Genomic DNA, 218038 nt, shown 5'->3' with positions numbered 1-218038 from the left:
TGAGATGGGCTTAAAGATCCGTAATATCTTTTTTCTTTTTAAAATATTTTTTTTTAGTTGTCAATGGATCTTTTATTTTATTTACTTAAATGTGATGCTGAGTATCAAACCTAGGGCCTCACACATGCCAGGCAAGGGCTCTACCATTGAGCCACAACTCCAGCCTCTATAACTTCTTTTTTAAAATATATACATTTAGATGTTGATGGACCTTTATTTATTCATTTATCTACATGTGGTGCTGAGAATCAAACCTAGCTCCTCACACATGCTAGGCAAGTGTTCTACAATCCTAGCTCCCATAATTTCTTTTAAGAAATAAATCAAGCATTCAGAACAACTGGTCCTGAATTGAGTTCCCCCTTCTCTCCCAGAACCCCCTGGACCCTTGACAGTTTCTCCTTCCCAAGGTTCAGTTTGTCTATTCTGAAGGTTAAAGAAAGGTTATGGTGATTGGCTATCCCTACTGGTCCTAAGGTGTTTACATAAGGCTAAGGTGAAGACCTAGTATCTCAGAAATGGTGATACCAGCAATCGTCCCCACCCCAGCCCCTGCTTCCTTTTTAAGCAAAAAATAAAAAAAAAAATTTTTATTAAAACAGTCAACTTGAAACAGTATACTATATTTAAGGGACATGATTTCTTTATGTGTATATAGAAAACCTGTTTTATTTTTGTTTTTGGTACCAGGGACACTTTACCACTGAGCCACATCCCCAGCCCTACTTATTTTTCATTTTGAGACAGGATCTCTTTAAGTTGCTTAGGGGCTAAGTTGCTGAGCCTGGCCTCAAACTTGTGATTCTCCTGCCTCAGCCTCCTGAGTCGCTGGGATCACAGGAGTACACCACCATGCCTGGCTTACATATAGAAAACTTTTAAAGAAAGCAAATGATTATGTATAACTTGAAACTTTTCCCTTTAATTCTTTTTTTTTTTTTTTTTTTTTTTTTTTTTTTTTTTTTGCGGTACTGGGGATCGAACTCAGGGCCTTGTGCTTGCGAGCCAAGCACTCTACCAGCTGAGCTATCTCCCCAGCCCTCCCTTTAATCTTTTATCAATTGTCCCTGTCCATCATCTTTTTCAGAATTAGATGAGACTGTTCCTTTATGATTTACTCAGACCCTTAAAATGTAGGGTCAAAAGCCCTCTTGCTGAGTTGAGGGTATAGTTCAACAGTACAGAACTGTTTAGCATAACTTGGGCTCTGGGTTCAATCCCCAGAATGGGGGGGCAAATAGATTTCTCCAAATTAATTGCTGGAGAGATTGCTAGTATATAATTCTAAACAACAGTTTACAGATTAAATCTGAGTCCTTTATCAATCTTTCTAATGTTTAAACTCTGTTATGGCACAAATCACTTCTTGGTATAGGAAAATAATTCAAATTTTTTAATCAGAGAGCTACTCTTAAGTCTTTAGGACAGGGCAGGCACAGATTTCAGTGTGACTAGGAGCACTGTAGGAGGGATTTGAAAAAGTGGGACTTGAATCTTGTATGGGCAGGTGTCACTTAGATGGGGTAGGAAGTAGGACAAGAAAATAAAAGCTGTTATAGAAGAAAAAGTAGGTCCAAATCTTCACCTTGTTGACTTAGGATCAGACTTCCTTAACAGGACTCCCATAAGCACAAGAAATAAAAGCAAGAATCAACAACTGGGATAGATTCAAACTAAATAGCTTTCTCTCAGCAAAGGAAACTATCAGCAATGCGAAGAGAGAGCCTACAGAGTGGGAGAATATCTTTGTCATTCAAACTTTAGATAGAGCACTAATTTCCAGAAGATATAAAGAACTCAAAAAACTCTACACCAAGAATACAAATAACCCAATTAACAAATGGGCTAGGGATATGAACAGACACTTCACAGAAGAAGATCAACAAGCAATCAACAAACATATGAAAAAATGTTCAACATCTTTAGTAATAAGAGAAATGCAAATCAAAACTACTCTATGATTCCATCTCACCCCAATTAGAATGGTGATTATCAAGAATATAAGCAACAATAGGTGTTGGAGAGGATGTGGGGGAAAAGGTACACTCATACATTGCTGGTGGGGCTGCAAATTAGTGCAGCCACTCTGGAAAGCAGTGTGGAGATTCCTTAGAAAACTTGGAGTAGAACCACCATTTGACCCAGCTATCCCACTCCTTGGCCTATACCCAAAGGACTTAAAATCAGCATACTACAGAGATACAGCCACATCAATGTTCATAGCTGCTCAATTCACAATAGCCAGACTGTGGAACCAACCTAGATGTCCTTCAATTGATGAATGGATAAAGAAGCTGTGGTATATATATACAATGGAATATCACTCAGCTATAAAGAATGCTAAAATTATGGCATTTGCAGGCAAATGGATGAAATTGGAGAATATCGTGCTAAGTGAGATAAGCCAATCTCAAAAATCCAAAAGGCGAATGATCTCACTGATAAGCGGATGATGACACATAATGGGGGGTGGGAGGGGGGCAAGAATGGAGGAAGGAGGGACTGTATAGAGGGAAAAGAGGGGTGGGAGGGGTGGGGGAAGGGAAAAAATAACAGAATGAATGAATCAAACATCATTACCCTATGTAAATGTATGACTACGCAAATGGTATGCTGTTACTCCATGTACAAACAGAAACAACATGTATCTCATTTGTTTACAATAAAAAATTAAAATAAAAAAAAGAAAAGAAAGCTGAAGCTAGAAATGAACATAAGCTTAGATGACTGTCATAATAGTTGAGATTGATTTGGAAAAGGCCTAGAAGAAAGCATAGGGTGAAGCATATGTCAATCAAGTAAAAAGAACAAATTAAGTGCTTCCCAAGTAGGGACTGATCCCCACCCAACCAAGTTGACACTGCATAACCCAGCACAACAGGGAACAGCACATACAAAGGCTCAAGAAGGAAATGAATTCAGAGTGCCGTAGAGACAGAAAGAAGGTAAAGCTGAAGCTCTGTGAGTGAGGGAGAGAATGAAGGAGCATAGTCAAAGAAGCAGGCAGAGCTCAGTTGATATGATGGGACACCTGGTAGCCATGATATGTTTCAACTTAATTCTAAATTGCAGAATTTTATTTATTTATTTTTATGTGGTGCTGAGGATTGAACCCAGTGCCTCCCATGTGCTGGGGGAGCGCTCTACCACAGAGACACAATCCCAGACCCTGAATTATTCTTTAAAAGGACCATTCTGTCTGTCATGGATGATGAGGAAGCAAGAGAAAACTTGAGAAAAAGAGAGCAGGGAAAATAGGAAAAAGATAATCATGGTCTGGACGAGGATTATGAAAATGTAAATACAAACCAGGCGGGGTGGCACATGCCTATAATTCCAGCTACTTCAGAGTCTGAGGCAGGAAAAACTCAAGTTGGAGGCAAGCTTAAGCAGCTTTACATGACTCTATCTCAAAATAAATTTTTTTTAAAAAAAGTGCTGGGGATGTAGCTCAGAAGTATGGCACTTTTCTAACGTGTGAGAACCTGGGTTCAACACCTGTATTGCAAAAAATAAGAAGAAAAAGAAAGAAAGTATAGATACCAGGAACTGGTCAGGAAGGTCTCTGTTTTCATTTCTCCAACATACTTTTTCAGACCTGGAAACATTTCTCTGTATATGAGATGTGGGACACCTTGTGTTGAAAGTAGGTGTGGTAAAGTTAAGTGGTCAGAGAGGGTCTGCTACTTTCTATGCACTGAGATCTCTGCTGGGCTTTCTCCTCACAGTAGTCCTGAATGAGGAAACTGATGCACAGGGAAGCTGGAATGTACTTGAACCAAGATAACACAATGGTGGGCCTCTGATCCTAAACCAGATATCTTAAAATCTTTGCTTTCTCCCTAGCATTCTGTTGCCTCTTAATGTCCTTATGAGAATGTTCACCTTAGTTGGGTGATACCTGCTCCAAATCACACCGGTTTGGCTCCTCAAAAGTATCTCAAATATACAGGCTGATTTTATCTTAGACTCTGTATTGCATAATATCTCCAGCCCAGGTTTCCTAGCTGTTAGCCAACTTTTTGTCACTGTGACAGAATATCTGAGACAATCAACTTATAAAAAAAGGAAAGGTTTATTTTGGCTCACGATTTCAGAATTTTCAGTCCATGGCTGTTGCTTTGAACCTTCGGTGTCAGTTCATCGTGGCAGGGGCATATAGCAGAAGAGGCCTGTTCTCCTCATGGCAGCTAGGAAGCAAAAGAGAGGGAGAGAGAAAGAGAAAGAGAACAGGGATGGGATCCTAACTTCCTAGTAGTCCTCACCTAACTAGTGAGCAACCTTTAACACATGGGCCTTTGGGAACACTTATCTAAACTATTGCACTAGCTTCTTAAATAACTTACCTGATGTTTAGGTTTCCTCCATAACTACTTGAGGTCTTACAATATTTGAAGATATATAATTTCAGGACATAGAAAAGGTTAAGGCATTTTTGGTTTCCTGGCTTTAAATCTCATTGGAATAGTGTTACCTCTGAGGATTAGTAAATAAATTGAACCCATATAATTACAAGTCACGATGTCATAAAGCCATGTTATCATATTTTCCATGGAATTTTTTTTTTCCTGGCCCCAAAGAGTCCCTTTTAAAGAGTTTTCATGTCTTTTTTTTTTTTTTTTTTTTGCTATTGGGAATTGAACCCAGGGGTGCTCTTGTTATGGGGCGCAACTTAAGAACAGACCGATCACCACTGAGAAGTCCAAATTTGAGAGTCTTTATTAAGCCGGCCAGCTGACGGTCTCACACAATGCCCCAAAAAATGGCTATTGGGAGAACAGCCCCGACCACAGGATTGTAGGGGTACTTATACCAAAAATTACATTAATCATAAGTGTCTGTTGCTGATTCAAAATTACACATTAACATCATTAGATCATTGACAGAGGGGGAAGTGGGTCAAAATGACCCTTACCTAGGTGCAAACTAAAGAATGGTTGCTAACATCCATACAATCACTATTCACATGGTACATTGTTTAGGAGCAATAGGAATCAAAAGAGAGTAATTCTTTACTACATAGGAGTTGCTGTTATATATTATTAAACATGTAACACCAAGTAACTGATGATGGGCACAGAGGCGGGTGTTCCCATGGGAGAAGCTTACTTCCTACCTAACATGGAGTCTCAGAGCAAAATGGAGTCTGTTTAAGCATTTCCCTTAGAGTCTGGCCTATAACATTCTCATGGAGTCAGATCTGACAGCCCATCACACTCTCTACCACTGAGCTACATTCCCAGTCCTTCTTTATTTTTTGTTTTGAGATAGGGTCTCACTAAATTGCCCAGGCTGTCCTTGAACTTGCAATCTTCCTACCTCAGCCTCCTGAATCATTGGGGTTACTTAAGTGTCTCGTCCAGCGAGTACAATGAAGACTCGGCTCTCAAATGAAGTTTTAAGGTCTTTATTTTTATGGGAGAGCTTCTGAGCCGAGTGCCTGGTTCTTCCTCCTCCTCCACCGCCGCCGTCGTCTTCTTCTCTTGTCGCGCTGCTCTCTCTCTCCTTCTTCTCTTGTCGCGCAGCTCTCTCTCTCCTTCTTTTCTCTCGTGCAGCTACCGCTTCTCTCTTCTTCCTCTCTTGTCGTGCCGCCGCCGCCTCTCCTCTTCTCTCGTCCTGCAGCTGCTGCCTGCCCTCCTTGCCTTGCTCCTCCGCCGTGCAAAGTATGCAGCTTTATGAGATATAACAGCCAATCACCTTAACGGGTCATGTGTTTGGCTCCTGGAGACTTAATGGTGGGTAATGAGGACATGTACTGATCACGAGCTAAGCACGGACGCGAAGGAGATCAGTCAGCCAATAGAAAGCACTTCCTTAAAGTTGTTTTTCTTTGCAGTTGGGCCTCTCGGCGCCATCTTAGGGCGAGGCCAGCCACCACTGCGGGCCCTACAGGACAGCTGTCACCAACACTTAAGTGTGCCACCATACTTGGGTTCATGTCTATTTTAATTACTGTTACATGTCATGAGATGAAAAATAAAAAGTAAATGAATAAGGACACATCAGATTACTGTGAAGCATGCAATTGTTAAAGGGCACGTTTGTGACATTAAAAAAAAACAAGATTTATTTTCCAATCAGTGGTCTATTTATTGATCCTATTGTCTTTTAAGAAAGAAAATGTTTCAAAGTACAAAGTATTTTATGTCAATACTGCTTTCAATTTAAACATCATTTACTTAGACTATATACGTGTATAAATGATGAATTATTAGAATATGGGAATATATACATTTATCATGGATATTTATTGAAAATAGGTAGTCTTTGATTATTAGTTATACACTGTCCACATTACCTGTGAGATGCTAGGTAACTGGGTCACAGACTCAAAATATGGAACATTTTTATATTTTTTCAGAGAAATTACATGGAAGGACCTACAGAGTTTCATGATTAGATAAAGATGTTTAGGTGGGATCATGACTAGGCAGCACTCAAAATCATCTGCAGTATGAAGAATGACAAAATCTTGGAAAGTGAGTATAGGCTTAAATTCTGACCAGTCATCCTCTCCTATTCAATTCACTGAACATGCTCTCAGAGATTTCCCAGCCTCAAAGAAGCTAACTAAACACCAAACATGCCTCCACTAACAAAATTCACTCTTCCCACTGGCTCTTAGTGTCTTTTCATTCCTTTTCTTCATGAAAGATGGTGTGGTAGTTGATAATCACAAAACTTGTGAATTCTAACACAAAGTCACCTGGCAATGAAATTCATTTTGCCTTAAATTAGTTTTCAGAAGTATCTTGGTGGCTATCTTTTTAGACCATAGAAAATTGGAACTTGTAAGGAATGGTATTGAAGGAATTTTTGTATTGGTGGCAAAAGGGTGGTCACTGACTGATATCTCTCTCTCTCTCTCTCTCTCTCTCTCTTTCTCCTCTTGTTTTTCAGTGTTGGGGATCAAATTCCATTCCTTGTGCCTACTAGGCAAGCACCTGACCACTTAGTTACATCCCCAACCACACTGGATGAATTCTAAAGCTGTTTTTCATTATAAGATTATATGATTCTAGATGTCACATATGTATGAACTGCTCTGGAAAAATAGTACAGAATATTCACAAATGTTTGAACCATGTACTTCTTATTTGTTAGAGAGGCCAAGTTAACATCCTGTTATAATAAACAAGAATGTTACTTCATCTTGTTTCCTGCAGTGATTAATGGCCAGAAGATAATGAGTAAAAGAGGTTACCAAGGGTTGGACACTGGAGTAGCCAGGAAAAACCCTACCTTCTTTGAGAGGATGGTCTGACTGCCTTCCTACCCATAACAGCTACAATTAGTAAATTATTCAAAACCCAGCTCCACAGTCTTTTCGGCATGGCAGCAGACTCAAGGATGTAAGTTGTGACTGCCCTGAAGGAGCTGACAATCTGGTTGAAGAGAGAAAATAGACATACAAAAATCAATTAGATAACAATTAAGTGATCCTCCATATGGTACTAAACACACATGAAATAGGAGTTTATGATGATTTGAGCATTCAGAAAGATTTTTGAAAATTCACTTATTTTTTCAGTGCTAGGGATCAAACCCAGGGTCTTACATATGCTAGGCAAGTGCTCTACCACTGAGCTATACTCCGAACCCTCCAGAAAGGTTTTATTTAACAGGCAGGACTTGAACTGAGCCTTGAAGACTGGGATCTAGTAGAGATAAGCAGGAAGAAGAAGGCATTCCTGTGGAGTATAGAGGGAAAGGAGTACACTGAGGTGAATGAGTTTCATGAATGAGAGCATGATTTGTGTAGTGGAGAGAAGGCAGGCAATAAATTGTGGCAAAATAGTGAAGAATTGACTTGAATAAAGCGAAGGGTAATGATAAGAAATAGCGTGGTCTGATTGGGCAGGCAAGATTGAATCAGAAAAAGCCCCCAAAGCCAGATAGAAGGTTCTGAAAGGTAAGCTCTAGTGATCTCTAGTGATGGATCCTCAGAAAGAAACAGCATGGATCCCTTAGACACGTGTGTAAGGCCTGCAGGTTGATTCAAAGCAGATGCTGATAGCCATGGCAGCTTGATGAGGTCCAGCTCAATTCCAAACTGCCTGACTCATGGGCATGTGAACAGGCCTGGGGTTTGCTGACATGTACCTCAGAATACTCTCTGGAGGCTGCAGTTTGTGGCCCTGGAAGCCCAGGCAGCTGTTGTGTGTGGGATGTGTTTGTGTGGGATGCTTGTCCAGATGCGGGTGTTACCGAGATCATGGTCATAAACATGATGAAATTCAGTTGATTGTGGGTAGAACAAAGACAACTGTTGCCTCTAACAAGTCTTAATATTTTGGTTTTACAATCAACTTTCTAGCTTTAGTTACATTTTCAAAACAATACTTTAGATTTTCTAGTCAAGCTAATATGCCAATGTATTAGAGGTCATCCCCTCTTGGCATTATTTCAGTATACTTAGAAAAACCATTTTAATACAAAGTACTTAATGGTAGAGCCGTCTCTTATGTAGTCTTCTTTTGACGAGGACGTTGGGGTTTTTTAGCTTTTAGAAATGTGTTGATTTTTTGTTTTCCCCCTTTCTTTTGCTTTTTCTTTTGGCTGACCTGCAGGGAGAGGGGGAAAAGGATAATATTTTTTAATTTCACAAGTTACCCTTTCTTATATTCAAAAATCCTGACTGTGATTTTTCTTTATCCTCAAAACTGTCTTAAAGTTGCCTTTCTTTCAAAGGGGTCTCTTTTGATTCTCTGATTTGCTCATTTCTGGTCTATTCTCTGACTTATTGATGTCCTTACCCCAACCTTGTTTACCAGTCACCTGCCCTGACTGAAACCCTCTGAGGTTAGTACTATCATCATCCACTTTTTATATATGAGGGGGTTGAGGTTAAGAGAAGATGACTTGTCCAAATCTGGACAGCTAGTATGTAGCCAGCCAGTAATCTGTCAGACCACAGAACTAATGCTTCCCAACACATATTCTGTGGTCCTCATTAAACCCAACTCTTTAGCATGTCATGTAGAATTCTTCCCACTTTGTCCTAAACTACTTTTCCACCTCAACACCGTTCTCTTTCCACATAAACGCCAGTCCTATTCCCTGAGGCTCCCTGAACACAGCAAGCTCTATCTTGATTTTACTCTTGTTCATATTGTCCTTAGCCTCCTGGGGAACTACCTACCCTTTAAAGTTCAAATCAAATGTCACCTGATATGTGAAGTCTTCCTTGATACTTTCTCCCTGATCCTTTCCCTGGTAAAGTCAATTACTACTTTCTCTACAACCTTCAAGATTCTTATATATACCTATATTTTATATGTCTTGCATTGCATCACAATTAATTCCTGCTATACAAGGAAGGGACTATATCTTATTACCTTGGCATCCTTAGTGTCTACCCTTAATTCAATACAATTAAAAAAGATGAAAGGTTGAAAACTGTATCCTTCATGGAACTACACAGAATTCTTTGTTTTCTACAGACAATTTCTAAAAGATAGAAAATTTTGTTCTTCCTTTCACCAACCTTTTTCTCCCATGCTTTCACCAATTTTTCCACATCTGCTGAATCTGGATTTAGACATGCTTTATCCCCATTCTTCATTGTAGCACTGCCAAAGAAACAGCAATGAGATTTCTTTTTTTCCCTGTAAATAATTTGATTATTTTTGCAAAAAATGAAAATAGGAATGAATTTTGCTGAATTTTCTAGTGAAATTACTTAATAAAAATTTTTTCAGGCAAGATTAACTGGTTGCATTTTTTATATTATAGCAGCCCCTTCGGGAATAACTTCAAGATATTTTCATTAATCTCCATATGATCTGAAAATAAAAGTAGCAATTTCATATATAATCCTTAATTTACATATCAAAGAACTTAAAATATACATATAATTTAGTCTAGCAATTCTAATTTCTATAAAGGTATTAATAGAAAGCATTAGAGACAAATAGTGCCACAGTCAGAGTTTGACAATAGCCAAAATTTGGAAATAGGGGTTGGTGTTGTGACTCAGTGGTAGAGTACTTGCCTGGCATGTGTGAAGCACTGGGTTCAATTCTTAGCACCACATATAAATAAATAAAAAATAAGGGTCTATTGACAACTAAAAAATATTTTTAAAAAATATTTGGAAATAATCAATATTTATAACAATAGGCATTGGTTATATAAATTATGGCACATCTATATAATATAATTTGGCCATTAAAAATGACATTATTATGGCTGGGGGGGTGATAGAAGCATGCACCCTGGGTTTAATCTTCAGCACCAAAAAAAAAAGGGGGGGGGGAGAATTATTAAGAAAAAATGAAAATGAAATTATTGAGAAGATTTACAGACATGAACATGAAAAAATATTCATAATTATAGTGTTAATGAAAATCAGATTGAAAAACTGTTCAGTAAAGGAATTACACATGTATCTATCATTACATGATCCTTAGTGTCTATCATCAATTCAAAAGGATGAAAAACATTTTCACAACACTTATTAAATATCTGTTATGGGTTAGACACATACATATATAATTCATGGGTGCTATGTGGACCAGTTTCTTAAGAAACTTAAGTGGACCTAAATGGAATGGAGTCAGTATAGGTTTGGACAAAAAGTTGTTCAAAAGAATTTTTAGATATTCTGCCAATGCCTGAAGCTTCAGATAGCAGTGAACCTTATATGTGCTGTTTTTCCCTATATATTCTTACCTATGATAAAGTTTAATTTATAAATTAGGCACAGTAAGACATTAACAACAATAAATAATACTGTGATGAAACAATGTTAATAGTATACCATAATAACAATTATTTAAAACTTATGAACTGTTTATTTCTGGAATTTTTCACTTAATATTTTCAGACCATGGTTGACTGTGGGTAACTGAAACCTAGGAAAGTGAATCAGCAGATAAGGAGCGACTATATGCAATATATGATTTTACTGATTTTATTTGTGTGTATGAATGTATGCATATGCATAAAATGTTAGTGTGTGTATGTGTGTGTGTGTGTGTGTGTGTGTGTGTAAATACATATACCCAAAGCAAATGAGGAAGTTTTGGAAGACCACATACCAATAGGTTAGTAGTATTTACCACTGGATTGTAGGATTATAGGTGATTGTCATTGTCTTCTTTCCAGCTATCTACATTAAACATTTTCTAGGAGCCCATTATCAGCACTGCTTGAATCTGTGTTTTCCAGATTGCAATCCTAATCAGTCTCGAATAAATGTAATTTCATTTTTGTTCTTAAAAACAAACTTCTCTACAATGAACATGTAATACTTCAGTAGTATATCATCCTTGGTTCTCACTACCTACCAGAAATTTATTATTATTATTTTTTTAGAAGAAGAAAAGAAAGCAGCAGACAGATGTATGGAAAGGGTAACTATCTGAACTTTAAACGTCTGCGTGGTCAAATGCTGCAAGGTTAATAGTCCCTCTAAATTTAATGCCCCTGCCAATGAGGCACCTGTGTTGAATATGTTTTTACTTACATGATTTCAGTTTTCTCACAGGAAGGGCTTGGGGCAAATTGTTTAAGGTCTTTTAAGGATTTAGGGTGGATTTTCCCTTGGCTAGTACTGATGCAGGAACAACGGTCATTCCTCATTATTGGGGCTCCTATCAGAAAGAGAAAGAGCAGAATACATGTATTAGGTCAATGCTTCAATTGAGGCAATCCATCAAAATGATCAAAATGATACATGGATTTGATCATAATTATTGCTATCATTTACTGTTTGTAGATCATAACCACAAACTTTTAAAGCAGGCATTTCTCCACTTTGTAGATAAGGAGATTAAGGTTCAGTTAGATTAAGTAAAGAACAGTCCTAACATTTTTTAGGGGGCAGGAGTAGGGTCTCAGCTCAGGTGTCTCTGTGTCCAAAGATGTTGCTCTTAAGTACATCACCTTATACCTTAGGAGGAGTAGACATTTTCACAACATTTAATAAAAGTGCCATAGGTTAGATACACTGATGTATAATTCATTAGCATTATGTGGACCAGCTTCTTAAGAACTCCCAAATACATTTATTCCCTGATCTTAGTGGAAAGGAGTTGGTATATAGGTTTGAACAGAAGTTGTATTTAACAATAACCAATTATCACTTCCATCCTCATCCTTTCTATTCCCCACTGCCTTGATTTTCAATAGTGCTTTAAACTTTGAAAAGTCTTGACATTCATTAAGCATATATTTATGTAGTGCTAACTGTGCCACACATTAACTTCAAAATTTTCATATTACAAATGTGGAAACTGAGTTCCAGAAAGATTATTCACCCAAGATAATAAAAATAGTAAATGGGGCAACCTGATTTCTTGATCTCAATTGATTAAGCACAGACATATTTATCAAGAAACAATATCAACAACAACGAAAAAAGAAACAATATAAGGGTGATGAAAATAATATAGGAAACAGTCTTTCATCTCATTATCAGCTGCCAGTGCTGCTGGTTTCACATCCCTTATTATAAACCACCCATTTATGTGAAATGGAAATAAAACATGCAGAAATTCCCTTGGTTCTGAGATAAGGTTTCTCAATATTAAGTGTTCAAACATTTATTGAACACTGACTAGGAATTTACACACCTGGATTGAGAAGACTTGTTTGACTTGGCAGGTCCAAGTTATGATCTTCAGATAATCAACCACATCACCAAGATGTTTTTTATGAGTGATCAACATTACTTTCTGAGGCATGCAGAATATTCAGCTTTTGAACCCAGAGGCCTTAAGAGTGAGTCATATCTCTGACTCTACGAATGTAATATAACTCAGAATCCCTTACCTTGAACTCCAAACAGAACCAGGAAGATGATGCCCAAGAGGAAAGGAATACTACTTTTCTTCATAGTTAGGGAATGGAGTTCTACCAAGTCACTCCTGTATTGAATTTTAAGCCTGAGGAATTCTTTAGAGAACATGATCAGCAGAACCATATTTATTTAGGAGATCCATTTTCCTCCTAAACTCTGATTGGATGTTGTTCTTAGAGCAAGCTAAACCAGCCACAAATTGATTGTACTGGGGGAAATCCTATTCTCAGATCCAAGGGAATTTCTGCTTGTTTTCTTTCCATTTCACATAAACGGGTAGTTTATAGAAAGGGAGGTGAAACCAATAGCACTTGCTGCCTTTAGCAAATGCACAAGTGCTCACCTGGGTGAAGAATAGGTTATGTGATGAAAATACTGCCATACAGTAAGAGTTGGAGATATGGTTTCCAGATGGGAAATATTACAGTTCAATTAAGTGATTCCTCTCATTATTTATGGCATAGTCTTCTGTACAATGCATGGCTACATTATCTTTTCTCTATTATCCACCCAATAACTTTAAGCACCTTCATTTCTTCAGGAGCCAGGTTATTTTCCACTAGTGGTAGGTTCAGTTTGTGTCATTGCTGCTACAGTCTATTATTTTTTTTTAATTGGTAGACCAGTTAACATTAGGGTTCAGATGCATGTAAGAGACCCAAATTAACAGTGACCAAGATAGAGGCATATTTCTTCCTGACAGAGGTAGGTGGATCAGCACATGTATGGAGGCTCTTCTCCATGAGGTTGTCTAAGCCCCCTATCTTGTTGCTTTGCCACCATTTCTAGGTCACTGCCCTCATCTACAAGGCAAAGATGGCCCACTGCCATGTCTGATTTCCAAGTACAGAATGGCAGAAAGGCAGAAAAAGGGCATCTTCCTCCTTTTGAAACCCATCCTAAAAGTTATACCTATGTTTCCATCACAGCCCCTGCAACAGAACTGATTCACATGGTCACACCTAGCTGCAGGGGAAGTTAAGCATTGTCATCCTCATTCTGGTTGACCAGCTACAGATCAGAGGTTCTGTTACTGCAAAATGTTTCTCAGGTAGGGTGGCTTATTTGGGGCACAAGTCCAGGCCCCTGATTTAGCCTGAGACGACCTCTGACTGATTGTCCTCACTGTCTCCTGGTCTTCACCTAGTGCTGTAGCAGCCACTTCTCCAAACCCCAAAGGTAGAATGGACTTGTATTTGAAAGCAGAGGCTGTCATTCCCATTCCCAAAGAGGCATAAAAACAAAACCAAAGAAGATGAACTATAAAATTGAGACAGATGAGTTTGCTTATGCCCAAATACTGAATTTGTTCTCTCTTCAGAAAAAAAGAGCACTAGTCCCAGAAGAAAGTTCTGGAAGTCTGTTACATAAGTACCCAGCAAATACTGTTTATTAATAAGTAAAGAGGCTCCGCACTGGCTCAGCAGATCTGGCAATCTGCCAGGGCTTCGAAGCGCTGCTGCGCCCGGTGACCTCCTCGAGGCCCGCTGCGTGCGCACTGCGCATGCCCCACCAGCTGCGATTCCAGAACCTTCTTCCGCGCGGAGGTTACAGCTGGAACTCCCAACGCTCACTCTCGCCTCTTTTCTCGCCGCTGGTGTAGCTGCTGAGTGTCCGCTGCCGCTCTGATCCTCGCAAGGGGGAGAGAAGCCCTTGGGGCGGAGAGGTAGTGTGTGTGCCCTCGGGATCTCACCTCTGTGCCCTGGCCACCGTCCTGCACCTCCCCGTGGGCGGCCGCGCTTCCTGGGGAGGGGGAAGGAGGCAGGGGGCTCACAGAGGCCCTTTGCCAGTTTCCGCTGAAGGCTTGAGTGAGGCCTGCGGGAATGAAGGCCCCAGAAAGGCTGGGTCGTGGGGCAGAGGCCTCCAGGCGAGGCCGCCTGCCCCCAGGACAGGAGCCGGGCCTGCTGGACCTTAGAAAGCGGGTGTTGGGGGCCGCAAGGAGTCACTTCCCTTACCCAGGAGGGGCGGATGCCCTCGGGTGGGAGGAGAGGGCTTCCCAGGTGAGTGGCAGAACTGCTCTTGCATGGTGAGGCACCTGTCCTAGCCTGGGGGGTAATTAAGATGGGGCTGTTGACCCCCACTTAGACCTGTTAAGAACCGTGCTTCCCAGGCCTCGGTTTTGGAAGTCGTCCTGCAAGCTCGAGAGGAAGTGCACTTCTAAAACTGGTCGGAGGGAAAGGGAAAGCCCCACTGATGGCACACTTATGGCTAGACAGGGCTTTTAGGAGAAAAAGAAACCTGGTAAGAGGATATTGCAGGAGTTTCCCACAGTCCTGGAAAAGGAGCCAAGGACTGTCAGGACTGTGAGATCAACAGATAGTTCTTAATTCCCCTTTGGACCAGAGTTTTATTCTCTTTTGCCTTGAGAAATTCCAGTTCTGTGTCCCCTAGGGACCTGACTGCTGATGTAACCCCAAGAGTCTTGATTTTCACATGTGTTGTCTGACCTCCCACTTCCATCTTTTTGGTTATGGAATAAGTGTAATTTACTTATTTTTATATACAGTGTGACTCACTCTGTCACAATGAAGATGAGAGGCTTCCTTTTCACTACGGGAGAGGAAGTTTCTCTCATATTGAAACCCCCAGGCCTGTTTTAATTTCTCACAGTGTGGACTTCCCCTCCTTTCAGCAGCTATTGCTAAAAGTAAAGGATGCTGATTCGAAAAAGGTTTACTTTAGAGTCTCAGAAGCCCCATGTAGCATTCTACTTTTTCTTTTTCCTCTTTTACTCAGTCCCATGCAGGAAGTTAATCTTTCGTTCTATAAAATTATTATGTGGTAAACTGTGTGCAAGTCATAGCTTTGTTGGGTTTCTTATCAAGGCCGCATCTCAGGTCACTAAGAGAAAGGAATAAGTTCTTCCTTAGCTAATCTTACTATCTGACCTCTTGGTTTATATTTCTCATGTAAAACTTGAGAACTGGGTTAGGTTTGTGAATAAGTGATCTTGAAAGGGAAAGTCAGGAACTCATTTCAAGGACAGCTGTGGCTAAACGTTGGCAGTAACACAACATTTTTGATCTGTGACTTTGGCAAGTTAGTTGTGATCATAATTGGGAAGAAATTTCTGCCTAACCTGAAGAAAAATCATCCTGAAAAGGAAGAAAATAGTATTGTATTTAAAACATCCATTTTTATTTTGAATGATTTACTTTAAAATTGTTTATACCTAACTCTATAAGAAAACATCCACATTCTTGAAGCTCTTATTTACTATTTATCATTTATTTTGTTTCATTTATTGAACTTTTATAATTCCAGACTCTGAAGACACAAGTATAGACAGCAGTTTCTGCCTTTGAAGAATGTATAGTCAAGTGGCAGAAAGCAGCGTGTAAAGTAATAATTACTGCAGGAGAAATGCTACATTGAAGGATTGTTCAAAATGATTGAAAATTCAGGGAAGTTCAAACTCTGGCTGAAAGGGTTCAAACGCAGCTGTTTGAATTGGGTCTGAGAAAGGAAGGTTTGGAGTTTGTTATTATAAGAAGGTGGGGAAAGGTATTCTGAGCAGGAGACATGAGAAGGTCTGACAAATATCAGAAGCTGCAAGTACTTTGGCAAGGGTGGAGGCTGATAATTAGTGATTTAAAGTTTAGTGATTCTATTATATTTTGAATGCAGATTAATTGTGCCCAATTAGTGTATAGAATAGGAAATGTAGTCCTGCATTTAATCACGTGATAATGAGGAAGTGAAGAGAAATGGGGCTGGAAACAAAGCAGGAACTGGAGGACAAAGAGCCTTGTAAATCTCTAGGTGAGGAGACATTGAAGGATTTTTAATGAAGGGAATGATATGAAGAGATTTACACACATCTAACCTTTGTCATTGAACAATAACCTTTTAACTGATCTTATTTTAATGGTTCTTTATATTTATAGTTTGTTTATTTGTAATGCTGGTCACTTGAGATTTCTCCCCCAATATTTCAGTAATACAACAGTGCTCTTGTTATTTCTTAAAAGATTTTTTTTTTTCTTGGTGCAAGGCAAGGTGGCACATGTTTGTATTTCCAGCTACTTGAGAGACTGAGGCAGGAGAATTATTTGGTCCTAGGAGTTTGGGGCTAGCCTGGGCAACATAGCAAGACCCTGTCTTTTAAAAGAAAACAAAACAAATTAGAAAAGGGATTTTACTTTCTTGCAATATTATCCTTCTTTGGAACTATAGGGAGAAAGGTTAAAAACCTTTTTATATTTTTGATAACTTTTTGGCAGATTACTTTCCAGAAAGAGTAGACTAATTTTATAACCACCCTTCTAAAATGTAGTACCTGTTTCCCAATTCTCTTATCATTTGTATGTTTTTTTTATTTAGTATTTGAAAATTGATACCAGGGATTAGTGTTTATCTCCACTTTTTAAATCATGACTTTTTATTATGTGATGACTTAATATCTGCATTTCCTACCTTTTCAAGATCAATTATCAAGTAGAGTCAGAGTATAGTAGTCCCCCATTATGCATAGGAGGTGCATTCTAAGACCACCAATGGATGCCTGAAACCATGGATAGTACCAAACTCTCTTTCATAGGCCATGTTTTTGCCTGTATATACATATCTGTAATAAAGTTTAATTTATAAATTAGGCACAGACATTAACACCCATAATGCAATGATATAATTATAGCAATGTAGTAAAAGGTACTTGAATATGGTCTTGCTCTCAAATTATCTTCTTATACTGAACTTATCCTTCTTGTTGACTCTGGGTAACTGAATCCTTGGATATTCAGTGAAAATGGATAAGGGGAACTACTGTATTGACATTATAAATGCATGACAATTCACATACAGAAAGCTTTAATCCATTTTTATTTAAAACATCTGCTTTTCCTGTTTTGTTGCTTCCATTTCTTTCATAATTTATTATTGAATATAATATATGCTATGGGCTGAATTGTATCCCCCCAAAATGTTGATGTTGAAGACCTAACTGCCAGTCCTCAGAATGTCACTGTATTTATATGTAGGGTATTTAAAGAGGTACTTAAAATGAGGTCCATAAAGTCCCTGCATTAGTCTAGACTTTGGACTTATTAAATCACAAATCGTGTGTCTTAAATATGCTTAAAGAGCTAAAGGACCAGTGAAACTCCACATCATGTACAGTCACAAGAATGGGATCCTAATTAGAATAAGTTATACTCCGTGTGTGTAATATGTCAAAATACGTTCTACTGTTATATATATCTAAAAAGAACAAATGAAAAGAAGAACTAAAGGAAACCATTTGCAAAGAACAAATGGAAACAACAAAATGAGATCATCAGTAGAGATATAAATTATTAAAAGGAAATCAAATTAAAATTCTAGAGTTGAAAATTACAAAAACTGAAGTGAAAAATTACTAGAGGGATTCAACAGCAGTTTTAATATGGGAGGAGAATGAATAAGCAAATTTGAAGATAGGACAATTAAAATGATTGAGTCAGAGGAGCAACTTGCTTAAAGTGATACAAGCAAAAAAAACACCTGTGATCTACCAAGTGTACCAACATGTACATAATATGAATTTCAGAAAGAGAAATTAAAAGAGTGGAAAGAATATTCTCAGAAACAGTGACCCAAAACTTTCTAAATCTGATGCAAGACAATCTATGTATCCAAAAAGCTCAGTGACCACCAAGCTAGATAAACCCAAAGAGATCCACACTGAAATACATCATGGTCAAATTGTCAAAACAGGAAGAGGAACTCTTTTTTCTTGCCACATTTTTAAATTGGTGCACTGCATTATAATTGTACATAATGATGGAATTTGTTGTTACATATTTGTACATACACACATTATAACAATGTAATTGGACCAGTATCATTCCCCAGTGTGTCCTCCTTCCTTCCCTCAAAGAGGGAGTCTTGAAAGTAGCAAAAGAGAAATGGTTCATCACATAAAAGGGATCCTAAATAAGATAAATGGCTGATTTCTCACCAGAGACCATGCAGGCAAGAAGGCAGTGGAACAACATACACTTACTGCATCTCTTAATGATACATTCTGAGAGATGTTATTACCCAGTTTCATTGTGTGAACATCAAAGAATGTACTTAGACAAATGTACTGTACACCTAAGCTATACGGTCTCTGTGTATGCATAGTATAGCCTATTGCTTGTAGGGCCATGATGAACAAAACATGAGATTAAATCAGATAACAAGAAAATGAAGCAATCAAAAGATGTGATAAATACAAGATGTTTGAGGTTTATCATGGCATATGATTTTATGGTAAACTTTTTTTTCTTAATAACTAAAAGGAGTACACTCTAATGACAGAAATATAGTAAACACATAAACCAGTAAGATAGTTGTTTATTATCACTCTCAAGTAGAATATCCTGACATAATTATATGTGGTATACTTCTTGGTGATAAGCAGTACAATAGGATTATTTATCACAAATATATGAGTAACATATTACACTACAATGATAGGAATTTTTCAGCTCCATTGTTCTCTTATGGGACCAACATCATATATATGGTCTTGTTGTTAATGATAATGTGGCACATGACTATCTAATGTGCTGAGAGAAATTTTTTGACCAAGAATTCTATATTTGCAAACTGTCATTCAAGAATGAAGGCAAAATTAAGATATTCACAGATAAACAGAAGCTGGGGGAATTTATCATCAGTAGAAACGTTTTAACAAGAAATGTTAAAAGCAGTTTTTCAAACTAAAATGAAAGGATACTGAATAGTAACTAAGAACCATATGAAGAAATCTTTAACACTGATAAAGGTATAATAACATAGATAAATATAAAAGCCAGTTTAAATGTATATTTGTTTTGTGGTTCCTTTTTTTTACTATGTGAATTAAAAGACTGATGCATAAAGCAATAATTATAAATCTATGTGAATGATCCCACAAACCTGAAGTCTGTGATAATAACAATTGTCAAGGAGGGGGACTGGAAACATACAGGAGCAGAGTGTTTGTATACTATTGAAAACAAGATAGTGATGTTTAGATTAGGATGTTACGAGTTTATGATAATAAATAATAAATAATTGTAATCCCCAAAGTAGCCACCCAGAAAATTACTAAAATTAAACAGAAAAGGAAAGTACTACTCTACAAAAATTCAACTAAAAAAAAAAAACAAACCAAATGGAAATCCTTGAAATGAAGGAAACAATAAACCAAATAAAAAACTCAATGGAAAGCATCACCAAAAGCCTAGACCACTTGGAAGACAGAACCTCAGACGATGAAGACAAAATATTTAATCTTGAAAATAAAGTTGCCCAAACAGAGAAGATGGTAGAAAATCATGAATAGAATCTCCAAGAACTATGGGACATCATGAAAAGACCAAATTTAAGAATTATTGGGATTGAGGAAGGCACAGAGATACAAACCAAAGGAATGAAAACCTATTCAATGAAATAATATCAGAAAATTTCCCAAGCCTGAAGAATGAAATGAAAATCAAATACAAGAGGCTTACAGAACACCAAATGCACAAAATCACAACAGGTCCACACCAAGGCACATTATAATGAAAATGCCTAACATTCAAAATAAAGATAGGATTTTGAAGGTCACAAGAGAAAAGCATCAGATTACATATAGGGGAAGACCAATACGGATAGCAGCCGACTTCTCAACCCAGACTCTAAAAGCTAGAAGGGCCTGGAACAATGTATTTCAAGCTCTGAAAGAACATGGTTGCCAACGAAGACTCCTGTACCCAGCAAAACTAACCTTTAGATTTGAAGATGAAATAAAATCCTTCCATGATAAACAAAAGCTAAAAGAATTTACAAATAAAAAGACAGCTCTATAGAACATTCTCAGCAAAATATTCCATGAGGAGGAAATGAAAAACAACAATGGAGGTCAGCAAAGAGAGGAACTACCTTAGAGAAAAACCACTCAAAGGAAAAACCAAGCCAACTTAAAAACCAAAAATAAGCCAAATGACTGGGAATACAAATCATATCTCAGTAATAACCCTGAACGTTAATGGCCTAAACTCATCAATCAAAAGACATAGACTGGCAGAATGGATTAAAAAGAAAGACCCTACAATATGCTGCCTGCAAGAGACTCATCTCATAGAAAAAGACATCCACAGACTAAAGGTGAAAGGATGGGAAAAAACGTACCACGCACATGGACCCAGTAAAAAAGCAGGGATTTCCATCCTTATATCAGATAAAGTGGACTTCAAGCCAAAGTTAGTCAGAAGGGATAAAGAAGGACATTTCATACTGCTTAAGGGAACCACAAATCAGGAGACATAACGATAGTAAATATTTATGCCCCAAACAATGGTGCATCCCTGTACATCAAACAAATCCTTCTCAATTTCAGGAATCACAAAGACCACAACACAATAATTCTGGGTGACTTTAATGTACCGCTGTCACCACTTGATAGATCTTCCAAACAAAAACCAACCAAAGAAACCGTAGAACTCAATAACACAATTAATAACCTAGACTTAATAGACATATATAGAATATTCCATCCATCAACGAGCAGATTCACTTTCTTCTCAGCAGCACATGGAACTTTCTCGAAAATAGACCATATGTTACACCACAAAGCAGCTCCTAGGAAATGCAAAAAAATAAAGATACTGCCTTGTGTTCTATCAGATCATAATGGACTGAGAATAGAAATCAATGACAAAATAAAAAACAGAAATTACTCCAACACATGGAGACTAAATAATATGCTATTGATCATGGATAACAGAAAACATCAGGGAGGAGATAAAAAAATTATTAGAGGTCAATGAGAACGACGATACAACATATCAAAATCTCTGGGACACTATGAAAGCGATACTAAGAGGAAAATTCATTGCATGGAGCACATTCCAGGAAAGAATGAAAAGTCAACAACTAAATGACCTAACATTACAGCTCAAAGCCCTAGAAAAAGAACAATAATAGCAAAAGTAGTAGAAGACAGGAAATAGTTAAAATCAGAGCTGAAATCAATGAAATTGAAACAAAAGAAATAATTCAAAAAATTGACAAAACAAGTGAGGGAATGAGTTGTGGATATGTTTGCTGTACTAGTGATGCTTTAGGAGACCAATATGGCTAAAGTAAAAAGGTGGAAGAACAGAATGATGGGACTGGTAGAGAGGAGTTATGTAAAGCTTTACAGACTGGGTTTCATTACAAGTGTGATGGGATGCTATTGGAAAAATGAAGGCAAGGGAGAGCTGTAATCCAATTTATGTTTAAAAGTATCACCCTGGCTCTGGAGGGTTGGTGGCAGGAAAAAGGGTAAGCAAAGAAACTCATAATGACATACACACCATTATTTGGTGACCTGAAATGTATGTAGTACAGGGCAATGAATTTTAATACAAATCATTAAGTTTTATCCTAGCATGGATGCAGCTCTCAGTTCAGATCTTTCTCGGAGATGAGTAGTTTCATGGAAGTGACTGAAGTCCAACTTAGTGAGGCTCTCAGCAACTTAGCAAGACCCTGTTGCTAAATAAAATACTAAAAAGCATTGGGGGACTGGGGTTGTAGCTCCATGGTAGACCACTTGCCTAGCATGTGTGAGGCACTGGGTTCAATTCTCAGCACTGCATATAAATAAAGTTCCATTGACAATTTTAAAAAACTGAAAATGGGATGTGATTCAGTAGTTATGTGTCCTTGGATTTTATCCACAGTACCCACCCCTCCAAAAATAGAGAGGCTGAATATTTTTTCATGTTAGGGGCTTGTTCCTTTCTTTGTGTGTGTGAAATTCTGATTCACTTCTACTTGTCTTTTCCTTTTTTTATTCATAGGAATCTTTACACATTCTAGACTCTAATAATTTCTTAACTAAATCTTTTAGAGGCATCTTCTTAGTAACTACTGGGATGTGGGAAGTGAGGGAGTAGTAGTACTATAGAATTGTTTCTCTGTTTCTGGTTTGGGAACTGGGTGCATGTTGATGGTGCCGTTTTAAACAGGACATTAGAATAGAGAAGAATCAGACCTATGAGGGAAGAGAATGAATTTGAGATATTTTGAATCTGAAGTCCTTATGAAATGTTCAGAGGGAGGTGGCTCATAGAAACTTGCTTATAGTTGTCTGAAACAGACCAAGTTCTCTTACACTACATCAGTTATGTAGGAATCTTAAATAATGGGCCCTTCAGGAGACTGAAGTTGGAAGGAGTGTGGTAATTGTCCAACTTGTTCTATATCCATCCCAGCCTCTCTGGGCCATGGATTTTCCAGTCTAAGTTCCTTATGAAATAAATGTTCTAGTCAGAGACCCACAAGACACTTCATCTTAGTGATAATTACTTTATTACCTTCTTGGTCTTGCAACAGTTACATAACCTTTTTAAATATTTCCATGACAGCACATCATTTTCGTTTTGAAAACCATTCAACACATTTGTCTTACATAACATGCAAAGCATACATCTAGATTTAAAAATTACTCCACTAACTCATTTGTCTGTAGTACTTGAATTATACAAATTATTTTGTATACATTGAAAACAATATAAAAATATATGTCTAAAAACTTTTTTACAGTCTTTCATTAAATAACAATATTTACACATATTTTCCAGACATATCTAGCTTCCTGTAGGTATTTGGAATTATGTGTATGTAACTGAGAAAAATGTATCCCTTAAGAGGATTGCAGTAGAAATCCATGAAGTAAAGATTATTCATTAATAAGCAGATATACCTTTGACTGTATACCTTTAGTTATTTGAGAATCAAAGAATTTGATAAATCCAGAAGTTAAAAGGATCCCTTAATAACCCTTAGCAGATAGGATAGGTGAGGAAAGTGTCAGTAGCAGGCTAGGACTTGGCACATTTGCTGAGAAGGTAGCACCTCAACATAACTTATGGTATAGTGCCAGGACAGAGTTATTACTAGTTATTAGCACTATTACTAGCTACTAGTAATAGAGCTAGTAAGTCTTATTACTAAAGAAATTACTACATTAGGATAATGAACCATCCACTGTCCCACAGGAGGAATAGCAGCTAATTTGGTGACTGTTGTTGGTCACTTTTCAGGAGAACTGCAAACCAGGGACAGAGACATACTCTCTGCAGGGAAGTAATATACATAGCTTCTTTCTGGTCCATCCTTAACATCACTGCAGTGATTTTGCTTTTCTCTGGTTTTAAGGAGATCTTTTAGACCTGTAAGAAGAGAAAAAGAATTTAAAAGTTGTATAGACTCTGAAATTCGTCTGGCTTCTGCTTAAAATATACTAAGTTTATGGATAACCCAAGGATCCTCAGGTAAAAGGTGAGTTTTCTGCTGCTACATAGTCATACGTCTGAGTAAATGCAGGTAGAAAAAGGCATGGTAGTAACATACTTTTAATCCAAGGGTCTCATAGCAAAGCCCAATGCAAATATGGCTAACTTGCCAGGATTTCCATTCCCTAAAGAGCAGTTGTTCTGCAAGCAACAGCAAACTTACCTTTCTCTCCTAATTGCTTTCAGTAAATTCTTGATGGCTTTAGATTCTGGATTCAGACATCTTTTCTCCCCGTTCTTTTTCATTGTGGCACTGTAGAGTAGGAGTAAAAATGTTTTAAACAATGTTGGGGCTACAAAGTAGATGGAATACACATTTCCAAAGTCAGTCATTTAAGTTTCGCTCTAGGTATTTTCCTCACTTATACATCAGTGTCCATCACAAACCCTTTACTGATCTTTTGTGATTATTATCACATGTTTAATATATTTTTACAATCAGGGAGGTGACCCTCAGACTTCTACTCACATGATCTCAACATGTGGACAAAATTCAGTTGCAGGAATAAGTTCAAGTTTTTCTAAGGATTTTGGATTAACAGGTTGGTTACTAATCTTGATGCACGTGCAGCGTGTTGTTGTTCTCATGAGAGGTATTCCTGCAAGAAAAGCAACAAGATAGAAGGGAAAGTTAGCATACTGTTTCATTTTAGATACATGGCTTTTTAGTATTTAGTGGAACACACGTCCCTATATTGTCATGTAGTCACTTAATCTGAGGGGAAATGTCTTCCTTTGTAACACAGGTCTGAACGATATAATAGCTAATTATTTGGAAGAGAATTGCAACTTGTGATTATAAAATCACCCTTGGGCACAGTTCATGTGATGAAGCAAGCTTAGCTAGGTAAGGAGGTATCTGTGTCTTATCCTCTTCTCATTTCCCCACGTTTTTTCCTCTCTATCCTCCCTTTTTTTTTTTTTTTTTTTTTAATTTGGCACCAGGGATTGAACCCAGGGGTGCTTAACCACTGAGCCACATCCCCAGCCCTTTTTAAATATTTTATTAGAGACAGGGTCTTGCTGAGTTGCTCAGGCCTTGCTAAGTTGCTGAGGCTAGCTTTGAACTTGCTATCCTCCTGCCTCAGCCTCCAGAGTCGCTGGGATTATAGGCAGGCACCACCATGCCTGGCTCTTCCCTTTTCTCTATCTTTTCCTTCACTTTTCTCTTTCTTCTATGCTACTTTTTTTCTCTTACTTCATTCATATAAACCGTGATCAAAGGTACTCTCTGCTTATTTCCCTCTCATTTTTAAACACATAGTAAATTTGAAAATATACTACTTCTATGTTGTATATAGAATTTATATCCAGTCCTGTTCTATAATTTTATAAATTAAATATCCCTTAATATTCCTTACCTTGAATTCCACTCAAAGTCAGGAAGATGAGGCAGAAAATAAAAACAGCACTTTGGTTCATGGTGCAGGGAGCAGAGCTTCCTCTATTATAGGCTCAGAATGTTTAAGCAGTTGAGGAGTATCTCATAAAATGTGGAGCTGGTGTGCAGTATTTATATGCAAAGGCATTTTCCTTCCCTAAGTCTGATTGGATAACATTATAATTGATTCAGCAAAATCTGCTGGTTAGTCTTTGGGGAAGTCCCCTGTTGGAAAATCAAAGGTATTGTTTGTATTTATTGTGGTCTTCTGAGTTATGGAATTTCCCCTTGCCCTTTCTTTTCAGTAAGAGTGAGTTAGGTTTCACTTTCCACAACATAAACTGTTTCTTGAAAACCAGAACTTTATTGCACACATAAATACTTTTGAAAAATGAAAGTTTAATTCTCACTTTTGCCTCCTGTAAAATATCATGTTAATCTTTAAGTCAGAGTCCTAAGTACAGTTTTTAAGTAGGCCTTAATGTGTCTTGAATCAATTTTCTGATTTTTTAAAATTTTTATTTTATTTTTAATTTTTTTTTTTTCTATCTGTCACATTGACAGAGGCATCCAAGTCAGGAAATCCTCTAGGCAGTAGTAAAAGAAACTATTAATGCTGAGGGCAGGAAACTACAGTTCACTTTAGGAACTGAGCAGGGCAGAGATTCCACGAGGAGGGAGGGCAAGAGGACTGTCTGCATTCTCCAACACTGCATTCATCTTAATTGGAAAGAATAAGGCATGAATGGGAATATTTTACATTATTTACTTACAGAAAATAATGGTTTCAGAAGTATTATGCTTTGCCATTTTCTCCCACAATAACCCTGTGAAGAAGGTAGTAAAGTTATTTTCATTTCAAAGATGGAAGAAAAATCTTGAGAGAGATTTGATTTGCATTAGGTTGCACAAAGGTTGCCATCCATTTGTGGTAACTGATACATATTCCCAATATTTATTTCACATTTTTTTATTACTTTCACAGAAGTATATTTTCATAAGTCTCTTAATTCTCAGTAGAGCAGTTTTTCATCTTTTGTAGGTAAGTTAATTTTTGGTTATAGCAAGTTGTATCTGATAGGTGATTTAGCTGGAAATACTTATTACCCTGATTGATTAACAAAAATTATATACATGTATTGAATTATTATAATGTACCCAATAAAGATGTACAAAATTTTAAAAAGGGATTAAACACCTAGAAAAGGTTTAAGGTTGATATATCCTACATCATATTTCATGCTAAAATGAAAAATGCTCTTGTATACATGTTGTACACATATGTATGCAAACACACACATGTGTTATCCAGTAAACAATCAAACAGGAAGTTATTCACTTATAGATTTACCAAAAGTGGTTTGACCAGACTGGGTTGAGTTGGATTCTGCTTTGGTTATATCAGGTGTTGCATACATATCCTGAAATGTTTAGCCTGGGAGTAAAAATATTTGTTTCTTCCTATGTCCTGAAATTTATATTCCAGTTTTGTTAAAATATATAAATTTGTGTTTAAGAGATGAATTTTATTGCAAATTTAAAAATACCTCAAAAAGATCTTAGGTATCATTCAGCATCTTATTATTTCTCAGCATGGCAACTTCTAGGTTTTATCAACTTGGTGAATTACTTTTCCTTTAATAGATGCCTTCCAAAATTTTTCAGACTTAGACAGGTGGCCAGGAGGGGAAAACATATACAATTATGGGAATGGAGAACAAAGCCAATCAAGCAGTTAGGAAGGTTAGTACAGTTTAATTGGTATGGCATTGCCTTGTCAGGACTCTGTAGATCTAGTCTTCAGTTTTACAGGTTCAGAAATGCCTGTATTTCCTAATCCAGAGTTAAGTATGTTCTCAGAGAGGTACTTAATGTGAGCTAAATTTATAAGAGACTAAGTGAACATTAAAGGCACTTCATTCATTTGTAGTGAGTATGTTCCTAGTAACTAGGATGGTTGATTCTGGTATCTAGATTATCCCTTTTCCAGGATCAAAGTACATGGGAATTGAATTAGCATTCAATACCTTACCTGGTGAGAATCAAAACAAGGGATCCTTCCCTTCTTGTTTTGAATGGGGTTCTGCCTGGGAGAGAAATCTTATAAATATGATCAATGTGGAAAATCATTCAGAAAAAAACCATCAAACTTACATAGACATTAGCAAACCTACTATTACTTATTCTACCCACAGCCAGTCTTTGCATGGATCATTTAAATAAAAATCTTAATGATAAATCTTTTAAAATTTTTATTTCTCTCATTCTTGAAAAGGCTTTTGGCATATTCACTTTCCTAATATTCACTGATCCAAGTCTAGTTTTGAAAGAAAATGAGAGTAAGGAAATATCCCATTTTAGTTTCAGTTTCAACTGTGGTTGATTCATCTGGAAGCCTTTGATTATGGCATCAGGCCCAAAACAAAGCAAAACACAAAATAGTCTGCCCGGACAGATATTTTGTAAGGACAGATAGGGGTGGTGGGGGGAGCTTTCTGAGAAACTATTGTGCTTAGAAGAAATTTCCTAAAAAGTGAGCAAAAAGAAGAACTTCAGTAGTCTGGAAATCCCCTCAGCTGGGATAGGGTACTCTGGTAAATATGGAAGAGGAGGACAAAGGAGAACTTCATAGTTTTGACTTTGAGCTCTCAAAACTTTCCCTTAGTTGCTCAGTGTTTAGTAATGCTGGATATTTTAAATTACATGTGTTTCAACATCTACAGCTTGAGCAGAGGACACAGTGAGTGCTGCCAAAGTGAGTGGGTAGATCCTTAAAATCATCATGCTTGGGAGGGCTGGGAATAGCTTCTGTTCAGATACATTTTAGACAATGCAGTGTTTTACCTTTCTCACACTTGATGGGATGAAGGAGATGGTCTAGGAATCTAGGCATACAGTATGTAGTTCTTTCACTTGTTCTCTGATCTTGAACAAATTAGGCCTGTCTGTGCTTCAGTTTTTGTTTTTAGTTTTAATCTTCAAGTGCACATTATAATACTAATCCATCTACCTTTCAGGTTATTTCAGAGATGATAGTAGATTAAGAAGGTTTCATTTTTTTAAAAGTTTAATGAATTTTTCACTGGCCAGAATTTCAGAAATATAGTCATCTCTCTGGCTACAGAGAGATTTCAGAAATAAGCCATCTCTCTGGCAATGAAGAGTACTCTTTTTGGATGATACAATTTTTCTTGCTCATTCAGCCTGACCAGCATCAATAGGAATGTGCATCAGATTTGAAAGGATTTGAAAGGAAATGGAGGATACTTGTACCTGTGATTTTGAAAAGGTTTTAAGAGTTTACTTAGAAGCCTATGCAGGATTAAAGGAACCAACAAGGGGATGTTGAAGATGTTCAATAGAAAGCTGTTTTTGTGTCTCAGAGACAAGGTAGAGAATTGGTGTTAGTGGAACATAATGATAAGCCCATTGCATATTAACATAAATAGCATACTTTTATGAAAAATAGCTATACTTTTAAACAAAAAATGTTTGAAAAGTTATATTGTTTTAGTTTTGCAAATACAATGTATTTCTCACTTCTTTTTTCACCATTACTTCTTTAGTTTAGACCTCTTTTTTTTTTTTTTTTTTTTGTAAAATATTCCTAACACAAAATTTCCTTTTTAGCCCTTTGAAAGTATACTACTGGGCTAGGGATATGGCTTAGTGGTTGAGCACCCCTGGATTCAATTTCCAGTACAAAAAAAATAAATAAATAAAAGTATACTTCTAGTGGTGTTAAGTACATTTATAGTGTTGTGTAACTATCACCATAATCTAGTGCCAGGACTTTTTCTTAATCACCTGAAACAGAAATCCCATGTCTGTTAAGCAGTCATTCCCCATTAAACCCTCCCCAGAGCCCTGCCAAACAAAAATCTATTGCCTATTTTTTTAAAGATTTACCTGTAATAGATATTTCATATAAAATAGTATCACACAATATATAGTCTTGCCAGAGACTTAGCTCAGTGGTAGAATGCTTGCTGACTTGCTTGAGGCCCTGAGTTTGATCCCCAGCACTGCAAAAACAAACTATGGCCTTTCATGTCTGGCTTCTTTCACTTAGCATAATGCTTTTAAGGTTCATCCATATTGTAGGATTTATCAGAACTTCATTCCTTTTAATGACTGAAGAATATTCCATTGTGTATATATACCACATTTTGGTTTTCCATTCATCTGTTGATGGCTGTTTGGGTTGTTTCTACCTTTTGGCTATTGCTTCGTACTGCTATGAACATTAGTGTATACTTTTTTTTTTTTTTTAACCTTTTGATGTATATAAAGGAGTGGAATTGCTGGGTCATGTAGCAGTTCTGTTTAATTCACTGCAGAAGGCCCTTATTACTTTCCACATAAGTGTTTTTTCCAAAGTATGGAACAATACCACCAGGTGGCTCATTGATAATGACATTCGATAGCAATGAATTACTTTAACTTTAGTCCTTCTGATTAAATCAATGTGATATTAGCATGACTTTCAAACACTTTATCAACTATGTTCATCTCCTTTTAAAAAATACAGAACAGGCTTAAGATCAGAAACTTTGACATGCAAAGCTGTCTAGTTGGAATTTAGTATTTTTCTCTTTATTTTACTTTATTATTTTATTTCTATAGCATGTAACATCCATTTCACATGGACAGTAGTGAAAACCTGCTTTTCATGTCATGTAAGTGAAATAAAGTGGTACACAATTTGCAAAAATATTATGAGATTGAACAGAGGTATAGTAAAGAATCATAAAAGTGGTATGAGAATGACTTGAAATTTGGAAATAAGACCTGAGCAATTGCAACATATTCCCAACTCATTTTCCCTTCTTAGTCTTCTTAACTTCCAGTCAACCATTTTTGCCATTCTAAGAATAATTTAGAATAACTGTGTGATAGGGTCATTCTCTCATGATGAATATTTAATGAATCCCATTTTGGTACAGAATAAAAGGGAGAGTTTATTTACCTAGAACATGACACTCCTTATCCTCACTCTAACAAATTAATCTAGTTATTTTTTCCAGAAAATCACCTTGCACTTTCTTAACACTGTGTATTTCTTCTTCATTCCATTTCTGGCTTTGTAAGATCCTTTTTCCTTTAGTTTCTATTACCATTCATTTCTATTACAATATCTGATATGTGCTAGAGTATTGTACTGTGGCTTAGGACTACAGTGGCTTTCATATTTGAACTTGCATTTGTGGGAGAGCATATACTAAACAGGTGAGAGGAACCTTGACAGGACTGTTATTTATTCGTTTATTATTTTTCTATGAAGAAGTATAGGTATGTGCTATCTTCTCAATAATAATTCACTGACCTATGATATATAATCTATTTATAAAAATTAGCACATTTGGCCTAGCAAGAGAAATACACCTGCAATTCCAGCTACGTGGGAGGTTGAAGCAGAAGGAATATAAGTTTGAGGTCAGCTTGGACAACTCAGGGAGACCCTGTATCAAAAAATAAATAAAAAGAACTTGGGGTATAACTCAGTGGTAGAGCACTTGCCTAACATGTGCAAATATGGATTTAAACCCAGTACCTTAGAAACAAAAAGAAAAAATAGTGGTATCATGCAGGCTTGACTTAGTAAAAATTATACTTTTTAAAGATACTTTGTATTAAAAACCACTGTAAAATAGTCAAAGATTAGATTCAGATCTTAAAACTTTCCAAGGAATTTATATAGAAAGATTCATTTCCCATGTACAAATTATTTAATATAAACGTGTTACATATACTATATAGAGAAATATACTAATTACAATTCTATAATAAATATTTCATTTTCAGATGTGGGAGATTACTATATAAGAAGACCTTTCTCAGTCAAGGATTTTGGCTAGATTAAGGAGAAAAGGAATTTAATTGATAGTTGAAGAAACCCAGAAAGACTGAGAATCAGGCTTGGAAAATGAACCAACGACCTAAGGGAGCTGGGTGGCAGGAAGGACTAGTCAAAGTCATGCTAACAGAACAGGGAGACACTACCATATGACTTCCGCTACTGCTGCTGCTTCTAATGATTTTCTTATTGGTAATATTTCTGTGGTGCTAGTTGAAGTTTAAAGTATACAAACTTGGTTGAGTCTTTGTTCTGACTGATGGGGAGATCTCCCTTTGCTTTCTTCCTTTTTAGCCTCTCACCAAGACTCGCCTAATAGGAATCTGCCCCAAGTAAGAAGGGGGTTTTCATCTAGGCTAACCTCCACCTCAAGTCAAACCAAATAGCCACCCTTCACAGCTACCCATTACTCTGTATTTCTAAACAATTCTTCATGAAGACAAGTAGTGCTGTGCTACTAAAATATAAGGTAAAACTGCTAAAGATATCTCAAATGTTCTGGAAAGCATTTGATTCTTTTTTCAGTTTTAAAAAGAGTTGTGGTAGCTTATTAGAGAAAGATGATTTTGATTCTTTTCAAAGAAAATAGTTTTAGGTATCCCTAGATTTTATAGTATAAGCATGACTATAAAGAAATGAATATATATTTTTCTAACAAATAAACTAACAGAAAGTAAAGATGATTGCCAGATAAGTATTTATTTATTTATTTTTCAGCACTTTACTTTGATGGGCTAAAACATTTTATATTTAAAATGTGTCCAAGATTTTGTTGTCATTTATAACAAATTTAAAACCAAAATGTACACTAAACACACATATCCTCTTTGCTCTAAAACATTTCTGAAAAAAAAGTTGAAAAAAAAAAAATCAAAGACCAGTGCTACTACTAGTTATATTTGTATGCTAACAATTTCCTGTAGCTTATAATTTTTTCATGGTACATTTCCTGAATTACATACATATATACATACATACATATGAAGTTTTTTCCTAGCTGGGCGTGGTGACACACACCTGTAATCCCAGCAGCTCCAGAGACTGAGACAGGAGGATCACGGAGTTCAAAGCCAGCCTCAGCAAAAGCGAGGTGCTAAGCAATTCAGTGAGACCCTGTCCCTAAATAAAATACAAAATATGGCTGGGGATGTGGGTTGTTGGTCGAGTGCCCCTGAGTTCAATCCCTAGTACTTCCCCACCAAAAAAGAAGTTTTTTCCTAGATACTTATGTGTTACATGATATTTGGAGAAAGAAATGTATAAATTATATGAAAAAATATTGGAGAAATGTTTTACTACACACATGGATGCTTTTGATTCCTAAGGGCTTGTCTCTAGTAATTAATGTCTCAATTGTAACCATAGTTAGCAATATGAACTATAACTCAAGTGCACACAGATGCCTTTATTTCTATTTAGAAATAGAAAAGTTTTTACAGTCACAGGAAAATCAAATCTCCTCAGAGGTTCTCTAACGTAGAAATGCATGAATGTATATTGCAATAGGCAAGAGGAAGTCAGATTTCTATTGCAGAATTCTTATCATTTCAGTAGTCAAAATTAAACTTGTTCTAGTTTATCAAATCCGCTTTTCCAAAACTTCATTTGTTTCGATATTTTAAATTCTTTCTTTCAGCTTGCTGTAATAAGAAAATGAGAGTTTTATTTACTGGGCTATTCTCGTTTCCTCAGGAATTAAGGGTTAGCATGTAAAAACATAACAGGAAGGGGATGCTATCATAACCAAGGCCCCCCTTTAATAGAATATTTCACATGAAATTATAGCAGAATCTTTCTGCAGTTGTCTATTTTCTTTTCTCAGAAACTCCTGAATAAAACAGATTCTAACATGGGAAGTAACAAATAACCTACCTTGATTATAAAGCTTGCTTGCTTTGATCTGGGGTTCAGACATCGTTGTCCTTTATGTGCTTTCAAGGCAATACTGTTAAGGGAAGATAAAAACGAGTCTTAAACTTCATATGGGAAAACAAAACAAAAAAGCCTCCACCATCGCCATCTTCAGAAAGTGCATTACTTACATCACTTCAATTTTGTCACAGCTGTTACTTGGGTAGATGATAGAGGCTTTCTCAATATCTGTCAATTTCACTGCTTTTGCTCCAGGGCCTATGCAAAGACAACGTCCCCCTTTAAACATAGGAAAACCTAGGACAGATCAGAATATTGGTTAGTCATATATCTGGTTACAACAGATAGCTATGATTTATTATCCTAGTGGTGAATGTGAGAAGAATTTTCATGAAGGATAAAATAGTAATTTGTAATAATTTGTCAAATAGCATTTAATACCTCTTATTGGTAAAGGAGTTAAGAAAGATGTTGATGATTTTCTTTTTAAATTTGTAAACCATTTAAAATAATGGGATACATGAAAGACTTTTATTAAAGGTGAAGCTTATTTGTTTATTGCTTTTATACTTAAGAATTTTTCCAGGAAGTTAACATAATTCCATATAAAGTCTTCTTTACAAACATTTAAAGCTATTTGTAAAACATCTTGTCAGATATTGTATTAAAAAAAAATCTCAAGAAGTTTATCATCTCTATATTTGAGAGTCATCTCTAGTGCCTTAAACATTTCCAACATTTTCTGCCAAAGTTGTAAGTAACTTCTAATGTGTGAGATTCAATAAAAATTTACCATTTACTTTAGGAAAGAAGTGAAAGAAAAGACATTTGAAAGATTACGAAAGGAATTTATAGACTGAGAAGCAAAAAGTACCATATACCTTCAACAATCGTAGCACAGACTATCACAGCCACGACTATAGCCATGCCCCTCGCATTCATTCTGTTTCTTTATTGCTGCTGCTGCTCCTGCTTCACCTTTGGTACTCTTCTTGGAGGGAGAAGAAAGGCTAAAGTAGTTCTTAGTTGGTATATAAAGAACATTTTATACACCAGCCATCCTATCAGAGCAGCTGGAATTTCCCTCGAGTCATCTTCCTTTGCTTCCAAGAGTTTCTATTTTATTCTCACCTCAATGTCACTATCCCTTCCTATTTATTGTAGTACTGAAAGTGATATGAATTTGAAAGCACTTGGTAAAGAGTAAAATGCTGTATAAATGGAGTCTATCCAGATGGGAACCAGCATTTCTTAAGGCAGCCTTTCCTAGAAATGCACTTAATTTCTGGACTTCTGTGGGCAGTGGGTTATGATGGACATTCAGTCAGGAAGACAATCTTCCTAGCTTCAGTCCTTTCACACTTCACACAATATGCAAAAGAACATTCTTAAAACTATTTTAAGATAACTTGACTTTTGCTTTTAATTCTTAATTGCTTATCATAGATAAGGCATTTATTATTTGACGCCAGACAACCTTTAACTTTACGTTTTTGTCTATAATGTCAAAATGTCTATAATGTCATGTTTACAGAAGTCTCCCTATTTCTTCTATACTTGATGTTCATTTCCTTTTGCATTTTAAAGTTTGTTTTGTATTTTAGCAGTAAGTACATAAAGTTGTATGAGTCGTGTTAAGGATTGTAAAAATGTTACCTTTTTCATGTGATATTTTTACAACTCTTGGATTCTACTTGGATGTAATCCCTGTTTTCTTTTTATCTTTTCCTCTTAAGCTTTCTAAAATCTATTTAAGTATGTCACTTGTAGACACCTAAAATCATATCCAAAAGATTTTTTAAAAAAAATATTTATTTAGATGTCAGTGTACTTTTATTTTATTCATGTATTTTTATGCGGTGCTCAGGATCAAACCCAGGGCCTCACACATGCCAGGCAAGCGCTCTACCACTGAGCCACAACCCCAGGACCTCCAAAAGATTTTTAATGGGTGAATTTTAATAAAGCATATTTAGTGTATAGTTGGTAATCTATAATTTTTTTTTAATGTTTTCTTGCTATTTTTTCCTCTAAGTTTTCTTTGATTTCCTTCTAATTGAAAAAAATTTTCCCCTTTGTGGTGCTGGGAATTAACTCGGGACCTTGCACATACTAAGCATAATCCAATGCTGAAGTATATCTCCAACCCTGTAACTTCACATTTTAAATATTTCTTACGTGAATTGAAAGGAATTTGTTGTTTTCCATTTTGATATTAATCCTTAAAATTGTTTAAAGAATTTTTAACCTGAAATTTTCTAATTATTTATTTAAACAAAAATTTTTTAGATGTTAATAGACCTTTATTTCATTCATTTATTTATATGCGGTGCTGAGAATCGGGAACCCAGTGCCTCACACATGCTAGGCAAGCGCTCTACCACTGAGCCACAACCCCAGCCCTTTCTAAATATTTATATCAATCATAAGTAATATCTTCTATTTCCCCTTTGTTAGATCTGTAGCTTTGAAACATTTCCTCCTGTTTCCTGGCATTGTTGGTATAATCTTGGATTTTATATATTTTCAGATTATCATTTTATATTACTATATTGAGAATTATCATTTACATTTTATCTTTTTTTTTTTTTACTTTCTGTCTTTTAGTGAGCCTATGTTTCTTTTTTTTTTTGTTTATTGTAAACAAATGGGATACATGTTGTTTCTCTGTTTGTACATGGCGTAAAGGCATTCCATTTGTGTAATCATAAATTTACATAGAGTAATGTTGTTTGATTCATTCTGTTATTTTTTCCCTTCCCCCCACCCCTCCCATCCCTCTTTACCCTCTATACTTGCCTCCCTCCCTAACCCTAACTCTAACCCTAACACTAACCCTTCCCTCCCCCCCATTATGTGTCATCCTCCACTTATTAGCGATATCATTCGTCCTTTGGCTTTTTGAGATTGGCTTATCTCACTTAGCATGATATTCTCCAATTTCATCCATTTGCCTGCAAATGCCATAATTTTAGCATTCTTTATGGATGAGTAATATTCCATTGTATATATATACCACAGTTTCTTTATCCACTCATCAATTGAAGAGCATCTAGGTTGGTTCCACAGTCTGGCTATTGTGAATTGAGCAGCTATGAACATTGATGTGGCTGTATCTCTGTAGTATGCTGATTTTAAGTCCTTTGGGTATAGGCCAAGGAGTGGGATAGCTGGGTCAAATGGAGGGTCCATTCCAAGTTTTCTAAGGAATCTCCACACTGCTTTCCAGAGTGGCTGCACTAATTTGCAGCCCCACCAGCAATGTATGAGTGTACCTTTCTCCCCACATCCTCGCCAACACCTGTTGTTGCTCGTATTCTTGATAATCGCCATTCTAATTGGGGTGAGATGGAATCTTAGGGTGGTTTTGATTTGCATTTCTCTTATTACTAGAGATGTTGAACATTTTTCCATATGTTTGTTGATTGCTTGTAGATCTTCTTCTGTGAAGTGTCTATTCATTTCCTTAGCCCATTTGTCGACTGGATTATTTGACTTCTTGGAGTAGAGTTTTTTGAGTTCTTTATAGATTCTGGAGATTAGTGCTCTATCTGAAGTATGATTGGCAAAGATATTCTCCCACTCTGTAGGCTCTTTCTTCGCATTGCTGATAGTTTCCTTTGCTGAGAGAAAGCTTTTTAGTTTGAATCTATCCCAGTGTTTGATTCTAGCTTTTATTTCTTGTGCTATGGGAGTCCTGTTAAGGAAGTCTGATCCTAGACCAACAAGGTGAAGATTTGGACCTACTTTTTCTTCTATAATCTGCAGGGTCTCTGGTCTGATTCTGAGGTCCTTAATCCATTTTGAGTTTAGTTTCGTGCATGGTGAGAGATGTGGGTTTAGTTTCATTCTGTTGCATATGGATTTCCAATTCTCCCAGCACCATTTGTTGAAGAGGCTATCTTTTCTCCATTGCATATTTTTGGCCCCTTTGTCGAGTATGAGAAAATTGTATTTATTTGGGTTTGTGTCCGTGTCCTCTATTCTGTACCATTGATCTACCTTTCTATTTTGGTACCAATACCATGCCGTTTTTGTTACGATTGCTTTGTAGTAGAGTTGAAGATCTGGTATTGCAATACCCCCTGTTTCACTCTTCCTGCTAAGGATTGCTTTAGCTATTCTGGGTTTCTTATTCTTCCAGATGAATTTCATAATTGCTTGCTCTATTTCTGTAAGGTACACCATTGGGATTTTAATTGGAATTGCATTGAATTTATATAGCACTTTAGGTAGTATGGCCATTTTGACAATATTAATTCTTCCTATCCAAGAACATGGAAGATCTTTCCATCTTCTGAGGTGTTCTTTAATTTCTTTCTTTAGTGTTGTATAGTTCTCATTGTAGAGGTCTTTCACCTCTTTTGTGAGATTGATTCCAAAGTATTTTATTTTTTTCGAGGCTATTGTGAATGGGGTTGTTTTCCTAATTTCTCTTTCTGAAGATTCATCACTTATGTATAAAAATGCGTTGGATTTATGGGCATTGATCTTGTAACCTGCTACTTTACTAAATTCACTTATGAGTTCTAAGAGTTTTCTGCTGGAATTTCCAGGTTCCTCTAAATATATAATCATGTCATCAGCGAACAGGGATAGTTTGAGTTCTTCTTTTCCAATTTGTATCCCTTTAATTTCTTTGGTTTGTCTAATTGCTCTGGCCAGAGTCTCAAGAACGATGTTGAATAGAAGTGGTGAAAGAGGGCATCCCTGCCTTGTTCCAGTTTTTAGGGGGAATGCTTTCAGTTTTTCACCATTTAGAATGATATTAGCTGTGGGCTTAGCATAAATGGCCTTTCCAATGTTAAGGAATGTTCCCACTATCCCTATTTTTTTCTAGTGTTTTGAGCATGAAGGGGTGCTGTATTTTATCAAATGCTTTTTCTGCATCTATTGAAATAATCATGTGATTCTTGACTTTAAGTCTATTAATATGGTGAATTACGTTTATTGATTTCCTGATGTTGAAACCAACCTTGCATCCCTGGGATGAAACCCACTTGATCATGGTGCACTATCTTTTTAATATGTTTTTGTATGCGATTTGCTAAAATTTTGTTGAGAATTTTTGCATCGATGTTCATTAAGGATATTGGTCTGAAATTTTCTTTCCTTGATGAGTCTCTGTCTGGTTTAGGTATCAGTGTGATATTGGCTTCATAGAATGAGTTTGGGAGGGTTCCCTCCTCTTCTATTTTATGGAATACTTTGAGAAGTATTGGAATGAGCTCTTCTTTAAAGGTTTTGTAGAACTCGGCTGAGAACCCATCTGATCCCGGACTTTTCTTTGTTGGTAGGCTTTTGATGACTTCTTCTATTTCAGTACTTGAAATTGGTCTATTTAAATTGTGTATGTCCTCCTCGTTCAGTTTAGGCAATTCATATGTCTCTAGAAACCTGTTGATGTCTTCGAAATTTTCTATTTTGTTGGAGTATAGATTTTCAAAATAGCTTCTAATTATGTTTTGTATTTCACGCGTGTCTGTTGTGATATTTCCTTGTTCATTCCGAATTTTAGTGATTTGGGTTTTCTCTCGTCTTCTCTTTGTTAGTGTGGCTAAAGGTTTATCCATTTTGTTTATGTTTTCGAAGAACCAACTATTTATTTTGTCAATTTTTTGTATTGTTTCTTTGTTTCAATTTCATTGATTTCAGCTCTGAGTTTAACTATTTCCTGTCTTCTACTACTTTTGGTGCTGTTCTGTTCTTCTTTTTCTAGGGCTTTGAGCTGTAGTGTTAGGTCGTTTATTTGTTGAGTTTTACTTCTTTTATTAAATGCGCTCCATGAAATAAATTTCCCTCTAAGTACTGCTTTCATAGTGTCCCAGAGATTTTGATATGATGTTTCTTTGTTCTCATTTACCTCTAAGAATTTTTTAATTTCCTTCCTAATATCTTCTGTTATCCATTCATCATATAATAGCATATTGTTTAATCTCCAGATGTTGGAATAGTTTCTGTGTTTTACTCTTTCATTTCTAACTTCAATCCATTATGATCTGATAGAATACATGGTAGTGTCTCTATCTTCTTGTACTTGCTAACATTAGCTTTGTGGCATAATATATGGTCTATTTTAGAGAAGGATCCATGTGCTGCTGAGAAGAAGGTGTATTCGCTCTTGGTTGGATGGTATATTCTATAAATGTCCGTTAAGTCTAAATTATTGATTGTGTTATTGAGATCTATGGTTTCTTTGTTCAATTTTTGTCTGGAAGATCTGTCCAGTGGTGAGAGAGGCGTGTTAAAATCACCTAGTATTATTGTGTTATGGTCTACTTGGTTTCTGAAATTGAGAAGGATTTGTTTGACATACATGGATGAGCCACTGTTTGGGGCATAGATGTTGTTATATCTTGCTGATTTATGCTTCCCTTAAGCAGTATGAAATGACCTTCTTTATCCCTTCTGTCTAACTTTGGCTTGAAGTCCACATTATCGGAAATGAGGATGGATACTCCAGCTTTTTTGCTGAGTCCATGTGCATGGTATGTTTTTCCCCATCCTTTCACCTTTAGTCTATGGGTATCTTTTCTATGAGGTGAGTCTCTTGCAGGCAACATATTGTTGGATCTTTCTTTTTAATCCAATCTGCCAGTCTATGTCTTTTGATTGATGAATTCAGGCCATTAACATTCAGGGTTATTATAGAGATATGATTTGGTTTCCCGGTCATTTGGTTCATTTTAAAATTTTATTTATTTATTTGTTTGACACAACTTGTTTCCTCCTTTATTTGACAATTCCTTTAGGATAATTCCTCCCTTTGCTGATTTGCTTCTTTGTTTTTCATCTCTTCCTCATGGAATATTTTGCTGAGAATGTTCTGTAATGCTGGCTTTCTTTTTGTAAATTCTTTTAGCTTTTGTTTATCATGGAAGGATTTTATTTCATCGTCAAATTTGAAGGTAAGTTTTGCTGGGTATAAGATTCTTGGTTGGCATCCATTTTCTTTCAGGGCTTGAAAAATGTTGTTCCAGGCCCTTCTAGCTTTTAGGGTCTGGATTGAAAAATCTGCTGATATCCGTATTGGTTTCCCCCTGAATGTAATTTGGTTCTTTTCTCTCACAGCCTTTAAAATTCTGTCTTTATTTTGTATGTTAGGTATTTTCATTATAATGTGCCTTGGTGTGGGTCTGTTGTAATTTTGTGTATTTGGAGTCCTATAAGCCTCTTGAACTTGATTTTCCATTTCATTCTTCAGATTTGGGAAATTTTCTGATATTATTTCATTGAATAAATTCATTCCTTTGGCTTGTTTCTCTAGGCCTTCCTCAATCCCAATAATTCTTAAATTTGGCCTTTTCATGATATCCCATAGTTCCCTTGTAGATTCTGTTCATGATTTCTTACCATCTTCTCTGTTTGTTCAACTTTGTTTTCAAGGTTAAATATTTTGTCTTCAATGTCTGAGGTTCTGTCTTCCAGGTGTTCTATCCTATTGGATATGCTTTCTATGGAGTTCTTAATTTGGTTTATTGTTTCCTTCATGTCAAGGGTTTCTGTTTGTTTTTTTTTTCAATATCTCCAACTCTTTATTGAAATGATCTTTTGCTTCCTGTATTTGCTCTTTTAATTGTCGATTGGTGCGATCATTCAATGCTTGCATTTGCTCTTTCATCTCATCGTTTGCTTCTCTGATCATTTTAATTATGTACATTCTGAACTCCTTTTCTGTCATTTCTTCTGCCATGCTGTCATTGGGTTTTATTGATGTAACATCTAGATTTGTTTGCAGCATTTTCTTTCCTTGTTTTCTCATATTGTTCAGGTTTCAGTGGACCGCTGAGATATTGCAGATTTCCTCTATTGACTTACAATGTCCCTGAAGATTTCTATATATATCCCTCCTTAGCCTTCAGTAGGCTGAAGTCTTGGAGGAAGTTGATAATGCGGTGCTCCACAAGGAAGCTGCCTCTCTAGGAGTGGTGGCCTTCAGGTGGGGTATATTCCCTGCTAGTGGGCAGAGGTGCCTCCACTTGTTGACCAATGGTCATCCAAAGGGGACCTAGGCTGCGGGCTGAGGCAAGGCCCGTTTGGGCCTGAGTCTCTGGTTTTACCGTCCTTGTGGGGAAACCTCACCCGGCAGAGAAGACTCACCCGGTGGGGAGGTCTCGCTGGTCAGTTCCCTCCTAGAGGTTCCCCTCAATTTACAGCTACTGCCTGGGCTGGGCCGCCTTCCTCTGCAAAGTTCCCAGGGGCCCGGCCCTACCTCCTGGGCCTGGGAGCTTCACCCTTCGCAGATGAATCTCCTTAGGCTGCCCCTCCTCAGAGAATCTGCCCACAGGCCTGGAACCTTCGCTCTGCCCTAAGTGTGTCTCTGTGAGGCTCTTCCACCAAGAAGCCTCCTAGATCCTGGGACCCTGCTCTGCACCTAATCGCCTGGCTATGCGGCCCCTCCTCTGAGCAGCCACCTGGGGCCCCGTACAATCGCTCTGAGTCCCAGAGACCCGCCACACGCCTCTTCCTCCAGACAGCCGCCCAGTATTCCGGTGCGGTCACTAGGAGTCCAAGAAACTCACTGCGTGCCTCCACCTCCCACCAACCACCCGTTCCCCTGGGCAATCAATCACTCCGAGTCGAAGTGACCCTCCCCGTTTCTCCTCCTTCTCCTGATAACCCCCCGGGTGTTCAGGAGCGGTCGCTCTGAGTGGCTCTGAATCCACGTGACCCACTGCATGCGTCCTCTGGGCAACCGCCCGGAGCTCTGGTGCGGCCACTCGAGACCAAGCGACCCACGACACTTCCCCTCCAGGCAGCCCCCCTGTGTTCAGGAGCTGTCAGTTTTAGTCCAAACAACTCACCACTCGCCTTCTCCTCTGAGCAGCCACCTGGAGCGCTAATGCAGTCACTGCAAGTCCAAACGACTGGCCGCACTCCTCCTCCTCCTCCTCCTACTCCTCCGGGCAGGCCCCGGTGTTCAGAAGTGGTCTGAGTCCAAACAGCTCGCCACGCAGCCCCTCCTCTGGCAACCGCCTGTAGCTCTGGTGTAGTCACCCCGAATCCAATCGGCCACGCTCCTCCTCCTCCTCCTCAGGGCAGGCCCCGGTGTTCTGAGTCCACACAGCTCTCCTCGCCACTTCTCCCCTGGGCAGCCGCCGGAGCCCCAGTGGTTGCTCCGAGTCCCAGCGCTGTGCTGAGCGGCCTCCTTTACGGTGCTCCCAGTTGTCTGAGTTCACTGCTCCAGTGGGGGGAGGGGCATCTCGCCGGCAGCTCTACTTCACAAAGTTCCCTGCGTTCCGGGACTACTGTCCCATTCGGGACACCTCCCCAACGGGAGAGAGTCACCCGCTGCTTTGAGTTGGTCCCAAGTGTCTCAATATCTCCTCTTTTGAATCCTGAGTCCTGGAGCAACATGAAATGCAGCCACCCTCTAGGCCGCCATCTTGAAAACCCTGCATTTTATCTTGAAATCATATCTTTATTTGGACACAATTCTGCCTTTAAATTCTTTTAACAACCGTTCCAGTCTTTAAAACCTCTGAAAGTCTTTAATAAACATCTAAATATCTGTAACATTCTTTCTCATTTGTTCATTCATTTAACATATATAATATAAGACTAATTTTCCCATAGATGTATGGGTAAGGTAAAAGATGTATGCTCTGGGAACTCATAAATGCTTAATCCATTATTTTTTCTTTAATGTTGCTTTCCATTTCCTCAGCATTGGAAATGCAGTAGATCATGGTCATTAACATAACAGGGAAATCTGTGGTGTCAACCTGTGTGTGTACAAATCCTCACTCTCTTATTTTACTAGCTGTGTGTTCCTGAGAAAGTAACTTACCTTTTTGAGCCTCAGTTTTATCATCTATAGATGGGGGATAATAAAAATTCCTTTTCATAGATGTAAATTAGCTAATTATTGGAACAAATAATGCTTATATATCATGTAGAAGTACCTGACACTCAGAAAGTGTTAACTGCTATTATTATTATCTCTAATATTTTACAATGTTCTTTCCTAAATTGACATATCATATCTAACTCCAACATTAGCATAAGCATGCCCACCTAAAAAAGGTTGGATGACATTGTTGTATGATAGAAAAATATTTTAAAATTATAATTGTGAATGTTAGAATAGTCTGCTGTTCTTGAAAATTCTCATTAAGTAATCCTGTGCACAAACACACAGCATTGTTTAAAAAATACAGCCAAACTGTAAAATAGTAACTATTTCTGCTTACCTAAAGTATTATACTGTCATGTAGCTTTAATGTTTGACAACTTCTTAAACAGCAATTTCTCTCTTTCCCTCTCTCTCTCTCCCTCTCTCATACTGATGATTGAACCCAGGACCTCATGTATGCTACACAGATGCTCTACCACTGAACTGCATCTCTAGCCCTTTTTATTTTATTTTGAGACAGGGTCTTGTTAGGTTGCCCGGCTGGCCTCAAACTTGTGATCCTCCTTCCTCAGCCTCCAGAGTAACTAGGATTACAGGCATGTACCACTACACCTGGCTAGTAATTTGCAATTAAAAAATTAAAAATTTCCTAGAAATTGACATTATGTAACATTTTTTAGGTTATACTATTTCAAATAGGCATGATTCAAATTTAGATAAAACATGACTAATCTCTTGCCTTCATGTGTAAATTACTACTTAGATGTGTAGAAAACTTGGGTCACAATTTTCTCTTTCAGAGACTCTGTATATGTTGTTTTATTGTCTTCCTTTACTACAAAAGTAATTCCATGTTGTTATTAAAACATAGGAAAATCTGGACAATTAGGAATAGGACTGGGGTATGGGTCTCTGGTAGAGTGCTTGCCTAGTGTGTGTGAGATTCTGGATTCCATCCCCAGCCTGCCAAAAAGAATAGAATCACCAGAGATAACTATTTTAGTTCCCCCACCTTTGGATACAAAACATTTTTCACCTAACAACTTTGATACCAGACTATGTCAAGCCTTTCTTTCTTTCTGTGTGTCAGGAGACTATGATTATAGATACATTAGGAAGAGGCAGGGCAGAAGACCATGAGAGAAAAAAATATCCTCCCTCCTCCTCTATAAGGAAGATTATGCAGTAATCCATAGGGAGAGTGCTGCTGCTGCTTGCCTGTGACCCTAAAAGAGGGGACTTAATCCTGCCCATGTGGGCATGGCCTTGTTTGCTTTTCCTTGGAGCCAAATCACAATTTGAATGCTGAGGAAAGTTTATTTAGTTCTTCACTTCAAGTTTTCAAGCAGTAGATCCAAAATTATGCAGAGTTGGAAGAGCAGCTTGTTTCATGCTGTGACTTTTCACCTCATTTCCCTGAACCAAACAATAAATAATCCTGACTACACTTTGGCAGATGCTGATATAATGTATTGGGGGAGGGGGGTACGGGTTTGCGCCTTTCTTAACACACACACTTTACTGCTTTTTCCTCCCAGTGTTCCTGCCTTACATTTTTCCTGGAAAGCACCACCACTTTCTGTAGTTGAATTGTTTACCTACTCATTAATTCGAGATGTTTACTTTAGATATATGTCACATGCCTGGCATTCTTAAAGCTGTGAGTTATAGAGCACTGAACAAAACCAACCAAATTCCTTCTTGTGTATTGTAAATTTTGAAACTTTTCTGCCATATTGTATTGGCCTTATTTCTGCTCACTTTGTAGACATGAGGAACCTAAGTGTGTCTTCAGGATTGATTCTGATTTGTTCTGGCTGAAATACTTTTCAATATAACATGAAGATTTTCTTTCAGAACATCCTTTCATCTAGTGAGTCTGAGAGATCTCCTATTCTGTTTATAAAATTTAGTTCTTCTAATATGGAATGCAGTCCTCTCCTTTTCTGAATCCTTTCCTTTAAATTTGGATATCTTGTTGAAGTCTTGCCTTCATGAAAGTTTATTGATATCAGATTGCATAATAATTATTCTTCTAACTTTATAGAACTAATTGCTTTGTCTATTTTTATTCAGTAGAAATATAATACAGAACACATACTACGACGGGTGACCACCATCCCGACAGAGCAGGTTCTTGCTCAGGAGATGTGAACTGCCTGGGAAAATAGGAAGTCTGAAATAATCAGTAAGAAATAAGACAAAAAGCCAAAGATTAGATTTAAAATGTTGAGCACCTGATGGGTCTTCCAGTCCTGATAGGAACTGGAAATGAACTGTAAAAGGCCCAAATTCTTTATTTAAGGAGGAGTACACCAAAGGCAGGGATAAGGTTTCAGTGGGAGGAGTCTTGTTTTGGTGCTTGTTTATCAGTGTGGCAGGGGTCTTGTAGTAAACAGCTTGATTGGCATTTGGCAGGCTACACCCATCTCCAGGAGGCTGTATTTGAACTAGAGCTGTGAGCAGGTCAGGGTGCCAGCATGAAGTGGGTATTCTCACACCAGGGGATTTCCTCCTGGGAGTTCCCAAGACAGCAGCTTCTCTGCCTAAGGACCTGAACCTTACTCAGTTCAAACATGGCTCATAGATGACTCTCAGCAACATACATACTTTTAAATATTCTAGTAGCCACATTTAGAAGGTAAAAAGAAACAGGTAAAAGTAATTTAAATGATATATTTAGTCCAAAATATGAAAATACTTCAATATATAATCAATATAAAAATTAAATGAAATATATTCTCTTTTTTAGTACTAATTCTTTGAATTGAACTAGTCACATTTAAAATGCTCTGTAGTCATTTGTAATTAGTAGCTACCATATTGGACAATGAGGATCTAGTTATTCATTTTGCATTTAGTAAACATTGCCTTGATATTTAATTTAAAAATAAGCTGGGGAAGAAGAGGTTTCATACTGTGAATTTTTTTTCTTAATTCTACATATTCCCCAGTTTTCTTCTTTTCATCTCTTCCCTAAGTCAATATGCCTCATTGTTCATTTTATTTGATTAAATGCAAAAAAGATTAAGCTACATTCTTTGTCTTTTTAGTAGTGTTGGCCTCTGTTTATCAGTGTGGCAGGGGTCTTTATGGAATTGGACTATTTTCTGTTTCATATTCCCAGGTCTACCCACTCAAATAAGTTTTCCTTGAATTTAAAGGAGCATCCCAGGAAATAAATCTAATTTCCATAATTAATCACCAAAGTTTTTTCCAGCTTAAAAATTCCATAATCTGTGATTCATTTAAAGCATTAGTAATGCTCCCAAATTATTCAGTTAATGTAAAATTTTAAAATTTGCTGGGGATGTAACTCAGTGGTGTAGCACTTACCTAGTATGTGTAAGGCCCTAGGTTTGATCCCCAAAACCAGGTTGGGGAGGAGGGAGTTTTAAAGTTGGAAAAAATTAATACAAGTCACTTAAAGGTAATTCCCATGCTCACTTCAGCAGCATATATTCTAAAATTAGAACAATACAGAGATAAGTATGATCCCTGTAGAATGACATACAAATTCATGAAGCATTTCATATTTTTATATATAAAAAATATATAAGAATGTTCAACATTCTTAGCAATAGGGAAGTGCAAATCAAAACTACTCTGAGAATTCTTCTCATTCCACTTAGAATGGCAGTCATGAAAAATACAAATAATAAATTCTGATAAGGATGCAGGGAAAAAGAAATACTTGTACATTGTTGATTAGACTGCTCATTAGTATAAACACTATAGAAATCAGTATGGAGATTTCTTAAAAGACTTGGAATGGAATCACCATATGACCCAGTTGTTCTCCTCCTTGTTCCACTATCCAAAAGAACTAAAATAAGCTTCTATAGCAATACATGCATACCAGTGTTTATAGTGGGGCAGTTTACAATAGCCAAGTTAGGGAATCAGACTAGTGTCTGTCAAAAGATGAATGAAAAAAAGATGTGATATGTGCACAAAATAGAGTTTAATTCAGCCATAAAGAAGAACAAAATTATGTTATTTGCTGATAAATGGATAGAACTGGAGAACGTTGTGCTAAGTGAAATAAGCCAAACTCAGGAAGTCAGGGGTCAAATGTTTGCCTTCATTTGCAAAAGCTAGAGAGAAAAAAAGGATAAAAAAGAGAACTGATGGAAGTAGAAGGGAGATCTGTATAGCAAAGGAAGGAGATGGAGACCAAGGGACTGTGGGGAGTAGGGAGGAAAAGGACAGGGGAGGTACTAGAGAATGAAATTGACCAAATCATGCTATGTGCATGTACAAATATATCACAATGAATTTCACTTTATGTATAATTATAATGTACTAATTAATAGAAAAACAGAAGGGAGACCAAAAGAGTAGAGGAAGGGGGGTCAGGAGGGGTAGGGAAAGGGGAGTTACTAGGGAAGGAAATAAGTCAAATTGTTATATGCATGTATGAGTATGTTACAATGAATCCTACTATTATGTATAATTATAATGCACCAGTGAAAACATTTAAAAAGATAATTCCCAATTCACCATTCATTAGGCCTCTGAATAATATATTGCCTGCAAAAACAATTTAAAAAGTTAATATCAAGGGTATTTAGTTCTGTTGTTAATGAAAAATGGACTAGAAATGGAAACTAATATTTCCTTTTATTATAAATCAGCATGATTTAACGGAATCCTGTTTGAGTTTATAGAAGGCAAATGACTCACACCTGGGGTAGATGTTGCCAAGCACGTTAGGCACCTGAAATAATGTGAATAGACTGAACAGATTGATGCTGAATCCTAAACTCTCAAAAATATAGTACTTGCAGTACTTGATGCTCTTTTATAAAGAGATTAAGGAGGGGTTTCAAGATGGTGGACTAGAGGGTGGCTGCATTTCATGTTGCTCCAGGACTCAGGATTCAAAAGAGGAGATATTGAGACACTTGGGACCAACTCAAAGCAGCCGGGTGACTCTCACCCATTGGGAAGGCGTCCCGGATGGGACGGTGGTCCCGGAACGCAGGAAACTTTGTGAAGTAGAGCTGCTGGCGAGACGCCCCTCCCCCTGCTGGAGCAGTGAACTTGGACAACTGGGAGTGCCGTAAAGGAGGCCGCTCAGCACAGCGCTGGGACTCGGAGCAACCACTGGGGCTCCGGCAGCTGCCCGGGGGAGGAGTGGCAAGGAGAGCTGTGTGGACTCAGACACCGGGGACTGCCCTGAGGAGAAGGAGGAGGAACTTGGCCACTTGGGTTCGGAGTGACTGCACCAGAGCTACAGACGGTTGCCAGAGGAGAAGCTCCGTGGCGAGCTGTTTGGACTCAGAACGACTGCTTCTGAACACCGGGACCTGCCCTGAGGACGAAGACGAGGAGGAGCATGGCCGCTTGGACTAGGAGTGACTACACCAGAGCTACAGGGGGTTGCCAGAGGAGGGGCTGCGTGGCGAGCTGTTTGGACTCAGACCACTTCTGAACACCGGGGCCTGCCCGGAGGAGTAGGAGGAGGTGGAGGAGGAGCACGGCAGGATGTTTGGAATCGCAATGACTGCATTGGCGCTCCAGGCGGCTGCTCAGAGGAGAAGGCGAGTGGTGAGTTGTTTGGACTTAAAGTGACAGCTCCTGAACACAGGGGCGATGCCTGGAGGAGAAGCGTGGTGGGTCGCTTGGTCTCGAGTGGCCGCACCAGAGCTCCGGGCGGTTGCCCAGAGGACACGTGCAGCGGGTCACGTGGATTCAGAGCCACTCAGAGCGACCGCTCCTGAACACCTGGGAGGTTATCTGGAGAAGGAGGAGAAACGGGGAGGGTCACTTTGACTCGGAGTGATTGATTGCCCAGGGGAACGGGTGGTTGGTGGGAGGTGGAGGCACGCAGTGAGTTTCTTGGACTCCTAGTGACCGCACCGGAATACTGGGCGGCTGTCTGGAGGAAGAGGCGTGTGGCGGGTCTCTGGGACTCAGAGCGATTGTACGGGGCCCCAGGTGGCTGCTCAGAGGAGGGGCCGCATAGCCAGGCGATTAGGTGCAGAGCAGGGTCCCAGGATCTAGGAGGCTTCTTGGTGGAAGAGCCTCACAGAGACACACTTAGGGCAGAGCGAAGGTTCCAGGACTGCGGGCAGATTCTCTGAGGAGGGGCAGCCTAAGGAGATTCATCTGCGAAGGGTGAAGCTCCCAGGCCCAGGAGGTAGGGCCGGGCCCCTGGGAACTTTGCAGAGGAAGGCGGCCCAGCCCAGGCAGTAGCTGTAAATTGAGGGGAACCTCTAGGAGGGAACTGACCAGCGAGACCTCCCCACCGGGTGAGTCTTCTCTGCCGGGTGAGGTTTCCCCACAAGGACGGTAAAACCAGAGACTCAGGCCCAAACGGGCCTTGCCTCAGCCCGCAGCCTAGGTCCCCTTTGGATGACCATTGGTCAACAAGTGGAGGCACCTCTGCCCACTAGCAGGGAATATACCCCACCTGAAGGCCACCACTCCTAGAGAGGCAGCTTCCTTGTGGAGCACCGCATTATCAACTTCCTCCAAGACTTCAGCCTACTGAAGGCTAAGGAGGGATATATATAGAAATCTTCAGGGACATTGTAAGTCAATAGAGGAAATCTGCAATATCTCAGCGGTCCACTGAAACCTGAACAATATGAGAAAACAAGGAAAGAAAATGCTGCAAACAAATCTAGATGTTACATCAATAAAACCCAATGACAGCATGGCAGAAGAAATGACAGAAAAGGAGTTCAGAATGTACATAATTAAAATGATCAGAGAAGCAAACGATGAGATGAAAGAGCAAATGCAAGCATTGAATGATCGCACCAATCGACAATTAAAAGAGCAAATACAGGAAGCAAAAGATCATTTCAATAAAGAGTTGGAGATATTGAAAAAAAAACAAACAGAAACCCTTGACATGAAGGAAACAATAAACCAAATTAAGAACTCCATAGAAAGCATATCCAATAGGATAGAACACCTGGAAGACAGAACCTCAGACATTGAAGACAAAATATTTAACCTTGAAAACAAAGTTGAACAAACAGAGAAGATGGTAAGAAATCATGAACAGAATCTACAAGGGAACTATGGGATATCATGAAAAGGCCAATTTAAGAATTATTGGGATTGAGGAAGGCCTAGAGAAACAAGCCAAGGAATGAATTTATTCAATGAAATAATATCAGAAATTTCCCAAATCTGAAGAATGAAATGGAAAATCAAGTTCAAGAGGCTTATAGGACTCCAAATACACAAAATTACAACAGACCCACACCAAGGCACATTATAATGAAAATACCTAACATACAAAATAAAGACAGAATTTTAAAGGCTGTGAGAGAAAAGAACCAAATTACATTCAGGGGGAAACCAATACGGATATCAGCAGATTTTTCAATCCAGACCCTAAAAGCTAGAAGGGCCTGGAACAACATTTTTCAAGCCCTGAAAGAAAATGGATTGCCAACCAAGAATCTTATACCCAGCAAAACTTACCTTCAAATTTGACGATGAAATAAATCCTTCCATGATAAACAAAAGCTAAAAGAATTTACAAAAGAAAGCCAGCATTACAGAACATTCTCAGCAAAATATTCCATGAGGAAGAGATGAAAAACAAAGAAGCAAATCAGCAAAGGGAGGAATTATCCTAAAGGAATTGTCAAATAAAGGAGGAAACAAGTTGTGTCAAACAAATAATAAATAAAATTTTAAAAATGAACCAAATGACCGGGAAACCAAATCATATCTCTATAATAACCCTGAATGTTTAATGGCCTGAATTCATCAATCAAAGACATAGACTGGCAGATTGGATTAAAAAGAAAGATCCAACAATATGTTGCCTGCAAGAGACTCACCTCATAGAAAAAGATACCCATAGACTAAAGGTGAAAGGATGGGGAAAAACATACCATGCACATGGACTCAGCAAAAAAGCTGGAGTATCCATCCTCATTTCCGATAATGTGGACTTCAAGCCAAAGTTAGACAGAAGGGATAAAGAAGGTCATTTCATACTGCTTAAGGGAAGCATAAATCAGCAAGATATAACAACATCTATGCCCCCCAAACAGTGGGCTCATCCATGTATGTCAAACAAATCCTTCTCAATTTCAGAAACCAAGTAGACCATAACACAATAATACTAGGTGATTTTAACATGCCTCTCTCACCACTGGACAGATCTTCCAGACAAAAATTGAACAAAGAAACCATAGATCTCAATAACACAATCAATAATTTAGACTTAACGGACATTTTAGAGAATATACCATCCAACCAAGAGCGAATACACCTTCTTCTCAGCAGCACATGGATCCTTCTCTAAAATAGACCATATATTATGCCACAAAGCTAATGTTAGCAAGTACAAGAAGATAGAGACACTACCATGTATTCTATCAGATTCATAATGGATTGAAGTTAGAAATGAAAGAGTAAAACACAGAAACTATTCCAACATCTGGAGATTAAACAATATGCTATTATATGATGAATGGATAACAGAAGATATTAGGAAGGAAATTAAAAATTCTTAGAGGTAAATGAGAACAAAGAAACATCATATCAAAATCTCTGGGACACTATGAAAGCAGTACTTAGAGGGAAATTTATTTCATGGAGCGCATTTAATAAAAGAAGTAAAACTCAACAAATAAACGACCTAACACTACAGCTCAAAGCCCTAGAAAAAGAAGAACAGAACAGCACCAAAAGTAGTAGAAGACAGGAAAATAGTTAAACTCAGAGCTGAAATCAATGAAATTGAAACAAAGAAACAATACAAAAATTGACAAAATAAATAGTTGGTTCTTCGAAAACATAAACAAAAATGGATAAACCTTTAGCCACACTAACAAGAGAAGACGAGAGAAAACCCAAATCACTAAAATTCGGAATGAACAAGGAAATATCACAACAGACACGCGTGAAATACAAAACATAATTAGAAGCTATTTTGAAAATCTATACTCCAACAAAATAGAAAATTTCGAAGACATCAACAGGTTTCTAGAGGACATATGAATTGCCTAAACTGAACGAGGAGGACATACACAATTTAAATAGACCAATTTCAAGTACTGAAATAGAAGAAGTCATCAAAGCCTACCAACAAAGAAAAGTCCGGGATCAGATGGGTTCTCAGCCGAGTTCTACAAAACCTTTAAAGAAGAGCTCATTCCAATACTTCTCAAAGTATTCCATAAAATAGAAGAGGAGGGAACCCTCCCAAACTCATTCTATGAAGCCAATATCACACTGATACCTAAACCAGACAGAGACTCATCAAGGAAAGAAAATTTCAGACCAATATCCTTAATGAACATCGATGCAAAATTCTCAACAAAATTTTAGCAAATCGCATACAAAAACATATTAAAAAGATAGTGCACCATGATCAAGTGGTTTCATCCCAGGGATTGCAAGGTTGGTTCAACATCAGGAAATCAATAAACGTAATTCACCATATTAATAGACTTAAAGTCCGAATCACATGATTATTTCAATAGATGCAGAAAAAGCATTTGATAAAATACAGCACCCCTTCATGCTCAAAACACTAGAAAAAATAGGGATAGTGGGAACATTCCTTAACATTGGAAAGGCCATTTATGCTAAGCCCACGGCTAATATCATTCTAAATGGTGAAAACTGAAGCATTCCCCCTAAAACTGGAACAAGGCAGGGATGCCCTCTTTCACCACTTCTATTCAACATCGTTCTTGAGACTCTGGCCAGAGCAATAGACAAACCAAAGAAATTAAAGGGATACAAATTGGAAAAGAAGAACTCAAACCTATCCCTGGTTCGCTGAGACATGATTATATATTCTAGAGGAACATGGAAATTCCAGCAGGAAAACCTCCTTAGAACTCATAAGTGAATTTAGTAAAGTAGCAGGTTACAAGATCAATGCCCATAAATCCAACGCATTTTTTATACATAAGTGATGAATCTTCAGAAAGAGAAATTAGGAAAACAACCCCATTCACAATAGCCTCGAAAAATAAAATACTTTGGAATCAATCTCACAAAAGAGGTGAAAGACCTCTACAATGAGACTTATACAACACTAAAGAAAGAAATTAAAGGACACCTTAGAAGATGGAAAGATCTTCCATGTTCTTGGATAGGAAGAATTAATATTGTCAAATGGCCATACTACCTAAAGTGCTATATAAATTCAATGCAATTCCAATTAAAAACCAATGGTGTACCTTACAGAAATAGAGCAAGCAATTATGAAATTCATCTGGAAGAATAAGAAACCCAGAATAGCTAAAGCAATCCTTAGCAGGAAGAGTGAAACAGGGGGTATTGCAATACCAGATCTTCAACTCTACTACAAAGCAATCGTAACAAAAACGGCATGGTATTGGTACCAAAATAGAAAGGTAGATCAATGGTACAGAATAGAGGACACGGACACAAACCCAAATAAATACAATTTTCTCATACTCGACAAAGGGGCCAAAAATATGCAATGGAGAAAAGATAGCCTCTTCAACAAATGGTGCTGGGAGAATTGGAAATCCATATGCAACAGAATGAAACTAAACCCACATCTCTCACCATGCACGAAACTAAACTCAAAATGGATTAAGGACCTCAGAATCAGACCAGAGACCCTGCAGATTATAGAAGAAAAAGTAGGTCCAAATCTTCACCTTGTTGGTCTAGGATCAGACTTCCTTAACAGGACTCCCATAGCACAAGAAATAAAAGCTAGAATCAAACACTGGGATAGATTCAAACTAAAAAGCTTTCTCTCAGCAAAGGAAACTATCAGCAATGCGAAGAAGAAAGAGCCTACAGAGTGGGAGAATATCTTTGCCAATCATACTTCAGATAGAGCACTAATCTCCAGAATCTATAAAGAACTCAAAAAACTCTACTCCAAGAAGTCAAATAATCCAGTCGACAAATGGGCTAAGGAAATGAATAGGACACTTCACAGAAGAAGATCTACAAGCAATCAACAAACATATGGAAAAATGCTCAACGTCTCTAGTAATAAGAGAAATGCAAATCAAAACCACCCTAAGATTCCATCTCACCCAATTAGAATGGCGATTATCAAGAATCGAGCCAACAACAGGTGTTGGCGAGGATGTGGGGAGAAAGGTACACTCATTACATTGCTGGTGGGGCTGCAAATTAGTGCAGCCACTCTGGAAAGCAGTGTGGAGATTCCTTAGAAAGCTTGGAATGGACCCTCCATTTGACCCAGCTATCCCACTCCTTGGCCTATACCCAAAGGACTTAAAATCAGCATACTACAGAGATACAGCCACATCAGTGTTCATAGCTGCTCAATTCACAATAGCCAGACTGTGGAACCAACCTAGATGCCCTTCAATTGATGAGTGGATAAAGAAACTGTGGTATATATATACAATGGAATATTACTCATCCATAAAGAATGCTAAAATTATGGCATTTGCAGGCAAATGGATGAAATTGGAGAATATCATGCTAAGGTGAGATAAGCCAATCTCAAAAGCCAAAGGACGAATGATATCGGCTAATAAGTGGAGGATGACACATAATGGGGGGGAGGAAGGTTAGTGTTAGGGTTAGAGTTAGGGTTAGGGAGGGGGCAAGTAGGGAGGAAGGAAGTACTCTATAGAGGGTAAAGAGGGTGGGAGGGGTGGGGAAAGAAGGGAAAAAAAAACAGAATGAATCAAACAACATTACTCTATGTAAATTTATGATTACACAAATGGAATGCCTTTACGCCATGTACAATCAGAGAAACTATATGTATCCCATTTGTTTACACTAAAAAAAAAGAGATTAAGGGATTTAGAGATTTGCTAGTGAATTTTTTTGAACCCTTCATATAATACTACTTTTGTGATTTTCTTTTAACATTAATAACCTATTTGTCCCAGAAGTCAGACAAGTTCCTCACTCCAGTCAAGCCAGTCATTAGGCACTGGGTAAGGCTATCTTTCCCACAAAGGCTTGAAATTAATTGTTGAAACGAACAACAAAAAATCACTGAGTCATTGAATACCAGTACGTATTTTATTGCTACTATAGAGTTCCAAAATGAAAATGGATTTTGAATAAGACTGTTTCTGAGCCTATACTTAATCTCTTACTGGACTTTGACATATGATGATATTTTCAAAAACTGTATTCTGTTAATGCAATGTGGTATTTGAGAACGAGATGTACCAGAGCTCACATTTTATAAGGAGAACTTCATCCTTGATATGTGTTGCCCCAAACATTGCAATCTCAAGTGCACATACAAAAAAATGGAGTGGTTTTCCATGGCCACCATCACCTAACTGACCTTTCAATGCTTGAGTGAGCTACTGCTTGTCATCTACCTTTCCTTTCCTTCTCAGCATGCCAGAAAGAGATGGAATCAAAACTGTCACACCACCCTCATAGAAGAGACTAGTGAACTTTGTACCACATTTCTGATGTTAGACAGTTATCTGTACTCTGAAAGATGAACACAGAAGTTCCTCTTTAGCTTCCAGTGATTGAAGTTTTGAAGAATAGTTACCAATAGTTGAAGTTACTTTGCTTTTTAACAATACCTATTCTTTCTAATCACATACAAACCTCTGTATCTTGTTCCTAGAGTTGGATGATTTCTCAGTGGCTTAATTAGACTTACTGCAAAGGAGAGATTTTCCAAAACAATAAACTGCAGTTGTTTAATTATAATACATCTCTTCCATTTTTGGACATTAGATGATTAAGAACATTAATCTACTGTTCTTCTGAAAAGGTAATGTTTCTGTACTTCTTTGGAAGAAGAATTATCAAATAATAACCCATATTTGCTTTTTTTTTAACCTGGCAAAGCACAGTATATAAACATTTTTCTAACTGTAATGAAGTTTATTTGCCTTGGAATTTTACTGTATTAGAATATAACTAACAAGTGTCAACAGAAAGGCTACTTGATATGTTATTCTTACAATAATTCAGAAGGACCACAAAGAAGGTGAGTTTGAAAACTAATTTTTTTCTTTTAGAATTTTAGGCAAAATTCAAAACCACCTATGTAGAATCTTAAGAACACAGAAGAAATGATCAGGTTGTTACCTTGTTGTCTAGATTAATCCCCTTTTCCATGTCCTCAAAGAATGTTTGCTATCATTTGCATGTATTTGAGCCAGGAGGAATGTGTAGTACAAAACAGCTTCAGTATCACCATAAACTTCAGAGAAATTGGTTTTCTCACAACAAAGGCAGCTCTGTGCATGGCCTTCAGTTGGCCACCTAGAAAATGACTGCAGTTGACAACTGCTGGGGCAATGTGGATGTTCATGTTAATTTTCAAGTTGGGAAACAATATGCCTATTGTTAAGGGATAGAAACATATGAGAGATTAGCCATGAGCAACTTAGAAACAACCAACTGAAGGAAGCTTGGCTCAGTTAGAAGGGAAAAATTGTGTAGTAGCTTCATTTACTGTTTATTGCTTCTGCTACTCAGAAAAACTGGAGGGGAGGGGAAAACAGATCCAGCTGATATTATTTCAGGTTTAGTTGGAGACAGTAATACACAAAAGGATCTTGCTGGAGAGATGAGCCCCGCATGTGAATGTTAGAAGAGCTATGTCTGCTATGTCTGCAAGGTATGAAACTGAACTGGATTTGTTAGTTTATTTTTATAGAATATAAATGACTATTTATAAAGAGTATTTCAATATACATGATTTTCTAGTTTCAACCTAGGTAAACTTAATGTTTTAAATAGATACAATTAGCAATGTCACAAAGAGGACTGGGAAGGACATTTTTGTTGCGGTTTATTTCTTAATACTTAAATGACTTTCTTTTGGATTCAAGATAAGAACAACACTTAAATATTTAGAAAGCTGTTTTTTTAAGTTTGGTACATTATGTTGAATATTATTTTCTTTTTAAATAAAAAGCCAATGAAACATTCCTATCATTATCTTGTTTTTAAGACTTTGCCAACATCATGGTTCTTCCTTAGAAGCCTCAACCTAGCTTACTTTTTGTTTCTTGCTCTTACTTGTAATGTGTGAGCAGATAAACAGTAAGAAGCATGCTCAGAGAAATTCAGCTCTACTCTTCAACTCTATTTGCTGGCCTTTACCTTGATCTGTATCAGTTGGTGGCTGGGTATATAGTGGTAGCAGGATGGCTGGTGGAGACCATTGTTTAACTTAATATCTGCCATGTTTCATAGTGTGTGTACATATTGTTTCATTAGTGCTTAATGATTCTGAAGGCTGGGCACATTACCCACTTCTTAAGAAAAGAAAGTGTCAAAAGATTCTATAATATAATTTTAAATCATAGAACACATTTAGTAAGAAGCAGAGTTGGGACAGCAGCAATGAAAAAGTTCCCTTCTTTTGTGTTGAAATGGAAAGGAAAAGGCAGCCTCAAGGTCTAATTGTGTAACTCCCAGACCCAGGCCTCTCTGGAAAATTGGAAAGGTGAAGGAGGCTAGAGTAGATTAGGTGTGGAATAATTAGAGAGAAATAGAATCTGAGAGTCCTTGGTGAGAAAGTCAGAGAAGTTCTAGAGCCCTGTTTAATGTACATTTCAAATTATTATTGTATGACTTGTTAAAATTCGCCCTTAGTGAGTAATGTTAATCCTCTATTTCCTCATTGTAACCAGCAGCAGTAACTCTTCGAAAGCCTCAGAACAGCTGATACTTACTCCAGGGTGTGTGTGGGGTGGGTGGGAGGAGGAACAAGAAACCTATGTTGTTTACTAGTTAGCTGAGAAGGACAGAAACTGCTCTGAGGCAGCAGGTCAACTTCTACCTTAGAAATGTATACCAGAGGAAGGCCCTGTGTCCTTTCAAAGGTAACAGGGAAGGATAGAGGAGGAGACAAAGAAACTGCCTTGGGACTTAAATAACAAGCTGTGTCCTCATTCCCATCTCTTCATCCTGCTACCTTTCCCTTCCTTTAACTTATGTTCTAAATCCTTTCTTAGAGACCCAGGAACCATGTTGCCTCATCCCAAGCCCCTTATTTTCCAGAATCCTTGAAACTTGAGTTAGCAATTTAGAAGGATGCCAGAGATCAGCCCAGTTAGTAGATTGAGTTCTATAAGGGTTAAACTAGTACAGGGAGACTTTTACCTATACATTGGTGGGGCCTTCCCAAAATCTAAAGAATATGCAGAAGCTCGAGCTGAGTCTGGGAAGCCAGAGAGGCTATGAATATGTTCTAAAACCAGAGACTCCAAAAAGGTTCCAAAGACTAGGAATCAGGGATTAGGGATGTAAGGGATCCCACGGAAACCACCCTGGACATGGGAAATCACATAAGGGAGTTTATTAAGCAAACAGAGTGTCTCCCTGCAGGGTAAGAGAGAAAATGAGAGGAAAATAAAGGGAACGAGAAAGGGCGCACGCAAGAAGAGTGTGAAAGCCAGTAGGATAGAGAAAGTGAGGAGGAGAGAGAGAAGGATGAGGAAAGATGGCAGGGTAGCTACAGTAAAGCAATTGAATTCCGCCGGCCTAACGGGACCAATATTAGAGGAGGATACTTGCAAGCTGACTGATGAACCAATAGCTAGCTAGGATGTTCACAGATTGACAAGTGGTTGGGAGGCAGGGAAAATGGCTGCACCAGAAAATCCCCTGTTTCTGTTTTTATAAGAAAATCTTTTGTTCTCCAGTTCTTTCCCGCCTTCTCTCTCCTTCCTGCCTAAGTGACTGAGTCTGGTTTTGCAGGTGAGAGTAAAAACTCCATTCTCCCAGGGGCAGTCTTCCACTTGCAGACTTCCAGAGGCAGATGATTTTCATGGACTTCATTTCCTCAATTTGACTGATCCCCCATCTCTACACTAACTGCCTGTCCCCAATTCTGGCTTCATTCACCCCTCTAATTTTAGGAACTTCTTTGCTATAGGGAAAGGGCGTTACTGACTGCTCTGGCTTCTTTGAGCTGGAAGGGGGCAGTGTGGGGTAAGCAGTTTGGAGTTCCCTTTTAGAAATCGGGTCAATATGAGGGGTTCATGGTAGAAGTCCAGTTGGGGAAGAGCAGGTTGTAAAGGCATCTGGGGATGGGTGCTTTTATGAGAGAAGAACAAAAAGACATGAGTACTGAAATGAGATTGATACAATATAAATGTTGCAGAATCTGGAACATGCCAATGCATATTATAAAGATGACAGAAGTCAATAATTCCTCACCAGGGGGTGGAAGAACTGAGAAGTTGTTCCCATACAAGGCCTAGCAAAGGCTGGAGAGGACAAGGCCTTTATTTGGGAACTTTAACATTGTCCAGGTTATCAGGAATGTAAACACAACATTTAGTAGAGATCTCTATACTTCTGTTACTAGCAAACAGATTAAGCCTACCTGTGTCTGTAGACTTTAAACTGACTAAAACTTCTGACTCTGGCAGTTTCTCTTGATAGTTATCAGGCACATTTGTCTAAGAATCTCTTTTGTAGCTTTTAGTCTTTATTCTAGTGGGCTAACACAAGTGTACATCTTAAGTTACATTTAAGTATTATTTCTTTTAAATGCCCAAGAATGGCTGTATTTTGGTTTTAACTCTTTTGCTAGGTGTTTAAGATCAAGCTGGTCAAAGTGACCTGTTCCTGTCTGTTAAAGTCAGCTGAGTTTCCACAGGGGTCACTCATAGAGATCTTAAGAGCAGCTTCTTAGCTCCATTAGTGCCATTGGTTAGGCAGGGTCTCCTCGATGAGATGGCTTCCCTTGAAAGCACCAGGGATGTCTCCCTTTTTTCTTTGACCCTCCACTGCAGCAGGTGCACTGAGTGGCTTTTCCTCCAGTGGCCTCATCAATCTCCTTGATCAGGAGGTTGTGTGACCCAGAGTTGCAAACCTCCTTAGAGAAGTCCTCTTGTTCCCTGGGTTCAGGCTGACTTTGAGGGCAAGACCCAAATATGGACTTTTCTTGACCTCTGTATTTAATCTCAATCTCTAAGTTTGATCTTAACCATGAAGCAAGTCAGTCTCACCAGTCATAAAGTAAGAGTACTGGGCTTTAGCTTCAATGTCTATGAATTTACAGTTATTTACCCCCTTTTATCTGATTGGGGTTTACATTATCTGACCTATAGGTGATGGCTTACTATATTTCAAGTTAATTTACGGTGTTCGAGTTTATAAGAAAAATACAAAATGGAATTACCAACAGTAAAACATTCAGTTTGTGCAATAGCTATCTTGAATTTTGGCTGAGTTATTTATTATATTCCCTGTTTGAGATTACAGTAATCTTTTATAACAAACATCAAACTTTTGAACACACCTTTAAATGAGTTAACACAACAAATTCCATTGATGGTGGTGGTCTGGGGACAATTGTGTATAAAAGCACATTCTTTTAAATATTAGAATCACACTTAGCCCTACAGGATGCTTGCTAGGTAAGAGGCAGATGTGAAAAGGTGATGACTAAAGCAAGAGCAGATGTACAGTACTGGTTCAGGTTCACTTGGGGGCGTGCATTTAAGTTAGTGGCATTGTCACAAGGCTTCGTGTTATTTTCCCTATGGATTCCTCTTGACTGGCCTCATGTATTCAGTTAGATGTGTTTCTGATGTAACTCCACTGGACATTGTACATTCATATTTTGAGTAGCAAAGGATAAAACTATATATGCTACCTGTATGTATGTGCCACATGGGCATTCATTGAACACAACTTTGAGTTAAAGTCTGGCTTACTTTGGAGTCATTTTAATGTGCAGCAGGGTTGTGAGGCAGAGCCTTATCTCAGGTAAGGTGGGGCTTTTCACAAATCTTAGGTAAAATGTTCTAATCCTGAAGCTAATTTTTCCTTTTTTGCCATGACCATCATGACCAAATTTTCAAGTTCAGTGAGGGGCAAAGGAGTATTAGAAAATAAAGGTTTATAAACACAGATTTTGAAGATTAAGCTGAGATCAGATGGAGCTCCATTCTCTGATGGAAATGCAGATCTAAAGAGTTATGTCAGCAATCTTGATATATGTATGTAAGCATTATTCTTTGTTTTCAGGAAAGTTACAGAAACAAGGACATTAACATAACTTTTTTCAGAGCTGCAAAGTGGGCTGGGGACATAGCTCAGTTGGTAGAGTGCTTGCCTCGGAAGCACAAGGCCCTGGGTTCAAACCCCAGCACCGCAAAAAAAAAAAAAAAAAAAAAAAAAAAAAAAAAAAGCCAGAGCTGCAAAGTGCAATGTTAGGAGCTCTGTGTAGTTTTCTTAAGGAAGTCCACTGTTCAATGTTACCGTAAGGTGGGCAGGAACCAGAGAAGGGAGCTGATGAAACACTGGTTATCTAGCAAAAGAATTCCTTCCTGTCCAAGAGCTGTGTGCCTGAGATCAATGTACTGCCACAGCAGTTAGGCATCTCGTGCCCCTGCACAGGAGCACTCCCAGGCACCAGGCATGCCACAGCCATGAGGTTATCAGAGACCCCAATCTCAGTCACTGTTGTCCCATTTTTGCTACTATGCATTACACTCTTTCTTAAATGTCATTTTAAGAAGTTTACATATGTTGACTCCTCAGTCTATGTGAACATTAGTTAACACAATTTAACATTATATCTAAAGCATGAATTAAAGAAAGGCTGAGAGAGCTTTTAAGTTTTCTTTTGTGTGGCAAAGTGGTAAAATGCTTTTATGCTTAACCTTTAAATAAATCAGGCTCTCAATAACTTTTAGAAATACATTTAACAAATTTTATATATACCCTATTGATGACAGGTTCTATATAGAACATTAAATGATGAGTTTAAAATTACCATTACAGACAAGTTTAATTTGGAGAATAGCAGCTTGATAAATTTTCTGCTATAAAGGCTTGTATACCTGGAAAATATGAACACATTTAATATACAAAGAATAATGTTTAAGTATGTTACCCCATGGAATAACTTTGTAAATTAATCAGATATCTCTAACAAACATGTTTGAGTAATCCCATACGTGTCAGCTCTAATTCGCTCATCTTATTGTAAAAAAAAAAACCAAGATATTAGACAAGTGTAAAAAAACAAGATGTCAGACAAGTGTAAAAGGTATTTGCCATCTCTTTCCTGTTGAAGAAAAGTCCTAGAAAAATTGATGTTAGACATTTTATAAACATCAACATTTTATTAGTTTGACCACCTAGAGACTTGCGAGTTAATTTTAAAGACATTTTACTTCTATTGGTTTACCCAATTTAAATTGAACCTTTTAAAATCATGTGAATTAAAAATATTTGGATCCATTTTAAAAATTTCAATTTTTATGCGCGCTTATATTTAACACAAAAGCAAAGGCCTTGTAATATTTATCTCCATTGCAATGTAACAGATGTTCAAAAATAACTCTAGAGTTGGATAAAAAGAACTGATCAAATATCATTAACCTAGGTATGTAGGATCAAAATTGTGAGCTCAAAAATGTAGCATTTAAGAAAAACAAAAGTCCTAGAAGAAAAATAATGGTCATTAATTATAGCATGAGAAAATGAGAAAGAGAGAAGAGGTGAAAGGGAAAGAAAGTATTCTGAGTTACAGCCCAGGAGAAATTTAAAATGGACACTTTTCCCCTTGGGTTTGAGACTGGTCTCCCACTGAGCATTTTGGCTTCCTCCATTTACATTCCAATGTAAGCCTTGACTCAGATCTGAAAGCAGCTAACAGGTCATACTCCTTACTGCGACATGCCACTGATGGTTGGGCTGGTTACTCCCTCCATACCGCATATGTGGGACCTCATGGCAGGGGGACTAGGTGGGCTGGGCCGGGGAATGGAAGCAGATTGAGAAGCAGCGGAAGACGGAGAAGCGGGGTCTGGAGGCGCCCGAGCCTGCAGGAAGAGCCAAGAAGCAAGAAAGAAGAGACTTGAAGATAAGGAATCCCTTTCCATCTGCCCGCTCACTCACAGAAGCTGTGTGCCATTACACAAACGAATTTTGATGGCTTTAAGTTGGGGGTTGGGCAAAGGGTTCCCAGGATTGAATCTGCCATATTGGAGGACCCAGATTCCATGGTGGGGGCTGATACAGCCGAGTTATGCCGCGGCATCCTGAAGCCACAGAGTAGTCGACTGGAGATGAGGGGCAGCACATTGATTGTGTCATCACACAAGCACCAATGTGGGGCCAGGCAAAAGTTGAGAAGAGTTGAGGACCTGATATCAGAGTTTTCGAGTGTGAGTGCGAGTACGAGATGAGACTCAACCCTGAGAGAGAATCTCCACCATAAAAATCAGGAATCCACCAGGCAGATAAGACCAACTATAGGGGCCTGCCGTAACTATAAAAGTTGTGGCTGGGGGTACCCCCACCCTCAGCTGCCTTGAGGGTCCCGGATAAATCGGCCTAGGGGAACCGGCCTATAGGACTCACCAACCCAAAGTCCAGTGATAAATGCAGAGCAGAGTGTTCAGGCAGAATGGAAGGTGGGGCCATGTCTGGGGGCACTGGGACATCGGATGGGGTTCCACTCGCTTAAGAGACAGTGGAAGATTCCATCCCAAGTCACGGCACCACTGTAAGGGAATTTCCACGAAACCGGGCCGGACACGCGCGGAATAAGGGAATTTATTAAGCAAACAGAGTGTCTCCCTGCAGGGTAAGAGAGAAAATGAGAGGAAAAGAAAGGGAACGAGAAAGGGCACGCGCAAGAAAGCGTGAAAGCCAGGAGGATAGAGAAAGTGAGTAGGAAAGAGAAAGATGAGGAAAGATGGCGGGGTATCTACAGTAAAGCAATTGAATTCCGCCAGACTAACGGGACCAATATCGGAGAAGGATACTTTCAAGCCGACTGATGAACCAATAGCTAGCTAGGATGTTCATAGATTGACAAGTGGTTGGGAGGTGGGGAAAATGGCTGCACCGGAAAGGTCAGGGGGAGCAGCTTTGTACATTACAAGGGAAAGAGAAAAGGTAGAAGGTGTAGAGTAAGGGAAGCAGCCAGCTTGAAAGTTGTTAAGTATCAGAATTATTAACAGCAGCAGAGTAATTGTCAGGGGGAGGACAGGCATTAGATGTGTTTCAGGAGACCAGGAAAGGGGCAAAGTTCTTATTGCCCATTAGATTCAGAAGGGAGTAAATAAGAGAGATGTTTTTCTGACATCTCAGATTGAGACCTGGAAGACATTTCTCCCTAGAAAAATAATAACATACTAGATTAGATTTCTAGGCTAGCCTGCTAAAATAGTTACCTCATAATGGACTTGAAATGAAGATTCTGATTATCATGAAAAAAATCATCTTGGTAGACAACAGTAAGGTCTCCAAATGAAATTGAGTTATGTTCCATTGATAAGTGGGAAATCACTCTAATTCTTTAGAATTAAAGAAAAGGTAGCCAAACTTTAGTATTTTATTGTTTATAGAAATTTATTATGAAGATAATTTACTCTTAATTTAGAAAAAGAATGGTAATGCCTTGGAAGAATATTCTTCAGTTATTGTATAGACTGTTCCTCAATTTGGTTTATTTGATGTCTTCTAATTAGGATAAGGTTATTTATTTTTGGCATGAAAAACTACAAAATAATACTTTCAGTATATTATGTCAAGATAATGTTGATATGTTATTACTGGTCATGCTTGCTTTGATCATGTTATTAAGTTTTAATTTGCCAGAAAGAACTAGTACCAATCAGAGGAGACTAAGAAGAAATAGCTAAGTATGATGTGAGTCCTAGATAAAACCATAGAGAAAGGACATTAATGGCAACATATAGACTGAATTTAAATGAGGTCTGAAAGTTTAGTTAGCAATATTGTACTAGTGGTCATCTCCTGTTCTTGATAATTGTACTATGGGGCAAAGAGAAGTGGGAGAAATAAGGATAAACTATTATTTTTCTTAATTTTTTAAATTTATTTTTATTGTAGACAAAAGGGATACATGTTGTTTCTCTGTACATGAAGTAGAGGCATACCATTTGTATAATCTTACATTTACATAGGGTAATGGTGTTTTATTCATTCTGTTATTTTTTCCTTCCCCCCACCCCTCCCACCCCTCTTTTCCCTCTATACAGTCCCGCTTTCCTCAATTCTTGCCCCTCTCCCACCCCCCATTATGTGTCATCATCTGCTTATCAGTGAGATCATTCGTCCTTTGGTTTTTTGAGATTGGCTTATCTCACTTAGCATGATATTCTCCAGTTTCATCCATTTGCCTGCAAATGCCATAATTTTATTATTCTTTATGACTGAGTAATATTCCATTGTTTATATATACACCACAGTTTCTTTATCCATTCATCAACTGAAGGGCATCTAGGTTGGTTCCACAATCTGGCTATTGTGAATTGAGCAGCTATGAACATTGATGTGGCTGTATCTCTGTAGTATGTTGATTTTAAGTCCTTTGGGTATAGGCCGAGGAGTGGGATAGCTGGGTCAAATGGTGGTTCCATTCCAAGTTTTCTAAGGAATCTCCACACTGCTTTCCAGAGTAGCTGCACTAATTTGCAACCTCACTAGCAATGTATGAGTGTACCTTTTCCCCCACATCCTCACCAACACCTCTTGTTGCTTGTATTCTTGATAATCACAATTAAGTTAAAATATGATAATCTATAATACTTACATAAGTGCTTATGATGATCATTTTAAACTAAGAAACTATAAAAGCAAAAATAACATTATTTGGGACCCAAGAATTGCAGTATGAGGAAACACAGATTCAGGTAGTTCTAAATGAGTATTCTGAAGACACTCAGATTGTATGTAACTTTTCTTTTTTTCCTCTGGTGCTGGAGATTGAACCCAGGAATGCTTTACCACTGAACTACATCCCCAGTCCTTTTTATTTTTTATTTTGAGAGACCTCCTTTAAGTTGTTGAAGGTCTCCCTAAGTTGCTGAGGCTGGCCTTGAACTTGCAGTTCTCCTGCCTCAGTTCCCTGAGTAGCTAGGATTACAGACATGTGCCTCTGTGCCCAGCTATATATGACTTTAAAAGGGAAGAGAAAGCAGAGGACAAAGGAAACTCCACAAGTTACATGAAGAGAAAGGTGATCAGTGTGCAGAAGCTGTCCTAACACTAATCTTTACATCAGTGATTGATTGTTAGGGCTGTCTCTAGTTGTTAATTTTGTTGGTTATTTGTGAGAGCTGCTCTGCCGTTATCTCCAATAAAATATGTTAATACTTTGCAGGCTTTGGCATAGTTTAATGGTTAGTACTTCTGTGCCATTTTCTTGTGCTGAGTTCAAGAGTTCACTTTTCAGGCAACTGCCTAATGAGGTCCCAGTCTTCGAATGATCTGGATCCATTTTGAAAAGCTTTCTACAAGTTACTTTTCAGCATAACTTTCTTCTGAATTTTATGCTGCTAGGTACTAGATGTGTTCTGCATCTATTACTCTTTGATTCCTTGCAACAACCCTCTGAGGGAAACTGTTGTTCCCATTTGACATATGTGGATACAGGAAGATAAGAAACATGTCCAGGGTAGTCACATAGCTAGACAACAGAGGCATTTCAGTTTCAGAATCCATTGCAGCATACCAGCTTTCGTATATGCTCAAAAGTAATTCATAAATATATTACTCTCCCCTAAGGCAAATTTGTTACTAGATTTTTTTTTAATTGCTGAAAGAAGAATTTACCTTTGAGTCTTTGGATAACAGCCCCCTTTAGATTTTATCCATAATATTCAAAGCTGTACTGTGGCAATGTTTTGGTTTTTCTTTGAAATCTTCTCATATTGTAGATAGCAGCTGTGTTGGAAACTGGAATCTTATCCTAGTTGGTCAGACAGAAAGACATTATGAGTGAAGTGCTAATTGCTTATGACTACTAGGTACAGTCTGGACAGTAAAGTTAAGTAGAATCAAATTTAATTCCTGTGAGTGAGAGAGATACTGGGGATTAAACCCAGGTGCTCTTCTGCTCATCCTTACTCCTCCCTCTCTCTTTTTTTTTTTTTTTTTAATTTTGAGACAGAGTCTTACTAAGTTGCCACAGCTGGCCTCAAATTTGCAAATCTCCTGCCTCAGCCTCCCTCGTTGCTAAGATTACAGATATGTGCCACCATGCCCAGCCAAATTATTTAATTTTTAATGTAGCCAAGTTCTGCTGGAACTCTTAGAAATGCTTTAATTAGTATGAAAACCTTTTTCATCTTAATATTGAAATTATCTGTTTATTTTTTTTAAACCAACAAGTTCTCAGCCATTATAACAATAGCTTTATAGTCTTTAAAATTGAAGAAAGAATATGGTATGTATCACGGTAGATTTAGAGTCTAAATGAATTACTTCAATCTGGTCTGATTAATCTGTCTAAGGTAGAACTGAGCTTCCTTAATTTGTCAAAGATAGTTGGTTCCACAAGGTATATGTTGTTATGAAGACTCTGAGTTAAATAGAAAGTTGATAAAAATGCAAATATTAACACTTACTGATTCAGTAAGTTTCACAACTCTAAGAATCAATCACTGCTGATTCATCTTTACATTTAAATGTATTCATTTCTATCTTTCTGTTTTCTTGGGCAGAAAAATACCCTAATTATTTAAGAGGTGAGAAAAATAATAGGAATTTCCTACCTATTTATACACACACAGCAAACATGTAGTCTTTGCTGCGGAAGCAACTTATGTCACAGCATTTTTTTCTATTCATTTAATTGAAATTTGTAAATAGCCACAATCGTGACTTATTTTCTGTTGCTTTTAGATTTATGGTCCAGGAGAAAAATCTAACAGCAAATATTTACTTTGGAAGGTTCAGAGGTCAAAGTTCTTTTTGTTTTTTCACCCTCTTTTCTTCCCTTTCCCTCCCACACACACCCACATACATACACACACACACACACACCACTCTCACTAATCTTTATTCATATTTCCAAACCTTTTTTTTTTCTCCATTCTTACTCTTTGATTAATTGCAACAGGCAGTGGAATTTTTAAAACACCTGTAAAATTATTTTTAAAAGGCTGATTCTTGGCTTTAAATTTAAAAGTTTATAAGTTGAACCTTTTTTGTTTTTCTACTTTAAACACTTTAATTAATTGGCTTTTTGCTTATGTATATTTTCGATCAATTTTCCCCTTTCAGGCATCTCAGAAGAAAAAGAAATGTTCATATTAACGCAATCCCAAATTGTATGGATAACTAAAGTTCCAAGTGACAATTTAGAGAAATTAATTACTGAAGTTTAGTAGTGGTGAGGGCAGGGGAATTAAGAGAAAAAACAAGCAAACCTTAAAAATTGGAAAACTAGCCAAGTTTGTACAAGTCTGACAAAGAGGGATACGGGGATACAGAATAAACCATTAGCCAAAAATGTGTTAGATATGTAACACTAGTGCTTCTAAAACCTTCTATCAGAGGGTTGTTGGTGGGGTGATGTGCCAGATGTCTGTTTGCGTCAATGGTTAGGAAATCAGAATCTACTTTCCTATAGATGTTTAAATGGTGGTGGTTGTCATTCAACATAAGGGATTGCTCCAGGTAAGAAACCTTGTCTGATATACCTCCCATTTCCTCTCATTTGTCTTGCATAAAATAAAATCCTAACAAATTTGTTGCATTCTTATATAAAATTTCTCTTCCTTCCTTTAATTCCTCCTTGGCTTCATCACTGTCTGGAACCTAACTTTTCCCCAGGCAAGGGAGAATGACTGAATATGCCAAACCTGGCAGTCAGAGAGCTCTGTCCCAGCTCTGTCTTCCAAATGACTTAAAGTTAAGCAGCCTTTCTTATGAATACAGCATATAGGATGCTATTCTGAGAGACCCTGATTTGTAACAGCATTGGTTAGGGGTAGTGGGAGTAGACAGGGCTTGGGGAATGATGGCAGTTTATTTCCTGGCTGCAGCTCCAAATCAGTCAGCAGCCTAATTTAGTTTGGTGAAGGCTTCTCTCAGAGTGGATTATGATTTAAGAACTTAGAAAAGCTTCAAGAACTTTGACTTAAAGGGCTTAGCAAAAGTTTCAGAAGTGTGACTTATTAAATAGCCAGAGACTTGGTGAAAGACTGAAGGAGTAGAGGTGATTTCATCTCAGTAGAAGCTGATACTACTACTGGTCTTCAGGAAAATGAGTGTTAGAAAAGAATATTGGCCTGTGCAGTAGGAATTGTGGGTTTAATCTAGAGGCTCCTTGCTAATTAGGTATTCTCTGAATCTTGACTCCATAATTTGGGAAGTAAGGGGGCATCAGAGTATATGATTTCCTAAAGTCCCGTTAGACGCTAATAGTCTATATATCACTACCCATAGCATTTGACATTACTGAAACCTTTTCTTCTTGCAGTTATTTTCCTTTGGTTTCTATGATACTATACTCATGGTTTTCCTTCTGTTTCTCTGGTTGTTCCTTCTTTGCAAGACCCATCTCCCCTGCACTTACATTTTATGTAGGTGCGTGTGTGTAGTGTGTGGTGTGTGTGTGTGTGTGTGTGTGTGTGAGAGAGAGAGAGAGAGAGAGAGAGAGAGAGAGAGTGAGAGAGAGAGAGAGAAGGTGAAAGTGGGGAGGGGGATGTTTTGGCTACAGGGAAGATATATCTATACATCTGTATCTTTAAGATTCAGACCTAGACGGTTACTTATCAGTTTCCATCTTCTATCACCAGCTTTGTCCTGGGCAGTAGAGTCAATGATCCTGATTCACTAAGTGTGTATTATATATATATATATAATATATATATATATATATATATATATATATATATAGTTTCACAATTATACTTCTAATCCAGACCTCTTCTTTGAGATCTAAACCTATAATATAGTAGCTTATTCGACATCCCCATTTGGGTATTTAACAGGCACTTGAAACTCAGCATATCTTAAACCCAACTCCTAAAATGTTTCCCTCTATCTCATCTGAGTATATGACACCATCACTACCACCTGCAACCAGTTGTATGAGCCAGGAGGATGGAAGTATGCAGTAGTCCTTTAACTGATTACCCGGCATCCATTCTGGATTCCCATTTATTGAGTTTTCACAGTAAGGCCAGTGATTTACGTGTGTGTGTGTGTGTGTGTGTGTGTGTGTAGATATAAATATTTTGGTTGTGTATGAACCTCTATTTATTTTTATGTGGTGCTGAGATTCAAACCCAGTGCCTCACACATGCTAGGCAGGTGCTCTACCACTGAGCCACAACCCCAGCCCTTATTTATTTTTTTTTTTAAATCAGATTCAATCTTGTGTTTCTTTGGGACCCTTAAAACATTTCAGCAGTCTTTAGGATTAAAACCAAATTCATTACCGTAGCCCTTCCTGCTTCCTAGCCTCCTCTTCTACCGCTCTGTCCCTTGTTATCTGAGCACAAACTATATTAAATTTCAGTTCCTTATATCTGTGATTGTCCCTTCTACACATCCCACAGGCCTTTGCCTTTCTCTTCCCTATGCCCAAGACATTCCTCATCAACTTTTCTATTGTATGTACTACCTGTCCTTCTGCTTTGAGGACAGTGTAACTTACTTTCTTTTAGAGTAGGCTTCTTGACCCCCACCAATTTAGATTAGGTTCCTTTATTAGATGGTCTCATAAAGGTCTATTCTTGCCTTAGCATTTATATCATTTTATTATTACATGCACCTTTATGATTATTTAGTATCAGCTTCCCCTATTAGACTTTAAGTGTTTAAGGCTGGGACAGTTTCTGAGTTTTTCCCACTATTGTAGTATCAGATTCTTGTATAGTGGCTCTCATATAATAGTTGCAGATTATTTGTAGAGAGAATGATTTAAATATCTGTACAATGCAAATGTTAAAAGTTTTCGTCAAGATCAGGGCAGAAGCTAAAAGTGAAGCAGTAGAATTAGTAATCTTCAGCTTCTTTCCATGAGCTCTTTCCATTTTGGATGTTAACTTATTCAAGCCATTTCTAGCTTTGGACATACAAAAATGAAGGCAAAAGCAAAACAAAAGCAAAAAACCTTCCTTATCTTCATATTTTTACCTAGCTACTGTCTGGTTTCCTTTTCCATTATAGCCACTGAAAAAATAAAAGATAGCATAGTGTTTGGAGAACATGTTCAAGCTAAAAGGCTGGGATTAAGTTTTAACTCTTCTGCTTAGTTAGCTATGTGACCTTTCTTCAGTTTCAAACAACAAAGTAAGAGAAATAATATTTCCTGATAAGATTTCTTTGAAGATAGATGGAGAGACCACAAGTAAAAGAATATGAGTGGCGTCCAGAATCTATCAGTTGTTCTTAGCTGACAGCTAACAAGGAAACAACTGAGAAGTCACAAAGGAACTGAATCCTGTGAGCAACTGAATAAGCAAGAGATAGAGTCTTCTTTAGGTCCTCTAGAAAATAATCCCTGTCAACACCTTGATTTTTTGCTTGTGGAGACCTATGTTGGGCCTTTGAGGCAAGGATCTCAGACTCATTATGCTGGAAAAAAACTCTTTTCCCTAAAAACGCTTCATGTTTCTAATATTGATTGACATTAATCTTCCATCAATTCAGATGCCTCATGCAGAGATCTTGAAATCAACTTAAACTCCTTCCTTTCTTTTGCTTTATTCCTGTACATATCCCTACTGTATGTAATTGTTAAAACCAAATCTTTTTCATTCAAGGTCCATCACCACTGATTTAGAGTCCCACCATTTCTCACTTGTATTTGTCAGATAATCTCAACACATTTACCTGCCTGTAGTTAAAAGTCCTTGCTAATTTATTCTTCTGTTCCTGATAGTGACCTTTGAAATGGTATCATGTTTCTCTCCTGCTGGGTTTCTCATTGCTATTTCAGTGTATTTCCAACTTTTAAGTTTTACATTCAAGGCTCTTTATAATGATCTCACCCTTATTTTCTCTCCAGCCTTGAATTTCTCTGCTCCTTAACACATATCATCCTGTCTAGCTATAGTAATTGGCTTACATTTTATTGAATATGTGATTTCCTTTTATGCCCTCTCTGTCTGGTATGTACTTTTACCTCTGATTGGGATGCTGTTCATTCCTAAGTAATTCCTGCTTCTTCAGTCTTCAACCAAATTGTCATTTTAATACCTGTCACCCTTTTCAGACTGTTGCCCTCCTTTGTAGGACCTGTAGCACCCCATGTACATTTCTGACATTGCACTTATCTCACAGCATTATAATTTTTGTTTATATGGTATCCTCTTCCTATTAACTATAAGTTCCTTGGGGATAGGGGACCTTTTTTTCCCCATTCTGTGTTAAGCACATATTGTAGTATCTGACACTTAAGGACTCATTAAATAGTGTTTAAAAAGTGAATGAGAAGAATGTCAAGGCATAAGGATTGTGAGCTACAGTAGAGGGTTTCTACGCAAATTCTACATGAGTTTTTAAGCATCACTTTCCTCTAAATATTTAGACAGTTTTAGATGGCATTTCTGAAGTAGTTCAAGGGTAGCCTTTTGTCAGTTCTACATTAAAAACTAGTAAGACAGCCTTTGAATTTGGTATTGGGGTAAGAGTAGACAGCTCACTGAAGAGTCACTTTAGAAGAGAGAGCCATAAGGGTGATGAGACACGTAAGAATGCTACCAGACCCACTCATTTTGTCCACTGTTCTCATTTACAAAAGGGATTACCCCCCTTTGGTTTTATTTCCCCTTTTTTAAAAGCTAAGATCTTCTGTTACAAGAGTCCCCATATTAAAAAACATTAAATTATCTTCAGTTTTCTTTTAAGTTTGACTGATGTTCTAACAGTAGTTACTGTGTGGGGGTTCCCAGCCTTGGGAAAAGAGTTAATAATGAAACTCTTGATTACAACATTAGCTATGCCCAGGGACAGTTTTATTCTGTTCTTCATGTTATGTAAAATGCTCCCCTGCTTAATAGTGCCCCTTCCTTTTATTTAAGAAGGAAATATACATGGTTAAAAGTAAAAATTTTCTTCCTTTTTTTCCTCTCTTAGGAAGTCATAACTTCCACAGGGTCTTGATCAAATTAGGTCCTGTTTGCTTATTTTGTGTTCTCAATCCACAGATCCTATTTTGGTCATTGTGTCACATCTTATAGCTGATAGTAAATAATGAGTGTTGTCCATTCCATTTAAAATAATATTTCTTCTTAAGCCTTTATCAGTCAGTTTTGTTCAGAGGAAAACAATGCAGATCAAAATACTTGAGGAGACAGAGCCTTGACTGGACGGACTGAGGGATGTGGAGAATAAGTGAAGGAATAATGAACTGGATCTGGCCAGGGCCTGCTAAAATCTCTGTGTGCCTGGCATCATAGAATTGGGTGTCCTTCTCTTGGATGGCTGTCTAGGTCCTTTAACCACCACAAGTTTAATGAGACTTCATCATAACACCTTTTCTTACCACCATCCTACCTTGTGGTATGTTGGCATGACACAGGCATGATTATAGAGCCAAGTGGTTTCCTAGAAAATTTTAACAGAAAGGTAGTGGTTTCATGTGTCAGTTTTACTTCCAACCTTGCAATTTCGGTCATTGTTGTTATCATAGGAAGATTTAAAAGGTGTGTGAGTGTCTACATGATGACCTCATCGTTTACACTTTACTCACTTGGCTCTGGCACACTCTCTTTTGAACTTCCCTGGTTTTCCTCAGACATTGGAGGCATGCTGTTTGTTCTAGTTCAGCATTGTCTAAAAGAAATATTTTAGACAACATTTATAGAAATATTAGATAATATTTATTAATATTAGATAATCTGTTTATAAATTAGTCAATATTTTAAGAAATCTAGATCTCATAAAATTTAAAATTGAAAGTAGATGCACATACCTGAGTTGTTCCAAACTTTAAAATTTTCCAGTAAATCAGTAACACTTTCTTCATCACCAAGTCACATTTAAAGTACTCAGTAGGCACATGGTGGCCAGCCACTAATGGAGAGTCCAGTTCTAGCTATTATCTGTAAGGAGTGCTTTCCTACAGATAATTACAAAACAAAACAAACAATTCCCTCACCTCCTTCAAGATTTGTTCAGACCATACCCTGTCAGTGAGGCCTACCTTGATCATTCTATTTAATATAACAACACACCCCTGATCCTCACACTTTACACTTACAATCCTATTTATTCCACTGTACTTCATTCACTTCTTTTCACCAAATGATTAATTTACCATTTTCATTGCTTATTGCCCCTCCCCACCTTTCCTCCACTACTTGCTAGATGTGAGCTTCTTGAAGGCACGAATCTGTCTTTGTTTTATTCACTGATGTAGCCCAACGCCTACAATAGTAGTTGGCCCATAATAGAAGCTCAGTAAACATTTATGGATGAACTTTATTGAATGAATCATTATAAAGTCTTTTTGAAATTATTAATAAGTACATATTTACATCAGAATATAATTCAGAAAGAAAAGCATCATTAGCCAGCTCTCTCTCAAATGCTTCATGAATGCATTCTCTGTACATCATACCATTTTAAACTGTGAGAACTGAGGAACACACAGGGTTATAATGTAGTTAGAAAGACAAGATTCACAAGAGAAGATAATATATGGAAAATGCTAAATTCTGTTGCAAAAACTAGAAAACTAAAATTACCACTGGTTGTGCTTCATATATTTCCTTGAGAATTTCTCAACAGGTATTTAAGTTGTTATATATTTACATATTACTGACTATTTGACAGGGACTTGGGGACTAGGAAAACATAGTAGTGTAAAACCTTGAAAATTGGTTTACAACAATGACATTAAAAGATAAAATAATTTAAATTATAGAAATTAGTTTTATACGAACATTTTTGTTTTTGTTTTGTTTTTGTTTTTGTTTTACAGTACAGTTCCACTGAGCTTCATCCTCAGTGCCACTTTACAGATAAGATCTCGTTAAGTAACCTGAGTTTGTGTTGAACTTGCCACAATCTCCCGACTAATTGGGATTATAGACATAAGCCACAATGCCCAGTGTCTCATACAATTTGTTTAGAGATTCATTTATTATAAAAAATTGTGAAGAAAATTATCTTGGACCTAGATTATGTACTAAACTGTTAACCATATTTACATTTTAATACTTGCATTAATATATACAGCATCCATATATTAAATATAATAAAATAACATACTCATTATATATTGCATGTCATAGGGATAATATTCTATATTGGTTTGCAAATACTAGGGCTGGGGAGGTAGCTAATGGTAGAGAGCTTGTCTTGCATGCCTGAGGTCCTTTGTTCTATCCCCAGCCTGGCAGACGACAACTCAATACATATGCTCTTTCTGTGTTTTTATTGTTTGGTACAGGGGATTGAACCCAAGGGTATTTTACCACTGAGCTACATCCCCAGCCTTTATTTTTTATTTTCAGACGGAGTCTCACTAAGTTACTGAGGGCCTTGCTAAGTTGCTGAGGCTGAACTCAACCTTGGGATCCTCCTGCCTCCACCTCTTGAGCTACAGAGATTACAGACATGCACCACCACAGCCTGCAATACCAGGCTCTTTGTTCTCTCTGTAAAAGTCTGTTCTGTCTGTACTCCAATCACTTTACTAGTGGAGGGAAAAGGTAAAAAATGCCAAAACAGGGAAGTTTATAGAAAAGAAGAAATCGCATATAGGATAAGAATTGAGAGTAGAAGACTTTAGAATAGAAAGAAGGAAATGAAACAGATTTCTGTGTCCTGTCTTCTCTGGACTGAAATTCTAGAGAAGTTTCATATAGGAGTTGAGAAACACCCTGATAAGTTTCAGGGATCCTTGAGCAACAGAGATGGTTTTTTATTCTTTTGCCTGTCTTGGGCAAACTGGAGAAATTTCAAAGTCTCTTAGAAAAGCATTGTGCCTAAAAAATTGGAAATAGCAAAGTAGTAGTAAGAATTGAGAGAGGACAAAGTTTCCTTTCTAGTTTTCTACAAAATTAAGGTTGCTATTATGGAATCCCTAAGTTTTATTTGAGCCTACCTCGGGAACGTAAGTTGGGGGTACAAGCCAGCTTACATTATATTGTAAAATGCTGGGGAAGAGCAAGGGAGCTCATCTACAGTTAGTGGTAGAGCCACCTAATAAGGTTAGAGGGTAGACATATGGTTCCAGTGCAGAATACCCAGTGCCAGCAGGCCCCAATGGAGGGATATACCAACGGACACCCCTGTATGTAGAAAATACTAAAATACTGAGCCGACAATTCAATGTCATCATTGCAGGAAACTTGTCAAATGGCTAGACCCAATTACAGTTTTTCCCAATATCAGAGTGGCAATGTAGATGAGGAACCATATGCAAAAAGGAAATTGTATTTTTTTGTATTGGAAACCAACACTTCAGAAACCTCCATATCTACTAATGGTAAAAACAAACAGAACAATCTCTCTCCCCCCCCCCCCTTTTTTTTTTTTTTAAGTACTGCAAATTGAACCCACTGAGTTATATCCCCCAAGCCCCCCAACCCCCCGTTGCCTTTTTTGGAGACGGGTCTTGCTAAGTGGCTGAGGCTAGCCTCAAATGTGCAATCTTTCTTCTGACTCCCAGGTCACTGGGATTATAGGTGTGTGCTGCCACTCCCAGTGGTAAAAGCATTACTCTTACCAACTAAAAGTTAGTCACTCTGAATTGAAGCAGTTTACTCTGAGTAAATACTCAATTAAATTCAGAGGTTTTCCCTTCCATTCTGTTCTACCTCAGAGTGTAAACGTTGCCATTGAAGAAGTTACTTTGTTCTGGTGCTGACCTCTAGTGGTCATTGGCTGTCACTGGGTTGTCTGATCCAGCCCAAGCTTCAAAAGGGATAATTTCCGTTCATTATTGTCACATTCTGACTTGGCCTCCAGTCTTTAAGGAGTGGTAACATAAAACTATTTATGTTTTGCCCTCACTTTGTCACAACCTCAGGCTCCTTTAAATCACCCCGCTCTCTCTCAGCCTCTTCCATGAGCCACTGCAACTTTACAGGTGCTTTACTGTAATAGTCTTTTGTATACCTCTGTGGGTACCCAGAGACATGCCAAAGAGTATGTGGGCAAGATGTTTGTTGTTGTTGTTTGTTAAAAATTCACTGTATTTAGCCATGGTATGTATAAGTAAAATGCATCAATTTGAATGTACAGTTCTATGATTTTTGACAAATGTGTGTTATCACGTAATCACTACTGAGTCATGATATGAAATGTTTCATCACCCAAAGAATGCCCTCATGCCCATGTTGTATGCATCAGTAGTTCATTTTAAAAAACAGCTTTACTGAGTTAGTATTCAGTATTAATATACCATACAGTTCATAATTAAAATATACAATTAAATGGCTTTTAGGCTATTTATAGAGTCATATAACTATCATTGCAATCATTTTCGAACTACTGATATATGCAGCAACATGCATAGATTTCAGAGTATTATGCTCAGAAGTAACAAGAGACCTCATACTGACTGTATGTTATTATTTAAATGGCATGGTAAAAAAGTAAAACTATAGTGGTAGGAAGCTTATTCATGCTTGCCAGGATCTTTGGTTGAGGGAGGAGATTGAAAGGGTCATAAGACTGTCATCCCAGCAACCTGGGAGGCTGAGGCAGGAGGATCACAAGTTCAAAGCCAGCCTCAGCAACTAAGTGAGGCCCTAAGCAACTTAGTGAGACCCTGTCTCAAAATGAAAAGGGCTGGGCGTGTGGCTCAGTAGCTCAGTGACCCTAGGTTCAATCCCTGATAAAAACAAACAAAACAACAACAACAAAAAAAAAAAGTCATGAGAGAACTTTTTCCATTGCTTTCATTTGCTCTAAAAAGAAACCTGTATCCATTAGCAGTCTTCTTTATTTTCTTCTGTTTCTAGATCTAAAAAAACTCTTACTCTTTTTATTTCTATAGATTTGTCTGTTCTAGATATTTCATATAAATGTAAATGTTTCAGTACTAAATTTATTTTTACAGCTGAATAATATTCTATTGTGTGGATGATATACCTCAGTTTATCTATTCATTAGTTAATACATTTAAGTGGTACTCTAGAGCACTTTTTGACTATTTTGTAAATAATACTGCTGTGAACATTTATGAACACTTGTATTAAAGTGTTTGTGTGGACATATATTTTCATTTAATCTGGGTATATTCCTGGGACTTGGTATACATGCTGGGTCATATGGTAACTCTGTGCTAAACAATTTGAAGAACTTTCCCCTTTTTATTTCCAAGTGGCATTCCATTTGTTGGTTTAGCAGCTGATTGATATTTGAGTGGTTTCTATCTTTTGACTATTATGAATTTAGCTGCTATATAACATGAGGACATACCCTCTCATCTTTCTTGAGTAAATTCCTGTAAGTCGGCATTACTCAATCTTATGGTAAATGCATGTTTAACTTTATTAAAAGTGACCAAATCGTTTTCAAAAAGTACTATTTTGCATTCCTAGGAGCCACATGAGAGTTTTAGTTGCTCCACACCCTCATCAACCTTCAATGTTGTCAGCCTTTAGTTTGAGCTAATCTAGTGAATGTACAGTCGTTTTAATTTGGTTTTACCCAGTGATATGATGTTGAAAGTCTTTAATACTTGTTTTCATTTATCTGTTTTCCTTGGTGAAGTGTCAGTTCACATCATTCTGCAATAATTGTTCAAATCAGTTCTTTTCTTGCTTGAAGAAGTTACAGCTCAGCAGTCATACTGCTGCTACATTCACTCTTCTGCTTCTCTGATTACTATTTTGTACCTTTCTCCAGTCTCTTCAGATCTCTGCCACTTTAGCTTCATCTTTTGCTACTACTTTTTTGAGGAAACTGAAGCAATTAGAAAAGAATTCTTAGCATTACAACCTCTACTTTCTAGCATCAGCCAATGTACTGTGCCTTCTCTCCTGTTCATTTTGGTGAACTGTTCTTGTTTTACATAAGGCCACCTCTTCTACTTCTGTGCTTGGTCTCATCCTTTTTGCCTACCTAAGGACATTGATCCAGTCATTCTTCCCTTCCTCTCCTATGCTAATGTTAATGAATGTTTCTCCTCTCTACTGCATCATTATGCAAACATAATGTTATTTTCCATCTTTAAAAAATATTTTGGAGTTTCTTATTTTTTCCTAAACTCACCATCAAGGCACTGCTGTGTTCCTTTTATCTTTTTACTTTCTAAGGAAAAACTCCTTATTGGCTATCTCCAGTTCTCTTCTTTCCATTTTCTCTTACACCATTCCAACAAATTCTTCATCTCTACTTCTCCCTCAGAATTATTCTTATTAAGGCTGTAAGTGTCCTCTTCAATGCTGAATCCTGATACTTGATGCATCAAAAGCATTTATCACTCTTGATCTTTCTCTTGAAAATATTTTCTTCACTTACTTATAGGATAATTGCTCTACATGTCTTTCCCACTTTGATCAATGACACCTCCATCCTTCCAGTTATTCAAGCTAAAAATCTAATCTTCACTTCTTTCTTTTGTAACCCACATCCAATTTTACTTTTTTTTCACCTTTAACATATATTCTGAATTGAAGTCCAAACAATCATTTGGCATCTATAGATCATTTCCATTTACTTTTTTGAGTTATAACACTCTAGAGAATATAATAGATTCTTTTGGAACCCACAGATTTTTTTAATATATCAAAAAATATTGTGCTAGCCAGGCATGGCAGCACAGTACTGAAATCCTAGTTACTCAGGAGACTGAGGCAGGAGGATCTTAAGTTCAAGGTCAGTGTAGGCAAGTTCATCTGTCTCAAGATTTAAAAAAAAATTAAAAGATTTGGGAATGTAGCTCAGTGGTATAGCATGCCTGAGTTTAAGGCCTAGTACCACAATAAAAAAAAAGTATTGTGCTTTTTGTTTGTGTACCTGCTTTCTCAGGCTTTTGGCATAGAGTTACAGAGTCACCTTTCCTGTTTCTGAAGTGTTTGGACTTACACTGAGCCACATCCCAAGATCTCCAACCTGCAAATATCCTGTTGTGGAACTCCTTAGCCACTGAAATTGAGTTAGTCAGTTCCCTAAAAGAAATCCTGTATTAGTTTGGTCTTTGTGGAAAACCCTAAAATACATACCTGCACATCTCAATGACAAAACACACACACACACACACACACACACACACACACACACACACACACACTTCATTACCTTTGCTGCTACTATCCTGGTTCAAGTCACCATAATCTCTGCTTGTATTATTATAATAAACTGTAAAGTGTTCTTCCTGCTTTCACCGTACAGACAAAATGATCTCTTAAAAAAATACCAAATCATGTCAAAACAAAACAAAAGACACTTTTTAAAAAAAGACGTAACATGAGTTTCCCATCACCCCCATTACATCTCTGATCTTATTTGTACAATTTTTCCCTTTTTTATTACTCTTCGGTTCCAACCATTTTGGCCTACTTGCTATTCCCTGTTCTAAACTAGACCTTCACTTGCCTTGGATCGGTGGCACCTGCTCTTCTCTGTGCTTGATCATTCTTCCACTATAGTCCTCATAGCCATTCTCCCTGTCTCCTTCAGGTCTGTCCTCAGGTATCACCTTTTCAGTGAGTCCTCCTTAAATATCCAATTTAATTTGTAAATTCTCTGTGTACTCCTAATCTCCTTTGTGCTATCTTTAAAAAACAAATCACCGTAGCATTTACTATATGCTCACATACTTATAAAATTTACTTCTTCATTTTAGTTGTTATTTGCCTCTTCCCCCAAGAATATAAACTTAGTGAGGACAAGGTGTTGACATATTTTGTTCACTTGTGAACCCCCAGAGGTAAACTGTGCCTGAAATGAATCTGAATGCAAGAAATAGTTAATTCAGGTGTAGTAGTACTTGACTGTTATCCCAGCTTCTGCAGAGACTAAGCAGAAGGATCAGAAGTTCAAGGACAGACTGGAAAATTTAGCAAGACCCTACCTCAAAATAAAAAGGACTGTGGATGTAGTTCCGTGGTGGAGTACGCTGGGATTCAATCCCCAGTACTGGAAAAAAAAAATTGAGTTAAAAACTGAGACAATAATGAAAAAAGAATTGACAATGAACAAGGCCAAACTTACTTTGAACATAATCTAGTGTTTGTTATGCTTTTTATGGTAGACTCAATTTTCTGTGTGATACAGAGATAAATCTGGGAGATTTTGAGAGACTAGAAACAAGAACTCCATTATTTCATTCCCTTATAGGCCCATAGGCTGAAGATCTAAAAGAAGGTTAGTGTGAGCCTAAAGCCTAAAAACATGTACAAACCCTCTTTTCCTTTCTAACCTTTTTTTTTTTTTTTTTTTTTTTTTTTTTTTTTTTTTAAGAAAATGATGTTGTTTCTGGGAGTTTGCTTTGTGTAATTATTCTTAGATTGCTTAGTGAGGTAGAGATTAGATGTTTTCGAATAGTTTGAAGAGTAACAAAAAAAATTTTTTAGCATCATAAAATTCATTCCAAGTAAGAATACAAAATATAATTATGACCCTGACCAAATATGAAAGTTCCTCCCAAAACAACTCTATTAATGATTGAGAAAATACTCATTAAAGAAAATACAAAATAGGTGAAAAGTATGTCAATGTTTAGGTTTTTTTTTTTGGTAGCAAAAATATTTCTGAAAATAACAATGAAAATTTGTCTCACTTTATTATTTTTCTTTTATTGTAAACAAATGGGATACATGTTGTTTCTCTGTTTGTACATGGCGTAAAGGCATACCATTTGTGTAATCATAAATTTACATAGAGTAATGTTGTTTGATTCATTCTGTTATTTTTTCCCTTCCCCCCGCCCCTCCCACCCCTCTTTACCTTCTATACAGTACTTCCTTCCTCCATACTTGCCCCCCTCCCTAACCCTAACTCTAACCCTAACACTAACCCTTCCCTCCCCCCCATTATGTGTCATCCTCCACTTATTAGCGATATCATTCGTCCTTTGGCTTTTTGAGATTGGCTTATCTCACTTAGCATGATATTCTCCAATTTCATCCATTTGCCTGCAAATGCCATAATTTTAGCATTCTTTATGGATGAGTAATATTCCATTGTATATATATACCACAGTTTCTTTATCCACTCATCAATTGAAGGGCATCTAGGTTGGTTCCACAGTCTGGCTATTGTGAATTGAGCAGCTATGAACATTGATGTGGCTGTATCTCTGTAGTATGCTGATTTTAAGTCCTTTGGGTATAGGCCAAGGAGTGGGATAGCTGGGTCAAATGGAGGGTCCATTCCAAGTTTTCTAAGGAATCTCCACACTGCTTTCCAGAGTGGCTGCACTAATTTGCAGCCCCACCAGCAATGTATGAGTGTACCTTTCTCCCCACATCCTCGCCAACACCTGTTGTTGCTCGTATTCTTGATAATCGCCATTCTAATTGGGGTGAGATGGAATCTTAGGGTGGTTTTGATTTGCATTTCTCTTATTACTAGAGATGTTGAACATTTTTCCATATGTTTGTTGATTGCTTGTAGATCTTCTTCTGTGAAGTGTCTATTCATTTCCTTAGCCCATTTGTTGACTGGATTATTTGACTTCTTGGAGTAGAGTTTTTTGAGTTCTTTATAGATTCTGGAGATTAGTGCTCTATCTGAAGTATGATTGGCAAAGATATTCTCCCACTCTGTAGGCTCTTTCTTCGCATTGCTGATAGTTTCCTTTGCTGAGAGAAAGCTTTTTAGTTTGAATCTATCCCAGTGGTTGATTCTAGCTTTTATTTCTTGTGCTATGGGAGTCCTGTTAAGGAAGTCTGATCCTAGACCAACAAGGTGAAGATTTGGACCTACTTTTTCTTCTATAATCTGCAGGGTCTCTGGTCTGATTCCGAGGTCCTTAATCCATTTTGAGTTTAGTTTCGTGCATGGTGAGAGATGTGGGTTTAGTTTCATTCTGTTGCGTATGGATTTCCAATTCTCCCAGCACCATTTGTTGAAGAGGCTATCTTTTCTCCATTGCATATTTTTGGCCCCTTTGTCGAGTATGAGAAAATTGTATTTATTTGGGTTTGTGTCCGTGTCCTCTATTCTGTACCATTGATCTACCTTTCTATATTGGTACCAATACCATGCCGTTTTTGTTACGATTGCTTTGTAGTAGAGTTGAAGATCTGGTATTGCAATACCCCCTGTTTCACTCTTCCTGCTAAGGATTGCTTTAGCTATTCTGGGTTTCTTATTCTTCCAGATGAATTTCATAATTGCTTGCTCTATTTCTGTAAGGTACGTCATTGGGATTTTAATTGGAATTGCATTGAATTTATATAGCACTTTAGGTAGTATGGCCATTTTGACAATATTAATTCTTCCTATCCAAGAACATGGAAGATCTTTCCATCTTCTGAGGTGTTCTTTAATTTCTTTCTTTAGTGTTGTATAGTTCTCATTGTAGAGGTCTTTCACCTCTTTTGTGAGATTGATTCCCAAGTATTTTGTTTTTTTCGAGGCTATTGGAATGGGGTTGTTTTCCTAATTTCTCTTTCTGAAGATTCATCACTTATGTATAAAAATGCGTTGGATTTATGGGCATTGATCTTGTAACCTGCTACTTTACTGAATTCACTTATGAGTTCTAAGAGTTTTCTGCTGGAATTTCCAGGTTCCTCTAAATATATAATCATGTCATCAGCGAACAGGGATAGTTTGAGTTCTTCTTTTCCAATTTGTATCCCTTTAATTTCTTTGGTTTGTCTAATTGCTCTGGCCAGAGTCTCAAGAACGATGTTGAATAGAAGTGGTGAAAGAGGGCATCCCTGCCTTGTTCGAGTTTTTAGGGGGAATGCTTTCAGTTTTTCACCATTTAGAATGATATTAGCCATGGGCTTAGCATAAATGGCCTTTACAATGTTAAGGAATGTTCCCCCATCCCTATTTTTTCTAGTGTTTTGAGCATGAAGGGGTGCTGTATTTTATCAAATGCTTTTTCTGCATCTATTGAAATAATCATGTGATTCTTGACTTTAAGTCTATTAATATGGTGAATTACGTTTATTGATTTCCTGATGTTGAACCAACCTTGCATCCCTGGGATGAAACCCACTTGATCATGGTGCACTATCTTTTTAATATGTTTTTGTATGCGATTTGCTAAAATTTTGTTGAGAATTTTTGCATCAATGTTCATTAAGGATATTGGTCTGAAATTTTCTTTCCTTGATGAGTCTCTGTCTGGTTTAGGTATCAGTGTGATATTGGCTTCATAGAATGAGTTTGGGAGGGTTCCCTCCTCTTCTATTTTATGGAATACTTTGAGAAGTATTGGAATGAGCTCTTCTTTAAAGGTTTTGTAGAACTCGGCTGAGAACCCATCTGGTCCCGGACTTTTCTTTGTTGGTAGGCTTTTGATGACTTCTTCTATTTCAGTACTTGAAATTGGTCTATTTAAATTGTGTATGTCCTCCTCGTTCAGTTTAGGCAATTCATATGTCTCTAGAAACCTGTTGATGTCTTCGAAATTTTCTATTTTGTTGGAGTATAGATTTTCAAAATAGCTTCTAATTATGTTTTGTATTTCACTCGTGTCTGTTGTGATATTTCCTTGTTCATTCCGAATTTTAGTGATTTGGGTTTTTTCTCGTCTTCTCTTTGTTAGTGTGGCTAAAGGTTTATCAATTTTGTTTATGTTTTCGAAGAACCAACTATTTATTTTGTCAATTTTTTGTATTGTTTCTTTGTTTCAATTTCATTGATTTCAGCTCTGAGTTTAACTATTTCCTGTCTTCTACTACTTTTGGTGCTGTTCTGTTCTTCTTTTTCTAGGGCTTTGAGCTGTAGTGTTAGGTCGTTTATTTGTTGAGTTTTACTTCTTTTATTAAATGCGCTCCATGAAATAAATTTCCCTCTAAGTACTGCTTTCATAGTGTCCCAGAGATTTTGATATGATGTTTCTTTGTTCTCATTTACCTCTAAGAATTTTTTAATTTCCTTCCTAATATCTTCTGTTATCCATTCATCATATAATAGCATATTGTTTAATCTCCAGATGTTGGAATAGTTTCTGTGTTTTACTCTTTCATTTCTAACTTCAATCCATTATGATCTGATAGAATACATGGTAGTGTCTCTATCTTCTTGTATTTGCTAACTTTGTGGCATAATATATGGTCTATTTTAGAGAAGGATCCATGTGCTGCTGAGAAGAAAGTGTATTCGCTCTTGGTTAGATGGTATATTCTATAAATGTCCGTTAAGTCTAAATTATTGATTGTGTTATTGAGATCTATGGTTTCTTTGTTCAATTTTTGTCTGGAAGATCTGTCCAGTAGTGAGAGAGGCGTGTTAAAATCACCTAGTATTATTGTGTTATGGTCTATTTGGTTTCTGAAATTGAGAAGGATTTGTTTGACATACATGGATGAGCCACTGTTTGGGGCATAGATGTTGTTATATCTTGCTGATTTATGCTTCCCTTAAGCAGTATGAAATGACCTTCTTTATCCCTTCTGACTAACTTTGGCTTGAAGTCCACATTATCGGAAATGAGGATGGATATTCCAGCTTTTTTGCTGAGTCCATGTGCATGGTATGTTTTTCCCCATCCTTTCACCTTTAGTCTATGGGTATCTTTTTCTATGAGGTGAGTCTCTTGCAGGCAACATATTGTTGGATCTTTCTTTTTAATCCAATCTGCCAGTCTATGTCTTTTGATTGATGAATTCAGGCCATTAACATTCAGGGTTATTATAGAGATATGATTTGGTTTCCCGGTCATTTGGTTCATTTTAAAAATTTTATTTATTTATTTGTTTGACACAACTTGTTTCCTCCTTTATTTGACAATTCCTTTAGAATAATTCCTCCCTTTGCTGATTTGCTTCTTTGTTTTTCATCTCTTCCTCATGGAATATTTTGCTGAGAATGTTCTGTAATGTTGGCTTTCTTTTTGTAAATTCTTTTAGCTTTTGTTAATCATGGAAGGATTTTATTTCATCGTCAAATTTGAAGGTAAGTTTTGCTGGGTATAAGATTCTTGGTTGGCATCCATTTTCTTTCAGGTCTTGAAAAATGTTGTTCCAGGCCCTTCTAGCTTTTAGGGTCTGGATTGAAAAATCTGCTGAAATCCGTTTTGGTTTCCCCCTGAATGTAATTTGGTTCTTTTCCCTCGCGGCCTTTAAAATTCTGTCTTTATTTTGTATGTTAGGTATTTTCATTATAATGTGCCTTGGTGTGGGTCTGTTGTAATTTTGTGTATTTGGAGTTCTATAAGCCTCTTGAACTTGATTTTCCATTTCATTCTTCAGATTTGGGAAATTTTCTGATATTATTTCATTGAATAAATTGTTCATTCCTTTGGCTTGTTTCTCTAGGCCTTCCTCAATCCCAATAATTCTTAAATTTGGCCTTTTCATGATATCCCATAGTTCTTGTAGATTCTGTTCATGATTTCTTACCATCTTCTCTGTTTGTTCAACTTTGTTTTCAAGGTTAAATATTTTGTCTTCAATGTCTGAGGTTCTGTCTTCCAGGTGTTCTATCCTACTGGATATGCTTTCTATGGAGTTCTTAATTTGGTTTATTGTTTCCTTCATGTCAAGGATTTCTGTTTGTTTTTTTTTCAATATCTCTTACTCTTTATTGAAATGATCTTTTGCTTCCTGTATTTGCTCTTTTAATTGTCGATTGGTGCGATCATTCAATGCCTGCATTTGCTCTTTCATCTCATCATTCAGTGCGTGCATTTGCTCTTTCATCTCATTGTTTGCTTCTCTGATCATTTTAATTATGTACATTCTGAACTCCTTTTCTGTCATTTCTTCTGCCATGCTGTCATTGGGTTTTATTGATGTAACATCTAGATTTGTTTGCAGCATTTTCTTTCCTTGTTTTCTCATATTGTTCAGGTATCAGTGGACTGCTGAGATATTGCAGATTTCCTCTATTGACTTACAATGTCCCTGAAGATTTCTATATATATCCCCCCTTAGCCTTCAGTAGGCTGAAGTCTTGGAGGAAGTTGATAATGCGGTGCTCCACAAGGAAGCTGCCTCTCTAGGAGTGGTGGCCTTCAGGTGGCGTATAATCCCTGCTAGTGGGCAGAGGTACCTCCACTTGTTGACCAATGGTCATCCAAAGGGGACCTAGGCTGCGGGCTGAGGCAAGGCCTGTTTGGGCCTGAGTCTCTGGTTTTACCGTCCTTGTGGGGAAACCTCACCCGGCAGGGAGGACTCACCCGGTGGGGAGGTGTCGCTGGTCAATTCCCTCCTAGAGGTTTCCCTCAATATACAGCTACCGCCTGGGCTGGGCTGCCTTCCTCTGCAAAGTTCCTAGGGGCCCGGCCCTACCTCCTGGGCCTGGGAGCCTCACCCTTCGCAGATGAATCTCCTTAGGCTGCCCCTCCTCAGAGAATCTGCCCGCAGTCCTGGAACCTTCGCTCCGCCCCTAAGCCTGTCTCTGTGCGGCTCTTCCACCCAGAAGCCTCCTAGATCCTGGGACCCTGCTCTGCTTCTAATCGCCTGGCTATGCGGCCCCTCCTCTGAGAAGCCACCTGGGGCCCCGTACAATCGCTCTGAGACCCAGAGACCTGCCGCATGCGTCTTCCTCCAGACAGCCGCCCAGTATTCTGGAGCGGTCACTAGGAGTCCAAGAAACTCACTGCGTGCCTCCTCCACCCACCAACCACCCGTAGCCCGGGGCAATCAATCACTCCAAGTCGAAGTGACCCTCCCCGTTCCTCCTCCTTCTCCAAATAACCCCCTGGGTGTTCAGGAGCGGTCACTCTGAGTGGCTCTGAATCCACGTGACCCGCTGCTCGCGTCCTCTGGGCAACCGCCCGGAGCTCTGGTGCGGCCACTCAAGACCAAGCGACCCACCACGCTTCTCCTCCAGGCAGCCCCCTGTGTTCAGGAGCTGTCACTTTAAGTCCAAACAACTCACCACTCGCCTTCTCCTCTGAGTAGCCGCCTGGAGCACTAATGCAGTCACTGCGAGTCCAAACGACCCGCCGCGCTCCTCCTCCTCCTCCTCCTCCTACTCCTCCGGGCAGGCCCCGGGGTTCAGAAGTGGTCTGAGTCCAAACAGCTCGCCATGCAGCCCCTCCGCTGGCAACCGCCTGTAGCTCTGGTGTAGTCACTCTGAATCCAAGCGGCTGCGCTCCTCTTCCTCCTCCTCGTCCTCAGGGCAGGCGCCGGTGTTCAGAAGCAGTCGTTCTGAGTCCAAACAGCTCGCCGCGGAGCTTCTCCTCTGGCAACCGCCTGTAGCTCTGGTGCAGTCACTCCGAATCCAAGTGGCCACGCTCCTCCTCCTCCTCCTCAGGGCAGGCCCCGGTGTTCTGAGTCCACACAGCTCTCCTCGCCACTCCTCCCCTGGGCAGCCACCGGAGCCCCAGTGGTTGCTCTGAGTCCCAGCGCTGTGCTGAGCGGCCTCCTTTACGGCGCTCCCAGTTGTCCGAGTTCACTGCTCCAGCGGGGGGAGGGGTGTCTCACAGGGCAGCTCTACTTCACAAAGTTCCCTGCGTTCCGGGACCACCGTCCCATCCGGGACGCCTTCCCAACGGGTGAGAGTCACCCGGCTGCTTTGAGTTGGTCCCAAGTGTCTCAATATCTCCTCTTTTGAATCCTGAGTCCTGGAGCAACATGAAATGCAGCCACCCTCTAGGCCGCCATCTTGAAACTCTTTGTCTTACTTTAAAGCCTACATTACCATTGAAAAAATGTCAGCAGAATAAAAAAGAAAGAGAAAAGGAAAAATAAACAAAATTACCAGCATAAAGAAAAGGAATGTGTATTTGATGGTGGAAAATGATTTCGATGAATCACAATGTCTAAAGTCTGCAATCAAAATAAATCTGCAATAAAATTGCATAGGTCTCCCCCTGCCCCTGCGTTTTGCACAGACAGTTGTTATAGCGTTCAAAAAACCTGCTGGTTCATGTGTCACATCAAGGAAAGGCTACAACAGAATCTGTGTTACTCTTGGGGCATTTAGGTCAGGTTGCAGGTCAAAACACCTCTGTGTTTTAAAAAATAATTTTTTGAAGGACCGTCTCTTTTAATATAGCATAAGAACTTGGGGGCACATTTATTTGCAAATTAAAAGGAACATTGTTATAATTTAATAAACTAAAAAAGTTCCTTTAAAAAAATACAGGACTGGGCGATGTGTGAGGTCTGGTCTCGATTTCCAGTACCATGAAAAAGTAAGTGAATAAAAAAATTTAAATACTAACAAAAGAACTCTTAAAATCCTGGTTAGTTGTGCACAATCAACATCTGATTACAAACATACAAATTAAGGAAAAGTGATTTGACCGTTTATACACAACTTTCAGCACCAAATGGAGTTTGATTTTTATAACTTCTTGCCAGTGTTTTGTTTCTTCCTTCACTTTAGCTTTTACAATCTCAGTTTTATATGTAAGAGAGATGCTACTATAAAGTTTTATTTAATTCTCCTAATGAAGTAGATTTCTGCAGGTTAGATATAATCTTTCATAATACAGCTATAGAGCTCTAACTTCATTTACAGAAAACACTAATTTTTAAGTTACCCATCTGTTAAATAATTTTCTTACTTAGTTTAATTAGCATACATTTTTCTGACTAAATTTGGTTAGAAAATACCATTTTCTTTCTTGTATTTCAAAATTGAAGTATTATAAAAGATCATGTCAGGCAGAAATCATTCCTTTTTCCTAAAAAACAAGCAAAAAATATCTTCAGCCACCCTTTGAAAACTGTCTAGGATACAAAAAGTAATAGTATGTGAAAATTTGTTGTATAGATTTTTAAGAACCCCCAAAACAAAACCATGTCTGGACTAGAAAAAAGCATTTATTAACCAAATAAGCTCAGAAGTTAACTTCAAAAGATGAGAGTCTAATAAGTATTTTTAATTCAGTAAAAAACAAATAAAAAACTCCCACAAAATTCTGTTTCCCCTTTTTGGAAATAAACTCTAGCTTGAGAACCAGTGATTACAACTAAACACTGGAGAAAATAACAAGCAAGCCATCCTGAAGATGGCAGAAGGACAACACAGCACATAAAACACAACAACGTAAATCTATTCTGCAGTGTCATATCCAGATTGTCCCCAGAATCCCAAAACACAGGAAGAAGATGAAGATTTTAGTCTCACAATAATTGTTTGTGTGCATATTACTCTCTGCCACCCAGGAATGAATGCTAAAAGTCCACGAGGCTGGGAATTTAATTTGGGAGTGGAGTGCTCACAATGTCCTGGGTTCCATCACCAGCACTGGGGGGAAAAAAAGTCCATGGGAGTTCTAGCAGGTCTTAATTCCATTCACACTCTATAGGATAAATCCAAGGAATTAAGTAGTTAGTTTTTCAGTCAGACAACAACTCTTCCCAGGCCATCTTATAATGTATAGACATTTCTTTGCCATTACCATTACACAAATTTGTTTAAAAATATGTCTAGTCAGGCACAGTGGCATATGCCTTTAATCCCATGGCTTGGGAGGCTGAAACAGGAGAATATCAGGTTCAAAACCAGCCTCAGCAACTTAGTGAGGCCCTAATCAATTTAGCAAGACCCTGTCTTAAAATAAAAAAGTGCTGGGGATGTGGCTGAGAGGTTAAGCCCTGGGTTCAATCCCTGATAACAAAACAAAACAAAAAAGTGTCTAGTTTATTGATCTGACAATTTATACACTGTTTATTTTCTTAGTATTTGTAAGCTAAGGTGAACTGTTTTGTTTTCTGGACACGGTCTGAAACTATGTAAAATGGTGTAAGCACTAGGATATTGTAACTAAGAGCTCACGTGTGACTTAGGAATGACCAAGTTCATTAATGTCTGACACAGAGGCTTTAGTCAGTTAAATTTGATCACAGATATAATCCCTTTACTATATAAATAAATTGTACAATATAAAATAGAGCCTTGCAAAGTACTTCATCCACCATCCGTGAATTTGCTTTAAGAATATCCTGCATCTAGTTTTCATGTAAGTTGCAACATGGGCTCTTTCTATTCGAAAGCATTCTGTTTGAATGAGACTTGCCTTCCTGCAATTACCAATTCTTTGAATAAAAAACACACTCTTTTACAAAATCCAGTATTTATAACCTATATAAATTCTTAATTTGTGTTTTGTGGGAAGGTTTTTTTCCCCCCTAAACATTAGATATAAAATTTATTGCATGTAGCAACCTAATTAAACAAGCAGTCAGAAATAATGCCCTTTCGTTGAATCTTTCTGAAGTCTCTACTGATCTCCTTTTGGCAGTTGACTCTGTTCTTAAATTACAAAAATGTGTTGGGTTTTTATTTTTAATTGATACCTTTTCCCGAATTAGTAATATCATTTTGATTATAGCAAAAGTTATTATAGCATAAATGTACATCACACTAAAGGACCTAACCAAAATTCTCAGCAAAAGGAAAACCAAACATGAAAGAAAAATAAAGATTTAGCTCATGAGGTATCCTTATAAGTCAAAAGCAACTAAAGGCATATTTTCATTAAATGTTATCCTTATTCTAAATGACCACAACTAATGACCGCTGCATTGTGGTGTTTTTGCTACATCTACCACATGCTCCTGAGTATTAGCTTTGATAAGTCTTATCCTAGGGGCAACTCTCAAGTTTCTGGAAATAAACACATGCTCCAATCAAAACAACAACACAGTAACAAACAAAAGAATCACAGATGTCAGTGGATGGCTTGAGATGAGAAGGGCAGTCATGATGACAAATTATGTGTAAGAAATTAAGATACCAAGCAGATAAAGGTATGAATTACTGTGCAAATCAGTGTGGTTATATAATCTGAAATTTTGCCTTATACTGGATGCTGAGTCCAGTGATAGGACTGTAAATTATAATAATAATTAAAAGATCCATTTTTTTTCTTTAAAAATCAAGAACAAATGTAGAGATTTCCACAACACTGTAAGCCTTGAGGCAATGCCCTTTCTTCTCCCTCCTTGTTATATATTCCAGAACTTGTGGCTGGGTCAGACCTGGGCTCAGTTCTATCAGATGGGGACATAATGTAATAAGGGTAGTCACCTCCCTTCTGCGCCAGTGGTTTGCAATGAGAACTTCTGCCCAGTCTATTGTTGATAGGCATTTGGATGATTTTTAGTTTGGGGATGTTATGGAATGCTGCTATGAATATTCTCTTAATGTATTTTGATGTAAATGTGCATGAATTTCCAAGGATATTTCTTGGTGTTTACTCATAGTGAAATCTGAAGTGTTTTTCAGCATTGCAGCCAATATATTCACTATGAGTACCTTACTCAACTGGGAGCTATACAATTCACGATAGCTAAACTATAGAACCAACCTAGGTGCCCTTCAACAGATGAATGGATAAAGAAATTGTGATATATATACACAATGGAATATTACTCATCCATAAAGAAGAAAAAATTTATGGCATTTGCCAGTAAATGATTGGAACTGGAGAATAACATGCTAAGTGAAATAACCCAATCCCGATAAACAAAGGCTGAATTTTTTCTCTGGTATGTGGATGCTAACTCACAGTGGGGGTGGGGGGTAGGGAAGAATAGAAGTACTTTGGACTAGACAAAGGGGAATGAAGGGAAGGGAGGGGGCATAAGAATAGGAAAGATAGTAGAATGAATTGGACATTACTGTCCTATGTGCATATATGATCACATAACAAATGTAATTCCATATCATGTACAACCAGAAGAATGAGAAGTTATATTCCATATATGTATAATATGTCAAAATACATTCTACTGTCTTGTATAACTAATAAGAACCAATAAAAAAAATGGGAGCCATAGTCACAGGCATTATCAAATCTTTCTTATTCTTACTGGACTTTGTTTATACTTAGGATACTTAACATGTTATATTTAGGTTATTCATGTCTGCTGTCAGATTGTGAATGCTTTCCAGTATTTTGTTTGACATGCTTATGTATCCTGGCACAATACCTGAAATATAGTAAGCCAGCTGAGTGAATGGTGAAAGCTATCACACTGCCAGTGATTAACAAAGCAAGTCCTCAGAGTTATGTGACTCATCTAGCTAGAGTAAAATCCATGCTTTAGTCTGTCATCTTAGTGTCAAAGGGTTAGAAATGGGAAGTTATTTCTTTCTGAAAGAAGCCCAGAACTTTGAACTCAGAACAGAGCTTGCTGTGGTTATAGGGAATTGCTGTGTCTTTACAAGCCTCTTGGAGATTTAAAGTGTTAACAGTGGTGATTCCAAGGCACAGTGTGGGAGCCAGATATAAATAGCTGAACACAAGTGGGGTAATATGCCACTGCCAAGCTACGACTGGGGGTGTTTATAAAAAGAAAAGCATTCCCTTCTGAACTCTCACTGTCAACAACATCCCATTCTGAAGACCCACTCACCACAGCTGAGAGCGGGGAGTCAGTTTGAGATCTAGAATCATTTGAACCTCCTTCAAAGGCACAAAAGTCAGGTAAACATTTTGACTTATTTACACTCAGATTAGAGGTGAAGAATTACAAGGAAGAGTCTGATTCAGAGCTTCCTTGGCATATACTCCTTGGGACAGGTATCTATCAAATGTTATATTCCAAATTTTTTTGAAAGATAAGTTTAACACAAAAGTGACATTTTGTACTATATTTTAATATCTTTAATAAAAAAAAAACTGCTTCTGAAGAATGATGGGAACCTGGGACCAAAATGATCTATAAAAAGGAAGACTATCTCCTTAATCTATGCTATTTATTCCCATTTTCAGAATCTTAGAATGTTATGATTGGTAAGGTAAAATAGAGGTTTCATTTCAGTGTAGTTTCAGTAATGTTGGAGATACGTGGAAGGAACCAAGATTGACCTGCTGTCTCCTCTAATTGAATTACTTAATGACTCTAGATGACTTTAGCTCTTGAGGACCTCTTATCTTCCTGTTTACCCCTTTCAGTATCATTAGTACTGGAATGAATATTGGGCATTCAGCTGTAGAGTTATATAATCTTTTAGAATTGCTGCTTACCCAGTTTTTTCTTACTCTCATTCCCGCCTTCAGAAAGTTGTACGAGACACTTGTTTTTACCCTTAGGCTTTTCTTCATCATATTTGGGAGAAGGAGGTCTCCTCTGATAATCTGCTTTGTACCACTGGCCTCCTTATCTCCTCTCTCCTACCCAAATGGGCATGCCTTAGTTTGTAAAGAAGGTAGAAGAAGAATGGAAGATGTGTATAGATGTGTTCCTGGAGGATTCTTAGAAAATGGGACCTAGGGTATCTATTGGAGACTGTGTGGTATTTCAGTTTGTATTATTTTATGTACATACTAAGAGATTTAGAGGAAAAAGTTTGTCTACCAGCAGCTATGGTGGGAGAGAGGACATATCTGGAAGAATAAGGAAATGGACAGATTTAATCTTGAGCAAATCACTGAAGTTCTTTGCATTTTTGTTTCCTCATCTCTAAAATAAAGGTGTTAGAACAGTAGATAAAACTTAATGGTTCTTGCAGTCATTAGAAATTTATTGATAACCACTTCCTGACCACCAAGATATCCACTCTCACCCAGGATGAAAATATATTGTCATTCTGCTCTACTCCCCTAAACTTCTTTTTTTAGGTCTACTGAATTGGAATTTCTTTTTAATTTAGAAAAGAAAAATGAAGACAGGACATTTTGAAATGGTCACCATGCTTCTGGCAGCCATGATTCTAATGGACATCTTCCAGGTAATGTTGGGAATGGGAAGCATGTGGTCACTGGAATGGAAACACTTGATATAACATTGCCTGAGGCATCTGTGTGGAAATAAGAGAAGATAGGTAAATGAATTTATTACAAGTAGGGTTTTTTTGGTCATTTTACCAATATGATATGTGTTAATGTAGGAAGTTGGGAAAATTAAGCAAAAAGAGGACAATAAAAATCATTCATAATCTCTCCACATAGAAGCAAAGACTCTTTAAAGTCTTGGTTCATATCGTCCTTTGGCATTTCTGTGTGTGTGTGTGCGTGTGTGTGTGTGTGTGTGCGTGTGTGTGTGTGTTTAATTTACAGAACATAGATTGACACTAAACAGTATTTTTTTACCTCACTTTTAAGTTAATATTGTGCTACATACTTCTCTATACCAAAAAACACTCTGAAAATATCGTGGTTTTTTTTTTTTTTTTTCCAAATAAGGTAACTCTATATTGTTTGGTTACATGGATTTTCTAAAAATCAAATTATATAATTAATCTTTTCTCATATTGATTTTTTTCTCTGATAGAAATTATATTTATTTGCAGTTAATTCATTAAGATTGTTTAATATATCTCATTCAATTTACCCTGATGTTAGCTGCCACATCAACACTATTTGTGAACTGATTTTGAATGCCTTTTTTAAACTGTCTTAAATTCTTAAAATCATATCCATTTTCTAAATTTAATATTTTGATAAATTGTCTGGAGAATCATTGTATAGTCTATTGTCTGCACATTCTCTTGTGTGTTTTTAAAATTGAACTAGCTAGGTGTGGTGGCACACGCCTGTTATCCCAGAGACTTGGTGGGCTGAGGCAGGAGGATCACGAATTCAAGGCCAGCCTAGGCAACTTAAGAAGACCTCGTCTCAAAATGAAAAATTAAAAAGGGCTGGGGATATAACTCTGTGGTAGTGGTAGTGTCCCTGGTGGAGTTCAATCCCCAGTAAGCAAAAAAAAAAAAAAAAAAAAAAAAAGATATATATTTATATATATATATAACCCACACATATATTTTTTATATATACCTTAAAATTCACCATTTAAAAGTGTACATTTCACTGGTTTTTTAATATATTCACTATGTTGTACAACCATCACTACCATCTAACTGCATAAATTTCACCCTAAAAAAACTTATTAGTAGTCAGCTCTAATTCCTGCCTTCCCCCATTGCCTGGCAACCAGTAATCTACTTTGCATTTTATGGATTTACCTATTCTAGACATATCATCTGAATGAAATTTTAAAGCAAAGGTATTTTGTGTCTTGTTTCTTTAACTTAGCATAATGTTTTCAAGGCCTATACAGGTAGTAGCCCATATTAGTTCCTCATTTCTTTTTGTTGCTGAATGATATAGCTTTTGTATGACTGTGTCACATGTTGTTTATTCATTCATCAGTTAATGGAAATCTGAGTTGTTCCTGTTTTAGAGCTATTGTATTATGTTCATGTTCCTGTGAACATTTGTATACAGGTTTTTGTGTGGACATAAGTTTTCTTCCTTTCCTTTTAAATAATTTTATAATCACAATCTTTTATGACATATTTGGAGAACAATACAAGCAGTATGTTGTAGCATTGCATAGTAATGTTTACTTACATGTATACAGGAAATACAGATATAAGTGAAAAGGAATTTTCAAGGGCTGTTGTTTATGCTACATGATAACAAAATTGTGAACATATGTTTCAATTCTCATTAGTATATGCCTGGAGTGGAATTGCTGGTTCCACTGGCACCTCTATGTTTAACTTTATGAGATACTACCAAGCTGTTTTCCACAGTGACTGTACCATATTACAGTCCTATCATAGTGTATTATGGTTCTGATTTTTCTGTGTGTGTGTTACTTGTTATTTTCCTTTTGTTTTTGTTTTGTCATGATAGCCATGGGTGTGATGTCTTGTGGTTTTAATTTGTATTTTAAGTATTCTCTTGCAACATAATCGTAATGCATTTGTTTTATTAATGTTCTGTGATTTGTTTAACCAGTTTCTCTTCTTGAACATTTATTTAGATCATTTCCACATATTTTTATTACATTTTTTTGGTAATTGAATTTCATCAGTATGCACTTTTGTTTTAATGGATAAATCAGAAAAATATATATAATCAGCTTGCTCACCTAGTCTTTCATACCTGTCTCTTAGTATCCATTCAATTGACCCTGAATGCTGGTGGTATTTGTGAACTTTGTCGCTGCTCAAGGCACGCATTGTACAGAACACACAATCAGCTGTGGTGTCTAGCCAGAAAGGCTTGATATCTAAAATTAGACATGTGGAGACTGGTTAGAGGCAAAGGGAAAAGACAGGAACATATTGGATCAACTCTGATATGAGGTGAGGAATGTGGGAGGTGGTTTCAGGGTCTCATGTCTTATATTGAAGTCTTGCAGATAAATCAGGCATTACTGCCCAAGCTGTACTCTGGTACATTCTGTGCTGCAGAGGAAAGTGCATTTCTTGACTATGAGACAGCAGTGATTTGATCTTCTGAAGCTCATATTTCCCATGTCAAGAAACTGACCTACAAACCCAGGAGTGTAGGGGTCTCAGTGATTTCTGCAGGAGGATACTCTGTGGCTAATAATCAAGACAGTTTCTTATTCTGGCTTAGTTATCTCATTTGTAAAGTGGTTTTAATAATCATCTGCCCTAACTTTCATAAGAGTTTTCTTGAAAACAAAATTATAGTCTTTTAAAAGTGCTACACAAATGTCAGTTGTAGTTATCATTTGAAACATTTTCAATCTTGAGAGGCAACAGAGCATTTTGATTAAGAGGACAAGACTCTGGAGCCAGGCTGCTTGTATTCAAATCCCATTGTAAGTCTCAATCTCTCTGTATCTTAGTTTCCTCAAAGTCTTTTTTAAAAAGGTTGCTAATGATAGTACCTAATTCTTAGGGTTGCTATGAGGATTAAATGACATAGTTCATGTGAAGCACTTAGTGCCTGGCATGTGGAAAGAACTCTGAAAATGTTTGTTAGGCCTTAGAGATGGTGTAGCCACAGAGGGTGACTAAGAAGGAGTTACCTAGGAAAACTTCACAAATGAAGAACCAGCTTGTTATTGGTAGTGGTTGTAGTCAGTCAGTTTAAAAGTTTGACCTTAGACATGTTATGTTTGAAGGGTCTTTGGACATGCAAGTGGAGATATCAAGTAGTCAGTTGGTGTGTAAATCTGGTACTTACAGGACATGTCAGTATTTAGATGATAATTGAAACTATGGGCAAATATATTATTGCCTGGGGTAGAATTGAGAATTAGAAAATCAGTAGCCTTAAGAAACTCCAACATTTAGTGACCAGGTAGAATAAAAAGAAATGTCCCCTTGAGCTGAATGGTGGAGGAATGTAGATTGGAAAGGTTGAGATGTAGTGGGAAATGAAGTAGTGGTGGTAAGAGTAGATATTTCTGTCAAGAAGTTTGATTGTGAAGAGGAAAAGAGATAGTAGGACCAAGTTTTGGTTTGACTTTTTAAAAAAACGTTTCTCTCTCTCTCTTTCACACACACACACACACACACACGTACTTCATTTTAATTTGTTCACACAAACCTTCTAATTTAACAGCTCTTCATTAATGTTCTCTATAAGGTCTCCAACTGAAGTCCTTAAGCAGACTTAGGCAGCCATGTACCATACAACTATGGAGTAGTAGAAAAAGAAACTGTAGAAACCCATAAATAGTATTCCTGGACAGACTTTCTCATCCTACTTTTGATCCATAAGTCAGTGTATAGGGTTCTTATTTAGTTCACCTATTTAGCCAGGTTTTATACTGGGTAGTTGGGATTTAAAGGTAAATCCAATACAGATTTTGCCCTTGAGAAACTTGCAGTATAATGCATGATTCCTATCCTGAAATAATAATCAATAACTATAATTTATTGAAAGCTTAATGTGTGGGTTAAGGGCTTTGCATATATTTACTATATAATTTAATTATAACAATCCTGCAATTAAATATTTTCTCCATTTTATCCTTTTTAAATGAAAAATTGAACTCAGAAATGTCAAGTAACTTTCCCATTTGTAGTTAGTACTTGGTTAGTAATGGAAATTAAATTTGAATTCAAATCTGACTGGCTTTAAATTAATGTTATACCACCCTACTTCTTCTGGTATGTGAACGTATGTGTCATTTAGATGCTGTATTAGGTCTTTTCCAATGTATGTGACAGAAACACAGTTCAAAATAACTCGAGAAATAGGAAATTTATTAATTTTTATGACTGGTATAAAACATCGTCTTCTGATACAGCTATATTTAGGACATCAAGTATGTTTTTTGAGCCTCATCTTTCTCTTTCCCTCTCAGTTCTTCAAGTCTTTCTTTATTGCTTTACTTTCAGAAATGATTTCCTATGGGACTAAAAAGATAATTATTGGACTTCCCCAGCCAATATTATCTTTAGGGTTTATGATTTTTAGAGGAAGAAAGATCTGTTTTTTCCTTTGGGAATGTTCTGTTTGCTAGGCCTTGATCACCTGCTTATATTTTGCATTGGAAGTGCAAAATCCATCCTGTCTATGCCATCTGGGCAAGGGAGGGGCTATGCCCAAAGAAAAGCAGGTAATATGTGCCATTCCACTTACCTATCATGTACAGTATTTTGCATGTGATATTTTAGATTACCTCAGCAATCTTGAGTGTTTGAGGAAATGTAGCTAAGGATTTCGTTCAAAGCCAGGACCACCACCCAGTTCTTCAGTTTCCTCTGTATAACAGCATTCAGGTAAATGAGTTACAGGCACTGTTCTGTTCTCATCCGCTTATATTTATTCTTCCGTATAGTTCTCATCTATTTATATTTATTCTTTCATATAAATGTCATATTAAAGCCTGGCATAATGGTACACACTCTTGTCATCCCAGCAATTAGGGAACCTAAGGCAGGAAAATTGTAAGTTCAAAGCCAGCCTGGACAATACACCAATACTCCATCTCAAAATAATAAAAAGGAGTGGGGATTCAGTTCTGTAGTAGAGCACCTATAGGTTCAATCCCTCATACCAAAAGAAAAAAAGTTACAGCTGAAAAAAAAATCATCAATAGCAATGGAATATGATTTATACATAAAAATCATATCCACTGTTGGTTATGAGTAAGATTGTTGTCATAGTATGAGAGACTGGATATAATAATGTAAAAGAAAGTGATAAAGACTAAATATCTTTTTCAAGTGTATTAATTTCCTTTTCCTTTGAAGGTGAAGGCTGAAATGTTGGACATGGCAGATAATACATTTGATGATGAATACCTGAAATGTATTGACAGAATGGAAATGAAATATGTTCCCCAACTGCTCACGGAGGAAAAATCAACCCATCAGCTGTTACAAACTGTGTGGGAAAATGCAAAAGCCAAATGGGAAGCCAAGAAGGCTCAGATCTTTCTTCCTTTGAATTTTAAGGATAACCATGGAATAGCTCTGATGGCATATGTTTCTGAATATCAACAGCAAACCCCCTTTTACCATCTCTTCAATGAAGCTGTGACAGTGGCTGGGAAATCTCGAAAAGGTTATATCTATGACTTCCAGTTCAAAGCTTTTCATTTTTACCTGACAAGAGCCCTGCAGTTGCTGAGAAGACCTTGTGAGGACAGTTACAAAAATGTGGTTTATAGAATAAGCCAGGACACTTCGTTTACATTTGGAGAGCTAAACAAAGCCAGGCTTGGCAATTTCACAATGGCATACTCGGCCAAACCTCAAACAGTCAATAGCCAACAAATTGTATTAACCATCCACACATGCTTTGGAATTGCTGTTGAAAAGTTTTTTGGTAAAGAAAATGAAAAAATTACTTTAATACCTTTGAGTGAGGTTTTCCAGGTTTCACGGGATGGGAATAGCAATAATCTCATCCTTCAAAGCACAAACAAGACCTGCAGCCATTATGAGTGTGCATTTCTAGGTGGTAAGTGTCTTTGTTCCCTCTGTGCTTGTCTGGGAGGAATGGAGTGGGATTCTTAGGCCCAGGGAGAGAAGTGTTTGAAAGGAGAAATGACATTGGCAATTTCCAGGCTAGCTTCTTTTGTACTGTTTCTTTAACCATAATTTAATTTTTATCAAAATAATACATTTACAGTATTATTAAAAGTTAAAAAACAGAATAGTATAATAAGAGCAGTTATCAGCAGGGTCATTTGACAGTGGTCAGAAACATTCTTGATTGTCACAACCGAGAAGGAAGTGAGGGACTACTACTGGCATCTGATGGGTAGAGGTCAGAGACACTGAAATAATGCAAAGGACAGCCCCCCACAACAGAGAAGTAACTGACCCAAAATATAACATAGTACTATTGTCAAGAACCCCTACTATACCGTCAAACCTACTTTACAATGAAAAATAGCAATCCCCTGCCCTACCCATCTGCTTACTTCTCAGTAGCATTTGTTTTTAATTATTGTAGCTATTTTTTCATGTTTCTAAGGAAATAGCATGCTTCAACATGTGATTTCTTCATTTAAATTTTTTTTAGACACTGTCTATTGAATTCCAGCTAAAAAGAATAAGCACTTAGCCCTCATGTACTATGTTTTAGTTAAGAATCCTTTATTGCTTTCACTCCAACAGAAAACCTGATTGATAGTGTTCATTTAATAAGTCTAGAGGTAGGCTGTCCAGTGCAGTGGCTCATCTACATCATCAGTTACTCAGACCTTTTCTGTCTTTCTGTTCCCCATCCTTCAAATGTGGGTGTATGGATTCATGTTTGCAGGGTAACTGTTGCAGCTGTATACATAAATCTATGTCCAAGATAGAAAGGGAAGGGGATAACAGCCAAATCTACCTATTTAATAAGAAAAGTAAAAGTTTTCCTAGAATCTCTAGTAAATTTCTGATTATAGATCATTTACTAAAAACTATTTTCACTCATAACCAGAAGAGAAGCTTGGAAATGGGGAAATTAGCTTTCCTGGCTTCTGTAGTGTAGGGAGACAAGAAAGAAGGGAATTAGAAATGACTGTTATGTCTGTCAACCCAAAGTATTTGATAACTACCACCCTCCTCCCACCATGTGTGCATATGACTGTTCTTGTTCTCCCTGAGTAGTGAAGACCAATCATAGCTGAATCAGAGTTATTTTTTCTGTGCTTAAGTACCTCTTTTTCCCAAGGTAATTTCATGATTTTTGTTGTTTAGTTTGTTTGTTTGTTTACTTTGGTGTGTTTGTTTAGTTTTTTTTAAACATCCCATCAGTAATTCAACTCCAAATTCTTTGACAGAAATAGAAATATCTTAATACAGTAAGATAATCTTTCATTTTATACTTCATCCTTCTCCTTCTCCTCTTCCTCTTTGTGCTTGTCCTCCTCCTCCTATTCTTCCTTGTCCTCTCCTCCTCCTCTGCCTCCTCATCCTTCTCTTCCTCCTCCTCCTCCTTGTTCTTCTGCTTCTTATCCTCCCCATTCTTCTCTTCCTTCTCCTGTGCATTCTCCTCCTCTTCCTCTTCCTCTTCCTCCTCCTCCTTCCCCCATTCTTCTGCTTCTCCTTCTCTCCTTCCCCTTCCTCCTCTTTTCCTTCTCCTTGTCTTCCTCTCTCCTCTTCCTCCTGTGACTCCCCACCATCCTGCTGTCATGCGTTCTAAGCTTGCTGAATGTCCCGCAACCTGTCCTCACTCTCATCAGGCTTCGCAGCTCCTTTATGAGAGATCCCCTATTTCTTGGATTTGCAACTCTTTCCCTGAATTGCTCCTTTGTTTGGTGGTGTGTATAAGAAATTATACACTGAAGCAAATTTTCTAAGACTGTGTGTCTGAAAGATCTACTTTTTTGCTTGAATAGTAGTTTTTGTAGATTCATATTTCTGTTTTAGAAATTATTTTCCTTTGGAATCTTGAAGATGTTCCTCCAGTGACATCTAAATCTGTAACTTCTGTTGAGAAGTTGAAAGGTACTCTACTAAAACTTTGGATGAGACCTGTCTTTTGTTTGTTTTGATATTTTGTGGTGCTTGGGATCAAAACAGAGGGTCGTACATGCTAATCAAACACTTTTTTACTGGGCTAAATCCCCTGCCTAAATCCTGTTTTTTAATCTGGAAAGTTTAATGTGTTTTCTTTCTTCTTAAACTTCTGAAACTTTGTGGTACTGTGCCTTGGCATATATGATTAAAGGGTGAATAAAAACCCTTCTATAAAAGTGGCCTCTTGTTGATCTTCCCACACAACAGGTGGAATCACAACCTATGGTAAATAAATCTCTAGCTTGGCAAAGTGCATGTGAGCTGGGAGGATTGTGAATGAACTATAAATATTTGCAGGGAGGCCATTGTTTGGAACTTTCCTGAGTGTGGTGCAGCACACTCACGTATTTTCCTTGTTGAGTGCTAGAAGCAAACAGGACTTGTATCAATCCTGTACAAAATTGGCAGGTTAAAGGATATCCTCTTCTTATGTGGCAGGAAGTTACTAAACTAGGGAGGCTCCTACACCCACCTGTGTGATCTTATTTCCTTGTGACTGACTGTAATCTTGGGGGATTAAAGAATATTCCTGGATTATGAGGATTGCACTGAAGGGCATACCTAATGCTCACCTGCTGCTAAATAGTATGTGTTCCTGGCCTTGCATTTTTTTCTGCAAAACTCAGTAAACTGGTGAGGATTAGCCCTTTTGGGGTCTTGTGAATGTGACTCTGTCTGAAATCAAAAACTGTTACTGCTGGGTCAAGCATTGTGAGTGAGTACACATACATCTTAGAAGTGGGTTAGACCTTTGATCTTGACTCAGTGTGCCCAAGGTACTGTGAATTAAAAAGGCTGGGTAGGGTGAGACATGCCTGGGTTAGGGGCTGATAGAATTGGATGGCAGAAGGTTTGTAACTTTTGAGGAGCCAAGGGTACAAAATTTAAGGAAATCTTCACTCTTAGGGCCATACATATACTTAAACCACTTGCACTTGCATGATTCTGAGAGGGAATGCCTCATTAAATTTTATACTCTAGGCCCCTCATTTGTCTTATTCTACTCCTGCATTTGAGTTGCATTTGAATGATACGATTTTCCTGAGGGGGCAGATGAATTATGCAATGAGTAAATTTGTGTTGAAAGGAAAAGTGTTCATTCTCATCAATAATTGTACATTGGACCTGACCAAAAACCAAGTTAACTAGAGTCAGCTGATACCTAATGGAAGCTAATCAAAGGCATATATCTTCTTCCCAGTTCCTCCTATATCACAGGAATTTAAAATTGACTGTGGTTTGGTTATATATTACTACCCTCCCTTATTCCTGGGCTAAGACCCTCAGAGAATGCCCATAACTGTAGAAAATAACAAACCAAATATTTTCCTATATGCATATACTTGTGATAAAGCTTAATTTATAAATTAGGCACAGCTAGACTACACAACAACTAATAATAAGAATCAAGGCAAATACCAGACTGCAGTTGACTACTGGTATCTGAAAGTGAAATCACTAGAAGTAGAAACTAGTTTACTATGAAACTCAACAAATACTATACCACCAAGTGTGTTAAATTTTACCAGCATATCACAGCCAGAAACAGTTGGAGTACTTTTGGTATTATTGATCCATTTAGCCAGATGTCATTTGTGGATCCCTCGCTACAAACCAGATTTAGTACTAGTGCCTAATTGATGGGCTGTGTTGGGCAATGAAACCCATAAACTCCATGTTTGTGATTGGAATTGTGATATAGTAAAAGAGGTGGAGCTGCTGGTTTGATTCTGAATGAGTCAGGGCTCAGGAGCTACATGGAAAAGTGCATTATGAGTCCTGTGAAGATGCTGGGAGCGGAACAAGGATTAGGCAGAGGATACACAGCAGATTAAATGTGCAGACTAGCCACAAAGGGAGACCTTTGTAGATACTTACATGTATCATGTGTTTAGGGAGCTCTAAGCCACTGCACTTGAGTGTGTTGATTGAACCTGAGTTATGGTATTTAAGCCTAGACTGGAGTTCTTTGCTGCCATCTAGAGATAACTATGAGAATACAGGGTCCAAAAACCCTGTGGCAATTTAAAAACAAAAAACAAACTGCAACAATATGAATAGGAATTTTAAAAGCCCAGATCAGGAGGATACATTCAGAATCTTGTTCCATTGTGACAGGCTTTACCTATGACTCTGGCTATGAAGAGATATTTCTAAAATGATAAAAAAAAATCTACAGCACTAAATTTTGTGTGCTAAACACAGTCCTGTGTTACTATGAGTTTCAAGCTAAAAATATATAGTGGATCTTATAAAAACTAGTTAACTAGAAAATAGTTCAGTTTGTTAGGAGATAGTGAGACCATAGATATTCCATTAGATGGTAGTCATCTAATAAGGGAATGAATTCTGAGAAAAAAAATAACAAAATCCTTTCTTCTTTCTCAAGAGAAAAATCACTGCAGAATAATTATAATTGATAGTATTTTTCTAGAAAACTTGGTAGAATATCAGAGGTATAATCAGGCTACTTTCCTTATTGTTACAAATGACACAACTGAAAAACTACACCTGGATTGAGAGAACTGTGGAGAGATTATAAATATCTACTGGAAAGCAATAGCTTTGGGATTCCCTACAATGCAAACCTAATAGGTTTAATAGGAGAAAGCTTCAGAGAGCAATATTATCCCTGAACTTGCATCAGTTTAAGAGCAGGATTGGCATAGCTGATCTGGCATTTTGGCCAATGTTTCTGTAGTGAGGGGCAACCTTGGTATAATGCTTTATATATTTACAGATTTTGGGGATCAGGGTATATCAATGTTGCCTAGTTGGGAAAGTGGCCTCATTAGAAAGAGGGCATCTCTGGACTTCAGTGGCTGTTTTAGCTTATTTTATTGAGCTTACTGAGGCCTGTCAAGCCAGTTCTCTACTGAGTCATCTAAAGGGGAAGAGAAAATGAACCCATGGGGCTATCCAACTTATTTCTTATAAATTCACCCAAAGTTCTTGAGAGCTTTAATGTGTGTATTTCCATTGGTTCTGATTGATACCTCTTAGCTTTTCCTTGGAGTGGCAAAGTTTCTGTGCTATTGTCTCAGATTGTCTGATATTGGAGCATCAATCCATGTAGCTAAAACAAATAGGAAGTGACATATCCAATACCAGATAGGAAGTGACATACCCAGTTCACCACATCAGTCAATGCTTAGAAGAATTTGGAAGACTGCCCACCAACAACTCTTTCTGATTCTCATCTACCACATTCATTCATCACTGTTGAATCAGTCAGGGATACAGACTCAGCAGGAAATACTTATTTAGAAATGAATTGCTAAAGGAATTGGCTTACACTGTTACGAAGCCAGCAAGGCAATTCTAAAATACACAAAGCAGGCTGGGAGGAAGGACAGGCTGGAACTAACCGAAGCATGAGCTTAGGCTGCTATTCAAAGTTTCTTCCTTTGGAACTCCTCTCTCTTAAGACCTTTCAGGTGTGATTTAACCAGGCCTGCACAGTAATTTTGGGTAATCTACCTTACTTAAAATTCACCAACTGTGGACTTGGATCATATTTACAAGACATTCATTGTGACAACCGGATTAGTGTTTTATTGAGTGACTGAGGACTAACTGATCCTAGACAAGTTGACAGAAAACAGAGCCTCAGTCTATATTATTCACCCTTTATTGAATACCAAGTTACTCCAAAGCTTAGTGGCTTAAAATAACATTTATTATCTTACTGTGGGTCAGAAATTCAGGCATAACTTAGGTGGACACTACAGTCATCTTAAGACTTGACTGGAAAGGATCTGCTTCTTAGCTCATTCACATGGCTGTTTGCAGGGTACAGTCCTTCATGAGTTGTTCAGCCAAGACCTCAGCTCCTCATGAGCAGCTGGCTGGAGGTCTTCCTTGGTTCCTAGCTACATAAATCCTGTCATAGAGTATCTCACAACATGGCAACTTGTTTCATCAGAGTGAGCAAGAGAGCACCAGCAAATCAGACTTCTGCAGCCTAACAATGGAAGTAGCAGATCATCACGTTTGCTGTATTCTCTTTGCTAGGAGAAAGTCACTAGGTTCAGCCCACACTCAAGGGGAGAGGATTACAAAGCAGTGTGAATAGCAAGAGGCAGGATCATTGGCAGCCATGTCAGAAGTTGCTTACTATAATCCCAATCTAATCCATTTGTCTTGTCATCTCCTCTTGGGGACAATCCACCTTGGTTGTCCTTTTCCCATAATGATGAATTCTGTGTTGACCTCTGGGAACAAGAGAAAATTAGCCACAGAACCACTGAAAGCAAAGTCAGCCTCTAATTTCATAAACTAGTGTTTTTATCTGATTATATATGATCTGTTTTTTGCTGAGGTTACATGAAATGTATTCATTTGCTGTAGTAAAAGCCAGTTTTATGTGAACATCCACCAAAATACTGAGGTCAGAGCAAGTATACTTATACAAGTATATTCTTCTTTCACTTCCCTTCATTCTTCAACTCCTGATTCTTGGTGCTCAGGAACTCAACCAAGGTAAATTAGCATGGCTATTTACATCTTACAAATAGCTGACAATAGCCAGACCAAACAGCCCTGGAGAGAGAGCTCATTGGGAAGACTGGTAGAATTTTTCATTAGAAGTCCTAGTCCTTACAAATTATTTCCTCGTTGTGGTAGATTTGCTTATTGATCCATAAGCTGTAATAGAGACAATGGTCACATACACATCATCTGCTTTGTTAGTCCCCAGATGGTTTCTTTAGGTACTATCACTTATGTTTACATATGTAAGTAAAATAAGATTGAAATCACAAGTTATATTTTTTGCATTGGAAACACCATATAGAGGCACTTGAGTATGAATTTATCTTTAGTAATCCAGTTCTGGGTGACTCAGTAGCCTGACCATACAGTTAAGGCATTAGTGTTGTCACATGAGTCAATATAAGTGTGTTTCAGTTGGTCTCAAGGTGTTGTATCCCTTCCAGGATGGCCTTTTGAGGTTCACCTTATCCCAAAGAGCATCTGAGGCAAAGACCAATTTACATCATTACAACAGATGAATACAACATTCCACCCACCAGATTTGCCCAACCTAGGGGCAGGCTGTTTTCTCAGTGTACTGTTGTCTTTTCAGGTGTCAAGCCTGGCACCCCTTGAGCCAGTAGCAAAGCAAGGCACCCCTTGAGCCAGTAGTTTGGGTAAAGTCTTAGATAAGTCCAGTGCAGCTTCTTGAACTTTTTCAGTTCATGGTGCTTAGTCATAAGTTTTTTCAGTGTCCCTAGGCTAAAAGAAATACATAAAAGTTCTATTTTTTAAGTAAATACAAATAATAAGTATATCCTAATATCTGAGTAACTTAAAAAATACTACACATACTTTTTCAATAAAGTACTATTATTTCATTCTTAACCACACTTACTTGCTGATGGGAGGTATGAGCCTATTAGACACTACATACAGCTTCTCAGACCTTGAAATTAGATTAAATACTGTCTTATTTCCTGTTCCACATTGCTCTCCACATATACTTGCTTTTTGTCACAATTGCTTAAGACCCAGCTTTGGGAATATATGATGATATTGAACAGAATGTAACTTGATACGTAACATGTGACATATAACTGAAACTGCCTTCCTGTAGTAGTTCATTCAGTGTCTAGACAATAACAAGTGTGACTGTGTTTATCTTGAAAATTTAAAATACCCTTTGGTAGCCCTATGAGTTTATTTAGCATTCAGAGTACCAACCATTTTAAAACTCTAGTATTTAACAAGTTCAGGGATGTTTGGGTTTCCTTTTGGTAGGCAAGAGGGACTAGATCCAAAACCTGGTCCAGTCACTGTTCATCCCATCTCCATTACTTAAAAAGCTTGACAGGTTTATTGACATTCAGTGAACTTGTATAATTAAAGTAAAATTTATGATATGTGAACTCCCATGAAATTACCACCACAGTCAAGATAAGTAAGCATTATATATCTACTTCCTAAAATTTATTCATGCCCCTTGGAAATCCCTTCCTCCTCCTTTTCCTGTTTCTCAGCCTCATCTTCATGTATCCAAGTGTACTTTTAAAAAAATTTGTTTTTTAGTTGTTGATGAACCTTTATTTATTTATGTATTTATGATGCTGAGAATGGAACCCAGTGCCTCACACATGCGAGGCAAGTACTCTGCCACCGAGCCACAACCCCAACCCCGCTACAGGTGTACTTTATTTCCATAAAGATTAGCTTGTATTTTCTAGACTTTCATTCATATACTATCATATTCTTTTTTGCAGAGCCTCTTTCACCCTGCATAATAATTATTTTGAGATTGATTCATGTTGCTGCACATATCAATAGTTCTTTACATTCTATTATAGAATACTGGATACAACAAATTTATTTGTGTACTCAACTGTTGAAGAAAATGTGGATTGTTTCCACTTTGGGGCTATTAAAAATAAATCATCTGTGAACTTCGTAAGCCTTCATATGGATATATACATACATTACCATTGGATAAATATCTAGGAGAGTGTTGGCTAAGTTACATGGTAGGTGTTTTGTGTAGTTTTGAAAGAAGCTGCCAAACTGTTTTTCCAAAGTAGTTCTACATCCTTACCAGGAATAAGTAAGAGTTCCAGTTCTACTACATCCTTGCCAACACTTGGTATGCTATGTCCTTTTCATAATTATAGTTCCAAAATTATATGTCTTTTTCATTTGCATGTTCCTAATGAGTAGTAATGATGAACATTTTTTCATGTACTTATTTGCCATTTATATATATTTAGTTAAACATCAGTTCTAATATTTTGCCCACTTTTAATGGGGTGGTTTGTTTTCTTACTGCCTCTTGAAACTTTTTTATATATTAAAGATAAAAGATTTGTGTGATTGTGGTTTTCATCAAATTTGGGAAGTTCGGGCCATTGTTTCTTCAAATATTTTTTCACTCTTCTTTCTTTTGTGTGTGTGTGTTGTTGTGTTTGGGGATAGAATCAAGGGCTGAGTACATGCTAAGCACTCTTTCTACCACCAAGCTACACCCCTGGCCTATTCTCCCCTTTCTTTAAGGGATGGATAGGTTTATTTATTTATGTAAGGTTTTATTTATAGTGAGCTTCTTGAAGTTGTCCTATAGTTCAGTGGGTCTCTGGTGGTTTTTTATTTATTTATTTATTTATTTAGTGTTTTCCCCTTTCATTTTAGATATTTTCTACTTTATGTATGTGTACATGTGTTCTGTTGCTTCTGTAATAAATTATCATAAATTTAGTGGTTTAAAACAACAAAGCTTTATTATCTTACATATATTTATTATATGACACATGTTATAGGTATTCACTATGTAAATTATATATTTATGTAATCTTTATATAATATTATATTGTTACTTAATTTATGTTATACTTGTTATATATATTATTGTTATTCTGCATTTCAGCAGTCTGACATGGAACTTACTGAGCTAAAATTAAGGTGTTGTTAAAACTGCATTCCTTTCTGGAAGCTTGGGCAAGAATGTTTCCTTGCCTTACTCAGCTTCTAATGGCTACCTGCCATTCCTAAAATGTGGCCCTTCTTCCTCCAGCTTCAGAAGCAGAAATAGTATGTTAAGTCCTTGTCACATCGCCTCTGATGCCTTCTTCTTCCTCTCCTACTTCTAAGGATTTTTGTGTTTAGACTGAGCTCACCTGGATAATCCAGGGTAATTGTCCTATCCGAAGGTCAGCTAATTAGCAGGGCTGTTTGTATTACAGTCTTTAATTCTCTTTTGTCCAATAAAAGATACAGACTTATCTGAAATTGAATTCCAGAAAGTTAGATATTTTGTCAAAGTTACATAGCTATTTGGTGGCTGTACTATGAATGCAAAAATACAATTGTTTTACATTTTGCATCCTACAAAATTATAGGTCTGTAGGCTAAGAATTGACAAACTAGATTATCAATAGCTACAGATGAATTGAATTTTTACTAGTTTAGATTATATGTAACAAAGCTTTAATCTTTGTGTTTCAGGACTGAAAACTGAAAAGTGTGTCGAGAACTTAGGTAAGATATGCTTTAAAGTGTTCTCTCTCTAATGGAATTTTGTCAGTGTTTTCTCACAAGAATCCACCGCACCATGGTGCTCTCCTACTGTCAGCCATCATTTTCTCAGAGCTAACTTGTGTTATCATTGCTACCTTTTCAGGTAGTGAGCTCATTCTTGATGTGAACTGCCCACCCTCAGCTCCATTCTTGCTTTTGCTCTTCTCTCAAACACTGCCTTGCCCTGGGACTACAGGGAACATGCCACTTGCCCTAGCCTATCCTTGTGGGAGCTTTAGGACTCCCGAATCCCCTGCATCTCTAGCCATTGTCCTTATGCAAAGAGCTGAACTCCCATTTCTATGTTTTTATATCTTAGTAAATAACAGTTGGAAGATGGAATGAATGGAGTGAATGGCTCAAAAGGAAAGGGTGGGCTGACAGAACCACAGCGAGTTGTTTCTGCTTCCCCAGGGAAAAACAGAATGTAACAAATGTTTCTTAGAAGAAAGATGGGAAAGATTTAGGAAGGTAGAGGGAAATTCTAAGAGTATTCTTGAACAGCACTATCAAAAATCTAATAGATTTGAACCAAAGTGGCCAGAAAATGTCTTGCACAAATATATCCTGTCAGTGGGTCCTTTTGAAGATTTCCATATTAAAAGTTTTGAAAACAATGGTCCAATTATAGCTATATTCCTGACTACCTTTTCTATGAACTCTTCTTTGTGTAATTAAAAAGAATCCACATCCATTTGCCTATTGATTGCAATCTTATATTTCTTATAATAACCATATTTTATGTTTCTTAAATGTAAGCCAACTCAAATCTTTATTTTTAGTAGGCATTTTAAAATAGACTGAACATGATATTCACATCTGAGTAGAGTAGCAAGTAATGAAAGCACATTTGTGTTTCAGAATATTTTCAACCGATCTATGTCTACAACCCAAGTGAGTATGCTCTTAATTTTTAAAATAATCTTTATAAGGATGTTTAATGACTCTCTCCTGTTTAGCAAATGCAATTCTTAGCTGTTATTTAAAAGAAGTACTTTGCTGTTAAACTTGATGACTGTGAAGTGGGGAAACAGAACCTATTCTGGGGAAATTTGCCTCCCTCCGGTGAGAGAGAGTTGGTTTTGTAGAGTGAATAATACAGAAACTTTCTGAGGAATAAGGGTGATGGGACCTCTCAAGACCAGGTCTGGGAGGCTTGTGAGCTGTAACTCTATATTTGGTCATTGAGATTAGCCTGTGTGAAACCAAAATTCAAATTAAATAGAAAACTATATTTACAACTCTCAAATATGCTGACATTTGATATGTCCACTGAGAATAAAATCTACCTGGTAGAGAACAAAGAAAATTACATTTATTTGGGGCTAATTAGGATTGCAAGCCAGGAAAACAAATTCAGGCAATCTTGAAAATGTGCTCCAAGGTTTTATAAAATGGCTGCTGCACTTATAGTTTTAAACTGCAAGAAGGGTGAAAAGTAGAAATACTTGTTAGGAACTGTGATTGGTGTTGGTTAAAATTAAGCTGTCTTGCAAGAAAGGGAATGGGTTTGGACTCTCTGGGTAGTTTGGGATAAGGGATCCCTTAACAGAAGGTCAGAGGTTAACAATGTTTCAAAGGTCAGCTCAACTAGGAGTGGGCATGTCTGCACCCCAGCTGGGATCTGATTCATGGCCTCCCAGCTCCATTTTAAGTGCCCCAAACCAATGCTACTCCATTGTAATTTTTTTTTTCCTTGACTAGTATCATTTGACTAAAAATATCTAGCTGATTATAATTTTTTTAGTTTCCATTAATGGAGATATATTCAGATGTTTTCTTTGTATTTAAGTTCCTTATGTATTTGGCCTATTGGTTACAATAAGTTTTTCTTTTTGGGAGAAAAAAAATTCACCCTTTCCTTAAGGGTAAATTTATGCCATTTATTTCATATTCAGGAAGATACTTCCTGTCTTGATGGACTTGTTTAGCAACCCTCTTCTTTTTTGTCTTTTTTGTTTTGGGGGTTGAACCCAGGGGTGCTGTACCACTGAGCTGCATCCCCAGCCCGTTTTATCTTTTATTTTGAAACAGGATTTGTTAAGTTCCCGAGGCTGATCTTGAACTTGCTATTATCCTGCCTCAGCCTCCCAAGTTGCTGCGATTACAGACGTGTGCCACCAAGACTGTCAGCAACCCCTCTTAATTGGCTCATTGCAGTCTCAAATTCTGGTCACTTCACAGGGACCTTAGCTAACCATTCAAGAATAGACATTTTCCTGCTTTCTTGAGATTTCTAGGAGACTAGTTTTATGGTGGTTTTTGTTAATACAAAGGGCCAGATGATAGTTGTAGCCCATTAGCCAAGGTACATTTAGACTCTGGCTGACACTAATATTCAGTAGCAGTAGTCACTGGACATACCAGATGGTTCCTTATGGCCACATTACCATGAAAATAAGTGTGTGCGTGTGTGTTTGTGCGCACGCGTGTGTGTGGATGTGTGTGTGTGTGTGTGTGTGTGTGTGTGTGTGTGTTAAACTCAGGGTCTTACATGCTGGGCAAACACTTTACCACAAAGCTATATCCCCAACCCTTTTTAAAATTTTTATTTTTTGAGACAAGGTCTTGCTGATTTGCCCTCATGGACCTCAAACTTGTGATCCTCCTGCCTCAGCCTTCCTTGAAAATAGTTGAACTGTAGCTTTAGTAAGTTCTGTTTCTTTTGATTCCTTGTTGTTTAGATCAGTTAAAACTGAATTTTTTTTTTTTTTTTTTTTTTTTTTTTGTAACTTAGGTAAAGAAAACCAGAGTCTTGAAGACCCTGGTAAGACATTTTCATAAACTCTGGGGGATTAGATTTTGTAAGCATTCACTTTACAGGTATGAGCAAGCAGGCATGTTTTATAATGAGGAAGAATGGGAAGGAGGCAGTGACTGCCTTACTAGTTTGGCATATCAGGTAGAACTCTTCATAAAAATGACACAGCAGTTCTGTCTCTTGTCTCACAATCTTCAGGAAGTTCCTGAAAATAGAGAACAGTTTGTTACATGAACTCTTGTAACTGGGAGGGTTGGGCAGGCATAACACATAGCATTACTTTTTTTCCAAAATGAAAATGATGATTCTCTGTATTTATTTCTGTCTCTAGCAATCTCAATAATAGATGCTATTAGCTATATCCCTTGATTATTTAGTACATACCTAAGTATTATCCCCAAGTTTTTATTTTATTTTTAAAATATTATTGCTGCTGTTATTATTATTATTATTATTATTCTGAGGATTGGACCTAGGGCCTTTCACATGATAGGCAAGTATTCTATAACTGAACTATACCCCCGGATCTTTTATTTTTATTTTGAGACAGGGTCTTGCTAAATTGCCCAAGCTGGCCTTGAATTTGCAATCCTCTTGCCTCAGCCTTCTCAGTATTTGGGATTACAGACATATGCCACCACTCCCAGATGTTTTATTTATTTACTTTTTTTTAGGGGTTTGGACCCAGGGATACTCTACTACTGAGCTTCATCCCTAGACCTTTTGTTTGATTAATTAATTTTTTAAAATTTTGAAACAGGGTTTTGCTCAATTGGTGAGGCTGTCCTGGACCTTGCAATCCTCCTACTTCAGTTTACCAAATTGCTAGGATTACAGGCATGTCACCATGCCGCCTTATTTTTTAATGATATTATTCAGATTCTCTTAAGAGTCCTGGGGTAGGACTCTCCTTGTATAATTTTCTGGTGAGATGATAAATTAGAACAACTTTCCTTTACCTTTTTGTTTTTCTTTTTGGGGTTCTGGGGATCAAACCCAGGGCCTACTGTATGCTTGGCAAACACTACCACTGAGCTACACCCCTACCCCCTGGAGGGTAATTTAATAGTAGGCATACTAGCCTTAAAAATGTTTTTATCTTTTTATCCAGTTATAACACTTTTAGTATTTGTCCAGGGAAATTAGACATAAACACAAAAAAATTATGTACAAAAATGTTTCATCACAATTGTGGGAGTACCAGAAATTTAGAAACATTCTTAGTGTCTAGCAGTTGAGTGCTGTTAAATAAATTTATATACATTATGAAGCACTAAGCTTAAAATTGTTTTTGAAAGCATTTAAAGATATAAGAAGATACTCCTAATTCAATGTAAATTAGTAGCCTGTGCAAAATTATTGAACTAATGACTATAATGACAGTGGAGCTCAACCAAGCAGAGACTTCAACCCAGTATTATTTCATTTAAAAGTGGTTGTCCTGTGACTGCCTTATGAAGATGAGGTTGGAGATCCAAGGGCTAGATCATGGTAGTTCTTGAAGTCTAGCTTAGGGAGTTTGAACTTAATTCTGTTGAAAAGTGAAGAGACATTGAAAGGTGCTTTTATTGTTGCTGCTTTCTTTCTTCTTCCCTTCACTTTCTTGTCCTTTTCTCTTTCCTCTCCCCTTTTTTTCCTGCTACCAATGGGGAATTAATAGATGAATGGGAACATTAACAATGTAAGGTAATTAATTGACACTAATCAATATTTATTCCTGCCTTTAGGTATGAAAATCCTTGAATCCACTGAAATACCTGGTAAGATAGTTTTCTGTTGGTCTCTGAGCCCAAGTATGAGGTGAGAATGGTTACCTGGACATTAAAGAGAATGTATGAGGCAGTATTCACAGATATTTCCCTCATAACTATGTCGGTCATCTACAAAAATTTAACTAGAGAAAAGTATAAATAAAGTGCCTTTCCTCTCCAGCATTCATGTGATTTTGGAACAATCTCTGAGACAGGTAAGTTAGCTGTGCTGGGGTCATGGCTAAGAGCAAGATTGCTGGAACCTGGATGTACTAGACCAGCACCTTCCAGGTTTTACAGCTAAAGTAACTCAATAGAAACTTCAGCTTCTTTCACAAGCTGTTAGCTTTGGTTAACAAGCCATCATGTGGGATAGATCTCCAGGTTACGAAACCTAGTATTCTCCTGGCATAGACATACACTCAGTGAAGTGCTATGGCAGAAGACTCCTGTAAACTTGGTGTGGATTTCTACAGTATGGTTTTATGGAGCCAGAATTTTTTAGTCAAAAGCCAGAAACTATAGTGCAGTGGGAGCTTTGGGACTTGTACCTCTTGAATACATCAGGCCAGAGTTTGAAAATTGTATTCACTGGAGCAAACTGAAAGTTACTGAAAACACCTGTGATTCTGCATGTGTTTTTTTTTTTTTTAACTTTTTAAAATTTTCTTATTAGTTATACATGACAATAGAATGCATTTTGATACATTGTGCACAAATGGAGCACAACTTCTCATTCCTCTGGCTGTACATGGTGCAGTCACACCAGTAGTGTAATCATACGTGTATATAGGGTATTGAAGTCTATATCATTCCACACCTCTCTCCCCTCCCCTCCTCACTCCCCTCTACCCAATGCAAAGTTCCACAAGTGTTTTTCCAGCATATTTACTATGACAGATTTAACCTACCTTGAATAAATAACCTTTACAAAAATGGATACTTTTAAAGTGAGAGCTGTAACTGAGGAAAAGGCCATTGAGGGGCCTTGAACTTCTATGACCAGAGAAACAGAACAGTGACTCCAGTCATGTTCTTCAGAAGAATCTCAGAACTTTATGTACACAAGGGAGGGGAAGAAAAAAACTCCCCAAATTAATTTTTTCCTGAGATAATAAGAAAAAATGGACATCTGATATTTTACCCAAGAGCTACGACAGTAAATGATACTTCTATGCCTCAGAATTATCATCTTTCAAGTGTGGTCAACGCTTGTCATATTTACCTCATGGGAATATCTGTAGGGACTATAAAACCACAAAATCTTAGATGCCATACCCTATCTAATGTTTAAAATTCTTTCTCCTGAGTTCATTGTAGTGCTTTAAAAAGTGTTTCGTAAGTTTTGTTATTATGACAATGATAATCTGTTAAAGAAATTAGATTTTCATTATCTGCTCAATTAAATCTAACCATGCAGTGCTGAGTGCTGCCTAACATTGCTGTCGATGGAAACTGTGCCTTGCACAGAAACAGTATGATCACAGTTTGTTACAGACATAGGGTCAAAAAAGAGAGTTCAGCAACTTTTTTATACTAACCCAGATTAGCACTGATGGATTTATTTGGCCATAATTTGAAAGTGAACCCCTTAGTAATACTGATGACACACCTCATCTGTCCATATCTCTTCCACTCTCTGGACCTGAGTTTGCATGCTTTCATCAGGGTCTTGATAGTAACACTGTGGTTGTCTGAACGATGGCCACTGAGCAGGGAGCTGTGTAGACAGACATACCCAGCTTCAGGAAGTCGCTCCTCTGCCACTTTCCTTGAGGTAACATTATATAAGTTACTTTGCTTTTGTGTGCCTCTGCTTCTACCTCTGTGAAATGAGGATACCTCAGTCGAGTAAATTAAGGCCTAATGAAGTAAAATATATGATAAAATAAATAGTAATAAAATAGTAAATGGTAGCTATCATTATTAACTGAAAATATATATTTTTTTTCATTTAGGAATAAAAGTGATAGAACCAGATGAAATAACAGGTAATAAATTATTTATTGGGGGTGGAGGCACCATGGGATTCTAAGTCCTTCACCATAATCATTCAGTTATGTCAGGCTTAGGGCGCCTAGGGAAGACATTTGGGCTCTATGGTTTCTGACATCCTTGTCTGCATAGAGGAGGGAAATGTTGAGAACTCATTTCACTGTGAGCAGTGGGCTGCTATTAAGGTTCTCTGGGCCAAGTAGAAAAAAAGGTGCTTGACCTGAAACTGGAACGCTTGCCATCCAGCTGTGCTTTTCTGTTCCAGAGTGAGGCAGGAGGATTTCCAGAGTGAACTGGAATAGTGAGGGAATCTGTGGACATATCATCAAAGAACTGTGAATGAGAACACATTAATATTGAGCTCCTCGCTACCTTCACTGACAGGACACTGTTTTGCTGAGATAACGTTGTATTGTGCCCTCTGCTGGAAAGCTATGGGTAGTGCAGGCGTTTTAAAGGCAAGGTCAGAACAGTTCACAGGTTCTCATTTAATCCTGTGCCACTTATCTCAGAGATGAGGAAATGGAACGTAGGAAGATTAAAGGCTAGAAAGAGATAACCAGGACTCAAACGTTTCAAATTTTGTGTACTTTCTCCCATGTGACACATCTTCCAGACAGATTGATGTACACCTTTATTCTCTATCCTGAACTCCTAGAATTTGGGTTTAAAACTGTGAAAATATGGTACTAATGAAATATTTCAATCCTAGACACAAACTTGGAGATAATGTAACATAGTGATTAAAAGTAAAGGTTTTGAAATCAGATATTTCTACCTCTTAGCCTCCATGATTTTATGTATGTCATACCTCAAAACATTTATGGGTGTTTTAAAGAACATTGTGAAATACGGGTAATAATAGCTACCTAATAGGATTGTAATAAGTAAAGATGATAATATACATATAGCATTTTCACTATGCCAGATAGATAACAAATAATAATTCATTAATTATATACTTGGGAATCTGAGTTGTAGAAAAAGTACTTTTTTGGTAAACAAAATTTTAACCTCTATTTTAATGGAAATGCATATTCATGGAGAAATTTTTCAAAGACCACAAATAAATAAAAACTAGACCCTTCTGCAACCCCCCATATATCTCTAAGCTTATTTTCCTGCCCTTTGGGCCCCCTGTCAGAGATAATCCAAGTTTGCTTAATCTTTATTGGATCTTTTTCTTTTCTTTTTTTCTTCCGGATAAATAGATGTATAATGCCATTAACTGAAATTCTCTTTGTATTTTAGAAGACGAAAGTCAAAGAAATACCAACAGTCCTAGTAAGCAATATCTCATTTCTTTTGTTGATTAGCATGTTTCTGCAATGTAGAAAAAGTGAGAAATTCATTTTTCTTTATAAAAGAAGTTGCAAGAATTTAAGGTATTTTAACAGTGGAGTATGTTATATTCAAATGCTTATATGTATAGGGGCAACTTTGTTTCTTAAAAAATAATTTTCAGCTGTGTCTAGAGACTATGCTGTTTTAGTTCTAAATCTTTTCAACCCTTTTTCGTAACAAATATTTTATAAAGTCCTTGTATTATCCTGAAATAAAATTCATAGATGTGCCTGCACCCATAAAAAATCATAATGTCCTGACTATAATTTATATAACAAAATAACATATTTCAATATGTAAATGCTTAGATTATATTGAAAGGCTTAATGAAAACAGACATTTGAATTTAAGAACAAATTAGAAGCTGTTCTGTGCAAGAAGTGAAATTAAACAGTGTACACTAGATAAAAATGTTTAATGTTTATTAAAACTATCAAAATATTTTGTTTATATGTAAAACAGTTTTTGGTTCTGGATTTGATCACTAGATTTTTAACTTACATGTATGTCTAGCAGTGCATTTGAAAGTTGTGCATGAAGTAGGTTGATTTTTCATTGTGCCAGACTCTCTTGAGCATCTCAGGATATCCCACCTCCACCCCATCGGTGTAATAATAATAAAAAAAATATTCCTTGACAGTTGTTCAGATTGCCTCTCAGGGCTTACTATCCTCTTGAGAACCACTGTTCTGCAGTGACATACTAATGTATGAGTTTATCCTGCCTATTTCCCTGTCTCTATGCATACAATTGCATGTTTATGAGTATGGCAAATAAATTGACATGAGGCTTTTATAAAACGTTTTCTTGGTTTCACTTATGAAATCTGGTTATCCCATTTGGGATAATCTTTCCCTCTACAGTCTGTTTAAAGAAAAACATAGCCTTAAATCCATGCCTGAGTTTAGAGCAGTGTAAAACAGATTATCTTGTAGATGAACTTCACTGCTCCTCTCCAAGAGTTCAGATGCAAGGGAAGCAGTCTTCTCTACAGCTATGTAGAACTATTTTTTGTCAGCTTGCAGAATCAGTGCTTTAAAATGAAGTTATATCTAATTGTACACTGGTACCTGTTTGAATGTGGATGTCAAATGTCTTGTTTGAAATAGAAGAGACAATCTTTATCTTGCACAAATATACAGAAAATAGAAACAGAAATTTCTAAGAGATTCAAAAGAACTTTAAAAATTGTCTTGGCTATATGGTAATTTAAAAAGCCTGTGAAACCTTAGCTAAAACCCAGAACAGCATGTCCTAATGATAAATGCATATGTGCATGTATGTGTGTGTTGTGTGCGTATATATATATATATATACATGAACATGAGAGAGGGGGTGGGGAAGAGAACTATAACCTGAAATTTGTTAAGAACTACATTTGTTTGGAAAATTGTTCCTAAGTAGAAGCATTTCAGTAAGCTTATAACTCAACCGTAGCATTTACATATTCAGGATTATATGGTATAGGTGATGATACTCGATACCAAAAATGATGTGTCAGTGACTGTGTGTTCTCATTCACAGCTCCAGCTCCAGATCCATTTCCTGTTCCAGGTCCCAAAACCAATCCTTCTGCATCCTCTGGCAAAAGGCTTCTTCCACCATTTGGGACATTCATCATTTTAATCAGTGCTTTTGCTGTAAATCTTTTTGTTGCTCCATAGTTTGATATAGTCTGTATCTTTCTTATTCTTTACTTGAAATACACTACAGGGATCCTATAGGAGATCAAAAGGAATGATGTATTTTTCACTTGTTGGCCAAAGCCACTTTATAAAATGAGAACTGTATATTTGTTATTTGTTTTGCAATACAGAAAGTTGGTCCAGATATAATGTCACAGAATTAACTTTTCTTTTATTTCTATATTAATCTTATTTTTTAAAAAGACAAACTGTATACTTTTGATTGGATTCAATAAAAGACTTTAGTATCAGATGTTATTTCTGTAGAACTGCCAGGTATTAAAATGTCCATTACTATGTTAGCGATTAACATGAATTTAACACCAGACTGAGTTTTAAAAGATCTCTTCCTTCATCTCTTTGAAGGAACAGACTTTGCCTTCAAATAGTATCATCGCTTTTCTCTCAATCTCTTCATCCTCCCTCAGTAATATAAATATTACTCTTTATAAACACTGACAGTTTACAAAATGTTTCACTAATTTGAATCTCATGTTAACCCAGGAAGATTGACAGGATATTGAATATATCAAACAAGGAAAAAAAAGTTATAAAGTATAGTACTGTGGCAGTTGAATAGTGACTAATTAAGTGATGGATGTTGGTAGCCAAGACTGGTATAAACCAGTACTTTGTCAATGTTTTTGTTTTTGGTACTGGGGATTAAACCCAGGGGTGCTCAAGCACAGTCACATCCCCAGCCCCCCACCCTTTTTTAAATTTTGAGACAGGGTCTTGCTAAGTTGCTGAGGCTGGCTTTGAACTACAGCCTCAGTCTCCCACGTTGCTGGGATTACACACAGGGGTAAACCCCTGTGCTCCACCTTTGTCGATGTTTCAAAACAGATTTAAGGTCATTTTCAAATCTGAACTAGGTGTTAAGGATTCAATGTTTACTAGGTGTTAAGGATTCAGAATGAAGAATAAAAGGAGTGGGAAATAAAAAATTAAAAGGACTTGAAATGTGACTCAGTGGTTAAGCACCCTTGGGTTCGATCCCCAGTACTGGAAGAGGCAAAACTATAAAGAGGGTAAATATATCAGTGACTGCCAGGGGTGGGGTGGGAGGAGGCTGAACAGGGCAAGCAGTAGAGATTTTTTCTGGACAGTGAAAATGTTCTGTATGACTTGGCAATGATGGATTCATGATATGACACATTTGACAAAATCTACAGAACTTATAACAGAATTAAACCTTAATTACATAAATTTCTAAGAGGCTCGGGATCCCAGGATGGAATGCAAATGCCAAGAGGAACCCAGCTGTACAAACTTAAAAAACTGTGTGTTGGGGGGATATTGAACCCAGAGCCTTATATAAGCTGAGTAGCCTTTTTATTCAAAATTTTAAGGGAAGACTGTTTACAAGAACCACTAACCAGTTGAGAACTAGATACAGAACTTCTGGCAAATTAAGTTATAGAATACACCTTAGTAGTAAGGCTAAAGTGGGTCTTTCTTCCTCGTCCTCACCCCAGATTTAGAACTTAACATCTTAATGTGCTTAGGCTGCTGTGATAATGCAGTACTGTAGATTGGATGGTTTTGGTTTATAACAAATTTATTTCTCAGTTTTGAAGGATAAGGAAGACCAAGAACAAGGTGCTGGAAGAGTTGCTTCCTTTATGGGCCCTTTTTCTTCCTTACAGAGAGAGCTGTCTTCTTGCTGTGTCTCACATAGCAGGAGGAGCCAGAAGGCACTAATTCCACTGGTTGAAGACTCCACCCTTCTGACCTGATCACCCCACATCCAAAGAGTATCATACTGGATGTTAGAATCTAATTATAATTCTTACGGAGACACATTTAGTCCATACCACTTGGTTATCATTTAATTGGAATACATAGTACTACATGTGGAAAGCATATTTAGGATGCCTAGGATGACTGGCTTGTCTTTAAAAGGCAGACCCTGACTCTTGTCTAGGTGTATTCATCTTGTGGAACCAAGAACCTAATAGTACCAGAACATGAAAATAAGCATGGTATACATCATTAGTGATGTGCCCACTAGATTATGTGGCTCAGTGAATAACAATTCTTATCATTTAGATCAACAGTTCTTGCTATTATAAAGAGGTATGCAGAATATCTGAAACTCCTTTCCATCTATGGCTACATAAATGAGAACAGTGGATGTGCCTATTTCTGAGCCAAGGAGAAAACGTGCACAAGGAAAATCCTTTCCCAACACTGTAATGGGTAAGAAAGTATGATGGAAGGGTAAAGAGTAGTATAACAAATTTGCATGCTGTGAACTGTCAAAAGTGACTATAAAATTCTCGTGGCTAATTTGGAAAGAACAATCAGTTTTAAAGTTCCTAAAGTTCCTAGTCTCCTTACACAACTATAACCTAGTATGCAGAAATTCCTTCAGTGGGTTCTCATTCTGGTTATACATGCATCCCATCTATGACCATCCCTATAAATATAATTGAAAGGTTTATGAGATAGTTTCTTGTAAGACCTCTCAATATAAGCCAAAGCATCACACAGTAATGCAAAGTTGCAGCACACTTCCAGAGGTGCCAACAAGATGAAGCCCAGGTATATATAGACTGTAGTCAGAAATATAGTTACTTACTATATTTAACAAATGCTAACTCAGATTTTCTTTTTTCAGATACTAATGCTATATTAAGGAATTCTTATCCTAGATGATATCTTAAGACTAAAACCCCTTGATGCATTACAATTATGAATTTAGAATTTGTGTGGACATTAATGGTCTTTCCCCAAAAGTCAAATAAAGAAAACAGACAGAATTATCTAAAATTACAAATTAACAATTTATTTAAAAGTTTTCATCTTTTTTTAAGAAATAAAGAGGTTTAAATAACAAAAAGTTTGCAAAAATGGTAATTTTGTTATATCCTAATGCTTAGGTGTGTTATGTAAATTCCAAATAAGTAAAATAATATAAAAATATATTTTTTCAAATCTTTATAGAACAAAAAGAAAACCACATTAACCATTAAATACTTTTGGGTTTTTCTCTACTCCTCCCACAGATGAATTCAAAAATATAAAAACTAATGTACATTTACACTCTGAAGTACAAATCTCCAACAGCCCAGTAATTATGTGCAAAGTAGACATATATTTACTTGCTATGGAAAGTTGAATGAAGAATCATCACTAAACACTGATTATGGTTCAGAAAATGGTGTTGTGAAAATGTACAATCATACATATACTTTTGGTAATTATGTACTTCTCTTTTTAAAGTAATTATAGCTTTCAGAGGTAAATCTTTTGAAGGTCATCTTTGAAGAGTTGTGAGGTGGCTATTTTATTTCAGATTTGTCAGTAACTTCAAAAATCCAAGCCAGGAGAGGATCATTTTCTTTTTTTCTCCACGTGGTCAGTCAGTTTCATTCTCTTAAGGAAGGCCTGATGAAGTTAGTTAAGAGGATGTATTCCATGAACCACCAACACAAGTTTGTGAACTGTCAACTAAAAACACCACCTCTGACATGGATGGATTCATTCAATCCATGTTCTACCAACTTAATGTCTTCTAGATCATCTTTTATGATGCTAATCAAGTGACTAAGGCCTTCCTGTTGTTGTTTCAAATGCTAGAATAAAATACAACATATTAATGTGTTATGCTATTAAATTGCAAGCTACTCATAAGACTATTTTTGACTATTGTACTAGCAATACAGTACCTAGTAACTGCTCTAAATAAATCCAACATGTATAAACATTTTTACTACATCATTTACTAATAAAAATTTTATATAACCCACAGTAAAAAGTATACTCTCAAGAACAAAAAAAATGAGCAACATATTAAACAGAAATATTTTTAGATGGCTGTTCTTTTTAATCAACCTTTGATTAAAAACAAAGGTATAATATTAAAACAGAACTTAAAGAAGGTACTTAAATATAGATGAATATAGATAGCCAGAAAAATAATCACTTTAAAAACCGAATTTTCATGTTTTGAAGTACAGAGTATGTAATGATGGTAATGGTGATGATGAACATAGTTGCTAACATTTTTAGGAGTCCTTCCCATGTACTAAGATACTGTTTAATAGCTTCACTGACATTAACTTGCATTAATTCATTTAAAATCCTTGAGCACCCTTTGGAGTACCAGGGTCATTTGTACTTTACAATTAAATAAACTGAGACATAGGCAAGTAATTTGCCCAAGGCTGTAAAGTAGATGGCAAGCTGTGGTTCAATTCCAAAACATTTTGGAAAGGTGGATGTTTATATGATTTCTAATTTTATTGCATGTACAGACTCTTTAATATGGCTCTGCATTATAATATGCTGGCATCATAATTTTAATGCAAGTACTTACACCATAGACTATAACTGACCATGTGTATACTTTCCAAGAACCTAAAAGCCAAAGTTTTTAAAAATAGCATAAAACAGCAACATCCATTCTAAAGCACATACTAGATTTGTTGTTAATGACATAACTATCTAAAATCCTCAGGGTCAGGCCAACATACCTATTATGTTTCACCAAGTTTACCATCTTTGTATATATATTTTGTTATTGTTTATATATATACACATATAAATACACATACATATATTTTTCTTGTTGCTGCTGTTGTTGCTAGGGATTGAATCCAGTGTTGTTGCTAGGGACTGAATCCACTCTACCACTGAGTTACACGCCCAGTCTTTCTTGTATTTTTAATTTTATTTTGACAAATGGTCTTGCTAAGTTGCTGAGGCTGGCCCCAACCCTGTGATCCTCTCTGCCTCAGCCTCCCGAGTTGCTGGGATTATAGGCATGCAACACTATACCTGGTTTGATATATGTTATTTATACACAATCGATATCTGAATAGCTTTCATTAAATAAATTTGTATTTATACTAACGAAAATAAGCTACAGTAATACTTCTTTTTCATTCATTCAAAGTGAGCCTTAAACAAATGGTTGGAGGTTCTGGCTACCCCAACCTCTCCATTGGTCCCTCATGGGTGAGGGGATCAATAACTCAACATACTTGTATGTGGCATACAGGTTGAGAAGGTATGATCTACAACAGGAGCTCTTCAATTTAGCATGCATATAGATCTCCATATGACCTTGGTTGAGTAGATTTAGAATAAGAACTGAGATTTTGTATTTCTAGTCCTGCTTCTGCCTATGCTTTACGTAGCAAGCTCTAGATAACTTTGGGGCTTTTATTACCTCTAAATTCATCCTTTTTATGTTGAGAAGAGGTGGTGATGGGGATGATTCACTTTTTTTTTTTTATTGTGGTAAAACAGAAAGTGAAATTTATCATTTGAACCATCTTTAAGTATAGTTCAGGGGTATTAAGTACATTCACATTGTTGGGCGGCAATCACCACCATCCATCTCTAGAACTTTTCACCTTCCAAAATTGAAATTCTGTACCCATTAAATAGTAACTCTCCATTCCCTCCTCTCCTCATCCCTGACAATCACCATTATTCTTTATTAACTGGACTACTTTAGGTACCTCATGTAAGTGGAATCATACAAAATTATTTCTTTTATGGCTGGCTTCTGTCACTAAGCATAAGGTCTATCCATGTTATGGCATGTGTAAGAATTTTTAGGAGGAAATAATATCCCATTGTGTGTGCATATACACGGATGTACATCTGTTCAGTCTCTGCTTTCAACTTCCTTGGGTCATATAGAAGTGGAACTGATAGATCACCCAATAACTCAATTTTTAATTTTTGAGGCACCACCACATTGATTCCCATAGAGGCTTCACCATTCAGTGCATGAAGGTTCCAACTTCTCCACATTCTTCCAACACATTATTATTTTTGGATAATAGCCATTCTAATGGATGTGAAGTGGTAAGCTGACACTTTTTAAAAAGTACATCTTTTTACAACACTTACCTGCTTAATTTCTCGCAACAGATCTGCATCTATATAATATCTTTCTTCAGATTTGACTGCTCCAAAATGATTTTGCATTCTGATTTGGGACATCAGTTCATTTAGTCGGCCCTAAGAGTAAGAATGGATCAAAACACAACTGCTAACAACAGCAACTATTTCAAAAAGAGAATCTTTTGAAAGGATAGTTTCAAAACTCTCAATTAAAAATTTACAGTTCTCGCTCTGTACATTATCTGAAGCACTATACCAGCCAAAAAAACCCATGACTAAGTTCACTTTAGAAAGGAGTTTTCAATTAAAGAGAACACAATGTTAAAAAAAAAAAAAAAAAAAAAAAAACGCAAAATTCTTGTTTGAAAACTGCTTGAAACTTGTCTGCAAATCCACCTGAAATAAATTCTAGTTCTATGTTTTCAAAGTGCTTACTTTGAACTGAGTAGGTGCATTTAGTTCACACTGAATTGTATCTAACTGAACCCGCAACTGTTCTTCATCAGCCTGGATAGCATAACCACTTTTCCTTTGAATTTCCTGTTTGATTAGGACCTGTTTAAAAACAACAACAACAACAAAAAAAAGTCATCAATACTAACAGAACTCTTTTTTCAGTTATGCAAGTAATTTTATTAGTTGCTGAAAAAAATTAGCTGAAAACAAACACTAACAAAATAGCTGGGCAAAGTTCAAGAGCTGACTCACGGTTCCATGGTACCAGATAGAAGTATCACTTAAGTGCTGGTAGAAGGAGTACAACAGTTCTTTTAAACCTATGGTTTTAATGCCTTTTTTAGAAGCAATAGAAAAGGTATGTAACAACACCAGTTTTACACATTGATAGCCTTTCAAAATCAAGGGTTTTTTGATACAAAAATGTGAGTCTATAATATTTTAAGTTTTTAAAATTTTTATTGGACTTTTCCTTCAGATTTAAAAAGCGTATTTGCCTGTCAAGAAACAATACAAGAATATAAATGGCAAATTTTCTCCTCGTACTTGAGAAACAGTGGTGACTGAAGTTTATTCTCCTTTACTTTTTGTTGTTCACACAGACAAAACATGCATGCACATACATGGACCCAAAATACAACTATACTGTTTGTTATTTTGTGACATGCTTCTTTCTTTATGCCAACTTAACAGTACATCAGGAGTCTGCTGAGACCACTAAAGGCAGATTTGCTCTGCTCTTACTCCCAACCCCAGGTTGCACTGTGTCGAAATTGCAAGTTCCTTCAAACTTTCGTCCATGCTCCTAATCTTTTATGAAAAATGAGGTATTACATACATATAATTACAAAATTAACTCTATTACAATCACATGAAAATCCTTAAGAGGTATGGCTCTAATTTGTCTTTTTAATAGCTACATGCCTTTTCATGTATTATTAACCAATAATCAATCATCATTATCTTGACAGGTGTATATTTGTTTCTAGTTATGACTATGAACGATGCTTTACACATTTTTGTGTAAAGATCTTTGTGGACCCCCAATAATGAGATTGCTGGGCTTAAAAGTGTGTCTGCAGGTATCCTAGAAGCTGCTAAAACTGCCTTCTTCCCAAATTCTAACAGTGTAGACCATTTGAGTTACTCAAACCATTTGAGTTACTTTTCTGCCAGTCACTGGTAGAGGTGGTTAAAATTTTCCAATCTGATGAGGGTAAAAAAGATCGCATATTTTTTTCTTTAATTTGCAAATCCCTGATTCCTAGTAAGCTACAGGAGCATCTTGGTTAAGAGGTAACTCTGTTCTTCTGTGAAGTGCCTTTACACATCTTTTGCCCATGTTTCAATTAAATTTTCTTATCAAATTATAGAATCTCTTTTGGATAATATGTATATTAACACTATAGAGAAAATAAGTGCTTTTTGTAAAATTTCCACAAATATTGACACATGGCTTCTGGTATCTTTTGCCATAGTTTTCTAATTCTTATGTAGTAAATTTTGTTTTATAGTTTCTGATCAAGTGTCTCTCTTAATTCCTGGAAATTATACATGCAGCCTCCTAAATTTTTTAAGAGTTGAGTCTTTAATCTACTTTTGTATTTATATGGTGCTGTGGTCTAAATTTTATTTTCTTAGAGATGGAGAGCCAGTTATTCCAGCATTGTTTACTAAACAATCACACTGAATTGAACTACCACCTCTGTCATATGTCATGTGTCCAGACATACTTGCATCTACTTACAGATTCTATATATTCTCTTCCAGAGATCTTTATGTCTAATCCTATATCAACACAACACTGATTTGAACACAAGAGTTTTAAAGTAGGTTCTAAAACCTTACTTGTAAGGGAAGATCCCCTTCATTTTTTCTTTTTTGTTCCCCAAGAACACTTATCTTTCTTTATTTAAAAAAAAAAAAAGCTTAAAGAATATTTTAATCCATTTTAAAAAAGCTTTAATTCTTTTAATCTAAGAATATGGTTTTATCTATTTGTAAAGACCTCAAATCAGATTTTGTATACTTTCCTCATAAATTTATTCCTAAGTATTTTATAGTTTTTGTTATCATAACAAATGGCATATTTTCCTATTTCCATTATGGTAAAAAAGCTAATTTTTATACTTCATAACTAGCCAGCTTACACTGGCTTACATATTCTACGGTAAATTCTCTTGAGTTTTCTGTATAATCATGTCATCAGCAAAAAGACTGATCTCTTGTTCAGTGTTTATATATTATTTTGTTGCTTATATTTTTGAAAACCTCCATGATAACAGTGATTAATAATGATAAGACTGCGAATTCTCAGGGTCTAGTTCTAAATATGACTTATATGTATTGTGCCTTTTGGAATATATGCTATTTTTGGATAGTCTATTATATATTTTCTTTTAATGTGTCAATATACTAAGTTACACTGAAAGACTGTTATAGAACCCTGCATTCAGAAAAAAACTTCACCCAGTTGTAGTATATTTCCTTAGAATTTGACAAATAGCTTGGTTCTCTTTGCTTATACTTCATTTAAAATTTCTGGGGTTTTCTGGCCCTAATTCAATGAGGTATAATCCACATACAACAAAATTCACCCACTCAGATGTAGAGTTCTATTAATTTTGACAAATATACGGTCATGTAACCATTACCACAATTATGAGGACCCGAGTTTGATCCCTAACACTGCACGCACCGCCCCCAAGAGAGAAACAAAGAAAAAAAGATACCAAAAGAAGTACAAGACAAGCAACAACAGGTGTTGGCGAGGATGTGGGGAGAAAGGTACACTCATACATTGCTGGTGGGGCTGCAAATTAGTGCAGCCACTCTGGAAAGCAGTGTGGAGATTCCTTAGAAAACTTGGAATGGACCCTCCATTTGACCCAGCTATCCCACTCCTTGGCCTATACCCAAAGGACTTAAAATCAGCATACTACAGAGATACAGCCACATCAATGTTCATAGCTGCTCAATTCACAATAGCCAGACTGTGGAATCAACCTAGATGCCCTTCAATTGATGAGTGGATAAAGAAACTGTGGTATATATATATACAATGGAATATCACTCAGCTATAAAGAATAATAAAATTATGGCATTTGCAGGCAAATGGATGAAATTGGAGAATATCATGCTAAGTGAGATAAGCCAATCTCAAAAAGCCAAAGGACGAATGATATCGCTAATAAGTGGATGATGACACATAATGGGGGGAGGGAGGGGTTAGTGTTAGGGTTAGAGTTAGGGTTAGGGAGGGGGGCAAGAATGGAGGAAGGAAGGACTGTATAGAGGGAAAAGAGGGGTGGGAGGGGCGGGGGGAAGGGAAAAAATAACAGAATGAATCAAACAACATTACCCTATGTAAATTTATGATTACACAAATGGTATGCCTTTACGCCATGTACAGAGAAACAACATGTATCCCATTTGTTTACAATTAAAAAAAAAAAAAAAAAGAAGTACAAGAAGTTTAAAGTAAGTTCTAAATCTGGTAAAGGAAGTCCCCTTCATTATTTCTTTTTTGTCCTCCTAGAAGCTAGTTTCAAACACTTACCCAAAACAAAAACAAAAACAGTGAACGAAAACGTGCAAAAAATAAAACAAAGTGTTTGGGGTATAGCTCAATGGTAGAGCTCGTGCTTAGTATGTATAAGGCCCTGGGGTAATCCCCCATACAACCCACAAAAGTATATATGAAATATTTCCATCGCCCCAAAAAGTTCCCTACTGCCTCTCCTCTTCTCCAGCCTCTAGCTATACTGTCCATTTTTGCATAATGTCATATAAATGGAATCATGCATTATGCAGCCCAAGTTTTTTTTTTTCTCTAAACATAATTGGCATTTTTTAAATTAGAAATATCTGTTAATCTTTTTTTTAAGGCACTAAAAACAGAGATGTAAAATGGTACAGTGGAAAAAGTTTGACAATTTCTCAAAAAATTAAAAACCATATGACCCAGAAATTTCACTCCTAGATTCATACCCAAGAAAATGGAAACATAGATCCACATAAAAAACACACAAATATTAATGACAGCATTATTCACAATAGCCAAAAGGTGGAAACAACCAAAGTGTACATTAATGATGAATAAATAAAAATGCAGAATATTCATGATGAAATACTGTTCAGCCGTAAAAGAAAATGAAGTACTTTAACATGCTACAACATCAGTTTGTATTCCTTCATTTGATTTTTTAAAATGAAGTTTTTTTTAAGCCTATATATTTTTCTCTTGAGTACAGTTTTTGCTATATCCCACTGACTCTGGTATGTAATCTTTGTTTTCATGATAGTTTATAATTTCAGTTTTTTATTGTTCATTCTTTTCATTCTTCTATTTTCTCTTGTTAATTACGAAGTTCTGTTGTTTTTTAACCATTAGTGGTTACACTCCCTTTTCTGGCACTGAAAAATCACAAGTATTTTTCTACTTTATGAAGATTAGACATCAGTGATTTCATATGTGCTTTCTTCATAACAAGACGCTTTATTTCTTCATGATTTTCCCTCATCCTGTTACTAAGATGTGAACTTTAGAAAAAGTTTTAGTCTCCTTACTCACCCTGTAAGACTTCTCCAATGTTTTACTGAGGTAAGTTTGGTACTTACAATTTGGACCATTATTTCTTCTGAGTCTCTTTTTTCTATTACAGAAACCTGTATTCAGCACATATTTCACATATATCATCTTGTAAATGTTGGGGGGAAAAAAATTCCAAATTACTACCTGTAAGGTTCTATGGGAAAGATCCATGAGTTTCCGTTTATACTGTGCAATTTTGGCCATAGTTGTAGTTTGATTCTTTTGTAGCTCACTAATATCTTCGGATATAATCTGTGGGAAAAAAATGTCTTTTTTGATAAGTCAAGTATGGGGACTACAATTATTTGTCAGGTACACCTATATGCAAAGCCTAATTCTTAGATAAACTTGAAATTCATCTCTCAAAATACAAAATTCTTTCTCTTTAATTCTGCATTTATAGTTCTTCCTCCTTATGTGTTGAAAAATTATAAATTACTATTAAAAGACTTCTTTTGAGCTCTAGAATATTTGGGCAATGCATAGTAAAAATAAAACATGTATTTCAGAAATAAGGAATTTTAAGTAATATTATGAAATAGAACCAACAACCAGGTCTGAAGGGAAAAAGATAAAGATCTATATGATGATAAGATATAATACAGTCCAATTATCACTGTTACAGAATACTTGGAGTAATCAGATTGGAGAGGAAAAGAAATACTAATTCTACAACTGAATATATGTTTATGCCACTGGATCTTTGATTTGTTCTTTGCCTGGCTTAAAATCCTACTATTCTGCCTTACAAAATCTTAATGATTAACAAACTAGTTTAAAATTTCTCCATGTCACTAAAGCATCCCAATTGCATTTAATCCTATAACTGTCCCATCATAATTAATCATTCTATGTCACTGGCTAATATAGACATAGAAAAGAGGATAAGACTGTACAACACAAGTCTACCTGTGTGCATCATCACCTTGGAAGGAAATAAATGCCAGACCATTATGAAGAAACAAAATTAGGTGGCCGTCTTACCACCCACAGTATTTATCAACAACCTAGGAATTAACCAAAAAGGAGCACGCAAGATTTTTAAAAAGAATATTTTAAAACAATTCTGAAGGACATAGAAGACATCAGTGATTAAAGAGACAAACTATTCATGAATGGGATGATTTAACATCAGGATTCAATTCTTTACTAATTAGTCTTTACATTTAATGCCATTCTATTAAAAATTCTAGCATTTTGAAAAACTGATTCCACTATCTTTATGAAAAAATAAAGACCCACAAAGAGCCAAAAAAACCCTGAGAAGAACAAAAACTGAAAATTCAATCCACTAGCTTTTAAGATGTGTTGCAAAGCCATAAGAGCAAAAGAAATGTAAAATTAATGTGAAAACAGACCAACTGGCCCCTAAAACATAACAGATCTAGAATTAGATCATTTATATACATATACATATATATATAAACATGTTATAATTGAAATTCTTAGATAAATGGAGTAAATCGAATTTCTTTTGGATATTTGAAAACCAGATCCACCATTCAAAGAAAAAGTTCAAGCCACATAATATATAAAAAGGTGAATTCCATTGAGGACAAACGGGCAAATGTGAAAGATTGAACTCTAAATGTTAGGAAAAAAATGTAGATGAATCTTAGAAGAATGGTTTAAGCAAATTCCCAAGGACAAAAAAGGAAAAAACAAAAAAATCCAATGTATACCATTACAATAAAAGTAAAGAGTTCTATTGCACAAAGGACATCAAAGCAGAGATAACTGATGAAAAACTAGAAATTACTTGTAATATTAAAAATGAACAGGGGTGGCCTAGTGCAGCAGCAGCACAGGCTGTAATCCCAGTGGCTTGGGACGCTCAGACAGGAGGATCGTGAGTCTAAAGCCAGCCTCAGCAACTTAGTGAGGCCCTAAGCAACTCAGTGAGACCCTGTCTTTAAATGAAATACAAAAAAGGCTGAGGAGGTGGCTGAGTGTTAAGCACCCCTGGGTTCAATCCCTGGTACCAAAAAAATAAAAATTGGGGTTAATATCTAAAATAAATGAACTACTGAAATAATATTTTGCATTAACAAAAATGAAGGACAGAAACCATTTGTTCATTTCAGTAGATACAGAAAAAGCCCTTGAAAAACGTTCAACATCCCCTCAACAAAACATGGTACTGAAAGAATGTACCTCATAAAGGTCCTATTATGACAAACTCATAGCTAATCTCCTACTGAATGAGGAAAAACTCAAAGCTTTTTTCTGAAATCTGGAAAAAAAAAAAAAAAAAAGAAAACCCAGCATGCCCACTTTTGCCACCTGAATACAGTTTTGGAATTCCTAGCTGATCTATAAGGCAAGAGAAAGAGAAAAGATACCCAAACTGGGCATAAGGAAGTTAAACTGTCCCTGTTTGCAAATGACATGATCTTATATATAGAAAACCCTACCACCGAGTTCAGTAAAGTTTCAGGATACAAAAATCAACATAGAAAAATCAGTATCATTTATTTCTATATATTAACAGTGAACTATTTGAAAAATAAACCAGGAAAACAATCCCATTTGTATAACAAAAACTACTGGGAATAAATTTAGTCAAAGAAATTAAAGATCTCTGCTCTTGAAAATATAAAACAATGATGAAAGAAAATGGAGACAAATAAATGGAAAGATACCATGTGTCCACAGATTGGACGATTTGATATTCTTAAAATGTCTACATTAGCCTGGCGCAACGGTACAGGCCTTTAATGCCAGCGTCTTGGGAGGCTGAGACAGGAGGATTTCAAGTTCCAAGCCAGCCTCAGCAACAGCAGAGTGCTAAGCAACTCAGTGAGACCCTGTCTCTAAATAAAATACAAAAGAAGGATTGGGGATGTGACTCTGGTTGAGTGCCCCTGAATTCAATCCCCGGTACCCCTCCCAAAAAATAAAAATAAAAATAAAAACAAAAAAATAAGATGTGTCCATCCTCCCCTAGGCAAACTATAGATTCAAATGCAGTGACTATCAAAATACTAATGACATTCTCACAGCATAGAAAAAAAAAAAATCCTTGGCTTAGGGATAAGTTTAGTGGTAGAGCACTTGTCTACTGCAAGGCCCTGGGTTCAAATTCCAATATTTCAAAAAACAACTAAAATTTGTATGGAACCACAAACAACCCATAAATAGCTAAAGGAATCTTGAGCAAAAAAATAAAATAAAATAAAATAAAATAAAATAAAATAAAATAAAATAAAACAAAATAAAGCTGGAGGAATCACACTGACTTCAAGATCTATTACAAAGCTATAGTAATCAAAACAGCAAAGTAGTGGCATAAAAGGAGACACAAGGACCACCAGAACAGGAAGAGAACCCAGAAATAAATCCACACATTCACAGCCAAGTGATTTTCAATAAAGGTGTCAAGAGCATACACTGGAGAAAGGAGTCAATTAATAGTGTTGGGAAAACTGGATTATTCACATGCAGAAGAATTAGATCATTACCACTCACCATATACAAAAATAAACTCAAAATGGATTAAAAAGACTTTAAAACTTGGAACTATGAAACTACTAGAAGAAAAGAAGAAAAGGTCCATGACAATGGTCTAGACAATGATTTTTTTTTTTTTTGGACATGACCTCAAAAGCAAATTAAACACTTCAACAAAAGAAAAAGGAAAACGGAATTATATTTAACTAAAAAGCTTGTACTGCAAAAGAAATAATCAACAGAGCACAGAGAAAACCTACAGAACGAAAGAAATTTTTGCAAACTACCTGATGAGTTAATTTCCAAAATTTATAAGGAACTCAACAGCAAGAAAACCTGATCTAAAAATGGGCAAAAGACATTTGATAAAAAATGAGATACAAATGGTAAACAAGTAAATGCTTAACATTAGTAATTGCCAGGAAAATGCAAATTAAAGCCACAATGAGATATTACCTCATACCTGTTGGAACTGTTATAATCAAAAGGACAAAAGTGTTAGGAGCAGGGTCTTGGAAGGGGTGGCAGATGCCATGCTTGGCCACAAAGGCAGCAAGAAGCAGCCTTTGAAACAATCTAGGTAGTAGGCCAAGGAAATGGATGAGGAAGATAAGGCTTTTAAACAGAAATAAGAACTCTGACAAAAAGCAAGCTGTTCCTTATGTCTGCTGTGATGGTCACGTGACCCTTGATTCTATTCCTATTTAAATATCTGGATTCCCTACCATAACATCATTTGCCACCTATAGTTAGAAGTATTGTCTTGAAGTCTGTTGTAAATTTAAGAAGAAACTTTCAATTAAAAAAAAGAAAAAAATTAAGTGTTGGCAAGGTCATAGAGAAAAAGGTATCCTTATATATTGTTGATGAAAATGTTAAATTAGTATAGCCAATTGTAGAAAACAGTATGGAAGTTCCTCAAAATATTAAAAATAGAACAACCATATGATCCAGCAATCCCACTACTAGCTATCTATCCAAAGGAAATTAAATCAATATGGAGAATATTTGATTTCTGATGTTTATTTTAATACTACTCACAATAGCCAAGATATGTGTTCAACCTAAGTGTCTGTTCAACAGATGAACAGACAAAGAAAATATATTATATACACACAATGGAATTTGGAACATGGATGAATCTGGAGAACATTATGTTAATGTGGAATAGGTGAGGCAGAGAAAGGCAAATACCAAATGACCTCACTCATATATGCAATCTAAAAAAGTTGACACAAATAGAGAGTAGAATAATTATCAGAGAGGTTTGGGTGACTGGGGAGGGTAAACAGGTTGATCGAAGGATATATATTTACAGTTAGAAGGAATATTTTAAAAATCCAGAATAGGCAAGTATATAGACACAAAAAGTAGATTAAGTGATTGCCTAGAACTAGCAGTTGGGTGGGGAAAAGGTAGGTAAGATGGAGGGAAAGAAATGGGAATGACTACTAAATGTTACGGAGTTTATTTTGGGGTGATGAAAGTATTCTAAAATTGACTGTGGTAATGACTGCACAAACACTGTAAGCAAACTAAAAGCCATTGGATCATATACTTTAAATGGGTGAACTGTACCTCAATAAAGCTGTTGAACAGAAAAAAATAGGGACATTACATAATAATAAGGTAAATTTGCCATGAAAACAGTTCTAGATAAGCATGTACCTAACAACAGGGCTTCAAAATACATGAAGCAAGTGGGCACTGTGGTGCTCAACTGAAATCCCAGCTACTTAGAAAGCTAGTGCAGGAGGGTTACAATTTGGAGACCAGTTGCTTAGGTAACTTAGTGACATCCTATCACAAAATAAAAGGTGCAGTAGTGCACACCTGTAATTCCAGTGGCTCAGGAGGCTGGGGCAGGAGGATTGCGAGTTCAAAGCCAGCCTCAGCAACCTAGTGAGGCCCTAAGCAACTCAGTGAGACCCTGTCTCTAAACAAAATACAAAAAAGGACTGAAGATGCAGCTCAATGGTTGAATGCCCCTAAGTTCAATCCCCAGTGCCAAAAAATATAAAAAATAAATAAAGGGATGGACAGTGTAGCTCCAGGATGTAGAATGCCCCTGGGTTCAATCCCCCGTACCACAAAAATCAAACAATTGCTCCCAACCCCAAAACAAGGGAGCAAAAACTATAGAAGTCAAAGAAAAAAAAAAAATTCACACCATTGCTGCAGACTTCAGGAGAATATTCTTTCCAAAGGCTCATGGGTTATAAAATCTTAACAAAGTTGAAAGAATTGAAATCATATAGTTAAATTAAAGAAACTAACGAAATACCAGAAAAATCTCCAAATACTTGGAAATGAAATATACTTTTAAATAACCCATTAGTCAAAAACAATCAAAATGAATTCTCAAAGGATATCAGAAAAGAGTATGAGTATTAAAAATTTGAAAATAATATTTTTGAAGTATGTCAAATCAAATTTATATGATCTTAGGGACCCTCTTATGAATAAGGTAGTTGTATAAAGCTATAATTGTTAATGTGCAGTATACTGGTTCCCCATAACAGAAAAATGGCAACCCATGAGAAAAAGAATTAAATGTCTACAATCCCTCTTCCTACTTCGAAGGCCAGAGAATGAAAAGCTAGTTGCTTACATCTAATCTGGTCTGATGCTGCTTAGTCATCTGATCTTGAACCTTTAATCTTCGAAGCAGTTCTTTGAAACCCACCATTGGTACAGGAATTAACCTGAAGAAATACAAGTAGTCAATCTTCTGATCTTAAGCCTATTACTACAAAATATGAAATCAAGTGTTACATTATATTTTATTCATCCTTTTTTACAAATAAGGAAATACATAGTTCAGTCAAAAATTAAAATGAAACTCAACGTAACTGGGGAAATGGCACTCAAATTTCTTCATCCCTAGTAGTTTTCACCACACTATGCTGCCTCCCCAAACATTTTTTTTTTAAAGCAATGAAAACTCCTTAAATGTTCAAATTGCAATTAAAAGCTCAGCTTACATCTGTTTGCTTCCATAGTAGTAAATATTAGCTTGAAGATACACTTACTTTTCAGAATCAGGATTATCCACCTTGGCTTGTTCCCAAATAATAGGATCAACACCTACCACAAAGAAAACATATTTTTTCTAAAACAAACTATTTTCTGTTTCAAATATTTGTATGGGAAAGATTTTCCTCAAAGTAAAATTAAAACTCAGAAGCTATAATAAAAAATGATTATAAAATATGATCATTCTAAAAATAGAAAGTTTTATAGGACAAAGCTTAAAAAAATAAAAAAGTACAGATTGAAAGGAAATGCCTAAAACCTATAGAATAATAATAGATTAACCTCCAGAATACAGCAAGAGCTCCTATAAGACAAAGATCCTAATAGAAAATGGACCAAGGACATAAATAGGTAATTCACAAAAAATACAAACATTTAGCTAATTCAATTCTGCTGGTAACAAGGAAAATGCAGGTTACAATAAGTATTAACTTTAATTTCTTGCCATCAGCAGCAAAAAATATCACTGTTAAGAATTTAAATGGAGTAAGGTGCAGAGGCAGCACACCTGTAATCTCAGCAGCTTGGGAATTTGAGGCAGGAGGATTTTGAGTTCAAATCCAGTAAAAGCACTGGGGATATGGCTCAGTGATTGAGTGCCCCTGAGTTCAATCCTTAGTACCCCCCGCCCTCACCAAAATAGAATTTAAATGTTAGAGCTTTCTTTAGAGGGCAATTTGGCAATATCAAACATATATATCTAACATACATAATATGGATTCATATTTCATTTCCAGAGATCCATTCTAAAAAAGTATATACCTGTGTAGTACAGACAATTCTATGAGGAAACAGTTTATAAAACTGAAAACTCAGAAACAACACTGGAGTTAAACAGCAACATATATCTGTAAAACACTATGTAGTGTTTAAATAGAATAAAATTTACTTTCAGGTACTGACATGAAAAATACTAAGGAAGACTATAGGTGAAAAGGCAAACAACTGTAAATGTACAGTGGAAAATCCTTCTTCTAAAGGAGCTATAAGTACATATGAATGAATTTAAAATCACAGAAAAGGATTAAGAGTTACTTCTAGAGAAGGAAAATAAAGGAGAACTAGTCAACCTAGTTAGGTTTTACAGTAAAACAAAAATAGGTTTTATTTGAATATTCAGTTTAAACAAGAGATAAACTATAAGAAATCAAAATAATATGAGGGTAGATGAATTATGTATTTTTTTCTTTAATTCATAATTTCTCAATATTTCTAACATTAGCTATATAATAAACAGTTACATGAATGAATAAATACAATATTCAAAACTATCTCACAAATAAGTACACATGTGATAAGCTCATACTCATTAACATTAATGACCAACCAACATCTCCCAAAAGAAGGGGAACACTTATTTCTAAATCTTTCATTTTTTTCAATTGTATGACTCAAGAAACATACCAGCAGGAGGATTCTGTAAAAGCTGTTTGATCTGTGCAGGAGAAAGTTCTGTTCTAGTCATAGAAAGCGTTACACCAAGTTGTTGCAATTGTGTTTTTATATTGGCTTGTTCAAAATGTGCATATAGTGTTGTAGCTGGAACTCTTCTTGATGTACCATTTGGAGAACGCTCAACAACATAAATGACAACTTCCGTCCTGTAGGAAAATAACCAACTTATAAAATATTGAGCATATATAACCCAAAGCCACAAATATCGATACAACATATAATTTTAGAAGGGTGCTAGATGAATTCAGAAATGGTTTTTACAAGGGAATTAAATTTTTTCCTCAAATCTTGGAAAATAAACCCTCATTCACTTGTCAATTAATTTATATGATAAAAGTTAAAATGTGGCAGGTAAATAAGATAAAATTTATAAAAAGGTTTGATCAGCTTCAAGGTCCTATTATAAATATTATTTGATAATTTTTCCAGAACTGAGAAATACTTTGAAGATTCTGCTGAAACTTATGGTTTGCTTCTCTGCATTACTGATAGCAAGAAGTAAAATTCAACCTTAAAATCCTAAAGTAAATGCCTTGCCACTAAGACTAACAATTATATGTAGGACATGGGAAGTAATCATTTATTCATGAATGAACACAAACAGTAATGTTAACTAACTAAACTTTCTAGTAACATCACTGTGGCATTCAATTTGCATAAAGCCATGATAAAATATTCCCTTCTGGTCTTGAATGAAAATCTATGAAATTATTAGCATCTAATAAGTTAAGAAAACCAAAATCAAAAACAAAAAAAGATCTTAAACATTTATACAAATACTGAATAATCACCAGTTGGGAAGTAACATTCTGTTCTGAGATGTAATCTGTGCTTCAGCAACAAAAAACTCTTCTGATTACTCTTTTTGGACCAGGGCATACAGAAATAAACAGTATATTTTATGTATACTTACTGATCATCTGGCAATGTTTTAATACCCTCTACATTTACAGTTAAGGTCTGGTTTCCTCCCAAAATTTTGTGCAATGATTCTACCAACTGCTGTTGTTGGCTTCGAATATCTGTTTCCTTTTTGTTGAAAACTAAAACCACTAGCCCATCTTCATCTTTATTATTGGGCATACAACTATAACCTACTGCCTGTGAAATAACAAAATAAATAATATTAAAAATATGTACAGATCTTAAGTCAAGTGTTTAACATTAATAGCTTAATAGCTGCTCAAATGAGGGAAAACAGCTTAAAGCTTGATTATGAAGAAAATAACACATTCTGTACCCAAAGAGGTCACACAATTATAAACTATATTATCCAAGAATAATATAAACATGGTGAAATTAAAGTATGATCTTTAGAATACTAACTGAAGAACTTTTACTGGGACAAAATTTGATATTCATTATTGTTGAATATTTTGAACCACAGAAAAAACTTTTCATGTTGTTATAAATATGACTCCAAAAATCATGGGCCAACTGTATTTATTTCAAAATATACCTGATTCATAGAATCTTAAAGTTTAAGATAGATAAATAAGTGATTTACCAATAAACACTTTTAGTGTACAATAACGAAACTGTCAGGTTAAAAATACTGTAAAAGTGCCTATCATTTTATGGTTTCATGTAACAAAACTTTATTAAACAGGCTGGTTTATTTATTTATTTATAGTTGTAGATGGACAACATGCCTTTATTTATTTTTTTATGTGGTACTAAGTATCAAACCCAGTGCCTCACATATGCTAGGAAAGAGTTCTGTCACTAAACCACAGCCCCATCCCCAAGCTAGTTTTTAATGCAATATTAAACATGATAAACTATAGTTTGCGAAAATATTGCTCTTTTGCACAGAAGCCTTTTATCTTGTTACCACTTACAACTTTTAAAAAGTATTTAAATTTACTCAAGTGTACATTATGCATTTTACTAAAAGCATATTATACTTCAACTTTTGAAAAAAGAAATTTAAATTGTTATATTCAACTTACACTTACTATTGCATTTCTTATCACTAAACAAAAGGATTAAAATTTCACTAATGTACTCAAAGAGATATATAGGTTGGACATTTGCAATCCAAAGTGCTTCAAATTCTGAAACTTGTGTCAACATGATGCTGTTAAGTGGAGATTTCCACACCTGCTCACATAATGGGTTTCAGTCAAAACAGCAATGTGCTTCAGACTATATGTACAAACTATATATTATAAGTGAATTTCATGTTTAGACTTGGTTCCCACCCCCAACGTGAGTTTCATTATGCATACGCAAATATTCTTACTCAGATCTGCAATCTGAAATGTGTTTGATCCCAAACCTGTACTTTTTTGTTAGAGTGATGAGACTAAGATAAGTTCTCTAACAAGTCAGGCTGATCACTTCTTGTTCCACTCTGTTCAAGCATCTGATCCTCAGCTTTGTAGCCCCAAACACAGGATTATGTACACATTGGATAAGTTTAAGAGACGGACACAGGCCAACATAACTCAGAAAAGGTTGAAGTACAGGGGTGGGGGTATATAGCTAAGTGGTAGGACATTTGCTAGCATACAGAAGGCCCTAGGTACCATCCCCAGCAACACACCCACACACACACACACACACACACAAAGGTTGAAATATAAACTTGACTAAAATACATTAACTTATTACAGATAACACACTGTCAAGTAGACCTAAATACTATCACTAGAAGATGAAAAAATATCTGAAGTCAAATTCAAATTAGATGGTTGTTTGATAAACAAGTTATTAGAACAAAGAAAATGGACAACATTGTTTTCTTGGCTTTGGCTATTTATAATAGTGGCAATAGGTTTACATGTACCAAGGAGAATTGTCCACTAACTGTGTTGCACTTTGCTTACCAATGTTATATGAATATAGCTAATGTATAATTTTGAGTTTCTTCTTTACAGGTGTCAGACAGACCATTTCCCTTCAGTTATAATCACATTCTAGTGATACATCTTCTTTAGTCATATTCTGATCACTCTGAGTCACACATACAAGAAATCATTTTGATTTTATAATTTATGTATTTTTAAAAGTATAATCATACCATGTTCAAGGAGTACTAAAGAACCAAGCAACTGTTTTCTTGATGTAATTTTAATACAAAAGTCATGTTCTTTCTAATTTATTCTCTTTTAAGTGAAAATCAAAAACAGTATTAATACCTTAAATCGGCAAAAGGGATTTTCTTGTGTGAATTCCACTGGTGGAATATTATTATTGAAATATCCTTTTCCTGTTCCCCAAAATGCCTGCAGTTGATTCCATTTTGCCAAAATAGCATCTCTCTCATCTCCCAATAGAGTTGGAGCAGAAAGCGCACTCGCAGTATTTATCAGCTGGTTGGACTGGGTAGGAGCTTGAGCAGGCTGACTGAAGAGACCACCTAATGCTAAAAACAAACAAACAAACGAACAACACAAAAAAACCAATTCAAATCCTTAGATGTAATAGGCAGAATGATGTCCCTCCTACAACCTAAACTACAGACCCTGTATATATGTTATCTTACATGGCAAAAGGGACTTTGCCAATGTGATTAAGTATACTGCAATAAGGAGATTATTCTGGGATTACCAGGATGGGTTCAATGTAATCATAATTGTCTTTTAAGGTAGAAAAGGGAGCTCAGAGTCAAAGTGAGATTGGAAGATGCTATGCTGCTGTTCTGAAGATGGAGGAAGGATCCACAAGCCAAGAAGTGTAGGGAAACGGTAGGAGCTGGAAAAGGCAAGGGATTGGATTTTCCCCCTAGGGCCACCAGAAGTATCACAGACCTGCCAACACTTTAACACTTTAAACTTTAAATGAAATCCATTTATCTGGATTTCTGATCTCTAGAACTGTAAAGTAATCAATTTCTGATGTTATAAGCTGCTTTGTGGTACTGTTACGGCAGTATGGGAAACTAAGACACTAGAACAAATCTTATAACATTAAACATGTGGGCTGGGGTTGTGGCTCAGTGGTAGAGCACTTGCCTAGCATTTGTGAGGCACTGGGTTCAATTCTCAGCACCACATATAAATAAATGGATAAAATAAAGGTCTATCAAAATTAATATTAAACTTGCTTTTCCTAATGATGATAACTTAAAAAAAAAGCATATGGACATGGAAAATAAAGTTTGTAAAGTTACAGGATTTTTTAAAATAACATTGCTATTATATTTCTATAATATAAATTGGGAGATAGAAAATAAGTTAAAAATCATTATATCAGCTTAATAAACACTGATTACAAAGAAAAATATAGTGAAAAGATTAATGTACTAAGCATCAGGATGCTAGGCTAAAGTTTTAGACAGCAGTGTAACTTGGAGCAATGCCTCCAATGGAAACAACGGCAAAGTTGACAGAGCAGATAAATACTTTCAAAGTATGAGTTAAGAAAGCTGTCAAGCATGGGCTGAGATGTAGCTCAGCGGCAAAGCATTTGCCTCACGTTTATTCACAAAGCCCTGGGTTCAATCCCCAGTTCCAAAAAAGAAAAGACAAAAAAAAAAAAAAAAAGGAAAAGAAAAGAAAGTTGTCAAGCAACAGCTGAATCACTACATGGCATTAATTCATATGACAAAACAGTGATCTTTTGACGATCTGATTATATCAAAAGTCTCAGGGTGGTACTAACAAAGGGAAGAAAAAGTCTAAGGCTCAGAGCTTAAGGCAAAGTTTATCTAGCTAAAACTTATTAGCAATACTGGATTTTCTTTGTACTTAATTTTGGTTATCTTTTTTTTATTTCTTCTTTTGGAGCGGGGGTGGGGGGAAGGGTCTCAGTATACTGCCCAGGCTCAAGTAACCCTCCTGCCTCAGTATCCTAAGCAGCTGGTACCACCATGCTTGGCTGGTTATATTTTCTTTAAAGAAAATTATAATGGTTTGTTTTTCCCTTTAGAGCAGCAATATAGATCTTCCTTAAAATTTTTACTACATAATATTAAGAGGAAAGAGATTTAGAGAAACTTCTTAAAAGGATATGCAGATAAGGCAAAAAACCATGAAGATATTACCAAAATGACCTTGAGTTTTAGAACAAACTCTACATTTGACATTTAAGTTCTCTCTCAGCTCTAAAGAGCGAAAGTACCACCAAACTTCGTAGGCTTCTACAGAGAAAGAGAGGGGCTCCTGTTATCATCTAGAAGAGTATTATTAGTACCCAAATGGGTATATAAAAATTGGAAAGAAATGGACTGGAAATCATTAAGAATCCTGGTTTAGTATAAGCTTCCTTTTTTAGCCTTGAACAAGAAATTTCAAGGCTTTTTCTTCAACTTTTAAATGAGAAAAGTGAAGTAGGATCTATACTGATTTATATTCTGCCTCCCCTTTTACACTTTACACTGGATTACAGTTATAGTCTACTCAAAATTCACTAGCTAGAAGACATTAATGAACTCAAATTACAAAATCCAATAGATTCTCTTCAAGTCTTAGCATATTAGATTTCTTATACCTTCCTACCTTGTCAGAGCCCTTTTGCTATTATTTCTTTAGCTCCCCAAAGAAAATCTTTAACGTCTATTGAACACACCTACTCCTAAAAAGTCCTTCTCCTTTATATATTTTTAAAAAAATTTTTATTTGTTCTTTTAAATTATACATGACAGTAGAATGTATTCTGACATAACATACATACATAACTTCCCATTTTTATGGATGTACATGATACGGTCCTTTAGAGTTCTTAACAATATATTCTCCCCTGGTGTGTGTGTATAAAAATTTTTTTGTGTGTGGTACTGAGGATTTAACCCTGGGAGAATCTACTACTGAGTTACATCCCAGCACTATTTTTTAAATTTTTCTGGTACCAGGGATTGAACCCAGGGCACTTGACCACTAAGCCACATCCCCAGCCCCTAATTTGTATTTTATTTAGAGAAAGGGTCTCACTGACTTGCTTAGCACCTCGCTTTTGCTGAGGTTGGCTTTGAACTCTGGATCCTCCTGCCTCAGCCTCCCAAGCCACTGGGATTATAAGAGTGTGCCACTTTTTTATTTTTTATTTGAGACAGGGCTTTGCTAAGTTGCTCAGCTAGCCTTGAACTTGTAATCTTCCTGTCTTAGCTTCTCAAGTAGCTAGGACTACCTGTGTGTGCCACCAGGCCTGGCCACATACTGTGTGTGTGTGTGTGTGTGTGTGTGTGTGTTTTTACCATGTATTCATGCAACAAATCTAAGTGTCAGACAGCTAAATACTAAGGAAAAAAATGGTAAATAAGGCAGACTACATCTTCTAAACAAATTGAGCACATCAAACAAATATTAACAACTGTGAAAAGTTTCTCTAAGAACAAAGGCTATGAGTACTAAGTAAGGGAGTAATTCAGCCTGAGAGAGGGAGTCAAGAGAAGTCTGTCTCATCAGAAGTAGTCAGCTAGGCCATAGGAGTAAGAGTACAAACAGAATGTGCAAAATCTCTGCGGGGAAGGAACTGGCAAAAGCATAAGGAATACTGAAGGATGTGGTAGGGATAAAAATAGGATAGGGGTATCAAAGAAGTGTTCCCATTTGCTAAAAATGTGACAAGGTGAGTATCAATAATAATGAGCAGGGTGCAGTGGTGTGGGCCTGTAATCCCAGCAGCTCAGGAGGCTGAGGCAGGAAGATCACAAGTTCAAAGACAGCCTCAGCAATTTAGGAAGGCCCTACACAGCTCAGTGAGACTCTGTCTATAAATAAAATACAAAAAATGGGCTTGAGATGTGGTTCACTGGCTGAGCATCCCTGGGTTCAATCCCTGGTGCCTAATAATAATAATAATAATAATAATAATAATAATAACAACGAATGCAACTAACTGAAATATATTTATTAAAGCCCATACATTCAAATGATAATTTTAAAAAGATCAAAAATTTTAAAAAGTTCCAACTCACTGGACTCTACTAGAAATGAAGTCACCAACTCCTTCTTATAAAAATTGTCCATTAAAAATAACTTTCTGTCTTTTCCATTAAACTATGTATCAGGGTAACCAATTAGACTTGGGGGGAATGAAGAAAAAACTCCTTTCAGTTTTTTCAGTGAGGAAGAATTTCAGTGAGGAAGGAGGAAATTAGAAAATTACCATTTTGTAATTTCTCATAAAATAACTCAGGCAATGATCATCAATGAATGAAGTCATCAGATTAAAGGCCAATGAGGAACTTGATAAGACAGAGATCAGCTACTACCATATTAACCCACTAATCAATTTCAGTGTCAGTGAAAGCTGGAGAGCCTCCCAATGTGATATAATATGAAGCACATAACACCACCTGCACAGCATTCTTGCCCACAAGTCTCAGCTGAATATAAGCAAGTCACCAAAGCTAACTTCATTTACCAGAATTATGAAGGATGAAGTTAAATAATACAAAGAAATAACCATAAAAAAAATACAGAATGGGGAACATTTCACAGGACAACTGGCCCAATTTCTACAATAATTCATAAGAGGGAGAACAGGAAAAAGGGAAATTCTGTATACTAAAAACCTTAAAGAGTCATAACAAGAAAATTAATGTGTAGACCTTATTAGGATTAGAAACACCAAATGAATAAAACATTGTGAGACATATGAGGACATTTTATTATGGATCAGGTATTAGATAATATCAAGGAATTACTGTGGATTGGAATGATGTCTTTTTTTTTTTTTTTTGGTACCAGGGATTGAACTCAAGGGCACTCAACTACTGAGCCACATCTCCAGCCCTATTTTGTAATTTATTTAGGGACAAGGTCTCACTGGGTTCCTTAGTGCCTCACTGTTGCTGAGACTGGCTTTGAACTTGTGATCCTCCTGCCTCTCCCAAGCTGCTGGGATTACAGGCATGTGCCACCATGCCCTGTGATGTCCATGTTTTTAAAGAGAAAAACACTGTATAAAGGGTGAAATGATGTTTAGAATTTGCTTTAAAGTATTTCAACTTAAAAAAAGGAAAAAGGAGCTAGATAAAAACAAATGTGACACATTCTGACTTTTCATTACTCTAGACAGCAGACATATATAGTAAATGTTCACTGGATTTACTGAGATAATAACTGACCTTAACTATTTGATAGAGTAAAGAACAGAAACCAGATTAGTGTGCTAAGAGGAAAGAGCAGGAGAGAGTCTACTCTAACAATCATTTCAAGTAGTCTGTGAAAGGAGAAGAGTGGTAGTTGAAGTAAAATATGAAAGTATGATTTTTTGTTGGTTTACAATTGTTTTTAAGAGAGGGGGGAAAAACAACTTCAGGTTGTTTACATGTGGATAAAAAGAAAAGTTGAAGACTTTTAGGGGTTGAGGAATGTAGTCAAAAGAATCAATAGCACAGGGCTATTCTTGAAGAATAGAGATCCACGGCACAGGTGTAAAAATCAGGAGAAAAAACTGCTTACAGATGGAAGGAGAGAAACATTTAAAAGTGGAAAAGTTGAAGGAACTGCAATGAAGGATTCCATCTGCTCTTTGAAGAGGGGGTCAAGATCATCTGTTAAGAGAAATTTGAGATTTAAGGAAAATAAAGATTCAAAATAGCTATAGAAAGTGGGAAAATAAGTTGAAAATAGAAAATCTATAGGATTACCAAGCAATGTTGAGGTCCCAACTGAGATTTGTGATCCAGAATTTACAGAGGTTATTCAATCTTCTGTGTGATTTTTTTCTCAAGCACCATTTGAATGGACAGATTCACAGGTTTAGGCTTTCTCTCTCTCTCTCTCTTTTTTTTCCAGGCAAATGTGATACATAGTTAAGGAAATTTAGCATGCTGACAAGAGTCACTGAAATCTAAGGGCATGCGGTCTAAGCAGTTAAAGAGATTATATCAGATAGACTGGGGAGCTAACCGAACAGGCTCACACAGGCCAAAGATGGAAAAATTTAAACATCAATAAGAATCAGTGCATTGGATTAAATAATGCTTGAGTCTCTGACCAAAAAATAAAATCAACTTTGAAGAATGTTAGGGAACCAATTCTTTATTCTGAAAGCAGTAGTAAAGGGAAAGTTTCAATCAAATAGATGAGATAAAGCTTTTCTTTATAGATGACTCCAACAAACAAATGGAAGAGAAATCAAGGTGAAACAGCACTATTTCTTAATCCCTACTGAATTAATGGATCTAGGTAATGATCACCAATGGCTGCTAACATCACACAAAGAGAGATAATCAGACATTATATGCCTTTTGATGATGAATACATTCCCAGGAAATAGTCTTGCAAACAAAAATCTGAACTATCAATATAAAAAAGCCCCTGGATCCAACTGAACTCCTAAGAAATACAGAGAACAAAATAATGTGTTAAACTAAAAGAATGCAATCAGGGGAATGAGATTGATCAAATTATGTTATAAGTGAGTATGAATACGGCATAATGAATTCCACCATTATATATAATTATAATGCACCAATAAAAAAAGAATGCAACCAATAAAGTCTTAAAACAAAAAACTAAGACAAATGATCTGATTTCTTCAATAAATTGGAAAATAAGAAAGAGAAAAGAGTAACACAGAATTTTAACACCGAAATCAATACTACTTACACACTTCAGAAAAGAAAATGACAATAAAGGAGGATTGTAGTTCCTCTGATGGGGAAGTAACTATAAAGAGAGAAGGTGGTGGCCTTCTTAAGTGGCTGGCCAGGGTCAATCTCTCCAAGGTTCATCTTATGTATACTTTAGTAAGTTGAACTCTTGAGTAGTTTTCTGTGTTATTTTAAATAAAGTATTTTAATGAAATGATCCTATACAAGGGACCCTATAATCCTAATCATGTTCTTCAGTTTTCTCCCCAGTTGCCATCGTATATAAATGTGTAAAGTAGCTCTTGTTCTCCTTTGGAATGTTTATAATTCTTAAAATAATAATTCACTAAAGCGTTTTGAATGATGCACTCAATAATGTTAGCTATTATTGCTATGGCTTTATAGCGAAAGATGTAAACATCATACTTACTAGTTTGCTGCTGCTGTTGGGTATTAAATCCTCCAAATCCTAGTCCAGTTCCCAAACCAGTACCTAAACCAGTACTAGTCCCTGTTGTTGTGCCAAAACCAGTACCAAATCCAAAACCTTTGTTCTGAGTACCACCGAAGAGTCCTTTGAATGAAAAAAATGAAAATTGGAATTCTGTAGGTTAAAAAAAGTTGACCGCTACCACATTTACTTCAATTAATGACTTTTGATGGCTTCTTACCAGTTGTGCCTGTGTTAGCTGGGGCAGAAAAGCTGAATGCAGAACCTGCAGTTGTAGATGTTGTACCAAATCCTCCAAACCCACCTAATTAAAAAAGGATAAAAATAGAAAGGAAGATTCTTTTCTACATATAAAGGCAATTTTTCAACTTATTTCATAAGTAATTGATACACATAAAGTCGAAATGTTGATCTAAATTTTCCTTCCTCTAACATTTTTTTAAAATTACAGTACTAATCAAGAAGTCAATATACAAGAACAACTAAATATTTTAAATAGAAATAAATATCACACACAATACAATATCCTCCACCTAAAGGTAATTCATTCACAGCTGAGAAAACATATTAAGCCTACTGCCATAACTCTAAAATGACTATTATGTATTTTAGTTATTAATTATTATTGTTATAGTTATTATTATTTTGAAATGTTGTCTATGTTGACGAGGCTAGTCTCAAACTCAAGATCCTCCTGCCTCAGCCTCCTGAGTAGTTGGGATTATAGGTATGAGCCACCACCATGCCTGACTCTTAGGTCCTTTTTCTTTTTTGGTACTGGGCATTGAACTCAGGGGCACTTGACTATGGAGCCACATTCCTAGCCCAATTTTGTATTTTATTTAGAGTCGGTCTCACTGAGTTGCTTTAGCACCTCACTGCTGCTAGGATAGCTCTGAACTTGAGATCCTCCTGCCTCAGCCTCCTGAGCCGCTGGGATTACAGATGTGCACCATGGCGCCTGGCTCTTACATGTACCTTAAGAGTAGGGAATGAAAATTCAAATGCATATAAGATTTAGACCAGTAAAATTAGTGAGTAAAGTAGACAAGATGTTTCCTGAACTGTTTAAAACAAAGTTTTTAAAAAATGACAGCAGTCCCTAAATTCCTGGATTATTGTTGCAGAAGAATGGTAGTTTAGTAGAGCACACTATTCCCACTTTCCAAGAGAGACAGAAAATCTGAATGTTCTATATAAAATTTACAGGTTTGTTTCTGGTATGTGTGTGATGCTGGAGATCAAACCCAGGTCCTTAATCATGCTAGACAACTACCCCTGTCCACATTTCTAGATTTTTAAATCTTAATTCAACTTCAAATGTTTTAAAAAATAGTGTTGTGGGAGGCTGAGACTAGAGATTACAAGTTAAAGTCCAGTTTGGACAACATAGCAAGACCCAGTCTCAAGAAAAAGACTGATTTGGTGAATTAATTTATATCTACATTAGCTTATATTTCTACTTAAGTCCATGTCAAGACCAAGCAACTTTTCAAAGGAAACATACTACTGTATAAGAACGTGTTTCATAAAGGAAGAAATAAGGGGAAAAATACAAATGGAAGCAGTGGCAGGGAAGCTGAGCAGAGCTTAGCACCACGATGTGGAAACTCCGACAAACAAATTTCTATTTTAGGTAAGTCTAGAAACAAAATTAATGTTAACCATATCTAACAACATATGCATGCAATGGAATGAGAGTTAATCTAAAATCATTTTGTTTTTACTTACTGTCAGTTTTTAGCTGATTATCAGTGTGATGGCAAAAACAACTTTCAAGGCAAATATTTGATATATTAATACCAAGTTATACCACAGGCTTCCTAAGATTCTAACTTTAATCTCATGTTCTTGTAACAAGACAGATTCATCAATATATTGTAAGACAAAAGATAAAAGAAAAAACAATTTGGTATTAACCATTTAATTCTGATTTGGAAAGTTACTCAGAGTACAATGTGTATTGCATACATAGGCACAACTAAATATTCTATTAACTTATCTGCAAACTACTGTCATACTGCAAACTAAATGATAAAAGGAACCTGAAGTATTAAAACACTTAATCTTTTCATTACTCCTCACTTCCACAGAATAACTTATGATATAATCTGAAAACACTAGTGTCTTACCATGTTCCACAATACCAAAAATGTTTTATTAATATTACTGCATCTTGCACAGACACAAAATAAAGTAAAAAAGAATTTCTATTGGTACATTGCCGAAAACTAAATTAGTCAACATGTGAAAGGAACTGAAACATAGTTTTATTATCACCACTCAAAAATTAACTGTGATAACTCCGAATCAACATTAAATCAAACAAATACCAACAAGTTTATTTATTGTTGTTGAATTATGAGTGGGGTGGCTTTACTTGGAAACACAAACTTCAAAATAAGGTTTGTTCTACCCAGTGCCAATTTTAAGCAAACAGGGGAAAGTAAACGTACTAAAGGACAGTAATACGCATCCACTTCAAATATATCTTAATAACGGTTTATTTTATCTTTGGAATTTAAACTATTTAAACTATTTCTCAAACTGTTTTCAACTCAGACACTAAGGTAACTCTTATTTCAGAAACAAGTGAATGAACAAAAATACCTAACTTCCCAAATAAGTTTTAAGAGGTAAATAAAGTTTCAAAATGCATATAATTGGCATGGGCATAAAAGGCAAAATGGATGATAAACTCATATACGAGCAGCTGAAAAACAAGATTTTTCTATGGTATCACTGTATGTAAAGTATACATAAACCTATTTTAAATTCAGATACATATCCATTACAGTTTGTGTCTGCAAAAATTTTAAGCTTCAGACAAACCATAAACAATCTTTGTAATTATCTTTTTGAATGCAAAGACATCTGGTTCACCTTTTAGAACTCAACATGTTATAAATTAAATCTCTGAGAATTTCCTAAAAATCCAGTAAAGATCTGGATTTTTCCTATAATTATATGTCTTATAGAAATATATGCTAATCTAACAAGTTGACCAAAGAAGTACATTATTATTAAACAGGTTATAAAACAAGACTTAGGTTACTGCTGTTCGTATAAGACGGTTTCTCTTGGAAACACAAGAACAATAAAATGAAAGCCCGATGAAAAATGCCAAAAAAAAAAAAAAATGAAAAATGACTGCAGGAGTCCAAGAATTCCAGGAAAATCAGCCTGTCTGGTGAGCTTACAATTTGAAAGATACATCTAATAATAATTTGGAAGATAAAAAAATTCATTCCAAATTCTTATTTTATTCGTTCAATTAACTGAAAATTTAACAAGGGAACATTATAGCTTGCAAAACCTTCCAAAAACCACAACTTTTAAGACAGTCACAACTTGATAAAAATGTCTTTGATTTGACATTAGGAAATAAATTTCCTTCCCTTATTAGACAAGTCACTGTTCTTTCCCAAACTCTGGAAACCACGAAACATTATTCTTGGACTCCAGCTCCCAACACTCGTTTACGACCCGCAGTTATCTACCTGCACTTGCCAGACTGTTACCAAAATTGAACGGAGTCGCCGAGGTAGTAGAAACACCGAAATTCCCAATATTAAAGTTCACTGCAGGATTAGCAGTTAATCCGAAACCCCCAAAATTAAACCCACTGGCGGTGGAGTTGGCAGTCTCAAGCCCACCAAATCCTGATAGGCGTGTAGGCAAAGAAACAAAGTTGTAAAAGGGGAAAGGGGAAAAAGAAGAAAAAGAAAAGAAAGCAAGATAAGGATTAGAAAAACCAGCAAGAGATTTCACAGAAGTGAACAAACCTGACTTCGCTCCAAACAGGTTGAGAAAGCAGAGGAGGTGGGCACAGAGGGAAGCAGTAGGAGCGTGAATTCCCTCCGCTAAGACCACAAGGGGCTGGGGCTTAGACACCGCCCCCCGGGGGGGGGCAGGGACCCCAGGGAGCCTCAGGGCAGCTCGGGGCTCCCCAACCTTATTCTCGCCCGAACTACGGTGTATTCCCGCCTGGCCAGGGCTGTGGGTATCGGGTAAGAGGAGACCAGAGCAGTCTCCAGCCTCAACGAGTCGGACTCCCCATCGGCGGGAAGAGATCCGCTGGAGGACGGGGCCCTGCGGGGACCCACGAGCAGTGGACGAGCGCCAGATAGGGCCTCGAGTACCCCGGCGGCCTCCTCAGTAACCGCCTCGGCCCGCCCTGCCGCCGCCCGCCCTCTTCCATTTGCCCCCTAAAGTCTTCGGCGTAGTCGTGAGACCCAGGATCTCCAAGCCCGAATCTCGGCTTGGACCAAAGGGGAATGGACCAAAGGCTTCCCCTCCTCCGAGAAGGTCCGGGGGATAACTCACCCGCGGGTGCCGCGGTGGCTGCAGCAGTGCCCGAAGTGCCCGAAGGAGCCCCAAAATTGAAGGCCATGTCGCGGGAGCGGGGAACCAAATGAGAGCAAAACGTTGCTCCCGCGACGCGACGCTCAGTACGCTCCTCTTTTCCGTCCGGCAGAGAAACCACCAGCCGTTCGACCGCGTTCCGCCCCTTTCTGGCCTAGCCGATGAGGCGGGAACAAACCTAGGGCGTAGTGGGTGGAGAGTCAAAAAGAAACGCCCAGGACCTGCTTGTTTCCGGGGGGGTGGGGCGGTGTTTCGTTGCTTCACGTGGCGTGGGGCGTCACAACTCAGGTGAATCCTGGGAAGTTCACCTCGGTATATCGCTTGAGAACCCTTAGAAATTGCCATAGCGGAGTTCTTTGGAAAAGTTCTGCAGGGGCTGAAGTTGTTACTGTAGAGATGTACGGTAGGCAGCTGGGAATATGCACGTGCTGGAGAGTACAGTTGCTGACCTACTAAAGAGAGGGCCTAGGATTTTGGAAAGTCTTTCTGAGGAAGTGATGTTTGAACCCAGTCCTGAAGGATGAGACGGAGAAGCAGAGGCAGGAAAGAGGACGCATTTCGGAAGAACTGAAAGATAATAGTATAGTGGCAATACGTTGTGTTTACCATGTGCCAGGCAGCCTGCTTATCATTTTGCATTATTTTAATCCTTGACGTCTAATGAGACTGTTGATGATTATTCCCATTTTATGGCACGGGGGAGGTTGTACTCTTAACCCGTGAACAGTAAGGTGAGCACAGAGTAGAGTAGAATGGCCAGTGAGCCTTATAACTGCTGATATCTATACCCTCCATTAGCCCTCAGGATAACCCCCAGAAGAGTCTGTTGTTAAGTACTTTTTACAGGTCACAGAAGAGGAACGAGGTTGAGTTGCTAAACAGCTTACCGAAACTACCCAATATCACCTTGCTGGTAGGTTTTGGAGTCTAGTTTTTAACTCAGGTTTCTTGACTCCAGAACCACAATTTTTTAATATTATAAAGAGATTTAGACAGCTAGCAAGAATTTGAAAGTAGACAAATGAGACAATGTCTCAGTTAATGAGAAAGGAAAAATAATAAAGGTTATGACATGGATTACTTGGGGAGCGTTCCCACATAATCCCAGTAATTATGAACTAGCCAAAATTATAGCATAACTCCACTGGAAAGATGGGAGAAATAGACAAAAATATGTGTGTATAAAGAAAATGGTTGGAAAGAGTCAGTCTTCATAGATGGGAGTCGATAGGTAGGTAACACTAGGGGCTGGGGAGATAGCTCAGTCAATAGAGTGCTTGCCTTGTAACTTTAAGGCCCTGGGTTCGATCCCCAGCACCCCAAAAGGAAAACAAAAGTAGTAGGTGATACTAAAACTGAAAAATTTTAAATAAATAAATCTGAAAATTTACAAAGCAGATGCCATCTAGAGTCAAGATGCTAAATTAAAAAAACAAAAACAAACAAAAAAACTAAAAGAGGTCCTCTAGGTGTGGTGTTTGTTTTTCTTTTTCTGCAACGTACATGTGCTCATGTGCTCCTATGGGTGATTTTAATAAAAATAAAAACATAAAAGCCCATGTATCTATCAAAAATTACAAATGTCCTTTGATCCAGCATTGCTACTTCTAGGCATTTACCTTATAAATGACTTGGCAAAATTACAGAACACAACCTTATTCAATATGGCATTATTTATAATGATAAATGATTGGAAACTGGTTTGGTTAAATCAATTGTTGACACTTATGCAAAGGGGTACTATTCAGCCATAGACTTGGAACAAAAAGGAAAGCTCTTTATGCATTAATAAGAAAGCTCTCAAAGATAAATCACACACACACAAAAACAATTCAGAACACTATAGTATGCTACAATTTGGGTTAAAGGGAGCTAGAAAACATAAATATACATATTTGTTCAGAATATTCCTGGGAGATATACTTTTTAAAAAATTAATATTGGTTGTATCTGGGATGATGAATTGGGTGCTAGGAGAAAGAAGTAAAGGAAGACTTTTCACTTGCTTTTTAAAAATGTTAAAAGGTTATTTATTCAAAAATTAATAATATTAATATACTCTTGGTCGTTATTGCAAGATTCCTATTTGAGAGCCATGATATGCAGGTGAGGATGCAGAAACAAAGACTGAGGAATGATTGGTTGATTCAATGTAGAGAGGAGGGAAAGGAGGTGTCTATCAGGAATGCTTGGTTTCTGGCTTGAACAACAGGACAGATTGTGATGCTATTCCCCATTGTGAAAAATGAGCTCCTTTCTTTGCTTACTGACTTGAAGACAAGGTGACTGAGGATATCCAGCAGGTGTTTGGATATGTGGGGCTGAGATTGAGCAGAGAGGTTCATGTATAGATTATAATTGAAGGCAGGGAAATAAATGGGATTATCAGGGAGAGAGTATCAAGGGAGGGAAGTTTCAACTGTGCATCAGTTTTAAGAAGAGAGCAGAAAGCTCTCATGGAAGCCTGAGATAGACTGTCCCAGTCCAGATCACTGATCAATTTTTGTAAAATATAGCTTTATTGGAACACTAGCACACCATTTATTCACATTTTATTTACAGCTGCTTTCAGGCTTCAAACAGCAGAATTGACTAGTTAGACATGGCAGAACACGTGGCTAGCAAAACCAAAACTATTTTCTATCTCGTCCTTTGCAGAGAAAGTCACAATCCCAACCTAGACCTCCACAGTGGCCCTCATAGAGCAGTGAGCAGGACTGTCTGAGTATGAGCCAGGCAGTTCATTCTGGGTCACCTGGAGAACGAATTAGCTGGGGCTGGAACAACCCCCTTCTCCTAGGGAAGGAACACCCAAGCTCAGGTTCCCGTGGAACCAATGCCATCTCCCCAGCAAGACAACAGTAAATGATTGGCACTCCAAATCCAAACCACGTACGTGTTGTTCAGCAGCTTACGTGTGTCCCCATTACCATTAACTGCTTCTTCATGCTTGTCCTATCAGAAGGGAGTGAGCAGGGAGACAGTCTCTTTTCAGAGACCAGTGCTCTGGCCCTCAACTTACTTCTCCATGGGATAGCAGGAAGATGGAGGTTCTGTGCCTTCTTTTTTTCTGACAGTCTTGGCCCTATACATTTTAATTTTCCCCTATAAAACCTATTCCTTAGCCCATACTGTGTGGCTTTGTGGAATTCACCAGGAAGAATGGCACTTGACAGCTGAAAACAGAAGATCCATCTTGCCTACCAGTGGGGACCCCAAGGGGACCCACTTGGCACAACAGCCTTCTAACATTTCTCTGCATTCATGTCCACTTTTCTAATTCTTTCTTTACCCTGAAGCTAGAATGGGTCTTTCTAAACAATGGGTCTTTCTAAACCTACTTTCTCTCCACAATCCTGGTTAAAACACTTTTGAAGCTTCCCATTGGTCTTAAAATAAGCCAAAATACCAAAATCTTTACATTGTTTAATGAGACCCAACATGACATGACCTCTCCTTTTTCTACAGCCTCATCTTCCAACACTTTTCCCTTTCTGAATTCCACCCAAACATCTCAGTCACTTGGAGTAAATATGCTCTTGGGCACATTCTATTCTCTCTATCCGAAATACTTTGCTTTGCCTAACTATAGCTCTTCGTCATGTTCTCAGAGCATCATGAAACTTCGTTGAAATATTACATTTACCCGTATGATCATTTGGTTACTGTTTTTCCTCTAGACCATAAAGTTCATGTCTCTTTTTGCCCACTAGTAGCCTACTAGTATAGTACCTGGCATATAGTGGATGCCCAATGAAATTAGTTGAGCACATTTTTAGGTATAATGTAGAAAAGCCCCAGGCCTTAGTGCCTCATAGTGTATGATTGTGTTTATATGAAATGTCTAGAGAAGGCAAATCTATAAAGACAAAGTAGATTTAGTGATTATCAGGGACTGGGTATAGGGAATGACTGTAAACTGGCATGAAAGATTTTATTGAAATGTTTTATTGAATTGTTCTAAAATTATACTACTCAATAAATTTACTAAAGGTCATTCTATTGTATATTTAAAATGGGTGAATTTTATGGCGTTTAAACTATATCTCAAGGTATTTAAAAGTTTAAAAATAGTTGTAACAAGTGGAAGAATATAATTTCTGGAAATGGAACTTTCATCTTGTGATAAATACACTTCTGGCCTTTATGTTTTATACCATTCACCTTATATCATACTTTCTTAATCATTGTTCCTGGATATGTTTTAATATCTGTTAGTCTTTTAAATATATTTTCTGGATTTTTCTATTCCTTGACTTGAAATATTAGGCTTGGTATGTTACAAAGTTCCATGTGTCTTTATATACCTTTGTTTAAGAAGGTATATAAGGGTTTGTGTCACTCCCCTTGTGACACAAATAAGCTGAAATTGGATTTGGGATTCCTAGAAAAGCATATGCTGGGGACCATGTGTCCTTGATGTATAGGGACATATGTAACACAGAGCAATGAACTTTATGACTGATTTGGATCTGCTCTGATTTGAGGAATAAGATGTAATGTTGGAGGGGGAAAGGTTTTAAGATAATCTGAAGTTTTGGACTAATAATAGGAATAGTAATTCCTAATATTGGGATTATGGAATAATAGTCCAGATGTCCCCAGAAACAGAAGCTTTAGAACCTCTCCAATAGCTTTCTGGTCCTCCTGAGCTTTTCTGGGTGGACTTGTCTGCATTTTATTTGCATGTTCCTGTAGGCAGATTTGAAATAAGAATATTAGTGCATGTAGATGATTTGGGAGGGAGCAGCAGCTAGGGGACAGGAACAGTGAGACAGAATGAGGAAATGCTAATAAAAAAGCAGCTCTCACTGTGCACGGTCCTGGTTTGGGAGCCATATAGAAAAAGCATGAGCACTGTTCCTCTATGGATTAGAACATCAGTCAGCTGATTGTGCCTTCTTTAGTTTAGGGTGGCCCTTACATTATTAACTCTCCCCATTCTGTGGGGCTTCCAAAGGCTCTGGAGAAAGCCCTGAGGCTTTCTCCAGAATATGGGACCTGCTTGGAGTGGGACTCCAGGCTGCCTATAACGTTCCTCCACACCTGAGCAGATAGCGATGGTGGCCTGAAGGGATGTGATTCAGGGTTGCATCTGTCAAGATTCATTTTTCAAGTGAAACTCCATAGACAACTGCACATCAGATGACATATGATTCCAAGTGAACTTTTATATAAAGTTTTTATTAGTGAAACATTTCATTGCATTAAGGGTAGAAATAAATCATACCAAGAATCACATGAAATAAACCAACCGTATAAGATACATGAAGAACATTCTGACACAAGCAGTATACTCCAGTAATAATGTCAGAGCGCCAACTATGAGGATCACCTTTGGCAGAATTCATATTTTAAGCAATTTAAAAATTAGTTTCCCTTAAGTAAAAACCCCAATAGGGGTTAATTGTGTAGTGCTTGTTCCACTTGACCATTGGTGATCTTTCTAGAACATGATGCAATAAAGTCAAATGGGAAAAGTCTGGAGCTAAAAGTGGCAAAGCCCATTTCCTGCCTTGTGCTCAACTCCCAGTTTTCCCTGCCTGTCATGCTGTGATCAGAGTAATGTTGACAATCCCAAAGCCTCTGGGGGCCTTTCCAGGATGATGGCTGCGAGGGAATAAGCAAGAGGAATAGTTTCAACCTAAAATCAAATAGGTACATTCATTCTTCTTAACCAACCTATAATTTTGACTGCAGTTTATGGGTTTGCCACAGACTTTTCCGAAGGAAAATATCAAATGTAATTTTAAGTTGTCACTATTAAGAATCATGGCACAAAAACATAATCGATGTATATTTGGTCTCCTTGCCCATATGAGATTTAGTCTAAATGTGTATATCATTTATAATATTGAAAAATCTTCTCACAGATATTCATATCCTGAGAATAAAATCGAACCAATGAGTATACTGGCCTATCTGTTTCATTAGTGTGGACAAGTAGATACATGAGGAACAAAATATGCCAACTATATAATTAAATATTGATAAATATTTAATGTAGGTATTTGGCATTACTGAAGTTCAAATATATTTGATTTCAATATTCGCCTTTTGGTGATTTGGGTTAGCTGAAGTTTCTATCTTGATTTATAGAAAAGTTTGAGAGTTTAATGAATTGTTTCTTCAAGAAGGGACACACATTATAGAGGAAAAATTGGGGCATGTAAATTGAAGTGATTTATTACTTCCCTATAGGGCTAAGAAACTATGTAAGTGAAATCCATGATTTTTTTCTTCATTTACTTACACTGAAAATCCAGTTTTAAACAACAAAAAAATCCCTTTGAATGATTCAGTTGTTAGGAAGTTCTATAGGCACTTTGCCAGATAACTGTGTAGGCTTCTCAATTAAAATTGCATGAACTTTGAGTATCAAAGAAAATACCCTTAAATATGCTTGAATCCTGAACACTGTGACCTAATGATGATTCACAATCTTTTGCCTTTGATTACACCGAAAACCAAGAAGTATTTGGAAGAGACTTGTCTCTGCTTCTTGTCCCAAGAGCACCTTTCTTTAAAGCACATTTGGTGGAGTACTTCAAATACTAGTCATTCTGTCAGCAAAATGATTGTCGCAGGAAATGTAGGGCATTTTCTCTACTCAGTGAATGACAGTGAGCCACAAAACACTGGAAGAAACTGAATCTGAGGAAAGAACTTACAAAAACAGTTTCAAGTTACCAAGAAGACTGCTGCAGAAGAAACGTCTTTGTAATCTACAGACTTCCTGAAATCTATATGTAACTTAGGCAATGGATGAGTAGACTTTTTATATTTATAATTTTACCCCCCCCCCCGAAATCCCTCAATAGTATTGTAGTTAATACAGTATCATATTTGGCAGGGATAACTGGGGGTGGGGTGTTCACTGAGTACATTCTCCCAGAAGCATCTTTCCACATCAAGATAATTTTGACCAAAAATAAAGTTAACTATCTACAGATGTATGTCATACCTAGCATTTAGTTCTACTCTACATGAAATATGTGTAAGTATCTTCACCAACCTTATGTGTGCATTCTCTTTGTTCACAAAAGTATAATTTAAAAATCTTTAGGAGCTTATCACTATCCACTCATGGGTATCACCCCACCTGATTCCTTCCCTGCTTGATCCCTACACAGTATAAACGTAACCAGAAGACCATGTTATTTTTCTGGAGGAATCTGAACTGAAGACTAACATGAAATGCAATATGTAATGTTTTAAAGAGGAAATAAGATGCATTTGAATAATGTACTAGAAGAGGTTACCATTTCACCCTGGGTTCAAAACTCTTATTTACTTCTTTTGGGGAGTGAAATGAAGGAATACAACATAAAGCAGTATATATGTATTTTGAGCACAAAACTTGGTGAATGAAACATACTGAATAAGGTTAAACCAGGTAGTATTAACAAGAGATGCAGAGACATCATATCTACAACTGGTCACAAAATTCTGTAGCTACCTAACAACAAAAAAATGACTGTACAAGAGTTTATTAAATACTTACTAAACATGTGAAAAAACAGTTTTAGAAACCATGTGATTTTATGAAGCATAATGGCCAGCCATGTCAGCCTGCTCTTCACCTCTGGCCAGTATGCTCTCGTCACTTGCCAGCACTGCCTTCTCCCTCCTCCTAACACACGAGGAGTCTGTGAGGATGTGGAGTTTCCCCTGTCATGGTCTAGTTCAGGACAGTTCACGTGTTCCTTCACCAAGCTCAGGTGATGGTTAAATTCAGTTAGGTTCGTATGAGAGGTGCTCTTTCATCTGCTGTTCCCTGAGACACAAAAGAGAGACAGCAGGGAAGTTAGATGTTCACGTCAGAAACTGCCCCTATATGACAAGTTGGGGTTGGGGTGGTAGGTGGAGGAAGGTGGAGGAGGAGAGCCTAATGGTGTGATTAAGTGTAGCCTGGGCCAACACAGAGAAGGATGCTGCTCTGGTATGGGGGTGAAAGTGGTCAGAAAAGGCCTATCGAAGAAGGTTAGGTCTGAAGTTTAAAGGACCTTTGAAGAAGCAGGCCAAGAGAAGAAAGGTAGTGAGATACATCCAGAGATTCCATTCCCACCAAGAAAGCTCCATTCTGTCTCCCTGCCTTACTCAACACACCCTTCTTTGACACACATGCCTTGCTTACCATTTGGTCCATCAGTGATGTAACCAGAAAATCACTGTGCTCCCAGTCAGAAAGCCCCAGATTCCATCCAATGAGCCAGCTAATGGCCCTTCGATGAAGCATAGTTGAGGAATCCTCCGGAAAGTTAATCAAGGGAGAAAGAAGTTCCTTCAGCCAGTACTCACCTCCTCCGTGGATCCCTGTCCTCGGCAAGCCAACCAGATGAAGACCAAACCAAAGAATACGCCCAGGGCCAAGATGATGTAGGGTATGTTGGTGACAATCAAAGTAGTGTTAATCACAGACTTTAGTCGACTTGCAGTCTCTTTATCAATGAGAACACTCTGGGGAGCAAGAACATGATAGTCCCTTGATGACTAAGTATCAGGGGTGTAATGGTTTTCTTTCAAATCACCCAAGAAAATTTGGTTATATCCTTTTGTTAGTAAGCCACATACTGAAAATCGATTTATATATTAGAGTAACCAGAGAGGGAACTTATTCATGAATATCTTTTCTCCTGAAGACATATATCACTCTTAGATTGGAAAGGAGGGAAAAAGAATTCAGAAATGCTGAGATAATATATTTTGTATCAGATAATTCCTGCAAAATCTAGCTCAGCATTACCTCCTTCCAGAAGTTATCTCTGACCATCTCAGACCTCACAAAAGAAATGTTCTCCAGGCTTCCGCCTCACCCTCTGGAATCTCCATTTGTTGTTTCTGCATTCCCCATCATAAATGTGGTTTACCTGTTTATCTCCAGTGACTGTAGGGTCAGTGAATGCAAGATATCTCAGTCACCTCTGCACTGGGTATAGCACCCAGCACACAGAAGGTGACCAGTTAATCCTGGTTGACTACATGAATGAATGAAACACTCCAAAAATGGTGCACGGAAAGTGTTATTTCTCTCTTGGTTCATCTATAGTAATCAGGACCAGATGTCTCAACACAAAGCGTTCAGGTAAGTTGTAGGGCTAACCAGAATTCAGAGTGTTTTCAGCATGCAGTGCAGAGGTATTCTCATCTAGTGTCATGGATGAGCTGAATAAAGACCTTAATCCCATAAAAACTATGGGCAACAATTCTGGCTTAATTTGCACTGGAGTGAGTCAGAAGATGGAATTCTATGGCAGTTCTTTCAAAAACTGGCCAAGGCCCCTCAGGGTCAGAGTTTCCTCATTGGAAAAAAGATGTTGGGGCAGCAACTTCCAAGGTCATTTCCGGGTCTAACATTTCATTTTTCTAGGGAAGAGAAAAATCAAACTCTTAGCAAGAGCAAAAGCAAAAGGTCTTAACTCAATGTTCTGGATTCAATTTTGTCTTTAACAAAAAGGCAAAGTAAAAGCTAGGGATGGAGAGCACTTCAAATATGCCACTCTTCTGAACTCAAGCCGGCAGGAAATGGTCTATCTGCATTGTCAAAAAGTTCTGTGTTTGTGTCCCTCCCCACAAACCATGACAATGACAATCCTGAAGCAATCCCAACCAGGTCCTCTAAATTGGCAAATAACTGCCTGAATGTTTCCTATGAAAAAATAAAGCTTGTCTTAGAACCATAATCAGAGTTCATAAAAATGACCACCAACATAATGCTAAATGAAGAAATAAAAGATGTAAACCTGCCTCTATGGTATGATTTCAGTAATATCAAAACTAGAAAAATACCTGGACATCTGAAGATGTCAACTGTCTTCCTCTCTGAGAGAAAGACTTATCAGTGATTTACTTTATGCATACTTTTTTTTTTTTTTTGGTCATTTCCCAACAGTTCTATAAAGGGCACATGTTTTACTAAATATAAAACATTAGACTTTGTTTATTTGTCCCTGGAAAAAAATTTTAGAAAACAATGAGAAAAAAAAATACATTAAGTGGGCTTTAGATTTTGTGAATAGTGATTTTAAAAATTCCTTTTCTTGCTAATTTTACTAAATTTTCTACAAATAAGTATTTTGAGGGAATGGAGAAAAATAATAAAATGCAACTTAAAATGCAACTGTTAATAATAGAAGTTTACCAATCAATAATTTATTTAAGGAGGAAAAACATGTTTTTCCCTTCAAAACTGGATGAAAGGGGGAAATGAAGACATATATCTGATGTGTGATTTAGAACACAGTTTATCACAGGGTCTTACACTGACAGGGTTTCAAAGAAGGGGACAAAAAAAAAAAAAGGCTTAAGAAGACATACATATGAGCTCTGGCTATTCTGTTTCAGCAGAGCCTGACAAAGCCTCATTTCACTTTTGCCATTTTGTTTCTCACATAAACAGTTCCAGAAGGGAGTTTTACCCAACTAATGTGCTTGAGAAGGAAAAATTCTTCATTTCTCCAAAACTCCCAGACACAGACATTGCCACACAAACATTTAAGAGAAAATTTCTTAGGACAGTTTTAAAAGTCATCTTTCCCCCTGCATGGTGGCACATGTCCATAATCCAGGTGCTCCAGAAGCTGAGGCAAGAGGATCACAAGTTCAAGGCCAGCCTGGGCAATTTAGTGAGCCTCTCTCTAAAAATACAATAAAAAGGGCTGGGGTGTAGCTCAGTTGTAGAGCACTTGCCTAGCATGTGCTACTCCCAGAAGCCCCCTGCACACACAAGTATCTTTCCCCACTTTTTCATATCCTAAATTATACATAGCAACAATAGAAGACATCATAATAGAAGTTTTCCAACCTTGGACAGTTAAAACATACCTGTGACTCCCTCCCTCTCAGAACTTACCTCATTGAGATACATCACTGGGAAAACCATGGTTCTAATGTCTCCTGTTTCACTACAAAGACAAATGATGACATTATTTTATAGTTTTCCTCATCACCATAGCTCACCTGGAGAACATGTTTATATGAAAATTTCAGTACACATTTTGCATTAAATTACCTGGAATTTATGGCAGACTTCTTAGTTATCTCTACAAACATATCAATCAGAAGTTAGATTCCAGTGTGTCAGCCTGGCAACTCCCAAGGGCTGTACTTACTTTACATAGCATTTTATCAAAACACAAACCATTGAAAGTAAACTCATCAAAATGATCACTCTTCTCCCTAGAATCATCATAAAAAGACTACACCAGACAGAACAATGCCACTATTCCTCAGAAAGTTTTGTAAGCAGGTCACTTAAGTACTAGGTTGAAACAAAAGTCAGCTGAATGTTTTCCATGTGCCAGCTTTGTGCTGGGTATTTTGAGGACATTATTTTATTCAATTTTTGATGGCAGTAACATGCAGAAGGCACTAAAACTATTCCAGATTTACAGGTGAGAAAATTACAGCTCAGAGAAGATAAGAAATTTGCTGAGAATTGCCATGAGTGAATGGTGGAAACAGGATTGTATTCTATTTTGACTAAGGTTCCAGATTTTAGCTACAAAATTATATTGCCTCTGAAATACATACACAAGTGACAACATGCAGGGGTTTTTCTTTTTTTTCCTTTTTTTTTTTTTTGGTTTTTGTTGTTTGGTTTTGTTTTTGAGACAGAGTCTCACTATGTTGCCCACGTTGGTCTTGAACTTATGGGCTCAAACAATCTTTCTAATCTTCTTGCTTTAGCCTTCCAAGTAACTGGGACTATATAGGCACACTCCACCATGCCTGACTGATAAAACACATTCTTGCAAACCCTGTTTGCTTCTTAGAAAGAACCATGAAGTGGAATTAAATCTGATGAATTCAATGGGGGAAACAAATCAAGATTGACAGATGGTAGACAGATAAATAAAATATGTATAGTTTTGCATCCTGATTTTCCTTCAACATTATATCATAAGCATTTTCTCATATCTAAAAAACGTCCCATTGAAAGTTTGGAAAGGAGGTTATATTTAACAATTCAAATTTAGAAGTGGTTTAAAGATGGACTATGGGAGGAAAAAGGCTGGACTCAAGAAACAATTTTAACTGTCCAAATGAGACCTTGTGGCTAGCCCCAGATGGAGCAGAAAGAGGAGAGGGATAGCAACCAGATTCACGGTGTGTGAGGGGAAAGGCTCAATGGAGTGGGTAAAAGCAGGCTGTATGCACAAGTCTTACTAGTTCTGTAAGCTGCTGTAAGTTTCTTAAATTCTCTGTGCCTTGGTTTCCTCATCTGTAAAATGAGGATAATACAAAGTTGTAAACTAAGTGAAGTGCTTAGAACATCTACAGAAAGTATTTGGTTAAATAAAACAAGTAAATTCCAAGACCAAGGCACCCATGACCCATGCTGATCATGCCCGCTCCCTGAAGGATGGGGTGAGCAGTTAGAAGCCACCCCACCAGAAAGTCAAGATAGTAAAACTGGTCTCTTGCCTCTGTAGAAAGAAAAACTTACATATAGTCATCCATTTTTTTGACATAAATGTTAATTTGGAACCTCTTGGCTGCTCTTAGGATAATTCCAGTCAACTGCAAATCAGAAGTGAGAAGAAAACATTAGGATTTATTACAGTACGAACACAATATTTTCAAGTATCAAGTATCATCTAATAAATGGGTGGCCATCACCATGTTTAACAGGTAGAGTGATACAAGGGAAAACTGAACAAGTATTGATTGTGTCAGGTACACTGATGCTTTCATATGGATGTGCATCCTTGGGAATTCTATAAATTTTGATTCAGTAGGTCAGGAGTAGGGCCTGAGACTGGGCATTTCTAACAAGCTCCCAGGATACTGCCAGTTTACGTGGCAAAACCTGAGAGGATCCCAGCAGGAAGGACAGCCCACAGATCTGAAGGGCTGGACATCCAGGGCAGTTGTCCAGAGCTAAGAAGAGGATGGTGGTCCCTGCCTGAGAATGGCATCCAAGTCTAGGCCTACATCACAGAGCCCAGGAAGAGTGGCTATATCAGTTGTCTTCCCCAAGGCAGCTCCATCTTTGTGCTAAGCTTATAGAACTGTGTCCATCCCTTGGCAACAAGCACTGCTCTCGGTTTGGCTGATGGGAACTGACTGATGACTAAGGGAGAAGGAAGAAAATCGCACTGATCTTATTCAAGGAAGGGTAAGATCACTGGTTGTCAGATACAGATGTGTAGTTAAGAGTGAAATGCCCATGAAATGTGGTACTAAAAGAATATTCTTTTCTTTATTATTCCATGATGTTCAAAGTTCCAAGATGAAGTTATGTGACCTGATCTAGCTTCTACAGTGAAAGACTCTCACATTGTGAAATGATACTCCTATCATTTCAACATGAATACAGGACCAAAGTGTATAAATATATCTGATATTTTAAAAATTAATAATATCGTATAATAAACTTTCAAAAGTACCATAGAAAGAAGTTTACCAAAAGTGACTGAAGCTAATATACATATTTAAATTTTAGCCAAAATATTCCTGGCAGTGAGCAAACAGAGAGATGTCTTCAACCTTACTCATCTGTGCCCCAAAGGGAAAAACATATATATATGCTCAGGTCCAAGGCTGACGATGGAAGGACTGACCAGGTAACATGGTTCCCATCACAGGGGTTTCCAATAGCTGAATTTTCATTGTTGCTTGCTTGCTTCCTTCCTTCTTCCCTCCCTCCCTCCCTTCCTTCTTTAAGTAAGTTTGCAGATACTTCTGCATATTAGATTCATAGACTCGACCCTCTAATGACAGGGCTTTGAGACCATGCCTTGACTTGCATTGATCTACTTTTTCTCCACTTGAATACACATATTGTGAAAAAGACAGTGTATTTCTTAAGATGCTCAGGACTAAATGAACACTGCATATACAGAATAAAAAAATACACTCTTTTACCAGGAAGAAGTGTGTACTCACAGGATTAATGTCCACAAATGTTTCATGATCTTCCTTATTTGGATGCATACCATCTATGGCAGAAATAAACCTCTCATCTGCCTGGTAAAAGTGTGGAAAAGACATAATAATGGGTGCACCTGCATTTTAATGGAAACAGAAATGAATGAAGGTGTTTTTAAAATTTTAAAATATAAAATGTATACAAAGTTCCAGAAGGCAAAGTTAGTTACTAAAGAAAAAAGAAAAACCATACCTAAATAAACTTGAGGACAGTGGTCAAGCTAAAACACCTTTCTAAACCTTCTAACTCAAGACTTATACTTCATTTTCTGCCAGCTCATGTACCCCACATTATTTTATTGCCCATTATATATACTGGAGTCCTTGCTTAATTATTTATTCTTCAGCAAATATTTACTGAACCTATGAAGTGCAAATGCTTTATGTATATTAAGTAATGTTCCCAGTAGTCCTATGAAATTAGAACTATTATCCTCATTTTGCATTTGTAGATGCTAGGTTCACAGAAGTTACAAAATTTGTCGAGGGATATGTAGCTCTCAGGTTAGGGAGGCAGAATTCTAATTGAATGAGGACATCTCACATCAAAGCACCCATTTCAATTGCAATTCTTTGGGCTAGAGGGTGTGGCTCAGTGAAAGAGTGCTTTCCTAATATGTATGAGGTTCCGGGTTCCATGCCCACCAAAGAGGAAAAAAAAATTCTCTACCAGTGAATCAGTGAGTGGAAATATATTTTTTCATTGTTTCTGCTTTTTTTTTTTTTTTTTTCTTCTTTGTACCAGGGATTGAACCCAGGGGCACTTAACTACTGAGTCATATCCCCAGCCATTTTTATATTTTATTTAGAGACAGGGTCTCACTGAGTTGCTCAGGGCCTTGCTAAGTTGCTGAGGCTGGCTTTGAACTCACAGTCCTCCTGCCTCAGCCTACCGAGCTGCTGGGATTATAGGCATGCACCCCCAAGCCTGGTTGTTTCTACTTTTATTTATTTATTTTTTATTGTTTACCAAAGATGAATCTGGTTCTCCTGGATATGTTGATGCAAGAATTTTAAAGAGTTTGCCTGGTATAAGAATCCAACTATTATGTATAATTATAATGTACCAATTTAAAAATTACAAAAAGGAGAGTTTGTCTGGTTGAACTCTATGCCTATCTGCTAACCAGATCAAGGTCTGCCCACATGAAGACTGATTTTTTTTTTGTTTTTATTTCTTATTAATTTTAAGAACTGAACAGGGAAATAAGTTATTAAAGGAAATCTATGCCAGATCTGGATACTAAAAAAAAGATATTGCTGCCAGGAAAATATGTTTTTGAGAAACGAGCTTATTAGCAACTAATTTAAATTCACTTACATACATACCAGCCCACGGCTCAAGGTACACTCCAACTCTCATATGCTTAGCAGTTTGCACTTTACTGCTAAACAGACCCACAAAGTCCCAATTTCCTTCTCTGTGACCAATGATGACCTTTGAAATGTATTTTTAAATATCTCTTGAGGGTTTAATAAGAGCCAGAAACTGTCCACAATAATAAAAGGAGGCTTCTGAACGTCTATCTAGTAAGCCATTTTGAATAATTCTGCAATACATGACTGTTAAAACTAATCTTCAAGAAGAAGATAGCTCTGTCAGCTGTATTACTGATAATGCTGCCTCATTCAGTATTGTCAGTGGTACAGATAAAAGGAGCAGATAGCTCAGACATTAAGAAATACTGGGAATCTGTGGTCAGGGTTTAAAACTAATTCTACATCAAAATCATTATGAATCTTTGCCAAAATATTTCTTTCTGAAAATCAGGTTATCCAGCTTTTAACTGTGTGAAACATGAAACCAGTTAATTGCTTTATACATATTAGCTACATGAAAACATGCAAAGCCCTTAGAACAGCAGCACATGCAGTAGAAAATGCTCAGTAAATATAACATATTATTACAATTAAGACTTCTAAACTACTGTCCAGAAAAAAGAACATGGAATTCTAAAAGAACATCACAAAAAAAATTTTTGTTTTTTTTCATTCAATAGCCATGTTACAAAATATTATTCCTAAAAGGTCAGAAGCCTTCTTTCTCTTGGGCTGGTTCTGTATTCTTAGTTGCACTCTCCCTCCTTCTGCACTCTAGACATCCACAATTGTGGTCTAAGTTCTTACCATTCTTGCAGATGCTGACATTCAACACTCCTGATCCCAAGCAGTTTCCTTCAGGTAGACAAAAGCCAGCATTGTCTGAGGTATTGGCTAATATTTCTGCAGGCACTTTATACCGAAAGGCAGGGAGTCCCTGTACACTCTCAAAGTCACTGAAAGTGATGTACACTGACCTGTTAGAATGCAAGAATAAAAAGTCAATGTGGGCTCTAGTCAGCACAGTCTGCCTGGAATGAGTTAGTGAACAAGAGTTCCCAGGGACAACATGGCCAAAAGCTTATGGGTAAGTGGAAAATGAAGATGCGAAAGAATGATTGAAAGGTGCTCCGCCAACTCACTGGGAAATAAAGTAGGTCAATTGTAATGAAAGATGTTTAAGAGGTGGTAACTGTGGTAATGCCCAAAGAAGGCCAGCGAAAAACAGAACGTGTGGTAGAAAATTAAGAAGGTAACATTGAACCAGGGTGTGGTAGTGCACACCTGCAGTTCAGCCACTTGGGAGGCTGAGGCAGCACAGAGATTCCCCATCCCCAAAAGAAGAGAAGGAGGAGGAGAAGGAAGACATTTGGAATACAGGCATGTTTAAATCAAATAAATAAAAGAGTCCTCTAGACCAGCATGGACACAGGCCAGTGTGGTGACCACAAGCAGAGAAGGTGGTGGCAAGTGTAAGACACAGGCAAAGCACAGGTAGAAAAGGCAGCAAGGGGCTTGGTCAGATAAAGTCTTAGGAACATGAAAAGTGCCACATTGGGCAGATATTTGATTTCAGAATACACAGTCATGAACCATATAATGACATTTCAGTGGGTGATGGACTGCATATAGGACAGTGGCCCCATAGGGTAAGGCCTAGTGACATCAGCGCCACATCAGTTTGAGTACACTTTTTGATCTTCGCCCAATAATGAAATCACCTAATGATGTGTTTCTCAGAACAAATTCCTGTCATTAAATGATGCATGACTGCATTTTGATACCCATTTCCCTGAATAGTTTCCATGTTTTGCCCCAGTCATTCATTTAAATTGAGCACAACATTATTCTGCCTTTTTTACTGTTTCAAATGCAGTTCCATGTATTGTTATACTACCCCCTTACACTTGCACAGAGCCTGATCAACAGAGCACATTCATGTACACTGTCCTCATTGATCCTCTGGCCCTTCATATGAAGGTGAGAGAAGATTCCCAGGCCTCATTTTTTCATCTTGGAACCAGAGGCAATCGTGCATCTTTGCAAGGTAGCCTTCCACTGCACATCCTAGCCCATGGCATTTTTTAATGAAACATTTCAGGCAAACAGAGGAAATAGTATAACAAATACATTTATACCCCCTTCTCAGAGGAGTAAAAATATATTATGGATATCACCGATGCTCTCTGTATAATGTTTTTGGTTTCATTCCTTTTCTGCCTCCTCTGAGGAAACCACTATCCTGAATTTGGGGGTCTGGTGTTCTTTTCATTTCTTCATGTTTTCACAGATTTGTGTATTCATAAACTATGTCCTTGCTACCTTTTAAAAATATTATATAAACAATATACCATATTCTCTTTCTGTAATTTGCTTCATTTGGCATTACATTTTAAAACTTTATTACATTAATGCACATAGTTCTGGTTCTTTTATTTTAAATCCTATAAGATATTCCATCATACGAATATACCACAACTTATTTATATTCTCCCTTTTCATAAGCACAGATTGCTTCCAATTTTTCACTAGGATAGTTAATGTTGCCTCCTGTCTATGCCTTCTTGCATGCAGATTTAAGAGTTCATGCCTGGAACCATCTAACAGAACTGCAGAGTCATAAGTTTGTACCTCTTTGCTTTATTTAACTTTACCAAATGGTTCCCCAAAGCCAGTTATACCAGATAAGAATATGTTTCCTGTCCCCAATCTTTTTGTTTTTTGAGCTTTGAGTATTTATTACCTGTTTTTTTTAAAACACTTATTTAATTATGCATTCATGTAATTTAATTTTTAATTATATCTATGTTTAACAACGGAGTCACAAAACTCCCCCAAATTTAACTGGTCTGCCAGAACAAGTCAGCTCCAGTATAACACTAGCTATGACCCGCAACAAAGTCCTTAATAAGGGGAAAAAGGAGTATCAGCAAACCAAAGCCTGGTTCAGGACATGAAGGGTAGAATTTACATTTTTTAAAATTTATTTTTTCATATTTTTATTGGTGCATTATAGTTTGTATAATGGTGGGGTTTGTTGTTACATATTTGTACATGCATACAATATTACAATATAATTTGGCCAAGATCATTTCCCAGTATTTTCCATTTCCTTCCCCTCCTCTCCCTGATCCCTTTCCTCTACTCTATTGATCTCCTTTTAATTTTCGTGAGATCCCTGCCCCTCAACCTTTCTTTTCCATTTTCCTCTCTAGTTTCCACATGTGAGAGAAAACATACGACTCTTGACCTTCCAATTTGACTTATTTCACTTAATGGTCTAAAATTCCATTTATTTTCATGCAAATAACATAATTTCATTCTTCTTTATGGCTGAACAAAACCCCATTGTGTATAAATACCACATTTTCTTTATGCACACATACAGTGACAGAAGACACCTAGGCTGGTTCCATGGCTATCGTGGATTGTGCTGCTATAAACATAGGTATGCATGTATCACTATAGTAGGATGTCTGTCCCAAATCTTTGAAAAACATCCTCCAACCCTCTGAGTTCCTCTGTCCCACACTACACTCAAACATCTCCTCTTTCCATCCTTCCACAGGTATCTACTGAATAGAGTGGTTGGATAGAAGGGGAGTGTGATGTTCTACTGGAGAGGTGGCAAGGATCTGAAAGGGTCCAAACTGTGGCACAGGGAGCAGGCTAGAGAGGTGGGATGAATCCAAGTGCCTTCTCTGAGGGCAGATGGCTGTCACGTGCTGTCTGCATAAGTGCAAGAGAGGAGGAAGATCTACAGGTCTACTGGTCAAGGATGCTGGCATGGCTGATGGCAGGTGGTGCAGTTATGTGAGACAGGAAACCCAGGCAGAACAGCAGTGTGGAGAAGTGTGAGCGCAATGAATCGATAGTGTGAAAGGCTACAGGTTCCTTCTGCCTGGAGGAGAAGTTTCCCAGGAAGCCCTGCAGGAGTTGGTGAGCAGGAAGATGGAGGAGGAAGGGGTGGCTGTTCCAGCAGTCTGAGGATGGAGGCAGAGGGGCGGTGGCATGACAGAAGAGCAGGGTCAGGGTGGAGAGGAAACCGCCTTCATGGAGGAGACTTGACCACATTCATTCATAGATTGGGAAAGGCAGAAGGGAGGGAGAGATCTCAGGGCAAGGGAGGGAAGACATGATCAAAGGGAGGTGATTGCTAGGCAGAGACCCAGAAACTCAGAAGTATAGATAGTAGTTTCATTTATTTATCTTCTGTGTACAGACTGCCTGTCAAGTGGAAGAAGATAGGTCAAAGATTATACTTGGCAGCATATCACAATAACTAAGAGTCAATTCTGTACTGTATGACAGGTCTTCCACTAAGTATTTTACTAATAGTAATTCATTTGTCTTCATAAGAATTTCTATTCTTGCTTTACAGATATGGAAAATGAGGCACAGAATGATTAAATAACTTGCCCAAAGTCACACAAACCAACACAGACACCATTGGCTCAGGAACTGACTTTCTCAATAAGACTCCTAAGGTGCAAGAAATAGAATCAAGAATCAATAAATGGGATGGTATCAAACTAAAAAGTTTCTTCACAGCAAAGGAAATAATCAAGAACATGAAGAGAGAGTACAGAATGGGAGAAAATCTTTGCCACCTGCAGCTCGGATAGAGCACTAATCTCCAGGATATATAATGAACTCAAAAAATTTAACACCAACGGCAACAACAAAAATTTAAAAATCAATAAATGGGCAAAGGGACTCAACAGGCACTTCACAGAAGAAATACGAATGGTTGATAAATGAAAAAATGCTCAACATCTCTAGCAATTAGAGAAATGCAAATCGAAACTACACTGAAAATCCATCTCACTCTAGTCAGAATGGCAATTATCAAGAATACAAGGAACAATAAATGTTTGCAAGGATGTGGGGAAAAATGTTCATTCATACACTGCTGGTGGGACTGCAAATTGGTGCAACCACTGTGGAAAGCAGTATGGAGATTCCTCAGAAAACACTGAATGGAACCACCATTTGACCCAGTTATCCCACTCCTCGGCATATACCCAAGAGACTTAAAATCAGCATACTATAGTGAAGTGGCCACTTCAATTTTCATAAAAGCTCAATTTACAATAGCTAAACTATGGAACCAAACTAGGTTCCCTCCAACAGATGAATGGATAAAGAAAATGTGGTATATATACACAATGGAATATTACTCAGTCATAAAGAATGAAATTATGCCATTTGCTGGTAAATGGATAGAACCGGAGACAATCATACTAAGTGAAATGTGCCAATCCTAAAAAAACTGAAGGTTGAATGTCCTCTCTGATATTTGGATGCTAACTCACCATAAGGGGGCGGAAAGGAGAATAGAAGTTCACTGGATCATACAAAGGGGAATGAGGAAGGGGGGATGGGAATAGGAAAAACAGTAGAGTGAATCAGACATAACTTTCCTATGTTCATATATGAATATACGACCAGTGAAACTTCACATCATGTACAACCACAAGAATGGGTAGTTACACTCCATGTATGTAGAATATGTCAAAAACACTCTACTGTCATGTCTATCTAAAAAGAACAAATTTAAAAATTCATTCAAAAAGAATCAACACAAACAGGTTCTGGAATCTGTGCTCTCAATGTGCCACCAGCATTTATCACCATTATGCATAAGTGTGTTGACATATAGTCCTCACTCTTTAGGTGGTCTTGTAGTCAAAATCCTTAGTTAAAAAAAAAAGAACTTATTTTTAAAGTTCTTACCTGCAAAAATCAGATGGGAAGACATAAAGAACTTCATCCTTGGCTATTAATGGGTGAAAAGAATCTCCATCTGTTCCATTAATCATATTGCATTTGTCTGTTGCCCACCAGTCCAGTGACCTACAATTGATAAGCACAAGAAAGAGTCATGATGATCCAATTGGAATATAGATTCTCTTAAATGGTCAAGACTTTTCAAGATGTAACTGGAGTTGGTTCTTCACAGTATATTTATACGTAGACACAGAGTGCTAGGGATTAGAAGGAGGGGAGAAAAAAATAGCTCCTGGACCCAAAATCAATCTTAATCAACATAACAGCCCCAAATCCCTATTTCCTTCCTTCAAACTGTGTATCCTACATAAAGGTTTAGAAATATTGATTTACTTAAATCAATAACCCAATTTAGCATTAATAATGTATCATTAAACCAACCACAGACAGATTTTGAATAGACATATCTGACTCTTCAATATTCATGACAGACTCAATCCATCTTCTGAATAGTACTCTCTTCCAAAAATAACAGAGACGTCTCTTGGATCACAAGAAATATTGAAATGACTTCATGCTCACTAAAAGCATATTTGAGATAGTATTTTTAAAATTTTTTTAGTTGTAGGTGGACGTACTATCTTTATTTTATTTATTTATTTTTATGTGGTGCTGTAGATTGAACCCAGTGCCTCACATTTGCTAGGCTAGCACTCTACCACTGAGCTACAGATCCAGCCCTAGAATGTTTTTAAAAATAGTTTTTAGTCAGGTGTGGTGGTACATGCTTATAATCTCAGCAATTTGGGAGACTAAGGCAGGGGGAACACATATTTGAGGCCAACATTAGCAACTCAGTGAGACCCTGTCTCTAAATAAATAAACAAATGTTGGAGGATGTAGCTCAGTGGTAAAGCACCACTGGATTCAAATCCCAGCACTGTGTGTGTGTGTGTGTGTGTGTGTGTGTGTGTGTGTGTGTGTGTGCTAAACTACTGGTTCATGCAATGGAATAAATGTTATGTCCCCTCCAAATTGAAGTGTTGAAATCCTAACCCCCAAGGTGATAGTAATAGACGGTAGGACATTTAGGAGGTGATTAGGTCATAAAAGCAGAGCCCTGATGAATGACATGTGTGCCCTTGTTAAAGAGAAACAAGTGACTCTGTTGCCCCTTCCCATGTGAAGTTATAGTGAGAAGAAAGTCACCCATGAGGAACCAAGCCCTCTCCAGACACCCGTCAGTCAGTGATTTGATCCCGGACTTCCTTGCATCCAAAACTGTGAGGAATAAACTTCCTTAAATACAAGAGAAAGGAAAGGGCAGGCAATATGTAGAAATTCTCCTAATTTCTGTTCAAGATGACACTCCAAGTTCATGAACTGAGGGCCTTTCCCAAGCGAGAATAAAGTTGTGGTTGATAAAATATGAAAGGAGAACATCTAGAAAGTCCATGCTAAAACCAAACATCTCCCTAGACATGGAAGAGATGATAAATGCCAAGTGGTAATTAAGGCTAAAGATGCTTGGCTACAGATTTGGAAGCAAGGAGAAAGCACTGGAACTCAGCCCTAAAGTTAATAAGGATTAAAAGTGGTCCACCATGGGTTTGAAATCAGGGTCCTAGGGGCAGAGATCGAAGGGGTTAAGGAGTTGGACGCTGGCACTCCTGTAATCCCAGTGACTCTGGAAGTCTGAAGCAGGGGATTGCAAGTTTGAGACCAGTCTGAGCAACCTAGATAAACCCTGTCTCAACATTTAAAAGTCTTTAAAAGGTCTGTGGATGTAATTCAGTGATAGAGTACAACTGGGTTCAGCCCCCAATGCCGAGAAAAAAAGAAAAGAAGAAGTCAAAGAGCCTGGTGTGGTGATGCACATCCAGAACCCAGCTATTCAGGAGGCTGAAGTAGGAGGATAACAAGTTCGAGGCCAGCCTGGGTAACCTAACAAGACCCTGTCTCAAGATAAAAAATAAAATAAAAAGAAGGGCTAAGGATAAGCATGTGGCAGGGCTGTCTGCAGTTGTATTTCACAGGCTACACAGAAGCTCCCTGTTCCCTGGCCTGGGCTTGTGACCACACCCTTTGGGACCCTTCTTTGTCTCCCAGTTCAGAAGGCCTTAGCTACAACTCTTGCCACCGCCTGCTGGGCTTTCTGCTGCAACCCAATGCCTGGTGCAGACAATGACCAACCCACCAGATGAGGCAGCTCTAACCCCCAGCTGTGATGGGGCACACTAAGAAGGCCGTACAAGCTCAGTGCCCTGGAGCTGTCCCACTGGCCCCTAGAACGGGCCATAGGGGTTGGATGGGCCTCTCCTTCAGATGTCTGCTAGAAGCTGCACTGGCTCCTGCGTGCCCAGCTCCTGGTGTCCTCCTGCCCATGCCCTGGTGTCCTCTTCTCCTGGGGCCTCCCAGCACTCGGGCCCATCTCTCTCTGTAGTTTGCAGTCTGGTGGGTGAGATGAGTGGAGGTGACATGTCCATTGTGTCCCCTGTAGAACTGGCAATGTGAACCACACTTAGCCCCAGCCCAGGTCTGGTCCTAGTGCTAGTGTTGGCACCCCTTGGGTCCAAGTATGGGTGACCCACCAGAGCAGCCAGTACCATTAGGAAGCAAAGGTGGGCTGTGTCCTCCCACCTGGTTAAAGTTCCCCGTTTCTTCAAGTTGTCAGAAGGCTGCATGCTGCCTGCTCCTCCCCCTGCTCCACAGGTTCCTTTGTTGGGGGTTCACTGGCAGGACAATAAAGAGTTACTGAATTAAAAAAAAAAAAAAAAAAAAAAAAAAGAGGAGGTGGAGCTTGTGTGTGGTTCAGTGGTAGAATGCTTGCCTAGCATGTGCAAGGTCCTGGGGTCCCTTCCCAATGCAAAAACAAACAAACAAACAAGGTCAGAGAAAACAGCTTGTATATGCTGTTTGAATTTAAATTTAAACTTGTAGAAAGCAGAAAACCCAGACATACGCTCATAACCAGAAGCTGAGCCCAGCTTTCTGCTGATTTCCCCAGTGAAACTGTGGGAGGCTCCTGTGTGCACACTGGTTCTGGACTGTGGGCTCCAGAGTGTATTACTGGGAGGAAGTACAAAATTGATACCGAGAGAGGTAAGGACAGATAAGTAAACACGTGTACACAGACAGCAGACTCACATCCCAACTAAGATGATTCTGCAAATCGAGACTCCTTTAATTGAATGAAACTTATATCAAAGGACCAGAAACAAAATCAACAAGGAGATGAATTCTCTTTAGAAGAAATTAAAATAATGAAACAACCTGGTCAATACCTTAAATATATATGCTGGTTAGTATCCTCAAAGAGATAAATGAAAAATAGCATCCTTAAAAAATAGTGGGAAAATTATTTAAAAAATAAAAAGAAAAGTACGAAATAAGGAAGAAATAAAATGGAAAATGAAGAAATCTTAGATATAAAAAATAGGGTTTTTTTTTGGGGGGGGGGGTCAGTATAGGAATAAATCGCCAGGTTGTACACAGCTAAAGAGAAAACTGAAGAATTGGAAGAGAGTTCTAAGGAATTTACACAAATATAAGCTCAGAAAAATTAAAAATTAAAGGACCAAGATACAGAAACAAGATGAGAGGCTTCAAGAAATGTTTAAGAGGAATTCAGGGGTTGGGGTTTAGGAAGTGAGACTAAGGCGAATATCAGAGAAGCAGTAATTGAAGAGATACTTGCTAAAAGTTTTCCAAAATTTCAGAAAGACATGACATTTTGTATTAAAAGTATGCCTCAAGGGCCAAACAAAATAGATACAATAAATTCAGATCCGGACATGGTTTTGCAAAAGATAAAGGGAAAAGATAAAGGCCAAAAGTCAATGGAATAATATCATCACAGTTTTGATGGATTGGCCCGTTATTCTGTACTTGGCTAAAATAATTCAAAACTGAAAGTGGAATAATGATATTTTAAATAAGCAAAGTCTCAGAGAGTTTGCCACCTCAGAGCCTTCCTGAATGAAAGAGCTAAGAATGCTGGGGTTCTCTACCTATTAATATTCTGGACTTGGGAATTCTCTGCGGTAGGGCTTTTCTGTGTTGGTGGGGTTTAGGGCTGCCATGCCACTATCCACTAGATGCCAGCTGCACTCCTCAGTTGTGACAACTAAAAAATATCCAGACCCCAACAAATGTCTCCTGGGGGACAAAATGACCCATGATTAAAAATCACCATGTTAATGGGTAATCTTTAGCAAGAAAAAAAGTGAACCCAGGAGGAAGAAATGAGAAGAAAACAAAAGTGTAAATTAATTTATAAATTAGTAAATAAGTTGGTAAAATAATGATTGTTTTTTAGCTTATATTTAACTTCATACGAAAGTGAAACAAGGTGTAGACAAGAATCACAAGGAAGATGTGCATGTGTGGGTGTGAAGATCTGGGTAAAATTATTGTCTTGTTTGGAAGGAGAAAAGAGAATGAACAGATGTTATTGGGAAAAGTCATGGTTAAATATAAATCATAAAAACCTAAGTGTGGAAGCAAATGTAGAAATAAGTGCAATATATCAAATAATATAGCACCATATCACAAATGTACCTATAATTACAACATGTATATACAAAGATTAAGCTCTCCTATTAAAAAACTGGAAAATAGATTGTGTATAAAATGATATTCAACCATATCCTGTTCACAAGTAACTTTCTCTTCCAGCCCAATACCTGCTCACCTGGCACTCCCCCTACCCCATCACCAGAGCTAATATTTATCCTGGCTTTTTCCAGATTCTTTCAGGGATCTTATATATTTGGGTGTGTGTGTAATACATGTATGTGTGTGTAAATATGTTTGTTAATGCATACATATGCTTTTAAAATTTTATATAACTGTTAATTAAAACTAGTTTAAAAATTGTGAAGATTGTGTAGAGACCCCCTTATTCCACACCCACTCTCCTATCTCTAGCATCTCACATCACTGTAGGTACACTTCCTACAACTAATAAAGCAACATAGATATGTTATTATTAACCGATGTCCATACTTTATTCCCAGTTCCTTAGTTTTTCCCTGATGTCCTATTTTTGTTCCAGGATCCATCCAGGACACCACACGACACTGAGTGGTCACATTTCCTGGGGTTCTTCGGTGCTGTAATACTTTATCACACGTTCCTTAGTATTTGATGACCTTGACAGTTTTGAGCAGTAATAGCCAGGTATTTTTTAAAAATCCCTCATTTAGGATTAGTCTGGTGTTGTTCTTGTGGTTGAGCTTTTGGGAAGAAGACCACAGAGACAAAGTGCCACTTTGTGCCTGTTACCACCATGGTGTCCACATGACCCGCCACTGTTGATGCCGTTTTGGCTCCCTAGCTGAGGAGCAGTGTGACCACTTTCGCCTCTGTGAAGTGACAGCTCTCCCTCTGCACAGTGTGCTTGTTGACATGTTCGTGTTTAGACATGTTTTTTTTTCATTTTAATTTCTTAAAAGAGGTAGTATGTTAGGTATACTGTTCAGCATTTTCCCTTAATAATTCTTAGAGAAATGCTTTTTTTTTTTTTTTTTTCCTGTTCTTTAACCAGCCAGATGACTTACATGGAAGAAGCACTAACAGGACAAGTTAACCATTTATTCCCTGGATGTCCTGGAATCTACCTTTGAAACACAAAGAAATGCACCTCACAGATATTAGCTAAGTTTTCTGTCAAATTATTCCAGTGAATTAGAAATATGGTAATGTGAATATATGTTTATATCACACATAAAATTGTCATTGACATTTTTCATTGTTACCCAAAGTTTCTTTTACAAAATATACACATGATGAATTTTTCTCAGAACTTAAAGTCAGTATGCAGTCTATTTCCACAAAACTCATTGTATATCCCTTTTTCCTGGATTGTTCTGAAGTTCTGAAGTAAATTTAATGTTCAGGAATGGAAGTTCTTGACTTGGGCTCTAAGAATTACCCTCCTTCCTAAAAGCTTTCTCATTTTTCTGACTCTAAAAAAATCAAATTATTTTGTTTTCTATGTAGCTTTATTATAAGCTGCCTCAGCTTTTTTTTTTTTTTTTTGGAAGTAATTTGTTGATATATTGTAAATATTAAAATATAAATAGCATTTTTTAAATGCTACAATACTAAACTCAAGCATATTTTATCTTTAGAGAAAAATACATCAACAATCCACAACCATGGAATTAAAAAGAGAACCAGAATCATCCCTCCTTTCCCAAACGATCACTGGTTTGAAAATATTTGTGCTGTGGCTGCTGCACATCCTTCCGTAACTACTGGGACGAGAGACTTTTCACTGATTTGTAACTTATGCCTGGCCACAATAATTCTACAAATCATTAATATTTAATTTGAAGAACTTATTTGATTTGCAAAATAATTACAAGAATATTTACATATTTATACATTTTCATCCAAAATGCTAAAATTTTTAAAGAATGTATATTTAGTTCAAATAAAAAATGAAAAAAATAATTACACTGGTAAATCATTGGACTTACGTTTTTCCATTCCACTCCACAATCTTTGTAAAGTTAAGGTAATTGTCTTCTCCAGTTAGGAAAACATAATCTCCATCATTAGTTCCATTTTTCTGAAAATAAATGAATATGATAATTTTAAATCACTATGGTGGTTAATTTTAGGTCACCTTGTCTAAGATAGGCGGACCAATTGTCTGATTAAACACAAGTCTAGATGTGCTGCTGTGACAGTATTTCATGGATGGAATAAATACCTTCAATTAGTTAACTTTAACTAAAGGAGAGCACCCTCAAGAATGTGCATGGGAAAGGCCAGGTTCAGTGGCACGTGCCTATAATCCCAGTTGCTCAGGAGGCTGAGGCATCACCATCAGCTGAACAAAGAAGTTTTGAAGAAAACTCAACATACCTCATAAAACAGGCCAAAATATGGGGAGACGTCGGGTCTGAAGGCATGGATGAGGGACAAGATCTCATCTTTGTAGCCCCAGAGCAATTCATCAACCGTGTGAGTCACAAAGAGCTTCTGCTGATAGGCTTTCAACATGGCTTCGATGATCATCTTGACGAAGTTGACCTGGGCCCATTCTATGACAGTCTAGGGGACAAAGGCAACTTAAAGATCAGAGTGTCCGCTCCAAAACACCCCCACCCCACACTCTTCTACTATCCCTCAGCAAGAGGGGCTGGAAACTTCGATGTTGAGGTTAAATAGCTGAAAATCAGTTCCTGAGCTCCTCTCCGGTTCCGTGTGGAATAATAAGACCCTTCAGCTTATTATTCTTTCTCATATTACGTTTTGTAAATGTGAGCTTAGTATCCCCATTTGTAGGCTGTTATCCCAACCTCGCAAAGGAAAAGTTCTTGTGACTACATGGCATTTTTGGCCACACGGTGGCGCTACGGTTCCTTCTGGGCGGTGCTGGGGGTTGGACCCTCATAAATGGTAATCACTAGGTGGCAGAGCAAGGCAGGATCTGGGATCCATATTCTCTTAGGTTCTAGGTCCAACAAGTTAACTGGATATGTAAGGGGCTGTCACCTAGAAGTTAGCGGGGTGGGAGCCTCAGAAGAGGTGGGTGTACGTGAATCTGAAAGTTTCGTGGTCCAGGTGGCAGGGAAGGCTGAGGCAGGAGGATTGTAAGTTCAAAGCCAGCCTCAGCAACTTAGCAAAGACCCTGTCTCAAAATTAAAATTAAAAAAAAAAAAAAAAAAAAAAAAAAAAATTCAAAAATGTAAAAAGGGTTGGGGATGTGGCTTAGTGGTTAAACACCCCTGGGTTCAGTCCCTGGTACCCACTCCAACACACACCAAAAAAAAAGTTTCCTGGGTCTCAGTATAGTATAGGTATAGGTGTTATTAAAAGATGGAATTGCCATTACCCAGTAGGTTCAAATCAGTAGCCCAGTCTCTGCAATTTGAAAAACGGAGAAAAAATTTTTTTTGAGAATTTGAAATCTGAACTAAGATAGAAATCTGAACTAAGAAGTGGTATGCAAATTCTATTGCTAGAATTTCTGAGACAAAAAAAAGGGGACCAATAAGTATGTTTTAAATTACCAGCTACCCCCCAAAAATCCTTATTTATCTCACAAGTGCTCACGCTGAGCACACAAGAAGAAACTGTAAAAATAAATCCTAAAATTTGTATTTTTACTATCATTTGAAAAGACCTGGTTTAATAGACCTCAGGAAAAAAGTCTAAGATGACTTTAAAGAAGAGAAGGGAAGATACGTTTTTTTACATTTTGTATATATTTATTTTATATATATATTAAACGTAACAATAGCTCCTAAGTGTAAAACCAAAACCATAACAGGCTTATCTTTATATTTCTTCTATAATCCACAATGATATAAAACCTCTCACTTACCAATACAGGAATATTCAGTGTTCTAATTAAGTCAACTTTAGGGTCTCCAACAGATTGGTTCCGTTCAAAAACATATGCCTTGTTGCTAACGGCAGATATTGTTGTTCCATTATCTCCAAATTGAACATTTGCCTTGTTTCTGAGTTCCCTAAAAGAAAAAGATTTTATTTGAAAATAGATAACATTTTCATAAGCAAGACTTTTCTTTTTTTTAGCATCAAAGTTATATTTTCAATACGATATTTCTGACATAATAATTAATTAGAGAGACTGTATCTGGAAACCCTTAAAACCTTGGGATTAACACTAAAATGTGAGAAGAAAATGAGGCTTAGGATAATTTTCTCAAAAAAGGTTGTTTTCATTCTTTACCCCCATGATTGGAAAAGTATAGCAGTCAAGGGCCATCTTTTCTCTGGAGGGTGGGGTGGGTGCGGTAACCAGGAATTGAACTCAGGGGCACTCGACCACCAAACCACATCCCCAGACCTTTTTTGCATTATATTTAGAGACAAGTCTCACTGAGTTGCATAGTGTCTCACTTTTCCTGAGGCTAGCTTTGAACTCGTGATCCTCCAGCCTCAGTCTCCCGAGCCACTGGGATTACAGGTGTGCACTACTGTATAAGGACATCTTGATCAGAGAATTGAAGGAATCAACAAACTCTTTTCCTTGGATATAGTTTGGTCCTGAAATATTGTCAACATTTTCACTTTAGTTTATAGATTCAGTTTGAATTTCAATTTATTTACAAATGCCTTCTTATTTCAGTTGAAAATTCATTTAAGAAATTGTTTTACTGGGTGTGGTGGCGCATACCTGTAGTACCACTATTCAGAGGGCTGAGGCAGGAGTATTGAAACGTTGAGGTCAGCCTGGGCAACTTAACAAGATTGTATCTCGAAATAAAAAGGGCTATGGATGTAGCTAAGTGATACAGCACTTGCCTGTCATGTGCAAGGCCCTGGGTTCAAACCTCACTACTGGGGATAAAAAAATTTTTTTTTCCCAAGGTTTAGTAAGTTAAAAGAGTTCATTCTTGTTTGTGATGCATAGTTCAATTTGGTTCAAGTTAGTTCCCCCAAATGAGGTATTAGGAAATCTCTTATCAAGTGTTTGGTGGAGCACAGTAGGGTAACTAGTTGATACCAATAACTGAATAGTTCAAAATAGCTAGTAGAAAGAATTTTCAATGTTCCTAACATAAATAATAAATGAGATGATATGTTACTTGCCCTGATTGTATCATCCCACATTCCACATGTAATACACATATTGAAATGTCACACTGTACCCCATCAATATGTACAATTACTGTGTTGAGCAAATATATATATGCATATGTATGTGCATCTATATATATATATGCCCATAATATATAAAGAACTCAAAAAATGCCAAAAATACAAATAAACCTATTAATAAATGGACAAAAGAATTAAAACAGACACTCAAAAGAAGAAAACAAATGGTCAAAAAAAAAAAAAACATAAAAAAATGTTCCACATTATTAGCAATTAGGGAAATGAAGATCAACAACATTGAGATTTCATCTCACTCCTGTCAGAATGGCAGTCATCAAGAATATAAACAATAAATTCTGGAGAGGATGTGGAGAAAAGGAATACTTTCACACTTTGGGTGGTATTGTAAATTAGTACAACCAATATGAAAATCAGTATAAAGGTTCCTCAAAAGACAAGGCATGGAACCACCATATGACCCAGCTATGCCACTCCTTGGTATTTATCCTAAAGAATTAAAATCAGCATACTATAGTGATATGCATATGCAAGTTTATAGCAGTACAGGTCACCATAGCCAGGCTATGGGACCAGTGTAGGTATCCATCAACAGATGAATGGATACAGAAAATATGTTTTATATATACATGAAGTTTTATTCAGTCATAAAGAAGAATAAAATTATGTCATTTACAAGAAAATGAATGGAACTTGAGACCATTGTTAACTGGCATAAGCCAAATTCAGGTCAAGAGTTACATGTTTTCTCTCATATATGGAAACCAGAGAGGAAACAGAAAAAGAAAGATGTTGGTGGGGGCAGGGGTGGGGGGGTGTCCTTTGAAAATCAAAGGGTGATCAGTAGAGTAAAGGAAGGAAGCAGGGGGAGGGAAAGGGGAAATACTGGGGAGTGAATGGTCAAATTATTCTTTTCTATTGTGTGCATACATTACAAGGAATCCCACCACTTTATACAACTATAATGCACCAATAAAAAATATGGAAAAATAAATAAAATTAAGGATTGGACCAGGAAAAACAAAAACAAAGTGGTTTGTTAGAAGATGGAGGAGGAGAGGACATTTCAAAGCTAAACCCCTGCTCAGCTGTGGCTGATGCCCACAGAGGGGACTCATTTGTCCACATTCACCTGGCATGCCCAGAATCTCCCTGCAGCAAGGAAACCTTCTGCACAGGTAGCTGTTCCTAATTCGAACTTAGCACTGCACAGTAACTGAGCTCACTGCTAAGGAACTAGCAGTAGAAAAAGTGACACCAGAGTTAATGCCAGGCTGGGGAGCCAAGAGCTAGATCTCAGAATAGGTCCAGGTGTCAACTTTGCCAAGTTAGAAAACTAATGTCAAAAATCAATGACCTTGCTAAATAAGGCTTATTTTTTTCTTGACCCAGGCCCTAGGTCATGAACCTAGAAGCCTGGATAACCCCAAACCTAGAGTCTGCTTCATTTATGTTTATTTATATTTACTGACTGGAGATGACTTTTAAAATGTTTTCTTTTTTGCTTACCCTGGAAGATCAAGGTTTGGACAACTTAGTGAGACCCAGCCTCAAAATAAAATTTTTAAAAAGAAAGAAAAAGGGGCTGGGTTGCAACTCAGCGATAGAATGTATGCCTAGCATGTGCCAGGTCCTGGGTTCAATCCCTTGTAGGTCCTGGGTTCAATCCCTTGTACTAAAAAAAAGAAAAGAAAAGAAGAAAGAAAAAGAAATGTTTGGATGCTGATCCATGAACTATTGAATCAGGCAGGAAAACGTAATAGATTTTAGAAATAATTTTAGGAACAATAGTCTGAGATAAGGGATGGAAACCAAAAATGAATAATTTTAATTAGCTGAAGAATTAACCTCTGTGCATCTAATCCTCTAGGATACTGGATAAATTGGATGTCTGCAATACTCTCATATAACTTTTAGTCATTTTGGTTCCTTCGTTCACCTAATCCTCTGCTGAGAGTTTACTGTAGGAAGTGACTGAGAGAAGGGTAGGTTGAGATCTGACTGCTAGGTTTAGCTAGCATCATCAATACTTGCTCTGGGACCAAGAAGTTGCTCATTGCTTCTGTGCCTGTTTCCTCATCTGTAAACCAGAGATAGTAACATATCTATCTTGTAAGGTTGTTATTGAGAATTCAATCCACAGAAATCAACAATCTAGTGAGGATACAGATGACACATACTAAACGCCTAGAAGCATTAGTTGCTAATACCATGTGCCAGGGCTTGTGCTCAGCTCCTGAGAGACAGGATGAGTCCTGGTTCTTGTCCTTAACCCACAATAGGGCAGGGAGACCGCCATTGAAACACCACCTTCCTGTGGTAAGTGCTCCTCTGGATGACCACAAGGAGCTAGGGGACACATGGGGAGGGTGGCAACTGGGAATGTGAGTCCCGAGGGAGCATCCTCATACACCTCTGGTTGGTCCTGGAAGGGGTAGGCTGCCCCTAGGTGGGAGGTGGAGGATGCCTTCCAGACAGAGGCAGAGGGACAGCTAGGCAGGCAGCACAGAATGATAGCACGGGACACACTTCCTGACTGCACAGGGGAAAGCTGTGGCAGGGAGGAGGATGACACGACTGAGATGATGTGAAAGAGCAGCAGCAGGTGAGGGCAAGGCTGGTCTGAAAAAACACAGTACATGGAAATGAGTTTCCAAGTCTCAGAAGGAAGCAGGCCAAAGGCAAGTGCTAAGGTACCCCCCCATACTTCCTTCCTTTTCTTTTCTTTTTCTTTCTTTTGTTATTTTTTTTTTTTTTCTGGTACTGGGGATTGAACCCAGGAGTGCTCTACCACCAAGTTACATCCCCAACCAAACCCTTCTTTTGTTTAAAAAAATTTTGAGACAGGCTCACATAAGGCTGGTCTCAATCCTATGGATCCTCTTGCCTCAGCCTCCACTCTAGCTGGAATTGTAGGTGTGCGTGTCCCACCATACTTAGATTTGACCCTACCTGGTCAACTGATGAAGTCCTGAAAAACTACAGCTCAAACAGGACACTTAGTGTGGATAAAACAGAACTTTTCCTACTACAGAATCCTTAGTTCAAAAGTAATTCAAAGTGGCAGCTTAGGATCTGGCTTATATATGTCTTTAACAAAGAACAATAAAATTTAGAGAAATAGCAAGACAAAAGGATGCAGTTGCAGATTTCTAAAGGTATGAAAACTGTGGGGAGGTGCTATAGATAGAATTTGGAATGTCCCCCAAAGACCCATGGACCCACAGCCCATGGTGCTATTGGGAGGTGGTGGAACCTGTAAGAGGTGGGGCCTAGTGGGAGGAAGTTAGGTCATCAAGGGTGTTCCCTTAAAGGGGATATTGGGATCCTGAGATACCTTCCTGTATCTCTTTGCTTGTGGTGAGCAGCTGGCTCTGCCATTTACTGTTGTGCTGCTTCACCAAAAGTAACAGTATCAACCAACCATGGACTGAAGCTTCCAACACTGTGAGCCAAAATAAACCTTTCCTCTTTAAGTTGATTATCTCAGGTATTTTGTTACAGTAATGAAAAACTAACCCAGAAGGAAGACATAAAGGAAATGACTAATGGGGTAAAGTTTACACATAGATTCCTTCTGGGACTGTCTCTGAGTTGATAAAAATTTGTAAAGGAGAATTTACATCTTGTTTTTAGGTGGGAAAAGGGGTGAAAGGAGGAGAGACTTTTTGTCTTTATAAATCTGTTATGCTTTTAGTCAAAGAGAGAGACATCCCTGTCATTCCCCTACATCTTAACTTTCTTTAGTTCAATAATTCTTCATATTTTGAGGAGAAATGTTTGGGTTTCTTTCAGTAACTGAGGAAAAGCAGCATAAAGAGGGGTCAGGAGAGGTCTTAGGTCATATTTGTTGAAGGCATACAAGAAACAACTTCACTGCTTAAGTATTCCTGTCCCCAAACACCCACCATGACTCACATGGCTTGTGCAGGTGACTCTAGTGCCACCACATGCATTTAAAACAGACATCCAGCACAGTGACACACACCTGTTTCACCAGTGACTCGGGAGGCTGAGGTGGGAAGATTGCAAGTTTGAGGCCAGCCTTAAGCAACTTAGATTGACCCTTTCTCAAAATAAAAAATAAAAAGGACTGAGGATGTGGCTCAGTAGTAAAGAGCCCCTGGGTTCAATCTCCAGCACTAAAATAAATAAATAAATAAATAATCTTATAGGGACCTGGTCACTACACCTTCTGCACCTGTTGGGGATCATTTTCTATTTTTCTTAGTTTTAAGTTTAAGGATTTTAAAAAAATTACTATTTCATCCAAAGCCACTTTTGTTCCTTTTTTTTTTTTTTTTTTTTTTGCTACTAATCTAAAAGATACTATCATGGAAGAGTGAGTCAGCTTAAAAGAAGGGCAGGCACTCTCCTTGGAAACAATCATGGAATTTTAAATATTTTATCCTTTCTTTGCATGTAAAAAATTTTTTGTGCTTTAGCTGACAGATTAAGGATCCAAGAAATAGGAGCACACAATTTTAAAGTTTGAACAAAGTTCCTACCTTTGCTAAATGGCAAGGAAGATAATTTGATCCTTAAAAAAATTACATGCAAAAAACACCAGAATTACAATAAAATAGACTTGAATATCAAACCTTTGATGGGAGTAGGGCTTTTTTTCCTTTAACTGACACATAATAATTGTCCATATTTTTGAGGCACAGTGTAGTTCAACACACTGTGAAATGTGTGACGATCAGATTAGGGTAACTGGCATTTCTATGGCCCAATTTAGGAAGCAGTTATCCTTCCTTTGTTCTGGTAACATTCCAAATTTTCCTACTAGCTATTTGGAAATACTCAATTGTTGTCTTACTGTGTGCTATTAGAATATTAGAAGTCCTTCCTCCTGTCCCTTGAACTCACTGTCCCCCTCTCCTCAACCTCCCACCCCGGGCTCTATTCTACTCTCTGCTTCTAGGGGATCAACGTTTTAGATTCCACATATACATGAGATCGTGCTTGTCTTTCTGTGCTTGACTTATTTCACGTGTTAAAGCCCACGCATTAAAGGCTAGAGCCACACGTTAGAGCCCCAGAGTGGCTCTATTGCGAGATCATGGCACCTTTAACATCCTCCAGTTATGTTGTTGCCCAAATGATAGGATTTCCTCCTTTTTTATTTTCAATAATATTCCATTATGATACAAGAACTGGATCTGTATGTTCAAGAAGAAAGGAATCATAGAAGAAAGTGTAGTAGTAATATATTCACACTATTAAATATTATCATAATCAACATTTATAAAGATCATGATATAACATGGAAAAATGCCTGTATATATATATATAAGTATATATATATATGTGTGTGTGTGTGTGTTTATATATATATATGAGATGGGAAAATACCTATATATACTTACTTATATAATATATATTATATTATATAATTTACTTATATATAATATCTATTATGTATTTGCACATGCATATAATATTTATAGTATGAGGACCATCTAAAAGTTAAACTTACCCTGGAAAAATGGCGGAGAGGACATCCACCAAAATATTAACACTGTTATCTCTGAGACAGTGAAACCTTGGATAGTAGATTTTGCTCTTTTACTTTATTGCAGTTTCAAGTATATGTTTAGTGATTACTATCTATGTACATATAATACATGTATACACATACATATAAATGTATATGCATAATATAATTTTTATAATATAAAATATAGCTTATCCTTTTAAATATGATACTATATATCCTATTATATATTTTGATTACTATTTCATAATCCAGTACTACTTCATAGTCAATGAACAATTTTTTAAAAGCCCACTTTATATCCCTCACATCTTCTTTTCTTTTCTTCTTCTTTTTTTAGTATTGGATTTTGAATCCAGGGTTTTGTGAATGCTAGGCAAGCACTCTACCACTACATTCCCAGTCCTTTAATTTTATTCTGAAACAAGCTCTCACTACATTGCCCAGGCTGGCCCCAAACTTTCAATCCTCCTGACTCAGCCTCCTGAGTAGCTGGGGTTACAGGTGTGTACCACCACACCTGGCACATACCTTTTTTTCTTACTATCAAGCCTAAAAAAGAAATGAACAAAATGGACAGTGTAACTAAGAAACCCAACATCATATAATGGAACATTTTAACAAATACATCTAAGAAACATGGAATTAGCTGAAAAGGACTCAGACAATTATCTTTTTAATTTTTGAAATGTTAAGTAGTAGGAAAAATAGAAAAAGATGCCTAGAAAAATAAATTTAAAAATCTCAAAGTGGTTGCAAAGTCATGGGATACCATAAATCTGATACAAATTTTAGTAAAAGATTCATGAAGCAAAGTAGTGTTGATCCACAGCTTTACGAAAACACAAGTAAGACACTACATTCCTTACACCAGATGGACGGGTTTTTATCAACACATGGAACTGCTGTCATCTTTACCCAAGAGCAGACATAGTCTGAACTAGCCCAAGGTGTCAATGTTGGGGGAAATGTGCCAGCTGTCATGGTGGGGCAGGTGAGTCAGGCATAGCACAGCCTTACCCCACCTCAGAGATTTCCCATCACCAGCAGCCCCACGCCCTCCCCTTCCTTTGCCCCAGGTCCCTTGGCACAGTGGACACAGTCAGCTGACTAAGGTGGGAGGGAACCCATGGAACTACCAAACACCAGGGCAGGAGCTACTGAATGCTCAGCCTATCCTGTACAGAAAACAACAGTCTCAAGTGACAGAAATGAGATCCACAGAATGACTACCAAAAGCAAATATAGAGACCAACAGGCCCTGTAGAGAGGCCTGAAAAGCCATGCTTTTTTATAAATGCCAGATCTCACAACCCATTTTAATCTAGTTAGAAGTTCTCAACAGTTTACTCTGTGCTTGTGCATATTCCTAACAAAGCCACTCTTTTTCAGGACCTGGTCCCTCCTTCTTGACCCTATTTTTGAGTTTTCCTGCCTAAGTCTTGTGGTTCCAGCTAAGCTACTCCTGTCCTTTGTTTTAAAACAATTTCTCCTCTTGTTTCTATGAATTTAAACCACAGTTAAGAATATTTCATTCATTTTTTCCACACATATTCTTTAGACACTGGATGTTCAGAGATGAAAGGACTCGGTCCCTGCTCTCCATGAAGCTTCCAGTACTTTGGAAAGAAAGACAGATATGTAATCCAATTATTAAGATGCCTTTAGTTACTGTTGTAATAGACACACATACCAGGGACAAGTTCCAGGAGGAGGCAGATTTGAGCTAGGTAGAAATGTTGGTGGATTCACTCTTTGACAGAGGCAAGTGACTCATGGTAGTGTTTTGGGTGGCTTATAAGTAATTGGAGAATTGAGAGTCCAACATGGCAGCCACTGGTGGCATATAGTACTGCATGCTCAAAATGTAACTAGAAGGAAATGAAACATGCTATAAATGTGAAAGGCACATGGTATTTCAAGGCCTTAGTATGAAAAAAGAGTGTAAAATATTTCATTAATAATTCTGAATATTGATAACATTGAAATGATAGTATTTTTGATCTTTTTGAATTATTTATATAAAATATTAAAATTATACTTGCCTGGTTTTTAAACTTTTTTTTGTGTGTGTGCCAGGGATTGAGTCCAGCGGTACTTAACCACTGAGCCACATCCCAGCCTTTTTAAATTTTGAGACAGGGTCTTGCTAAGTTGCTGAAGTTGGCTTTGAACTTGTGATCCTTCTGCTTTAGCCTCTCCAGCTACAGGAATTATGGGGGTGCACCACCACACCTGGCTGGGTTTTTATATTTTTTAACTTTTTAAAATGTGTCTATTAGAAAAAATCTAAATGTCCTGTGTGACTCATGTTAAATTTCTATTGGAAAACTCAGAATATAAAATTCTAGGTTAAGAGTGCTACAGGGGTTGCAGATAAAGCTCAGTGGTAGAGTGCTGGCCTACCGCGTTTATAAGGCCCTAGGTTTGATTCCCAGCACCAAAAAAAAAAAAAAAAAGAAAGAAAGAAAGAAAAAGAAAAGAAAGAAGAAGTGCTGCTATGGTTTGGATAAGTGTTCCCCAAAGGCCCACATGTTAAAGGTTAGTTTCCCAGAGTGGCTCTATTGTGAGGTCATGGCACCTTTAAGAGGTGGGATCTGGAGGGAGGTCTTCAGGTCACTAGCAGAGTGCCCTTGAAGGGGAGGGCCAGACTCCAAATTTTTCCCCCCACCTTTTTTTTTTTCCAAGCAATGAGATGAGTGGTCCATGCAATTCTGCCGTGATGGGCTGCCTTGCCACAGACCCAAAAGCAACAAAGTCAACGGATCATGGACTGAAATCTCCAAAACTGTGAGCCAAAATTAAACTTTTCCCTTTATAAGTTGATTATCTCAAGTGTGTGTTATAATAATGGAAAACTGACAAATACAAGTACCAAAAAAAAAAAAAAAATTAAAAAGAGGTTAGATAAACAGAAGGAGTCAAGTCTCTAAGACCTTGGACATCAATCACACTAGGGCATTTAGCAGGGAAGAGGAGGAAGTATCAGACATGCTGAACCCCTTTTGTAAAGTCACTCTGGCAAGAGTGGAGAAGAAATGAAAGCAGGGATTAGGACCAGAGACAGGAAAGCTCATGGAGAAAAAATTAGACAGTCAAGGAGGAATCAATCCTTCCTTCCATTCTACTGGATCTGCTTTCAGAAATTCCAAACCTTCTTTGTGCCATGAGCTCCATAGGCCATCTATGATGAGACCCTCAGGACCATTTCTCAGATCAACATTTTAAAATACAGAAAATAAAATACCCAGGATTACCAAGGAAACAATTTTAGTCATCCCTTGGTCAGGGGGTCAGTTCTAGCTCCCTACCCCCACATGCACATCTCCAGATGCTCAAGTCCCTTAGATAAAATGGTGTAGTATTTGCAAATAACCTATGCACATCCTCCCTTACACTTTAAATTATCTCTAGAATACTTATAACGCCTAGTACAATGTAAATGCTGTGTAAATAGTTGCATATTGTTTTATAGTTCAAGAAATAATAACAAGAAAAATACATATACCTGTTCAGTATAGAAGCAATACCATAGCCCTAACTATATCATCATACCAGCAACAATGTAACATTTTCCCAAATATTTTCAATGACAGTAACTATGCAGACAGACAGATGAATAAACTCAGAACCCAAAGATACAGAAGGCCTACTATTTCCTGAAATAGTTATCATTTAAAAAATCTGTTATTTAAGAAGCAATATGTATATGCCCCTTTATCAACACTGTAAGTAAGAAGTAGTAGCAGGTTGGATGATATCATAATTTTAAAGAATTTAAGAACATCAATAATATTTCAAACAGCTTCAGTGAGATACAATGTTTGTGCCTGCAGTAGTAGGGCCTCAGGGACTGCCAACACTACAGTGGTTTGTTGTACCCTTTTATACCTGAAAGAAGTGCTACATGGGACAAGCCAGAAGAGAATTGCCCATTAAAGTCACAGACCACCTCAAAATTTATCCAGAGACCCCTTAGGGATCCAGGAATCCCAGGTGTAGCATTTGCATATAACCTATGTAAGAACCCCTGAAAAAATGTTCCTGAGCTTTCCCCAAGAGTAATTAGTCAAGGTCCCTATTAAATGGGAACATGGAGGGATATGTTTACAGTTGAACAATGTTTTACTTCCAGGATTTATTCCTAAAACCACATCTAACAGAGGATACCTGTGCCCAGATACAACAACCACAACAACCAGGAGACATTTCAGCAGAATATTGAGTTTGCTTTCAGTTGATTAGAATCCATGTCTTCTTCCTCTTGGTGTTTTGTCTTGTTTTATTTTGTTTTCAATTTTGGAGATGAGGTCCGGGCTAGCCTCCAACTCCTGCACCAGGCAATCCTCTTGCCTCACCCTCTTGACTAGCTGGGAGGACAGGCTCATAACAGCACCCAGCTTACAGTCATGTCTTTTGTCTCAGGAATCAAGGATAATGACCACAGGAACAGGACAGGAGACCCAGAGGGGAAGTCATGTGTTGGGGTTCTTTTTTCAGTTTTCAGGGGAGGTTTGTTCCTGAGGAGGCAGTCTCCCCCCACCCTAAGGAATTTAGTTAAAACAACCACACTACCACCTCACAGCATACTTGGATCCTAATCCTTATATTCAGGTGTTGCCTGCAGGAGAGTCTCAGACAGAGAACTGCTCTACCACAGCACAGGGTTTCTTTAGTTGTTGTATTTTCTTTAGGCATAAAAGTGCTTTAAAAAATGAGGACCACACCAGGCACTGTAGCACACACCTGTAGTCCTGGCTATTTTGGAGGCTGAGGCAGGAGAATCACTTGAGCCCAGGAGTTTGAGGTCAGTCTGGGTAACAGAGTGAGACCTTGTCTCTCAATAAATAATAAAAATAAGGACCCAAGAGTTTTCTTAAAATTCCTTTATATAACAACTGGGTTCATCTTTTCCATTCTGGATGTTGAATTATGCAGACTAAATAAATTCATTAAGATTAATAATAATAGCAAACACTTGCTATCACTAACTGTGTGTTAAGCATTGGTTTGAGAATTTTATAAATACTGACTTACTGAATCATTTGCTCTTCAAATAATCCTACTTGGGGGTTTTATTTTTCTCCCTACTTTACAAATAAGGAAACTGAAACACAGTGAGTCTGTAAAGTGCGGAGGTGCATTAGAAACAGATCATCATCTGATACCAAAGGTAGAGTGTGATCACTGAAGGCAGGACCAGGGCTTTTATCTCTGGAAAATATTGATTCATTACAAATGAAGCAGTCATCCATCAAACACTGAGTGATCAATTATGACAGATTACAGGCATTTTGACCATTTAGCAGTCCTGAAAAAGGAAGAACTTACTCTCTGCTTCCTCTATCAATCTATGAATTTTTAACTTGGCAAGGAGAGACTTTACTGGAAAGATGACTACAGAGGGAAGAAGGAGCTACTGTAATAGGAGGAAGAGGGCGACTGCAACAGGGAAAAAGCTCTGATTATAAGATCCCCGAGCATCTTCCTCCGCTCATCTTTTTAAAAATAATTAAAGCAATTCTCCCATCTCGCCACTGTTTGGAACTGGTGGTTACTGCCAAAGACTCTAACCAACCCTGCCACTCGGTTATCTCTCATACCCAGGATGGGTTGGGGAAAGGGGTAGATAAGAAACAGAAAGGTACCTTAGACCAATGGTGAATTCTGGAAACTGATTTTAAAAGGTATGTGGGAAAGGAATATGGTGGGGAAGATCCTAAAACTCACTAAAAAGTACCAAGGGGTGACCTTAAAATGGTCAGAGGTAGCTTTTCATGGCAAACAAAGTGCACTAGGACTTGGGCAGTCCCCACAGTCATTTTCTGTTGAGGTACATGAATCAGCAGTGTTTCAGACAGAATGGAGCCAACACTTGTGCTCCCCATGTGGCTCATGGGGTAATTCTGGCAGAGGCAATGAGGACTAGGCACGATGAGGTGGTTCCATATTTCCAGCATGGCAAGTAGGCTGGTGGTCAGAACTTACCTGTAGGTATATGGCCCCACCTCTTCTAACCGAGGGGTCTCTCCTCTGAGGATCTCCTCTGGATTGGTGACATTGAAGAAATAGAACTGGGTATACACAGGCAGAGGGGGCTTCTCCCAGGAGTCAAAGATCTCAGTACCATTCCTTAACACCATATTCTAGGAAAGAAAACCAAAAGGAGATTTACAAAACTGTACGACCATTGGCTTTGAACATGAAGCAGGAAGTATATACCCTACTTTGATGTCCTAGATCAGTTATTTTAATTATTCACAGGCATTCAACTGCAGTCTCTTGAGAACAGTTCCATGCATTGCACCAAGAGGGCCCATATTCCCATTAAGCCATAGATCTTCAATAAATATTTGTTGTAAAGGGAGATTGCTAGAGACATAGCTCATGGGTGGGAACATGGCATTGCCAAAACCTAATGCCCCACTTGGCTTTGTTATTTTCAAAGATTTCACTGACAGTACAGCTGCTGAAGAATTTAGCCTCTTCTGAAAAGTACCATACACTTCCAGCTTGCCCAGGTGAGACAAGAACAAGTAGACAGGCCCACGACAAGTTTGGGTCTTTCAAGTTGATATGAAACCATACTCATCCTGACTCACTTCACCAGGGGGTTACATGCATTTTTGTATAAATTCCCAACAAATTCATAAAGTAGAAATGCCTATCCCTGTTTCAAAGACAAGGAAACCAAACCTCACTGAGGTTAAGAGACTATGGTAGACTGTTTTCTTTGTCCATAATCCTTGCTTTTCTTCCTACCCTTGCCAGGTATTTTGGGCTGAATTACATACCCCTATCACCCCCAAGTTCATATGCTGAAGTTCTAACTCCCAGTGACTTAAAATGTAACTATAAAGGATACTGAGTCTTTAGAGGGGTAACCAAAGTTACATAAGGTCATAAGGTTGGGCCATAATCCAATATGACTAATCCAAGAAGTTAGGAAATAGATAAATGCAGACAAAAGATTACCTGAAGACACAGGGAAAAGATGGCCATCTACAAGCCAAGGAGAGAGGTTTCAGAAGAAATGAATCCTGCTATCAAAGGACAAAAAAACAATAATTTAAAGATCTTACTTGACTTTCTTTGCTGTAAAACAGAATAAGAGTTCTGATGTGCTGAGCAGAGGAGATTGGTATTATACACAGAAAAGGACTGAAGGAAGCAGAAACAAAGAATAATAAAGTAGATTGGTCATTTTTGTTATTTTCCTTGTAAGCAGGAGCAGGGAGATCGACCAATAAAAGTTCACTTTTGACAACAATTTACTTCAGGTTCTAGGAAATTTGGTTCTCTCCCTCTCTTTTTATTTTGCAGAAGATTAGATAACTTAGTTTTGGTTGGTTAACTTTATTATGAATGGCTCCATTTTGATTTTTAGTTTGGTCTCTGGGGGCCTGGTGCAGGAGCTTAGTCCAAAACAATGGCCTCTTAGTTTCTGTTGTTCAAGCTACCCCGTCTGTGGTATTTATTATGGCAGCCTTAGCAAATGAATAGTCATGGTTCCCTCATGGCAAAAGTATTCTTCCCACCCCACTGATTTCAGGCCAGGCCAACTGACAAGATTTCACCAACTCAATGTGGGTGGGTGGTGGCAAAGCACCAATTTGAAGCTAAGGCCTTAAGATGCATGGCACCTCTCCATCAGATATCTTGGAGATGTCATCTCAGCCAAGAGAAGAGTATGGCACAGGCAGCTGTTGATCCTCAGCCTAGATCCTAAAATGGGAATGTGCAGACCAGACCTGAAGTTGACCAGAAGCCTAGAGGTCAGCCTAGCTGAGCTCAGCCAGTCAAGCTGGAACTGCAGGCAGCCTATGCTTACTGAGGTGAAACAGATGTTACTTACAAGACAATGATATTCAGGTGTTGTATGTTATTCACAATTGCCTGATAACATAAGCCTGATAAATACAGTGGCCAAAGCTAACATGCAGGCTCCTATTACCCAGTAGTGATAACAGTCTTCAATATGTTGAAAGAGAAAAACTGTAATTTAATAGGAAAAGTTATTGAAGAACACAAAGATAAAAGCGCAGGATAAGATAAATAAACCAAAAAGAACAGTAATTAACTTTAAAGGTTGGGAATTTGGATCACTGTTATTTTCTCCTTGATGAGATTTTGTATTTTCCAACTTTAAAAATAATGAGTAAGGAAATTAATATTGAGAAAATTTTAAAAAGAAAACTGAGAAAGAAAAATGGGGTCTACTGATACAATATCAATATTTTTACGCTAGTGAAAAAATAAGAATCAAATTGCAAGCAAAACAGCCCCTGATCTTCCTGTCACTCCCTCTGATGATGAAGCTCTGAGTGACAATAACTAGAGACAAGTTTCAGAACAGGTTAGAAAACCACTGGCTAAAAATGTACTGTAACAAGCATGTGACAGAATATCACGTTTGAGTAGCCCAGGGCTCCAAATTAAAAGAAGCAATGTTGTAAGCAAACTCAATGACACCGCTTTATTATTTAACTGAAAACATACCAAGAATCTCTGCTGAAGAAAAAAAGGTGACTGTGGAATAAACAAATGTAGAAAACTGGAAAGTCATAGCATGGCCAGTTGTCTGGCTGACTTGAGTAAATTCACACCCCCAACTTGACCATTTCATAGAGGGGATTACTCTTGGTTTGCATCAGTTTGGAATGTCCAACCTTTGGTTTTCTATCCAAACAAGTCGTTGTTGAAATATTCTTGGTCTTGCCGGGTGTGATGCTGTACACCTATAATCCCAGTGGTTGTGGAGACTGAGGCAGGAGGCTGGAGAGTTCAAAGCCAGCTTCAGCAAAAGCGGAGTGCTAAAGGTGCTATGTAACTCAGTGAGACCCTGTCTCGAAATAAAAAGCAAAATAGGGCTGCTGGGGATGTGGCTCAGTGGTCGAGAGCCCCTGAGTTCAATCCCAGTACCAAAAAAAAAAAAAAAAAAAAAAAAAAAACTCTTTGTCTTTATGAACTGATTTAACCCATTATGTCCCATTGTCCTATTTACAGAATTCCTATAAAACTTAAATTGGGCAATTTTATAAGTGTCCTAAAATTTTTATAGGTTTTTATAGGTATCTTATAGATAAAATGATGGGATGAGCTGAGATCAGGATGATGAGATGGAAAAAAGCAAACCATGAAATCTTTTGTGTTCTTCCAACTTCCAAGATCCCACTATTAACTCTTTGGCAAGTCTTTCTCATCTGCTCTGCCACACACTGATCAGTTCCTGTTCCAGGAGTGGAGATACTTCATCAACCATTTAAGGCAGTTAGGAGCTTTCTGACCTTTTATCTTACCTTCTAAACAGAAGTCTAATCTATGTGAGGAGGAGAGAGGAACAGCCAGTTCAAGCCCAGAGTGCAAGAAAACACCATAACTGCAAGGGTCCTCAGGGCTGATAAGAGGTACCCAGCCTTTATCTACTTATGTCAGATTTGGGTCTGGAACAAAGAGCAGCTTTTCCTCCACTCTCTCATTCCACCTTGCATACAACATTTTAATAAAATATTTATAATATACTACACATTCTAACTATACAGGTTATATGGTAGTCTCTCCATGATCAAGTGCACATACAGCACCTCAGAACAGCCCTGTCACATGATTAATATGTTACTTATAAGAAGGTCTCATGTGTAAATAGTATTACTTATCTTCTAAAGGATTTTGAAGACCCATGCATATTTAAAAAGTTGTTTGATTTCACTAAAACAAGGGTTTCTTCTTCTTTCCCATGAAGTTCCAGAAAAGGGCAAGACAATAATTTTTCCTCTTCCACAAAATGCTTGAGTGCCCCTCAACAGGACACATTCTCCCTTCCTTTGAACCTTCTGACATATTATACAGGAATCACTTAGAGGGAAATGGTTAGCACAGAAAACATTTAAAAATTGAAGTTTCTAGGAATCAACACAAAACATAAATTTAGCAACCTAAGATTGGAAGAAAAATGCAGCTATTTAGTATGTTAATGTATTAAGTTATCTGTTAGTGTCTCAAAACAAAAGGTGCTTATCTACAAAAAGAATAGGGCTTTTGTTTTATTTTTTTCTTTCTTTAATACTCCCTACAGCACCTAGGACAACCAGGACACCTAGGACAGTGTCCTTCCTGGAGAAATATTTGTTCAATCAACTAAATATAATCCTAGAAAACACAGACACTAGCTTCCATTGACTTTGCTTGTAATGTTGGAAGAGAAGACAGTCTTGATCAGATTCCTTCAGCCAGACAGAAAAAGCCAAGGGTGGAGGCAGAGTGGGGAGAACCCAGGTGTAGCAGAATCTGCCATAAGCCATGTCTCTAGCAAGCCAACAGGGGCTGTTTTTATTGTTATCACTCATGTTTTCATTTGCTTGTTTAGTTAGGGAGTCAAGTCTACTAAATGTTTATTTCTCTCCTGAAAACAGAGGAAAATGTTAAAGTCAAAGTAGGCAAGATAAACCAGAGAGCTAACCAGGCTGATTCACATTTGAGCATTCTCTTGGGGTGCATAATTCTCAGATGTTTTTCTTTTCTTTTTATTTTTTAAGTAGACGACAGAATTTATTAAGTTTCACCAGATTTTACACGCATCCATGTGTGTATAGGTCTATATAATTTTAGCATAGTTATAGATTTATATACTCAATACCACAATCAAGATACAAAACAGGAACTCCTTGTGCCATCCATGTATAGTCCCACATATGCCATACCCCATCTAGTCCCTGGCAACCATTAATCTGTTCATTCTATAATTTTGTAATTTCAATAATGTTATATGAATACTATTGTACAGTATGTGAACTTTTGAGATTCTTTTTTTGTCATTCACCACACACAATACCCCATTTAAGTTATTGTTCATTTAAGGTCCATTTAAGTTATTGTTCATTTCATTACAGAGTAGTAGTCCACAATATGGATAATCTGTTTAACCATTTACCCATTGCAGGACATCTGAGTTGTTTCCAGTTTGGGGCTATTATTAATACAGTTGGTATGAAAATTGTTGTATGAGTTTTTGTGCCAACATAGGTTTTCATTTCTCTGGGATAAATGTCCAGGAAGGCAACTGCTGGATTGTATGGTTAAGTATGTTTAACTTCATAAGAAATTTCCAAACTCTTTTCCAGAGTGGCTGTACCATTTCACATTCCTATCATGAATATATGAGGACAGTTTGAATCCTCAACACAATTTTTCTCCTTAACCATTATAAAAAGTGTGTACATCATACATCATCGTGGTTTTAATTTGCATTCACTGAAGACTCATGAAGTTTAACATCTTTTTACATGATTACTTGCCATCCATATATCCTCTTCAATGACGTGTTAATTCATATCTTTTGCTCATTTTCTAATTGGACTGTTTTTTACTCTTGAGTTTTGAGCACAGAAGTCCATATTGATTAGATACTATATGGTTTACAAATAATTTCTCTCAATTGATAGCTTGTATTTTATTATTCTTAAAAAATTTCTTACAGAATCAAACTTTTTACTTTTCATGAGGCTTAATATATCAACTTTTTTCTCTTATGGATTGTGCTTTTGAAGTGAAGTTCAAGAACTTGTCTCCTGAAGATTTTTCTCCTATGATTTTTTTCTACAAGTTTTGTAGCTTTACATCTTATATTTAAATTCATGATACTTTTTTTTTTTTGCGGTGCTGGGGATTGAACCCAGGGCCTTGTGCTTACAACCATGATACATTTTGAGATAACTTTTATAGAAACTTTTAGTGAGGTTTAGGTTGAGGCTCTTTTTTAAAAAATGTGTATTCAGTTGCTTCAGCTTGATTTCTTCATTGAATTGTCTTTATTAGTTTGTCAAATTAGTTTGGCATATTTATGTGGGCCTATTTCTGGGTTCTCTTCTGTTCCACTATTCTATGTGTCTATCCCTCTACCAATACTTTAACATCTTGATTACGGTAGCTTTATAGTAAGTCAAAGTCAGGTCACGTGAGTCCTCCAACTTTTTCTTCATCAAAATTGATTTATCTTAATTAATTTTACAGTGGATATTTTCATCTGTTCCCATTTTGTCTCCTGCTTTATTCTAGGGAATAAAGTTCTTGCATAAGTTCTTCTTTTTCTTGTTGTAACTCCTGCAAATGCTGTTGGTTTTGCTCCAATCTGTCCTCCAACCACTGTAGGAGAGGCCCACTGACTGCTGACATCTGACTGCACAGATTCTTGGTAAACACTGAACCATTATGGATCTTGGTTACTGAGTCCAGATGTGAAAGGCTGTGAATCCTCCTATATGCATCCTGTTCGTCCTGGCATAGGGTCTTGGGCAGCTTCGCTGCTGATTCAAGGCATACTTTCCCAATGGTGACATGAAGTACAATATGGATTGGAATTTCAATTCTCTCATACTTTGAGCTCTTTGGGGCCTGTATGGATTGGAAGCAAGTGTAGAGTACCCGACCAGTCTTTGTGTTTTTATCCTCTATGAAACAGGAAAAAATAAGTCCTACAAAATGTTGATCCATCATCTGGTACATGGCTTGTGTGCAAACATCAACATGTGAAGGCCAAACAGTTATATGAGGATGGGAATGATACCAGCCCACAACTCTCATGGGGTGACCTGTTAATTTAGCCAACCTCTCCACCTCTGTTGAGGCTGCCGACGGCTGCTCTGGAGAAATTTCTGCGTGGTCCTTCCTCTTATCAGAACGTCACAAGATGATGACAGAATGAATGTGAACAATTCTGACGGTGTCCACCTTTTCAGCAATTGTGCGCATTTCAGTTCCAGTATATGCAGATTTGGATTACTCCTTGTGTCATCATTCAACTCCCCTACGCACAGCCCCATCACCACCTCCTTTTCTGTGCTCAAAGCGTGGTTGAGACAAACTAGGAAAGCGTCAGACTCGAGATGAATCACTTGCACCGCCTGTACCACCTGCACCGCCATCTTGATCCAACCCTGTTCAGGTTCGCCTCGGGCCCACTTCGACCTGACCAACCGGTTGGGCGCTCCAGCAACAGCTTCTCCGGCACCCAGCACCTCAGGAGATTTTCTTAAACAAGATTCTGCATACACTGTGATAAGTGTCCAGAAGAATCAGCAAGGAACACAGAATGCTAAATCAACCACCCTGACAGTAATAGGAAAAGAAATGGTGAAGTGCAGCGGTGGGTGGCTGCTCCTGGGGCCTCTGGAGAGCCGAGCACAGGAGCATTAGGCTCACCTTGTTTTCTAAAGACAAAGGAAAGACTAGAATGAATCAATTCTCTGTTTCCATTCCTTCTCTTCCTTTAGTGTTTATCAGTAACATTTTATAAATCTGATTTTCACTTAAATAAAAAAAGATAAGGCACAATTATTTTTAGGGTAACTAAAACTTTAAAATCTTTAAATTATCTTTATTTCCCCATCTTAATGTTTTCACTTTATCTTGTCCCCATATAGGCATGCTTTACATCTGCTTTTTACTTTTAACACAGATCATTAAGTATGTTGCTTATTTCTATGAGGTCTTTTTAATTTTAATGCTTGCTTTTTGCTCTAACCTATGAACTCTAAATTTTCTTAGTCATTCTTTCCTATTCCACCTTCTGATTATGGGGGGGAGATCCCCCCACCACACACACACAGAGAGCAGGGCCAAGCGTGCTAGACAAAAGCTTTACCACTGAGCTGCACTCCAGCCCCTATTTCTAATCTCATGTTAATACTTTGTTGTTTCAACCTAAACTGGGCTGGAAGAGAGGACCATGATTAATGATTCCTGCCCCTCTCTTTTACGGTTTCACATTTGCTGAATTGCCTATATTTCAGCAGACTCACATGATTAGCTTTTGTTTATTTTCTTCTTCTTCAGACCATGCCCTGAAATCCTCTCAACCCCAACCTGAAGGTGGTAACAACCAAGACCACAATCATTTACTAAGAACTGCAATTACGTCCAGAGATACACACACAGCTCATCTCAGTTAATCCTTATGCTCCTAGTCCACCCCTCCTCCCATTTATACTGGTCTAATCTTCTACAACTCCTTCCTGTGTCATCTCAACATAGGCAGGTGGCACATGGTCAGGAGTGTCAAATGAAAACCAAATCTGACTTCGAGAAGAGACTACTTGAAAGCATTATTGCAAAGGGAAATGGAACGATTCGTAGTTGGGAGACAGTTCTGACAATGATATCTCCAGGAATCTCAAGGTTAGGCAAGAGTTTGTCTGTTTACAGGAAGAAGTTAACAGGGCCAGAAGAACAGGGTGTGAGGAAAATTAGGGTGGACGCTGCTGCAAGTGGTGGAATCAGACAGTGATCAGCGGGGTTCACAGCGCATGAGGAATTAATTTTACAGGGAGACAGGACTTTAGATCTCCTTTCTTTGTTAAGGATAACCAACTCAGAATTATGACTTCAGGAGAACCAGCAAGTGTGAGTGAACTGCTCAGGTTTATCTTTTGGTTTTCATACAGCTCCTAGGCAACCAAAAGTCCAAAGAAAAACATTGGGAAGTTTCCAGAAGGAAGGGAGGAAAGAAGGTAAAACCATTTCCAGAGAAGGGGGTACGCTATGCCGTTCAGGCATCTATAAACAGTCTGGCTTGAACTCTTCCCTCCAACTTTTAGGATAGAAATAAACATTTGGTAGACTCGACTCCTTAACCAAACAAGTCAGATTAAAACACTATTCACAATAAGAAAACAGTCCTTGACGGCGGGTCAGAGTCACAGCCGGCTGCAGATTCTGTTCCGGTGGCTCTCCCCGGCCGGCCGCCTCTCGTGGTAGTTCTCTGCCCTGGGAGCTTCCTGCGTGAGTCGGCGGCATCCAACGAACTCTCCAACCTCCTTTTATTCCATTCCAATCTCCCCCTCAACAGTGGTGATTCTTCTGCACTTATGTCTCTTTTCCTCCACCTCGCGGCTGGATGGTCGTCGCGGAACCTTCTCTAAACCCGGGGTAGACCCAGGGCTCCGGGTTTGGGAGCTGGTGCGCGCACTGCGCACGCGCGCATCCCCCCTCCGCCCTTCCCCCCCAAGTACGCCGGGAGAGGGGAATGAGAGCAGGGAGGGAAGTTGTAAATACAGCTGCCAGCGTTTCTAAAACAGTTGCATCTTTATTTTTATCTTCTCCTGACTTTAGGCTCAGAATAGTCACCATCAGTACCACTTGCCAGTTGCTAGAGTTAGGGGTTGTCCTAGGGGCTTTATGTACATTATCTATGAGCTTTAATTCGGGTCCCGCAAAATAAGAATTCCTATTTTTTTCGATTTGTATAATTCTGTATACTTTTCCTTTGCCGTGACAACTCAGAGTCACAGGAAAAAGAAGAAAAATATTTCCCCTGTGGTTCATGCTATCACTATAAACATGTAGGTTTATTTTTCTCTGGCCTTTTATAAATAAATCTTGTATATATAAATAAAGAAATTATATATTTTATATATAAATAAATATGTATAAATATATATTATACATATTTTATATATAAATGAATATTTTATATATAAATTAAGTCAAATTTGATAAAGTCCAGGTGTGCAGTGTTGCAAAGCCTGTGCTTGGCCACCCAGCAGCATCCCTGTTGAGCGTCATCAGATTTAGCAAATAAAAAGATTGTCCAGTTTAAATTGAATTTCATGTAAACAACAAATAATTGTTTAGAATAAGTATATCCCAAATACTACATAGGTTATGTAAAAAAATGCTTTAATCCCTCCAAGATGCATACTAAAGGATTTAGGGGCAGAGTGTTACGATGCCTGTATCTTATATTTAAAAACTTCCCAAAAAAAGTGCATATGAGACAAAATAAATATGGCAGGATATTAACAACTTATAACTCAAAGTGAACAGAAATAATGCAGGAGGCATACTCTCACTAAAACATTTGTTATTAATGGGAATTCAAATTTAACTGTGTGTCTTGAAGTTTATCTGGCAACCCTATCCCGGAGGGACCACAAAACTACAGGAAAACCATAAGTTGATCTCCTACTTCCTGGAGAGTCACCCTGATGTTTCAAAGAAAGGAAACGAGGGCAGCTGTGTGAGGCTGTGGGCAGTTCCCCACCCATGAAGAACTAAGAAAGTGTGAACTGAATCCCAGAACTTCCTGGTGGCTGCTCAGTCCCCTCTTAAGCTATGTATTCAAAGAAAACCTACCTCATGCCACAAGTAAAAGTCCAGAAGAGTGCCCTGTTTTGATTTAAACTTTCAGTCTCTGGCCCAGATACTCAACATGCACTCCTGGAGTTTGCTCTGCAAAGGAAGGACTGGGACACTAACAAATAATAACCTTAAGCTTAGGCCTGGAGAATGTCTGGCACAGGAAGCCATTCATTCTGTCAGATACAAGGAGCCAGTATCCCCAGTCATAGCCCCGTGCCAGCCTAAACTTAACACCATGGCTTGGGAACAACTGATCCCCTTTCTCTACGGATTCTGCTGCAGTGACAGCCACGGGACGAACCTTGTAATCAGCTGAGTTTTCTTCATTACACCAATTTTAAAAATTAGCATAAGATTTTAAATCAATTTTACCATGTGACTTTGGATGGCACTAATTGTAATCAAGCAAAACATGGTGAATTTTTCCAAGCACAATACTGTGACTACCAATAAAAGCAATATTAGCATGATTACCAATTCATGTGATGAATTTGCAGTGTCAATAGCCAAACTTATAATCTGTTCTGAAAATTTACTTTTCTGTTAATCAGTCAGTATGTATATAGTGAGGGTTTTCTATGTCTGACAGGCATAAACCTGTTTAGGTAAAGACACAAAAGTCCCACTGACTTATAAGCAAGAAAATATTGTATTTTCATCAGATAAAAATACCTAGGTACCATGATAAATTATCAATCAATGGGAGTTTGTATACTCATATTATATTTAGAAGAGACAGTTAAAGTCACAAATAATATTACTGCAAATGCAAATGAAAGAAGTCAAGTGCTGCTTTCAATCTCTACTCACAAGTGGGGCTTCTGATGGTTGTTACCTTAAATCAATGTTACTCTGTCCTCCTCTCCCTACCCACTCCATCTTGCTGATTGTAGAAAATTTGGACAACAAGTAAAAGGAAGAAAATTTAATTGCCCCGTGATACATGCTAACTACTATTGATATGTGGATTTGTTTCTCTCTGGTACTTTTATCTAAGTACATATGTGTATTTTGGTTAAAATGGAGATCATAAGATATGTATTATTCCATATCAATATTTACTCACCTTTCATAAATGATTATCTTTATTATTAGTTTTTGAAAATATTATTTTAATATCTATATGTTTCCACTGCAGTGATAAATCAGTTTAGTGGTTTTCTTATTATTGGACAGTGTTTTTTTCATACTACAGCGAATGTTCTTGAATATCTTTGTCCAAGTCATTGATTAATCTCTTAGAATTAATGAGTCAAAGTTGTCAAAATAGATGAGCCTTTAAAGACTGCCCAGTTATTTTCAGAAAACAGTGTATGAGCAAATACCTCAGCATCTCCACATCAATACTGATTTTAAAAAATGTTTAGAAATTTTTGCTTATTTAGTAGTGGCAAAATAGCATCTTGGATTACTACAAAAGTATATTTTTGATCATGTATGAAGCCAGACTGTTTGAAAATAAAAGTAAAATTTCCACCAGCATAATCTTAAACTTGAGTGGATAGAAAACAGATGAGAGGCAGGACTGATGATAACCTCCATGAGTGCATGACAGTGGGCAGGGAGTCACTGGCCAGGCTGAGGCCTGAGGTGTAGGAGGTAGATCAGATACAGGCTGGATGAGCTTCCACTGCTGACCTCTGACATGACTTAATACAGCCATAAGGCACATCACCTCCAAGTTGGCCTGACGATGACCTTTCAGGAAGTTAATGCCACAAGAGTTGTTGAACAAGTTGTCCTGGTATAAGCCACTTGCAAATGATAAAAATAAGCACTTAGGGAATTGCATTAGACTTTTGATGGGAATCAGCAATACTTTTAAGGAAACTTTCATGACTCAAGAGCACCGCTAGTCCTTCTTTAAGGGCAACAGAATGACTTAATAATTAAACACAATTTATACATCCATGTTGCCATTTACGCAGTCTAAATTCACCCAGAGGTGATGCAGATCAACATTGAGAACCTGAATAGTGTATAAATGGATCTTATTGGATTCCAGATGAATAAAACTTGCCAAAAATAAAAACATCTATTGTCTTGCTTTTAAAAATTTCTCCCTGAATTAACCAAACCCAAAACAGACTCTTGTAGTTATTTAAGAAATGTCCACTAAACATTTATTCTCTGTTGTCCTAAAAGAAATAAGCTGCCATTAACATTCTATACTTATTTTAACCTAGGTTCAAGTATATTGGCATTCGTTATTTTTGTATCATTGTTGTTTAATTCATTTGGCTTTAATTGTAACTGTCATGATTTTGGCTAATGAGATCTGATAGTTCAGATTCAAAGGCTAGTTCATGAATGAGCTGCTACTCTGTCTATAAAGTCCATACAGGACTATATGGAGGAATTGCTATCCCCCAAATCCTCCTGCCATGAAATACCCACTAGGGTATGATTTTAGAGATTTCAGGTGATAACAAATGTGCAGCCAAGTTTAGGAACTGCCAGTCTAAAGGGCGAAAAAGCAGCTACCAGAAGGGAACTTAAACTTTAAGAGAGTGAGCGAGAAAAAGAATTTTAAGATGTGAATAAAGAAGAAATGTGGCCATGGGTCAATGCCCAGGTTCTGCTGTAACTTATGCAGCCAGTCTCTTTTTACAACCTGTTTGTTTATGATTATATCTCTTAAAGTTGAACTGTGGAATGTGTTCCTTACCTACTTATTGATACCTATGTCCCCCCCCCCCTTCCTTCCACTACTGATTATCAGAAGTTAAGTATAAAATGAAGATATCCCTTAAAATGGATGTGCAAGCATGGGGGGGGATTGAAAAAGACACAAAATTTCATTTAGAAGGAATAAGTTCAAGAGATCTATTATAAATTATGGTGACTATAGCTAAATAGCAATGTATTGTATGTGTAACTTTTTCAAAATTGTTGAGAGTAGCTTTTAAGTTCTCACCACAGAAAATGATAAGAATATGAAATAACACATGTTAAATAACTGGATTTAGTCATTCTACAATGTAAATGCGTATCAAAACATCATGTTGTATACATAAATATATACATTTTTTTTTACTTGTCAATTAAAAGTGAATAAATTTTTTAAAGTGGGACTTGTGATGAGTGATGACATTGCTATAACAAGGGCAATGTGCCTCATTCTTTCTGGAAAGGATCTGAAAATCAGCACTGAAGACCTAGGTCAGATGGATGGATGAAAGAATTTACTTCTATGTAGAAACATGCCCTGTCCCATTTTTGTTAAACAAGGGACTCTCTCAAGCTATCTTTCCACTTCCTTCTTTTGGTAAACAAGATCAGATACAGAGAGATATTTTCTACTGAGCAAGCACGATGAGAAGGGCATTGGGATCCAATGGGGGTGTGAATGACAGTACGTGCTGTGATAGGAATGTCTATGTCCCTCCTAAATGTCCATGTGGAAATCCTCACCCCCAGGGTACTGGTGTTAGAAGGTAGGACTTTTGGGAAGTAATTGGGTCTATAAGACCAGCGCCTTCATGAATGGGATTCAGCGCCCTTATAAAAGAGACTCCAGAGAGCTCATTTGCCCCTTTCACTTTGTGAAGTTTTGAGAAGACTTCCATCTATGAGGAAGTGGGCTTTCACCAGATGTCAAATCTATCAGTGCCTTGACTTGGACTTCCTAGCATCCAGAACCATAAGAAATACATTCCTATCATTTATAAGCCACTCAGTTTTTGGCATTTTGCAAAAGCAACTCAAATGGTTTAAGACAGCACAGAACAGGGAACGCAGGTCCCCAGTAAAGGCTGGTCCCTATTCAACATGGACTATTGCCATGCAGGACTTGGTGGGGCCAGTACTGCTGAGAATTCATCCACAGGTTCCAAGAGAAGCTAGAAATACGGATCATTGAGTGAAATTTCCTTTCCCACACCCCCAATCTCCTGGGGATTAAACCTCTAGGGCCTCACATGTGCCAGGCAAGCACTCCACCTCTGGATATAGCCCCAGTGTTTTAACAAGTCTGAATTTTTTTTTACATCCCCAGCCTTTTAAAATTTTATTTTGAGACAGCCTTGCTAAGTTGTTGAGGCTGGCTTTGAATTTGTGATTCTCCTGTCTCAGCCTCCCGTGTAGGTAGGATTACATGCATGTGCCACCAGACCCAACAAAGTTTCCCAATTTTAAAAGTATAAACCATTCAAGAGGCAAATATGTGAACAATGTCCTACAGAATGGGACAAAATGTAAAGCTAAACAATAACATGCAACAAAATCATTCCCAAAGACATAAATTCCATCCATCCATCCACCCTTCCATTCAGCCAATAATTTTTATTGACCTTTTTTTTCCCCAGTGCTGGGTCTCCAAGTATGCTAGGCATGTGCTCTACCACCGAGCTACACACCCAACCCCTGACCATCTATTTTGTATAAGGTATTTCATTTGACAATATGAGAAGATGATATAGAATTAAATAAGATAGGATCTCTACCTTCAGAAAGAGATTTCAAACTAGTTTAAAATGATAAATGAAAAAAATGATAAATGATGTCACATGCATTGAAAATTCTTACAGGGCTGAGGCTAGAAAGGAATCACTGAAATTCAATTATAGAGATGCAGGTATTCTCATTTAGTTTGATCAGCACATAGGTAAAGACAGGAGATTTGCAGAATCTGAAGCACTGGTGGCCCAAACTATTGTTTTTAACACTGAGTTCCTGGGGACACTTGAAGGATAGTCAATGAATAAGACACTAACAAAATTCTGGTGGTTTGAAAATATTAGTAATATAGTTTCCAAATTGGTCTTACAGAAATATAAGGCAAGGAAATTATGTATTTTTAAAAATATTCAAAAAATCAACATAGTTAAATGAAAACTGGATCGGTGTGGTCTGTGAACCCCTAGGGTCCCCTAAGACCCTCTCAGGGGGTTCCACAAAGTCAAAACTATGTTAACACTGAGACAGTGTTTGCCTTTTTCACTCCCATTCTGAGTGTAGAGTGGGGTTTTCTGGATGCTACCTGACATGTAAGTTTTCCCTGATCTAATGGCTAATGGAGTATATACTTGTGTGTTCTTCTGTTTTAAAAAAAAAATCTTGAAAAATATCAGTTTTAATTTTTAATATTGTAAACTCAATGGATATAACCCACAGAAACAAAGTCTTTGGGGTTCTCAATACTTTTTCAGAGGGTAAAGAAGACAGAAGCAAGAAAACTTGAATTGGATTATAAAGTCTGTAGGGGGGTGGGGGGCACTGTGTCTTGTTCACTATTAGATCCACTCTGCCTTGCAAATGATACACACTCTGTAAAGACTGGCTAAATAAATGAATGACTGCCAAAGCGTATACCTAAAAGTGCTTTTAGAAATGGAAAGCAAACAGTCTAAATAGCCTTTATTTTCCTTTGGATGCTTTAGTTTAGTTACCATCTCTGATTAAAAACAGTCCCTTCCTCAGTGTATTGAGTATGTATAGTAGATACCTTGAAAATAAAGGACACAAATGTCTACTCACTTGGCCAACTTCATATGTTATCATTAATGAGCTTATTTCCACCTGCTGATTCTTCTCCAGGAAACAAGCAAATGTCTGGCAGAACAGATGGCCCCTTTACTGTGGCCTGACAGACTGAAATCTTACACTTTATTAAACAAAATTAAAGCAAAATGATTTTCATAGGCAAGAACTTCTCCTCACCACAATCTCTGCTTTAATGTAAATCTCTGCTTTAATGTAAATTTTGCAGAATAATAGTAATTATTAGGGGCTGGAGTTGTGACTCAGAGGTAGAGTGCTTGCCTGGCATGTGTGAGGCCCTGGGTTCTATATTGAGTACCACATATAAATCAATAAAATAAAAGATCCATTGACGACTAAAAAATATATTTAAAAATATATATCTCAACTAGAATCCCTGTCTCAAGAAATGAAGACATGGGCTAAAAATAATCACAATCCAAACTTGTAATGGATTTCATGGTTAGCTCCTTAACTTGATTCAGCAGGTCTGGGCAGAGTCTGATATTTTCCATATTTTCACAAGTGATTCTGATGCAACTCCTTGAGTCTAGGGACTACACTGAGAATTACTGGTCTACTCCATCATCATAAATATTAATAATGGGTGCATTTGTGGTCAAGGTGGAATAATAAGAAGCTGAAAGAAACATACTATGATTGTGCTATCATAAGATCATATTTCTAGAAGCCAGGGAAGAGATGAATAATTTTGCTTAGGAGAAGAATCTTGCAAGGAAATAAATGCTATTGCCTGTGTAGCTCTCTGATTTCTGCTTGTGCTGAGTCGATAACATCGCTTTGATATAAACCTGGAAAGGAGAAACTAAGTGATGAGGCACATCTACGAAAATCTCAGCAGCTGAAAAGCCACACAAAGGTGGGGCTTGAGAAGCCCCAGATGCATAAACAGCTATGGCAGGATGAGTAAGCAGAGGAAGCTGGTTGGTAGAGAAAGGAAAGGAAAGAATGGGAGAGTGTGCCTGGTTCCTGCTGACTTTCCAATTTCTACTGTACTCTCAGGAGGACTTAATGTGCTGTCCTTCTCACCCTTAGGTTTCTAAGGGCTCCCCCTTCCAGCTTTACAAAAAGAAAAAAAAAGTTTTATCTTGCTTGAGCTAGCTTGAATAGGACACAGCTCTTAAAGAGCATGAGTCTTAAAGAGCACGATCCTGGGCAAATGGAAAATGTGGCCATCCTTGAGGTGGGGAACATGGGTTTAGTATCAGGAGACCCAGCACGCATGCCTAACTCTATACCTACCTCTCCATTAGGCTGTAGGTAAAGTACTTACTTCCCCTGGGCCTCACTTTGCTTGAATGCAAATAATAGATTAAATGATCTCTGAGTTTTTTTCTGATTAAGAAAAATTGCAATGCATGATTAGCTTTGAATAGAAGCAACCCAGGAGATAAGGCACATACTGAGGAAGGAGCCCTTTAGGATAATATATAGTTGATTTTCTTTACATATATAGCAATAAAATTGTTCTGATTTTACTTTAAAAAAGAAGTCTTTGAAAAAATTAAAAAGGGAAATAAAAAAGAAGACTCTATATATTCATGAATCAAAGCTAATTGGTTAAGATTGATTCTATTTTATCTCTTGAGGCATCAACAGAACAGCTCCAAAGTTGCTATGCTCCCAGGGAGGCCAGCTGCTACTCATTTGCCCAAAGCCTCTATCCAGGTGAAGAGTAAGCGTGTTTGTCCTATTCATCCCATTTGTGAGACCTAATACTGTGCCCTGCCTTGGCCTGTGAAGAAGAGGTAAAGGATATGAATTCTCTTTTCCTCTCGCTGGTTTTCTTGCCAGTCCATTCCTTGTTAGCCAGATCTGACTTAGGCTAATTCTACACCCCCATTTCTGTTAAATGTTCAAACTGTCAACAAGTCTGTAGGAATCAGGAGGTCAAATTTACTATTCTGAGGTACACAGCTGCCCCTAAATAAAAGGCACTGTGCCTGTATTACAGAATATCAGATATTTGGAGGTAGAAGGAATTTGAGTTACTATAGAAACTTCAATTAACAGATGAGATGGGTGTGGTGGCACACACCTGTAATCCTAGAGACTTGGGAGAATGAGGCAAGAGGATCACAAGTTAGAAGCCAGCCTCAGCAACTTAGCGAGACTTTCAGCAACTCAGTGAGATCCTGACTCAAAAACAATAAAATAAATAAAAAAATAAAATAAAAAGGACTTGGAATGTAACTCGGCGGTAAAGTGCCCCTGGATTTTATCCCCAATATTAGAAAAAAAAAAAAAACAAAACAAAAAAAACCTATAGCTAAAGATAATAATGAGTGTTAATGTTCTGGCATTGTATGAGGCACTAAGCTGGGTGCTTTACAGAAATAATTTTATTTCATTCTTTGACAACCCAAGGTATTCTTATTATCCTCATTTTCAAAATGAGAAAACTGAGACTTTCAGGGTTAAAGGATTTGCTATTGGGAAAATTTTTTAATTGAAAAATAAATATAAAATAACTTACCCCAATCAATAAATCAGCAAAGGAAATGAACACACACTTCACAGAAGAAGAAATATGAATGGTCAAAAAATACATGAAAAAATGCTCAACATCTCTAGCCATTAGAGAAATGCAAATTAAAACTACACTGAAATTCCATCTCACTCCAGTCAGAATGGCAATTATCAAGAATACAAGGAACAATAAAGGTTTGCAAGGATGTGGGGAAAAATGTTCACTCGTATATTGCTGGTGGGACTGAAAATTGGTGCAACCACTCCAGAAAGCAGTATAGAGATTCCGTAGAAAACTTTAAATGGAACCACCATTTGACCCAGTTATCCCACTCCTCGGTCTATACCCAAAGGACTTAAAAACAGCACACTACAGTGATGGAGCTACATCTATGTTTATAGCAGCTCAACTCATAATAACCAAGCTATGGAAACATTGTTGAAAGTGTCCTTCAACAGATAAATGGATAAAGAAAACGTGGTATATCTACACAATGCACTATTACTTGGCCATAAAGAGAAATGAAATTATGGCATTTGCTGGTAAATGGATGGAACTGGAGAATATCATGCTAAGTGAAATAAGCCAATCCCCAAAAAAACCAAAGGTCCAATGTTCTCTCTGATTTGTGGATGCTAAACCACAACAAGGGAGGGTGGGGAGAAGAAGAGGAAAGACAGTAGAATTAATCGGTCATAACTTTCCTAGCCTTGTATTTGTATACATGACCAGGGTAACTCCACATCACGTATGACCACAAGAGTGGGAACCTAAATAGAATAAGTTATACTCTGTGTATGTATATTCTGCTGAAATACATTCTATTGTCATGTATAACTATACATAAATTTTTTTTTTAAAAAAACTTGCTATTTGGCTTACTCAACATAATCCAAGTATTTGTAGGTGACAAAAAAGGATTTGAGTCTAGTTCTGCTGTTTCTCAGGACACTCTTCTTTCCATTAAAACTATCAAATGTGAGTCTGAGATAAGAGGATTGCAAGTTCAAAGCCAGCCTTAGTAAGAGTGAGGCATTAAACAACTCAGTGAGACCCTGTCTCTAAATAAAATACAAAATAGGACTGGGGATGTGGCTCATGGCTGAGTGCTCCTGAGTTCAATCCCCAGTACCTTTCCCCCGAAGAAAACCAAAAAAAAAAAAAAAAAAAAAAAAAAAAAAAAAAAAAAAAAAATTATAAAATGTGAGACAATAGTGGCTCAGTTGTGGAAGGCTTGCTTAGCATGTGCAGAGCTCTGAGAATAAAATTTAAAAATGAAACAGCGAGCATTTATTATGTCCCTATACTGCTATAAGTGCTATAAGGTGCCAAGACAATTGGTTGTGCTACTAAATGAAATACAACATAAAATTCTCCCTTCAGACTTGTAGGAGGAAAAGGGTCTGCTGGTTCTCTGCACTAGATCTTCAGGAAAGTTCAAGTGCTTGATAAAAAAGCTCTCATTAATGCCTTATGTATCCCAGGAAATGGGTATGGACCCAAAAGGAGGAAGGTACTACAAAGACTTTTTTTACAAATGAGAACATTGAACAGCAACCATTATAGAGCTTGCCCAATACAAGGCAGTCCCTAGTGAGCCAACACAGCTGTTGGTACAAGAGTATTTTAGTTTTTTCCCCTATAGTTACTGGCCAACATAAAAACCCCCCTTCAGTCACCTCTGGTCATTGCAGAGCACAAGGACAATGATCACTTGGGACAAATTATTCTTACAGGAATTACTTCTCACAATTAGCCAAACTATGCATTTGAATTCCATTCCTTTTCCCTCTCCTTTTTTTCAATGGGCAATCTTCAAATGAAAAAACTAGAACTAGCAATATCATAGTGGATTCAATTACAACTATATTATAGTCAAGTTATGAAAGAATTATTAATATTAATAATAGAATATTAGTGGAACTATGATGACTACCCTATATTAGTCACCTGACACTTAGTAACTATTAGTCTTGCCTGACACTATGTAACTATTCTACATTTAGCCCCACAATACTACACACACAGAGGCAGATCCAGATTTTGGGGGTCCTGAAGCTTATATAAATTGAGGAGTCCTTCTTAGGAGAAAAAATTGGGATACAGAATTAGGTACAGGGCTTTGGAAGGGCCTGTGCAAGTAAGGGATCCAAAGCTTAAGCTTCATGAGTTCCACAGTAAATATACCACCATGTCCAAAATAGCTAACATCTCTCATCCCCACTTTTACAAGTAATGAAACTGAGGCTCAGAAAAGTTGCCCAAAGGAAAAACTTGAAAATGCAAATTTAGGATATGAACACAGTGTGTCTGACTCCCAATCTCATGTACATTTTCATTGTGTGGCTTCTAATAAAAACAAAATTGCTATCATGTATTAAGTGCTAACTATATCCCAGAAAAATCATATCCATTTTCTTGAATAATTCTTGCAATCTTTCTATATACATCAGTTGTTATTATCTTCATTTATAGATAGGGAAACATGAATGAAGAAAGATTAAACAACTAGCCCATGGTCATCCAATTAGTACCTGAAGCCAGGATTCATTCCTGGGAGTTTTTGCCTGCAAAGTCCTTACTCTTCCCCACTGTCCTGTACTACCTTCTACCCTACAGATTATCCTAGAAAGAGCAAAATGGTAAGGTGTGACCTCTGGTTGAGAGTTACAACATTCCCGAATCTGTACTGTAACTTATCAGTCTGAGGCCATTCCTCAGGGAGAAAATCAATTGGAAAAACCTATACAAACTTAGGTCTTAGGCTCCCTTACAGGAACCCAACCCCCACCCCCAACCCCTGGCCAACATGAAATGGAGACCCACAGGGAATCTGAGGGCTGGCTAGAGCTAAGGAACTGGGAAGATCACTCATCCTATCTGGGTCTCCTGAAATCAGATTGCTTAACTCTAGATTCACAAAGCAAGGGTTTACGTTGTCAAATAAATCCTGTGAAATCTTGATTTGGATGTGGAGAGTGGAGAAAGGATTTGGTTTATTTTGTCCCTGAACTCAGTACTCAGGCAAAGAATGGTCTTTGAGAAGTTCAAACAGTAGTTCTTGTCTTCCCTTGGCAATGAACTTGTGAAAAATTAAATGATGCTTTGCCATGGCACTTTCTTTAAAAACTGCCTTTAATTGCCAGATTCCAAGTAATTTATTACTTCTGAAAACCTCTGTTAAAGGAAGATGTCTGTTATCATCTGGAATAAAACAACATTACTAACCAGGAAATAAAGTGACTCAACAAGGTCTGTACTCTTTTTTTTTTTTTTTTTTTTTTTTAATCTAGCTGATAACAAGTGTAGATTACTGGAAGAAATGAGGTATAAAGATGTTGCTGCTAAAAAGAAAGGCTGCTCCAGTGACTTTTTTTTTTAAAGGAAAAATTGATCACAGTAACTTTCTCTTGTTCCTTTTTCCACGTGGCTTGGTGGATGTGGGTGAAAGGGCAGAGGAAAAAAATGACCAGTGAAATCAAAGGATGGAGAGGGCTCCTGACATGACTAGCTTTGCAGCCCACGCATGCAAGGGGAGAGACAGGTCCAAATTCTTTTAGGGACCTAAATGCAACTGTGCCTGAAAGTGGTGGCTGTCTGAAAAAGGCAAGAATGACAGTGAGACAAGGCGATACAGGCTGTCCGTAGGAGATACAAAGCCGCTAAGTCCTTCTAAGCAGATTGTGATGGATGAAATGTCACCTAGCCCAAAGGCTTGGCCTGCCTATCAACCGCCCTGCCCAGCGCAGGAAAGCAAGAACACAATAGATCACACACCCACTTCTCATCCCCAGCCCCACACCACTTCAAAGACCAAGCAAGCAGCTAACATAACCTGACTCTTCTGTGGTGTCTTTCATTTCGTTTTAGTTCTTCTTGAAGCAGAAAAACAGTTTGGTTCCGACAGAGATTGGGGTGTGGGAAGCGGGTGGGAAGAAATACAAATGACAATATAAGCGCAAGCGTTTTTTAAAAGTCAAGAGTCACAGTCTAATTTATTATTATTGAAGGGAACACAGTCATCTGCATTCCTCGCCATCCTTTAACCCTCTCTATGAAGCACAGAAAGAAAGGAGTGTTTCAGTCCGGAGGGTTTGACCGAGTGCAGGTCTTCCCTGCACACGGCCCACGGTGCGAAATGTCCTGGAAACACACACACACACACACACACACACACACACCTGCCCCTCTCACCTTCTCGATCGTCTGGTCCACGGCCTTCTGAAAGACCCGGGCCACTAGCAGTGTGACGCCGGTCACCAGCAGAAGCAAGGACAGTGTCCCCGCCGTGTAGAAACAGCATCTGCCCATTCTGCGCGCTGCTCACGGGCCGGGTCAGGCCGCACCCGCCTGCTACCCAACTGTGAGGAGGGAGGAGCAGCCGCCACGGCCTCCGCAGTCGCGGTGAGAAGACCCGGGACCCTTTGGCGCCCGCGCTCTCCGGTGCCCAGCTCGCGGCGCTGCCTGGGCGGTGCGCGGTGTCCGCTCCTCCGCTGGCCGAGCGCGGCCCTCCGAGCACAAGGCAGACGGGACCGCGGGGTGAAGAACGGGCTTGGTTTCGGTTTCTCTCGCTGGGACAGCTCAGGAGGGTGGAGGGAGCTTGCAGAGCCTTGACGCCTCCCGGTCGGCCTCGCCGCAAAGCGGGGAGGCGACCGCCGGCGACTGCGCGGGGAAGCGGGCGGGGCGGAGGAGAGGCCG

At 37.5% G+C, this 218038-nt stretch overlaps 6 protein-coding genes and 1 pseudogene across 14 annotated transcripts; 1 reads left to right on the top strand and 6 right to left on the bottom strand.

Annotated features, from left to right (window-relative positions):
* Positions 1-4661: 4661 nt before the first annotated feature.
* CXCL9 (C-X-C motif chemokine ligand 9) lies at positions 4662-12914 on the bottom strand. The gene is made up of 5 exons (XM_079152763.1): positions 12778-12914; positions 11471-11597; positions 9488-9572; positions 5911-8564; positions 4662-5345 (listed from the first exon to the last, which is right to left on the bottom strand). The coding sequence occupies exons 1-4, from the start codon at positions 12911-12913 to the stop codon at positions 8463-8465; spliced, it is 450 nt and encodes a 149-aa protein (XP_079008889.1). The 5' UTR covers position 12914; the 3' UTR covers positions 4662-5345; positions 5911-8462.
* A 10155-nt stretch (positions 12915-23069) lies between these two features.
* CXCL10 (C-X-C motif chemokine ligand 10) lies at positions 23070-25566 on the bottom strand. Its single transcript, XM_079152677.1, has 4 exons — positions 25446-25566; positions 24554-24683; positions 24248-24337; positions 23070-23961 (listed from the first exon to the last, which is right to left on the bottom strand). The coding sequence occupies exons 1-4, from the start codon at positions 25504-25506 to the stop codon at positions 23943-23945; spliced, it is 300 nt and encodes a 99-aa protein (XP_079008803.1). The 5' UTR covers positions 25507-25566; the 3' UTR covers positions 23070-23942.
* Positions 25567-32042: 6476 nt separating this feature from the next.
* Positions 32043-34204, bottom strand: CXCL11 (C-X-C motif chemokine ligand 11). The gene is made up of 4 exons (XM_079154915.1): positions 34076-34204; positions 33365-33491; positions 33195-33267; positions 32043-32962 (listed from the first exon to the last, which is right to left on the bottom strand). Exons 1-4 carry the CDS (start codon positions 34134-34136, stop codon positions 32924-32926), a joined length of 300 nt encoding a protein of 99 aa, XP_079011041.1. The 5' UTR covers positions 34137-34204; the 3' UTR covers positions 32043-32923.
* Positions 34205-93008: 58804 nt separating this feature from the next.
* Positions 93009-120240, top strand: ART3 (ADP-ribosyltransferase 3 (inactive)). 7 transcript variants are annotated; one of them, XM_079152746.1, is made up of 10 exons: positions 93010-93163; positions 94333-94410; positions 99649-100360; positions 110380-110412; positions 111313-111345; positions 113189-113218; positions 114940-114972; positions 116922-116954; positions 118210-118242; positions 119827-120240. In XM_079152746.1, exons 2-10 carry the CDS (start codon positions 94342-94344, stop codon positions 119964-119966), a joined length of 1116 nt encoding a protein of 371 aa, XP_079008872.1. In that variant the 5' UTR covers positions 93010-93163; positions 94333-94341; the 3' UTR covers positions 119967-120240. The 7 variants fall into 7 exon arrangements, with proteins under 7 accessions (XP_079008878.1, XP_079008872.1, XP_079008877.1 ...); XM_079152751.1 differs by having other exon boundaries at positions 114940-115012; positions 119827-119932; XM_079152747.1 differs by having other exon boundaries at positions 93039-93163; positions 94301-94410.
* A 2335-nt stretch (positions 120241-122575) lies between these two features.
* On the bottom strand, positions 122576-153286 carry NUP54 (nucleoporin 54). 2 transcript variants are annotated; one of them, XM_079152728.1, is made up of 13 exons: positions 153111-153286; positions 152285-152446; positions 149005-149088; positions 148764-148907; positions 141987-142213; positions 139757-139944; positions 138793-138989; positions 137385-137439; positions 136964-137057; positions 131047-131154; positions 126288-126407; positions 125859-125969; positions 122576-123568 (listed from the first exon to the last, which is right to left on the bottom strand). In XM_079152728.1, the coding sequence occupies exons 1-13, from the start codon at positions 153175-153177 to the stop codon at positions 123440-123442; spliced, it is 1686 nt and encodes a 561-aa protein (XP_079008854.1). In that variant the 5' UTR covers positions 153178-153286; the 3' UTR covers positions 122576-123439. The 2 variants fall into 2 exon arrangements, with proteins under 2 accessions (XP_079008854.1, XP_079008855.1); XM_079152729.1 differs by lacking the exon at positions 152285-152446 and having other exon boundaries at positions 153111-153282.
* A 5026-nt stretch (positions 153287-158312) lies between these two features.
* SCARB2 (scavenger receptor class B member 2) lies at positions 158313-217785 on the bottom strand. The gene is made up of 12 exons (XM_079152738.1): positions 217535-217785; positions 195223-195380; positions 182473-182620; positions 181008-181196; positions 180617-180708; positions 174138-174257; positions 169209-169378; positions 167040-167158; positions 165598-165671; positions 164002-164053; positions 161451-161609; positions 158313-160926 (listed from the first exon to the last, which is right to left on the bottom strand). The coding sequence occupies exons 1-12, from the start codon at positions 217649-217651 to the stop codon at positions 160888-160890; spliced, it is 1437 nt and encodes a 478-aa protein (XP_079008864.1). The 5' UTR covers positions 217652-217785; the 3' UTR covers positions 158313-160887.
* On the bottom strand, positions 195407-204619 carry LOC306669008 (lys-63-specific deubiquitinase BRCC36-like; annotated as a pseudogene). Its single transcript has one exon. The product of its transcript is annotated as a lys-63-specific deubiquitinase BRCC36-like (transcript).
* Positions 217786-218038: the final 253 nt, after the last annotated feature.

This window comes from Sciurus vulgaris, assembly GCF_902686455.1.
Source record: "Sciurus vulgaris genome assembly, chromosome: 9".
Taxonomy (NCBI): Eukaryota; Metazoa; Chordata; class Mammalia; order Rodentia; family Sciuridae; genus Sciurus; species Sciurus vulgaris.
This window is presented reverse-complemented; position numbering and strand designations above follow the sequence as displayed.

Excerpts from the sequence above, each read along its gene's own strand:
- CXCL9 (XM_079152763.1), bottom strand. The coding sequence starts at position 12,913 with ATGTTCTCTAAAGAATTCCTCAGGCTTAAAATTCAATACAGGAGTGAC. Across the intron at positions 11,598-12,777 it reads GGTTCTGTTTGGAGTTCAAG|GAGCCCCAATAATGAGGAAT; the intron begins GTAAGGGATTCT and ends TCTTTCTGATAG. Across the intron at positions 8,565-9,487 it reads TGAAAGCATGGGAGAAAAAG|GTCAGCCAAAAGAAAAAGCA; the intron begins GTTGGTGAAAGG and ends CTCTCCCTGCAG.
- NUP54 (XM_079152728.1), bottom strand. The coding sequence starts at position 153,177 with ATGGCCTTCAATTTTGGGGCTCCTTCGGGCACTTCGGGCACTGCTGCA. Across the intron at positions 137,058-137,384 it reads GATAATCCTGATTCTGAAAA|GTTAATTCCTGTACCAATGG; the intron begins GTAAGTGTATCT and ends GTATTTCTTCAG. Across the intron at positions 123,569-125,858 it reads TGTTGCGAGAAATTAAGCAG|CATTTGAAACAACAACAGGA; the intron begins GTAAGTGTTGTA and ends ATTTTATTCTAG.
- CXCL10 (XM_079152677.1), bottom strand. The coding sequence starts at position 25,506 with ATGAACCAAAGTGCTGTTTTTATTTTCTGCCTCATCTTCCTGACTTTG. Across the intron at positions 24,684-25,445 it reads GACTTTGAGTGGAATTCAAG|GAATACCTCTCATGAGAACA; the intron begins GTAAGGAATATT and ends CTTTTCTTGCAG. Across the intron at positions 24,338-24,553 it reads TGTCCACATGTTGAGATCAT|TGCCACAATGAAAAAGAACG; the intron begins GTGAGTAGAAGT and ends CCTACTCTACAG.
- CXCL11 (XM_079154915.1), bottom strand. The coding sequence starts at position 34,136 with ATGAATGCGAGGGGCATGGCTATAGTCGTGGCTGTGATAGTCTGTGCT. Across the intron at positions 33,492-34,075 it reads CTGTGCTACGATTGTTGAAG|GTTTTCCTATGTTTAAAGGG; the intron begins GTATATGGTACT and ends GATCTGTCCTAG. Across the intron at positions 32,963-33,194 it reads AAGCAAGCTTTATAATCAAG|CAAGCTGAAAGAAAGAATTT; the intron begins GTAGGTTATTTG and ends TTCTTATTACAG.
- SCARB2 (XM_079152738.1), bottom strand. The coding sequence starts at position 217,651 with ATGGGCAGATGCTGTTTCTACACGGCGGGGACACTGTCCTTGCTTCTG. Across the intron at positions 174,258-180,616 it reads GTGGAGTGGAATGGAAAAAC|GTCACTGGACTGGTGGGCAA; the intron begins GTAAGTCCAATG and ends TATCAATTGTAG. Across the intron at positions 165,672-167,039 it reads CATTTGTGGACATTAATCCT|TTGACTGGAATTATCCTAAG; the intron begins GTGAGTACACAC and ends TCTGATTTGCAG.
- ART3 (XM_079152746.1), top strand. The coding sequence starts at position 94,342 with ATGAAGACAGGACATTTTGAAATGGTCACCATGCTTCTGGCAGCCATG. Across the intron at positions 111,346-113,188 it reads GATCTATGTCTACAACCCAA|GTAAAGAAAACCAGAGTCTT; the intron begins GTGAGTATGCTC and ends TTTGTAACTTAG. Across the intron at positions 116,955-118,209 it reads AGAACCAGATGAAATAACAG|AAGACGAAAGTCAAAGAAAT; the intron begins GTAATAAATTAT and ends TTTGTATTTTAG.